A 231,678-nucleotide genomic window follows, 5' to 3' on the forward strand; every position below is an offset into this window, starting at 1 on the left:
TAATAATAATAATATAATAATAATAATAATAATAATAATAATAATAATAATAATAATAATAATAATAATAATAATAATAATAATAATAATAATAAAATAATAATAATAATAATAATAATAATAATAATAATAATAATAATAATAATAATAATAATAATAATAATAATAATAATAATAATAATATAATAATATAATAATAATAATAATAATAATAATAATAATAATAATAAATAATAATAATAATAATATAATAATAATAATAATAATAATAATAATAATAATAATAATATATAATAATAATAATAATAATAATAATAATAATAATAAATAATAATAATAATATAATAATAATAATAATAATAATAATAATAATAATAATAATAATAATAATAATAATAATAATAATAATAATAATAATATAATAATAATAATAATAATAATAATATAATAATAATAATATAATAATAATAATAATAATAATAATAATAATAATAATAATAATAATAATAATAATAATAATAATAATAATAATAATAATAATAATAATAATAATAATAATAATAATAATAATAATAATAATATAATAATAATAATAATAATAATAATAAAAAATAATAATAATAATAATAATAATAATATAATAATAATAATATAATAATAATAATATAATAATAATAATAATAATAATAATAATAAAATAATATAATAATAATAATAATAATAATAATAATAATAATAATAATAATAATAATAATAATAATAATAATAATAATATAATAATAATAATAATAATAATAATAATAATAATAATAATAATAATAATAATAATAATAATAATAATAAAATAATAATAATAATAATAATAATAATAATAATAATAATAATAATAATAATAATAATAATAATAATAATAATAAAATAATAATAATAATAATAATATAATAATAATAATAATAATAATAATAATAATAATAAAATAATAATAATAATATAATAATAATAATAATAATAATAATAATAATAATAATAATAATAATAATAATAATAATAATAATAATAATAATAATAATAATAATAATAATATAATAATAATAATAATAATAATAATAATAATATATAATAATAATAATAATAATAATAATAATAATAATAATAATAATAATAATAATAATAATAATAATAATAATAATAATAATAATAATAATAATAATAATAATAATAATAATAATAATAATAATAATAATAATAATAATAATAATAATAATAATAATAATAATAATAATAATAATAATAATAATAATAATAAAATAATAATAATAATAATAATAATAATAATAATAATAATAATAATAATAATAATAATAATAATAATAATAATAATAATAATAATAATAATAATAATAATAATAATAATAATAATAATAATAATAATAATAATAATAATAATAATAATAATAATAATAATAATAATAATAATAATAATAATAATAATAATAATAATACTACTACTACTACTACTACTACTACTACTACTACTACTACTACTACTACTACTACTACTACTACTACTATATAGCGTTTAGTCTGATCCATGTTAGAGATATACAGAGATACCGAGAAAGTAGCTCAATGTTATGTTTTGTGAGTTCTTTTTCTCTTTCTTAACTTTGTTATGTGAGTGTAAAGTGTAAACCTAATATATATTTGTTAGCTAAATCACTTAAAAATTAATTAATATAGTTTGTACTTAATTAGTCTAATTTTCAAAAGACGTATGAATATTACTAACAAATATGAAAATATTTTTTTAAGATTTAGATCCCGAAATGAACAACAATTGTCTTAAAATTCAGTTTCTAATACGTATAATTTTTTTTTTAAAAAATTCTTTTGAACATTAGAATAACTGAAGTTGAAAATGAAATAAAAAAAAGGTAAAAAAGCCTTACTTGATGTCAAATTGATGTATTCATAATTTCATATATTAATAAAATCAATTATGTTAACTATGTATTAAAATTAGTTATCAAAATTGATGAGTTTGGAAAACTCCAAATTAATATTTATGATGAACAAACATTATTAAAATATTCAATGGCAAAATTATTAATTCAATTTTAATTAATTACATGTTAATTAATAATTTTGTGATGCATGTTTTAATTTGGGCCGAAAATAAAAGAAAAATTACAAGCCCAAGTGTTTCATGAATACATTCAGCATTGATGCAAAAATATTTTGTTTGTTATGGCTGAATTACTGTTATTATTATTGGGCCAGAATCCAAACTATCATAAGCCCAATTCTTCTTGCATGCTTGGTCCGAAATCTTAAGGAAATGGGCATAATGCACTTCTTGAACTAAAACCCATTTCTATTAGTCATGTTATAAGCTTTCAACGGATACAAGCATTATACCATGTGATGGATTCCAAATTTCATTAAATTACCATTTATTGCATGGGAAACATGAGAGATAAATTTGCAGCTGAATTGATTGATTGTCATAAGTGCTGCACGCTACCTTATGGAAGGGAAGTAAAAGCAAACTATTTTTTTAATTTGTTTAATCACTTTGAATTGCTTTTACTTCAGATACTCTCTTCTCTCTCATCTCTTTCTTCTTCTTTCTTCGGTTATTACACAGGAAGCCATGGAAGCTACTTGGAACTACCGAAAGGAAAAGAAAGAAAGCCTAAAGACCATCGAGTTGATGGCACGAAAAAGAAAAAGAAAAGTATGCTGTGGCTGAGATTATCACCTAATCTGGTAAGATTTGGTGAGGTAATCTTGGATCCTTCATACTCAAAAAGAAGGATGAAGATTCGGCCAGCAAGGAAGATCTTTGGAGGCATGGCTTGTCTTTGATTCTGCTCAACCACCACAGGAAGTAGCTAGAGTGGCGAAGTGATGGTTGAGGCAGAGATTGAAGCAGATGAAGTCATCATCATCATGAAGCATCAAGGGCCAGAAATCCATCTTGGAGAGGAAGCCAAGGATGGAGCGCTTGGATTGATGAAGAGTGATGACCAAGGAAGGATTAGAGGTATTTGCATGTTGGTTTTTGCATGGTTACCTCTTCTCTCTGTGTGGCCGAACCGGTTTTGTTGTGAAGGAAAAGAAGCTGAGCTCGGGTTTGTGTTTCAACTGGGAAGGCTTCACTTCTCTATAAAAGAGGTGAACAGTCATGGTTTGATTCAAGGAGTAAGATTTGAGAGTGCAAGGCATAGAGTTCTCAGAGCTACCTAAGCTAGCAGTTCTTCTTCTCCTTCAATGTTTTCTGTTTTATATTTTTCTGTTTAATTTTGTCATGTCTTGAGTCTCATGGAAAAAGGAAAACAGTGAGGTTTGTATGAAAAAGCCATAGAGCGGAAAAAGGCAGAGAGTGCAAAATTAAAAGAAAAAGCCATAGATGTCTTAGAGTTCCTTTGTACATCTGTGTTGTGTTTCATGATTCTGTGGGAATCCCCTTGTAAGTTGGGTTAGCACTTTACAAGTTGTAATCTGGTTGATTATAGTGAAATTCCATCATTGTTGTGATGGAGACTGGATGTAGGCTGCACTGCACTTAGCAGCTGAACCAAGATATATCTGGGTGTTATCTTCTCTCTCTTCCTACTTCAATTCTATTTTTACTGTTCAGATGAAAAATAAAAAATGTCTCGTGTCAAGTGACGAGACAAAATGAAAATGTCTCGTGGCTAGGGACGAGCTAAAAACAGAAAAGCTTCCTCTAAGTCCAAGCAAGTGTCAGCAAGCAAAAAGGGGCTAAGATTCAATCCCCCCTTCTCTTAGCCACTGAAACCATCAATTGGTATCAGAGCTTGGTCTCAAAGAGATCAAGCTTTGCAGCTTGGAGTAAAAGATCCTCATGGCGAAAAACAGTGGCGCAAATATGGTGTCCTATAATTTGACCGAAGGACAATCAAGCAATAGACCTCCTCTTTTCAGTGGGAAAAATTATACCTATTGGAAGGAGAGGATGAAGATATTTGTACAAGCTGTAGATTACAGACTTTGGAAGATTATCCTGGAAGGACCTCAATTTCCAACTACCACAAATGCTGAAGGAGTGGTCACTCTCAAACCAGAAGCAAGATGGACCGAGGAAGATAGGAAGAAGGTAGAGTTAAATGCCAAGGCAGTAAACCTACTCAACTGTGCTGTCAGCTTTGAGGAGTACCGACGGTTATCACGATGCACAACAGCAAAGGAAATCTGGGACAAGCTACAAATCACTCATGAAGGAACCACCATTGTAAAGAAGACTCGAACAGACATGTTGAACAGAGAATATGAAATGTTTACAATGAAGGAAGGAAAGTCCATTGATGAACTGTTCGAACGGTTCAACACTATCATCGTTGGCTTAGAAGTTCTGGGAATTTCACATTCTGAATCTGTGCTAGTGAGAAGAGTGTTGAGGTGTCTTACAAAAGAGTGGGAAACAAAAGCCTTAATTATTTCTGAGAGTAGTAGCTTAGATTCCATGACACTTGATGATTTGAGAGGAAATCTACTTGCTTTTGAAAACTCCTATTTGAAAAAAGATTCAAAAAAGAAAGGAATTGCCTTTTCTTCTGTGACTAACCCTCTGGATGATGAGTCCAGCGATAACTCTTCTGAAAATGAGTTTGTGTTGTTTGCAAAAAAATTCAGAAAAATGATGAAACTCAAAGGCAAAGGCAGCAGCTCAAGAAAGATGAAGAAAGATCTTAGCAAGGTAATCTGTTACAATTGCAAGGAAATGGGGCATTTTAAATCTGATTGTCCCAAGTTAAAGAAGGAAGAAAAGCCGAAAAAGGGAAAGAAGAAGGGACTGATGGCTTCATGGGAAGATTTGGAAAATGACTCAGATGATGATGATGAAGAATCTGAGACTAAGTCACAGCCTTGTCTCATGGCAAATGAGGTAGATCAGGTATTCTTTCAAAACCCTAACACTGAAGACATTCATCTTATAATAGATCACCTCTCTGAAAAAATAAGATGTTTTCTAACTGAGAATCAAGATCTTGAACAACAAAATATCATTCTTAAAGCTGAAAATGATTTTCTCAAAGAAAAACTAAGAGAGGTCGAAACTGCTTGTGATCTTGTGGAAGAGAATAAGCAGTTAAAAGCCCAAGTTAGAAGCTGTGAAAGTGACCATTCTGTCCTTGCATATGTGAATTGTTTTAAGCAAAATGAAGAGTTGCTTAAAGAGGTTAAAAGACTCAAGGAAGATTTAGCCAAGTTCACCCAAAGTTCTGAAAATTTGAATCAAATCTTGGCTAGTCAAAAACCTCTTTATGATAAAGCTGGGTTGGGTTTTTATAAATCTGAAAAATCACATTTTGAAAACATTGCTTCATCTTCAAATGATACAAAGTATCAAGACCCAACTTAACTTTAACAAAACAGCAACTCCAAGATTTTGTAGGCTATGCAATCGAAGTGGACACTTTCCTATTCAATGTTTCTTTGGTGAAAGAATGATTGGTGATAAAGTTTGTAAAGTTGTTTTTGATTACAATGATTTGGGACATAAGAGATGGTTTAACGTGAAAGGATCCAAGAAAATTTGGATACCTAAGGTCACTTGAGCTTATTGTGTAGGTATGCCTAGCATCCAAGAAGAAAGAAAATATGTGGTACATGGATAGCGGATGTTCTAGGCATATGACCGGGAAGACAACCTTCTTCATAAAGCTTGATGAATATGATAGAGGATTTGTCACTTTCGGTGATGATGCAAAAGGAAAAATAGTGGCTGTTGGGAAAGTGGGTAAAAATCTCTCATCTTGTATAAATGATGTCCTTCTTGTACATAGCTTGAAACATAACTTACTTAGTGTTAGTCAATTGTGTGATTTGAGTTTTGAAGTTATTTTTAAGAAGCTTGTTTGCTTAGTTGTTTGTGAGAAAACTGGGGATGTTCTATTTGAAGCTAAAAGATGCAATAATGTGTATGGATTAACTCTTGAGGATTTAAAAGAACAAAATGTAACATGCTTTACCTCTCTTGAATCTGAAAAATGGCTTTGGCATAGAAAGTTGGGTCATGCTAGCATGTACCAAATTTCTAAGCTAGTCAAAAGGAATTTGGTTAGAGGAATTCCAAACATCAAGTTTGATAAAGATCTTACTTGTGATGCTTGCCAATTGGGCAAACAAGTAAAATCCTCTTTTAAATTAAAAGATGGAATCTCAACCAAAAGGCCATTGGAGATGTTACATATTGATCTTTTTTGTCCCACTAGAACTCAAAGTTTGGGAGGTAAACATTATGGTCTTGTGGTGGTTGATGATTACTCTAGATTTGGTTGGGTACTTTTCCTTGCTCATAAGAATGATGCATTTTATGCCTTCTCTACCCTTTGCAAGAAAATTCAAAATGAAAAGGATTTGAAAATTGCCATTTGAGAAGTGATCACGGAAGAGAATTTGAAAATCAAGACTTTGAAAATTTCTGTGACGACTTAGGGATTTCTCATAATTTTTCATGCCCTAGAACCCCCCCAACAAAATGGTGTGGTTGAAAGAAGGAATCGAAGCCTTCAAGAAATGACTAGGGCCATGCTTTGTGAGAATGAAATTCCCAAATTTTTATGGGCTGAAGCTGTGAACACAGCATGTTATATTTTGAATAGAACAATCATTAGAAAAGGGTTAAAGAAAACTCCTTATGAGCTATGGAAAGGAACCCCTCCAAATCTTAAGTACTTTCATGTTTTTGGATGTAAATGCTTTGTACTTAACAATAAGGAAAACCTTGGAAAATTTGATCCAAAATCCTATGAAGGAATGTTTGTTGGATATTCCACCACAAGCAAGGCCTATAGAGTTTATCTCAAAGAGCATAGAACCATAGAGGAATCCATACATGTTACCTTTTGTGATTCTAACTTAATTCCCAGTATTGTAAAGGATAATGATTCAGATTGTGAAGAGGATGGAACAAGTAAAGAAAATTCCAAAACTGTGGAAAATGAAGAATCTGTCAGCCCGGTTTTATCTCGTCAGATTGAAGGAGAAACTTCCATTTTGTCTCCTGAGCAGACACGAGAAACTGAAACAGTGAGACCACCAGAAGTTCATCAAAGCTCAACACCTGTCCGAAAGCCTAGAGAATGGAAGTCCATGAGGGGTTATCCTCATGATTTCATCATTGGTGATCCCTCTCAAGGTGTAACCACAAGATCCTCCACCAAAAGGCAAACCGAACCTAGCAACCTTGCTCTCTTGTCACAAATGGAGCCCAACAATGTCAAACAAGCTCTTGAAGACCTATCATGGGTCAAGGCCATGCAAGAGGAGCTTGCTCAATTTGACAAGAATAAGGTTTGGACTTTAGTACCTCATCCGGATGGTAAGAAGGTAACGGGTACTAAGTGGGTATTCAAAAATAAACTTGGTGAGGATGGACAAGTTGTTCGTAACAAGGCTAGATTAGTGGCCCAAGGTTACGATCAAGAAGAGGGAATAGATTTTGATGAGTCTTTTGCTCCGGTAGCTAGAATGGAAGCAATTAGGTTGCTTCTTGTCTATGCTGCCCATAAAGGTTTCAAAATGTTTCAAATGGATGTTAAATATGCTTTCCTTAATGGCTTTATTGATAGAGAAGTGTATGTGGCTCAACCCCCCGGTTTTGAACATAAAGATTTTCCTAATCATGTGTTTAAACTTTCAAAGGCTCTTTATGGCCTTAGACAAGCTCCAAGAGCTTGGTATGAAAGGCTTAGTGCCTTCTTGTTAGAAAATCATTTTCAAAGGGGAACCACCGACACTACTTTGTTCATTAAAGTTTCTAATGATGACATCCTTCTTGTTCAAGTTTATGTGGATGATATTGTATTTGGATCAGCCAATGAAACCTTGTGTGAAGAGTTTGGAAAACTCATGACTAGTGAGTTTGAAATGAGTTTAATGGGAGAGCTAACTTTCTTTCTTGGCCTCCAAATTAAACAAACTCCTAGTGGTACCTTTATTCACCAAGGCAAGTATGCAAAAGAATTGATAAAGAAATTTGGCTTAGAGAATTCCAAACCAATGGGAACACCAATGCATCCTAACACTAAACTTGAAAAGGATGATGATGGCCTAGATGTGGATGAGACACGGTATAAAAGAATGATTGGTTCACTAATGTATCTTACATCCTCTAGACCGGATATTGTTCAAAGTGTGGGTGTATGTTCAAGATTTCAATCTCACCCAAAAGAATCCCATTTAACGGCTGTTAAACGCATCATTAGGTACATTAAGGGAACATGTGATTGTGGCTTGTGGTATCCAAAATCTGATGATTTTTGTGCAGTAGGATTTTGTGATGCAGATTATGCGGGAGACCGAGTGGATAGAAGGAGCACCTCGGGCATGTGTTGCTTCCTTGGAAGTTCACTCAACATGTGGTCAAGCAAGAAACAAGCCACAGTGGCTCTATCCTCAGCTGAAGCTGAATATATATCCGCATCTGCTTGTTGTTCACAATTAATTTGGTTAAAAACCCAATTGGAAGATTACAAATTAAAAATCAATAGCATACCCTTATTTTGTGATAACATGAGTGCAATAAATATTTCCAAAAATCCTGTTCTGCACTCAAGAACAAAGCACATTGAAATCAAATATCATTTTATTAGAGAACATGTGCAAAAGGGTACTATTGATATTCAATTTGTAAAATCTGAAGAACAACTTGCTGATATTTTTACAAAACCCCTCTGTGAAGATAGATTCTGTTTGTTGAGGAAAAGCTTGGGAATGATTGATCTAAATCATATTGAAAATTTGTGAATTTCTGATTCTGTTCAATTTTATCTCGTAGGAATGGACGAGATAAAAATAAATGCATGATGGGAGCGCTATGCTTAAGGGGGAGACTGCGCAGAAACAAATTCCAATGGGCCCCACAAAATCCCTTTGACCCATCTCTGACTGTTTTGTTAGTCATTTTTCTGAAATCAAATCTCAAAGTTGTCCTATCATATCTAGTTGAAAGAGGGATAATGTCAAATCAAATCCTTCTTTTTCCAACTAATCCCTTGATTCAAGGAACCTTCTTTTCAAATCCTTGGGAAACCGCCCTGGTTAATAACCGCACATAATGACTATTAACCACCCCCATTATCTCTCTCCAATCAACATTTAATGCTTCCTTAACCTCTCTCCACTCTCCACCTTCGGCCAACCCTTCTTCTTCCACCCCCATTATCTTTCTTCACATAATGAAAAAGAAAACTGCATCAAGAAAAAGTGGAAGAATCAGTCTCTCTCAAAAACCGTTCTCTCCACAAACACACACACATATTCACATTCACTCCACATCTTCTTCCTCTCCCTCCCAATCTGCCAAACAAACACCAACCATGAGAAAGAAGATTGCTCACAAGAGTTCTGGCCGTGGCAAAAACAAGGAGACCAGTATTGAAGAAGAATCATCTCAAACCTCACCCGTTCCTTCCCCTCCGCCGCGTTCACCAAAGAAGGCTACACCACACACTTCAGGCAAAAGCTCTCAGAAGCCCAAAGGTTTCGTGTTGCATGAAACCAGGGAACCAGCAAATCTTGAGTTACTAGAATTCAAGAACAAGTTTCACAAGCCACACTCTCACTATGATCCATCCAGATTCTTGACTTGTGCATTCTATGAATTCCATCAAGAAGTTTTGGAAAAGAGGCATATCTGTCCCTCATACTTGGTGAATCTTGATCAACTGGCAGCCAAAAGAATTATCTTGCAACCTCTGTTTGACAACATCAAATGGTCTCCACTGCTTCACACTCACAAAATGGTATATCCAAAATTGGTTAGGCAATTTTATGCGAATCTCAGACTGATTGATGGTAGTCTTCACTCCTATGTGAAATGTGTGCATCTCTCTCTGAATACTGAAACCATCAGTGCTGCTCTTGGCTACACTGATGAAGGACCGAGGGTATACATGAGTGACAAATGGGATGATCATGTTGGGCTTACTTACAAACAAGTTCTCTCTCATATCTGTGCAAACATGTCTGGATTAGATGGCACTGTTCCTACTCACAAAGCTCTTGGACCAACCAATTCATTGCTGCATCGCATCATTACCCACATTTTAACTTCACAAAGTGGTTCTCACAATAGGGTAACCGTATCTGATTCTTTAATAATTTTTGCCCTTGTTACTTCTTCTCCTATTTCATTTGCTTATCTTATGATTAGACACATGTGAGAGTCTGTAAGAAGTACCAAAAAGGCTAATTTACCTTATGGAATGTTTCTCACATGTATTTTTGAGTACTATAAGGTAGATTTAACAAATGAAACTGTGGAGAACAAATTCTCTATGATCAAAGGCGGTGGTGCTGTCAAAGGAACAAAGAGTAAGAAATCAATGCCAATGGACAGCGACCTTGAAAGTCAGTTTGAATCCTCCAAAGCAACCGAGTCAACAAGGGAAATCCTCACCAAATTCTCTAATATGTCCACATTCATGATTCAATTTCATAGGGCTGCTCGAAAGCTAGCCTGTGAAAATGAACGAGCTTGGGGGAGATGTAAAGAAAGAGTGGGTATGATGCTGGAAAACTTGGAAAAAGATCTGGGAGCTGGCAGTGAAAAAGATGTTGCAGACTCTGATCTCAATTTGTCTGATGATTAATGACTATTTTCTTTTATTTGATATTGGCTTCATTAGGCTCAATCTGTTTTTTTGTAAGAGCATGACTTGATACTCACTGCTCTAGGAAAATCTCTAGGATACTGTGATATACTTTTGGTATTTTATCTTGAATATTGTGCTATGTTAATCATGTTTTGTGCAGGTGCTCCTTTAATGACAAAAGAGGGAGCAAATTTAGGTTCCAAAATTGAAATTGGAACAAATAAAAACAGGGGATGAGAACAGGGTTGAAATTTTCAAATTGAAAATTCATGATCACCCTTGTTCAAAAAATGCATGCTGTTATTGCATTTGTTTTACTATGATCATTGCTGATTGAACTGCATTTGGCATTTGGTTTATAATGATGTTTAATTTATTTTGATGCCTGGCTGTTGATTCATCATTGATAAACTTGTTGGTTTGAAAATTTATTTTTGGCAGTTCCTTTAAATTGTATAAAGTATCAAAAACTGCCTTAATTTGTTCCACAAATATTTTTCATCATGTTGTTCTGCTCTGATATATTAAATAGGAAAATGTTTGGATAGTTTGATGTATGTAACTTTTGAGCAGAAAATCAGTTTATGATATCAAATGAGTTTTGATTATCAATTTAAAAAAAACTGCTCATAAATCAAGCATTTAGCATCATAAAACGTGCTAAATAACATTGTTACTTGTAGCTTGATTTAAATGTCACAGGTTTGGTGCTTTCCTTGGTAAAATAGCATACATCAAGGGGGAGGCAAGTGATAATTTGAAAGAGGGAGAAATTCAATCTTCAAAGGGAGTACTCGTACTTGACGAATGGATTTTTGACGGTTTAGAATTTCACTAATGAAATCTCGTTGTAAAGTATAGTTTCTAAACCAAACAATAATCCTTTCATACAAAAAGTTGTTTGTCACTAGTACAAACCCCTAAAATTTATAAACCGAAGTATTGGACCCCGGGTCGTTCTCCCTAGGAATTACAATAAAGTGTCTTGTTATTGGTTTGAGTTGTTTTGGGGTTTTGATAAGAGGCATGAAAGTAAATGGCAATGAAAGTAAACTAATAACTATAAAAGGCTCTTGGCAAGGTATGAAAATTAGAAGTCCTATCCTAGTTATCCTTCTCAATTGTGATGAGAATTGTTCATTGCTACCACTTAGTTAACCCTTACTAGATAAAGGAAAGTCAAGTGGATGAATTGACTTGAGCCACAAGTTCTAGCCAACTCCCAAGGAAAGACTAGCTTTAGTGCACTCCAAACCAATTAGCAATCTCTCCAATTATCAATCAACAAAGGAATTAGATAACTCAAGTGTCACTAATTACTCTACCTAGGCCAAGAGGAACAAAATCTACACTAAATCTAGAAGAGGCATTTCAACAAACACATAGAGTGCAATACAAGTAAACAACATAAATTGCAAGAATTAAAGAGAGATCTAACTATAAAGGCAAGAGATCAATAATAGAAAAGCAAAGAAGAACAATTATTATGAATTACCTCTTATTGAATTGAAAGAAAATGGAAGAATGTAGAAGGAACAATACTAGATCTACAACAAAATATAAGAACAACATAAAGGAAATTACAACAAAAGAGTAGAAGAAGATGAATGTAGCAACAAAGAATTGAAAGGTAGAAGTAGAAGAAAGCAAAGATTAAAACCTAGATCTAAGAACTAAACCTAATCCTAATCCTAATTCTAGAGAGAAGTGAGAGCTTCTCTCTCTAGAAACTAACTCTAACTACTAAACTGAACTAATGGTTAAAAATTTAGTTGATTCCTCTTCAATCCTTGGCTTAAATAGCATCATAAATGAGTTGGATTGGGCCCACAAGGCTTCTAAAATTGCTGGCCACGTTTTGCTTTAAGTGGACTAGGTGGCAGCAACGGCGCGTGCGCGTACTATGCGCGTGCGCGCCACCATACGTGTGGGAACTATAGTAAATCTTATATCGTTTCGAAGCCCCGGATGTTAGCTTTCTAACCCAACTGGAACCGCATCATTTGGACCTCTGTAGCTCAAGTTATGGTCGTTTAAGTGCGAAGAGGTCGGGTTGACAGCTTTTCGGTTCTTTCATTTCTTCATGAGTTCTCCAACTTTTCATGCTTCTTTCTTTATTCCCTTGATCCAATCTTTGCCTTCTAAATCTGAAATCACTTAGCAAACATATCAAGGCATCTAATGGAATCAAGGAGAATTAAATTTAGCTATTTTAAGACCTAAAAAGCATGTTTTCACTCTTAAGCACAATTAAAGGAGAATATACAAAACCATGCTATTTCATTGAATAAATGTGGGTAAAAGGTGATAAAATCCCCTAAATTAAATACAAGATAAATCGTCAAATTGGGGTTTGTCAACCTCCCCACACTTAAACCAAGCATGTCCTCATGCTTAAGCCAAGAGAAAGCAAAGGGCATCAACATTTATTCAATGTAACCTATCTATATGCATCCTATCTACATGAATGCAACTAGATGCAAAATGGTTGTACCTACTTGGTTAAAAATAAATCAATCCTCCAAGTCATACATGCACAAGTAGGGTCAAGATCATATAACGATTCATGAATCCTACCAATTCAAATATAAAAATTGAAGTTCAAATAGACTTGCAAGAAGAACGCTCGTGAAAGTCGGGAATCAAGGAATTGAGCATCGAACCCTCACCGGAAGTATTTGCACTCTAGTCACTCGGTGTTTGGGGTTGATTCACTCAATTCTCCCCTAATCATGCTTCCCAAGATTTGTTTTTCATCTAACAATCAACAATTATTCAATGCACGCATACAATTATCATGAGGTCTTTTCCTTAGGTTGTAATGGGGCTAGGGTTAAGGTAGGATCATATTTGGCTAGTGGACTTAGGATTTGAATCTTTGATTAACTGAAACTTTCCCACCTAACCTATATAATGACCTATGCAATTAAGTACTAATCTAACTACCCATTCCTCACTTTTTCACATACTCATGCATTTTCTTTTCATTTCACAACACTTATGCATTGATTCTTATTGAGCTTCACTTTGGGGCATTTTGTCCCCTTTATTGCTCTTCTTTTTTTTCTTTCTTTTTCTGTATACATTTTTTTCTTTTCTTTTCTTTTTTTCTTTTTCACTTTTATTTCTTTTTTTATTTTCATTTTTTTTTTCTTTTTCTTTCAAACTATACACAAGAACATCAATGCATAAGGTCTATACATTTAATCAATACATGAGTATGTACCAATTTTCCAATATAAAAATACAAAACACAAACACCCTTTTATCCCAACCAATGTCCCAAAGTTTTCCCACTCTTGGATGACACTCACACTCACTAGCCTAAGCCAATCAAAGATCCAAATAAAGGACATTCATTATTTTCCGCTTTAAGGCTTGTAATGTGCTAAAATAAGAATACGTGGGTTAAGCGTAGGCTCAAAGTTGGCTAACAAAGGAAGATAAAAGGTAAGGCCATTTGGGTAAGTGAGCTAATGAAATGATGGCCTCAATCATATAAATGCATGAATACAAGGAATAATGGGACATATAGATTCAAACAAATCAAAGATTACAATCATAGAAAGAGAACAATTACACGCAAGAAGGAAAATAAGTGGTTATAAGATGTAACCACATCATTAGGCTCAAATCTCACTTGCTTGTGTTCTTAGCTCAAAAGCCATGTTCCAAAATACATTCTTTCAAGCAAGTTCAACAGAAATTTTTCTTTTTCAAATTGGTAGGTTGCCCTAAAATGGTTTCTTGGGAAAGAAATCATTACTCTAACCAAGTAGTCCTAATAAGAAGAAGGTAGTAAAATATGTACGAATTCTAACTAACATGCAACCTATCATGCAATGCAATAACTAATCTAACAAAGAAAACTAAGAATTGGTGTTGAAAAGGAAATTGTTACCCATGGAGATCGGTCGAACGACCTCCCCACACTTGAAGATTGCACCGTCCTCGGTGCATACAAAGAAGAGCAAGGTGGACGGGTTGCTACAATTGATGAGCTCCTTCAAAAGGTTGTGCGGATGACTTGTTTGTTGCCCCCTTTGAAAGCTTTTCCTTTCTCCCTCCTTGGTGGCCAACCTAAAAGGATAGAAAAGGAAAGGAATATTAGGCCTATAACAAAGATATCGAAGCAAATAGAACATAGGCGGGGGCTAATGCCAAATAAGAGTATGATTCCCTACTACATGTTAGCTAGGCATGTGAGTGAGAAAACAATGTAAGCTAGGGCATATCATTAAGCTCGATGCAAGAGTAAAGTTAAAGCATGAAGAGTGTATTGAGCATCAAGTTCAAATGAGAAGAAGTGGGTCATGAAAGATAATATGAGGTCATATCAATGCACAAAGACACAAGAGTCATTCAAGATGAAGCATTGATTTAAAAGTTTCATCACCCAACAATATCAAACAAGTCAAGAAGCACCAAAATAATGTAAGAATTTCTCAAGAATTGAGTGTAAGAATCCAACACCATTATTGAAATGACACTTAGAAAAAAAACTGAAAACATGCTATAGAAACAAAATGAAAATGGAAAGAGTAGAAGTATGCGAATGCAGTGAACAAAAGAAAATGGAAGATGAGAAAAAAACTCTTTTTTTTTTTTACCGACGCGTGCGCATCATGCGTGCTTATGCGTCGATGTGCATATTGGTTGAAGGGCGCGTACGCGCCAGGTGCGCGCACGCGTGCATCGAGTTAGGCCGGAGGCATAATGTCGGCCTAAGTCTGGCACAACTCTCGGGTAAAAGTACCAGGAGTGTGGATCGTGCAATCGACGCGCGCGCGCACAGTGTGCGTGCGCGTGCATTGCCAATTTAAGATCATGTGCGCGTACGCGCCAGGTGCGCGCACGCGTGCATAGACTTGTGCCTTAGGCCCAATGTTCGCACAGCGCAGGCCTAACTCTCGGGTTTTTGGCTGGGGTAGAATTTTTGCATCCACGCGTACGCGTACAATGCGCGTCCGCGTGGATGGTCGGAAAATGCTCAGGTGCGCGTACGCGTTAGGTGCGCGCACGCGTGGATGGTGTTCTATTTTTCAAAAAATATTTTTCTAAGTTCTTACACCAATCCAAGCCTTTCAATCCTCCAAACAGCTACCAAAACGCCCTAGAACCTTATTCAACATACTATACTACTAACTAAACTTGATAAAACAATAAAAACAAGAAATTAAACTAATTCTACCAATATGTACAAAAGATAAAAATGAAAATGAGAATCTACCTATAATGGCAACTCAATTCACTTATTAACAAACTAAAAGAGTATGGAAAGAGTTTACCATGGTGGGGTGTCTCCCACCTAGCACTTTTATTTATTGTCCTTAAGTTGGACTTATGGGGAGCTTCTTATCATGGTGGCTTGTGCTTGTATTCATCTTGGAACTCCCACCAATGCTTGGTTCTCCATTGTGCCCCAAGATTTCTTATGGATTGAGCCAAGTGTTGATGGAGTTCCTCACAAGCTTGGGGCTCCCAAAGTTGATCCTCTTCTTGTGATCCGGGATCCCACACTTTATCTTCACACCCGTTTTGAAGTTGATCATCATTATTGGTCCACCCGGGTGGTGAGTAAGGTGAATTCTCTATGAAGTACCCAACAATCCTTCTAGACCCATCTATTTGAGCACTACTCCATCCTTTATATCTCACGTTTGATGCATCGACCATAATGAGCCTTGATTTGCAACGCCCACCACAAAACCTTTTTCGCTTACGCTTCATCCCACAAACTTCCCTAAGTTGGCCATCCGTTTCAAGCAAACCATATTCAAGTGGGATAATAAAGCTAATAGAAATGAATTTCACCCACTCAAATGAAGGTATAGATGGCAACCTAGGCAAAGATGCTTCCAAAGATCTTGACAAATCATAGCCAACCCTCGTTCTTCTATTTCTAGGGACTTCCACCTCTTCACAAGATCTCTTGATCTCAATCCTTTGTTCAACAATTTTATCTAAACCTTTTCCTTTACTCAAATCATAATAGGGAGGGTGAGAAAAATTTACCTCCCCAACGCTTTCAAATCCAACCGGAGAAGGTTTTTCATGCTCAAAGGATTCTTCACCACTAAGACTTGATGCTTGATCTTCATCACCAAGGGAACTCAATTCTTGCTCTATCCCATCCAAGTCTTCATATGGAGTATGCCTTGGAAGATGTGCACTTTCCTCCCTAGCATCAATTTCAATCATCTTGGAGGGGTTTTCTTCAACTTTATGTTCCCATGGAGGCTCTACATCTCCTAAGTCTTCTACCACTTCTTCCTTGTCTTCAACAATTAAAGCTTCCTCCAATTGTTCCAATACAAAGCAACTTCCTTCATTTCCCACCGGAGTTTCCAATCTCTCCTTCATGCTATGTTCTTCATTCGATTCTCCACATGTAGCCATGGGAGTTCCTTGAGTGTTCAAGCATTGGGAGGCTAATTGATTTGTTACCGCATCCAAGGCGGCCATGAAATTTTGCACATCCCTCTTCATCTCTTCTTGCCCTTGAACAAGAACACCAAGGGTTTCATCCATTAGAGATTGGGGTGGGTGGAAGGGTTCATCATTTTGGGGGAAGGGTTCATAGTAGGAAGGTGGTTCTTCTTGGTAGAGTTGTGGTGGTTCAATGTTTTCCATTCTTTCCACTTGATGCACAACACACTCCATGGTTGCTTGAAATTGATCTAATGCTTCTTTGACATGATCCCTTGACTCTTGTTCCTCTTGGATAATATGATTAGGATCATATTGCTCTTGGATCAATGGATATGAGTATTCTTTCATGGGAGGTTGTGGTGGAAAGTAGTATTCATCTTGTAGTTGAAAAGCTTCATATATTGGAGGTGGTTCATCTTGGTAATAATGTGGAGGAGGTGGCTCTTGAAAATATTGATGTTGGAATGGTGGTGGCTCTATATGTGGTTCATATGGTTCATATGGTTGTTGGTAGGATGGATATGGGTTAGAAGGTGGTTGGTAAGAAGGGGCTTGTGAGTACGGTTGAGAGTTATGTTGAGGACATGGTTCATAGGCATATGGTGGTGGTTCTTGAAAATCACAAGGTGATTCACCATAGCCATTGGATTGATATGTATCATAGAATGGCTCTTCTTCATAGTGCATTGGTGGAGGTTGTTGCCAAGAGGATTGATCATAAGCATATGGCTCCTCCCACCTTTGGTTATCCCATTCTTGATACACATCTTCATTATAGTCCTCATTTCCTACAACATGTTTATAACCAAACTCATAGCCAAGGTGAGAATTCATGATAGCAAGAGCAAATAAGAAACAAAAACTAATAAGAAATAATGAAACAAAAATACTAAGACTAACAAAAACAAACAATCAATCAAAAAAATCAAGCTATTCACAATATTCACATATATACAATAACCAATAACACAACACCATTGCAATTCCCCGGCAACGGCGCCATTTTGACGAATGGATTTTTGACGGTTTAGAATTCACAAATGAATTCTCGTTGCAAGTATAGTTTCTAAACCAATCACTAATCCTTTCATACAAAAAGTTGTTTGTCACTAAAACAAACCCCTAAATTTATAAACCGAAGTATTGGACCTCGGGTCGTTCTCCCTAGGAATTGTAATGAAGTGTCTTGTTATTGGTTGTGAATTATATTTGGGGTTTTTAAGCTTTTGGACAAGAAATATAAATGGCAAAGAAAATAACCTAACAACTAACAAAGCTCTTGGCAAGATATGAGAACTAGAAGTCCTATCCTAGTTATCCTTCTCAATTGTGATGAGAATTGTGTGTTGCTCCCACTTAGTTAACCTCTAACCATGGAGGAAAGTCAAGTGGATGAATCAATTTGATTCCTCAAGTCCTAATCAACTCCTAAAGGAAAGACTAGCTTTAGAGGCATTCAAATCAATTAGCAACTTCTAATTATCAACCAACAAAAGAATTAGATAACTCAAGAGTCACTAATTACTCTACCTAGGCCAAGAGGAACAAAATCTAACTAATAGCTATAAGAGACATTTCATCAAACACATAAAAGGCAATAAAAGTAAACAACATAAATTGCAAGAATTAAAGAGAGATCTAACTACAAAGGCAAGAGATCAACAATAGAAAAGCAAAGAAGAACAATTATTATGAATTACCTCTTATTGAATTGAAAGAAAATGGGAGAAACAAAAGTAGATCTACAACAAAACACAAGAACAACATAAAGGAAATTACAACAAAAGAGTAGAAGAAGATGAATCTAACAACAAAGAATTGAAATATAGAAGTAGAAGAAAGCAAAGATTAAAACCTAGATCTAAGAACTAATCCTAATCCTAATCCTAATTCTAGAGAGAAGTGAGAGCTTCTCTCTCTAGAAACTACTTCTAAACTAATCCTAATGTGTGTGTAATGAATGGGGATTCCCTTTGCTCTTCAATCCTTGGCTTTAAATAGCATCTTTGGCGCCAAAGTTGGTTAGGATTGGGCCCCACAACCCTTCAGAATTCGTTGGCCACGTTTTCATTAAAAAATCATAAACCAACACCGACGCGTACGTGCACATCACGCGTACGCGTCCATGGGGTAATTCGCAGGTGCGCGCAAGCGCCAGGTGCGCGCAAGCGCCAGGTGCGCGCGCGCGTCCATGGGCGAGTTCAACTTCTTTGACTTTTCATGATTTCTCCACTTTGCATGCTTTCCCTCTTCACTCCTTTGATCCATTCCTAGCCCTTTTCAATCTGAAATCACTAACAAACATATCAAGGCATCTAGTAGAATCAAAGGGAGATTAAAACCATCAAATTAAGGGTCTAAAAGCATGTTTTCACATCTAAGCACAAATAAGGAGACAATCACAAAACCATGCTATTTCAATGGATAAATGAGGGTAAAAGGTTATAAAATCCCCTAAAATCAATACAAGATAAACCGTCAAAATGGGGTTTGTTAGTACTCTAATCCTTAATTTCTTTCCATTTCAATTTTAATAATGTTTGTCATCAAGGGGGAGATTGATGAGTTTGGAAAACTCCAAATTAATATTTATGATGAACAAACATTATTAAAATATTCAATGGCAAAATTATTAATTCAATTTTAATTAATTACATGTTAATTAATAATTTTGTGATGCAGGTTTTAATTTGGGCCGAAAATAAAAGAAAAATTACAAGCCCAAGTGTTTCATGAATACATTCAGCATTGATGCAAAAATATTTTGTTTGTTATGGCTGAATTACTGTTATTATTATTGGGCCAGAATCCAAACTATCATAAGCCCAATTCTTCTTGCATGCTTGGTCCGAAATCTTAAGGAAATGGGCATAATGCACTTCTTGAACTAAAACCCATTTCTATTAGTCATGTTACAAGCTTCCAACGGATACAAGCATTATACCATGTGATGGATTCCAAATTTCATTAAATTACCATTTATTGCATGGGAAACATGAGAGAGAAATTTACAGCTGAATTGATTGATTGTCATAAGTGCTGCACGCTACCTTATGGAAGGGAAGTAAAAGCAAACTATTTTTTTAATTTGTTTAATCACTTTGAATTGCTTTTACTTCAGATACTCTCTTCTCTCTCATCTCTTTCTTCTTCCTTCTTCGTTTATTACACAGGAAGCCATGGAAGCTACTTGGAGCTACCGAAAGAAAAGGAAAGAAAGCCTAAAGACCATCGAGTTGATGGCACAAAAAAGAAAAAGAAAAGTATGCTGTGGCTGAGATTATCACCTAATCTGGTAAGATTTGGTGAGGTAATCTTGGATCCTTCATACTCAAAAAGAAGGATGAAGATTCGGCCAGCAAGGAAGATCTTTGGAGGCATGGCTTGTCTTTGATTCTGCTCAACCACCACAGGAAGTAGCTAGAGTGGCGAAGTGATGGTTGAGGCAGAGATTGAAGCAGATGAAGTCATCATCATCATGAAGCATCAAGGGCCAGAAATCCATCTTGGAGAGGAAGCCAAGGATGGAGCGCTCGGATTGATGAAGAGTGATGACCAAGGAAGGACTAGAGGTATTTGCATGTTGGTTTTTGCATGGTTACCTCTTCTCTCTGTGTGGCCGAACCGGTTTTGTTGTGAAGGAAAAGAAGCTGAGCTTGGGTTTGTGTTTCAACTGTGAAGGCTTCACTTCTCTATAAAAGAGGTGAACAGTCATGGTTTGATTCAAGGAGTAAGATTTGAGAGTGCAAGGCACAGAGTTCTCAGAGCTACCTAAGCTAGCAGTTCTTCTTCTCCTTCAATGTTTTCTATTTTGTATTTTTCTGTTTAATTTTGTCATGTCTTGAGTCTCATGAAAAAAGGCAAACAGTGAGGTTTGTATGAAAAAGCCATAGAGCGGAAAAAGGCAGAGAGTGAAAAATTAAAAGAAAAAGCCATAGATGTCTTAGAGTTCCTTTGTACATCTGTGTTGTATTTTATGATTCTGTGGGAATCCCCTTGTAAGTTGGGTTAGCACTTTACAAGTTGTAATCTGGTTGATTATAGTGAAATTCCATCATTGTTGTGATGGAGACTGGATGTAGGCTGCACTGCACTTAGCAGCTGAACCAGGATATATCTGGGTGTTATCTTCTCTCTCTTCCTACTTCAATTCTGTTTTTACTGTTCAGATGAAAAATAAAAAATGTCTCGTGTCAAGTGACGAGACAAAATGAAAATGTCTCGTGGCTAGGGACGAGCTAAAAACAGAAAAGCTTCCTCTAAGTCCAAGCAAGTGTCAGCAAGCAAAAAGGGGCTAAGATTCAACCCCCCTTCTCTTAGCCACTGAAACCATCAAAAATAAATCATTAGTATAAGAATAAAGCTTTGTATTCAAGCAAAATACTTAACTAAGTCTAACCAAATTGTTATAATAACTTTTCAAATCACGTGCTTCTTCTCCTTCTCCTTCTCCTTCTCCGTTTCCTTCTCCTTCTCCTCCTACTCCTCCTCATCCTCCTCGTCTTTTTTTTTCTTCCAAATTTGCGCAGGTTCTTCTTCCGCTATTCTTCTCCTCCTCTTTCTTTTTCTTCTTCTTCCAAATTCCCATACGTAGATTCTTCTTCTTTTTTTTTCAATGTTGCTTCTTCTTTTTTTTTTTTTTCCGTTATCGTCATCACCAGTAATATCAACATTTTGCGAACATCTTTATTAGTAATTCTGATTTTTTCTGTTGCCATCATTAAATAATTTCGATTTATTTTTTAATTTATTTCAATTCATTTGTGTGTTAATTGAGGTTCATTTGATGTTGTTGATAAGTATTGACCAAATTTTTTATTCCTTAAGTAATTTCGATTTATTTCTTACTTTAATTAAGATTCATTTGAATCCAGAAATGAATTCGATGTGTTTTTGTTAATGATTGAGTCTTTTTTTTTTAGCCAAGAAGAATGAAATTATTTATTATCACTTTATTCAATTGTATTAGATTTCATTCCATTCCATTTAATTTATCTTGAAAGTCATTCCAACCATTGGAATAAATTATTCATGGACAACACACTTGGACTGCAAATGAACTGAAAATATTATCAAAGTGAAATAATTGTATAATACTAAATGAACCGAACATTTGGCCATTATATAAATTCGAATTCAGAAACACCTGCGTTTAGAATGAATCGAAAATATTATCAAAACAAAACTATTGTATAATACCAAATGAATCGAACATTTGTCCATTATATAAATTCGAATTTAGAAACAATTGTTTCTAGAATAAACCGAAAATATTATCAAAGTAAAACCACTGTATAATACCAAAAGAATCGAACATTATCCATTATATAAATTCAAATTCAATTCAAAAGGTTGGTTTTTGTTAGCAAAATATTATTATTGAGTTTGGGTCAACTTGGTTACAAAAAATACTTGAATATGTAACTGAACTAATAAAATATATGTTAAAATATAAAATACATATTAAAAATAAATTGAATAATATATATATTTATATAAAAATATATTATTAACTGATTTTAGTGTACAAATAATTTTTTTAAATAAAAATATCTCTATTTTATATTATATTTATATGAATATAGGTTATTGTTGTTGTTATTGTTATTATTGTTGTTGCTACTACCTACTTATATTGTTGTTTTTAATATTGTTGTTCTATGCTGCTCCATTGATGTTGATGACGTTGTTGTCGTCGTGGTCATGATCTCAACATGTTATATAAGAAGATAGATAAATTATACCTAGAAAAAAAAAACGAGAATTTTAATAGTAAGGATTTTATCTAATTAATAATATTGGAATATAATTTACTAAAAATAAAACATAAAAAACGTCGTTTTAATATATATGTTAAGGGGATACTTCCATAAAGACGCGTAAAAAACGTCTTTTTATAAAGACGTTTACGTGTCGCATTATTATTGGACGTATTAATAAACCATTATTTTTGAATTTCTTAACAAATTAGAATAAAACTGATTTTTTTATAACAATAACAATAAATCCAACTTTTTTTAGGAATTTAATTATATTTTTAAATTTTTAGGAATTTAAATATCTGCAAAACAAAAAGTTAGGGATATATTTGTCTTTTTATAAAAAAAATTTAAAGATATTCGATTTAGATTGTGTAATTTGATCGGATTGATGAGTTTGGAAAACTTCAAATTAATTTTTGTGATGAACAAACATTATTAAAATATTTAATTGCAAAATTATTAATTCAATCTTGATTAATGTTAATTAATAATTTTGTGATGCAGGTTTTTGTATGGGCCGAAAATAAAATAAAATGTTGCAGCCCAAGTGTGAATTTGCTTTCCAATTCAGCATTAATTCAAAAATATTCAATGGCTGAATTATTGTGATGATTAACTGGGCTAATATTGTTGCTACAAGCCCAAAGAAAGCTTCCTATGTTTGATCCAAATCCATCAGGAAAACAATTGTTACTAGTTGGGCCAAGAATAATCCTTATTGCAACCAAGCCCAAAATTATTGAATGCTTCCATGCATTACCCGAATCCATGAAGCTTCCAACGGATTCCAACTCACTTTTAAAGGATTTGAAATTTAATTAAACAAGCATGGGGAACATGAGAGAGAAGGTGTGATTGACATGATGGTGATCATAATGATACACGCCACTCTAAGCTAGGGAAGTAGGACTTTAATTTCATTTTGTTATTACCCATTAGTTTGAGTTCAAACTTCTCTCTCCTCTCTCTTGTCTTTGCTTCTTCTCTTCGGTTATTACACAGGAAGCCATGGAAGCTACTTGGAGCTACCAAAAGGAAAGAAAAGTAAGGATAAAGACCATCGAGTTGATGGCACGAAAAAAAAAAAGAAAAGTATGCTGTGGCTGAGATTATCACCTAATCTGGTAAGATTTGGTGAGGTAATCTCGGATCCTTCATACACAAAAAGAAGGAAGAAGATTCGGCCAGTAGAGAAGATCCTTGGAGGCATGGCTTGTCTTTGATTCTGCTCAACCACCACAGGGAGTAGCTAGAGTGGCGAAGTGATGGTTGAAGGCAGAGATTGAAGCAGATGAAGTCATCATCATCATGAAGCATCAAGGGCCAGAAATCCATCTTGGAGAGGAAGCCAAGGATGGAGCGCTCGGATTGATGAAGAGTGATGACCAAGGAAGGACTAGAGGTATTTGCATGTTGGTTCTTGCATTAGTTACCTCTTCTCTCTGTGTGGCCGAACCGGTTTTTGTTGAAGGAAAAGAAGCTGAGCTCGGGTTTGCGTTCTAACTATGAAGGCTTCACTTCTCTATAAAAGAGGTGAACAGTCATGGTTTGATTCAAGGAGTAAGATTTGAGAGTGCAAGGCACAGAGTTCTCAGAGCTACCTAAGCTAGCAGTTCTTCTTCTCTTTCAATGTTTTCTGTTTAGTATTTTTCTATTTAATTTTGTCATGTCTTGAGTCTCATGGAAAAAGGCAAACAGTGAGGTTTGTAGAAAAAGCCATAGAGCGGAAAAAGGCAGAGAGTGCAAAATTAAAAGAAAAAAAGCCATAGATGTCTTAGAGTTCCTTTGTACATCTGTGTTGTGTTTCATGATTCTGTGGGAATCCCCTTGTAAGTTGGGTTAGCACTTTACAAGTTGTAATCTGGATGATTATAGTGAAATTCCATCATTGTTGTGATGGAGACTGGATGTAGGCTGCACTGCACTTAGCAGCTGAACCAGGATATATTTGGGTGTTATCTTCTCTCTCTTCCTACTTCAATTCTGTTTTTACTGTTCTGATGAAAAATCAAAAATGTCTCGTGTCAAGTGACGAGACAAAATGAAAATGTCTCGTGACTAGGGACGAGATAAAACAGAAAAGTCTCCTCTAAAGTCCAGCAAGTGTTAGCAAGCAAAAAGGGGGCTAAGATTCAACCCCCCCTTCTCTTAGCCACTGAAACCATCAATTGGTATCAGAGCTTGGTCTCAAAGAGATCAAGCTTTGCAGCTTGGAGTAAAGATCCTCATGGCAGAAAACAGTGGCGCAAACGTGGTGTCTTACAATCTGGTTGAAGGTCAATCAAGCAATAGACCTCCTCTTTTCAATGGGAAAAACTATACCTATTGGAAGGAGAGGGTGAAGATATTTGTACAAGCCGTGGATTACAGACTTTGGAAGATCATCTTGGAAGGTCCTAAATTTCCAACTACCACAAATGCTCAAGGAGTAACCTCCCTTAAACCAGAAGCAAGCTGGACCGAGGAAGATAGGAAGAAGGTGGAGTTAAATGCCAAGGCAACCAATCTGCTCAATTGTGCTATCAGCTTTGAGGAGTACCGACGAGTATCACGATGTACAACGGCAAAGGAAATCTGGGACAAGTTGCAAATCACTCATGAAGGAACTACCCTTGTAAAGAAAACTCGGACTGACATGTTAAACAGGGAATATGAGATGTTTGCAATGAAGGAAGGAGAGTCCATTGATGAACTGTTTGAACGGTTCAATATCATCACCGTTGGCTTAGATGCTCTTGGAATCACACGTTCAGAATCTGTGCTAGTGAGAAGAGTGTTGAGATGTCTCACAAAAGAGTGGAAAACAAAAGCTTTAATCATTTCTGAGAGTAGCAACTTAGATTCCATGACACTTGATGATTTGAGAGGAAATTTACTTGCTTTTGAAAACTCCTATTTGAAAAAAGATTCAAAAAAGAAAGAAATTAAATTTTCTTCTGTAACTAACCCTCTGGATGATGAATCCAGTGATAACTCTTCTGAAAATGAGTTTGTGTTATTTGCAAAAAAATTCAGGAAAATGGCAAAGCTCAAAGGCAAAGGCGGCAGCTCAAGGAGGATAAAGAAAGATCTTAGCAAGGTAACCCGTTTCAATTGCAAGGAAATGGGGCATTTCAAATCTGACTGTCCCAAGTTGAAGAAGGAAGAAAAGCCGAGAAAAGGAAAGAAGAAAGGACTAATGGCCTCATGGGAAGAGTTGGAAAATGACTCAGATGATGATGATGAAAAATCAGAAACCAAGTCCTAACAGTGCCTTATGGCAGATCATGTAAATCAGGTAGTCTTTCATAACCCTGACACTGAAGATCTTCATCTTATGATAGACCACCTTTCTGAAAAAATAAGATGCTTTCTGCTGGAAAATCAAGAACTTGAACAACAAATCACCATTCTTCAAGCTGAAAACAGTTTTCTAAAAGAAAAAGTGAGAGAGGCCGAAACTGCTTGTGATCTTGTTGAAGAGAATAAGCAGTTAAGAGCCCAAGTTAGAAGTTGTGAAAGTGACCATTCAGTCCTTGCATATGTGAATTGTTTTAAGCAAAATGAAGAGTTGCTTAAAGAGGTTAAAAGACTTAAAGAAGACTTAGCCAAGTTCACCCAAAGTTCTGAAAATTTGAATCAAATCTTGGCTAGTCAAAAATCTCTTTATGATAAAGCTGGGTTGGGTTTTTATAAATCTGAAAAATCACATTTTGAAAACATTGCTTCATCTTCAAATGATACAAAGTATCAAGACCCAACTTGCTTTAACAAAACAGCAACTCCAAGATTTTGTAGACTATGCAATCGAAATGGACACTTTCCTATCCAATGTTTCTTTGGTGAAAGAATGATTGGTGACAAAGTTTGTAAAGTTGTTTTTGATTACAATGGCTTAGGACATAGAAGATGGTTTAACGTTAAAGGATCCAAAAAGATTTGGATACCTAAGGTCTCTTAAGCATTGTTTTGTAGGTGTGCCTAGCATCCAAAAGAAAAGAGAACACGTGGTACATGGATAGCAGATGCTCTAGGCATATGACCGGAAAGACAGCCTTCTTCATAAAGCTTGATGAATATGATGGAGGATTTGTCACATTCGGTGATGATGCAAAAGGAAAAATAGTAGCTGTTGGGAAAGTGGGTAAAAATCTCTCATCTTGTATAAATGATGTCCTTCTTGTACATGGATTAAAACATAACTTGCTTAGTGTTAGTCAATTGTGTGATTTAGGTTTTGATGTTATCTTTAAGAAGTTTGTTTGCTTGGTTGTTTGTGAGAAAATTGGGGATGTTTTATTTGAAGCTAAAAGATGCAACAATGTGTATGGATTAACTCTTGAGGATTTAAAAGAACAAAATGTAACATGCTTTACATCTTTTGAATCTGAAAAATGGCTTTGGCATAGAAAGTTGGGTCATGCTAGCATGTACCAAATTTCTAAGTTAGTCAAAAAGAATTTGGTTAGAGGAATTCCAAACATCAAGTTTGATAAGGATCTTACTTGTGATGCTTGCCAATTGGGCAAACAAGTAAAATCCTCTTTTAAATCAAAAGATGGAATCTCAACCAAAAGGCCATTGGAAATGTTACATATTGATCTTTTTGGTCCTACTAGAACTCAAAGTTTGGAAGGTAAACACTATGGTCTTGTGGTGGTAGATGATTACTCTAGATTTGGTTGGGTACTTTTCCTTGCTCATAAGAATGATGCATTTTATGCCTTCTCTACCCTTTGTAAGAAAATTCAAAATGAAAAGGATTTGAAAATTGCCCATTTGAGAAGTGATCACGGAAGAGAATTTGAAAACCAAGACTTTGAAAAATTCTGTGATGACTTAGGGATTTCTCATAATTTTTCATGCCCTAGAACCCCCCCCAACAAAATGGGGTGGTTGAAAGAAGGAATCGAAGCCTTCAAGAAATGACTAGGGCCATGCTATGTGAGAATGAAATTCCCAAATTTTTATGGGCTGAAGCTGTGAACACAGCATGTTATATTTTGAATAGAACAATCATTAGAAAAGGGTTAAAGAAAACTCCTTATGAGCTATGGAAAGGAACCCCTCCAAATCTTAAGTACTTTCACATTTTTGGATGTAAATGCTTTGTACTTAACAATACAGAAAACCTTGGAAAATTTGATCCAAAATCCTATGAAGGAATGTTTGTTGGATATTCCACCACAAGCAAGGCCTATAGAGTTTATCTCATAGAGCATAGGACCATAGAGGAATCCATACATGTTACCTTTTGTGATTCTAACTTAATTCCCAGTATTGTAAAGGATAGTGATTCAGATTGTGAAGAGGATGGAACAAGTAAAGAAAATTCCAAAACTGTGGAGAATGAAGAATCTGTCAGCCCTGTTTTATCTCGTCAGATTGAAGGAGAAACTTCCATTTTGTCTCCTGAGCAGACACGAGAAACTGAAACAGTGAGACCATCAGAAGTTCATCAAAACTCAACACCTGTCTGAAAGCCTAGAGAATGGAAGTCCATGAGGGGTTATCCTCATGATTTCATCATTGGTGATCCCTCTCAAGGTGTAACCACAAGATCCTCCACCAAAAGGCAAACCGAACCTAGCAACCTTGCTCTCTTGTCACAAATGGAGCCCAACAATGTCAAACAAGCTCTTGAAGACCCATCATGGGTCAAGGCCATGCAAGAGGAGCTTGCTCAATTTGACAAGAATAAGGTTTGGACTTTAGTACCTCATCCGGATGGTAAGAAGGTAACGGGTACTAAGTGGGTATTTAAAAATAAACTTGGTGAGGATGGACAAGTTGTTCGTAACAAGGCTAGATTAGTGGCCCAAGGTTACGATCAAGAAGAGGGTATTGATTTTGATTAGTCTTTTGCTCCGGTAGCTAGAATGGAAGCAATTAGGTTGCTTCTTGCCTATGCTGCCCATAAGGGTTTCAAAATGTTTCAAATGGATGTTAAGTGCACTTTCCTTAATGGCTTTATTAATAGGGAAGTGTATGTGGCTCAATCCCCCGGTTTTGAACATAAAGAGTTTCCAAATTATGTTTTTAAACTAACTAAGGCTCTTTATGGCCTTAGACAAGCTCCAAGAGCTTGGTATGAAAGGCTTAGTGCCTTCTTGTTAGAAAATCATTTTCAAAGGGGAACCACCGACACTACTTTGTTCATTAAAGTTTCTAATGATGACATTCTTCTTGTTCAAGTTTATGTGGATGATATTGTGTTTGGATCAGCCAATGAGACCTTGTGTGAAGAGTTTGGAAAACTCATGACTAGTGAGTTTGAAATGAGTTTAATGGGAGAGCTAACTTTCTTTCTTGGCCTCCAAATTAAACAAACTCCTAGTGGTACATTTATTCACCAAGGCAAGTATGCAAAAGAATTGATAAAGAAATTTGGCTTAGAAAATTCCAAATCAATGGGAACACCAATGCATCCTAATACTAAACTTGATAAAGATGATGATGGCCTAGATGTGGATGAGACACGGTATAGAGGAATGATTGGTTCACTAATGTATCTTACATCCTCTAGACCGGATATTGTTCAAAGTGTGGGTGTATGTTCAAGATTTCAATCTCACCCAAAAGAATCCCATTTAACGGCTGTTAAACGCATCATTAGGTATATTAAGGGAACATGTGATTATGGTTTATGGTATCCAAAATCTGATGATTTTTGTGCAGTAGGGTTTTGTGATGCAGATTATGCGGGAGATCGAGTGGATAGAAGGAGCACTTCGGGCATGTGTTGCTTCCTTGGAAGCTCACTCAACATGTGGTCAAGCAAGAAACAAGCCACAGTGGCTCTATCCACAGCTGAAGCTGAATATATATCCGCATCTGCTTGTTGTTCGCAATTAATTTGGTTAAAAACTCAATTGGAAGATTACAAATTAAAGATCAATAGCATACCCTTATTTTGTGATAACATGAGTGCAATAAATATTTCAAAAAATCCTGTTTTGCACTCAAGAACAAAGCACATTGAAATTAAATATCATTTCATTAGAGAACATGTGCAAAAGGGTACTATTGATATTCAATTTGTAAAATCTGAAGAACAACTTGCTGATATTTTTACAAAACCCCTCTGTGAAGATAGATTCTGTTTGTTAAGGAAAATTTTGGGAATGATTGATTTAAATCATGTTGAAAATTTGTGAATTTCTGACTTTGTCCAATTTTATCTCGTAGGAATGGACGAGATAAAAACAAGGCATGATGGAGGAGCTATGATTAAGGGGGAGGCTGCGCAGACTTAGCTTCTAATGGGCCCCACATAATCAAGTTTGACCCCTCATTGAATTTTTAATGGTTCCTCACTTTATGATGATCAAATCTTTTGAGTGTCATTTCAAATCTCATTGGAAGCAGTTATTGTCAAATCAAATCTTTCTCTCTCCATCTAATCCCTTGAAATTAGGTAACCACTTTTTCAAAACCCCTTGGTTAATAACCGCACCATTATGGTTATTAACTTCCCCATCATCTCTCTCCAATCCTCATTAATTGCACCACTAACCTCCTCTCTCCTCACTCTCGCTCGGCACTCCCACCCTTTCATATTCAACTTCCTCATTCTCCTACCATGAAAAAGAAAACGGCACAAAAGAGAAGTAGCCGAACCCCCATTCCAAAAGGTCCACCATTCTCATCACCTCAAATTCATACACATATCCATCTTCATTCCACCTCCTCTTCTACACCATCACCTCCTTCCAAAAGGGCCGACACCATGCGTCGCAAAGTCATTGCTCACAAATCATCCGGGAGAGGAAAGAACAAGGAGCCTAGTGTTCAAGAAGAAGAAGAGGAATCACATACTTCTCCACCTCCATCACCGCCGAAAAGACCAACCTCAACCACCAAAAGCACTCAAAAAGGGCCGAAAAGCTTTGTTCTGCATGAAACAAGGGAACCGGCAAATTTGGAGTCTCTCGATTTCAAGAACAAATTTCACAAAACTCACTCCCATTTTGATCCCTCCAGGTTTTACTCATGTGCCTTCTATGAATTTCATAAAGAGGTTTTGCTGAAACGCCCTCTCTGTCTTTCATACCTGGTAAATCTTGAGAAACTGACAACCAAAGGAATCAACTTTTCTGCCATGTTTGATGCTCTGAAATGGACTCCACTATTTCACATTCAGAGACTTGTGTACCCGGGACTGGTCCGGGAATTCTATGCAAATATGCGTTTGATTGATGGCTCAATCCACTCTTATGTCAAACGTGTTTACATGACCCTCAATCCTCAAACAATAGGCGCTGCTCTTGGATATGAAGAAGAAGGGCCAAAAGTTTACATGGTTGACAAGTGGGATGATCAAGTTGGCATTGCACAACAAACGGTCTTACAACACATCTGTGCAAATCTCTCTGGTTTGGATGGCCTAATTCCAACTCACCGAGCACTCGGTCCTGAGAACTCTCTGTTGCACCGTATCATCACTCACATTCTCACTCCACAAGGTGGTTCTCACCATAGAGTAACAGTTTCTGACTCTGTTATTTTATTTGCACTTCTTACTTCTTCCCAAATTTCATTTGCTTATGTTATGATACGTCATATGTGGGAAGCAGTGAAAAGTACCAAAAAGGCTAACCTTCCATATGGCATGTTTCTCACATGTATATTTGAGTATTTTAAGGTTGATTTGACTAATGAAACTGTTGAGAACAAGATTTCAATGATTAAAGGAGGAAGAATTTCGGGCAAAAAGGGTAAGAAATCTGTTCCCTCTGAACCATCTCTCAGTGATCTGGAGAGCCATCCTGAGCCCTCAAATGTTACTGCATCAATCCGAGAGGTTCTCAATGAGATGCGCAACATGTCAAAGCTGATGTTCAAATCCCACAAGACTGCCAGAAAATTGGAACATGAACAGGAAAGGGCTTGGAAGAAATGTCATGATAGAGTTGGCTTCATGATAAAGACCTTTGATGATGAAATGGGGACAGGAGATTTTGAAGTCGATTCCGGTTCAGAATTCAACCTTTCTGATGATTGATGGCTGTTGTTTACCTTTATTTGATATTGGCTTCATTAGGCTCAATCTATTTTTTGTATGAGCATGACTTGATACTCCCTGCTCTGTGACACTTTGATACACTTCTGTTATTTTGTTGTTGTTGCTTTGCTGTTATGGTTATTTTGTGGTATTCTTCATATTTTGTGCAGGTGCCCCTTGATGACAAAAGGGGGAGAAAAGCTGAAAATTAAAATCTGAAAAACAGGGGATGAAATCTGAAAAACAGGGGATGAAATTTTCTGTTGAAAATTCATGATCACCCTTGTTAAAAGATATATTTTGATATATTTTGATGCTTGATGATAGCATTGAAACTGTTCTTGCCTCATTATAATTGATGCTACTATTTTATAATTTTTTGGCAATGAATGAATGACTGGTTGTTAATTAATCTTGATGAATATGCATGATTGTATTGAATGTTCTGTTTCATCCTGGTTAACATGCTTAATATTTTTGGCAGTTTCTCTAAATTGTATAAAGTATCAAAAACTGCCTTATTTTGCTCTACAAATATTTTCCTTCATGTTATTTTGCTTTGATATATTGAACAGGAAAATGTTTGGATTTTTTTGAAGTTTGTAATTTTCATTGAGCAAAAAATCAGATTACTGATAACAAATAAGTTTTGATTATCATTCAAATCTGCTCATAAATCAAGCATTTAGCATTATGAATAAATATGCTAAATAACATTGTTATTTTTGAAGCTTGATTAAAATGTTACAGGTTTATGCTTCCCTTGGTAAAATAGCATATATTAAGGGGGAGCCATGTGACACTTTGAAAGGGGAGAAATTCAATCTTCAAAGGGAGTACTCGTACTCTAAACTTTAATTTCTTTCCATTTCAATTTAATAATGTTTGTCATCAAGGGGGAGATTGATGAGTTTGGAAAACTTCAAATTAATTTTTGTGATGAACAAACATTATTAAAATATTTAATTGCAAAATTATTAATTCAATCTTGATTAATGTTAATTAATAATTTTGTGATGCAGGTTTTTGTATGGGCCGAAAATAAAATAAAATGTTGCAGCCCAAGTGTGAATTTGCTTTCCAATTCAGCATTAATTCAAAAATATTCAATGGCTGAATTATTGTGATGATTAACTGGGCTAATATTGTTGCTACAAGCCCAAAGAAAGCTTCCTATGTTTGATCCAAATCCATCAGGAAAGCAATTGTTACTAGTTGGGCCAAGAATAATCCTTATTGCAACCAAGCCCAAAATTATTGAATGCTTCCATGCATTACCCGAATCCATGAAGCTTCCAACGGATTCCAACTCACTTTTGAAGGATTTGAAATTTAATTAAACTAACATGGGGAACATGAGAGAGAAGGTGTGATTGACATGATGGTGATCATAATGATACACGCCACTCTAAGCTAGGGAAGTGGGACTTTAATTTCATTTTGTTATTACCCATTAGTTTGAGTTCAAACTTCTCTCTCCTCTCTCTTGTCTTTGCTTCTTCTCTTCGGTTATTACACAGGAAGCCATGGAAGCTACTTGGAGCTACCAAAAGGAAAGAAAAGCAAGGATAAAGACCATCGAGTTGATGGCACAAAAAAGAAAAAGAAAAGTATGCTGTGGCTGAGATTATCACCTAATCTGGTAAGATTTGGTGAGGTAATCTCGGATCCTTCATACACAAAAAGAAGGAAGAAGATTCGGCCAGTAGGGAAGATCCTTGGAGGCATGGCTTGTCTTTGATTCTGCTCAACCACCACAGGGAGTAGCTAGAGTGGCGAAGTGATGGTTGAAGGCAGAGATTGAAGCAGATGAAGTCATCATCATCATGAAGCATCAAGGGCCAGAAATCCATCTTGGAGAGGAAGCCAATGATGGAGCGCTCGGATTGATGAAGAGTGATGACCAAGGAAGGACTAGAGGTATTTGCATGTTGGTTCTTGCATTAGTTACCTCTTCTCTCTGTGTGGCCGAACCGGTTTTTGTTGAAGGAAAAGAAGTTGAGCTCGGGTTTGCGTTCTAACTATGAAGGCTTCACTTCTCTATAAAAGAGGTGAACAGTCATGGTTTGATTCAAGGAGTAAGATTTGAGAGTGCAAGGCACAGAGTTCTCAGAGCTACCTAAGCTAGCAGTTCTTCTTCTCCTTCAATGTTTTCTGTTTAGTATTTTTCTGTTTAATTTTGTCATGTCTTGAGTCTCATGGAAAAAGGCAAACAGTGAGGTTTGTAGAAAAAGCCATAGAGCGGAAAAAGGCAGAGAGTGCAAAATTAAAAGAAAAAAAGCCATAGATGTCTTAGAGTTCCTTTGTACATCTGTGTTGTGTTTCATGATTCTGTGGGAATCCCCTTGTAAGTTGGGTTAGCACTTTACAAGTTGTAATCTGGATGATTATAGTGAAATTCCATCATTGTTGTGATGGAGACTGGATGTAGGCTGCACTGCACTTAGCAGCTGAACCAGGATATATCTGGGTGTTATCTTCTCTCTCTTCCTACTTCAATTCTGTTTTTACTGTTCTGATGAAAAATCAAAAATGTCTCATGCCAAGTGACGAGACAAAATGAAAATGTCTCGTGACTAGGGACGAGATAAAACAGAAAAGTCTCCTCTAAAGTCCAGCAAGTGTTAGCAAGCAAAAAGGGGGCTAAGATTCAACCCTCCCCTTCTCTTAGCCACTAAAACCATCACGGATCAAATCGGGTCTAATAATTATAATGCAGACAATTGAGTTTATTATTGTTGCTATAATAAATTGATTTTGTTCTAGCTTATTAAAAAATAAATTATTAATTAATCAATTTAATAAAAATGTCCAATAATAACATGACATATATAAACATTTAAAAAAAATATTTTTAATATCTTTATTAAAGTGGTCTCCATGTATTAAAACGAAAGAGATATAAATAAATCATTATTTTATAAAAAGTTAAAAATCGATCTTGACTGTCTGATTAATATAACATGTACGGTGTTTTATTTTTTTTTATTTTTTATAAAAAAAAAAACTAGATATTGAAGTGTGTTACATTGTTACTCCCAATCTAACATGAAAGTGAAAATCCACTCCTATGAATCTAATCCGATCCCTTAAAGAAGATTTAAAAAAAAATCGTATATATGAATATACCTAGAGACTAGAGTTGTCTTCATTTGAAAATACAAGCTTAAATAATTACAATCTCTTCGGTGGAAAAATACTTGTTAAAAAAGAAAATTAATAACCCTTCATAAAAGATAAACCACCATTCTTTGAGTTTGCACATGTGCATCTTAGTCTAGAAGTGCTGCAACAAATATAATAATAAAGAAAAGAGAAGTTCTGTATTGAATATAATCGAAAAATATGATTCATGAATCATGATAATGGCAGGATGATAAAAAGCAATGGCGCACACACTTAAAAAAAAAAAATCCAAAAGCTATATTGTTTTGTTATAATAATAACAGTAACGATGCTAGATTTGCATAACCAGATAAATTACATGACCTACGCTCCATTATATAGTATTTCAAAAGATACATTGGAAATAAAATAACAGATATCCTTCTTGCTCTGCTCAATCAACTTGGAGTGTCCATCCTCTTGTGTCTTGAACTAGTCCAGTTTGAATTCCAGTTAGTGTCTCATACAATTTTGAAGATACTGTTCCTGATCCTGTTTTATATTTGGCTCTGCATTGCGCAAATACACATTACACAACACACAATATAATAAAACAGCATTTAAGATATAGCTTCTTAATTCTTACTTTGTTTTATTATAGGTTACAGAGAAAACAGGGTTGATAACCACAGCAGTTCCGGTGCAGAAAACTTCATCAGCTTGTAACAATTCTTCCACTGGAACACCACGCTCCTCAACCTACGAATTATTCATAGACAAAAGTTTCTAATTAATTCTTGATTTCAATACTAATTGAAGGAAACAACAATGTAATAAGTCACCTGATAACCCAAATCAATGGCAATGTCAATGATGCTTTTTCTTGTGATTCCAGGAAGAATAGTTCCTACTGCTTCTGGAGTTGTAATGCTATTACCCTTCACAAGATAATCCAAACATACATTATTGAATCAATAGAAAAAACTGAGAGATGATTTTACTAGTTCTTCCATAAAGATATAACAAACAAAAGCATAGCTTCTGTTGTACCTTGACCACAAAGATGTTGCATCCGGTGACCTCTTCAATAAATTTTCCTGTTGCTGCATCTAAGTATAATATATCAGAGAACCCTTCTTCCCTTGCTTCATTCAATGCTTTATAAGCCTACAGCAAACAACATTAGACCCTTACTAGAAGCAGTGATACTCCACAATCCATATATATGTTACATTAAATTAATCTGCTTGAGTAGCACTTAACAGTAACTTTGTATTTTTTTTCTTTATACTTCAAATCAATTTATACAATGAAGAAATGATAAAATCAAATGATGGGATTGTCCTACTTACTGGGGAATAGTTAGTAATGCTTTTGATCCCTCCAGTTCCTCCAGGGCCAGAAATTGCTCTATAGAGCTCATCTTTAATAACCAAGTTCAATGGACCCTAAAAAAAAAGTGAAGTTATTAGTCCAAACTCCTAACTGTACAATGAGTAAAGAAAAAGGGAGTTGAAAATAATAATAAAAGCACCTTGTGGTAACTCTTGACAGGAGTAGTATATATGAGAAGCATGTATTCAGGTGATGGAGACAAGCCTAACACACTTCCTGTTCCCAAAAGCAATGGCCTAATATAAAGTGAACCTTGCCCAAATGGAGGTACCCAACGCTTGTTTGCAATTACTGTCTTCTTGATTGCATGAACAAATTGTTCAACAGATGGAGATGGCATGCACATTCTCTCTGCTCCTATCTTTATGCGCCTTGCATTCTCTTCTGGTCTAAATAGCACTATACTCCCATCTTTTGTTCTGTATGCCTTTAGCCCTTCAAGCACTCCCTACATAATAACAACTTCGATATATATTGGAATGAAGGTATGATAGAGGAAGGATTATTATATGTTGTATACTGTGTCCTTTAATTTCTAACCTGTCCATAATTTAAGATTCCAGCAGATGGAGGGAGCTCTATGTTTCCATAGGGAATGAGGCTTCCATCTCCAAAGTCTTCTCCCTTTGAGCATTTCATGACATACATGAAGTCAGTTGAAACTATACCGAATCCAATCTCATCCCACTTGATTTCTGCATGCCTTTCTTCACCAGCACTACTACATGTGGGGTGGAAGAGAATTGGAAACAAATTCTATACATAAAGTTAATAGTCTTTAATTAATGGCTTTCATAAGGTACCTGGTAGCAGCAGAATCAGAGGATGTTAGAATAGGAGGAGGATCCATATTGTGTTCAACTTGCAACAAGAAATCACCAACACTATGTTATGCCTCGTAGCAATGACCTTATATATATGCATCAAATACTGAAATATTCAAAATTCGATTATTACTTGTATTTGTAAAGGATCCTTTAATATTGAAGGAGTCCAAAGTGGCATGCCAATCACCTATTACTACCATTTTTAAAACTTATAGAAGTGATTATGATGAGAATCAAACACTTCACGTACTATTAGATATCATTGGATATTTGTATAACTTTTTCGCACGAACTGTGTATTGTATATAGAAAATGTATAAAGAATAGTGTCAAGTTACAATTTCGTTGCAAAATTGATGATCTCCACCTTAGCATGTTGATTCACTTCATCGGTGGCTTCTGAATTGTTTATTGGCCAAGTCAGAGTCACGCGAGTAATTAGGTGTGCATTGCTGCCAACTACCAAAATGGCAAACTTGTGTAAAATATTCATACATTTTTAATTTGACCCTTTTGGTTTTTCCAACATCCACATATACATGAAGATGAAGAGTCGTTTGTCTTAATGACGTATATCATTAATTAATTTACTAATTCCATGTACTGGTCAAATTATTGATCTCCGTACAACAATTTTGTTCTTTTCGTGAAGATAAAAAAAGTAAAAAACAAATAGTTATATTATGGGAAAGTACAGGGAGCCAATGACTTAAGTATACAACGTGTACAATGGAGGTTTAGAAAGTATTAGAGATATAATCATTACTGTTACATTGTCCTATTAAGTTATGCTTTTGGGATGAGTGGTTTCATGATATGATATTAGAGTTCTAGATCCAGAAGGTCAGGAGTTTGATCATTGGTGAATCCCAAAATCAGCTTAAGTTTTTAGGATGAGTGATTTTATGACTGAGATGTTTATTTATCCTAGTATCCGGATGGTTATTCTAGATAATATGGGTGATGTTTATTTTATTTATGAACCAAAGATTTAGTCCGTTGTACATATTGTACACTTAGACCATTGGCTCCCTAGCACTACCCGTTATATTATACATTTAAGTCTTTTTAACAATAAATTCTAACCAAGTTGATCCAAAGTCAGTAACAATTAGTAGCGTAAATATAGGTTCCAACTACGTACTCGTGTTTCTCTCCTCCTCCTTCTTCTTCTTCTCCTTCTTCTTCATGTTTCTCTTTTTTTTGTATTTTTTCTTCTTCTTATTCGTGTGTTTCCTTCTAATCATCATTCTTTTATTATTGTTGTTATTATATTTTTTTTATTTTCTTCCTCTTTTTTCTAATAATTTTGTAGTATTATGAATTTTTTTCTTCTTCTTTATTTGATTTTTTTATTCTTGTTAACAAAGTAAAACCAGAAGAATAATAAGAAGATAAAACAAGAAGATGATGAATAAGAAAAAAAAAGGAGATGATGATAATAATGAAGAAGAAGGAGGAGTTTTGAGTTCGGTGCATTCTGAATTTGAATTTCGATGCATTTTACATTTAATTTCGGTGCATTCTCGTCTTAAATTATTTTAAATTGAATTTGTTTGTGTGTCGTTATTATTAAAGAATTTCAATAACAATAACAATGATGATAATAATGATGATGGAGGAGGAGAAAAAGAAAGGAACATATCAAAAAAATTTAAATGAGAAAAAAAGGAGGAGAGGAGAAGGTGGAGGTGGTGGTATGGTGGTGGTGACGATGATAACGGAGAGAAAGATGGAGCAAATGGTCAAATTAGTCTTCGAAAGATCACTCATTCTTTAAATTAGTCTCCAAAAGATATTTTTAATCAAATTCGTCATTCAAAGATTTTAAGTTAGTCATTTTAGTAGTTTTAATTGACAGTTATCATGATAAATTTATAAAATTAGATCAAATCAATCCCAATTTGAAAAATTTCAATGCCTCAAGTTCTTCCTTCGATTAGGCTTTAATTTGATATAATTTCATAAACTTTTCATACTAATAGTCAATTAAAACTCTTATGTGTGTTTTGTAGTATTACTTAACATACTACATTAACAAATTTTGGCATCATCAACCAAAAAAATGACAGAAAGATTAACATGATTAATTTAAAATCTTTGAAGAACGAATTTGATTAAAAAAATTTTTGATGACTAATTTAAAAAAAATGAGTGATCTTTGAGGGACAAATTTGATCATTTACCCAAAAAAGATGAAAAAAAAAAGAAGAGGAGGAGAAGGAGAAGAAGATGATAATGAAAAAGAAGGAGGAGGAGTTTTGAATTATCATTTAGTAATTTGGATGCATTTTAGATTTAATTTTGGTGCAATCTAAATTTAATTTTGATGTATTCTAATATGAACTTGTTTTGAAATGAATTTGTTTGTGTGTCGTTGTCATTAAAGAATTTTGGTGCATTCTGGATTTAACCTATTATACATATAAGAAGAACAAAACAATGATGACAATAGCAATACCGATGATGATAATAATAATGATGGAGGAAAAGAAAGGAGAGGATCGAAGAAATTCAAATAAAAAAAGAAAGAGGAGGAAATAGAAGTGGTGGCATAGTGGTGATGACAATGACAATAATAAAAGAGAAAAATGAAAAAAAATAAGAAAAAGAAGAAAAAACAATATTAAAGGTGAGAAGAAAAAGAAAATCGAAATTCGCTTTTAGTGATGTATTTAGCCAAAAGACAGTTAGAAGTAATACGTGTAAATATCAATTAATTAGGTTATATCAACCTAGTTAAATTTGATTGGATAATTAACTTAATTGTAGAGTATTATTTAAAAGAAAAAAAACAATAGATAATAACAATAATAATAATGAACAATTTGCGGAGTTTGTTTATCAACAAATTGCTGTATGCAATGTCGGAGCAATAACCAACAAAAAAGTCAACCTACATAGCTCAATCAATCTTGACTACCCATCCCCTATTATCTTCTGTTAGACCATTTTGGATCCCTCTAATCGTTTCAAACAACTTCCTCGTCACTGTGTTCTCTCCTGTCTTGAATTCAACTCTGCACGCAAGCAAATTAACCCGTATCAATTAATTAACCTATTAGTTTTGTAAATAACTATATACTATGATGAAATTACAAATTTGAACAAGGATTACTTTTTATCCATGTAGGTTGCACTGCACACGTCAGAGATGCCAACAGCAGTTCCAGTGCAAAAGACCTCATCAGCTTCAAGAAATTCATCCACTGAAATTCTGATTTCTTCGGCCTACACAAATTTATGATTCATCACATCAATTAGAAGCATGTTTAAGGTCAATTTAATTTGAGTAATTTATAACTTGGGCAGCGTAACAGGACCTGGTAGCCCAATTCAAGAGCAAGTTGAAGGATAGATTTCCTTGTGACTCCGGGGAGAATTGTTCCAGCGGTGGGTGAAGTTGAAATCTTGTCACCCTTAACTATGAAAACATTACATGAAGAAACCTCCTCAACATACTTGTGTTCTACTGCGTCTAGAAACAGCACATCAGAGAATCCTTTGACCTTTGCTTCCTTTACCACTTGGAATACCTATACAATTATATATACGAAAATGTTTATTTAACATTCATTAATTCTAATAACAATTAATGAGTGTTAAATAAAGTAAGTTCTAGCTATCTCTATAATGTTACCACTATGTACATAAATTAAACTTACCGGTGAATAATTGCTTATATTTTTTATTCCGCCAGTTCCACCGGGAAAGGCGCGAGGAAGTGAATGATGAACCAACAAGCTTAAGGAAGTAGAGGTTCCCTTGTAGGCATTGGCAATTGGATTGGTGAATATTAAGAAAGTGGTTTGTGGTGCAGGTGCAATACCCATGACAGATCCACTTCCGAATAGCAATGGCCTAATGTAGAGTGTTCCTTTTCCATGAGGAGGCACCTGCATGCATGCATGCTCGTCAAATTGAAAAATAAAAAAAGGGTAAACGTGTAAAGTCATATTCATACCCAGCGCATGTTGGCACGGACAACTTGTTTGACAGCATCAACATACTGGTCAACAGTTGGTGAGGCCATGAGAAGCCTCTCAGCTCCCATCTGCATGCGAATGGCATTCTCCTCCGGCCTGAATATCTGCACCTCACCGGTTGGTGTTCTGTATGCCTTCATCCCCTCGAACAATCCCTGTCCGTAATTCAAAACAGAGGAATGGGGATTGATTTCGATGGTTCCAAATGGTACGAGAGCTCCATCGGAAAAGGTGCCGTCTGGATTGGATTTCATCACGTACATGTAATCCGTTGGGATTACGGCATAGGATAGCTGCTCCCAATCCATGGTAGCATGCCTCTCTTCGCTCTCATCACCATTTGTGGCTAATGTTGCCATGCCTGCCAACCAAGGAGACCCAAGATAAACTAAGCTACAAGGTTGAATTCAATGTTGCTCTGAACTGGTGACTACAACAAAATGTACTTATATCTTTATCTTTAGGTCATGGGGAAGCCTAAAATAAGTCATGAATTTCACTCCGGATTCTGTGGATTCAAAAAACCGTAATTTGAAAATAACGGCATGCTTTATTTAGCTTGAGTTTTGGGCCCAGCATCATATGCATTGTATTCGTCATTATTGGAATGAAATACACATACATTTTGTTAGCACATTGTTTCATCCAACACTTTGTACAGATAAACATAATTATAGATAAATGAAGATTCACCAATCACATGGACTAAACTTATTTATTTACGTAAAGTTTGTTCATGGACTCAATAAACTTATTTACGTTTTAATATGATTTGAATTGTATTAGTATATTTTTATTTTTTAATCAATTTAATTTTATTTAAATCATTAGAATTTTAAATTATAAAATTTGTATTAATTTGTAATTTAAAATTTAAATAGATATAATTTAAATTAATGATTTATAAAATTGTATGTATTTGTATTATTGTACTCATATAACTAATTATATTTATTGAATTTAAAAAAATAATAGTTGTTAATTTTTTTATTTAAATACATTCCTATTATTTTCAAATTAAAAGAATATACTTATTTAAAATAATATGAGTACATTTATTTAAATTTAAAAAGTTTTAAAATAACAAGAGTATATTTATTTAAAATATTAAAATTTTAAATTTTAAATAAATCAACTTATATTAATTTTAAATTTTATTTAAAATAATACGAATATGTTTATTTAAATTAAAAAATTAAAATAATAAGAGTACATTTATTTAAAAAATTTTAATTTAAAAATAATATAAATGTATTTATTTGTTAGTTAAAAATTAACAACTGTTTTTTTTTAAAATCAAATAAATATAATTAATCATATTAGTACAATAATACGAATACATATAATTTTATAAATTATTAATTTAAATTATATCTATTTAAATTTTAAATTACAAACTAATACAAATTTTATAATTTAAAATTCTAATTATTTAAATAAAATTAAATTGATTAAAAAATAAAAATATACTAACACAGTTTAAATCGTATTAAAACATAAACAAGTTTGTTAAGTCCATAGACAAAATGTAAATAAGATGTGATAGGTAAATTTTGTGCAAACTTTATGAAAAATAATAAAAAAAATTAAATCCTAAAAAATAACATAATTTTTTTAGAATTAATTTTTTTATATTTTATAATAGAAATAAAAAATCTGATTAACATTGAATTGGTTTAATATACTAGATAATTTTATTTTTTAATAATTTTTAATTATAATTTTGGTTAAAAAAATTATATAATAAATAATTAACTATAATTTCTCAATTTAAATTAATCAATTTATTTTTAAAATAAAACACGATAAAAAATCTAACATCATAACTATATCAATTGACTTTTTAATTAAATTATTTATATAAAATAAACTAATTTTTTAAAATTAAATAATAATATATGTCATGCATCCAAAATTAATTTTATACGATAAATTTTCACCATTATAGAAAAAACCTAAAATAAGCCATAAATTTTACTCCGGATTCTCTGGATTCAAGAAACCGTAATTTGAAACTAACGGCATGCTTTGTTTAGCTTGATTGTTGGGCCAGCCATATGCATTATATTCGTGATTATTGAAATGAAATACACATACATTTTATTAGCATATTGTTTCATCTAGAGACGAATTCAAGAATTTGACTACGAAAGGTCAAAAATTAAAATTTTGTATAATCAAATATAATATCATATATTTAATAATAAATATAATTATAATTAATTTTTTAATTAAAAAATTAATAAATATTTATTAAATAAAAAAAATTATCTCAATCTTTATAATTTTTTATGATTTTACATCTAATAAAATATAAAATTATTTATTTTTAAATATTTTGTTAATTAATTTACTTGCAAATTTAATTTTTATGTTTTATATTATTATAAAATATGATATAAAATAATATAAATTAATCTCACTAACAATTTTGTTATGTGAATTTAAAATATATTAAAGTATTTTTATATAATAATAGAAGGTAAAAAGTAATAGAAAAAAAACAACTAAATTGCCAACTAAAAAAATAATATTATTATAAATAATATTAAAGTATTTTTTATATGATTATAAAAGTTAAAATTAATTTAAAAAAATAAATGTAAAAAGGATTTTAAATTAAATAAAAAATACAAATAATATAAATATATGTAAAAAAATTTAAACTTTAATATATAAAGAATATTAGTTATTTTTTATTATTATTACGCTATTAAATTTTACTTTATATGATGTATTTATTATAATAATATATGAATTTAAAATTTGTTGGAGGGCCAAGACCACCGGTCCGTCCCTGATTTCATCCATTACTTTGTACAAATAAACATAATTATAGATATATGAGTAATAAATAATGAACAATAAGTAAGATTCGAGTAAAGGTTTGTTTTATCACTTAAACTTACGAATTATGGAAGAGCCCAATTTAGATAACTCAAAACTGAACTCACCAAACACAAGCATTGAGATCTAACTATGCGTACTTTTGGACCACTAATTAAAAACAAATTAAAAAAAAGTAGAGTTAGTTTTAATATAGAGGAACAAAACGTCGATCAATTTATATAAAAGCAGGGACGGATCAGAAATTTTAATATAGAGAAATCAAATTTTGGATAATTTTTTTTATTTTATAAAAATAATTAACATATAATTATTAGAATTAATTTTTTAAAAGATTTATCAAAAAAATATATAAATATAATTATAATTTTTTATAATTTTATTTTTAATATGATAATTATATAAAAGAAATATAACAATATTAATAATATATTATAAAATTATACAATACCAATAATTTATAACATGTTTAGTTAAAAATTATTACATATTTTATTAATTAAAATTAATTCTTTTAAAAATTTTAAAAAATTTAGAAATAAATTATAAATTATTAATTATTTAAAAGACACAGTATTCTTATAGAATATAAGATATAAGATATCTTTAAAAAAAAATTCTTTTAACAATATAAATTTAGAAAAAAAAATGAGTATTTTTTACAAAAAAATAATATCTAAAGTACATAATGTGATTACCAAAATATAACTGCGTAAGTCATTATTAATATAATAATATAAATGTTAAATACAATAATATAAAAAATAAATAATTTTTTAAAAAATAAATATAGAGATTATTGTATAAAAACTAATTTGAAAGGTACAAAGACTTGGGTATGATATTAAATTAGTTAAGTAAAAAATATTAGTGAATTAAACAATTAAGACATAAATTCATCATATAGTAAACAGTAATACATATAAAACTATTAAATTACATAATATTTTTTTTATTTTTTGAACACATATCTCATATATAAGGCTACGAGGCAAGGTTGTTTTGGAGGAGAAGCTTGGTATTGACGTACGAAGGAAGCGACGAATACTCAGAGATATCAGGTGGCACATGCCGTTCAGAATACGATTAAAGTTCAAACTCAACAGGAGGTTATCGAAAGGGATCTAGGGACTGAGGTGAAAGAGCTAAGGAAAGAGGGGAAAAAGGGGACCTTCACGGCAATGGGTGGATGAAGAAGATGGGAGTGCCAGTGGCAAAAGAGAAATTGGTTTGGTTGCAGAGAAGTCTAATAGGCGGTACGACAAAGGCTATTGACTATAAGTCTCTAAGGGCCATGATAGGAAAGAATTTACCGCAAGTCGTGGAGGTATGAGAACTCGGAGCTTACAAAGCTCTCCTGACGTTTGATAGCTTTTTAGGTGCGGAAGAAGCCTTCACGTTTAAAATGAACAATATTCTGAAGTTCTTCCATAGCGTTTGGAGATGGGAGGAGGAAGAGCGTAGTGAAACTCGAAGGGTATGGCTAGAGTGTTTCAATGTCCCGTTATATACGTGGTCTGTGGAGACGTTTAAATTGATTGGTAGTCAATGGGGCGAAGTTGTTGGGTACGACGAAGCCACGAAATCATGTCTATCGTTCAGTGTGGGACGGATACAAATTGACACTTGTATTATGGACATTATCAGTGAGTGAATTCACATCACTGTTGGTACTAGAGGGTTCGATGTCCTAGTTAAGGAGGTTGGACACGAGAGTTATGGATCGGAGTGTCAGCTTGACGATGTTAGCACTTTTGGTCTCCCAAAAGCATGCGAGATTTTGGGTACGAGCAGGTTGAATTCTATAACACCAGTAGCAAGCAGAGATCCGGTGGTTGAGGGGCTGATGGTGATGCCAAGAGAGGAAGAAGCTGAAAAGGGTAGATTGGTAATTTCCATTAACATTTTGAATGAGTGGAGTTATTGTAACTTAATTGAATTTAAAACTACAAAGATAACGGAGGATTCTGTTAGGGAGGGAATAGCAAATTTCAAGGGATGTCATGATTTACTCATTGATGCTGAATCTAAAAAAAATGGTTAGTTGGGATTATGGGTTTGATGGGCTGAATTTTGGTGGCTGTTGGAGAAAAAAAAAAAACAAAACCTGCTGAAGGGCTGGCCCAATAATCAATCAGGTGGCACAAGTGATGATGGAAGGAGATTGGGCCGCTCCTCATCAACTGCAGGCCCAGAGACTGATGTGGAGGACGCGGAAGGCTGGATCAGGAGGCCGGGTCGGGCTCCTTCCAGATGGGTGCTCTCCATCTCCTGGATCAAGCGCCGCAACTCACGCTTGCCTTAAAGGAGAGAACCTGGAGGCTGCTGATGAGACTAGACCACGAGGGAAAGGAGCGCACGAGCTGGCGAGCAAGACCGCCGACGGGCTGAGTGCAACGCGACTGATGTTGTGACTGGGCACTGTGTGGCTGAGCTGGAATCAACGGACCGTCTCCCTAAGCCTTCAACGAACTCCGCGCTGGTGATGATAGGAGTTGGCTCCTCCAGGGAAGACGGGGTCGAGAGACAGACCCAGCAGACGAAGCCAGCGCCGGGGAAGGATGCTGCAGTCGGCCGGGAAGAGATCCTAGAAGACAGTGATGAAGCTTTAGAAGACGCTATGCCTCTAGCTGTTGCAAGACTTGAGGAGGGCGGGGGCGATAATGGGCTAGGGATGGATGCTGGCAGCAGAAACAAGAGACTCAGTAATATGAAGAGTCTGGAAAGAGAAGAGTAGATGATTGAAAATAGAAGGGCATGGGACCTAGCAGTAGAATCCGGAGCAGTGTAGTGCGATGAAGATGATGACATAATGGCGATTCTACAAGAACATAATGAAGCGCTTGCCCAAAAGAGGAGTTTGGCTAAGCAGAAAGAAAAGGCGCGAAGATGCAGACCAAAAAAGCTCAAAAAGGTGTGTACCAAAGATTTAAAATGATTTTTAGCTCTTGGAATGTTAGGGGGTTAGGGAGGGTTGGTAAGATGAGTATATTTAAAGAGCTCAAAACAAAACAGAAGCTGAATATGCTAGGTTGGCTTGAGTCTAAAATGCTAGTTGTGACTAAGTATGATGTAGTACGTATTTGGGGGAGCGATGCTATGGGGTGGGAGTATGTAGGCTCGGAAGGCACGTCCGGAGGGTTGGTGTTAATGCGAGATATTATGCTGTTTAGAATAAATAATTGCTACAAAGGGGAGAGATGGTTATGTGTTGAAGGAGTCCTATTGAAAAATGATTTTTCTTGGGCTTTTTGTTTGGTATATGGTGCTCATAATAGAGTAGAAAAAATTGCTGTGTGGGAGGAACTGAGCTTTATAGCTGGTGTATGTCAAGTACCAATATATTACATGGGTGACTTCAATGAGGTTATACAAGTTGAAGAGAGGAAAGGATAGGATAGGCTAACAGGGTCTGCAAAAGACTTCAAGTGTTGGGTACAAGATATGCAGCTAGTGGATCTACCATTGCATGATCGTAAGTTTACCTGGTTTAGAGGCCGCTCCTGCAGTCGCATTGATAGAGTCTTAGTGAGTGTAGAATGGACGGAGGAGTTTCTGGAGATTCGGCTAAAAGGAGGACTGAGAGGCCTGTCAGACCACTGCCCAATTATAGTGGAAGATACTATATCCAGAGGTTGACCACGGCCCTTTCATAGCTTAGATTCCTGGTTTACATATGACGATTTTCTAAGGATGGTCAGGGAAGAATAGAGGAATCTTGGTGAGGCACGGTTCACAGATAAGTTGAAGGCTTTAACAGTACCTCTGGGAAGATGACATAAGGACAATTTTGGGGACATGGATAAGAAAATTCAGCGTTTTGAGGAGGAAATTAGGAAGATAGACAAGTTGGCAGGAAATGGAGTTTATGATGATACAGTGGAGGCTAGAAGGAAGGCACTAGTAAGCTGTTGCAAGCAGTGGTATATCAGAAAAGAAATACACTGGAAGCAAATGTCACGCTCCAAGCATGCGAAAGATATGGATAAGAACACTAGGTACTTCCATAACTTGGCATCGGCAAGAAGGAGCAAGAATAGACTTGATGCTCTAGTAATTCATGGTAGGTTGATAAGAAATCAAGCTCGGATCAAGATTGCCATCAGAGATTTCTATAAAGATCTATATCACCAGGAGAGATCATCGGTAGTGGGTTTTAGGGATGGTCTAGTAAATCAGATTGATGAAGAAGACTCGATAATTCTGGAGAGAATACCAACAATGGAGGAGATTAGAGAAGCCGTCTGGGATTGTGAATCATCCAAGGCTCCAGGGAATGATGGGTATAACATGAATTTCATTAAAAAGTGCTGGGATAAGATTGGTGTGGAGTTTGTTACAGCTGTTCTGGATTTCTTTCGATCGTCACGATTACCTTCTGAGGCCAATATTACTTGGGTGGCCCTAGCACCTAAGTTTACTGGAGCTTAGGAGATCAAGGAACTTCGGCCGATCAGCATGGTTGGTTGTGTATATAAAGTACATAATTTCCAAAGTGATGGTTAGGAGGATGAGATCAGTCATGCCAAGTCTAGTAAGGGAGACCCAAAGCGCATTTGTGAAAGGGCGGAAAATTCATGATGGAGCTCTTATTGCATGCGAAACAGTGCACTGGCTAAAGAGTAGAAAGAAGAAAGCAGCAATTATCAAATTAGATTTCCAGAAGGCTTATGATCGGGTAAAATAGAGTTTTGTGGATATTGTGCTGTAGAAGATGGGTTTTGGTTGGAAATGGAGGACATGGACGAAGGAATGTATTGGCACAGCGTCTATGTCAATCTTGGTAAATGGCTCACCATCTAAACCTTTTAAGATGGAGAGAGGTTTGAGACAAGGTGATCCACTATCTCCATTTCTATTTGTTCTAGTTGTTGATGTGCTGCATAGGATGGTAGGGGAGGTAGTCAGAAACAAATGTATTTTGCCGCTGCTGATTGGAACGGACAATACAGAGACATCACATTTACAATTCACAGATGACATTATATTATTCTGTCCACTAGAGGAGGAGACCATCAGAAACTATGCCAAGTTGCTAAGGTGCTTTGAGATGATGTCAGGGTTGACTGTTAACTTTGATTAATCAAGCTTAATTCCAATCAACTGCGAACCGCAGTGGACCTCCGACATGTGCAGCTACTTGGGGTGTAAGGAGGCCAGTCTTTCAGTAAGATATCTTGGCATTTCTTTAGGAGCAAACCCAAGACTAGTCAAAACTTGGAAACCGATTATTGACAGTCTTGAGGAGAAGCTCAGTTTGTGGAAGAAAAAACTACTCAATAAGGCAGATAAGGTTGTCCTTATTAAATTTGTGTTAAACAGCTTGCCAGTGTACTACTTGAGTCTGTATAAGATGCCGAAGGCAGTATCAGACAAGTTGATATCGTTGCAGAGGAGATTCCTGTGGAGCAAGGAGAAAGGTATGAATGGTTTGGCATTAGTTAAGTGGGAGTTAGTTCAAGCCCCTAAAAAGGTGGGTGGGTTGGGGGTGGGTGATGCAGTGATTAGAAATACTGCACTTCTTTTCAAGTAGTGGTGGCGGTTCTCAAAAGAGGAGTGTCTACTACTATGGAAGAAGGTCATGTGTTCTTGCTATGACTTGAACCCCAATGTGATGTTAACGGCTCAGACATTACCTACTAGAGGGGGTTCATGGAAGGATATCTGTCAGCTGCAGGTCAGGGATAGTGATGTGAGAAATAAGATGATTGCGGGGTTATCTATGGAGGTGGGAGACGGAAGGAGGACTCGATTCTAGGAGGATGTCTGGCTATAAAGTGGTTTGTTAAAGATGAATTTTTCGAGACTTTTCTCTATTTCAAACCAAAAAAGATCTGTTATAAAGGATTGTGGTTCTGGGATGGGCTAGAATATATCTGAAACTTCCAGTGGAGGCGAGAGTTATACCAATGGGAGTTGGAATTAGTGGATCAATTACATAAAATTTTAAGGCTTATTAAGCTAGCACATGATAAGCAAGACAGAGTTGTGTGGAAATTTGACAAAGAATGTATTTTTTTAACTAACTTCTTTGTGTAGGTAATGCAGTCAGAGTCCCTCCCAGAGAAAATTACCAGCTACAATTTCACCAGAACTATTTGAAAAGATTTGGTTCCACCACGAGTGGAGTTATTTATTTGGTTTACTTTGATAGGGATAGTGAATGCCAAAGAAAGATTGCATAGACGGGGAATTGTTGGACATGGTGATAACATATGCATTATGTGTAAAAAGGACGTTTAATATATACATCACTTGTTTCTGGGCTGAGTTTACTTGGTAGGTGTGGTGTTGATGGCTATCTAACTTTGGGAGATTGTGGTCTATTTCGGGCTCACTAAAAGAACATTTTGAGAGTTGGACATGTGTTGCTAGCAGGAAAAGAGACCACAACAAGTGGCTCATATATTTTTTTCGGTTATTTGGAACATTCTGTTATAGAGAATGGTGTAGTTTGAATCCCTTTTGTTGTTGATGGCAATGTCGGAGATAACACTAGGGACATGTTTCTATTCTTTGTCTTTACAGGTTACTTGTTTGTTAGCTTCTTTTCCGCTCTACTGTTTGTGTTGAGCTTCCTTGTTATATATATATATATATATATATATATATATATATATATATATATATATATATATATATAGTTTCTTAAATTTTGGGGGAGCCAAGGCCACCACTCGTCCTTTCTAGGTCCGCCCCTGTATAAAAGTCGAAGTATTGTGCAAGTCGGAATATTATAGCATATGGGTTAATCTATATTGAAAGTCTTGAACATGTGACCATAAGGAAGTGGAAGTCAACTATAAAATGAGTCAAATTGAAACTTTCTAAAGTCGAAATGTGATAATTGCACGTGATTTTATCCAAAAAAGTTATACAGGACATAGGATTTGGAGACTAAGGTAAGAAAAGACGTGAAATGTCAAACTTTGGCGTCAAGATTCTTTATGGTTAAGATAAGGTCATGGGTCATGAAGACTCTGAGAAAAAGGAGAAAGCTAGATCGTGAGAAGAGAAATAATCTGTAAAATCTATATTTATGCTCTATAAATAGAAAAAGTTCAGAAGAAGTTTAGGACTTCAATTTAAACATCTCATTATCACAAAAATTCTGCAAAAATTTAAGTCACATTGATGCACACAAAAAATCAGAGTACAAATATACGTGAGTATCAGAGGTCCACTTTTAATTTATTTCATTTGTTTTTGTTTGTGTGTTTTTAATTTATTTCTTTTGTTCTTTTATTTTTCCGTCAACTTATTATATTTTTTTTGAGCATTTTGTTTCTTTTTTTCAATTAATTTTATTCTTTCATTTTATTAAAGCCTTCATTTATTTTAGGTTTAATTACTCTATTGGTCCCTAATAGTTTTGCGAAAATTTTAATTAGGTTCCTATACTTTTTTTTTTCTTTTAATTGAGTCTTGCACCATTTTTTTTAATTTGGTCCCTATACTTTTTTTCCTTTTATTTGAGTCCCTTTACCAATTTTTTATTTTTTAATCGGGTCCCTATACAACTAAATCAATTACTGTCAAGAGGGACCTAATTGAAAAAAAAATTGGTGTAGGGATCCAATTAAAAGGAAAAAAAGTATATGGACCTAATTAAAAATTTTACAAAATTATCGGGACCAACAGAATAATTAAACATTTATTTTATTTGTGTACATTTTTTTATTTGTTACTGTTACCTGACATATGAGATGAGAGACTAATAAATAGCTAAATTAGTTAGCTAGTGGAGATATTTATCACAAAGTAGTTAGAGTGGAGCACTATCAGCTGCTATGCGTGTGTATGATAATGTATCTATGCTTGTATATAAGGCTTGTCATGCCTCACAGTTAATTGAGTTTTGTCATTTTCTGATTTAAGTCACATTTTCATCTTTCTCTTCTCTGTTTTCTCTGAACCTGCACATTCTCTTGCTACTCTCACTACACCTTCAACATGGTGCGGTGAGCATGGACCCAAAGAGGGTAGCATGTGCAAGAAGCAAAGAATTGAGGAAGAAAAAACTTGATCTCTGTGCCTCAATAATCAATACGAAGAGCATAGAACTCCAATTTCACAAATCAGTGAAATTAGGGGAGAAATGGCAGAACCATTCACTGCGAACTCGAGTTCATCACATTCTGCGGTAGAGTTACAAAGAATTACTGAAATTCTGAATCAAATCGCGTCAATTCAAGCTCAACTGACTTGGAACAGCGCTAATTCGAGTCAAGATCCAATAAACCCTTACTTTCTTCATCCTTTTGAGAGCGCTGGTACTCCTCTTATCCCTATTATTTTGGATGGGAAAAACTATGGCTCTTGGAGTAGATCGATGTTATTAGCGTTGAAATCTAAGAATAAATTGAAATTCATAGATGGTAGTTTACCAAAGCCTGATGAAAATGATAGTATGTTTGAATCTTGAAAAAGATGTAATATCTACGTCGTAGCCTGGATAAACCTCTCGTTGAGCCCTAGCATTTCGCAATCGGTAATATGGATGAACGTTGCTAGCGATCTATGGAATGACCTAAAATGCAGGTATTATCATGGTGATAGATTTCGGGTGGCAGAATTACACGAGGAGTTTTATGCAGTTAGACAAGGAGACATGGATGTCACAACCTATTTCACTAAATTGAGATAAATTTGGAAAGACATAGAGAATTTCAGGATGATTCCTTCATGTGAATGTGGAAAGGATTGCAAGTGTGGTTTAGGTGTTGTGAGAAGATACAAGTCTGAGGATCAAGTTACCCGTTTCTTAAGGGGTTTGAACGACCAGTACTCGGCTGTAAGGTCCCAAATTATGCTCATGGATCCCCTCTCCGATATCCACACAGCTCTTTTAATGCTCTCTCAGCAGGAAAGACAGCAACATATAGCTTGGAACCTATCTCAACTGATAAATTCGTGGCATACTCTGCAACTTCCTCAAACACTATGGACTTCAGTTAGAATAGAAGGAGAGGAAGAGGTAGAGGAGGTAGGCAACAAGCTGAAGGGAGAGGTGGTCGAGGAAGACAACAAGGAAGAATGCAGTGTTCACACTGTTAAAAATTGGGACACACCATAGAGACATGCTATAAAAAGCATGGCCTTCCACCACACTTGAGGCAAAGGAATGGTGGAGAAGCTGCTGTAAACATAATGGCCACAGCAGATACTGAGGTTGGAAATGGAGAACTCATTATACATTTGGGAGAGTCCGAGACTTCCAATTCTGGATTTACTGCAGAACAGAAAGAAGCTTTATTGGCATTGCTTCACACGCATGAACTAAGGAACATTCATAGTACCAGCCAAATTGTGACTTCACAGCAGTCACCACCTCATCAAGGTAATTTGGTGCATGTTTTGCATTTCAAAACAAGTGTTAAAGCCCTAAACATTTCAAAACAAAAGTGCAAATCCTGGATAATTAATACGGGTGCTACAGATCACGTATCATATACCTTGGATGATTTTTAAAGCTATCAATAAATAGATCCAATTATTGTGAAACTACCAAATGGTTCTTACACTACAAGCAGTATAATTGGAACTATTGTATTTTCTAAAAAATTGTATTTGAAAAATGCACTATACATTTCTTCATTCAACTTCAAGCTAATTTCAGTATCCAAGCTTACAGGCTCACTACATTGCACTATGAACTTTTCTGAAAAATTGTGTGAGATACAGGACTGCAGCTCTTTGAGAATGATTGGCAAAGCTGAGGTTGTTGGAGGCCTCTACACACTCAATAAGGAACATTCATTGCATACAAATTCTGCACCATACATCATGAGCATTCAAGGCACTCAGGATAGAAGTCTTTGGCATTGTAGGTTAGGGCATCCATCATTAAATAGCTTGAAATCAATACAAAAAATTTATCATTTCACTACTTGTAATGACACTGAGATGTTACCCTGCAACGCTTGCCACTTGGCAACGCAAAGAAAGCTGCCGTTTGCAACAAGTAATAAGATTGCCTCATATTGCCTAGAACTCATTCATGTAGATATATAGGGACCTTTGTCTATTTTGTCCACAGGGAGTCACAGGTATTTTCTAACAATAGTGGATGACAAATATAGGTACACTTGGTTGTATTTCATGAGAGCTAAATCAGAAGCCACAAATTTGTTAAAATCTTTTGTCAACTTCGCTAAAACACAATTCAATCAAACTATAAAAAAGGTGAGAACTGACAATGGACCTGAATTTTTATTGCCAGACTACTATGCATCCAGTGGCATAATTCATCAAAGAACATGTGTTGAGACCCCTCAACAAAATGGTATTGTTGAGAGGAAACACCAACATGTTCTTGCTGTAACCAGGGCACTCTTATTTCACTCAAACATTCCTAAGTGCTACTGGAATTATGCCACTGCACATGCAATTCACTTGATAAATAGGCTACCATCTATTTTCTTAAAAAATCAGTCATCCTACCAGATTTTGCACCATTCCTTGCCCCCTATATCACAGTTGAGAGTCTTTGGGTGTTTAGCATATGCTAACACCATTACGGCAGGGAGAAAAAAATTTGACCCAAGGACAAGGAAGTGCACCTTTTTGGGATTTAGGGAAGGCATTAAAGGTTTTGTTATGTTAGATCTTCACTCAAATGAAGTTTTTGTGTCCAGAGATGTAAAGTTCTATGAAACTATTTTTTCTTTCACCAAAATGGTTAACAATGTATTCACATCCTATATCATCACGGATTCATTCCATGCCTGACCCTTTCACATATGATACATATTCATACACTTTACTACAAGTTCAGCATCCACACACACACGAATATCTGTCTGAACAGCAGATTCTGCACCCACTCCACTAACACAAAGCACCACACACATCATTGATCCATGCATTAGTAATGATTCAAGTAGAGACACAACTGAACATACATCCACAGATCATCTTCATACCATTGACTCTCAACATCCTATTCCTTTAAGAAGGTCCACAAGAGAGCATAGAAAACCTACATATCTCAAAGATTTTTAATGTATGAGTGTCTCCACAGCCCCACCAAGCAAATATCCCCTTACACACTTCTTATGTTATAATGCACTTTCAGCATCACATAGAGCCTTCTCCCTAGCCATCTCCACTAACAAAGAACCAAGGTCTTATGAGGATGTCGTAGCTCATGCTTGTTGGAGGAATGCCATCAAAGATGAACTCGATGCACTACAGCAACTACAGACTTGGGATATTCAAGCTCTCCCTCCTGGCAAGAAAGCCATCGGCTGCAAATGGGTGTTTAAACTCAAACACAATCCCGATGGGAGCATTAAAAGACATAAGGCGCGACTAGTTGCGAAAGGCTTCACCCAAGTACCCGGCATTGACTACCTCAATACCTTTAGTCCTGTTTTAAAGCTCAGCACGCTTCGCGTCGTACTTGCATTGGCTGTTGCCAAAGGTTGGTTTCTTAAGCAGATTGACGTCAACACGGCTTTTCTTCATGGTAAGTTGGAGGAAGAGGTCTATATGCACATCCCCCCGGGTTGAATGCCCCACCCAATCATGTTTGCAAGCTGCGGAAGTCCCTTTACGGCCTAAAACAGGCAAGTCGATAGTGGAACAATATGTTGAAATCTGTTCTATTGGAGAGTGGGTACAGCCAATCGAAGTCTGATCACAGCTTATTTACCAAACACCAAAGCAGTGGCTTCACTGCACTACTGGTTTATGTAGATGATGTGGTGTTGGCAGAGAATGACATGAGTGAAATCAATTCCATTAAGACATTGTTGCATGAGAAGTTTTGTATCAAGGACATGGGTGATTTAAAGTTCTTCCTAGGGATGGAAGTTGCTTGAAGCAGGGCAAGTATTGCCTTATACCAACGGAAATATGCCTTGGATTTATTACGAGACTCTGGAATGGAGAAGTGCAAACCAGCTTCGAACCCAATGGATTATGGCACTAAGTTGACAAAAGATGAGGGGGAATTTCTACCTGACAACAACACATATAGGAAGTTAATTAGCAAACTCCTTTATCTGGCTAACATAAGGCCAGAAATCAGTTTCGCAATTGGCAAGCTCAACCAATTTTTTGAGAAACCAACCACTTCACACCTTAAGGCAGCATATAGAATTTTGAGATACATCAAGATGGCACCTGCAACCGGGTTGTTCTTCCCGTCCAAGTCTGACCTGCTAGTGTCAGGATTTAGTGACTCTGATTGGGCGGCATGCCCTGATTCACGAAGATCCATATCTGCCTACTGTTTCTACATTGGAAATTCGATTGTTTCATGGAAAAGCAGGAAACAAACGACTGTGGCATCATCCTCTGCTGAAGCAAAATATTGAGCGTTGGCCTCAGCCACTAGAGAAGCAATTTGGCTAAAGAAAGTCCTAAGTGACTTGGGTTTTGAGCTAGAGAAACCTATTAGTCTATACTGTGATAGCCAAGCAGCTATCCACATTGCTCACAATCCAGTTTTTAACGAACGAACGAAGCATATTGAGATTGATTGCCATGTGGTAAGGGACAAGGTGATGGAAAAACTCATCCACCTACTTCCTATCTCGACTCATGAACAAATAGCAGACCTATTGACAAAACCACTTGCACCGAAAACCTTCTCCACTCTCTACGGCAAGTTAGGACTACTAGACATTTGTACTCCTAACTTGAGGGAAGGTGTTACATGATATATGAGATGAGAGACTAATAAATAGCTAAATTAGTTAGCTAGTGGAGATATTTATCACAAAGTAGTTATAGTGGAGCACTATCAGCTGCTATGCATGTGTATGATAATGTATCTATGCTTGTATATAAGGCTTGTCATGCCTCACAGTTAGTTGAGTTTTGCCATTTTCTGATTTAAGTCACATTTTCATCTTTCTCTTCTCTGTTTTCTCTGAACCTGCACATTCTCTTGCTACTCTCACTACACCTTCAACAATTACAATTTGCTACAAGCATTTCGACACAGATTGTTTCGACACAAATACTAAATAATTTTCAGGTTGAGTCCACTCTTTTTTAGAGAAATCGTATTTGCTCTCCGAACTAAGATCTTAATACAAACTTGATTCGACATCTTGTCGAGATTACCAAAAATCAAGTAGAACATAATGTATCTCATTTATGATGTGGACGAGATATATATTTAAAATTTTTTTAATATTTTATTTAATACAAAAGTATTAATACAAATCAAACTTTTTGAAACATAAACATTCATAATTAATTTGTCTATCTTAAAAATGAGATATGTTCATAATTAATTTGTCCATGTTAAAAATAAGAGATATAATAAAATTTATAAATATAAATAAATCCTAATGTGTCTATTATAGTATTTTTAGTATTTATTTTATTTACTAAAAAAACCAGTTAGCACAATAAAATAGAAACACTCAAAATGATTTTATATCCAAGAAAAAAGAAAAGAAAACTCAGATGCATATTATTGCTATATTTTAATTGTATTATACTTTTTTTTATCTCTCTGTAAGTGAAATCAAGCATATTCCCATTTCTTATATACTGTGTATATATGATGTATTTTACTATGAAATATGGATATTAATACGGATATAAACATAAGATATGAGATACAATACAATGCAAAATATATAGAGACACAAATTTTAAAATTCGATAAAATATGGAGATACATATATATATATAAAATATATAGTATTTTTTTAAATAAATTATAATAATATTTTAATATTTTATTAATATTAAATTATAAATTAATTTTTTAATTATTTTTAACATATTTTTTAATTGTATAAAATATTTAAAATATTTTTTTTTGATAAATAATAATATATACTATTTTTACATTTATTTTAAAAATATATATTAAGAATAAGACTACATATGTTAACACATGATGATATTTAAGTGTGTTTTAATTTTTTTTTTAAAATACGGTTAGATACGATAAAAACGCGTGTTGAACAAGTATCGTGTTGAATACATATTCGACAGATAAACACAACAAATCAATAAAGTGTCTGAGCATTTCTGATTGAATGCAATATAATTTTTATTATTATGATGACTAAACTTTTAATAATTTACAAGATAATTTAAATTAAAATCATATTTTTATTATTTGTTAGTATTATTTTTAATTTAAAAGATAATCAAATTAAAAAAAAGTGAGTTCTATGGTGTCTAAATTGCCTAACTTTTCTTTTAAAATAAAAAATAAAATATTTAAAATAAAAAACAAATCATGTAAAATTTATTAAATATAATTTATTTACTTCTTTAGTAACTTAGGTACAAAGTGATAGACACCATAGTATTCACTTTAAAAAAATTACTAAATACTAAAAATATAATCTTAATTTTTGCTATATTTTTAAATATTATTAAAATTTTATAGGCATTTATACCTTATTGGCTGAATAAAGTTTATTGGTCGCACATAATTGGGATTTGGGAATGAAAAAATCTAGGAACCACTAGCGTGTTAGCCAATTTCAACTGATTATAATGTGAGCTATAATAAAAAGATATAATTACACAAAAAAGACACTCTTAAATTTAATTTTAAAATTAAAAAAATAATAATTGCACACCTCCTATTTTCTCTTCTACTCCTATTTACGTTCTTCCTTTCTGCTTCCTACCATAGCGCTCTCTTGCAGTATGTTTATGTTTTTTTTTAAACTATTTTTAATTTTTGGATTTTTTTTTACAGAATTTCTAATATATGTTTTTTTTTATAATTTTTTATGTAAATTACTGGATGTTTATTTTTTAGATTTTATGACATTTATTTTTATTTTTTAACTTTTTTTTTATTAAAGAGATGTTTTTTTACACAGTTTTAAATGTTTTTTTAAGTAAATAGATAATTTTTTTATGTTGATTATTGAATGTTTCTTTTTTAGTAGAGCGACAATGCGTATTTTTTAAAATTTAAAAAGTGATTCAAATTAACTGATTAGCTAACAATTAATCGGGAATGTTCGTTACGTTCGCTTATAGGAATTTAGAGTGGGCTCAAGAAAGTTACATGTATGACTATGCACAACACAGTCGTGAGGAAAGTGAGACATTCCATACCCAATCCTATTATATCGATATTCTTTAATAATTATTTTAATATTAATATTTTTTTATTTTATTAATTAAAAATAATTTAAATACATAATTAATTAATAAAAATTGTATTTTTACACAAATATTAAAATTATTTAATGTATGAATATTATTTTTGTTTTGCATATATACATAGTAAAAAAGCATAGTAATCTTTTTCATATAAGAAAAAAAGAATTTTGTCTCTCCATTATTCCAAAAGCTTTGTAGTGAACTTTTCAACTAATAATTAATTACTTTGGGAAGAAGACAATATTATTGCAAGACGAGATTTGTACAGTACATGAGTGAAGAAGTTTTAGGACCAATTACACGTTTCTGCATGAGAGGCCTAGTGTGAACATCAGACGCCATTGAAGACTATTCTGCCATTGATTGTCCGTTGTAACTCCTCTAGTCCTATATCTCCATCATTATGTTTTCTAATTAGAATGCATGCAAGTGATGGAACATCGTAGCTTTTATAACATGGGTTGGGTCCTATTATCATTATTATTATTTTGAGATATATGCGTAACGAGACAGATTTATATGATAATGTGTCAACATAATCATAATTTATTAATTTTAAACCTCATGCACTATGCCACTTAATTTTTTTTAAATATGTAATTAATAATCTTCTTACATTGGACAAGCACATTTTTGCTGCAAAACTGATCATTACTATGAATTATTTTTAGAGAACACTTCAAGAATAGAAAAAGAAGGATGATATACATAAAATGATAAAATGAATATTTGGACCACCACTGGAAAATCAATTATCACCACAAATTAAAATTTGGAGTAACTTATTACAGTGGATATAGTATGTACTTTTAACTAGTAATTCAATACTTTTAGTTTAGCAGTTGATTATTATATTTTTAGCTAATATTTGTAAATATAGCATTACTGATGGTAGAAAGGAAATTAGTCTTCGGACTCCAAGACGCATTTTGTTTTACGTAATATAAACATCATAGATCAAGTCAATGAGTAATAGTTACTTCTTTCTGTATCATTCTTAGATACTTATAATCGTTTAATTTGGTCATAATTCTCACTTATTTTGTTCTAATTATTCTACACATTAACCAGTAACTTGAATAGACATGTGCATTGACTTAAAAATATGCAATTAATGTTACTCCTTCAGTCTTTCTACATTTATTTGTCCAATTCATAACATTACGTTCCCATAACAAAAGTTAATTAAGCTACACTACTGTACTCCATGGGAATATTAAATATTATGATGAGAAATAGTACTCTTTGGTAGCTTAGTTTATTTGTACCTATCTCAATTTTCAGAACAATTAAGTTTAAACTTATCATATTACCAAGTTAAAGATCGATACATAAATGTATTTAATTATGTAACATCATGTCAATAAAAATATATATTTTTTATATTAATTATATAAATAATTATTTAAAAAAATATTATAATTAGACGATGCATGGTATATTTTACACCTTTAATGTATCAAAATTAAATCCTTTAAACAAGTAGTAAACAATTTCCCTCTATAAATAAGATATTGCAAAGCATTTGGCATTAAGGAAGATGAAGATAGACGAGAGACATAAAGCAGCTACTCCGGCAACACAACGCGTGTTTTGAAAAGCATTTTGGCGCATTATTAGAAAAACGATTCAATCACTCTACAGTGTCTGCATATAGTGGAAAATGACTCATGCATCATGCATGTACCTCTTATTATTATACGTCCAAATACATCATATTTTATTCGGATTTAAAATCCCTCCACAAATTACTGCCTTGCTGTAAGTTAGTATTAGTCAGGTATCCTAAAGGTCTGAATAATTGATAAGAAAGTTAAGCAAATAAATGAGCACTTGTCCATGGAAAACAAAAATAATTAAGTGGAGAAGCTTCAGATATCTATATATAATTGCTATGTCAATTAAGTTTCAAAAAATAATTGGTTTCCTCTATTCTTAATCAAATTTTCATTTTTTATAGTAAATTAATTATAATATTAATTTTTTCATATTCTATAACTAATAAATTATGACATGATAAAGTGGACTCTAAATTTTATCACGGGAAGACCTACCTAAAATTAATATTATCACTCCGAACCATCAAAATAAATGAATCTAAAATAATCGTTTTAAAAAAAATCAGATCGAATCGACTGATTAGTTAAATCAAAAATCGGTTATCAAATTCTATGATAAAAATTGACCAATTTCGATTGAATATCAATTAAATCATTAAATTTTTAATTTAAATCAATTCGATGGCCAATTTAATTTTTGATACTTTGCCTGAAATATTAGTTTATCTGGCTTTTTGAAAGATTGGAGGGCTAGTGGGTAGTTCACCTATTTTTTTAAAATAATAAAACTAATAAAAATTAATTTAAGAAATATAATAAATAAAATTCTAATTATACTTCAAATATAAATAAAAACTTAAATTATAACACAAAGTTTCAACATCAAAAGAGTTTTCCATTATAATATTCATCATTCTCAAATTATTACAAAGAATAAAAAAAAGCCTTTTAAACTTAATTTTAGTTAACAAATAATTTTCGAACAAAAAATTACAACACAATATAACATAAAATTAGGAATAAAATTGTTATAAAAAAAATATCTTTGTTTTAAGAAATAAGTTAAATCACAAACAAAAAAACTAAATAACAAAATAATAAAAAAGAAATGTATTTAAAGATTATAATTTTTAATTTTTGTATATATTCTTATAACAAAATTTACGAAGTCGACGAGTTCAAAATTTTCATCCAATCAACCTTTTTGATGAATTTGGCAAATTGACACTGGGTTTCTGGTTGTTTAACTATTTTCGAAAGAAAAAAAGTTAAAAAAATATTTTTTAAACAGTTAACATACATTAGTTAATTTTTTATTATAAAATTTTTTATTTTTGTTTAAATTTAGACAAATAGAAAAAGTTTGACTCCCTATTTTAATTCTAGAAAGAAAAAGTGAGAACAAACGATTATTGAGTTAATTTATTTGGGAGTTCCGTGTCGGAGTTTTCTACTATATGAGAGATGGATGAGATTTATTTAATGAATGATTGAATGAATAATGTAGAATAATTAGTAGGTGGATGCGGAGCAAACCAGCAACGCACGTGGACAAAAAATTCTTGCTCAAAATAGATCTTCGTTAATTACATTTTGTCTCGTATCCAACCACTAGTATAGACATTTTAACCATTAGGTGAGACATAAGACTTGTACATATATATGATGTTAACTATATTCTATACATTATATATATATATAGTACAAAACGAATATATAAAATCTTACCAACAAATTATTGTTTTAACTTTTAAATACTTGTGCTTGAATTTTTTATATTTTAGAAATTGGAGACAAATATAAAAATAGAGAAACGAAACGTACAGTTATGCATGTCCTCTTATATTTATTTAGAAAATATTTAATTTATGTTTTAGAGCATATATTGATTCCGTATTAATTTTCCAAATATAAATATATTTTTGTATTCTCTCTTTGAAATTAAACAAATAAGAGTATTTTTTTAATGATATTTAGATTTTTTTTTACTATGGAACAAATATTTCATTCATAAAATAATCATACAACACTTACAAATAACAAAAAGACATTTAGATTTATATCTAAAGAAGAAAATTACATATATATTCTCCATATTAAACTAAGATGGAAAGTGGTCATATATATATAATCCAATATATATTCAATTCCATATAATTTTAATATATATATATAAACATAGATAAAATCTAATCTAGTTTATTTAAAACTACACAAAATTAAAAGTAGTGCAATAATATTATATATAAGATATTATTTTTGAATAATGCTATAGATCTAAGTTTTTATTAACCAAATTTAATTAAATTTAATCTAACATAATAAAAATTAGTTATGACTACATTATTTTAAATTTTATTGTTTAATTTAGTTAAATTTAATTTAATAAAAAAATTTAGATATATATATATATATAATATTATTCATTTTTTTAAATAAATCTAAATTCTTTTCTTATATGAAAATATTCAATGAACAAAATATTATCTATAGTATATTTATTTAGAGATGAACCGTAACCATAACTATTCATAAAAAAAAAGAAAATAAAACACCACAAAATAAAGAGGAGAAAAATTCATCATAAAGGGTTATTAAAATTAAACAAAGATAGAAAATACATAACCAAACCATAAAACAAACAAAGTATTAAAACTAGACTGAAAAGCGGTTGAAAAATCGAAAAACAGGAGAAAAGGGAGGAACAAGACGAAAGGGAATAAAAGGAGAAGGAGAAGGTTGGAGTAGACGGAGGAGGGGTGAAAAAAGGGGAAGAAACAGAAGAAGAGGAAAGAAACAGAGATAGAACAGATGGAGGAGAGGGTGAGAGCATAGTAGTTAAAATTTTTCGATTTAACTCTTAAAATTATTTGATATTATAATTTTAAATGAATCTATTGATTTTATAAAATATTATCGTCGGAAGTAGTGTGGCGGTAGCGGCCCTACAAAGATTGTTTCTTGCTTTGGTTTAGTCAGTATTTAATTATTAAAAAAAATTAATTTTATATTATTAAATAAAATTTTATACTACTAAAAATATTAATAATAACTAATTAATAACTACAAATTATAAAATTTACAATATCTTAACATTCTTCAACAAAGATATCGGTGCAAAGAAGTTTTGCTCAATAAAGTAAAATTTTTTTTAGTGTAGATTAAAGTTGATAGAATTAAAAGTGATAAATTTGTAATATTATACTATATATACTAAGTATAATATAATTTTATTTAATAGTAATAAATTAATAATAAAAAATAATACATTAATTAAAAGAAAAAATATCATTAAGATTTTAAATCATAAAAATTGCTAAATGATACTAATTAGCTTAATAAGACATCTTCAAATATGATTATATTATATGACATCCATTCAATTTTTTTTTTTTAAGACGTGCCATCCTTTGATGTGATTACAGATATATGGATTTAAAGCCTAGGAATTAACAAATATATATTTACAGATATTGACTTTGTTCGCATGGGAGGATTATCTTACATATATATTTAATATTTTAAATATCTAGTAAAAGTGATTGCCAAAATATTATCAAATTTATTTAAATAAAATATTTTCATTCGAAACTTTTTCTAATGTTATTGTCTGAAATAAAAATAGAAGGCTCGCACTAACGGTATGATGCGTAGACGAGGCGACAAATAAAATATGCGGGAAATATTATTCGTGGATGACGGAAAACAAAAGCATATGCATTACTTTTGACGAATTTTACCTATGATTCTGATAACATAATTTACCTAACGAAATTAATAAAGTTGGTACGTATGATTTGAGCAAAATAGTCAAAGATTTCAACTGTGGTGCAGCTTATTCCTAACAGTCCAAAGGTTTAGTTATTACATAAGATAAAATATGACCCAACAAGGCAGATCAGAGACATCCGTCTCTGTCAAAGTCTGAATAAATTCCACTAAAAATCTTAGCAATTGGACTTAAGAGACTAAAGAATGAAGAGATGACAAGTGCCATGACGCCATCATGCATGCCATGGAACCACTATAAAACCCCACTCCCCCTCTCTGCTTTCAGCATCCAAAACAAACATGGCTCTCAAAAACACACTTGCAGTGTTGCTACTTGCATTGCTCTTTGCAGCAGTCTCCATTGCTGATGAATACCCTAAACCTATTCACAAGCCTCCGTTCCAAAAGCCACCCTATGAGAAGCCTCCATACCATAAGCCACCATTCGAGAAACCACCACACGAGAAGCCACCCTTTGAGAAGCCACCACACGAGAAGCCACCACATGAGAAGCCACCATATGAAAAACCACCACACGAGAAGCCACCATATGGAAAGCCACCCCATCAGGAGGAGCAAGTAGAGAAGGTTGAGGTTAATGGGTACTACAAGCCACCACAACACCATGAGCCTCGTCCTTACAAGCCACCGTATGGAGGTGGTGGACACGGCGGTCACCACCCTCCGGCTGAGAATGAGGAGACTGACGGTTACTACAAACCACATCCACACCCATACAAGCCACACCCACCTCATCACGGCCACTGGCCTCCAACTGCCAACTAAATGCATGTATCATGTATGCTTGTTAGTATGGTGATGGTTACGGTGATTTCAAATGTTAAATAAAATGCGGCTTAGGATAGTAGTTGCCGCTACTCTTTGCTGCTTATACTCATGTAATCATCGTTTTCTTCTAATACTTTACTTCCATCTCTATCTTCCTGCTTTATTTAGCTTCTCTTATCCTCCACTATTCTACTTCGTCCTTCTCCTCTTACTTCTCTTCCTACCTTGCTTGCTTGCTCCATCTATTATTAATAATGGATTTCTTTTCATATACTTGCTGCTACTTGTTCAATGCAACTTATCGCTTCTACCATTCTCTTCATTTCAATAAGCACTTTCTAAAGCTTAGCACAACAGATGCATTTTATTCATGTCACTGTTTAAAGGAAATAATGACATGGGTCAACACTTTTAGTAATATAAAATAGAAATTTTGTTAGCATTAATTCAAATATAAAACAAAAATATATATAAAAAAGAAAGTTATTAATCATCGTCTAACATTTTTCCTAGTCGTCAATGCTACAATTTTAATTAAAACAATATATATAGTATCATCAGTCTGTCTCTACATTTCCAGAGTCAAGACGCGTTGTGTTTTGTCAACTTTATATATATATATATATATATATATATATATATATATATATCAACTATAGTATGTGTGTACTAAAATTTATTAATATCAATTACTAATAATATAAAATATATATTAAAATATAAAATATATATTAAAAATAAATTAAATAAAAATATATATTTATACATATAAATATATAATAACTAATATTGATGGTTAATTTTAATATAAATGAAACTGTAAAACTGAGTTAATTTAATATAGTAATAACAATTATATTATACCGGAAATATACTATATGTATCACTTTAATTGTGTCTTATATTCTAATACATCTTTTATTTTAGTATTAAAATTAAGGTTCAAAATTATCTAAAGTGAGAGAATTGATAAAGTGAGAAAATATGGAGTTAATAAATTTTAAATCAATATGGTGAAACTAAGATATGATCGAAGTTATAAAATTAATGGTGATTAATTTTTTACTTTATTATTATTTTATTATTTTAGAGGATATAAATTTTAAAATTAAAAATTTTATTTTAATACATCGTTAATATAAAATAATTTTACATGTATATTTAATTACATAATTATTTTTTATATTAATTATATGAATAATTATTTAAAAGAATTAATATAATTGAATAATTGTATAAAATATTTTATAAATTACAGTACATTAATATAATGGATCCCCTCACTGATGAATGTATTTCTTTGTTTTTTTTTTTTTGGACTTGTCACTTTATGTATTTCAATAATCGTCGATCGATAGCCAAACCTATAAACATCATCAATTAATTCTTTTTTGGACAACCAATATTGGGCTTTGATTGGGAAAAGGTGGAGGTCGAGGTTTGCTTTGTAAAGCTTCATTATTATTTGATCTCCAATCCAATCCATTTGGATGTTTCTTGTATATAGACGAATTTGGTTTGTTGACCAAAACTAAAAAGTCAAATTTCGCCTTAGACCACAAAAGAGGAAATTGTTTAGCTAGAATGTCCGGCCCAAATGTATTGTCTTTTTTAATTGTGTATTTGATATTTTGATTTGTTTTTTATTTTTTATTTTATAAATTAAAAGTAAAAAAATACAAAAAAGACACAAATTAAATGCATTCTAAAATCTCTCTAGTCTTTCTGTATTAATGTTCTATGTTATGAGACAAGAGCCCTGAATTTTCCGCACACATGTGTGGACTTATTCTGCGTCCTGTCATAAATTATCAATTGGATTGATGCATGCTACTTCTGGTGCTTCAAGTCTACTGCAGACAAATCAGCTAGTTTGACGCAAGGTTTAGGTAGCATATATCAACCACGCTACGTTACCAACAATATATTTGACAACTTCTGCCAACTCATATTTATAATTAAGTTTAATGAAAATGTCTCTGTAAATATGTCTAATAAAAATATATTTTTTATGCATGTATTTAATAAAAGTATTTTTATAGATATATTTTCTAAATGTATCTCTTTATATATGTGTTTAAAATATAATAATTAATTATTGTTAGTAATAAGTTGATAAATAATATATTGATACCCTATACTTTTTTATAATATAAAGAGTAAATTAACAAATAAATTTTTAAAGATTTATATTTGAGATAAATTAATTAAAAAAAATCAATAATTTTTTTGAAGATAATAAATATAGATATATTATTTTAAAATAATTTTTATAATTAAAATAAAACATTTTAATTTAAATTAATTTATTTACATTTATTATTATAAAAAAATTTATTATATTTTTTAAATTAATTTATCTAAAATATAAATTTTTTAAATTTATTTATCACTTCACTCTTCAAAATAACACGGACTAAACACAATTACAATTCCGTGAAATTACGAACATATCATCCAAAAAAAAAGAAACTAATATTTATAATGAAATAACCATAATCTAATTTAGGGAAAAAAAAAAGAAGCCGACTCAGATAAAGACGTTTAAAACATTTTTTTAAAGATATTTTTTAATGATTAAAATTTAACACATATAATCGATTAAATTGTGTTATTTTGTCAAAATTAGGTTAGACAAATTGATTTGAGCAAAAAAATAGTAAATCAAATTTTGAATTGGTCTAAATTGATATTATTTTTTTATAAAAAATGACTATAATACTCTTATTATAGAAAATAATTAAAATACTCTTATTATATATATATATATATATATATATATATATATATATATTAATTCTGAAAATTCTAAATCCAAACCTTATAATAATAGAAAAATAAAAAATTAGAATTTAAGATTCTCAAAATTAATATATATATATATATATAATAGAAATATTTTAGTCATTTTTTATAATAGAATATTATAATCATTTTCTATAAAAAATAATATTAATTTAGACCAGTTCAAGATTTGATTTATTATTTTTTCAATCAAATTAATTTGTCTAACCTAATTTTAATAAAAATAATACGATTTAATCGATCATATATATTAAATTTTAATTACTAAAAAATATCTTTATCTGTGTGGCACAAAAAAAACCATATAACATTTGATATTTCCTTAATTTACTAAAAAATGAATGGGATAAAAGTATATCCAATAAGAGTCAGAATGCGAAACTCATAAAATAATAAAATATAGTTGTGAGGAAGAAAGAGTACCAAGATGAAATCTTCACTAATTCACTAATTCACTTCTTGTTACAACTAAATATGACCATTTGAAATCTTCAAAATGAAGCAAGGAAGTATGAGTCCTAAAACAAGAGTGGGAATTACTATTACTATTCTCATCTTCACCCAAATCTTGCTCTGCATTCATGCTACTGAAACAGATATATTCTGTTTAAAATCCATCAAGGATTCCTTGGAAGATCCATATAATTTCTTAGCTAGCTGGGACTTCAACAACAAAACCGAAGGTGTCATTTGTAATTTTGAGGGTGTTAGATGCTGGAATCCCAGTGAAAACAGAGTGCTAGGAATCGACCTGTCAAACATGAGGCTGAAGGGCCAGTTTCCGCGGGGACTTCATAATTGCACTTCATTAACTGCTTTAGACCTTTCATCAAACAGCTTATGGGCACCTCTCCCCTCTGATATTCATACATTACTCCCCTTCGCTGTCTCCATTGATCTCTCCAACAACAACTTCAGCGGACAGATTCCACCATCTCTCGCTAGCTGCACTTACCTGAATGTTCTCAAGCTTGATGGCAACATGCTCACTGGTGGAATCCCGGGTCAACTTGCGGCGCTTCCCAGGATCCGAACACTGTCTTTTGACAACAATAAGTTGTCAGGGGAAGTGCCTAACTTGGCATATGGTTCGGTAAGTGTTAGCTATGCTAAGAATAGGGGGCTTTGTGGAGGGCCCTTGGAACCATGCTCCTTCGATGGAGGAGGAGGGCTTATTATCATGGACCAGTCGTTCAAGGATGGCCTTTTTGTTGGTTTTGCATCATCCTTTAGTTTTCTTCTTGCGTGCATCTTTTTCCTTTCAAATAGTTACTGGGCAAAATTATTGAAGTGGATCAACCACAATAAAGGTGTAGAACTAGTCAAATATGTGTGTTCCATCATCACAGGGAGAAAGCTCGGAATAGAAGCTGATCAGATGCCTCAGTTGCATGAGAAAGGAAGCCAAAAGGTATTCCTTCTCTTCTATTTCTTTTCCTCAACGCTTTATTTACTCTCTCTGTAATCTGTGTATTTTATATTGTAGTCTTCTTTCCTTTTTATTTTTTATCTTTTCAACTTTGTTTGGAAATTGGACAATCTTAATTATTTATAATAATTAAACAAGAAAGCTATGTAATTCTACTTATGTTCTTTATCTTAATGAAATTAGCCACTTATACATTTATCATGTTAAACTCTGCCTATGTTACACTTGCGGTACATAGCCGGTTCCAAGCCCGGATAAAGGAGGAGGGTTGTGTTAGGTCTTCGGCAACCAACATAAAAATATAGCCGAACCCCCATGACATGAATCAAAGACATTATTGCGTTAAAGCTAGGTCGTTCCCCGGAAGCAACGCGTCGTATGGCTCGAGTACGGTGTCAAAGCAAGAGCCGCTGCATCGGTGCCCGGATGTAGTGTTAAATGAGCAAGAGTTCTCGCGTTTTCGTGAACGGACGAGGGTAAATAAGCTAGTTCACAAAGTAAAAGGTAAAGGTCGAAGCGACAGAAGGTTGAGATTTGGGACATGAAACATAGGCACTCTAACAGGAAAGTCCATAGAGGTGGTGGACACCATGACAAGGAGGAAGATTAACATTATGTGCCTACAAGAAACGAAATGGGTTGGTGCAAAGGTTAGGGAGTTTGATACTTCTGGCTTCAAACTTTGGTATACAGGAAAGGTGAAGAATAGGAATGGGGTTGGAATAACTGTGGATAAGCAGTGGAAGAGGGACGTAGTGGATGTCAAGAGGGTGGGAGATCGGATCATCACTATCAAACTTGTGGTGGAGGGAGGTGCTTTCCATGTGATTAGCGCCTATGCACCGTAAGTGGGTTCGGACGAACAACACAAGATAAGGTTTTGGGAGGATCTAGAGAGTTTGGTTCAAGGCATACCTTTGGGAGATAAGATTTTCTTAGGAGGAGATTTAAATGGCCATGTTGGAAGAGAAGTGACTGGATATGGGAGTATTCACGGAGGCCATGGTTTCGGGGTGATTAATGCCGAGGGTAAAACCATTTTGGACTTTTCTTCAACCTTTGATCTTCTTATCGCAAATACATGTTTTAAAAAGAGAGACGAACATCTTATAACCTATAAGAGTGGCATGACAAGCTCTCAAATCGACTTCTTCTTGTTGAGGAGAGTCGACCGGAAATTTTGCATTAACTGTAAAATTATTCCGGGAGAGAGTTTGACAACACAACATAGGGTGCTCGTCATGGATTTTCGCGTTGAGCAAAAGTTGAGAAAAAGATATTATACGAAGAACCCAAGGACGAGGTGGTGGCGGATGAAAGGTGAGGAACAAAGAAACTTCCTAAGACGGGTAGGAGAAGAGGCAAAGTGGGATAGAAACGGAAGCGCGGAAGAGATGTGGAGGGAGATGGCAGAAGTTATTAGAAGAACAGCAAAAGAAAGTTTTGGTGAATCTAAAGGAATAGGACCAAGAGACAGGGAGTCCTGGTGGTGGAATGCGAGTATACAAGAAAAGATAAAGATAAAAAGGGAATGTTTTAAAGAGTGGTCTTTATGCCGCAATGCAGATAATTGGGAAAAATATAAGGCGGCTAAGAAAGAGACAAAAGTGGCTGTAAGTGAAGCAAAACAAGAGCATACGAGGGTTTCTACCAGTCTTTGGGCACAAAAGAAAGAGAAAAAGGTATATATAGAATCGCAAAGAGTCGGGAAAGAAGAACGAGAGATTTGGATCAGGTTAAGTGCATAAAGGATAAGGATGGAGAGGTGTTGGCCCAAGAGGAGAAGATTAATGAAAGGTGGAAGAGTTACTTCTACGAGTTATTTAATGAGGGACAGAAGACTCTTCCGAGTCTTGGTCGATTATGCACACGGGAAGAAGATCAAAACTTTGACTACTATCGAAGGATTCGAGACTTCGAGGTAAAAGAGGCTTTAAAGCAGATGAAAAATGGCAGGACAGTAGGACCTGATAATATCCCGATTGAGGTTTGGAAAGGTCTTGGAGAAAAAGGCATCAACTGGTTAACCAAGCTTTTTAATGAGATTTTAAGGTCAAAGAAGATGCCTGATGAGTGGAGAAAGAGCACCTTGGTACCTATCTACAAGAATAAAGGGGATATACAAAGTTGCGGAAACTATAGAGGGATTAAGCTTATGAGTCATACTATGAAGTTATGGGAAAGGGTGATAGAACGGAGGTTGAGAAAAGAGACACAAGTAACAGAGAATCAATTTGGATTTATGCCAGGAAGATCTACCACTGAAGCGATATACCTATTAAGAAGGATGATGGAGAGGTATCGTAGTAGTAAAAGGGACCTACATATGTTGTTTATTGATTTGGAAAAAGCGTATGAGAGGGTACCAAGGGAGGTCTTATGGAAGGTTTTAGAAAAGAGGAGAGTAAGGATCGCATATATTCGGGCAATTAAAGACATGTATGATGGGGCCACAACTAGTGTGAAGACTCAAGGTGGTGTGACGGAAGAATTCCCTATTGGTATAGGATTACACCAAGGATCATCCTTAAGCCCATACCTTTTCACATTAGTCCTGGAAGTACTCACAGAGCACATCCAAGAGCCTGTGCCATGGTGCATGCTTTTTGCCGATGATATCGTCCTTATGGGAGAGTCAAGGGAAGACCTAAATAAGAAGTTGGAGTTATGGAGAGAAGCTTTAGAAGTGTATGGTCTGCGCATAAGCCATAGCAAGACGGAATATATGGAATGTAAGTTCAGTCTGAGAACGGAAAACCCCAATATAGAGGTGAAGATTGGAGAAAACATTCTAGAAAAAGTTAAAAGTTTTAAGTATCTTGGGTGCATCATACAGGATAATGGAGAGATTGAACAGGATGTAAATCATAGGATCCAAGCAGGTTGGTCAAAATGGCGGAGTGCATCTGGTTTTATATGCGACAAAAAAGTACCTTTAAAACTTAAAGGTAAATTCTATCGCACCGCTATAAGACCGGCTATGCTGTATGGTACGGAGTGTTGGGCGGCTAAAGGGGAGCACGAACATAAGCTGAGTGTGGCAGAGATGAAGATGTTGAGATGGATGAGTGGTCATACGCGATTGGATAAAATAAGGAATGAAGATATAAGGGAGAGAGTTGGAGTAGCACCCATTGTGGAAAAGATGGTTGAATCGCGTCTCAGGTGGTTTGGACATGTGAGAAGAAGACCGATAGAACATCCAGTCATGAGGGTGGATGAGATGGAAGATGGACAAAGGGCGAAAGGCAGAGGAAGACCTAAGAAGACTATCCATGAGGTGGTCAAACGAGATCTACATGTAAATAGTCTCTCTGTAGACATGATACATGACAGAGCACAATGGCATCGTTTGATTCATGTAGCCGACCCCACTTAGTGGGACAAGGCTTTATTGTTGTTGTTGTTGTATACATTTATCATGTTAGTTTCCTACATGAGTGCAGTTCCGTTAATGTTGCAAGTGTGAGAAGTGTATGAAATTAGTTTTATATTGAAAAAAGTAAGAAAGAGTGAGAAGTTTATAATATGAAAAACCTATTAAGTATTTTAAGGTTTTGAGTTGGATATGGTGTCTTATCATCTTATGTTTTCTTTTAAAGAAGTATTTAAGAATAGGGGGAGTTTATGTACTCAATGTGTTGGTTCACACTTGAAGCAGAGATTGTTAATGTAATAATGTTGCTTTTTCTATTTTGCCTTTTGGTCTTAATTTACTTTTATATTGATTCGATCACACCCATTATTGATGCTGCTTGACTGACCCAAACATTAAGATTAGTAATAAACTGAATCAACTCAAACCAAATGACTTGAGGTCTATCGGTTGAATTTAGAGATATACTAGACTACTATATTTCATTACATTTCATGAATGCAAACATTAAGTGAATTTCTATAGCTTTATTATATAGATAATTTCATTGATAGTTGTGAGTTGAATTCACAGATAGCTCTACTACTGGAAAGATTAACATCCACTATGAAGTTTGAAGAACTAAATGATGCAACAGACGGATTTTCTATAAACAATGCAATTGGGTTTGGAAAGATGGGAATAATGTACAAGGGAACATTGGCTAACGGTTGGCACCTAGCCATTAAGAAACTAACTGATTCTCAACAATTTGGGAGACAAGTTCTTATAGAAATAAGGATTCTAGGTAAGCTCCGACACAGAAACATAGTTCCCCTGCTTGGGTTCTGCATCGAAAACGATGAAAGGATTCTGGTGTACCCGTATTTCTCAAATGGAAGACTCTCGAAATGGTTGCACCCTTTGGAAACTGAGGCTATGATGTTGACATGGCCACAGAGGATTAACATTGCACTAGGTGTGGCTAGAGCCTTATCTTGGCTCCATCATTTATGCAATCTGCATGTGGTGCACTTGAATATTTGTTCACGGAGTATCTTGCTAGATAAGAATTTTGAACCCAAGTTATCCAATTTTGGAGATGCCAAGTTTTTGAACCCCAACAACCATGAGAGTCTAGGCATGTCGTTTTATATCAAGGATGGGAAGAAGGATGTTTATGATTTTGGTAATGTAATTTTTGAGTTGGTCACGGGAAAATTATATGAGGAATTGGTGGAGAGTTCATGTAACAATGCTAATCTATCTCCTAATCCTTCAAATTTTTATAGTGCAATTGATAAGTTTATTATTGGTGAAGGGTTTGAAAGTGAAGCGTTTATGCTCATGAAGATTGCTTGCGAGTGTGTTCAGCCTTTTCCAGAACAAAGACCAACAATGGTTCAAGTCTACAACAAAATGAGCAGTCTATGGGAAGAGAGACATGAACTTTGCGGTGATTCTAACACTTGCACGCGATCAGAGAGTTTTTCTGCTACTGACCGTGATGAATTTGTTGAATTATAACCATAGTTGTCGTAGACTTTAATATATAATATAATATTTTATTTTCTTTTGGCCCCCATTTGCTGTAAAACTTGTTCTTGGATCTTGCAATACTCCACCGGTGAACTCAGAAGGCATGGCACCATCACATTCAGGATCTATCTCTTTAGTGTTCCCTCCACTTTGTCAACTCTGCCCAATTTGTATGTTTAAAATTTAAATCTCACTATTAATTGGCTTAGGATATTTTTTACTTATATGAATATTTCAATAATTATTTACCATAACTTTAATATAGTTTTTAATCCACAATAATAAAATAATAATTCAGAAAAAAATTACATCAATAATACATATTTCTACTTTTTACTTTCTTATAATAAAGTAGAGAGGATTGGATCAACACAAGCATGTACCAAATAGTTATTACTAGTCTACTACACACACACATTAATACCCCTTAACTTGTCATCTCTATAATAAACATTACTTTCACTGTTCCTCTTACTCTTCTGTTCAGTACTGTTACCATCTAGGTATAATAAAAACCAAATTCGCTAGCTATATAACGCTTGTATATGTGTCTATGTTTGTAATGAGGGGTGATACGCGCAGTACAATAATATGATTTATTTTCATTTTCATTAGTTGAAATTAATTAATTTCAAATTATGGAGCACTTGGTAGTTGGTACATTGACATATATGTTTATTAATTTATCAAAAACGACGAATAAAATCAAGTGAAAAACCAATTTAAAGTGAAGTGCAACTATTTTTACTCATATGCATTATTTGTTTATTTTTTTAGAAAAATTATAGGGTTCTACTGTTATAACATTTCTTATCAACTAACTAATAAAAAAGGAGAGAGATATCTCTATACACATCTCTACGGTTCTACTATATTTATACATACATATTACGCTGTAGTTGTCTACATAATTGTTTGATTTGAGTTGTTTACAAAACATTATTGAAATCTATAGCATTTGATAAATTTCTTAACTCTGCTAATAGAAGATTAATTAAACTACTAACGCTATAGAATGAAACGGGTATAGCCAGAGCGCAAAAATGTAACCGTATATATAGAGCTAAATATATTCTATCCTTCCTGTATATTGCATTTAAAAATATCTCTTCTACTAGTTAATAGAGCTCAATATTTTGCACCATTTTCTGTTAGTTAATTAATATTAATATTAATATCAATTATATATCAAACAATGTGAGACTTGGGACATTAAAAATTTGACTGTCATAAATATATCAATTTCGCGTGTGGACTTATTCCTCTGTTAGGCTATTTGCTGTAGCTATCAATTTATTGGAAAAAAAGAAGCTCATTCAAAAGTAAAGAAAGCCTTTTAAAATGGTTGTGATTTCAGTCACCAAAAAAAAAATGGTTGTGATTTGTGAACATAGTTTTTAAAATTAATCTGTGTTTTTGAATGATAAAAAAATTAATATAAATTTATTATTAATAAGTATTTATATTTACTAAAATTATTTAAAATGTTAAAAGTATCTATTAAACATAATTTTTGTAATTTTTATTATTTGAGAAATAGAACTTATTCAGATAAATCTTTATAAAAAGATTTTTTTTCAAATGATTTTTTTAAAGATATTTTTTTATAGTGCCTATATTTCACTCATATAATTCAAACATAAAAAGTTGGGTCTCACTTTACTCTATCTCTATTTTAGGCAAATCAAGCACAACTTCTATAGACACAAATTTTTTTTTTTAAATAAAATAATTTTATATTTAGATATCTCATATAAAAATATTATTTTATTTAACAATTATATTTAAATATAATAATATAAAAATATTTTATTTATTTATTTATTATGTTAAACATATTTTTCTTTCAAATAAAAAATTTTAAAAAAATATAAATTATAACTTTTAAAAAATATTTTTTTAAGTCTTTTTACTTTTAGTACTAAAATTTTGTAAAACACATTAAAAAAATAAAAAATATTTTTTATTGAAAATTTTTTTTCTAACAATTTAATAATACCGAAACAAATTTATAATACAAAATTTATATTTATTTATTAATATTAATCAAACTTTAAACTAACACTTTATTTTTATATTATTAGAATTTATAATTTAAATATTAAGATATAAAATTTAATAGATAAATAATAATAAATTTTGTTGATTGTATAGTGGCATTATTTTTTATATTGAATAAAGTATATATTTTATCTTCGAAGTTTGACAAAAATTTTAAAAATATTCATAAATTTTATTTTATTTTAATTTTGTCCGAAAATTTTTTTATTTACATTAAATATATTTCTGACAACTAAAACTTAGGAATATTTTTAAAATTTTTGTCTAACTTCATTGGGCTGCTGATGAAACAGGTGGAGCTAGAAAGAAGGATTATTGGAAGATACAATGAGAGAAACATAGTTCCCTACTTCCCTTGCTAGGATGGAATATCATGTGTATCTTGGTCAAGACTCAAGAGTCAACCAGATAGAAGTCTTTAATATTTGTATTTTTCTTCTTGGCTCCAAGTCGAAGCAATGAGGTAGGAAACTTCATGTGAGTTCCCTTGTGAACAACATTCTCATCTATTAATCCTACATTCCATTACATAGAGAGAGTCACAAACATATCAATACAAAGAATGGGTATTATTCTCCTGTACATCATCCAAGCCTTGTTGTGTTTCTTGCTCACCGTTTTCACACCAGGCCATGGTACTGACACAGATATAGTCTGTTTGAAATCCATCAAAGAATCCTTGGAAGATCCATATAACTACTTACAATCCTGGAACTTCAACAACAAAACCGAAGGTGTCATATGTAGATTTAGTGGCGTTGAGTGCTGGCATCCCGATGAAAACAGAGTGCTCAATCTGAAACTATCGAACATGGGTCTCAAGGGGGAGTTCCCGCGGGGCATTCGGAATTGTTCATCTTTGACTGGCTTAGATCTTTCTATAAACCAGTTATGGGGACCCATCCCTTCTGATATATCAACAATACTCACTTTTGCTACCACCATTGATCTCTCAAGTAACAAGTTCAGCGGAGAGATTCCACCATCTTTGGCTAACTGCACTTACCTGAATACTCTCAAGCTTGATGACAACAAGCTCAGTGGTGGAATCCCACCAGAATTTGCGAGTCTCCGCAGGCTTAAGACACTGTCTCTGACCAACAATGAGTTGTCAGGACCAGTGCCTAACTTTGCATATGATTCAGTAACTGTTAGCTATGGTAATAATAGAGGGCTTTGTGGAGGACATTCTTTGTTATCATGCTCCTCGCACAAGCACCTCCACCTACACCTACACCTAACATTTAAGGTTGCCCTCCTTCTTGCTTTTGTTTTATCCTTCATCGTTTGTGTTGTTGTGCGCACCATGTGCTTCCGTGCTTCTTCTAGGACTAGGAAACACATGAAGCCCGCCAAATTAGATACATTGAAATATGTTTGTTCCCTCATAAGGTGGAAGATGCGACCGCTTGTTTATCACATACGCCAACTGCTACCTCTGCACTTGCAACACAATGGAACCCAACAGGTACTCCCTTCAACCACCCCTTTGTCTCATCCTGCCATGTTATTAGAAGGAAAGAAATATAAGAATATGGAATGTTATGGGTTGCTAAAATAAATGTGTTCGGTTCTGTCTTGTCCTGTTTTATAGTATCCAAAGAAATGACTGGAACTTAGTGTTCATCACTTTTCATACAAAAATCATTTACTAAAAGTTGAGTTGGCTAATAAGTTTCATAGATGATTGACTGTTTTGAGTTGAATCCACAGATAGCGCTACTAGTGGAAAGATTGACATCCACTATGAACTTAGAAGAACTCAATGATGCTACCGAAAGCTTTTCTATTGACAATGCCATAGGGGTGGGAAAAATGGGAATAATGTATGAGGGAGTTCTAGCTAATGGTTGGCACCTTGCTGTTAAGAGGCTATCAGATTCTCAACTGTTTGAGAGAGAAGTTCTTTTAGAGATAAGGATTCTTGGGAAGCTTCAACACAGAAACATAGTTCCTCTGCTTGGATTCTGTGTGGATAATAAGGAAAGGATTCTGGTGTACCAATATACATCAAATGGAAGACTTTCCAAATGGTTGCATCCTCTGGAATCTGAGGCTGTGATATTGACATGGCCACAGAGGATCAAGATTGCACTTGGTATGGCTAGAGCCTTATCATGGCTTCATCACACTTGCAATTGGCATGTTGTCCATCTTAATGTATCTTCTGAGTGTGTCTTGCTTGATGAGAGTTTTGAACCAAAACTATCAAATTTTGGAGAGGCTAAGTTTATGAACCCCAACAAACATGATGATCTAGGCATGACATTTTATGTAGAGGATGGCAAGAAGGATGTTTTTGATCTTGGTAGTGTGCTTCTTGAACTGGTCACCGGAAAAACATTGAAGGAATTGGTGTGTTTATCTAACAATGCTGACTTATCTGGTGACCCTTCAACTATTTATGATGCAATTGACAAGTCTCTTATTGGGAAAGGATTTGAAAATGAAGTGTTTACTCTTGTCAAAGTTGCTTGTGAGTGTATTCAGCCTTTTCCAGATGAGAGGCCAACAATGCTTCAAGTTTACAACAGCATGACCAATGTATGGGAAGAGAATCATGAGTTTATTGATCATTCTAACATGCTTGCTAGGGGATTAGAAATTGTTTCTGCTACTACGGATAGTGGTGAAATTGTTGAGTTATAAGAAATTAGTATGTATAAGGTTAATTATGAATGCATATATATATTTAATAAACTTTGCTGGATGTGAATGAAAATGAAGTTACACATATGATGATGTATCCTATTGTAGTGATCAACATATTGTGAATTCTAATTTTGAACTATGCAAGAATTCCATGCACACAATCAAATGTGTTTTCTGATTTCCCTGATGATTATAATCTCTTCTGCGAATGGATTTGATGAACAAACTCTTGTCTCGTCTCCTCATTACTACAGCAACTCTTGCGTTGGTGGACAGTGTTCATGTCATGCAAAGTTGATAGTTGAAAGTTTTTAAATGATTTGGCATTCTCAATTATCAATACATAAAAATAAATTCAGTCGAGCTTTCACTCAATTATATATATATATATATATATATATATATAAAAGCTGATCAGTTATTAGTTAAGACCTAGCAGGGGAGGATTTATATAATTATATTAATTATTTGGCTTCATTAAATTAAGATCACTTAATAATCAGTAGATATCTAGAGTGCATATATATTTGTAGTTCTTAACTTGTTATGGCAAATGGAAATACTTGGCTACACGTCCCTAGAAAGATTACAACGACACGGTACTACTGTATATAGTACATTAGTGCATGATCTGAGTTCTCTGCCATTAAGTGCCAAAGGTTGTTCCTTTTTGGTGTCAATGAAGGGTTCAGACTTCAGTCACATGTTCTAATAATAAAATCAGTGGGTGGTAGTCCAAATCCTTCTAATTAAGTGGTTATATGTTGTGGCAGTCACCAACTCACCACCACTGAAAATCTTGCATTATTGACTAACAAAACTAGACACATTATCACAGTGATTTGATTTGGGCTTGGAAATTCATGGCCACTTGCATTGCCCTGTCACTCTACCACTAATCACTATTTAATTTTATACGAATTAAAGGTTATTTAACCCCTTCCCCCTAAAGGCCTAAAGTGTTTCTTGTCACTTGATAGGCACCAAAAGACACACATCTCCAACCTGTAACTTCTTCAGAACCAAAATTCCCTTGGAAGGAAAAACGAAATTCACTTCATGTATTTACATAATTGAGTATCTTCTTCAACATTAAAAAATTATTTTCTTTTAACTAATGAAAAGTATTCAAAATCATTGAAGAATGTAACCACTAACCAAGGCACAGGTATAGGAGTAAAACACAACTTTAATTAGTACAATGACTTATCCCTACTTTTGGCATATTTGGAAAAAGAAAAAGAGAAATGATGATTGTGGTATTCAAAACATTTCAAGAGAAAGTTTTTATCATAAATAATGCATGGATGTGAGATAATTAGGTCACATATGAGTCTTGAAATATGAATAAGTACAGATAAGATCGATCATGTGATTGGCAAAAACATGTTGATAGAAAGGGGTGTTTGTGCAACTGGAAATTAGAGAAGGAAATAGATAGAAAGTGATTACTAATTAAAAGCAATAAAGCAGAATGATGGAGGGTTCGTTTATGTCCTGTTCTTGGCACCGATACCATAAACATAATCATTTTAGACTTTGAACCATGAATGAGCACTAGACTAGAAGTGCCACTCAGCCGCCGCGTGGTACTGAAATGAAATCTCTAGCAAGTTGCCTACTACTCTAATATATATTGTTTTTGTCTCATGTATGACTCAGGTCGCTATTATATTAGAGTAATTCTTCGCATACAAGCGATTAAGGCTTGTAAGCCTTACAAATTCAATTAAAACTAACGTTCAAAACACGCTTTCAACCATTCTTTTTCTTCTTCGTCTTCTTCTTCTTCTTTTCTTTTGTTTCTTGCCTTCTCTTTCTCCTTCTTCTTATTTCTTCTTCCTCTTACTCTTCTTCTTCTCCTTTTCTTTCGTTTCTGCACGTTCTTCTTCACCGTCTTCCTCTTCTTTTTCATTTACGTTCTTTTCTCTCTGTTTTATCTTTTTTTTTCCGATTTGGTGAAATCGTTTTTGAAGAAGAAGAAGCAGTAGAAGATGAGGAGGAGAAAGAGAAAGAGTTCTGAATTATGCATAAGATGTATTTTAACGAATTTTGGGTGTATTTCTTTAAATCCTTTGGGTGCATTTTCTGTAATCCTTTGGGTGTATTTTCTATAATCGTTTGGGTGAATTCCTGTAACCGTTTGGGTGTATTTCTGTAATTCTTTGGGTGTATTTCTGTAATCATTTTGGGTATACTTCTTGGGTGTATTTCTGAAGTTCCATTATCTTCAAAAGGATTACGAAAAATACACCCAAAGTATTTAAGAAATACACCAAAAATTTGTTGCATAATTCAGAACTCTTTCTCTTTCTCCTCATCTTCTGTCTTCTTCAAAACGATTTCAAAGCTTGATTTCAGAAACCATGAAAATCGAAAAAAAACGAAGAAGAAGAGGAAGAGGAAGAGGAAGAGGAAGAGGAAGAAGAGAAAGAGGAAGAGGAAGAGGAAGAGGAAGAAGAAGAAGAGGAAGAAGAGGAAGAGGAAGAGGAAGAACCGTTCTGAGTGTAGCACTTTGAAAACATGAAACGTTGAATAACGCATTAAAAGGCCTAATAACTTGTAAGACTTGTAAGTCAAAAAGACTTGTATGTGTAGCACTCCTCTAATATATTATGGGTATAAAAACGTTGAAACGTTTTTTTATAAAGATGTTTTTTAATAATTAAAATTTAACATATATAATCGATTAAATCATATTATTTTTGTTTAGGTTAGATAAATTGATTTGACTGAAAAATGGTGAATTAAATTTTGAACTGGTCTAAATTAATATTATTTTTTTATAAAAATTGACTACAATACCCTATTATAGAAAATGACTAAAATATTTCTATTATACATATTAATTTTAAAAATTCTAAATTTTAGTTCTTTATTTTTCTATCGTAGAGTTAGGATTTTTATAATTTTTAAAATATATATATATATAAGAGTATTTTAATCATTATTTATAATAAGGATGTTGTAGTTATTTTTTATAAAAAAAATAATATTAATTTAAATCAGTTCAAAATTTGATTTGTCATTTTTTCGGTTAAATTAATTTGTCTAGCTTAATTTTGATAAAAATAATATAATTTAACAGATTATATATATTAAATTTTAATTACTGAAAAACATATTAAAAAAAACGTTTTAAGCGTTTTTATTTAATTGGCTACTTTGACATTTATATTAAAAGATCAATGGTCAATAAGAAATTAATGAGGTTGTATTATTTTTATTTGTATATAGTTAAAGATCAACGCAATCAACAACTCATTTGGCTTTATAAGTTGCTTTACCTGCCATTAAGTATGGCTAGTTGGCTACGTTTGTTTTGTGCATCCCTTCACATAGAGGCAAAAAGACATAAAAAAAAAGATATATATTTTTTAATTTGTTTGGTATATAAATACAAGATAAAACACATAAATCACAATCTTATTAAAATATTAATATTATTCTTAATCGGAGTAGTATCATTTTACGGCCATTATCTTAACTAAATTACTACCGTTAACAATTAATTATTATCTCAACTAAACAATTATCGTTAATAATTTAAAATTAAATAACAAATTTAATCCAATAAAATTAATACAAACCAGGAGAGGCGACATTGATTTAGATGAAAAGAAAGAAAAAAGAGAGATAGTAATAGACTAGTGACAAGAAGATAGGAGAGACAATAGTGACAAAAAAAGTAGAAGAGACGGTGATAGCCTGAGTAACAAGAAGAAAAGAGAAGAAGTTAAACTCATTGTGCTTTGAGTGTGGATAGAAAGAAAAAAAAGAGAAAAAGAAAAAGAATTTAAATGATAGTTTTGGGTTTATAAATTTAAAATAGAGATATAATAAAAAAAATGTTAAAAATATTGTATTTCACTACTCAATGTTATACATAATTTTTATGTCTTTATGTACCTTTACGTTTTTTTGTAGCTATCAAAATTTTGTCTCACTAATCAAACAACAAATATATATATATATCAACGTGTTTATATATTAGGTAGACATATTTACTAAATAAACGCACGCTATATGGTGTTATGCATATAAAGATATTAAATATATTTTATATTAAATAATTTAATTAAATATATCAAATTACTTAAAAGTAGTTTCTAAAGTTGCACTCGAGTTTTACAGTAGTCTCTGAACTTAAAAGTTACCTATATTCATTTATGAAATTGCACTCCGAGACTCAAATCTGTCCTTCCGGCAATTTCTGCTCACCTGGCGCTACCGGAAAGCTGAGTTGGCAAGCTTCATGACACGTGGACATTACAACGGTTAGCTGATGTGGCAGAGTAAACTGTTCGGAATCAATTTGGTCCCTCAAATCAAGTTAAAACCCTAATCCCCAATTTTGAAGCCCACAACGCTCTGTCTTCTCTTCTCTTTGGTTTTATGTTCTTGTCTTCCCCATCTTTGAAGTCCGACTGTTATGGCAAGCGCGAGCAATACAGTTGGGAGCTCGAACAACCCACGATCATTTGAAAGCATCATGAGGAGAATCGTGTTTGCCAGAATGGTGTGGCTGCAGGTCGAGACCAGTACTACGGTGGTCAGAGACGGATTCTAATCCAGAAAGACCGTTTTTGGGTTGCCCAAACTATAATGTAAGTATTATTGTTGTTGATTGCTGTATTTATGGATATAAAAGGATGGATATTTGGTTAGAACTTAGAAACCCAATTGCATATTTGAATGTAATTGCTTTACTCTATTGGCATTTCAGTTCCTTTTAATTAGTAATTTAGCCTCTTAGTACTGTTTTGTGCTTGAATAAGGAGTTATGGTGCATATTTTTAAAGAGAGTTTGTAGTATGTTGTGTGCAACTGCAACTCTTCATTTTGGGCCTATCCAGGGTGAAGATTTTATTCTGTGAAAATTAGGCTCACTAGTGTACTTGCTGATGAAGTTTTACTGTTGCTATTTTATGAAGTTGTGGGTGAGCATGTGCCTTGTTTATTCTGCAATGATACTTTGTAGGATAGAATTTTGAACATGTTGATGCAGGGAATATTTAAGAAAGTAGTACAATGAGTGTTTACAATTTGGATAGACAGTTATCTTAATTTTAAGGATACAGTTATCTTAATTTTAAGACATCTTTTGTGGTTGTACAGCTTGTCTATTTTTGTTGAACTTTGACCTTTTGCACGATCACACTAGAACTAAAGATCTTTTGAGATTTGAAATTTCTTGTAGCACACCAATTTTTTGCACCTCATTCGGGATATCCATATTAATCTTCTTAAACGAACTTAATGTGTCATGATAATGGATTCTGAATTTGACTGATTTAACTAACTTCTTTTCTTTATATTGGGTTGGTTTAGTTAAACTGAATGTAATATGTCGTTGATGTCTTGCATACATATGGTACAATAAAATTACATTCAGATATTTTTGTGTTAACTTTAATTATAAAGTAAGTTTTGCAATTGTCAATCAAGTTAACTTAGCTATTGGAATAGTCAAACTATTTGATGAATTTCGTTTGGACTAGTAGATTAGTTGTTGGAAAGGGCATGTAAATTTTAATGGCTTGATCCATTAAGATTCAAGTGAGTGTCTAGAGAACTGTTATCCTTAATTACATCAAAATAATGTTCTTGATGTAACACTTTCTCAGCACAGCTGGATTTGATTTCTTGATGTGACATCAATAATGTTTATTCCTTTCTTATTAGTGGACAATAATTGATTATTCTATCCTTTTACATTTCCAATCTATTACTAGCAGTGATGTCTGATTTCAATTCTAAATTTGCATAGGTAATTTGGGCGGCATTTGACAAGTTGGAGAGTAAGGGTGGAATCTTGCAGCAAGTACTTCTTCTAGGCTATCGTTGGAGACCAAATGAGTGGCAACTATCTGCCAACCACTGTTCAGTTTTATTCTATGAAATCCCATACTTATGTCTATGTACTGAAATTTAGATTAGTTGTCTATTCGGTGAGGTGCAGTTCTCGAGTAATTATTATAGCTCAATCCACTCAGGTATACTTTCTCTTTTATTTTTGTTTATCAATTGTCTTCAATACCTACTTTCTTGAAATAACTAATGGAGTCATTGTTTCACAGATACACTGTTTTCAATATCTTCAATAGGCTGCAGTTTATATATGCTGAATTATTCCTGAAGTGATGGTTGTTATACATGCTGCATAATGTCCTGTTTGTATGTAACAGTGCTGTTTAGGGACTAGTCTGATGTCACTTACATAAGTTTAGGGACTAGTTTGATGTCACTTATAAAAGTGTAGAGACTCTTTTTGTGCTCGAAAACAAGTGTTTGACAGCTTTTTATAAAAGTGAAGGAATCTAAAAGTTGGGTCCCGATGTGGTCTGGTGACGCAGACTATGAGGAGTTCAAAGTTCATGGCTGGCCAACCAACATGGTTGTCGAAGTTCATGATGTGGTCCCTCTAAAAAGAAATTTCTCCAAGCATGATGAAAAAATAACTTCAGGGAGTAGCTATCCATTAGGAAGCAGTCAACCAGCAAGGAATCCCCCATCTAACCCTATGCAAGGTGCAACACAGGGGAATTCTACAAGCCTTGCAAACCTTATGAAGTTTGTGTCCACCCCTGAATTCAAGGCACCCAGGCACAAAAAATGAAGATTAGGATGATTATGTTTAGGGACAGGGGACACATGGTGTCTTTGTGTATCTATTTTGCTGAAGTCTTTTATCATATATACTTTCTTAAACGTTGTCTTAGTGTTGGAGATTTTAGTATCTAAAACTTATGAGGTCAAAATGTTAACAACTTTGATATACTTGGTGTTTTGCCTCTATAATGCCTTTTTTTTTTTGGATGAAACATTACCAATATGAATTATGGCTTTCTTGAATTGAGTTTTGTTAGCTTTTTGGTTATATTTTGTCATGTGTTACAAAATTAAGAGTAATTCAGACCCTGTCTATTTCCATTTCATTAAACAGAAGTGCAGGAACAGAAGTATGCATATAATCAAACACTTTAATTCCCAACTGCATTGCTTGCGCTTGCCATAACAGTTGGGCTTTAAAGATGGGGAAGACAAGAACAGAGAACCAAAGAGAAAAGAAGACAGAGCGCTGTGGGCTTCAAAATTGGGGATTAGGATTTTAACTTAATTTGAGGAACCAAATTGATTCCGAATAGTTTATTCTGCCACATCAACTAGCCGTTGTAATACCCACGTGTCACGAAACTTGCCAACTCAGCTTTCCGATAGTGCCAGGTGGGCAAAAATTGTCGGAAGAACAAGTTTGAGTCCCGAGTGCAACTTCAATCTTCAGGGATGAATATGAATAACTTTTAAGTTCAAGGACTACTATAAGGCTCGAATGCAACTTCAGAGACTACATTAAAACTTATCTCGTATTTTATCACTCAATGTTATACATAACTTTTATGTCTTTATGTACCTTTACGTTTTTTTTTTTTTTTTTGTAGCTATCAAAATTTTGTCTCACTAATCAAACAATAAATATTTATCAATGTGTTTATATCTTAGGTAGACACATTTACTAAATAAACGCACACTATATGGTGTTATGCATATGAAGATATCAAATATATTTTATATTAAATAATTTAATTAAATATATCAAATTATTTATCTAATAATTAAATAATTAATATCCATAATTTATTTTAAAAACAAATAAAGACTTGTTTGGAAAGCTTTTCTCCATCCACTATAACATAACCCGACGTCATTCAAGCATCAATATTAACATTGACCTTGTTTTGTACAAACTGAGTTTGCATGCAAATCACGACATATATATTCATGAGATTCTTATAATTATCCATGCAAAAATATTTGATAACAAAAAAAAATTAGTTAAAATTATTAATCTCACGCACATAATAATGATGCCACCAACCCCTAAGCAAATGATGAACTGATGAAGAGATCTAGGCTGAAAGAGCTTTTACCAATTCTTTCTTCTAGATTATCAAAGAGATATTATTCTCTATTATGTCTTTGCCCAAATTTTAGCACAATTATACATTGAAGAGTATTAAGGACAATAATTTTTGTGTTTTGTAATTATTAATGGATCATTAATAATATTTTTAATAGTGTGAAATTATATTTAATAGTAGAAAATTACTTATTTTTTTTTGATAATTAAGTACTCATAAAAAAATACAAAAATTACTGGTCTCCTAAACTTTTTCTTATACATTCACTAATTAAGTTTCACAATCTATTATTCCAGTATTAATTAATTTCTGTAATAAATAATATAATAATAAATTCTATGATACTTATAATATGGTGTCCAATTTTTGTTTAATTTATTTAATATAATAAATTTTAAATATTTAATAATTTTTATTTTTATATTTTTAAAATTAAATATTAATTTTTAATTCTTTTAAAAAATTAGGTAAATATTTGTAAGCATCATAATAATTACCTAATATAATACCCTTCAAATTTACGGAGACCAAGACCTTGGAATCTTGGCATATGTGTGTTCATGTTCATTGGATTGATGCCGACCCATCCTATGTCGATAGATTCCTTTTTCAAAATTATGTAATATCTAGAAAAGTCTGGCAAGGATATATAGTAATTACCAAAGGTGAAAGCTTGAACCTAATCTTCACTCAATCTAAATCAAATTGTCATTTGTCAGCAGTCCTTAATCATCTTAAAAAAATAAAATTACTGTATAGTCATCATTATTTATATTCATGCATATCATACACAGTCATGTATCATAGATTCTAACCTAAAATATGACATAAAAAGTGTATGCATTTAGTTTAACTCTAACTTATTCACCCGTTCATTTAATTTAACAAAAAAAAATAGAGAGACCAAATGTTTGGTGAATTGGAGAGTTAATATTAGTTATCTTTTTTTATTTAAATTTTTTTTACTTTTTTAAAGATTTAAAATTTTAGATTTATAATTTAAAATAAATTAAATAATTTTAAAAAGATTGACTAATATTATTAATCAAATAGTATTGTTAATCGGAAAAAAAAGTAAGTTTTTAGTATTATTTTCTTTTAATTAAATATTGACCAAACATTTTTTATTAAATATAAAAGATACTTAATTATTAAAAAAAGATGATTAATTAATAATTTAATATTTTTTACATAAAAATCAATACTATTTTAAATTATTATCAAATTATATAATAATATTATATCTTTTTAATAACCTACAAATAAGATTGAGTATCCACAAATTAAGAACTAATAAAACTAAAATTGAAATATTCTCAACTTACAAATAAAATAAAATTAAATTTATATAAAAATCTTAATCTATAGATAATATTAAAAATTAAATTTAAATCTTATCTTACCTCACTCATTGTCACTCCTAATCTCGACCAGTGTTTTCCTCCGATATATTGTTGCATGAGTGGAGAAAACTAAACATAATTGAAAAGCTTGCATGTCACTATGTAAAATAACAAATAAAATCAAAGCTGAAACTCTGGAAAATAAAATATTCTATTATCATAGTTTCTATTTTATATTTAAAATTTTTAGCCGTAACTTTTCTTAGTCATTCCAAAATCGAGATATATTAAATTCTTTAAAATATAATTAACATATAGTTGACATTTGATAATTCATATATTTTTCAACGTTGATAAATTATAAACTGATTTATTTTAATAATTTAGATTTTTTAAAGAATTAAGTTTAATTTAAAATTATTTTAAAATAATAAAAAGATTTGTATTGAAAATTTCTAGTTTCAAAGTGGTTGAACAAATAAAACTCAAGTTATTGGAGTCTGAGGAATAGATTACTACTGCCTATTTGACTCATCTAAATTAATTCTACAATATTAATCTATCCTTTTAATTAATATTTAGAAAATAAATGTGCAATTAATTAGTTAGTAAATATTTTAATCTTTTAGAGCATCTTTAATAGAATATTTTTAAAGTATTATTTTTAATATTTAAAAAAAATTATTTAAAAATAAAATCTATATTACAATTAGTTAATAAAATAAAATTAATATTATCTTAAAAATACAATATTATTTTAATAAAGAATTAATAAAATTTTGTTATTCGTATAATTATATTGATAAAATAATTAAAAATAATATAAAATTTTAATTAAATTAAGAATTTAAAACTAAACATTAAAAAAATAAATTTTATTTTTAATTTTAAATTACTATTTATAACAAATAATCCCACAAATATTTATGTATCATCTTATAAAATCCAAAATAAAATTAAAATTAAAATTAACATTAGAAACGCTCTTTCTTTCTAGTCTTCTGTCATATTTATTTTATTTAATAAATTAAAGAAGGAATATCTAATATGAAAGCAAAAGATATTTTCTTTTTCGACTTCTAACAAATCCTAATTTCCTACGACAATTGAATTTAAAACCACTACTTATGTGCGGAATCAAATCGAGTAATATAAAAGTTCCACGGTTTTTTACTTTAATTAGAAATTAATTTTTGGTAGTCAATTTTAATTCATATTTTTTTCTTCTTTCCAACACCATTCTTAATATCAAAATTTTACCCTTTATGATCGGCCATCCATTGTTGTTATCATTGACTTAAATTAAAAATTCTAAATCTTCTAAAAGATAAAGATAAAAAAAATAATAAAAAGATTAGCTAACATTAATAATTTATTTTTAAAAGTTAATTCTATATACCATCATTAACAGCAAAATCTTGTTTTAACTAATTTAAAGGAGAGATGGTGTGTTTCAGTGTGATCTTTATATAGTTTTATTCAGCAAAAAAAAAGAATTGAATGGAGATTCGGTCCAATATTGTCTATTTGTTTTTACTCACTTGTATTTATTCATACTCTTTATCATATGCTTCCTCTTCCTTTAATTGTGTCACTATATAAACCCCACAACACACAAACCACACACCACTGATTCCAATCATGAACCACGCTTCTCTTTCATGCTTCCTTCTCATCTTCACCGTAGCCTTCAACTCCATCAACCCCTCCTCTGCAAAATCACAAACAAGCTCGGTGGAGAAAATCCTTGAATGGAGAAACAGCAATGATGATAATGGATCACAAGAACATGCCAAGGTACCTTTATCAGGCCACATGCTTCTTGCATCACTCTTGTGTTTCGTGGCTTCTTCCATATCCAGTGCTGGTGGGATCGGTGGTGGTGGCCTCTTTATACCTATACTCACCATTGTTGCTTCTTTAGACCTCAAAACAGCTTCGTCTCTCTCTGCTTTCATGGTCACTGGAGGCTCCATTGCAAACGTTTTCTGCAACCTCCTCTGCACCACTAGTACTAGATTTGGTGGCAAATCATTGATTGACTATGATATAGCTCTCTTGTCAGAACCGTGTATGTTGCTGGGAGTGAGCATTGGAGTTATCTGCAACCTTGTGTTCCCAGAATGGTTGATCACTTTGTTGTTTGCCATCTTTCTCACTTGGTCTACCTCAAAAACTTGCATCAATGGGGTACTGTTTTGGAAGGCCGAGTCAGAAGAGATTAGGAAGAAAGGGTTTGAGGCAGTTGAGAATGGGGATAATGCTGCTGATGAAGAAGGCCAGAGGCTAGTTCAGGAGAACAAACAAGAGAATGATGAAGGGTTGAAGAGTCTTGAGCCTCTTCTTGCAGCTGAAGAGAATAGAAAATTTGGTATCCCTTGGTTGAAATTGGGGGTGTTGCTTTTAGTCTGGTTCTGTTTCTTCTTCCTCTATCTTCTTCGTGGCAATAAATATGGACAGGTAACAGTTTCTTTCACTCTTTTTATTATAGCCATAGGCAATTTCGATCTAGCAGATTTATTTAATCAGATACTTTATTTGATTGGCATACTTTGAATTGTGAAATTGTGCAGAGTATAATTCCAATGGAGGCATGTGGTGTTGGATATTGGATCCTCTCATCAGTTCAAGTACCTCTGGCTATAGGTTTCACTGCCTGGATTGTGCTTAGAAAAGAAGTTAGTGAACATCACATAGTGGAAACTAGTTCTTAACTAATTGAATTCATGAAATATTGATTAGAATTTAGAATAGAAGCTTCTCTATTCAATTAAGTTACTCAACTTCCCTTAAAATTTGATTATGCAGGGCCCATGCCTAAGCAGAAGTGGGCAACCAAATAAGATGATTTTTCCAGTGATGGCACTACTAGCAGGGATGCTGGGTGGTGTATTTGGAATTGGTGGTGGAATGCTCATAAGTCCACTTCTAATTCAGGTTGGAGTACCTCCTGAGGTAAATCACACTTATGACATTATTTATGATTAATCTGAGTTCGGAGTTTTAATTTCAAAATACATGCTGGTATCTGTATAACTTTTGAGATAACATAGTTAGACAGATATTTTTGCTGATATGACAATATAGGATATATGTGTAAAAGACTATATTGGTTGTGCAGGTAACAGCAGCAACATGCTCATTCATGGTGTTCTTCTCATCTACCATGTCAGCATTGCAATATGTAATGTTGGGAATGGAACACATAGAGACAGCAGTAACATTGGCCATAATATGTTTCATTGCATCACTCCTTGGGTTATTAGTGGTGCATAGAGCAATCAAAAAATATGGAAGACCATCCTTGATAGTATTTTCTGTTAGCTTAGTGATGGCACTCAGCATTGTCCTAATGACTAGCTTTGGAGCCATGGATATTTGGAAGGACTACAAGTCAGGGAAATACATGGGGTTCAAACATCCATGCTGAATTTCAGTTTTATAACCTTAGTTTTTTTTTTTTTTAATTACATACATGGTACATGGAGTGCAATTTTGGACCTACTGAGAGTCACGGAAACAAATTACTAAGATAGATAATGTAGCCAAGCTTATAGGAGTGAAATTAATATGTAGCATAGGCTTGACTGCTAATATATTCTGACATGTAATATCCATGTGCAATAACATATAACAGCTTCCCGGAAGATGAATCACATGAATGTAACTTTGTCATTATTTGGTTAGAGAAATTCTTATTGAAGAAAAGAGAGTACAGTACCTAAACAAAATTAAGAAAGAAGGGATGAGTAAATTCAAGAAATAGAAAAATTTACGTTTCTCGGTTCTGTTGCTCACAACAGAATATAGTATCTCAGATTATCTTTTTATGTTGGGATACTCAAAAGTAGGCTATAAATTCTAGTAATGAATTGGAAAAAAAGTTTAATAGTCATTTTTCTTTTTAAATTCTAACATTCAATTATTTCTTATAGATTATTCATGTTAACAAGTCTTAACAGGCTTTATACATATTTTTATAAAATGTTAAAAGACTAGAAATTGTTATTCATGTTAATAATCTTAATCTTAATGGAAGGAATATGTCTTTAGATTAAATACTTTTACTAATAATACTCACAGAATTGACAGTTACTCAAATTCAACTCTATTAATATATACAAGTTCATGCCTTAGTATTTATTTATTTCTTATTTTCCTATCATCCGTATAAATAGACATCTTTTATTTCTGTTGCTCATCCGTATACAAGTTCATGATTTCTATTTTTTCGAGGTCATATTCCACCATCCTCGGAACTCGACTTAAATAACATTAAAGAAAACAAACATATTCGAATTCTGTGGACCATATAAAATGGCCCCATCGCTTTGTTGTCTCTTACCACTGCTAGCATCCTTTGTTGTCTTGTTTTTGGCCTTTATTTATTCAGAATTTTCTTCAAAACGAAGTTTCATCCCTCTTAGAAAAAAAGAGGCAGAAGAAAAGGACCAAGGATTTGTGTTGTTCTATTTAGAGCTTTCCCTCAAGAACAATTCACAGGAAGAAAGTTTTATTTTAAGAATGGTCAACACTGCTAAAATAATGAAAAGGTAACTATTATCATGGTCAGCTAAATGATACAAATCATTAGTACTTTCTTTTCGAGGCTAAATCTAAGCCTCTTTACAAACAAACTACACAAGCCCCTTTTTTCTGAAATGTTACACTCTTACATCTATCAAAGCACCATCAAAGAATAAGCATTTTCTTTTTTCCAAACTAATATAAATAACAATTTTATTTTTGGGTTATGGATGATGTGTGGCTGTCTGAGTTTGACGCCTTGGAATCCCAATTTCACAGGCATTGACTCTGGCAGCGAAACGAAGCGAGCAAAGCGACTCGCTGGTTGATGACTGATCAGGTGCAATGTTGACAAACATCAATGTTTTTGAATCACCAGCAAGACATGGCTGCAATGCACATGCATACAACATAGAAATATGAGATGCACATCTATATAAGTATGTAACAAGTTTAAGAATCATACCTGAAGAAGGTATGTAAGTTTTGAGTTCCTGAAAGGAACATGTTCCTCTTTCTTTGCTAAAGCGAATATTACATCACTCAAAGATGAGAGACTTTTATTGATAGCCTGTTGCAGCAAAACAAAATTAGTTACTATCTCTTTTTTATTACAAACATTAATTACTGTTTTGTTGAACAATGCAAATCAAATTGATACCTGAGTTTCCTTCAACCGGTCCCCAGTTGCCCCACTCCTTGAAAGTCTTTCACTTCCAGCAAGATCAATCAGATTTAAGACACCTTGTACTTGTTGTTCAGTATTCTACACACATCAGAAAATAAAGTATTAGGACAAAAGAACAGTACAAAGATTTACAAGTGTCTCAGAATGAAAAATAAAAGTTTTATCAATGTGTATTAGGATTTAGGAGTCAAGTACCTCATTTATCCCACAAATACGCAGAGTGAAGACAAAATGGCTTCTAGATGAATGTTCATTCATCTGTGTCCTTCCCACAGACCTGAAAGAGGCACAAATCTTAACTTATAAGTAAATTGTAAAACAAGAACAATATTTCATTTGAAATTCATGTGAAAGAGCACACAGATTCTTGCACATACTCTGCTCAAGAAATTTCGTTCAAGCATTATATTGGAGGACCCAACATATATAAACCAAACCATACCTGCATTGCGCAGCCTGTTTTAGGAGTGAGGAAATCTCGTTCACGCTACAAACATCCACAATGGTTAGGTCAGAAACGTGTGTGTTTCCGTTTGCATCATGTTTAATATTGTACTGCTTGCCAGGAACACCATTGTCTGTTCGTGTCTGGTCAATCCCACATGGCCTATTTGATAACAAATCCCTGATGGTCTCATTATATATTTCCAAGATTGATGCCTACAAATGTTAACCAAATATTTCAGCTCCCATTCATAGGTATAACCACATGAAAACCAGCACGAAGTATACTAGGTACTAACCTGCATTTTGTACTTCCAACCCTGATCTTTCAGAGATTGACTAGTCTGGAATATCTGTTCTAAAGAACGTGGTATCAGCCCTTTCAAATCTGGAGCATCAGGCCTGCCCATCATTGTATAAGTTTTGCCTGAACCTGTTTGCCCATACGCAAAGATACACACCTGCCATAACAAGCCATGACCCTCTTGTCAATGCAGTTTGTACCAAAAAGAAAAGATAAGTGTTGAGTATGCCATGTCAAAGTAAAAAATCAACCTTGTATCCATCAAGTGCACTCTGCACCAGCTGGGATATCTCTAGGAATACGTCATTCTGAGAAGCGTCGTGATTAAACACCTTGTCAAATGTAAAAGGGTACTTCTGCCCTGTTGATCATCAACGATGGCATTGTTATACTTGTTTGGCAAGCATAGACACTAAGTGAAAATCATAACAAACAATAGTAGCAGAGAGAATGGTGCAAAGAAATTTGTGCATATACCATTTTGAACCAATTCAATTCCCCGGCCAAGTGATTCTGTTGACGTAGGGTAAGAAACGACCATATCAGTTCCTGTGCCGTCATCTGGTAGCAAAGGTCTCACCCGGCAGAACACGCGAATATTTCCTTTTAGCTCCTACAATTTGAAAATTAGAATAATGACCATTGGTTAGAATATATTTGCCTCACAACTGAAGAGGGAATATGGAGATGATACCAATTGCTTGGCAAAAAAGTATTACCAGAATGGTGTTGTGAAGTTTTTTCCTCAGCTTCTCTCCTTCAACTATTTGAGATTCTTTATCTGCTAATTTATCTTGCAGTTCACGTATGATTCTTTTCTGATCTTCAAACACTGTCCTTGTTTCTGATACAGACATATCAGCCATCTAAAAGAAATGAAATAGATGTTAGCATCAAATCTAGTAATCAAACGAAGACTATATATATAAATATCACTTAATTATTTCCGATAAAATTTAAAAAAAAAAAAACCCTCAAAGGTAAGAATATGTGATACATATAAGTCAATTGCCTTACCTTTAACTTCTCCCTTTCAGTTGCCAGGTGCTGCTCGAGTGTGAATATTCTCTCCCTTTGAGAAGAACAAGTCTCCTATAAAGAAAGCCCACTCTATTATGATATTGTGACTTATGGTCACAGTAGTGCACATAATTAATAAAAAGGGTAAAAAATTACAACGTTGGAAATCTGTACAAACCTCAAGGGCGTTTGTTTTATCTATCAAGGAATCCAATTGTTTACATGATTCCCCAGTAAATTCTTTGTACTTTGCTACTTCTGCTGTTAAATTCTTTACTTGCTTCTGTTGACAATCACGGTCATCTCTGATTTGTTTTAACTCCTCACGAAGACATTTTAGTTCATTTGCTAATTTTTCTTTCTCATTTAGAGCTTCACTCTGTGAAGCCTGAAAAACCAAATATGAAAAAGAGAGTGAACAAACTTTAGGATGCTATACAAAGACAACAACTGGAAGCTAATGCCAATAATTGAAAAGCACGTAACAGCATAATGCTCCAAATCAAAAGTATTTCCTATTTTCACAATAAGATTTTATGACATGTTAGGAATCAGAGTACAAGTTGAATTCCAGTGCCATCATGAAGAACGATGCCAGCACAGAAAACAGCAGAACTGCATCAGCAGGTGAAAGAAAGAAAGATCAGACTGAAAAAACTTACTTTAAGAGTCGCCAACTCATTCTGCAGTATCTTATTGTGACCTCTAGCAAGACTAAGGCTTTCAACAGCAGTTGCTTTCTCTGTTTCAAGTTTTCTTTGTGCCTCCTTAGCTACTTCAAGATCTGACTGAAGACGACTATTGTACTGCTGCAGACTCATATTGTACTCCTGTGATCTTTTGTACAAGTCTTCATTTGAATTTGCCTGCAAAACTCAAGAGTTTCAAAGAAAAAATGATAAATGAATAACAATGAGGGAATCACCAGGAATCAAATAACTGACTAGCATTATTAAATCAAGTGAGGAATAACCCGAGAGAAATATTTTTGCCTGACATATTTGACCAGTTGACTTTTTTCTAGAATATAGCACAGTATTACCTTTCGCTCGGCAGCTGATTTCTCACCCTGAATCCGCTCAAGCTCAGCGGATTTCTCTTTACAAACTTTCTCAGCCGCATTCCTTGCTTCCTTTTCTTCTCTATAACGATTATCTGCTTCCTGGTTTTAAATCCAAGAAAATTTAGACCATTAGGCAAGAGGGGCAAAATTAGACTCTTCAATTGGGATATTTAACCAGGCATTCTTACCAACTTATCTGATTCTTCCTTTGCAATTCTCTCTTCTAAATCAGAGATTCTCTTGTTCAATTCCTCCATCATATTCTTCAACTCAATCTCTGAGAAAAACATGAGTATTTAATGAATAAATTGTTGGTCTAGTGGTATCAATTTCTTATAACATGTCAAAGGAAATGTAAGTACTATGTAGCCTTTTAGAAACAGCAGCCAAAACAACAAGGTAGAAAATTGAAGCTTTCTTCAACATCAAATTTTGTTAGGAATTTGAAATCATTAGACAGTTACACTAAAGAAAGACATCCCTATTCACGGATAATACTCTGCATCTTGGATGCCACAGCGTAATAATAGTAGAATTCAAGGAAGCTAGGATTCAATCACATATTTAACAAAAATCAGATATTTTCAACAACACATCCAATCAATTTATCAGTTGTCACCGAAAAAGTCCACAAAGTCAAGAGAGAAACACAATACCAATATCATTGCACTTCTTCTGAGCTGCCTCTAGTTCAGAACCAAGCCTCTGCTTTTCTTGGGCATCTCCTTCTTCAATTTTCTTAAACCAGCGAACACAAAGCTTAAGCCGCTTTATCAGGTCCGTCATCTGCTCCATCTTTTTCTGCAAAACGAGTTGGGAAAACACTATGAAACTTAAAACACCAGCATAACAACAACCACCTAAGTACTTCAGCAAAAAGTAATTATCCAAATAAGATCCACCGCCCAGATAACACAAATTCATTAAGATTGTCAAAGTACCTTATTATCATAAGGATTCCCCTTCTTCATCTTCTCATTCAACAAGGCCGCTACGTCCTCCTTGGTGAACTCAACGGTATCACACTCAGAGGGCTCGGCGCTTCCGGCCTCACTTGCGGCATCCGTGCGGTTGTTAACGGATGAAAATGGCGTCCTTATCCTGCCTCCAGTGGCTCCTTGTCTCTCCATCTTGTCAGCTCCGATCCTTCGACGCTTATCCGAGAATAATTCTTCTGAACCCACCTTCTTCTAAAATAAAACAAACAAAAAAATCCGAAGAAGAAATTGCCTTAGATTCGAAAATTATTATCACTATCAGTGAATGAAAACAATGAAATCGATTTTGAAATTAGATGAAAGGGGGGAAATGGGGACTTACGTGAGAGGGGCTGCGAGGAGGCCTGTTCTGGTTTCGAGAAGCCATGTTTGGCTTCGGAAATGGTCGGGTCGATTTGGGAACTTAGGGTTTGTGGGAAAGGGAAGACGAAGAGAGCGCGGTGTTGTGTTGTGTTGTGGATGGAGCGTGAAATTTGAATTTGGGTATGGCGCGGTGAACTCACCCAGTTGATCTAATCATCTAACGATAAAATAAAATACAGAAATAATGTTTTATTTTTTATAAATTCAAATTTGAAACTAACGGTTATCTTCCTTGTAACAAAAATCATCTGTTAAGGCCCACCCAAGGGTGATTTGGTACATTCAGCCCACCCAAGTTTTGCAATTTGCATAGAGTGGGCAACTAGTTTTTACAAAATCATAATTAATTCAATTTCTATATGAGCATGAAAGAAAATTATGACCAAAACAAAAAATTAGTAATAATAATAAGTCTCTTTCATATTTATTCAAAGCAAAAAAGAATTTTTAGTAATTAAAAATTAATAAACAGACTTTCACCACTTGTTTTTTTTTTTTTTTGTTGTGAGTTTACTTAATAGGTATAGTGTATTTGATTATAGTAAATTGTGGACCATTTTAAGGACAATTAAGCAATACTTTAAGAGTTTCACAGGAATGACAGTAAAAAAGGAGGAGCCTAATAGGTGGCTAATTAATATTTTTGCTATTATTTGGCACATATGAATAGAAAAAGAATAATAAAATCTTCAAGAATCAAGAAGTAGGAGTTGTAGAAGTTATTAACAGGTTATTTATGAGCTATAAAAAATAGAATGAAGTTGATCTTAATAGTTGTTGATGATAATGATAGAAATAAATATGGATTAATTTTTGTATTTACTGTTTAGTTTTTTTATTATATTATTACTCCACTTTATTGTGTTAAACCTTTTTACTTCAAAAAGAATATGACCATTGAATCTTTGTAGAATTCGAATTTGTGAAAAAAAAGACCGATAACTGAAACATTATCATTTTCTAATACTAAATCCAGTATAAATCATGTTAGTGTAACAATGAAAGTTTGGTTCCATCACAGTTTGCAAATGTGGATGATGGTGATTGTTATCACAATCTTATAATTAGCCAAATTTATGTGTTTCTTTATTTGATAGTAATGAAGATTTATATCCATCCTTTTTCTTGAAAGAAAAATGGGATTGTGTTTGGTATATTGATAAAAATAAATGATACAAATATTTCAAAAACATATTTGTGTATAAAAATTATAAATAAAAACAGCTAATCAATAGTTTTTTACTTTTTACATTTTTTTTGTAAGATTGTATCAATCACACAGTGAGTGTTGACTTTTAAATTTATTTATTTTCGTAAAAATTAAAAAACAACCACTTAAATAAAAAGAGAAATCATGCGTGTGAAATACACTTTTCTTTTTCTTTTTAAGTAATTATTTGAGGAGTTGTTGAAATAGTTTATGTAACATTTTCTTAGTCAAAGTGACGGTTAAATTATTCAGACTTTTTCACTCACATTAACTCATCTCACAAAATCATATATATAAAATATATAATTTGAAAAAGAAAGAGTTGTGGATGATATTTGGGACCAAAATACCTACAAATTATATTACCTTTATACAAAATCCTAATTCAAACTTCACGTGACAAGTGCATGTCAATAATTTTTTGTTCAATACTTCAGTTATGAGTTATGAACAAAAAGGAAGAGGAGGTAAGATATGTGAAAAGGGAAAAACAATTGTTCATGTACATTTCTTTTCTATGAATTGAAATGTTTGGCGAGATGACAAGTATTGTATCTGAAACATTTGGTAAGTGAATGATTAATTGGGGCTTTGTTTCCTCTTCTCTTCCTTTCTTGAAGCAGTGACAGAAACATAACAGGCAACATTGAACAATGCATGAATAAAACATAAAATTCCTCCAATGGATAGAAACCGATTATTTGATATCCCACAAGATTCTCTTGATCTTAAGTTGGCTAATGTGCCTATGATGAGCATCGAGAATGCAACTCCTAATACGATCCTGCAATAAGAATGATAATCATTCACATCAAGTTTAAAGTTTATGGCATAGAATTGAAGATTAAAGTGAAATGAAGGGCTATTAACTTACCATGAGAATATGAGAAAGGCTAGAGCGCTGTTTGGTATTGTTGTTGACCAAATGCAAAATCATCTTCCAAGCAAGTGAGCAATTGCATGTGCACACACCAACAGAATTGCAGCAGCCAATCCCAGCTTGAATGCTTCATACCTTGGATCCCTGCATTCAACTACCCATGTCTTCAAATCTTTCACCTGTTTCACATTAATATATATAATGTTCTCAATAATAATAATAATAATGAAACATACTATACATATAATAACAAAATTCACGTACCTTGTTTTGAGAAATTTCTGCTTAAATCCCAAGTATGTCGGCAAACAACATCCAATACCATGACACTACTGTAGACAAGAAACCCATAGTTTTTGGCCATTTTTTCTAAAAGGGAAGAAGAAGTAATAATAGATACCTTGTTGATAACTCCATTTCCCACTTTAATAGAGATGCACTACATATTACATATATATGATATGATATATCTAAATGTGGGGGGAATAAGAATAAAGATTGAGCCAAGTTTGTTGCCAATTATCTCATGTGAGAGCAATTATTAATTGTTATTACTTATTAAGAGAGCTGCTTTTACTGTATTCTTCTTCTTTTGTTGTTTTCCTTTCTAATATTCCTTCCTTCCATGGAGAACAAGAAAACCAGAGGTTCATGAGCAAGGAAAGCTCAAATCCATGGGTATTGCTACTCAACTTGTTGGAATCAATATTGTTCTCTAATCTCTATACTTTTAGTTTTTCATCATTATTTTCCGTAAAATAAGAAAAAATCAGTTGGACAAATGAACTGGTCCATTAGAACAAGGAAGAACCACTGTTCTTACCTTTTAGATATGACTTGATTAAAAAAATAAAAAATAATGGTAGTTATATATTTTTCACATATTTCTTTTCATATGAATTGTATTACCCTTTCATACTAATTCAATCGTGAAGGGCAGATATTTGACTTACTGGTGGTATGACTGGTATCTACAATTTATTTTATTGTTTCTTTAAATTAAAAATAAAAACACCCCCATGGCAATGAGTTATATATATAAAATATATAGGGATATATTCTTGTAATCGTTATTTTTTTTAAAGCAAATTGTTTTTTATATTTATACCTAATACCTAATATATATAATTACACTCTTACAACCACCAAACTTAAAAAAAAAATTATTTAAATTTTATTATATATATATATACTAGAGAAGGGACTCGTGCTACGCACTGAAATAAATATAAAACACCAACAATAATTGAAACATCAAATATAATTATGATAAAATGACAAAACACATCGCATATTGTCGCTGTATGTGAACTAAAACACATAAAGCTGAATATCACATCATGCAATATTGTTAAAGCCGTCTCTTAAATACTACATTTATACTTTATAGTACTGTTGTTGGTCATCAAACTATTGTTTTGAATAAGCATTATAATGTCTTTTTTTATTTGATTAAGAATTATAATACCTCTTTTTTTATTTAGCCCTTGATAATGTAAGTATGTAACATATAGTTCTTTCAACTTGTATGCTTTACAGAACTCTTTCTAACCATCACCAAATTTAATATTATCTTATAGGAAGGTTATCAGGTGTACCAGGAACACCGGTATTCCAGTTGTTTTAACCGTTGATCTGAATTATAAAAATTATATATAATATATATTAATTAAAATCAACGGTTAAAACAACTGGAACACCGATGTTCTCGGAAACACCTGATAATTTTCCTATCTTATAAACAAATGTTGTCAAACTCTTTACTGATGGTGGTTTTAATGAAACAATATTGTTGCTATTAAATCGAGGAACTTCAACATAAAGCCTTGTGAAAATTGTTTACCAAAAAGACCAATATTTTCAAACTATTCTAATTAATAAAAATGTATAAATTCCTTATTAATCATACCTTGAGAAATACAAAAAAAATGTTAGAAAAATATTTATTTAATATTATTAATAATCATATTTATTATAATTATTATTAGTAGTAGTAAACAAAAGATAATATGAGAGAAAGGATTTCTTAATTTTTTAAGAGATTCAAAAATTGATAGTTCCACTAAGTAATCAATATCTCTAGAAAAAGATGTGAACTATGAACTTAGGAATTTGATGAGGAGATTCTATAAGAACTTGGTGTGCATTGTTCCTGTTAGGTGGTTCTAAGTGTCCTTTTCATTGATTAGTGTCCTTTTCATTGATTAGAAGAACTTAAGGCCCATTTTAGGGCCACTATTGAAGTGTTTTAAGTTAAAATGATTCAGTTAGTAATTATTAGAGGACTAATTATATCTATCTATACTTTTATCAGTACCAAAATAAAGGTGCAAAATTAACATGTAAAAGAATATACAAAATTAAGCATGTAAAATATTTAAAATAATGGAACTACTTAAAAAAGTTTGACCGCATATTATAACTTACTACTCTATCTTTTGTTACATCATGAAAAACAGGCTAAGATAATTTCAAATATAATCTTCTAGTACAAAAAGGAATATAATCATCACTGCAAGAGCTTCAGCCTCCAGCTCACCAACAATAAAATCTGACAAGTTTGTTGAGTTAAGAAATTAACTAAATTAATTAGTGATAACAAACATTATTTTTGAGAAAAATAAATAATTAGTGTTGATTAATTATAATTGTATATTACAAATTATTTATTGTTGCAGGCCAAAATTCAATGTTATAGCCCAAATGGAGTGAAAAGCAAATAGCAAGGATGGTAGGCTGAAAGCAAAAATAGAAGCCCAAAGAAAAACAAAAAAAGAAGTCAGATGGGGCAAACGGGTTGCTTAATGGATATCCGATCTAAACCCAACTCAATTTCAAATTCCTCCAATTTGATCTTACTACCAAAGCAACGTTATTCTCTCCTCTGTCTTAGTCAAATCACAAAACTCAGAAAAATGAGAAAGAGAAAGAGAAAGCTTCTTCCCTAAGAACAACTCCAACGGTAGAATGCCAATACTATTTTTTCTGACAGGGAGAGTTTCTAACCATTGGAGGAAAGGTGAAGAAGGTCCCACACAATTCTCAAGAGGGATGAGGCCCTCTGAATAGGGACTTTGGGCGGCCAATAATAACTTGCCAAATGGCAAGTTATTATTTAAATAAATAATTATATAAAATTTTAATTAATTATATTAAATAATTATATTATAATAAATAATTATATTAAATAATTAAATAATATTTAATTTAGTAATAATTATAATAATTAATTATATTAAATAATTATATTTTTATTTAATTAATAATTTAAATTAATTATTTAAATAATAATTAAATTTTTATTTAATTAAAAATTTATATTAATTATTTATATCATAATTAATATTAAATATTATTTATATTATTATATTAAATTATAATTAATTAAATTTACTTACATTAAAAAATAAATTTAATTTTTACACTTTTTAAAGAAATGCCCAACTTCAAAATAGACAACAACATAGACAATTGAAAGAGGATTTAATTAAATACATATGACAATTTCATAATGCTTGTCATCAATTATAAAGTTTAATTATATTTTTCTTTGTATTAAGTAATTTTACAAATTAATGTAATCTCGAATTATATATTGTGTATTATTGTTATATATGAATTTATTTAATATTAATATATTTTAATAGTAAATTATTTTTAAATTTATAAATTTAAATAATATTATTAAAAAAATTAATTACATTAATTTTAAGTATTTTAATTAATTAATTAAGTGGGACCACAACAGGGACTAAAGTTAGTTCCTCCTAATGGAGAAGAGAGATGTTTTGAGTTCCTATTTACTGTTTATGACGTAAAAGCTGATGTGCAGTTACTTTTTATGACAGTTGGGCCATAAATAGGAACTGGGATGAGTTCCCTACTGGAGATGGTCTAAGGTGATCATCAAAGAAGCAAGAAAGAGAAAGTCTAAGCTTGAAATGCAGAAGTCTAATAAGCAAATTCAAACCATATCAAGCTTAGGTTAAAGGTAACCCATTTCCTTTTACATGCAACATACTTTCTTCTCTTCATCTTCAATTCTCTGCCACTCCGTTTTGAGCTATATGGAAAAGAGGATTTCTGTTCATCTCCGCTGTGTATCTACGGTCACAAGTGATTCTTGGGGACCAAGTAGTTTTTCAAGGGTTCAGATTCGGTTTACCATTGGAAGACGTTTGTGGTTGCTGTTTTATGGCTTTCGATCAAGATGGAGAAGTCAGAAGCAAATGTTCTACTCTGAAGAAAAATAAGAAAAAGTGAGACAGTGGGTTGGTGAAGCTCAAGGTTCTAGGAGTTGACCTAGGAAGAAGAACTCAGCAACATGCAAGGAGATAAAAGAAGACTTTCTGCTCATTCAGAAGTAAGGAGAGAAAACCAGAGTTTGGTGAGTTGTGTTTTGAAGAAGTTCCTCTGCTTGGATAATGCATTCTTTAAAAGAAGCATTCGGCCAATACTGAAGAACTTAATATGAGGTTTGCAAATCTGGTTTATCACATAGCAAAGAGGCTGCTGATGAAGTCAATCTCCTTCATGTTTTACAGATTGTGATGTACTTTTCAATGTTTATCTTTCTGTAATTTCTTAAGAGAAAAGGCATTGTGAGAGAGCTCAAGTAAAGCCATGAGTGGAAAAAGGCTAAGTGATACACTTGAGAGAAAAATCTAGAGTTATTTTCTGATTTCTTTAGGTATGTCTATGTCTTGTATCTTGTACTTGTAAGGTATCCGTTTCTTAGTTGGGTTAGCACTAAGAGTGAAGAGTTAGGTATTAGCATAGCCAATGTCAAGTTAGGTTAGAACTTGACTGTGAAAGGATTGTGTCAATCCGGTGAAATTGGTGTATGTAATACTTTTAACTATAGTGGAGATTCCTCCATTATTGTGGAGGAGACTGGACGTAGGTCGCATAGCACAAGGCAACCGAACCAGGATACATGCTGGTGTTAGCTTTTCTCTTTTTTGCTGTAGTTTGTTTTCTGATATTCATGAGATAAAAATAAACTGTCTCATAAATTTTTGTTGCTGAGTACAAATAGAATCAGAATTGAAAGTTTGTTTTAAAAAGGTCAAAACAGCAACTAAAAGGAAAGCATAAATTCAACTCCCCTTCTCTAAGCCTATCACAACCTTCAAGGTTTACTTCCTTCAATTAAACCTTAACTAACATTTGAATGGAATTCAACAATGCGAGCAGCTTCAAGCCAAAACTCCTACTGCTGAAAATTATCTTAGTATAAGAGTTTGGTTCCCTCAGTGGCTCCAAAACTTTTGCAGCTTCCTCTACATCAATGAAGGCTCTATGATCATCAGATATGTCAAAAACGGTTTCACCCCCATCAGTTTCCTTCACTCTCGAACCTCTTTTCAAAACCTCCGACATGAAGTTGTAAGGTTAAAAGTGGGCGATGTTGGTATGGCTTTGCACACAATAAACAACAAAAGTAGCTCATTCCAAAAATCATGAACAAAGTAATGATATCCAAAGAAAAAATATCATTATGTAATACTTTTTCCTCATAAAAAAAATCAAGAATTTACATAAACCTAATCAACAATGAAATTTAGATTCTTCCAAAGAACCATCAAACATAAATATGAAAAGAGCCATAGTTGATGAGAACTAATCATTGAATTAAACTTATCCATTATTCATGATGCTCCCTAATATGACGTGATAAATACTCCACTATTCTATCTAATTGTGTCAATCTAAAGACAACCTACATTAAAAATCAGAAACCAAGAGGCATCTTATCAAAAGCGTTGATATTGTAGATCAGAATTAACACTAAGTTCAGAATCAGAAGAAAATAATGAACAATAAAAACATGAAAAAGAAAAATTACTGAATAGTAATTATGAAAATACCTTATATATAATATGTTCAAGATAGTGGTGATACTAACATTTACATCACTATTAGGAAATAAATCAAAATTTAACTCCAACACCTCGATGCTTGATATTGTAAAAAAATTCTTCAAACAAATACTAAAATTGAAAAGCAATAAAATTAGGCTATTCCTCAAAGAGATTAGAATTTAAAACCATCAAGTTTGACATTTTGTCTTTCTATAATCAACTAATGAAATTACTAATATCATATAAAGGTTCAAATGAATTTGGGAAAAAAACGAAAAAAACAACAGAATATAAAAATTGTACTCAATAGGATAATACTATTTTCACGATAAACTTTAATTATGAATAAAAAGATATATACATATAATATTTCAGATACAACGACAAAGGAGAAAAAAAATGTCATGTGAAGTTGTTTTCCCTTCTCATAGCATGATATGACATTTTATCAAATAGTTTGAACGCAGAACTCAAATTAAAAACTTAATAATATAAATGTATAGCCTTTGAAGAAATAGACAACGAAATCATGACTATGAACTATTTAGAGGTAGTTATATAAAATAATATGATGATAACAAAAATTAACATAAACAGAAAAAGAACAAACAAAAGATAATAAGAAAAAACTCACTAAATATTTCAAACTTAAGAACCATTCTAATAATGTAGAATAAATCAGAACACATATATGAACCAACATAATAAAAGTGTAGCATAGAGTAGACATATCAATGGGAAAAATGGAGAAAGAGAAAATTGCAGTGTCTTTACGAAACTCACCAGATCATACCTAAATTCAAAATTATACTGAATTTCATTTACATCACCAGAAAACACCTTAGAGCATAGTTCAAACTGTTAAAAAAATTCATAACAAGATGATTGAGTCAAAGATAGAACCAATGACTTCAGAGAAAAAGAGTAAAAATGAAATAAAATAAAACAAAGTATACTTTCAGGAGAAGACTCATGAACATTCCAAAAGAATAGGCTCTAATCATATCAATGCCTCCATCTTTCACCTTATGAATCAGATCTTCCCACATTTGCACATAACCCCATTAACCACAAAAAGGAAAACAAACATCAACAAACTGGGAATTTGGTAAAGATTTTATTTTTATGTCTTTTCTTTTGTTAACAAGATCAGAATGAGATAAAAGAAGAAGAGTTCATTACATCAGGGATATTTCTGGGATAATTTGTGAAGCCAGAGAAACTACCATCACCGTGGTTTGCTGCCGAATCCCATAATCATCACCATCGATCATCTCAGTGGTCTCATAACAACACCATAACACCATTCTTAGCGTCATCCCAAGCCTGGATGGTGGGTGGAAGAGACCCGCCTCCACGGGTTATAAATTAAAAGAGGGGAGGGGGAGGGAATGCATATGCTATATTTGTCTAAGAATTTAAAATTTGAAAAATAGGTAAACTTATCTGTGTTCTACTTCCATTTTAATGGGTAAAGGGTAAAGATCTTCTGATTCAGAGAACGACCAATCGGGTGAAACTTCTCTGCACGCTACTTCCAGCTTCTCATTCTTGAGGCAAAAAAAAGGGGATATAGCATTAAAATTTGAATAAACAGAAAGATTAATGAAACTGATATAAGGTGAAAAAGATTAGAAAACAGGTGAAAAGCCGAAAAGATGCTTAGATGAAATGAAGAATTGAAGAAGTGAAAAGAGAGTAAATTTGAAATTTGAATTTAGCATGGTGTATGTATGAATGCCTGCATGATAGAAAGAGCATCACATATAGCATAATATTATGGGAAGAGACAGTGTTGTAAGCAGCATGATGATGGTGTATGGATATACATGTCATGAACAGTAACATCTCATCTGAGAAGCTTGACACGCTGGAATTTCACTAACTTGAAAACTCTCTATTAGAAGAATAGTATTAGATGTATTACAATAGTTATTAAATATCGAGTGAATTAGTTTGTTTCATCTATATATCATACTAAAATTTTTCACAGGGTTAAGTACGATTTTAATATCTAAGGTATAGGTCGAATTTTTTTCGTTTTCACTCTTTTTTTATTCAAAATTATCTCTAAAATTTAAAACCAAATTTTAAAATAGTCCTTTTTACTTAAATCTTAAAATTTTGAACCAAATTATTTATAACAAAAAATTATAAAATAAAAAAAATAAGAGAAAGATAGTGTTTCTTCTTCTGCGAAGGGAGAAGGGGAGAAGAAGGAGGATAAAGAGAAGAAGAATAATCATTTGTTCACTATCTATTTCTACCTCCGTTTCAGTCGTAAAAAATTTAAAACCAAATTAAATATTAGGAACGATTTTAAAATCAGATTAAACCTTAGGACCATTTTGTATGAAAAAAATGTTAAAAGCAAAAAACATTTTTGACTTATATTTTAAAAATTAAAATTGTACTTAACCCTCTTTAAAAGATTATAATAAATAGAGTAATAGACCAAATATTTCAACAAAACTAAGTGTTATTGGTCAAATAATTTCTAAAGAACATGAAAAATGGATAAATAAATTTTTTTTTCTTATTTAGATGAAAAAAAATAGCGTAGAACTCATTAAATTTTAATTTTTTTTAATCTGAAAATAAATAAAAACATTTAAATATTAATAAAATTATTAATTTATCTTTTAATTAATAAAAAAATTTAAGAATATTGATATAATTTTATTTTATTATAATTTTTTTATTTTTTTATCAAAGTAAATTTTTTATTTTTTTTATCAAAATAATTTTTTTATTTTTTTATTTATTTTTTTATCCAAATAAAAAATAATACATAAAAACATTATATTTTTATTTTCTATCCAGTGTAAATGCAAAGTTCTATTGTCTAAAAAAGACCATGTATGAACACGTGGCAATATGAATAAGCCGTGTTTCTAGAAGGAACTGCATCCTTCTTTCAGCTCCCAGAAGGAACTCAATCACGATCACAATCAGCATCCATTTCCATTTGGATAACAGATGCTGCTTTTTGTTTTTGTAGAGAGAAATTCGATTCAATAATTAATCCCAAAAGAATCCATCTTCAATTCCCCGCTTCCTCTCTTTTGAGTTCTCATCTCATCGCGAAAGAGAAATGTCAGCGTACAGATGGAAGAGCTTCGAGGAGAACGAGGACCGCCCCTCCAAACCTCGCCGCTACGGCGTCACCGAGATGAGAAGCCCTGATTACTCTCTCTTCAACCACAATGTTCTTCAGGTTAACATTATCATGCATTGCATTGCATTGCGTGCCTCTAATTTAATTATATTAGGCTTAAGTGGAGATTACGTTAATTAATCAATTAATTGATTAATTTTAGGATATATTTGAATCAATGGGAGAGTACGTTGATGGATTGAAGTTTTCTGGAGGGTCTCACAGCTTGATGCCAAAGTCACTTCTCAAAGAAGTGATCGACATGGCTCATCACCACGATGTGTACGTTAGCACTGGTGATTGGGCTGAGCACACCATTCCCAAAGGCCCTTCTGCTTTCAAAGATTTTGTTGAGGTTTGAGTCTGAGAATTTTCTCTATTTGTTTCTAATTAGCTGTTTGTTATTGTTGTGCTAGGTCAATAATAATTTGCATGATTTATTGCTGTGACTTGTGACAGGAATGCAAGCAGATGGGTTTTGACACAATTGAGCTCAATGTGGGCTCACTTGGGATTCCCGAAGAGACTCTTCTCAGATTTGTCAGATTGATTAAGAGTGGTGGCATGAAAGCTAAGCCCCATTTTGAGGTCAAGATTAAGGAGTCTGATATTCCAAGAGGTCCTTATAGGGCTTTTGGGGCTTATATTCCTCCTTCAGCGCCCAGATCATCTGGTAAGCATATTTATATGCGTGCGTGCGCGCAAACGTGTGTGTGTGTATGATTTATGTTTTTATCTTGAGATGTAAACTTGTCTGATACCTGCTCATTCTACCTCATAATTGAATGGAAGCTCAGCTTTTAGCTCATAAAATGGTTAACTCGTATCTTTTTGGAGGGGAAAATAAATATAGCATGTCTCTGTTTTGCTCTATGCTCTTCCTTTTCTAATTTTGCTGAGTACAATGAGTTGAAATGAAATGAAATATTGAAATTCAGAATGTCTGAGAGTTCAATTTGGATGATAAATTGTCTTTAAGCAGATGAATAAATGCAGTTAATAAGATAAGTTTTTATTCATTTAATTTTTCTTTTCTTAAATTTTAAAGTTAGAATGTGTGTGGAATCAAATGGATGATGCAGAACATATTTTACCATGGTATTATCATCTTCCTCAGTAATTTGAATGCTGTATTAGAAAGCAGTAGCTTGTAGTTACTGGTGGTGTGCATGGTATCAATCCTTTTGGATTGAGGGCTAGTTGAGCATATAATGTGGATGTCAATTGGACAACCATCGTGATCAAATTTGAAAAATAAGAGTTTGAGTGTTGAAGTGAAGTTTATACCAAAATCTAAGGGTGATATAAGCGATGTAAGTTGTAAGGGCAGAGTATGATGATATAAATGTTCTGTACTTGTTAATGAAACACAAACACCCAAAATCACCATACAACAAAATATTAGTTTGACTTGTGTTGAAACTTTTGCCACAGAATTTGTGGAAGATGTGGATCTCTTGATAAGAAGGGCTGAGAGATGTTTGGAAGCCGGTGCAGACATGATAATGATTGATGCTGATAATCTTTCCAAACATGCTGATAACATGCGCGCAGACCTTATAGCGAAGATCATAGGACGCCTTGGGATTGAGAAGACTATGTTTGAAGCATCAAATCAGAGAACATCCGAGTGGTTTATCAAACAATATGGTCCAAATGTAAATGAATACTCTCTACTATATGTTTATTTACATACCACATCTTCTATTGATATTAAGGGTTTTTTCATTCATTTTATTTTATTGGGATATTAAACATATACTATACCTCTTTGATATGTTTCAGGTGAATCTCTTCATAGATCACTCGGATGTTGTTGATGTGGAATGCCTCCGAGGGCGCAACTTGGGAAGAAATCATGCATCTGTTCTTGGTTCTTCATATTTCCTGTTCTGAAGGGACATGAATTTGTGTAGCCCCTGTACTGGATTTGTTTGTCAAATGTAGAAGTCATGTGTGTTTGTTGTAGTGGGTATTAAAATTAAAAACATCTTTTAAAAAGTGGAGTGAAGACTGAAAATTCAGGAGGGGAGATAGAAGCATTTGTAATATATTCTCCAAGGAATGCATTTCCCTACTTGATTTTGTGTTGGATTATTCGTACAATATATAGCTCCTAATGTGAAGAAAACTTGAAATATTCTGAAAGCGATAATTTCATCATTTCTATTGTATGTGTTAGACTGCTACTCTACTAGAGTTGCCTTTTGCAAAGTCATCATGTGCGCATAGCTGTAATTTGCTTTGGACTTCTATCTCATAATTGTAGGCCAAATTAATGTGCATCAAGACAACCTCAAGTTAAACAAGGTGGTGTGGGATAGGCATAGGATTACTCCCTGAAAATTTTGATAGGTTAGTTATGAGTTATGACCTTTTAACTAAATTTTATTTTATTCGTTAAGGAAATAGTGTTAAAAGAAAATGGATATTGTAGCTTTTCAAAGTAGTTCCTATTATTCAACACATACAAAGCAACTTAAGAGATTCATATTTATTATTCTTTAAAATATGGGTGTGAACATAATAATTGATACTGGAAAAAATGATAATATTTATTTGAATCAACACCATAATTTTTTTTAAGGATTGAAAATAAAAATCACAAATTCCCAATTTTATAAGTAGAAAATTTTTATTTAAAGCCTTGTGACGTAAAAAATATTAAGAAGAAAATACAGGCCAAGAACAGAAGAGTCGGGGAAGGTTGCAACCACAGGATTTAAAGAAGTTTTCTTTTGTGTTTGCATTAAAGTTGCAAGTTGCGACGAATCGTTGTCTATCCCCGCGGCATATTAGACTGTGTTCATCAGTTTTTGACATTGATGGATCTCATGCTTTCTCACCTAACATAACAATAAATACATTTCCGTTATTGTTTTTCTAATCTTCTTCTAGTTTATGCTGCTGAGCTACGTGCTCTTCATCGCGAATTGCATCACGACCTAATCTTCCCCTTCAGTTCAATTTAAATCAAGCCCGCCCTTCCGTTTTCACGGTAACGCCTTTTCTCCTCTTCCCTTTTATTCGATCTGTGTTTTCCTATGCGGTTTTGGTTTTGATTCGCTTTGCTTTGTGTCTTGGATTCTCTCTAGTCTCGGATTATGTTGTGTATACGTATGTGTTACCCGGAAAAGTTCAACGAAAAAACATTTTGTTGTATGAGCGTGGAGTAACTTTTGCTTAGATGAGACAATTTAATTCATGTCTCGATACTGCCTTAGTATTCACTGCTTGAATTTTCAGATCTGACGTTGCATTTGCATATTAATACGGGGTAGGGTTTCGGTAGATTCAATTTGTGGGCTTAAATTAATTAATATTCTCATCCTGAATTTTGCGAAGGAATTATTATTCTCATTGGTGTGACCTTGGTTGAGAGTGGATGGTTTTTGTTTATCAACAGTATTGGTCCTTGGATTGTGTATCTTTTTTCCTGCCGTGGCTATTTCATTGATCTTGCTATGATAAGAAAATAGGTAAAAAATGATATTGCCGTTTGGTATAGAATTATAGATAGTGTCATAGTGAGATCTATGTTGTTCCATTGCAAGCCTACTGGCATTGTATGATGAGTTTAAGAGTAGTTACAATGGTCAGTGTTTTGATTAGGTGCTATTATTGCAATTTGCAATCAACAATTCTCTTATGAATTATATTCCCACTTTTGACTTCTTGTGATCACAGCTGTGTTGTATCTATCAACTTATTCTAGTGGTTGATACAATTGAGGATCAGGGTTTCAACAATAGAAGTGAAACAGGAAAATTGTGATAAATTATAAGCTACTTCTGCAGCATATTTGCCTTATAACAATTCATGTAATCATATATAATATTTGAACATGTTTTTCTGAGTGGGAAAAATGGTTTACCTTCTATTCTATATATTTAAAAAAGGAACCAGTTTTGCAAGAGGGAAAATTGTCTTCTTTTCTTAGTTCTTGAGTCATTACATTGCTGAAGTATCACTGAAAAGAATGTTCCAGTGGTCTTCTGGGGTTGCATTATTATTATTTTAATGTAGAAATATTATTTTCCATTGTGTTTTACTTCCAGCCGGCCTATGTCATCCGGTGAAAAATCTGGATGAGTCTATTTTCTTCTAGAGTCTAATGATAAAATATATTTTGCTGAGGCTCTCTGTTTTTTATGACAATTGATGTTGCTATCATTGTTTATTTTATTTATTCTAGCATGAAATTTATAGACTACTTTTACCATATTGTTTTCCATCATGGTTGAACTTGAAAGCTGCAGTTTCCAGTTTGGTTGCCATTTTCCATTATTCAACATATGTGGATTTCTCCAATTCTTAAATATTTTGAATTTCCAAAGCGATGGATGTGTAACTAGTTGAATCTACTTTCATCAGTCTCATGCATTGATATCTATAAATTAGGTTTTATTTGAGAACTGAATGTAATTCACCAGAGAAAGAAATTGTGTAATTTTAGACTTTTCAATTTTCCTATCATCTTGCTTGATGTACACCGATGAAATGAGTGTGATTCATGGCTTTTATTGAGCTATGGATGCTTTCATATTTAGTTGCATGAACATCCCGTTGTTCTTTATTTAAGGCCAAGTCAAGAAGACAATTCACTACATTTTCCGAACTCAAGTTTTGAGTGGAATGTGATTCTGATGTCATTTCTCTAAGCCCCAAAAGAATAGAAATAAAAATGAACCATTTCATTATATTTTCTGTGAAGCCAAAGATATGTGTGTATTGGATATTTACAAATTACAAATGTTTGACATGACATGCAGCTTCTGGCAAGCTCCGATGAGGTCACCATCTTTCAGGAGGCCGTTCTCAAAGAATGAACTGGGAAGTTGGTCAACACTCATGGAGAGGCACCGGTTCCTCTTGTCAGCTCTTGTTCTACTAGTTCTCCTTTGTAGTGTTTATCTTTACTTTGCTGTCACATTAGGAGCCAGTGACATTTGCTCTGGGTTGACAGGACCTGAGAAAGCTTCATGTCATGTGCAGCATCTTAAGGCTTCTGTTGCCAAGGGTAAACTGAAACATCTTTGACATTTGTGATTTGAATATTATTTTTGGTGGAGATTGTGTTAGGTGACATGAAATGGAAACATACTCAGGTATAGTCACCAAAAAAAAAAAAAAAATACTCAGGTATAATCATTGTGTTATATGTATACATAGTATTTATCTTGGTTATTGTGAGCACAAATGCATACAGATTACAGACCTTGTATAATGAAGCTATCCCTTGATTGTTTCCTTTTAGCTGATTGTTCTAATCTGCCTAATTTAAGAACGTCCTTAGTACCAAAAATTATAGTTGTCAAATCTTGAATTATATCGTGAACCGTTCAACCAGATTTTGGATCCTGCATTATTTGTATCAAGCGATTTTGAAGCATACTCATAAAAATAACAAACTAACTAAAAAAAAAAAATTTAAATTCCTAGAATAATAAAATAAATACTTTGAATTGCATATAAACAATTAAAATTTCAGTATATCTTTGAAGTAGTTGAGAAACCCTGTAAAGAGTTTAGTTTTAAGGGAGGAAAAAAAACATAAAGTGATTACTGGTTTGGGAGTGTAGTATTTAAACTTCGTGTTATATATAAAAAATGATATTTTCACTAACCTTAACTGTTAACGGTAAACTGTGAAGGCCTTCTATATAATTTAATCATTTATGGTCATTTTATGAATTGGATAATACGGTAGTCTATTACTATACTATAACTTTACTAAAATTTATGGGAAGATTTTCAAATGTATCGTCTTTTTAACCATTGATCTTAATTATATATATTACATATTATTTATAATTAAGATCAACGATTAAAAATTACTGAAATATCAGTATTTTTCATATTTATATAATTATTCCATTTCTATGCTATCTTAATCTTCTTGGCAATAAAGTTGCCACATCAATAGTTCAATACACATGGAGAGAATATAAAAAACAGAAAAAAAGGATACATTTTTAGTGACATAGGGGGCCGAAGCCCAAACAGCAACAAAAAGAGAAAAAAAAAAAGAAACGAAAGTGACAAACCAACTTACATCATAGTGTTCTTTCAAAAAAAAAAAAAAAAACCTTACATCATAGTGAATTTCTATGGGGCTGCTTGTCCAAGCCATGCTGAGAACCTTAATAATTCCCCAGATTTCTGCATTTTTTTGGTTGTCTACGATTTTTTTTAGTCTAACATGCCAAAAACTAATCTAATAGTGGATTTGAATTTCATTTAAAGACAGTGGCTGATCAATAAATAACTACATGTACAAATTACAAAGTAAAATTCAAACTCTCAGACATTTGCTTAAACGGACTCCACCAATCTAAGTTAGTTTCTTCATTAAATTTAATTGGATGATGACGAGTATCATGTCCCTTTTCTTATGGTCAACTACTATTCGGCCAGCTCCCCGTTGACTGGCCCAATCCAGCAAAGGGGCCCAAATCCTAAACCCATTATCCAAAAAAAGAGAGAGAAAGATAGGGACCGCCGTAGCTACTGCGTGCTCCGCCAGGCACGATCTTCTGGTCTCTGTTGAAAAGAGAGGGCAACGCTGAAGCACTTAACAAATCGTTAATCTCCACCTCACTTCCCCATTTTCCCCTCATCGTCGTTCCTCCTGCGCCGAAAATCCACTGGTTTGGTTTCTACATTGCTGACGGGGTTCATTATTTCATTGCTTCTATATTTTTGTTCGGTTTCCAGCAATCAATTCATAATCATAGCTCCAAAATTTGGCAACTGTCAAAGAAATATTGACTTTATCTCAGATTGTTATGTCTAAGGCGGAAGAGAAGGAACATCCACGCGGCTCTACTGTTAAGCGCGAATTGAAGTGCTCCGCTTGCTTCGATGCTCTCTGGTTCTGCTATTGTAATTCCATTCATCCCTCTTCCGTTACTGTCTTTAACCCTATTTTCTCAATCTGGTTAGCTAAATACTACTAATGTTTGAATACGCGCAGCCCCCGTTCATCAGATGCAGCAATATTACAGGGTTGGTGTTCTTGATAATTGTTCCAAGCAATGGAAAGCCATGTTTGATTGCTTAAATCTCAAGACGAAGAGGGAATCCGAGGTCCAGGTTGGTTGCCTCCTCATCCTTTCTGGTTTCGTGTGTTGTGCTCTGTAATTGGATGAATATTTAATTTTATAGATGATGGAAACATTTTCTTTGTGTTGATTTTATACTTCTAAGTTAATATCCTCAAATCTGTTTTACTATTCTCAGCTCCCAAATCTCTGATTTTTATGTTAAGTGATACATTAGATTTTGCAATGTTTTTGCTGTCATGCTGCCTACATAGTTACAGTTAGAACCGAATTGGATTTCATGATCAATCCTATGCTAGAGTTGGCAGTAATGGAAAAGTGAAGGCAGATATCAATGCTAGGAGGGGTAGTTCTTCTGCAGCTTGATTATAATTTATGTGGAGTCTGAATGCTTATAGCTATGTTTTTCAAATGATCTTTTTTGGTATTCTTCCTCTTTGCATTGTTTGTCTATTGCTTGCAATCTTCATGTGGTATGTGTATACTATGGATGTGTGTGTATGTAACTCTTTATAACATACTGTGCGGTGAAGTATCATTATTGATATGGAATGGCCTCATTCATGTTCATGCTTTTTCATTGTTGCATTGCACAAGTCGCAGGATCAAAATAAGCTTTCAGCTGGTAATAAGATGAATTACTTTGTGCAGGAAATTCTGGAAGCTCGTGAGAGTTCAAAGCCTCACATTTGGACTTTCCGCACACCAGAAGAAGCTTCAGAGCGTTGGAACAAAATTTACGGGCATTTACTAGATGAGACTGATGATTGAACCCAAATAGTGCAAATAAAGATATCATTTAATTTGACCAGTGATTCAGAGACAGAATATGCTTTCAAGTACCAAGAAAAATTATATGTTTTGATTAATGCTAAAGAGCGAGTTTTTGGTTCTAATATTTATTGCTACTTAACAGAGTGAACTTTACACTCAGTGGACTAGGCAAAAATAGTTTCCAACGATGTTATTTTATTTTCTGGAAGTTGCCATGGCTTTAGTTCTCATTATTCCCATCGTTAGTTGAATGCCTCCTTTCTGATATTGCTTTGTACTGCTGGATTGCTAAATCTTAAGTGGTTTATTTGAAAACCCAGCATAGCAGATTTCCTAATTCATGTTCCATACTTCAGTGGTTATTGTTTGCCTTTTACTAGAGTATATAATTGTAGTTGCAGTATTTATCAATGCTGAATACTGAAGCAGAATACGTCTAATGAATTAGATAAAAAAGTTTGGCGAAATTTTTTGTTTAGGTCTTTACATTTAGAAAAAAAAAGTATTTTTATATAATTATGTTTAGATACATTGATTTTTTCGCTGTACTAATTATTAAATTAATATTTATTTTGAAATTGATAAATTTATTATTAAAAAATGATTTTAGTTTGAATACCTTCCTTTTAACAATAATAACAATAATAAGAGTATTTATTCATTTTAATCTCCAAAAAATTTTGGATTAGATATTTTAGCCCTAAATTAAAATTAATTATTCGATTGATTCCTAACAATTAATTCTATTAGTATTTGGGTTTTTTGCAATTAATTCTATTAGTATTTGGGATTTTTGCTCCGTTAATTCTAACGGGAGACAAAATAGTCCATGCCCCTTCTATTCGGAAACATTGTTCTTTCCTAATTTCCGTCGTATCTTGCATAACCCTAACATTTATATTCTTCTTCTTTACTTTCACAATCATCTTCTCCTTCTTTCTCTTCAACTCCAAGATCAAGTCATGGTGTAACTGCCATGCGTGTCGTACCTACCTCAACATGTCATGGACCACACACTTCTCAAATCTCTATGACTGGTACACCCACTTCCTTCGCACTTCATCCACCAGAAGCATCCACCTCCACGTCCTCAATAACAATATCATCTCCAACTCCGACAACGTCCACCACATTTTCAAGACTAAATTCCACAACTACCTCAATGGCACGTCTTTCTCCATTTTCCGGCAAGCAATATAGATTGTTGGACATTAGGACATCATGAAAAGATTTTTCTTTGACATCATATGCAAAATCTCAATTGAAATGGGTTCCGAGTGCTTCATTCCTTCTCTCCCAGAGTCCAAACCGGTAAACAATTTTGACCTCGCGTCCAAACTATCAGTACAGCGAGCAATGTCGTTATCGCCGCTCGTATAAAAACTGACTATTACTGAATATTAGTTCGGAAAAAAAGTTAAAGGAAGTGATCGGAGTGGTAGACAATGTGGCCATGGAAATTATAGGGTAGAGAAGGAGGGAGATGGTGACGACGTTGACGAAGTCTTAACAGATTGGATTTATGTCTAGATTTATGGGATCCATCGAAGATGACAAATACTTAAAAGATATAGCCATTAGTTTCTGTTATATAGCCATAGATTTTGACATCTATTCTAATTTCTATATATAGTCTTTAGTAGATCAGTTGGTAAAAGAGGGGCAGAAAAAGAATTATCTGATAGAGCATGGAAATGTTGATTAACTAAAGAAATATAAAGCATTGGACATTTGCAGTAAATTACAGGGGAAAAATTTTAATCAAACTACCTTACTACCATTCTCTCACATTTAAATTAGTTAGGTGCTTCACATCGCAAGAGAAATCTAGTGAAATTTTGTGTATATTTCCACTAACATTGTGGAAGCCCTTAGGACTTGAGTGATTAGATTTAGGTCACAAAAGCCAACAGGCATGAATAATAAGTGCTCAAAATCTAAATTTGGTTATTATATTGTTAAACATCAATTCACGGTTTAAGTAAGTGTTGGGATTTTGAATTCCGCCTTGTGTATGTAACAGCAATTTATTGTCCAACGACGAACTCTTAAATGAAATCCAGATTCACAATAAATTAGCTTTTAACCTATCGGAACGAGAGATATCATGGGCAGAAAAAAAAAATATGGCAATACAGGGAGCCAAAACGGGCTTCTCATCCCATATTATGCACCTTCATTTTTCATGATTGGAAAACGTTCTTATACATCTCCATTCTCCATGGGAAATACAGCGTTACCGAGTCCCACATGAATTATTAAGTTCAATAAAGACTACATTAATTATAGGATAATTAAGATAAAATAAATTTAATATTTTTTAATTATATCATATAATAAAAAAATAAATGTCAAACTTTCAAATGTTAAATAAGGTGTATAACAATTCTAAAAATAAACATTATATCTTGAACAATTCATATTTAAAACTCTTTTCAATTTTCAAGTGTAATATCTTTATCATAAAAATTGTAGCAATATATATATAAGAATTCTCCCCACCTTTAGCTATTGTTATATGCTTGTGCAGGTGAAACGTTAGATATTAGAATAGTAGATGTATCATGTGAGTGTGGAAGGTGAGGTGGGAATTGATAATTAAAAATATTGAAATGAATATACGAAGGTTAAATAACTTTAATGGATATATCTCTCTTACCAAATTGATAGATTTGTTCAGCTAGTTTCATAGGACTTGTTGTTGATGCGTTGGTCACGTGCATGTTCAAGTAACTGATGGAAATGGAACACCCTATTATTTAAGGAGCAATCAAGTATGTATAACTCTCCATTATCCCATTACATCTTTGAACATGGCTAGCATCGAGAACCAAATGGAGAATAAGAAGAAGGCATGCGTCATTGGTGGAACAGGTTTTGTGGCTTCTTTGCTCATAAAGCAGTTGCTTCAGAAAGGTTATGCCGTCAACACCACTGTTAGAAACCCAGGTAGGTTGGCCCATTCACTCAAACACTCTCTACCATGCATTCTCTAATAATACGTTTCATCAATAGGTTATTCCAATAAATTTTAAAAATGTATTGAAGTTACCATTTTATTCTATTGAATTGAACAAAACGTTATTTAATTAATCTCTTAAGAGGGCAATTGTGTGCAGATAATCTTAAGAAAATATCTCACCTATTGGCACTAAAAAGTCTGGGAGAGTTGAAGATATTTAGAGCAGAGTTAACAGTGGAAGAAGATTTTGATGCCCCAATAGCAGGTTGTGAACTAGTCTTCCAACTTGCTACCCCTGTCAACTTTGCTTCTGAAGACCCTGAGGTATTTTACATTGAAATTAGATACTTTTAAACGTGTGAATGAGTGATTGAATTAAAAAAGAGTGACATGTTGCAGAATGACATGATAAAGCCAGCAATAAAAGGTGTCCTGAATGTGTTGAAAGCATGTTCAAAAGCAAAACAAGTTAAAAGAGTAATCCTGACATCATCGGCAGCTGCAGTAACTATAAACCAACTCAATGGGACAGGTTTGGTCATGGATGAAACCAACTGGACTGATATTGAATTCTTGAACACTGCAAAGCCACCTACTTGGGTAATGTAAATAGAAACCAAAACTATATTATTGAATGATGATAGATACTAAAAGTGAAGTTGGTAATCCAAATGTTCAGGGATATCCAGCATCCAAAACACTAGCTGAGAAGGCTGCATGGAAATTTGCTGAAGAGAATCACATTAATCTCATCACTCTCATACCTACCCTCACAGTTGGTCCTTCTCTCACCCCAGATATCCCATCTAGTGTTGGCCTTGCCACATGCCTTATAACAGGTTCAAAAAACATCACAAATACTCCTAATAGTAATTGAGTTCATTCATGTTTCAATAATGGTATTCTTTGAAACCCTGCAGGCAACGATTTCCTCATAAATGGTTTGAAAGGAATGCAGATGCTGTCAGGTTCAATATCCATAACTCATGTGGAGGATATTTGCCGGGCACATATATTTGTGGCAGAGAAGGAATCAGCTTCTGGTAGATACATTTGCTGTGGCCACAACACTAGTGTTCCTGAGCTTGCTAAGTTTCTTAACAAACGGTACCCTCAGTATAAAGTTCCAACTGAGTAAGCTTCTAATCTGAAATTTGGTGTGAATTTTGAGAATCATGTTTTGTTGATTTCATATTGCAGTTCTATGTGAAGCCTTTATTATGTATACCGTTTTCAACCCATTTTCAATTTAACACAAGCATCATGTTTGAAATTGCAGATTCAATGATTTCCCCTCCAAAACAAAGTTAATCGTCTCTTCTGAGAAGCTGATCAAAGAAGGCTTCAGTTTCAAGTATGGAGTTGAAGAAATTTATGATCAGACTGTGGAATACTTAAAGACTAAGGGTGCCCTCAAGAACTAGATCTTGATAAATCCAATGCCTTCAGCATGCTTTACGCTTGTTATGTAATAACTAGCTATTTCTTGAAGTCCAGTGTGATGTATTAATTTAAACAATAACCTAAATCAAGGAAACAGTAGGCTTATTACTGTCAATTTCCTACTGTGTTTGTGATGGATTAGTTCAATTCATGGTTAATTACTTTACTAAAATATGGATTAATTCATGGTTAATTTTCATACTCTCCAAGTTCATAACTTTAAAATCAAGACCTACACCATACCAGAACATAAAACTATCAAAGCCTTTGAGAACACTGAGAATCCCACATGAAGACACGGTTCTTACTAGTTTTACATATTCCATGAGACCTTGCTGTGGATTCCTGCCAGTAATAAGCTCAAAGAGTAGCATACCAAAACTATAAACTTCACTCTTCTCAGTGAAGGTTCTTGTAGACATATACTCTGGATCTAGATATCCAAAAGTTCCTCGGACAATCGAAGCATGAGGTCTGGAAAGCCCAAAATCAGTGACCTGCTCAGCAAAATTTAGATTTTAAAACTCAAAAGTACATTGAAAAGAAAGATTTTATGCTTCCAACTTTATGGAAACAAGAGAAGGGTAATAGTGAGAAAGGAAACTTGCAGTTCATTTTATGCTTCCAATAATTAGGTATTGAAGTCATGAAAGTATCCTTTAAATCGAGAATACAACATTGTTTGATTCTTCCTAACACATAAGCATCCTCAAGCATTAGATAAGATAATATATCATTCTGATGAAATAAATATAAATGAGGGAAATGTAATGCATAAATTTGAAGATTAGAACAAACAAGAGGAAAAAAAACACCTACAAATATTTCAAGTACCACCATCATCCTTATTCATATTATTGTGGAGTAAATGCAAAGTTACCTACTTACCTTAGCTTTCCTGAACTGGTCCAGCAGTATATGTTGGAAGAAATTCTTGGGAATTATTCTTCCAACTATAAAGGTATGTATGTTACTCCACTCAGATGTGTCCTGACTTAAGAAGATTCAATGAAAAATTGTGGCTGCTTATCTCTACATTGATCCTTTTGTTATATATAAACAAATGAATGTGTAAGTTAATTATTTTTATCTATATAATAGTATTTGATATAATCAAACGTGAGTATAAAATTGTTAGGTGCATGCTTCATAACAATTAAACTTATTTTTCTAAAATTTATTAGCAAAATAATTAATTTTCTTATTCATTACACATGAAAAGGGATTAAATGAAATCTCAAAATAAAAAAAAAAATATTTTTTGTATACGGACTTACGGAGTAAAATCAAACAGAATAATAGTGAATTAAACTAAATAGTTTAAAAATATTTGACCTAGCATGCATGGTAAAAATTCACAATACTTTCCGGAACCAAAAATTGATTTAATCTGAAAAATGAATAAACGCAAAGGTAAAGCAAAACGACGACGTAGCATTGCTGTTTTGCACGCGTATGTGAAACTGGCTAAACCGGGCGTACAAGAATCGGAGTCACGTACGCGTTTCGGGATCGGCAGCTTGCAACCATCGCCACTTTTCTTCTACTTCTTCTTCTTCTTCTTCTTCACCGATTTCATCGTTTTTCTCTCTCCCACGAAACCAGACTAATTATCTTTCCCTATCCTTTTTTCTCTCTCCGCTTCATAGTTTGATTTTAAGAATACACAAGATCACAAAAGAAAGGGAGTAACATGTTGGAGAAGATCGGGTTGCCGCCAAAGCCTTCACTGCGAGGGAATACTTGGGTCGTCGATTCCTCACACTGCCAGGGATGTTCCTCTCAGTTCACCTTCATCAATCGCAAGGTTCTTCTTCTTTTTATTTTATTGTATTCTTTTGGGTTCTGTTTCATATTATTCATGATCCGATTGTTCATTCTTTTCTTCTTCTATGAGCAAATGTTGAAACTAAGCCCATGATTTTAATTTCTCTTAGAACGATGGCTTATTTTTTATTTTTTACTTTTTTGGTTATGCTAGTTCTCACTAATTTTTTCCTGATCGATTGAAATTTTGTCATTGATGTTGTTACGTTCACGGATAGTTAGTTCTCATTAAGTTAAAAGTGATTTGAAAATTAGTCGTCAGTGATTGGATAATCCGGTTAAGCTGACTGAATTTTCAATTACATGGTTTAATTGTATGTAAATGCCATGCTTATAAGAGATATTATTGTATGTGTATAATTATGTGTTAGATTGCTTCTTACTCGATCCTAGCTAAATGACTATCTCTTAACTTATTGGCTTTGCATTACAAGAGTTTAAGTATTTCCAACTGTCAAAATGCTGTGCTTTTCTCTTTGATCGATGAATACAAGAGTAGTTCGTTTGCTCATTTTCCCATTGGGAGAATACGTGCGAATTTACTTCCTACTCATTTATGTAAATGTCGAAAAGAACATCTGTCTATGTCTTGTGGTTGTGTTTTGATCTTTTGGTACCACTTCCCTTCTTCATTGCATCTGTATTTTCAATGAGATGGGTACTTCAATGTTTCTGTTTTAGTCAAATGGAATTTGGTCTCAATAAACACAATGAGATGGGTTAAGTCAGTATTTTTGGTCTTCTGTGAAAATTGAAAAATGGGATCCATATGCCGGAATATGCTTCTCCATGTTTGCTTATAAGAGTCTTATTGGAACTATGTTAGCAGTAATTGTCCAAAATTTAATAGGCAGTTTTCTTTCATGTTTCAGCATCATTGTAGAAGGTGTGGGGGCTTGTTTTGCAACAGTTGTACCCAGCAAAGAATGGTTTTACGTGGACAAGGTGATTCCCCTGTACGTATTTGTGAACCATGTAAGAAGCTAGAAGAGGCAGCCCGGTTTGAGTTGAGACAGGGACGCAGATTGGGAAGAGGTGTTTTTCTTTTCTCTCTCCTTTTTTTTTTTGAAAAACAAAATCTTTTGTATGTGTACTAGTTTACACTGGAGTTGTACTCTGTCAATTATGTTCTTTCTTTCTTTATCACTTCAGTTCCATATTTTCAAATATTCACTTCAATTCATCCAGGGAACGTGAAATCAACTTCTAGAGATGAGGATGAAGTTTTAAGCCAGATTCTTGGTTCTGGTAGAGAGGAAAAAGCTCCCAGCAGTCAAAAATCAATTGGCACTGCATCATCTTCAAGTGCTAAGGGATTTTCTAATTCTGATGACAGCGAAATACAACAATTTGTCTCAAATGATAAGCCTGATATTCTTTGCATTGATGTTGGATCCACCACTCCTGATGAGTTACGTCAGCAAGCATTGGAGGAAAAAAGGAAGTACAAAATTCTGAAAGGAGAAGGGAAATCTGAGGAGGCCTTGAGATCTTTTAAGAGAGGAAAGGAACTTGAGAGGCAGGCTGATTCTTTGGAAATTCAGTTAAGGAAGAACCGTAAGAAGATGTTATCTTCTGGAAACTTGTCAGACATTCATAACAAAGGTAGTCCAGAAGAGGTTGGCAGTAAAACAAAGTCACTTCCTCATGCGGGTAAAGAAAAGGATGATCTTATGTCTGAACTTAGAGAGCTGGGTTGGTCTGATATGGATCTACATAGTGAAGATAGAAAGCCAGCAAGCTTGAGTTTGGAGGGTGAACTGTCATCAATCATTGGAGAAGTCCGTCCGAAGACTGGTGAAGAAAAGGGCAGCAGAATTGACAAGACTGAGGTTGTTGCTCTGAAAAAAAAGGCTCTTACATTGAAGCGTGAGGGTAGGCTTGCAGAGGCGAAAGAGGAATTAAAAAGAGCTAAAATTCTTGAAAAGCAGCTGGAAGAACAGGAACTCCTAGCTGAAGCTGAAGATTCTGATGATGAACTATCAGCACTTATCCGTAGCATGGATAGTGAAAAAGAAGGTTCAAATCTGCATGATCATGGGAAAGGTTTTGATCTTGATGGCCTTATTCATATTTCTGATGATCTTGGTGCTAATTTTGAAGTGACTGAAGAGGATATGATGGACCCTGAATTAGCTGTTGCTTTGGAGTCAATAGGTTGGACTGAACCTGAACAAACATTCATAAAGTCCCAAACCATTGACAAAGAAGCAGTGCTTAGTGAAATTCAATATTTGAAAAGAGAAGCTCTTAATCAGAAGCGGGCAGGTAATACTGAAGAAGCAATGGCATCCTTAAAAAAGGCGAAGTTATTAGAAAGGGGCTTTGAGTCGGAAGACAGCACCATATTTGAAAAGTCCACTGCTGTTCAGAAAAATATGAGTTCTGACATTACAGGTAATGGATCAGACTCCATTCAATTTGATGAGAGAAATACTAATGCCACTAATACTTCTGCTTCAAAAATGGCATCAAAAAGCCGACTGATGATTCAGAGAGAGCTTTTGAGCTCGAAAAAGAAGGCTCTTACCTTGAGAAGGGAAGGAAAACTGAACGAAGCAGAGGAAGAAATGCGAAAGGGGGCTGATCTTGAGCGTCAGCTGACAGAGTTGGACAAGGCTTCAAATCTCAAAGCACCTCAGATAAGTAGTACCACAGACAATGTCTTGCATACATCAAGAAAGCATTCTGATATTCATAGAAATATGCAAGTTGAGGAAGGAAGTGAAGATGATGTGACAGATCAAGATATGTCTGATCCAGCCTATCTTTCACTCCTTAAGGACTTGGGTTGGAATGATGACAGTAATGAACCTTCTAGTTCTCCAAGCAAGCTTTTGAAGAAAGAAAATGATCATTCTCTGCCTGTCAGTGATGCTTCTTTAACTAAGAATTCTAGAGCACCAAGAAAAAATAAGGGTCAAATCCAGAGGGAGCTCTTGGGATTAAAGAGAAAGGCCCTTGCTCTCAGGCGTGAAGGGAAAGCTGAAGATGCAGAGGAAGTGCTAAGCATGGCTAAAGCATTGGAAACGGAGCTTTCAGAGTTGGAAGCACCAAAAAATGAAGCACGGGTTGAGGCTACTATGATGACACATGAAATCTTAAATCCTCCAGTTGAATCTGCAATTGATGAAGAAAGCAATACTCTTGTTTCGGAAGAGGATATGCGTGACCCCGCCTTGAATTCCATGCTCATCAATCTGGGGTGGAAGGATGAATTTGAACCTGTGACTGTAAAAAAAGATCCAGCTAAAAAGGAACCATATATACACAATTCGTCTTCAGGTATTACTGCTAAAGCTTCTAGGAGTAAGGGTGAGATTCAAAGAGAACTTTTAGCATTGAAAAGGAAGGCTCTTGCTTTAAGGCGCCAAGGAGAAATAGAAGAAGCTGAGGAAGTTTTAAGAATGGCCAAGAGTCTGGAAGCTCAAATGGAGGATGAAAAATCAGTAATGCCTGAATCATCTGACTTACAGGAAAAACCTGAGAGTTTGAGATCAACTGTTGAAGCGGATAAAGGTTCAGACACAAATATTCCATTCTTAAGGGAGTCAGGTAATTCAGTGCTTCCTCCCTCTCAGCCAATCGAAAATAAGGATCCATTATCAGCCAAGGTGAGTGCTTCAAGGGAAAATCTTGCAGAAAAGATGAACACAGCACAAACAACTGATAATATCACTTCAGCTGGCCACTCCATGCATTCAATAGATAGACTTACTAGTGATGGTTCAACAAGTTCATCTCAAACAAGTAATCCTATTCATTTGGACTCCTCGGAAAATCTCAGCCAAGATCAGCAACTCAAAAACCGTGTTACCACTAAAAGAGAATTGACTGGCACAAATGAAAAACCTAACATTAGCAAGTTAAATGCTGCTCAGAATTATGCTTCCATGGACCACCTACATCAGGATATTTTAGCTCATAAAAGGAAGGCAGTTACTTTGAAAAGAGAAGGGAAACTTGCAGAAGCTAAAGAAGAACTCCGGCAGGCCAAGCTGTTAGAGAAGAGTTTGGAGGATGGAAGTGTGCAGCCAATTACTTCTTCTGCAAATAATGTTCCTGATGCATCTCATGCTGTAAAGAAGCAAGAGTCAACAAGTGTTGCCGCGAAGCAAGAGTCAACAACTGTTGCTTCAAAACCATTGAGTAGCCGTGATCGGTTCAAGCTGCAACAGGAGTCCCTGGGCCACAAACGCCAAGCCCTAAAACTACGGAGGGAGGGCCACACAGTGGAAGCAGAAGCCGAGTTTGAAAAGGCGAAGGCGATCGAAACCCAGTTGGAGGAGTTGGCAGCCCATGATGCCAATAAACCAGATGCAGCCGAAGATGTGACTGTTGAGGATTTTCTCGATCCTCAACTCTTATCTGCTCTGAAAGCTATTGGAATCGAAGATGCTAATGTTGCATCAAGAGGCCCGGAGAGACAAGAGCCTGTGAAATCCAATGTCACTAAAGGTGAAAACTCTAACCAAGAAAGAATTCAGTTAGAAGAAAGAATCAAAGATGAAAAAAGAAAGGCGGTTAATTTGAAACGTTCAGGAAAACAAGCTGAAGCCTTGGACGCTCTTCGACGTGCCAAAATGTATGAAAAGAAGCTGAATTCAATGACATCTGGGTGATGATGGTACAGTTTCAAGCTGGAAATCTTGTTCAAATTGGTGAATTTGCCTTCGATGCTTGTATGCTTTCTTCTGTTCGTAAATATAGGAGAAAATACACATATTTATCATTCATAAGCTACAATTGTGTTCCCATGCGGTTCCAAGTATGAAGAGAATCCATGTTGTATGGTAAATATATGGTGCGTTTATTCATATTGTGTGTATGCTTTCTGTTGAAAACAAGTTCATTGTACGGCTGACCACCTTCTTTATGATCATAGAAACATGATCAAATTTGAAGGTCTATTACTTGATTCACAACTACCACACCAGAAATTTGAAGGTCTATTGCATGATTAACTAATTCACAACTAAGTTTTATTAGTTGATAAGGTGGGTTATTGGGTACTACTAGCATTGTTCTTATAAGAATTTCAAAACCCACTCAACCCAAACTTGCTGTATTATTATTTATTAATGAGAATCCATTATTAAAACATCTTGAATTTCAAATGTCGAAGAGATAAATAGCTATCCCCTAGCCTCATATGTTTCATCTTTTCCTTCTTCACTTTCTATTTTTGGCTTCTCTGTATCGATCTCTCCTCTTTCCCATAACCTCTTTATCTCATGCATGATGATGATGGTAGCAACTGATATCACTTGGCTTGAGTAAAATTCCCTTTTGCCATATATGGAACTCCAAATTAAGCCTTGCCTTTCCTCTTTCAAGCATCAAACTTGATCCTTTTCCATTGATTAACAGATGTAAATCATGTATGCACAAATGCGCAACTTTTACTAGTAGTGTCTCTTACTTGAATAGGATGAGTAACTTATAGAAACCTTGGACTAATCCTGTGAAGTGTGATTATTTGCAGGGACGTCTGTGCATAAATCATGAACTTAGGAATGTGGGTCAAAAATTCATTGAAAGGCTTGTACATGATCGATGCTATCTGAGTATTAAACAGATTCTTGTGTATATAAAATGTATGTGAAGGCTTTAAAAGTAACAAGTCAAGCTATGTAATTACCAAGAATGTTGTAAAACAAAAGTGTCTAAAATCATGCTTCAGTTGATTTGATTTGTTATTAAGTAAATTAATCACATTGAAGATATTTTTCCGTAAAAATAATAGTTAAGATATTGCAATGTATTATGTTAAGCGATTTAATCAACATATTAAATCATCCAACAATTTTTATCTTATATCTTTCTGTTAAAATAATAGTTAAAATATTGATACATATTATACTTACCTAAATAAAACTGTCAGTCTCGTCAAAACAAATTTACTGAAAAATGTATAGAAACTGACAATAGACCACTGCGCATGCATGCATGCCATTAATATCCATAGATTTCTGCATCAATCAACCACAATTTGTTGCCATTTGCTTATATTCGGAAGGAACTAGTAACATTATTTAGTCTCGATTTCAATAATTCTATACTAAACAATTCTTTTAGAAAAATAGAAAATAAGTAATCTGTGCTTCTCAAAATTCACTAACTAACCTGGAACACATCTCTTTCATGCATTTGAAAAAGGGAAGTAATGTTCAATATAACATAAAATTAAGTATATAGCGTATTTATTCTTATATATACAGATATACTTGTAGTCTATATTACACACTACAATAATAACCATTAGAATTTGAGGGCCATGGACGCACCGACAATAATACTAATAGATTCTCAAATATAGAGAGAGATTTGCCAGTATTAAATTGAGAGATTAATCACTATTAAATTTATAATTGTTACGATATATAAGTCTTATTTTAGAAGAGCTTTATCCTATCAGAAAGCATAAAAGAAAGTAATAGAAAAAAAAATTGTGTATTCAAGTTATATCGAATGATATAATATAAAAAGATATTTATAGGTGTTTAGAGAATCAAAATCATAAAAACATAATATCCTACAATAAATATTCAGATATACTAAATAATTCTAATGAAAATTAATTGATCCAAATATATTATAACACATCCAATTAAAACACATGCATATATGGCAAGTACGTAAATAGTAGTGACAGGAACGAATCAATGTGCCATTTTTTCTGTACTGGGTCCGTTCGTTTACTGCTTCTAACAAACCGTATTTTGTCCCTATCTGCTGGAAGCTATGAAGCAAATAAATATATGTACTATGATGAAATTGAAGACACAACATTCAAAATTTCAAATTAAAATTCATATTGATTAGTCAAGTATATACGCAATCACATTGTTCGTGTGGGCCATTTAACAAGCGCTAATATGAAGCAATCAACCATAAGTGCTCATGTTTTCTTAAAATCAAATTAAACTAGACGAGTATTTACTCAAATTGATTCTCAGAGAATTTTGAAGTGAATATTTTAATCCCAACAAAATTTAATTATATAATTAGTCTCTAATTTTTATAAATGTTCGTCACTTTAGTTTTTCTGTTAATTTATTCCGTAAAACTTTAATAATAGAGTCTAACATATCACATTAAGATGTTGAGTCAGCTGTTAAAATAAAAGATAAAATGGTCTCTAAAAAGACAATTACAATAGTATTCTTGTATGATGTCCTAAATCCTAAAACAACGACATAAAAGTCATCATCATCTTCGTATGCTACTCTGAAAATGCGTAACCATGGCAATTGGAGAGAATTCGGCAAGCTCTTATCGTCGACGAGTTAGAGGTAGCAGAGATGGTAGTGCTTGTAGTGCTTCAGGTGGCCCCAAATTTGGAATTGCAAGAGGGGAAAATCCAAGATGCCACTGCAGAGCTTATGCCATTATTGTGGAGTTTGGAACAAATAATGATGGTAATCAGTAGCTAAGAAAAAGGGGGAGAGGGGTTGAATCTTAGCCCATTTTTTCTTAGTAACACTTGCTGCCTGTTAGAATACTTTGAGGAGATATTTTTGTTTTTTGTCTCGTACCTAGCCAAGAGACATTTTCTTTTTGTCTCGTAACCAGGCAAGAGATATTTTTCAGTTTTGTTTCCTATGCAACAGAAATAGAAATGGAGTAAAAGAGAGAGAGAATCACACCAAGAAGTATCCTGGTTCAGCTGCTAAGTGCAGTGCAGCCTACATCCAGTCTCCATCACAATAATGATGGAATTTCACTATAATCTTGTTAATTACAGACACCAATTCTCCCTAGGAACTACCCTTCCTATTTGGGACAAGTCCAGAATCTATCCCCAATCCTGAACTTGACTTGGTCACCTGCCAAGCTTTCAACTGCTAAGTGCTAACCCAACTTGCAAGGGGATTCCCACAAAATCATGATACACAACATATAGATGTACAAAGGACCTCTAAGGTACCTATGGCTTTTTCTTTAATTTTGCACACTCTGCCTTTTTTCGCTCCATGGCTTTTTCTTACAAACCTCACTGTTTGCCTTTTTTCATGAGACTCAAGACAGACAAAACTTAAAGAAAATACAATATGAAACACATTGAAAGAGAAGAACTTCTGTTACTTTGGGTAGCTATGAGAACTTTGTGCTGTTCACTCTTTTTCTCCTTACTTCAAGCCTTGACTGTTCACCCTTATTATAGAAGGAGAAGCCTTCAAGGTTGAAACCGGTCTAGTCGAGCCAACTTCTTCTTCTTCAATAACAAACCGGTTCGGACAGAGAGAGATGAGAGAGGGAATCGAATGCTAAAATCAACATGAAATTACCTCTTCCTCATCCCATCAATTCAAGCTTCATCAATTTGAGCCTTCCATCTTGACTTGGTACCCAAGAAGGATTTCTGACCCTTGATCCTTGACAGCTCCTTCTGCTCTATCTTCTGCTTCTTCTCCACGTAGCTACAGTAGCTACCTCCTGTGATGGATGAACAAAAGTAGAGACGAGCCATACTCCAGGGATCTTCTTCTCTGACCGAGTTGGATCTTCCACTGTTTCTAGGCATGGTGATCCTGAAACTTCTTCACCACATCTTACCATAAGTGGCAAAGATCTCAGCCACACTATACTATAGATCTTCTTTCTACAAGAGCCATCATCACATTGGCCTCTTACTTGCACATAGCTTCACTGCTATTGTACTTCATCTCTGATAGCTTGCTTCTTCTTTTTCTTCTTCCTGACATGACCGAAGCTATAGAGAGAAGAGAGAGAAGAGAGAAAAGCATTCAAATGAAATTAAGGAAGAAATTAAAATGAATTAACCACTTTTCTTTTTCATGCCTTGTAACGTGTGAGAGTAATAATATCAATTAAATCAATGTAAGTTTTCTCTCTCATGTTACGAAGGCAATTAAAGCTAGTTAAATAAATTTGAAATTCATCAAAGGGGGAAAGTGGCATCCATGGAAAGCATGCAACCTTACTTTCTTCCTTCTTTTAATTTCGGACCAACCAATTATTGGTCTTTCACCATAGTGATTTTTGGGCTACCCCATATTTTCTTAGCCCAATTCATGTTGCCTAATAAAATAATTCAGCCACACATTAGATAGGATTTCTTGCACAAGACTGAATCTATTTAGCATATTTGGGCCTTAAGTTGCATTAAGTCCAATCACCAAAATCTGCACATTAGCAAAATTATTAATCAGCTAACTTGAATTAGAGATCAATTTAATAATTTTGCAATTAATCATTTTAACAATGTTTTATCATCATCAAAATAATTTGGAGTTTTCTAAACTCATCAGATAAGAACCCAAGAAGACCTTTCTTTGGATGTCCTTATTATAGGGTAAAAAACATTGGATATGGTATCTTCTTTATGCATTGCAAAATTTATGGGTTAACTCTGATTTTGTGCATTTTTCCCTTCAATGTAGGAAAATCTTTTACATTGTAAATTTTTTATATGGTTTGATAAAATTTTTTTCCATAAAATGCAAAGTAGCCAGCATAATATTGTACTGGAAGAGAAGGTGAAGAAGTTGAAAGATTTGGTAGATGAATTAGAGAAGAAGACTAAAACTGTAAGTAAAAGGAGGGAGTGGAACAATCAATGCAAAAGTGTGTTCTTTTTCATGTTAGATTTTTTGGTTTGTATTTTTTTAGGAAAGATATAGCTAGGTAGGAAAAGAAGGAAATTAAGTGCTTATAATATATGGATATATTGTAATTGAATAATTGATCAAAGTATAATTGCCAATATTATAGTCTCTTAGAATTGTCTAATAAATTTTTTTTTGCCCAAGATTAGAATCATATGCATTCACAAAAATAATATTCTAAAAATCTGATTTAATATAAATCATAGCACTCATAATTATCAAAATAGTCTAATAACCATAATTTTATATAATTGAAATCAAGTATCAAAGTTCTGAATATTCCAATAAAAAACTTACTCGTATCTAGTTTATATATATTGCTAGCATCAAAGATACATTCCAAAAATATATCTTAAAGTTGCATAAATGCACTACATAATCATAATCTATTACAAAAGGGTCTCAAAACACTAAACAACATAACTACAACCAGCATGATATCACAGAGCAATATCATTTCTTCTTTTGGAGATTGAGTCCTGGTGTAGGCATGAACTTGAATATTCTAACAGCAGTTCCAGAGCTTGTAGCAGTAATTGTTTCTGGAGAGACTCTTGGTATCTGATTTGGATGGAGTGACCTAGGTATTAGAGCAAATGGGGCTGTAGGTGGAGGAGTTAGAGTAGGTAGAGGTGAAGGTCTTGGAGCCAAAACAAACTTCGTAGGAGGTGTTGGGGTAGTGACTGGAGCTACATGAGGTCTCAGAATTTGTTGTTTGGGTCTTGGAGGCCTAAAACTTATTGCTGATGCAACTTGGTTGAATGAGTTAGTAATGTGCTCCTAACATAACATGAAGTAACAAGACAAGTAAGTACATAAATGGCATACAAATCATCGAATATAATTCAATTTAGAAAGGTACCTGTGGCTGTGGTTGAGGGGCTGATATGGTTACTTGTACTTTCTCCTGTGACCCTGCTGCAGTGGTGGATCCACTTCCATTACCCTTTTTCTTACTTTTATTCTTTGGTGGGGGTTGAGGCCTTGGTGGTCCCTTGCATGTTTTTGCATTGTGGCCAGATTCGCCACATTTTTGACAAATAACTTCGAATGTTCTTCGTCCCTTTGTTCCATTACGCGCATCTTCAACAGAGTCCGCCTTCCTTTTTTTTCTTCATGGGGCGGCCTGCAAGTCTCCTAATGATGGGTGGCTCTAGAGATAGGAGTCCAGTCTTCACCCAATACTCTTCTGAGTTGACAGGTTTGATGACATGCTCATAGGTTGTTCTAAATGCATCCATCTTTAGCCAAGGATGTACATATGGTTCTGGCCTATCACACCTCTTTTGAATAGCTGCTAATGCATGAACACATGGTATTCCTACAAAGAATTAAGTAACATTGACTTTAGTACAGCAGAATGCTATCTTAAACTCATGTAAGTCAAATACAACATGTTATTACTACCTGTCAGTTGCCATATATTGCAAGTACAAGTATGTCTTCCAAGGTGCACACCAACCTTCTTTGAATGTGTCTGCACCTCAAACACGTTACGATCATTGTCACCAGTCCATTGAGCCGTCCAGAACTTAGTATCCTTCATAAGGTCCTCTAGTTTTTTTTTTGTTGAACTGGTGCCAGTACTAAATTCTGACCCACCAGGAGTAGGAGTATGCCAAGTAGTAGGAGTAGACCTATTAGTAGGAGTAGGCCCAGTAGTTATATTGGGCCCAGATTTGTCATTAAGCCTAGTAGTCTATTTAAGCCCACCTTTCTTCCTTACATTATCTTTTTTTTTAACAGCTATCTTCCTTGCATTATCCTTTTTTCCAACAGCTTTCTTTTTACCCTTCTTATCTCTGTTGCCACCTTTACTCTTTGTTTTCTTCATGAGTCCTTCATCTTCATAGCTATCATAGCTATCATCGGTGTCATCCTCAAAGCCTGGAGGTGGGAGTTTATACGCCTCGTCTTCAGCACTTTCATAGCTATCATAGCTATCATTGTCAGAAATTGGTTCATCAAACAAGACCTCAGCCTCGCTGTGCTTATCAGTATCATCGCTATCCTCAACAGGGTCCTCAAAATCAACATCTTCCATAATTGGATGATCAAAGAACAGGCACAATTCATCCGTCTCTCTGTCCTCTCTCTTTTTGTCACACATCTCTCTAATTTCCTTGTCTGCATATATAGGATGTAGGCTTGCTTCATAACTAGGAGTTGTTGGGTCATACCAATATATCTTCTTGTATGCATGGTAGACAAACTCTTCAAACATTTTCTTCAAATAAAAATAATTCACTAAATCAAGATCCAACGGAAGAAATCTCTTTACATTCCCATTAATGTAAAGAAGTTCACTCTTGTTATCTTTGACAAAACTCCCCCCATGTTGAAAGACAGGGATAACCCAATCAATCATCTGCAATCCATAAACATGGAATAAAATGTCAAAACCAGAACACAAACTTATACAGAGCAATTACATATTAAACACCAACTACTCAAACTTTGATCTTCTAATTGTGATAACTAGATTAGTCAATGTATAAAGTGTATTTACCACAAAATATTAAATCTTTTTAATGTTAAGCTCATATATGCATGCATTACGTCACTTATCAGTAATTGATTTTCATAGTAATGAAGAACTTAAAAACACTTTTTTCAGTAACTAATTTCTACTACCAGAAATAGATACACAGAGTAAACACATTCGAACAATTTCAACGATGATCAACTATACCATCCGCATCATAATAGAGAAGAGATATACTAACATGACCAGTGAAGACCGATAGACCGGCAAAACCTTCTTCTACAATAACTCTTTCTTGTACAACGCCTTGAGTCAACAATGTCAGCAGAGGTCGTCGGAAGACTAACGGTTCACGTGGTGGTGATTTTCTTTGTAAAACCTAGGAAAAGAGAGGGTGTTGGTTGTAATTTTGTTTTGGGGGAAGGAAGATAAAAATGGACCTTTAAAGCCACTCAACTAACGAAACGACACACACTCTCGTGCCCTACTCTCAAAACGCGGGTTTAGCATCATTCATAATAGGGACCAATTCGTCTTTATTGAACACATGGTGTTTAACGGCTGACTCATTATCTGAACATGACAGGTTGGACTCCGATCCAACGTTAGAATTTCACGAAAAAACTAACCGAAAGATTACACTTTGTTTGGAATAATAAATTTTAGAAGGAAGGAAAATGAAAGGGGAGAAAATGGATGAAAAAGCCCATTTTCCTTTGTTTGGATTAGAGTGGAAGATGCATAGAAAACAAAAAAATAAGTGTGGAGTCCATATAAATTTTTTCTTCTCATTGCAATGAAAACTGAAAAGGGATGAGTAAATAATGTTAAATTTCATATTTATCCTTTCAATAACAAAAAATAAAATTCCTAACTCACTTTATTTTTTTCTTCTAATTGGTGTTTTATTATATGTATTTATTTGAAAAACAAATATATAACTTTTTGTTTATGACCTTTAAAATTTTTAAAAATAATTTAAAAAAATTTTTTATTGAAAAAATAAATTAAATACATTAATAAATTATAATGTATATATAATATATGTAAGGATAATAAAATAATTTTACTCTATTATAATTTTCTCTCTTCTTTTTTTTTCATCCATTTTCTCTACATCCAAACAACAAACAAAGAAATCTACTTTTCTTTTCATTTTTTTCCTTTCATTTTTTTTTCGCGCATTTTCTTTCTTTTCATTTTCCATCAAACATCCAAACAAAATGTTAAAGTGACAGACATTTACAAAAGTTAGGGACTAATTATATAATGGGCAATGCTAGGTAACCAATAATTTATTTGAACAACATGAACAACCACCAATCAAATAAAAAAATACTACATTCTAATTTAATGCTATTAATTAAATATACTCTTTTAACCCTATTAATTCACATTATTTACACATTGTTCAAAATTGTTGTTGGTTACCTACACTTTTCCTTATATAATTAAATTTTGTTGAGGACTAAAACATCCGCTACAAAATTTTTTGAAAACCAATTTGAATAAATACTCTAAACTAAACCGAGTCACATATTAGTTAAACACCCTTTATTTTCTCGGCAAAGGATTTGATGCTCCCAAAACGTTTGGACAATTAAATGGTCCCATAACAAAACATGTTTTTTAAGTTTTTTAATAATAAATAAATAGTCCTTATCTAATTTTAATTACAAATTAACCTCATATATTTTATTTAATCATAAAAATTATTATTTTATCATTAATCTATTATGTTTATTAACAATAAAAAACAAAAATAATAACGAATTAGATCTTCCATTGATCGTAATAAATATTTTGGCTATTCCAATCGATTAAAAGATTATATTTGATCCATGACGTTCGTCCAGGACTTGTGAAATCATATTTTTTTGAAAATCAATCGATTGGATTATCAAAACAATCGATTGAATTTTAGGTTTTTCATAACTGATTGAAAATTGCAAGGTAGCATGATTTTCACAAAAATCAATCGATTGGTCATATTACCCAATCGATTGAACAATGACTAAAATGTGGGTTTTTAATAATTTAATCGATTGCTTATACTACTCAATTGATTGAATGCTTCAAATTGAAAGAATAAACATATCAAGCATAGTGCATCTGCACTGCTGAGAAGTTTCAAGGAATAGAAGTTCGTCTGCATGCACCAAATCGTAGGTTCTAGGGTACGTTGGAAAAGTCTCACACCTAGGAGCAACAAAAGATCATACATATAAGAAAATAGTAACACTTATTCACAAAATCATAATAGTAGTTGATAATTTAATATATCCTTGCACCCAACCTACCACCAATAATAATTAAGTAGAATTTCTGAATATAACAACTTCTATATGCTTATGCCTATATCCCCCAAGAATTCTTGACTTGCACAATATCATTAACTATTAAGCTTTTACACCTTTATTAACATATATTTTTTTAACCAATGTCGTCGATCTCAATTATGTAAGTCCTTAAGAATACTTTAACCTTAGTGTGAATGTTATGGTGACCACGAAAAGAAAAAGGGGAAATTGAATAGACATGTATATCCTCAATTTTTTCCATTAACAGTGGATTATCAATCAATTCTTTTAATTTGAAGCATTCAATCTATTGGGTAGTATAAGTAATCAATTGAATTATTAAAAATCCACATTTTAGTCATGGTAATATGATCAATCGATTGATTTTTGTAAAAACTATGCTGCCTTACAATTTTCAATCGATTGTTTTGTGATAACAATCTGTAGTCCAATCGATTGAGTTATGAAAAATCTGAAATTCAATCGATTGTTTTGATAATCCAATCGATTGATTTTTAAAAAAAAAACACGATTTCACAATCTTGGACGAACGTCATGGATCAAATATAATCTTTTAATCGATTGGAATAGCCAAAAAGTTTATTACGAACAATGGAAGATCTAATTCATTATTATTTTTATTTTTTATTGTTAATAAACATAATAGATTAATGATAAAATAATAATTTATAAAATAAAAATCATTTTTATGATAAATAAAATATATAGGGTTAATTTGTAATTAAAATTAGATAAGAACTATTTATCAGTTATTAAAAACCTTAAAAAACATGTTTTGTTATGGGATCATTTAATGGTCCAAATGTTTTGGGGCCATCGAATTCGGTGCCTATTTTTTCACTTAGCCGAGCAGCAACTATAGGTGTGGTACACCCATTTCTGTTTTTCTCTTAGGAAACGTTTAGGAAACCAACAATTTTTATATTTTTTGGCCAGCACTTAACCATCAAAACAAAAGTGAGTAATCTCTCACTATTAGATATAATCTCACACCATTAAAAATACTATTAATGACCAATTAATAGTTACAAAACATCAAAATTACTGGTCCCTATCATTCCTCTTTCTCTTATCCATAACGTAGCTTAATGTAATGCATGTGCTTTCCTTTATTTGCAAGAAAAATCTAATAAGGTGTTGGATCCATGTATAATTATATAGAAAATATTCACGTGATGACATCTTTATACAAAGAAGATATTGTAAATTCTTAAATGATTAATCAAATATATTTAGTCAATTTTATCAATTTATTTAATAGTTTACAATATTATTTTTATGTAAAAATGTTATTATAGGAGTATCCATCTAATTATATATCCACCTTAACAGGTGAGAATTGCACGTGATGTCACTGTTGGCACACTAATTTAGAAACTATATTAGCTAGCCAGCCAATAATGTTGTTGCAGAAGATCTTGAATAGACCAATACCACAATGGCAACCACAACAAGAATGAATATCCTGTTGTTAAGGTATAAGCTCTATATGACTCATTTTAACCACACAATATAACAGCCAAAATCTTATTAGGTACGTACAGTAGAGTAGTCGTAGTTAATGTGCTATTTTTCTGGTGGGATTTATGTAATCCCTTACACACAACAATGGATACATATCATATAATACTAATTAGCAGGTCAGAATCGGAAATATGTCTCAGCTATTCAGCTAACACATGCCTAGTGCCTGTTTAAGTGAAGAATAGACGATGGCTAACTGAATTAGAGTTCTCAAATATTTATAGCCTATAGGAATGGATACTGTCCCTCTCTTTTAATAACGGAAGATGAACATAAATGCTATGACTACTATAGAATTGTGTAACAATGCAAATGCAAATGTAAATATACACAGCATTTTGTTAGCGAGTACAATCACAGCAGGAGTATGTACTAACATTACGAAATATTTTATAAACTGTTTTTATTCATAAAAATTTATAAGATTGACAAATATTTTTATAAAAAAATGAAATTAATTTTATATTTAAAAAAAATAAATTATTATTTTTATTCATAAAAATTTTTAGTGTTAATAAATTTACCAATAGCAAAATTAATATTTGAATTTTTTCATCACACAAATTATTTTTCATAAATACAAAACTTATTTTATTCATTTATAAAGATTCTAAATTAATTTTATTGCATTTTTAATATAAAAAAGTCTATCATATATTTTATTATGGAATATTATATCAATAAAAATAATTATTTTTAATATTAACTCTGTACATGATAATTTAAATTGTAAAAAAATAAATATAATTAAATATTATATAAAATATTTTATATTATTAATATATCAAAATTAAACACTAAAAATAATAGTTTCCTTCGGAGAACAAATCGTCCATGCAAATTGCAATGTACTAAAACCCTAATAGAGTTCCGAAAACAGCACATTAAGATAAATTAGGTCTTGATATATATATAAAGTCTACCAAACTCAAACAATACGTCTCCACCACAAATATCTTATCTTGCATAGTTGAAATTAAGGGATAGATATTGTGAATCCAAAAATAATTATTCTTTTTCTAAATTTCATGATTTTAGCTAAACATACGAATGGCTCTCCATTATTTGTCATGCATCCATATGCCGGCTCCCCATGCAAACCTTCATGTCTGCCTATCATCATAATGAGTAATGACGTTATCACTCACATATATTGGATTTTAGTTGATAACTGATAAATGAATTTACCAAACATTATTTTAAGAACATATATATGTGTTCAGGTTATTATTAGTAAAATTTAAAAAAAAAAATTTAACAAGAACACAATAAATATATTAAAAATCAAATCTTATACTTTTCAAGAAAAATTTAGTTAACAAGACTAATATGTATGTACCTTGAAATCGTTCTTTATTTTTTATTTCCTAAAAATTGAAAATTTTGAAAACGTGTTAATCATGATGTACCCATTTGGTTGCAGATCTATAAATAGGGTACTATGTATCCTTATTTTCTGCACTCTGGAAATTCCTTTATATACACTAATACACAAAACTTAATATATATAGTATCTATGGCCATCTCTTACTCTTCCTTTGGTTTCTCCAATCAGATATCATTTTCACCCAACAAACCAAAGCATGATTGTTGGAGCCGTTGCCGTAGTAAAACCCATTTTACTATCGTATTCAACCAAACTATAAATAATCTTCCTGAAAATTTAAACCTCAAGGTAAATTAAATTGACTTTCTCCTTTTATTTTTCTTAATCTTGGATCTGTTTAAATAATGAATTAATTCATTGATCTGTATCATGGAACAAAAGTGATGTTTGTACCATTTCTTTTTATATTATAAAAGATAAAAAAGTTTATTTTTTTTCTCCCTTCTTATAAATCACTTTTAATAAAAAAAATTAAAAAATCTAAAACAGAAATGTACAAAAAAGAAAATAGTGCATATATCCAAAAAATATATACAACTCTTTTACTCATGTGTGCTAGTTAGAGTGAAATTCTGGAAAAGATCTAAACTTCTTTTTGACTCCTTCACTTCTTGGTCGTCTGTCATTTCTGCATTTGATAGAGAAATTGTAAATTGTAATAATGGAGCGGTTTATAAGTTTCAGGAAAGCGTAAAAGTGAGACATGGTGAAGTGGTGGAGAAAGTGAAGCGTGCACTGATGATGAGCAGCGCAGAAGAATGCTTGTCAATGGTGGACTCCATACAAAGGTTAGGCATTGAGCACCACTTTGAAGATGAGATTGCAGCAACACTTGAAAATAAATATCTTCAAACTCATCGGAGAAGCAATGAATATGATCATCGTCAAAAGCTGTCAAGAGTTGCACTTCAATTTCGTTTGTTGAGACAACAAGGCTACTACGCTCACACAGGTTACTTAAGTATTTTAAGCCATAACTTTTACTTTAATTTATCCCAAATAGTCAAATAGTCAAATAGTCAAATTATTGAGGTCCCCAGGCCCACCGGCCATGCCACGTTCTCCTACTCAATTATTTAGTTATGGGAAGATATTTAACAAAGTTTTCAAATTAAAGGGGTTTTTTAAAATGTTTTTCCCTTAAAAAGTTAAAATTTTTAAAGTACAAAAACAAAAAAAAATAAATAGTAATGTCAGAGAGTCAATTTTTTCATCAGCTTACTTCGGTTATTTTTTTAAAATTATTTTATTTATCTTAAATTTTAAGTCATAAATTATAATTTTTTAGTTTAAATTATAAATTTGTAACTTTTAAAATTTTAAAAATATTAATATTAATTAACTAAAAATATTTTCTACTTACTTTCCCTTTTAGTTATTCACTATTTTATTCATTAGTTATTAATTTTAAAAAATTATTCTCTGAAAAAAAAAACTGAATAATTTGTCACCATATATGTTATTCTAGAAATTTTCTAAAATTATTTTATTTATTTTAAATTTTAGATCTTAAATCTTAAATTTTTACTCATAAATTCTTAAATTATAAATTCAAAATTTTTAAAAAAATACTAATATTAGTTAACCAAAAATGATTGTCTCCTTACTTTCTCATTAGTTATTAATTAAAAAAAATGATTCTATGAAAAAAGAAAAGGAAAAACTGAATAATTTGCCACCGACCGTATATGTTATTCTAGAAAATTTATCTGCAATGACAATATGACTCCCCTCTCCTTCCTTTATTGTTTAATGTTCTAATGCTAGTCTAAGATGGTGGTGCTAATTAATCGTGCATGTTGTTGCATCTTATAGACGTGTTTGATGAATACCGTAACACTAAAGGCGAGCTCAAACACACCTTATTATACGAGGACATAGACGAGTTAATTGCTTTGTTCGAAGCATCTCAACTAAGAATTCCAGGGGAGTATTTTCTTGATGAAGCAGAGGATTTTAGCCGGCAGTACCTCTGCTCCATTGCTTCAAGGTTTCATGATCATCCTCAAGCCAAATCTATTCAACACACATTGCGCTTCCCAATTCATAGAACTCTTCCACGATTCATTCCTCAAACCTTACAACTTCTTGGAAATGCACCGTGGACTACTTCTTTACAACAACTGTCTCAAATTGATACCCAACTCGTTAACTCTTTGCATCTCAAGGAAATTCTCCAAGTTTCCAAGTCAGTTCCCTTTGCTTTCTATTAATTCATGGTGAAAACTCAGGTAAAGTCGACTTCACGTGAAGTTGATATCCGAGAGTCGTTAGATAAAAATTTAGTCAATCAGTCAAATCATCTAACGGTTCTCGGGTATCAACTTTACGTGAAGTCGACTGCACCAGAGTTTACACCTTAATTCATATTACTCTATAGTCTATATACATAGTAATTGTCGTTTTCATATTTTAGTATATTTTTCGATACATGTATAGGTGGTGGAAAGATTTGGGTTTGGCGAAGGAGTTGAAGTTTGTTAGAGATGAACCAATGAAATGGTACATGTGGCCCATGGCATGTCTCTCTGGTCCACGCTTCTCACAAGAAAGAGTTGACCTCACTAAACCTTTGTCCTTAATTTACATCGTCGATGATATCTTTGATTGTTATGGTGGAAGCATTCATGAACTCACCCTTTTCACTCATGCAGTCGAGAGGTATATGCACATGAGGTTTTATACAAATCAATATGAATTCATATATATAGAATTAAAACACGATTATTTGATATGTAGGTGGGACTTGGCAGCCATGAAAGAATTACCAAATTGCATGAAAGTGTGCTTTAAGACTCTTTACGAAGTGACTAACGAGTTTGCGCTCAAGACCTATGTCAAACACGGATTGAATCCAATAAGCACCTTAGTAAAATCGGTAATAAAATAATAATTGTACTCAAATTTAAGATATAAACACGTATTAATTATCTGCTACGAAAAAACAACTAATTAATTATTAATTATTGCATGCATGATAATGTTGCAGTGGGTAAAACTATTCAATGCATTCCTAGAAGAAGCAAAATGGTTTGCGTCGGGGAATCTACCAAGTGCTGAGGAGTATTTGAAAATTGGTAGAGTGAGTACAGGGGTGCACGTGATCCTTGTCCATGCTTTCTTTTCCATGGGTCAGGGATTAACCAATCACAATGTGACTCTGATGAATGAATTCCCAACCATTATATCCACATTAAGCACAATTCTTAGGCTATGTGATGACTTGGAAGGCGACAAAGTAATTATCACCACCATCACATAAACTTTGTTTTCTCTCTTTCTCTTTATCAATACATATTTTATATTTTTCACTGGTGCAGGAATCTAACAAAGATGATACTAGTGATGGATCGTACATAAAATGCTACATAAAGGATCATTCTGGAATTTCAATTGAAGAGACACGAAAGCATATCAGTAATCGAATTTCAGAAGAATGGAAACGACTTAACCAGGAATTGCTAGCACCGGAAAATCAATTACCATCGTCTTTTGTTAGAATGTGCTTCAATGGTGCTCGCATGGTACCTCTCATGTACAGCTATGATGGCGATAGCCCATCAAAGCTAGAGGAGCATGTCAAGTCCTTGCTCTACAATGGTGCTAACCTACAACCTACTCCTCCACAAGATCAAGAACAAAATCAAGATCACGCCACAGTTGTTGCCTGAAGCAACCATAGGATAAAGATTGATCCATGAATAAAATAATTCTAAAAGTATACAGTAAATATAAGCTCAAGTGTATTGTAATTGTTAGTATCGATATGTTTCGAGAGCCATGCATGTACAATAAATAAGCAATGACAGTTCTTTGGAAAATTAATATTTTCTTATAAATTAATTATCTTATGTCTTAAAAATGTATTTTAAAAGAAAAATATTATTTGTACACGAAAATCAACCACTAATGTATTTTTGTATAAATACATGTATGATTTAATTTATTTTTAATGTATATTTATATTCCAACATATATTTTATACCGATAGCTGACTTTGGTAGCTACTTTTAGTGTACACGTAGCATAAAATAATAATAAATTTGTTAAAAAAATTTTAATATTCAATACATTAAAAATATAAAATTATTTATATTTTTAATAATAAAAATATTTTTTATAGTATCTTTAGACAAATATATTTTTAGGACAAATATTTGTAACATCCTTATTTTAATTGGGCAATGGATTGTTGCCCATAGTTAATATGCAGGTTGACTCCTCCTGTAATGCCACGTGGGGTCATGCTCTGCTTACCCTGGCAATGATGACGCAGGCCATCTTAAGTTCTTCATTTGGTTGTTATAAAATGCACAGAATTATAAAAGAAATATCTATTGTCTAGTTAGTTGGGCACGTCACACACGACATTGAAGATTATGAAATACAACAATATCTATCATGGTCTTTTATTCACTGTGGACCATGCAATACATCAGGACCAAAAACAAGGTATATACATGAATTATAAAGGATTATTATTATCATTATTATGTTGGCCTAGAAAGATTTATTATTTTCATGACAAAATTTGGGTTGTTAGATTTGCCATTGGTAAGGACGGATTTGAGATTCCGTCCTAGTTTTTGTAAAATGCATTAACTTTACAAAGGATGATGAATGAAAATGCAGAAAAATGAACAGTATTTATTTAAATAAAAAACATTGTTCAATAACTTATCTTACTGTGGAACCCACCAAATAATTTTATGGTAATCTCTTATCTTAATCAACGATAGCCTTTACTCCGGCTGAAAGATGAAACGAGATTCTTTTTCTTCTCCAGCCGATATCAGACCAGAATAATATAATTATAAAAGAGCATTCTCAAAAAATAAAAACTCTAATATCTGCCAAATTATTTTTAAATGAATATTTCTGAACATAAACCATCACTTCTAGACTTGTAGTCAAAATTCAAGGCTGGAAACTCAACTCGACTGAAAGACAAAGTGAGGGAGCTAAGAAACGACCATGGAATTGCATCTTTGCCAATGCCAAGTAGAGAAAAATGTTAAGAGATAGCATAACTGCATAAGGATATATGGTGTATCAATGAAGACTGTCAGAGCCACGAGACTGAAGACATTTTCATTCTTTGGGACATAACCAATTACTCATAAGGCCAAGTTCACATGAATAATTCATTTGATGGCTAATACCTAAGGACCTAAAAGGAGCAGCGCAATCGCACAGCAAAAGGCCACATTTTCAAGCTATCAGTTTACTGATCTCAGAATGCCAAACAAAACGTATTAAGCCATTTTTAGTGGCAATGGCAAATTCACCACTTATGACAGAACATCAAATAAAGTGCAAGATTAACGGTAGACTCAACACACACACACACACACACACACAAAAAAGGGTTCTACTCTACTCGCTCTTCTTTTCCTCTGCTGGTCCAGGCAAATTTAGCTTATAGCGGCAATACTTATTTGCTTTCCCTAGTTCCACAATTTCCTCCGCCTCTGAAACCATAGACTCCGCCACCAGCTTATCAACCACGAGCTGCAGCAACGACCCATCAACACGCAACCTATGGTTGAAGATGTCCTTAGACACCTCATGTGCTGTTTTCAAATCACCCTTCTCACACAGGAAAGGAACAAGTGTGGCATAAGTGACCTTATGAGGATCAAACTCAGATTTCCCAATCTCACCAAACCACTTCTTTGCTTCATCCAAATTGCCCTCATTCACAAACCCCTTAATCAAGGCATTGAAGCTGAAAACATCAGGCTTCACACCATCCTTCTTCATTTCCTCGATGAACTCAACGGCTTCCTTTGTTTTCTTCTCCAAAGCCAACCCCATCAACCTCGAATTGCAGGTCCTGATATCAGGTGCAATACCCTTCCCACGCATCGAAACCCACAGCTTCTCCCCATCCTCAAAACGACCATTTGCATACAACGCATCAAGCAGCGTGTTGAAAGTGATCAAATCAGGCTTCAGTCCCTTCTTCTCCATCTCCTCAAGCATCTCCAACCCTGAATCGAAAGAACCAGATTCGCATAAAGCCTTGATGAGGATGTTGTAAGACACCAAGTTAGGCTCCACGGAGAGCTCCTTGGGAAGCTCCTTGAAAAGGGTGTGGACGAGGTCAAACTTGCGAGAGTGAAGGTACGCGGCGAGGAGGGCGTTGAAGGAGAGCACGGTGCGAGTGCAGTTTCGTTGGGGCATTTCGTCGAACAACTTGCGGGCATGGCGGGACATGCGAGATTTCCCATAGAGCGTGATGATGCGGGAGCAGAAGCCCTCCTTGTCGATCTCCGGGTATTTCTTCTGGTGGTCGAGGATGTTGCGGACGCAGCTGAATCTCTTGGCGGAGGCGAGGCGGCGAACGGTGTCCTCGTATATGCCGGTCTTTTTGCGGAAGCGCTCAACGTCGGAGGCCTTCTTGAACTTCTCCACGAGTAGCCTGAAGTTCGATTCCTTGTACAGGTCCTGAGATATTGCCTTGATGCTGGTTGTTGATGCGGTGGAGGAGGTGGTGGCGGATTGTGTGGCCGTGCAGAGGCTGCGGTGGAGAACGCGACGATACATGGTGGTAGTAGTGGCGTCACTGCCGTGGAGCGCGGAGCGTTTTTCGCTACAAGAATTGGAGGGTGGCGGAAGAACTCATGTTAGGTCTCAGTCTCACAGTAAATGAGTATTGGATCATATCTGTTAAGGCCCATTTTAATTTTGTCGTTTTCTTATTGGGCTCACATCAGAGTGTTGGCCCAACAGAGGATAGTATCAGTTTTTTACTTTCTGGGTAACATGAGCATAACATGAGAGGAAAGCTAAGGAGACCGGGGTTGTGTTACTCACAGTAGGTACAGCACATGACAAGTTGGGGTTATATCATGTTGATGTACTTAACAAAAATTCTTGGAACTTTCTAAGAAGCAAAAGGCATCAAGGAGCTCTAACAACCTCAGTCAATCGTACTTTGGCAGTCAACAAGGACTAACTGCCACACATCACTTCAATTCCCAAACTTCACATTTTGTTTGCTCAATACCACAAATAAATTCGTTCATATTATGCAATAATCATCCATTTTTGCCTCTATAGGCCACTAACTAAACTGCATTAATCCATTAATGATCTAATGTTATACTTTTACCTTGTGAAGCTCTACACCATACAGCACCAACAAAGTTAGCCATAATAAATATTTTATTTTCAAGTGTACATTGATTTTAAAATGTTGATATATAGTAAAATAAATTTGATTTCTCATGACACTTTTATGACCCCCAAAAAAAAAAAAGATCATAACAACTTTTTCTCTCTCTCTCACAAGAATAAGGTGTGTTAACTCTTGGACCAACCAAATGAAAGCCCCCCATAAAACACACACACGCCAAAATATACAACAACATCTCTGATCTGACATGATTGCTTTATGAGAAGCATTTATATATGTAGCCCTCAAATCCCAATCACTAAAAGATCTTTAATTTGTTTGTTAAGAAAAGTTCCTCCATTCCCTAAGACCCCAAGAATGGGAAACCTATATGATAATAGGCTAACAGTGTCTGTAGATGAGTTATATTTCAATGCTGAAAACAGTAGCATCAACAAGAGGGGGAGGATGGGAAGGAGGAACTATGATGCTGATGACACAGTAGTGTACAAATCCAAGAACCTTGAGACTGAAAGGAGGAGGAGACAGAAGCTGAGTGACAGGCTCTTGATGCTGCGCTCCTTAGTCCCCATCATCACAAATGCAACCACCTTAACCCTTCTCTTTTAATTACCCAATGCTTTCTTCTAATTCTCTGCTCATTGTGAAGCCTGCTTTTGATTTCTTCAGATGAACAAAGCAACAATAATTGAGGATGCCATCACTTACATTAAGAACCTTAAAGACAAAGTTGACAGTCTCACCCGAGAGCTTCAGGAAATAGAAGCAACATCGGAGACAACACTTGTAGAACCAAAGACTAATGAGACTAACAATGGTGAAGCCATGAAAGAATGGGGGATAAAGGTTAACCTTAGCTTTTTCCAATTGGCAAAAATTGATACAAGTACAATTATAATAATGTTGTTTTACAGGAAGAGGTGAGAGTGACCAACATTGATGGAAAGAAGCTGTGGTTGAAGCTGATCATCGAGAAGAAGAAGGGAAGGTTCACACAGTTGATGGATGCCATTCATTCGTTTGGCATAGAGCTCATAGACACAAATGTTACAACCATGAAAGGAGCACTTTTGATCACAGCTTCTATACAGGTGAGTAGTCATCTACCATGATTTCCTTTCATTTGAGCAACGATGCTCTATCACCTTACTCACAATCTTATGCTTCAGGGCATGGATGGTGAAGCACTTGTGGTTCAGCAAACCAAAGAGTTGATGCTAGATATTATCAACTCCACACACAGCTATTGACATTTTTATTTTTATTTTTACTTGTTCATTTGTTCATCAATTCATGTATTAAATGATGATATGAATTAACTCATTAAGAGAGTATTATTATTATTGCAATAATAATTTATTTTCCAAATTGGGTTGTTTCCTTTCCCTTAGCGCTCAAGTTTCCATAAATACACTAAATTAAGAGAATTATTTCAAACATTTATAAAATTTGTTAGCAGAGAATTTAGAAATTACAAGATGCTCATTTATTTTTCATCCAATTAAGACCAGAAAAGAAAAAAGGTAGCAGAGCTAAACTTACTTAAAGTCCTTTTTTTTAGATTAAGCACGTTAATAAAAATGAAGCGAAATGACCAAATTAAATAATATATTCCTAGTTAGAGAAATTTTATAGGTAGTTACTTCTAATAATTAAATAGAATGAAAACACGATGATGTTGGGTTAGAAAGGAGGTACACAAAGTGAGAAGAGTCTGGGACTGCTTAAAGCGTATAGACATGTAGTAAGAATCAGCATTGTCTAGTTACTGCTCAGTTGCAAAAGTGAAGTGTTGAGTACCTCAATAAAACAGTACATAGTACATACATACATGCATCTATATAGGAAAATGAATTCAATATATCCAAATCAAATGTTAGCTATTTGAATCTAGCTAGGACAGGTTTTTACACCCAAGATTACACATGAAATTTGGGTTTAAATATTTGTTTAGGACTTTAGGTACATATTTAGTTTTCATTAAAAAGGAAAAGAAAAAAATATCATTATATAACTCCCACACTCACACTGTGAGATTTTTAAACCTTATCCGAGTGATGAGATTTAAACTTGGTGTAACTTTTTTTTTTTCGTCGGGGGTGTAAGTGTAACTATATTAAGAAGCAATGTAATTTGCCATTTCATCTAGGCATCAACTAAAAAAAATGAACATTAAAAGAACTTTTCCCTCAAAAACCTTTTTTGAGGTTACATCCAGAAAAGGTTTTCTTTTGGGGCTCTTAAGCAATATTCTATATAATTAGGTAGCATTTGTTTCGAGGTGCTGAGACAGAGACTGAAAGACTATAACTCAGTATTATGTTTGTTGGCTTTGGTACTAAAATTTCAGTTCCTAAAATTTTAGTATTTCAGTATTTTCAAAAAGTAAGGATATATGGGATTAAAATTTTTTGGAACAGAGACTGAAACTCTAATAACATTTTATACAAAAATACGCTCATTTCAATTAATTATTTAATTCTAACTTTATCTTTTATACAAATTAAATTAAAATTTCATTCTTAATTTCTATCTCTGTCTCTTAATACCGAGATTTATTTCAGTCCGTGTCTCTTAATTTCTGTCTCTGAATCTCTCAATTTTTGTCCCTCTTCTAAAAACTACCTTAGAAATAAACAAACTCTATTTTTCTAAGAAAAAAAAAGTGAGATCACTTTTTTTCTTTTGGGCTATGGGCTAACTTTTAGGTCACAGGATAATGGAATCGAATTGTCTTGGTTGATATTGGATTATTGGAACCCACTATTTTTTGTTGAAGGTATTTTTTCTGTGTGCTTTCATGTTAGATTACAATTTGGATTTGAAAAACAATTTCCTTATTGACAAAAAAAAATTTCCTTAAAGACCCGAAACACGAAGCCGATTCCACAGATAATAATTATTGTGAGTAGAATTTTAATAAATATATTAAAAGTTTAAATTTTATATATTTTATAATTTTTAAATTAATAACCTTAACATATTCCTAAAGATTTATATTAATTAAATTTATAAAATATATATTAAAAGAACAAAACGAAAACTAAGGAAGCCAAGAACAATGAAACACCGGCAAATAAATCTAGTACACCAAACCTTGAATTCAATACCTTCAATACAGTGTATTTATTGAGGCAAGCAATACGTTGCGTTTTCAAGTAATATACTTATATACAGAGATCACCACCATTAGCTCTTCTGATATTCTAAATTCTAACACCGCCCTGAAATTTTCGACTACTGTCTTGAATTAATGTTATCTTGTTACCCAAAAAATTAATGTTATCTTTGCTTTAGATATGTTGATTACCTCCATTCCTTTTAGCTGTGCTGTACCAAAAATTATTGTACCTTAATTAATCTGTATCAAATGAGGTCGACCTATCTATTCGGCCCATAGACTATCTTATCATTAAATGATAGAAAAAGGAGCAGTTTAACCTTCTGTTGTGAGGAAATTGGAATGTAGTAATTGGAAGGAAGGAGCAAAAATATTTTCATATTTTGACGTTTCTGTGAAAGTGACTTTCTAAAAAATATTCTATTTATTAGTTAGTTTTATACACATCTAACTTTCTATATATTAATGGTCTAATACTCTAATTGTTTATATATGTGTGTTTCATTATTTTGATTGAGCTAACTTAACACAAAAATCTTAGTATTTATATATGACTTGGTTTGATAATATTTTTTAAAGAGGTATTTATATTTTTTAAAGCATAAATATTTTTTGGTTTGTATTTGATGGAAAAAAATTACGTATTTTTTTTTATAGCTTTTAAAAGTTAGTGGTATTTTTAAAAATATTTAAAAGAATATTTTTAAAATTAGTTTATAATTTTTAAAATTAAAAAATATAATATTATATATTAATAATATCTAAATTTATCTTTATATTTATATTTATTATGATTTTTAAATTTGAAAAATTATTTTATCAAATATAATTACTATTTGTTCTAAAATATTCTCTAAACTCATCATTATTATTAAGAATTAAGTTCAAGAGTATGTAAAAAGAATTAGTTTTGATCTAAGATTCTAAAAAGATTTCACAAAAAATGTTATGAATATAAATAGTAATCCCTCATTAATTAACATAATACCTAATAATTCATTAAGGGGTGTTAAAGAATTTATTTTCAGGGTTGTTTATGGTAGTTGTTGATAAAAATTGCGTTATTAACGAATATGGGTTGCACTTATTGTGGATATAGAATTTGCAATGGAAAAAATCGTTAAGAAGATGGGAAGAAGCCAACTTGCATGATTTTTAACATATTTTGCTATAAGTGGGATTTTACGAGAAAGGAATTGATAGGTTATGTTGAAAATATGATAGCAGTGAGAATTTTTCTGTGAAATCCTTTTTGCAGGTTTTCTATAAAATAAAGAGGAGGAGTCAAATATATATAACGTTGCGAAGAACTTGTGGAGAAGTCTTGTGCCCCTCATGTTGAGATGGCTTGGTTTGTTATCTAGAAAAAATTTAATATGAGAGATAAACTCAGTAAATATAGTATCATTGATCAAGTTTATGCGTTTTGTGTGTTTTGTGGTATGAAGGTGAAAAGTATTCACCACTTATTCTTTGTTTGTGAAATGTTTTTGGAAGGTTTGGGGTGATTTTTTTAAGAGTCTTGTTAGGGAGTCAATGAAATATTTATACAATATGCACAATTGACTACTTATTTAACCTATTATGAGTTAAAAATAAAAATTATCCATGAAATAATAAATTTAAAAACTCTTATTCAATTATTTCACATCAAATTTAAAATTCTCCAATTTCAAATTTTAAATTTTAAAAAAATCCAGTTAGTTATTTCAAAAAAATAACGATATGAAATCCTCCAATACTCTCTTCTTTTTCAAGCGGCAGTCATCCCACCTTCATCAATAATCATCTCATTTCACCGTCGCTACTTGGCTTGCCACACGCCACTCACCCTTAATAAAAATAACCATCCACTTAAAGATAAAAATAATCATCCGCATATCTAATGAATTGAACATCTAACATATTTTAATTATATATAACTAAACTCAATTCAATCAAAATAATCATCTACATAAAAATAAAATAACCATCCGCATACCTACTAAAATGACTATCCTAAATTGACCATTAAAATAGAAGAAGATGAATAAACAGAAGAAACTATTATTGTGGTCAAACATAATTTTGAAGGACTAATCCTGACAAAAGTGACGCTATTGTGAAGCATAGGGCTCAAATCATGAAAGAAGCTAACCATGCTTGGATCCGAAGAAGAAGAGCATGGTGGTATCATCGGTGAGAAGAGACTTGAAAGAATGGGAGAAAGCGAAGGCGCATCGGAGGAGGTGAGGACGGTGTCGGGAAGAAGGCACACACCGGCTGTGACGGAGGCGCTAGACTCCTGGGTTGCTGCGGTGCCGTTAGTTCAACCCACACAATATGCGCGTCTTCCCTTGGCGGTGACCTGTGTGGCAACGGCGCCAGTCGGAACAGTGTCGGCTGGTGACAGTGGCATTAGTGTACCGGCAAGACTCTATGAGAAAGGCATAGAACGCTGACAAACCGTATTGAGAGAGAGATGAGAGAAGGAGGTAGTTTATTTTTGTTTCCAAAACAGATGGTAATCCTAATAATTGATTTAAATTTCAAATTGGAAACTATTCAAAATTAATTAGTTGCCTATAATTTAGTTTTGAGAAAGTATAGGGAGCCAATGACCTAAGCGTACAATGCGTACAATAGAGGTTTAGAAAGTATTAGAGATATGACCATTAGTGTTACATTGTCCTGTCAAGTTATGCTTTTGGGATGAGTGGATTCATGACATGGTATTAGAGTTCTAGATCCAAAAGGTCAAAGGTTCGATCCTTGGTGAACTCCAAAACCAACTTACGTTTTTGAGATGGGTGATTTTATGACATGAGATGTTTATTATCCCTGGTATCCGGATGATTATTCTGGATAGTATGGGTGATGTTCATTTTATTCATGGACCAAATATTTAGCTCATTCTACACATTGTACGCTTAGGCCATTGGCTCCCTAGCACTACCGGTTTAGTTTTAATTCCAAATTAACTCCATTGTACACATTGTTTAAAATATACATTATCTCCTCATACTTTTTCTTTTTTTAACTCTTTTAGAGGATGAGTTGTATGGTGCCTAAATTGCTTAGCTTACTTTTAAAAGTAAAAAATAAAATGTTTAAAATAAAAAGTAAAATATTTTAAATTTATTAAATATTATCTATTTGTCTTTTTTAATAAGTTAGACACAATCTCGAAGGCAACATAGCATTCACTCTTTTAGATTGTCTTGGGTGTAGCCAGAAGATTGCAGAGACTACTGTTTTTATTTGTGGTCAACATGTTATATGTGTCGAGAAGATTAAAAATGGGGTAAATGGTCTTTTTTTTTTTTTTTGTCATGCTATGGAGTGTATGGAGGATGAGAAATAAGGCAGAATTTAATAAAAAAGTCCCAAATATGGAGAAATTAAAAAGCTGAATTGAGCACTATAAGATGTGGCTTAAAGAATGAGATGAATATAAGTTGATAGGCATAGGTGTTATATATTCTTGATTGTTGTTGCGGTTGTGGTGTGTGTTTTTTATTTTTGGGTTGTTTCTCTTTTTTTTTTTTTGATGTATTGTATTTGTTGATTTCTATTGTACCTCACTTCCTTTTGAAAAACTAGTGAATTGTTAGTCATAAAAAAAAAAAAAAAACTCATTTTATGAGTTTAATATACCTACATTGTAACCAGCATTCTTTTCTTAGAAGAGAAAGTTCCAATTGATTATATATGTATCTAAAAAAATGTGACTCAATACATGATACCACAACAAAACATCAAGCAACATGTAAGAAGAAAGCTCATTCTCCTAAATTAACTAAACCTAAAAGGCAACTCAGAGAAATAGACTGATGAAAAGGGAGCATCTTATAAAATGAGTATCTTGAGTAAGGAAATGGTAGTTCATAAAAAAAAGTAATTTTCACTATTTTAAAATCAACTAAATTTAGTGATATGCACTATTTTAAATTGTACACTTAGAGTACAATTTTTACTATTGGAAATTATAAACTTAAAATATTAGAAATTTAGAATAGGAGAATGATAATAACATCATGTCTTTAATCTATTTTTTATAATTTTATTCAAATAACTTTTAAGTTTAAAAGAGCAAAAATATTTTTAAATACTATTTTTTATACTTATTAAAATTATTTTTAGTTTAATTTATTAAATACATGTAGTGTAATTTTTTAAAATGTTATTTTCAAAAACCAATTTTAATAGACTATTTAAAAAAAAATTGTACTTGTATATATCCCTTTGTTGTCTACTTGTCTTTATTATCAATTAGGGTAGTTACTTAGACCATATCCCTACTTTCGAAGACCTTTTTCTAGTTATATAATATAATAATATGAGGCTACTTTCCTGCATGTGTTGCGTGCCAACCATTGTTTTGAATGAAAATTAAACTGACCACAAAAAAAGGGGTCTATTGGATATATATAAATTGCAAATTAAAGAGGAATTCGAATTTTTCTTTTTTTGGTATTAAGAGGAATTCGTACTTATTACTTAATGTCTTAATTAAAAGATAATCTAGCTTGAGCCTAATAACAGGAAATTGTCAGATGAAGTAGTACGCTTGAAGTTTCAAGCTCTTTATGTGATTTGATTTATATTTAATCTGTGTAATTATCATTAGGAGTTGCATATTTGATTATATTTTCCGTTCAAAGTTCTCAATTGAAGTCTAAATTATAAAGTAAAATGAGCAATTAAGAGAAGTAAAAATTCTGCGGAAAACAATAATAATGACAAACAGAAAAAGAAGCAAAATCTGAGATAAAAAAACACACAAAAAAAATAGACTAGAAATTTATTACCGGTAGAATCTCACTACACTGGAATAATAAAAATAATGTTCTCAAATATTTGTCTTAATTGTTTATTCTCGTTTAAACATAATTAAATCCCTTTGTCATAACTCAAATCAGTTTACCATTCAATACAAACAAAATCTACCTAACCTTAAAGTGTTTTATTCTCTAGTAGCTTTTCAAATAAAGTCACAACTGATCTAGACTTAAAAGTGAAAAATCAAACCAGGCAATGGGGTCATGATCTCAAATATATTAAATTAAAAAAGGGGAAAAAAATTAGTATCCCGTAAAAATAAATAAGTTACGGGTCAACCATCCATTTCCATGTCATCCCACCACCACCAAGCCTAATTTGGCAAGATCAGACCACATATTCCAGAAACCCAATGATTAACAAATGACTTGTGACACTTAGTTTTAGTTGTTGTTGTTTTTTGGTGATCTTAGAATAATTCTTGATGTTAATTTTGATATTTCCATATCGAATGTGAATGCATATAGAATTTTCATATATGTTGCAAGTGAAAATTTTACCTTATTAGAACACGAGAAAATTAAAACAATCTCATTTGTGTTGAATGTATATATGTAATGATAATTATTATTCGATACTCTGATTATATTATCTTAATTAAAATAATTTTGTTCATCATTAAATTTGGTTACGCATTATTAGAATGCTAAACTAATGTGTTATCCACCTAGCTAGGCGAGTTAAAAAAATATGGAGAACCACACTTATTCAAGCAGTATATGAAGTATGTAGTACATAGATTTATAAAAAATCGAAAATATTTGTTAACAAAAAAAATAGTTAAAAATAGTTATAACTTGTCTTATTTAATAATAAATAAGACAAATTTTTGCTTTTTTTTTGTTTATCTAATATTATCATAAAAAATAATACATACAATTCTAACTTCTAAGATTTTTAATTAAAATGACTCTAATAATACCGTAAACTATCAATTAACATGAAATATCTCTTTTAAAATGTTAAGGAAATGGAAAGAGGTACATAAAAAAAAGGGCAAAACACTATAATAAGCCAATGCTAGGCCGAAATTACGTAAATAAGCCAAAACCAAAATCGTTTCAGTAATGAGCCAAACCATATATTTATATAATTCGAACCACAATGGTTCGAACTACATTCGTTAATAATTCGAACCAATGCGGTTCGAATTACAGAGAGATGCTGATTCAAGTAAATCGAACCAAGCTGGTTCGAATTACAGAGAGAGAAGGTGCATCATATAATTCGAACCAGGCTGGTTCGAATTATAGAGAAGCTACATCAAGTAATTCGAACCAAGCTGGTTCAAATTACACAACCCCTAATTCGAACCAGTGTGGTTCGATTTAGTGGTAGACAGAGCAAGGGTGCACATGGTATGCCACGTCCTGGAGTGTGATCGTGCACTCTCCGAACGGCATATGAAACGTGTGCGTTTCCGGACGCCATCGCTCGACGAATGCACTGACAATGGCCTCGTCTAACTGGAACCATCTATCGTTCAGCCTTGCAAGATGGTATAGACCGGTCATCTGCAAGTACGGAACGTATCTGTCATCCAGTCGCATGTCCTGCTGCCGTCGCATGCTCCTGATGCATCGCTGAGGCTGCGCATGAAATGCACAACTAAACCGCATAAATATACATGAACAAGAACTACATGCAAAACAAATCCATAGACCGCACAAGTAAACCGCTAACATAAAACAGCTTAAGTAGAACCACTAACATAAAACAGCTTAACTAAAACCGTTAACATAAAACAGCTAGCATAAAACAACTAATACAAATCACTAACATAAAACAACTAACAGAAACCACTTACATAAAACAACTAACATAAACCACCAACATAAGAAACCAACATAAACCACCAACTATGGGTGGAAACTGGCCAGGCCAGGCCAGGCTTTGCTCTTAACAGGCCTGGCCTGTCATACAGTTGATTGACCTGAGCCTGGCCTGCAGCCTGTTATAGGCTCTTTATAAAGTACTAGGCCTGGCCTGTTATTCAGCCTGGCCTGGCCTGAAGCCTGTTAAAAGGCCTGATAATTTTTTTTACAAAAATAAAAATATTATTTAAAAAAATTATTTTTTAATAAAAATAGTTATATGTAATATGTCATATATTTAATAGTTATAAAAAATTTTAAACTTTTAACATATTTAAAATATACAAAAATATTTATAATAAAATATAATAAATTTAAAATATCCCATAATTTTATTAATAATAAATAATTATTTATATATTTAATTATATTTTAACAGGCCCAGGCAGGCCTGACAAGCCTATAAGGCTAATTAGTAAGCCTGGTCCTGGCCTATTAATGTATTAAGGCTTTTAAAAGAGCCTGGGCCTGTACCTATTTTATAACAGGCCAGGCCAGGCCAGGCCAAACACAGGCCAGGCTGCAGGCCCCTGGCAGGCCGCCTGGCCTTTTTCTACCCCTACCACCAACATAAGAAACCAACATAAACCACTAACTTAAAAGAGCTAACATAAAACAACTAACATAAACCACTAACATAAACTACTAACATAAACCACCAACATAAACCACTAACATAAACCACTAACATAAACTACCAACAAAACCACCATCTAACCCGCATGCAAAACCACTAAGATGCAGCTTCTCTATAATTCGAACCAGCCTGGTTCGAATTATATGATGTACCTTCTCTCTCTGTAATTCGAACCAGCTTGGTTCGATTTACTTGAATCAGCATCTCTCTCTGTAATTCGAACCACATTGGTTCGAATTATTAACGAATGGAGTTCGAACCATTGTGGTTCGAATTATATAAATATATGGTTTGGCTCATTACTGAAACGATTTTGGTTTTGGCTTATTTACGTAATTTCGGCCTAGCATTGGCTTATTATAGTGTTTTGCCCTATAAAAAGTTATATGTATACAAAAAATTAATAAAAAAAATTAATTATTATATATTTATATATAAATATATATGTAATTTAATATAATTTTAATTAATATTTTATATTTTATAATAGTAGTTATTTTTTATGTACATGTAATATAATTGTAATATAATTGAATAATTTATATATTATAGTATATATCTCGTGTCTAACTACTGAGGAGCCTTAAAATATAGTTAGAGTGGTGTTAGTGCGTGGGTTGACTCATAAAGCTACACGAACGCATTTTGATTAATTAAAGAAAGTCCTTATTCCTTAAACTCAAATTAGTGGCCACAAAGCTGTTTTTTTCTTCTCTTCTTCGGTTCTTCCTTCATCTTAATAATCATGAACCACGAGAGGTGAATCATTTTTCATAATACGTGTCTTTTACATCGGAACCCATCATGATTCATTAATAGTACGTAGGCACGTGATTGCTTGTTACACAATTTCCCTCCTAATAATTACCCCCTCTTTAATTTACTTTTTACCCTTTCCATCTATTAATTTGTCACATTTACAAAAGCATGACATCACAATATATCCTATCCTATACGTATAACTAACCGTACCTAAACATGGTAACAAAGAAGAAACATGATCAATACCAAAATCCAAATAGTCAAATATAGATGTTTTTTTTTTGTTGGTACGGATGAGAGTATTTGATTACAAGAAGCTAATAGGGTAAGTACAAGAAAATTATAATTAGGCTGTCAAGTTGAACAGAAATCAGAGGAACAATAATAGGTGCTGAGAGTATGTCTCTGGTAGTTTAGAACATTTTGGAGCAAAAGAAGACGAGGGAGAACTTCCAAAAAGTTATAGACGCTGATGATATATACATATAACACGTAATTTTCATCAAATAATGCAATCTACTCTCACCTGTTTATTCATCATCATCCCTGTCCTATGTATTCAGAAAAATCAACAAAACAAATTCAATTGTTTTTTTCACATCACGTATAAATATTTTCAAACCTTTTTGATTTTATTCCAAGTATTTTAAAAATATTTCAATTTTGCTCTTAAGATAAAATTATTAACAATGATCAATTTTTGTTTTTTTAATAATGTTATTTACAATTTTTCTTTTGTGAACCTTTTTTTTATCATTTTATTTATCATTTCACTTTTCATATCTTTCTTCTTCTTCCTCCTTTGATCACTACTCCTAATACCACCAGAATTTCACTTCTTACTGAACTTAAAATTATAAATCTTAAATATTAAATTTTAAATTTTAAACACTATATTTTAAATTTCAAATATTCCAAAACATAAACATTAAGAGAAATAATAATAAAAAAAACAATATTATATATACATGTACAATCAGCTACTAACTCAAACATTATATATATCCTTATATAAATATATTTGTTTAATTTATTTTTGTTTAATTTATTTTTAATATATATTCTATAACTGATTTGATGGTTAATTTTTTTGTCTACACTACATGATGATTACCAGAAAAATTAATTAAAATGGAATAATATTAACTAACATAAAAGTTAAATTCCCTGTATACTTTGATCCTAATAATAGCTAAATTCATTTGAGCAAATGTTCATATATACGGCATAAGTGACAGTTAATCAATGGCTACTACATATATAGAGTAGACCAAAGAACAATGATTTTACTCGTACATACGTTATTTAAAACATGCAGTAAATTAAAACTGAGAAGTGAAAATTCTCGAATGAATTCAGTGAAAGAAGAAGGCATTGACAAGTCCTGGTGAGAAGAGGGGGCCCGCGTGTATGCTGCACGCGCGCATGCTTGTTATGGTAGGTCCTCTTTTGAGTTTTGATCATTTTAACCATGAATTTCAAGTTTTCAACGTTTAAGGACTACTAGTCTACTAGTCATCTCATGCTAACGAAAAAAAAAACTTTAATCATATTTTAATTTAACTTTGATTTTCAGTGCTCGAAAAATCATAAAATCGATTATATATTTTGGATAACAAGCTTTTATATATATATATATATATATATATATATATATATATATATATATATCTCTTTTTGTTCGTTATCTTAGGACCTCGGGTGCCCGTCGGTTCGGATGGTGATGGAAGGATGAGTAGGCAAGACCTCGGGTAGACCTAGACTAGGCGTGGAGATGCGGATTGAGAGGTGATGATACTAGAGAAGAGGTTCAGGGGATGGCCACGTGCAAGGACACTCCGACAATCAAGTTAGTGTCCGTACGAGGTGATGATAGCCGAATTAAATAAAATGCGACGTACCTTGGGGAGAGTGTTGACCTCTCCCCTTATATATTGTTGCTAGGCGGGCCCATAAATGACCTAGTCCACTGGCCAAGAAATTTTTATGAGCTGTCATAGTCTACGTGGGAGGTGCAGGTCGTTCCAGTTACCGAGTCAGGAGTTCGGGTGTTGCCCCGAAGATACCGACCCGACCGGTTTGCTGGGTGTAAACTTAAGCCGTGGTGACAAATTGTTTGTACCTCGGGTCAGATGCGGGGGACTGACCGTCGGGTTTCCCTATTGTGATGATTCGGGCTTGGGCCAGAAGCGGAATTTCTGACCCGTCGTGTAATTGGGTCTGGACCATGCGAGTTCATAACACTTTTTATGTTGGTTATTATAAACTTCTTTTTTTAATAAATACATCAATTTTATTCTTTTAATTTTTTAATAAAATAAAACTTTTTATGTCAAACACTCTAAAATTACTATTTAAAAAATAATATTTTTATTTGAATATATTTTTGTAAATAACTCTATAAAATTTATACCTCTTATATCCATTTATTATCATAAAATAATGAATAAAAAATAATATATTTCAATAGAAAAAAGGTAAAAGTAATATTTAAAAATGTCTGTAAAGTTAAAGTAAATTATATTATTAAATTAATTGAGATTCTAAATTATACCATTACCACAAATGAAAATTTCTTACGCACAAATATAATTTATTTTTTATATAAATTACTGTGTTATTCGAAAGATGCAATTTTTTTAGTAATTAAAAAATATTAAAGAAACAAAAGAATTGTATTCTAATTATTTCTTTTTTTTTCTTTTTTTTTTTATAAAAATTATTAGAAATTAAATTATTTATTCACTTGAATATATATTTATATTCATATATTCAAATGAATAAGAAGAATTCGTATATATAGAAAGAGCTTAACAAAAGGGTGATCCTTTTGTCGACGGATGCTCCTATTATACCCGTAGTCTCTGAAGGATGAGAACCGACTATGTATGTAGCACCTACATCGAGAATTTAAGTATTGTATACGTCATTAGTTCGATCATTTGTAGGAACTACCCGTAATAACGAACTTGCAAAATGAATCTGTTTATCATAAAGGGATTCGTTGTTCCTGACTCTGCTTCACCTTAATTGTTATTTGAACAAGTAAAGTTATGTCTTGGTCCGAGTGGGAATAGCATTTCTCTTCTAGAGTCTATTAATGTTGTAAATGTAAATATTAAGAACTTTAACTTTGAACTTTGTAGGATATTTCCGTTTACGACATGTGATTAAAATGGATATTACATAAAACTAGAACGTATTTGTATTTCATTCATATTCAATTCAACAATAAATAAAAATTCCATTTAGATCACTCAAATTTCAATATTTCGTTGCAAAGATTCAGTTCTTCGGTCGAACGAATTTTTTTAGATTGATTATACCATATGGATATAAACGAGGATATAATCAAAAAGAAGAAAAGGGCTAGCAAAAACCTAAGACTAAGATTTGAAAGAGGAGTCCAACAAACAAACAAACGTTCGTATAGGCCGGTTATCATCTACGTAACCGCAAACTTGCTTTCTTCAAGGAGAGTGAAGCCCTCGAAAGAGGGACGAGCGGAACGGCTTCGGTATTGGTAAGCATTTGCCCGCCGGGCTCAGTTTGGGCTTTCCAGTCTCGTTCCCTTTAATTGCACGATATAAATAAGGAGGGATATCAAGCGGGAAGGCAGTGACGGTGAGGGAAAGGCAAGTAGTCAGAAGCAGGAAGCAGCAGTAAGAGCAAGAGCAGTCCGCAAAGCAGCTGGGCCAATCTAAGATTACCGACTCTCCGACCCCATTTCGGTGCACTATTGGAGTTTAGGTCTGCCACTTTTTCAATCGAAAATGAAAGCTGTCAAGATCAGAGCGTACTGCTCTATCTATGTAATTTCTTTCAAGAATTGAGTTTGCTCAGATAAATAATATTAGCATAAGGACTACAAAAAGTTTATAACTCTTACATATGAATGTAACAGCTTAGAATAAGCCAAGAGCTAAATAGTATTTTAGTATTTTACATGTAAGTCGTGGTAAATTATAACGAATTACTAGCAAAGCATAACAATACATAAATCACTAAAGGTTGTAGAAGTTTTAAAATTTATGTATAAGCTGATACAAAAAGATTGCCATTTATTCTTATATCCACTGTAGGATGCAACAATTTATATATATTTAAAAAAAATGATAAACAATAATCATCTTAATGTGGTTTACATATAAAATACTAAAACGCTACAATTCGTCATGTAAAGAAATATTCATTATTGTAATTGTATAATTTAGAGTCTTAATTAATTTAATAATATAATTTATCCGTAAAACTATATTCGATCAACATCATTATTATTTTTTTTTTAAAATTACCATCAAAATGGCAAGTACCTACTAAATTTTAATTGTATCCAAAAAAGACATTTGTCAAAATAGTGACATTTGTGGTAGAACATATTCGGAGTTAAAAAAAATTAAAATAATCTGGTAGGGGTTGACCTTAATTCTATTGTGTGGGTTTTTCTTTAATCGTGTTTGTTTTGTTCGTTATTGATATTAATATAAGTGGTTGAAATTGTTGAGCCTAATTTAATTTTGGGTTAAGTTATGATAACAAATATTATTTTAGGTGGAAATCTTAATATTATTTAATGTGAGTGTTAGTGATGCAGGTCTAAATGTCAAAGTCCAGCAAGTGTTTCAACAATGTAAAAGAGCTAAAGCTCATCCTCATAGCAACGTTCAAAAATAAAAGGTTATATGTATTTGCTAAAAGTTATAGGAAGACAACTGAAAAAAGAAAAGGACAAGTGTTGGTATAATAAAGCAAGAAAGACAGCTGATACACTCTCATTGCTCCAAAGATACAAGGACATCTCCACTAACCCAAGGTTACTAGCAGAGCAATGCATGGATCGTGATTGAGCAAAACATAAACTTGCAGCAGCAGGAAATGGAGCAGAATGCAAAAGAAGAGCATGCCAAGAAAGAAGGCCAAGAAAAGGACAGTAGAGGTAGTGGTCGAGCTCCTCAAGCAGCAGAGGTAGTGGAGCATGGTGAAGAAGGAATACTGCCAGCTATGACAGCTCCAACGAGCAGCTGGTACAAGGAAATGGAAGAGACAACAATGAAGCCAAGTTGAAGATATATATAACAAACTTCATCCCACCATTTCAAGACAAGAGAGAGAACACACACTCAGAGCACCATCTCTAAAACAGAGCTGGAATCTCTTTCTTCTACTCAAGCTTAATTCTGATCTGTGTTATGGCTGTCTTGCGTTATTTTCTGTTTTGAGAAAAGGCAATTATGTGAGGTTCAAAAACCAAGAGAGAAAAGGCAAAAGCGATGCAAAACAACCACTATTTTTCTGATGTAATTTGGGTGTATGAACTAGGATTAGTTTTCCTTGCCTAGTTGGGATAGCACTGGGTGAAATCTGAATCTGATAGATTCCCCTTCCAAGTTGGGACAGCACTTTGGGTTGCTAAGTTTTGGTGAAGAAAGCTTAGGGGTAGATACTAGTTGAATTAGGAAGTAATTTAATAGTATTGGTGTATGTAACCTGAGAATTATAGTGAAAATTTTACCATGGTTTCTGGTGGAGATTGGACGTAGGATTCATGGCACTGAGAATCCGAACCAGGATACATACTGGCCTCCTTTCTCTTCTTCTCTGCTCTTTTAATGTTCTGCGTATGAGATAATTTTAAATAATCTCCTGTAACTTAATCTTCCACTGTAACAGAGTTTGAAACTCTAAATTTTAAGCTAACTTGATTCAACCCCCTTCTCAAGTTCACCTAGAACCATCAGAAATAATGTAAGTGGTCTATATATATGAATTAAGTATTATTTTAGTTTTTATAGTTTAGGTTAATTTTTTTTATTTTTAACCATTTTTTACATATAAAATTGTCCCTAAAATTTAACGTAATTTTAAAATCGTTCTTTTAAATAAATTAATTTTTAAAATGACAAAAATATCTCTCTTGTTTTTGACCATCACCTCTCTTCCCCTATCCACTACCACTTTATCACCATCTGAATTACCTCACCCAAAACTCAAAACTCAAAAAATTATCATCGTCGTTGTTGTCTTCATCAAAACTCAAAAGTCAAAACCCACCATCACTACCTCCCACCCACTACCACTCCATCACCATCATTATCTGTATCATCCTATCCAAAACTTAGAAAATCATCATCATTATCGTCATCATCATCAAAATTCAAAACCTAGAACTGAAAACTAAGAAAAATAAGAACCCATAACTTAGAACTCAAAAAAAAAAAAAAACAAGAAAATCATCAGAACTCAGAACTCAGAAAAACAAGAATCCAAACATCAAAATTCAGAAAAACATACAAGAAAATCATCATCATCATCGTCAAAACTCAGAACTATTAACAAAACTTAGAACTAAAATTCTTCCTCTTTCATTAACAAAACTCATATGCAATTACAATAATCATAAAATCTCCAAGTTCATCTTCAATTACAAAAACCGAAAATTCATAAATCTAATTACCAAAAATTCCTCTAAAACCCTTGTTGTAGATTTTGCACATGACCATCAGCCAGAAGAAGAGACATTGCTGGAGGACACGAGGAACAATGCCACCACCACCACCTCTTCGACGATGACGAGGAACACGAGGACGAGGGCCAGACGCGTCCTGGCGAGGTTAGGGCGCGAGTCGCAGCGATGCGAGGGCGAGGTGCGCGCGGCAAGACGAGAGTGAGGATGAGGCAGCGACGACGACGACGAGACTTCTTTCTATCCGCTTCTCTCTGTCTCTCTCTCTAAGCTTTTGCTTCTCCCTTTTTGGTGATGGAGATAATGATATTGAAGTGGGAGTATAATTGTACGAAAGACAATTTTAAAATTACATCAGATTTTGAAGACTTTTTTTTTACAATATATATATATATATCTTAGCTCATTTTTGTTTAATTTATTCGTCAGTCAATTTATCATTGTGAAATATTTATAAATTTTATTAAATTATACTAATTATATAATAATTTAATTTTAATATATTATAATATTAATATAAAAGAGTCAGATTTATTGTGACATGAATAAAAATAATTAATTTTCACGTATATTATTTAAAAATCATTAAACACGTTATATTCATACTGTTATTATCAATGCATCAAAATTAAAATTATTATATAATATACCAAAAAAATAATATATGATATTCTTGTAGATATTTCTAAATCTTCTACCTAAACGGACGATTCATCTGAATTTTAAAATGTTCAAAAGTCATAAGTTCAAAGGGGATAAGGTCATTGACATCCGAATTTGGTCGCTGCCAGTGTTGCAGTTGTGTTAGGTTAATTATTATTTTAGTTCTTGTTTCTTAAGTTGGGTTTTAGACTTTAGATTATCTTTTACGTGGCATGCACGCGCCATCATACCGCGCTTTGGGTTTGGCCAACCAAGTTCCATTCCTTTTTTTCCCCTTTTGTTTCTTTTTAAATGGAAGCATTAGTACATTAGCAACTAGGTTATTGACCCTGCTACGAGTCCTGGTACTACATTGTCTGCAATGATAAGCATTTGGACCATTAGAATGGTCCTCAATTTCATCCAAGGGTACATATTTTTCCGTTATAATTTTTTTCTGGTGACTTTTTTCTGTTATAAATTTTAAATTTTAGAGTAAAGTATATTTTTTTTTTAAAATTTGATAAAAATTTAAAAGATATTTCTAAATTTTATTTGTTTTAATTTTGTTCTAAAAGTTTTTTATTTGTATTAAATATGTTCTTGACGGCTAATTTTTTAAAAAATTTAAAATCGATTCAACAATAATTTCATAAGAACAATCTTCAATATAAACAAATCAAGTATCATTTTTATGCATTATTGTTATATTGGTCTTAAATTTTTTGAAAATTTAGCCATCAAGAGTATATCCGATACAAATCGAAAATTTTTAAGATAAAATTAAAACAAAATAAAACTTAGAGATATTTTTAAAATTTTTATCAAATTTTAGGACAAAAAAATACTTTATCCTGAATATTATAATAATAGTAGTCTATTATGTCAATAAATTATCACCAGAAAAAGAAAAAAGGCTAGAGTAGTGCCTAAAAGGTAGTTATATTTTAATCAATTGAAAATTTTAATTAATATTCATAATTTCCCTTCTTGAATGAGGAGAAAGCCTTGTGATTTTTTGTTTTTCTTATTTTCTCAATTTTTTCAATGTCTTTTTGAAAGCACAACTTCCAACAGTTAAATTAGTTATATTTTTATTTTACAATATTTTCGATATTTGTTTTTTCTTAAACCATAAATTTAAAATATTTGAACCATATGATCAATATCTTTCAGGAATCATGACATGGCTGGAATATAGCTACGATCATATCTCATCACATACATCAATATCATCATACCCACATCCCTTCATACAAAAGGAACACAAGTAATTTCCACAAGCAATGTATTATAACAAGTGCCTTCCTATATATGAACTTCAGATTGTATGTGAACTTATATCTTATTATCATTGAGTGTAACATAAAATAATTTAAATAAAATATAAATTGATATTATTATTTCTCATCATACTCTAATATATATATATATATATATATATATATATATATATATATATATATATATATATATATATATATATATTGGATGATGTGGATATATCTTTTAAATATAAAATGCTTAGGATTTATTATATTGTAATTCAAAATTTTATTTATAATGACATGGATTAATCTTGTGATTTATACAATATATTTATAATAATTATTATTTTAGGTAAAGGAGTAGATAAGAGTTGATACATTATTCTAATTAAATTTAAAAAGATATATACAAGAGAAATTAGACCAAGCATTATTGAAGCATATTATTCAAAATTATTTAATACATATATATAGCTATCCAGTGAACTGAATATTTCTCTCTCACAAAATTAAAGCAAGATAGATAACCCAAGAAAAGTGATCAAACAAACAAATAAATAAAAATATAAAATTACATAGACATACACATGCATGTACATGTATTTAAATAAATAAATAAAAATTAAAAAAGAGCAGAATTAGAATTAGATTCAATGTTTTGTTTGTGTCTTTAATTTATGTGATTTGTCCAATCATCGGCTTGTAATGTCAACCGGATTCCGGTAATCTCTCTCCAATTTTCCGTACCCTTCTTCACAAACCGCTTCATATATAAATAAATTCTCTCTAACGACCCTCCTCCTTTACCCTTTCTTCTTCCCTATAAAAAGCCTATTTAATCCTTGCTCTCTCTCGGTGTGAGATCATATAATATGGCTGACGATGAGGATTTCCAAGGTGCAGCAGGGATTTGCGGTGAGAACTGGTGGAGGAGTATTGATTCAACAAGGAGTGTGTTTCCTCCTCTAACCTCATCATCATCACCATGTTCAACTTCACCTTGTTCCGTGGCACCACCCACCGACACTAGAACTTGGCCAAGTAGTGATGATCATCATCATTGTTTCATGGATTTGAAGGCACCGGCGTGTGATATTATTAGTAACACTAATAATAATAATTACCATATGAGTTTTCATGATGCACAAGAGAAGCCACACAACAACAAGACTACTACTAATGAATCACAAAGTGGAAGCATGTTGATCGATTCAACCTTCCAAATGATGGGTTTTGGCTTGTCTTCACCCAATTGGGATCATCAATCTCTGTTGTAAGTTTTCATGAATATTAATTTGTTAGTATATATAGAAATATGCGTGATAGTGGATGCATATGTGCACACACAGCAGGGTCCAAATTAATTAAAGGTTCCACTATGGAATTGAAGAAAAAGTAGTAGCGTTGGTTTTCTCTTAACTTTTTCTCATTGATTTCATTTGTAAAAAGCGAACCTCTTCTTATGAAAAGCATGTATATGGGGTATACATACTACACTACTGTCTGTATGTTTCTACTCCTTAATTTTCTTATATTTTCCATTATTTAACTTGTTCTTCTTCAGAGACAATAATAATTCACAAATAATCCAAAAGGATTATTGGAGCAGAAAGAACTTTGGAACCCAACAACAACAAGTTTCAAGTACCATGGATGTTTTCAAGCGCATGAACAACCAAGAATTTTCCTCATCAACTTATGGTTACCCGTCATCAACACTGATTCAAACATTATATGATCCACAGCAGCAGCCACAGCGCTCATCATCATCATCATCATCATCACTTTTCACCAACCGTTCCATGTCCTATTCATCATCTTCTACAGTTAATTATCATCATGCCTCCGATGAAGTGTCACTGTCACCAATCACATGGCCTAAACTCTTTTCTTCTTCTTCTTCTTCATCATCATCTTCTTCTTTATCACTACTTCCCCCAATGGCAAAGCACCCTGACAATAACAATAACAATATTGGACTTCACTTTTCCAACAACAACACCCCTTTCTGGAACGCTTCCTCCGACGCACTTCACGACATTAGAGCAGGTGCTTTTCCTTTTGAAGAAGAAGACAACAAACCCAATTCCCCCATTATTCTACTCAACAAGGTAATATAATATAATATAATATAATATCTAGTTTATTCAATTTTACCTGCTAACTAGCTAGGGTTTTTCAATTTGATTTTAATTATTTGAAAATTCAGCTTAAGAGCGAAGAATTGTGTGTGGACTCGGAAAAGAAAAATAATAATGTTTGCTCATCACCACCTCCATTAAAAAGGGCAAGAATTGAAACTCCACCCCCTTTACCAACTTTTAAGGTACGTACATAGAAAAGAAAGAATAAAATTGATTCAAGCGTGATAATCATTATAAGGCTAGATTTTAACGAACAAGTTGATATATGTAAGGACAGGTTCGGAAAGAGAAGTTAGGGGACCGAGTTACTGCTCTTCAGCAACTGGTTTCACCTTTCGGAAAGGTGAATTTCCCAACATGCATGTCTCTTTCACCTTTTTTTCTTTCTTTCTAGCAGCATCTACTTCTATATATATAATATCATAGACTTATTTGCAACCTTTACTTTCTTATATTAGACCTTAAAATAAAGCTGCAAATTTAATAATTGGAAAAATCAACTGACCGCACATATATGCCGTATTATTCTTGTTTCTTTGATCTTATCAGACCGACACTGCATCCGTTCTCCACGAAGCCATTGAGTACATCAAGTTTCTTCACGATCAAGTTAGCGTATGTAATTTGAATAAAACCCTAATCATTATTAGTTAAATAAATAGATGTACGTATATTCTTCCAAGTTATATTAATGCTTTTATTTCGAAAAACATGCTCAATTAAGATAATCAATTATTAATCCTTCACTTTTTGAATAAATTCAGGTTTTGAGTACTCCATATATGAAGAGTGGAGCTTCCATTCAACCCAATCAGGTATTTTAATGTATAATGCTTTACTTTTTGTCTAATTAAATTTAGAAAAAGCATAGGGTATCAAATATATTATCTGCTAGCTTATTGTCAATAATAATTAATTATTGTATTTTAAACATATATATAAAGAGATACATCCAAAAAATATATTTATAAAAACACTTCTATTAAATATAATCATAAAAAATATATTTTTATTAGACACATTCACAAAAATATTTCTATTAAACATAGTTATAAATAAGAATTGATAGAAATTGATAACGTAGCGGGATTGTTAAATTTATTTATCATAGCTTGTATTATTTAAAAAGAAATGCTAAGGGTATCATTATTTAATTATCAATTTAATTCTTTTAATTTAGTATTTTTAGTCTACTAATTTAATAATTTATTTTATCTTATATTTTTAAATATTAATAACTAACTGATAATAAAAAATAATAAATTTTGATGACTTTTTAATATTTTTTATTTAAATTTAAATAATAAACAAACAGCAATATATGCACCAATGATGAAACTTTGTTGCGGTGTATTTGAAGGAATGTAATGATTGGAAAGAGTCACCAGAAGTGGCAAAACGAGATTTGAGAAGCCGAGGGCTATGTTTGGTACCAATTTCAAGCACATTCCCGGTTGCTACGGAGGTGAGTGCTGATTTCTGGACGCCAACATTGTCATTCGGAGGAGCACTTCTAAGATAGAGAGAGAAAAGACAATTTTGCATGTGTGAGAGGAGCTAGCGAGGGAGGATCGGGATTGGGGGTTGTTGAAGAGGAAAAGCTACCAAGACAAGAAAATAGAGAAAAGAAAGAAAAGAAGGGAAAGCAACAAAGTGAGAAAGAAACAAGAAATTAAAGTAAGTGACCCTTCAAAATGCTGGGCCAGGCTATACAAGCAGAATGATGTAGCCTGCCAAGTGATTAGTGACCACTCAAACATTTTAAGGTTAATAACCACCATCACTATATATGGTCGGTGACACCGGGTAGGAACAAGTGCTAAATTCAGCCACAATTAACATTACATTATAGATATATTAAAACTTTAATTTGTTGTTGTTGAGGGGCAGAATTTAGCAGATGGGGTAGTTAATAAGGTGCCTTTTGTTCCTGCTCATTCCTTTTTATTTCCTTTTATTACTACTGATTATTATTATTTTGTTTAACTTAATTATATTTTTATTTTGTACAAAAGAATAAACCTGTTTATCATTATCAGTTGGCTATAGCTTTTGCGATCAAATTAAACAAAATAAATTGAAAAAAGTAATTGGATCATTCTTATTGAGTAATGCACTAATGCTATACAAGTTCAACCATTTGTCAAATTTTTAAATTAACAAGATAACAACTCACTGTGAATTTTATATGAAGACAACTCATTGTATGTGAATTTTATATCAATTAAAAATTATATGTATTTTTTTTTCAAATTATTACTATTAAACTTGAAAGACTCTAGCTCAATTGTATACTTCAAATTCAAAATCAAAATGCATGTCTCAAATCTATAAAGCTTAGCCTAGCCGTGAAAGTTGAAACCATGTCGATATGGGACCTATGCTAATTATATTATGCAAAGAAGTATATATATATATATATGGTAATAATTTTGACTATTTAATATTTTGCTTTATTTTTTCCCGGTTCATTTTATGGGTTACTTTCTTTTTCTTTTTTCTTTTTTGTTTTGATGTTTCACCTTTTTTTTGTTGGGTTTTTGGGCTCCCTTCCTATGTGGAGAAAAAGCCCAAATGCTAGTATCCAAGCCCATGATTAGTTGAAGTGGCTGAGGTGAGTTAGGGTTGAGAGAGAGAGAGGTCATTTGCAAGGAGAACACCAAACACTAGAAAGAAAAGAGGAGAGAAAGTCATTTTCGCACATACACAAAGCTGTCTCTGTAAATTGGTCACTGCAGATTCGTTAACCGTTGGATCGAGCTCAAATTTGGACAGTGTGTTCTACATATCTGGTTCTTTGATTTCACCGTTCGGATCTTCAATTCGACATCTGTAGCTGGAGATATTGGCCACGCACAGTAGCTCTGTTTTTGTGGTATTTTCATCTTCTTGTTCTTGTTTTGAAAGCTTTGAAGCTTGGGTTGTTTGGCTTGTTGTATGCACGTTTTGTGCAGTAATTTGTGACTCTCTTGTACCCTATTTTTCATCATACTGAAGCTATATCCTGGTCTTGGTGACTCGTGGTTTTTACTTCTCTCATTGAGGAGGTTTTCCACGTTAAAAATCTTGGTGTGTTAGCTTGCTTATAATTTTTGGTTTATGTGATTTTTCCGCTGCTATTGGGTATTATTGTGCTGGTGTTAATATTTGTTGTGAGTGGATATTGTTGCTCCTCTGATTCTTGCAAGTAGGGAATTGTGTTTTATTCCTATCAATTGGCATCAGAGCTCAGTTTTGGGTATTTGGTTATAACTTGCTTGAAAGATGGAGGCAAATAATTCTACTAGGATGATAAGTTTGAATGGCACTAATTACCATCTATGGAAGGGCAAAATGAAAGATTTGTTGTTTGTCAAAAATCTACATTTACCCGTATTTTCTACACAAAAACCAGAATCTAAAACAGATGAAGAATGGGAGTTTGAACACCAACAAGTTTGTGGTTTTATTAGGCAATGGGTGGATGATAATGTTTATAATCACATTGCTAATGAGACTCATGCTAGGGCTTTGTGGAATCAAATTGAATCCTTGTATGCTTCCAAGTCTGGCAACAATAAATTGTACTTGTTGAATATGTTGATGAATTTAAGATACAAAGAGGGGTCACAAGTATTAGATCACTTGAATGAATTTCAAGGAGTTCTGGATCAGTTGTCAAGCATGGGAATCAAGTTTGAAGATGAGGTTCAAGGATTGTGGTTGCTAAATACTCTACCAGATTCTTGGGAGACATTTCGTATCTCTCTTACTAATTCTGCTCCGAATGGTAAAGTGAGCATGCAACTTGTTAAAGGTGGCATTTTAAATGAAGAGATGAGAAGGAAGACGCAGAATTCTTCGTCACACTCTGAAATGTTAGTCACTGAAACCAGGGGGAGAAATCAGAATAGAGTTCAAAAGGGTAGAGGTAAAAGCAGGAGCAAATCCAAGGGAAGATACAAGAATGTTGAGTGTCACTACTGTCACAAAATGGGTCACGTTAAAAAATATTGCTATCTTTGGAAAAAGGAGAACAAAGGTAAGCAAGAAAAGAAGGATGATGGTGGTAATGATCGTGTATCTTCTGTTTCAGATGATCTTCTTACTGTTGATATTGCTGATTATGAGTACAAGGTCAATCTTGTTTCTGATGATGAGTTCAGCTGGGTAATTGATAGTGGCGCCTCAATACATGTTACACCGAAGAAGGAGTTCTTCACTTCTTATACTCCAGGTAATTTTGGAGTGCTTAAGATGGGTAATGATGGTTTGGCCAAGGTTATTGGTGTAGGAGATGTTTGTCTTGAGACCAATATGGGAATGAAGCTACTACTTAAAGATGTTAGACACGCTCCAGATGTTCGCTTGAATTTGGTTTCAGTTAAAAGGCTTGATAATGAAGGCTTTGTAAACACTTTCGGCTTTGGACAATGGAAGCTTACTAAAGGCAACTTAGTGGTGGCTCGAGAAAAAGGTACTTCAAGTTTGTATGTGATGCATGCCATGATTGCAAAAGGTAGTGTGAATGCAATTGAAAGTAAAGAAGTTTGTAGCTTGTGGCACAGACGACTTGGTCATATTAGTGAAAAAGGACTTAGCTATTTGGCTAGAAAGGATGCTCTTTCAGGTTTGAAGAATGCAGAGTTGGAGAAATGTTCTCATTGCATGGCTGGCAAACAAAGAAGATTATCCTTCAAGAAGCATCAACCTTCAAGAAAATCAGAATTCTTGGAATTGGTGCACTCCGATATTTGTGGTCCTTTGAAGGTACGGTCTTTTAGTGGAGCTATTTACTTTATTACTTTTATTGATGATCATTCAAGAAAGCTTTGGACTTATGCTTTAAAAACAAAGAACCAAGCTTTGGAAAAATTCAAACAATTCCAAGCTTTGGTTGAGAGGCAAACAGGTAAAAAGCTTAAATGTATTCGCACTGATAATGGTGGTGAGTATTGTGGACCATTTGATGTGTATTGCAAGCAGCAAGGCATTAGGCATGAAAAGACACCTCCTAAAACACCTCAGTTGAACGGTTTGGCAGAAAGGATGAATAGAACACTGATTGAAAGAGTTAGGTGTATGCTTACTGAAGCTAAGCTACCTAAAGTCTTTTGGGGTGAAGCGCTACTTACAGCGGCTCATGTGATTAATCTGAGTCCTACAATTGCTTTGGACAATAATGTTCCGGATCATGTTTGGTCGGGTAAAGATGTCTCGTATGGTCACTTGAGAGTCTTTGGATGCAAAGCATTTGTTCATGTTCCAAAGGATGAGAGGTCCAAGTTGGATGTGAAGACAAGGCAGTGCATTTTTATTGGGTATAGTCAAGATGAGTTTGGTTACAGGCTTTATGATCCAGTTGAAAAGAAGCTTGTAAGGAGCCGTGATGTAGAGTTTATTGAAGACCAGACCATTGAGGACATTGATAAGGCAAAGAAGAGTCAATCACAAGAGAGCAGTGACTTGACTGATGTAGATCCAGTTCAGCCGCCTCCTTCGTCAGAACAAATAGAGAATCAATATCAGGAGCATATGCAACAAAATGAGCCTTTGGTTCCTGATGACCAGGAGATGGGAGATCCAATTGATGCTCCAGTTGATGATGATGCTGATAATCAACCTGAGCTACCTGAAGATCCACCAGGTTTCCATCCTAGGAGGTCTACTAGAGAGCGACGACCTTCAACGAGGTATCCTTCTAGTGAGTATGTAACATTTACTGATGGATATGTGACCTTGACTGATGGGGGAGAACCTGAATGTTATACGGAAGCTATGGAAGGTGACGACAATAAGAAATGGTTTGATGCAATGCAAGATGAAATGAAATCCTTGTATGATAATCAAACATTTGAGCTTGTGAAGTTGCCAAAAGGAAAGAAAGCTTTGCAGAACAGGTGGGTTTATAGGTTGAAGCATGAAGAAAATTCTCAGTGTCCAAGGTACAAGGCTAGATTGGTGGTCAAGGGCTACAGGCAGAAAAAGGGAGTTGACTATAATGAAATCTTTTCACCGGTTGTGAGAAGATCTTCTATTAGGACTGTTTTGAGTTTGGCTGCAAGTCTTGATTTAGAGATAGAGCAGATGGATGTGAAAACTGCTTTCCTTCATGGCGATCTTAAGGATGAAATTTACATGGAACAACCTGAAGGTTTCATGGTAAAAGGCAAAGAGGATCATGTTTGCAAACTGAATAAGAGCTTGTATGGCTTGAAGCAAGCTCCAAGACAGTGGTACAAGAAGTTCGAGTCTGTTATGGCAGAACAAGGCTACAAGAAGACTACTTCTGATCATTGTGTATTTGTTAAACAGTTTGCTAGTAATGATTTTATTATCCTTTTGATATATGTTGATGATATGCTTATTGTTGGTCAGAATGCTTCTAGGATTGATATGTTGAAGAAGCAACTTGCAATGTCATTTGCAATGAAGGACCTTGGTCCAGCAAAGGAGATTCTTGGCATAAGAATTGAGCGTGATAGAAAGGAGAAGAAACTTTGGTTGTCACAGGAGAAATATATAGAGACAATGTTGCACAGGTTCCAAATGGAGAAAGCAAAGGTCGTTAGTACTCCTCTTGCTACACACTTCAAATTGAGTTGCAAGCAAAGTCCATCAAGTGATGAAGAGAAGAAAGACATGGAAAAAGTTCCATATGCATCAGCCGTGGGTAGTTTAATGTATGCTATGGTGTGCACAAGACCGGATATAGCTCATGCTGTTGGTTGTGTTAGCCGTTTTGTTTCAAACCCAGGAAGAGAGCATTGGAATGCTGTAAAATGGATAATGAGATATCTTCGTGGTACTTCTAACATGAAGTTGTGTTATGGAAGTGATAAGCCTATTCTAGTTGGTTACACTGACTCAGACATGGCAGGAGATATTGACTCTAGAAGGTCCATTTCAGGCTTCTTGATCAACTTTGCGGGTGGAGCTGTGTCTTGGCAATCAAGATTGCAAAAATGTGTTGCTTTGTCTACTACCGAGGCCGAGTTTATTGCCATTACCGAAGCGTGCAAGGAGATGCTTTGGATGAAGAAATTCTTGAAGGAACTCGGGTCTACTCAAGAGAGGTATGTGTTGTTTTGTGATAGTCAAAGTGCTATACATCTTGGTAAAAATTCTACTTTTCATTCTCGGTCCAAACATATTGATGTGAGGTATCATTGGATACGTGATGTTTTGGATGCTGAGTTGTTGGAACTTGAAAAGGTTCATACTGATGAGAATAGTTCTGATATGATGACCAAGGCATTACCAAGATGGAAGTTTGAAGTTTGTTGCTTAATCGCCGGATTGGCGGTTACCTCCACATAGTCGTGAGGGGGAGATTTGTTGGGTTTTTGGGCTCCCTTCCTATGTGGAGAAAAAGCCCAAATGCTAGTATCCAAGCCCATGATTAGTTGAAGTGGCTGAGGTGAGTTAGGGTTGAGAGAGAGAGAGGTCATTTGCAAGGAGAACACCAAACACTAGAAAGAAAAGAGGAGAGAAAGTCATTTTCGCACATACACAAAGCTGTCTCTGTAAATTGGTCACTGCAGATTCGTTAACCGTTGGATCGAGCTCAAATTTGGACAGTGTGTTCTACATATCTGGTTCTTTGATTTCACCGTTCGGATCTTCAATTCGACATCTGTAGCTGGAGATATTGGCCACGCACAGTAGCTCTGTTTTTGTGGTATTTTCATCTTCTTGTTCTTGTTTTGAAAGCTTTGAAGCTTGGGTTGTTTGGCTTGTTGTATGCACGTTTTGTGCAGTAATTTGTGACTCTCTTGTACCCTATTTTTCATCATACTGAAGCTATATCCTGGTCTTGGTGACTCGTGGTTTTTACTTCTCTCATTGAGGAGGTTTTCCACGTTAAAAATCTTGGTGTGTTAGCTTGCTTATAATTTTTGGTTTATATGATTTTTCCGCTGCTATTGGGTATTATTGTGCTGGTGTTAATATTTGTTGTGAGTGAATATTGTTGCTCCTCTGATTCTTGCAAGTAGGGAATTGTGTTTTATTCCTATCATTCTTTCCCCCTAAAGTTTACTTGTTGAACATATTGTATTTACAAATTTAGTAAGGGTATGTCATTTGTAAGATTTTCTTTGTGAAACTCAAACAAACAAAAGACCATTATTCACCATATATTATGTATTGAGAGAAAAATATATGAGAAAAAGAGGTCATTTTTGTATGTCTGATAAAAAGCTCATATATCATTAGGAGGTAATATTATTTAACTGTAACTCAGTAAAAGGCAGGTATTGGATCCATGCATGTATTCTCAAAACCAATTATCCGATCTGAAAAAAACAACTCCACTTAGTTTTCAATTGCCCCTTTAAATGTGTGTCAAAAATAGAATAATATCACTTTATCATATGCAAGCAAGCTAAGACAGAGCATGCCTTTCAGTTATTCTCAAGTGTGCATGAGTATATATTTTTTTCAGTAACTGATAATTAAACCCTTAACTTTTATAGAAATAAGCAATAAATGCAGCAATAAGGTTCTGATTCTCATCCTCGATCTAAGCTCCTATAACATAAAAACTAAGATTTTACTATATCCAGATTAGCTAAATGTCAAAATGAAATCAGTGCAAAAAGAAAAAACTGTCTTTTAATTTATGAGTAAATGATCAAATTCATATTTAAAATATTATTCACTCTTTAAATTAATTTTTAAATTTTTTAATTAAATTCGTCTTTTAAATATTTTAAATTAATTACGTTGGTCTTTTTATTATTTTTTTTGTTGACATACAATATCAAAATTTTTTTGATATGGCACGTTAAGTGACACTACACTTTACATTTAGAAGTCTTAATTGTTTATTAACACGATAAAATTATGAAATTAAATTAAATCAAAATTTAATTGAAAAATCTTGAAGTATTGAAATTCTTTAATTTAGAATTAATTTAATTTAATTTCATACACTTATTATGTTAGCTATCAATTAAGACTACTAGATGTATTATAGTGTTACTTAATGTACCACATAATAAATTATAATACGGTTAGTAATAGAAATGAAGAAAAAACTAGCATGACTAACTTAAAATCTTTAAAGAGAATGACTTTAATTAAAAAAATAAATTCTGACAACTAATTTATAAAACGAATAATCTTCCAGAGATTAATTTAACTATTTATTCTTCAACTTATAATTCAAATTAGAAAACTTAAAACATTTTTTTGTTTTGGGAATTTTTTGTTGGGACTAAAGTTCTCCCAAATTACAAGCCATGTACACTTTATTAGACTTTCGAAAAGAACTTCCATTGATATATTCACTCTATAGTCTTATTAAGATTTTGTTCACTACTGTTGTATATACTAGCAAGAAAAATAACTGCGCTATATCTCTAAATTATGTCCATTTTTGTCTCTAAACTTATTAAGAACATGATGCAATCCAATATTCTAAACTTTCTTCTTTTGAATGAGCGTATATGTGCTATATGAAAAAGTAAACAAAATGATTAACTTATAAAATTAATAAATGTTTAACGTTAGGTCAATTTGTTTAGTTTAACACTACTATTTCATTATCATCATTATTATTATTATTATTATTATTATTATTATTATTATTATTATTAAATCTTTCAAATAAAATAAAAATATATAAATTACTACTTAATTTATTGATAATTAAAATTCAAATATAATTCAATTTGAATATGTATCTATCAATGGAGTTGGTAAAGTTCTACAAGAGACTTGCACATAATAACGGTGGACCGATTCTACGGCTGATAATCAATTAAACAAAACAGAATTAAGCTTAAAGCTGAAGAATTCTTTTTATAGGAAGTGACAAATCATGAAAAAAGTACAACTTTAGTAATAAAAAATCCAATTGACGATAGGTATCTGTTGGCACCCCTCTTGTCACTTTAATTTTATTAATGATTTTTTTTCCCAATTGAGATCGAATGATAATTATTAAACTAAATAACAATTACCTTAGAGCATATCTGTTACCATTCTCTCGATCTGGAGTACTCCATGGATATGAAATCTTGTTTTTTCTATATAAAGTTATGGTTGATTACTTAATACATATAAAAGAAGGTACCTAAAGGAATTTCATAAAGCGGGGGAACCAAAAAGAATATGAGGCATCATTGTGGTATTATTAAAGTATGAGAGTATGTATTATGACTCCTCACACATCTTACTTTGTTACAAAATTTTCTCTTTTTCCTTGTTTTGGCTAATCAATCAATGACAATCTATTTCTATATCTTATGACACAAGATTTGTTCCTGCTTCAAAAGGGTTCCTTCTTTTTTGGTACCTTTGAATCCAATCTTGCACCATTCATTCACACATTCATATGGCTCCTTAGAGTTAACAATTAACATTGATCTAGCTAATTAATCAAAATATTAAATATTAGATTCTTTCATAGCTGGTGGGAAGGCCGAGTAGTATCATTTAAATAGAATTTATCTAACTTGTACCTTTTTAAAGCACATGTTAAGATAATAAATTAAGATGTTTTGTTTTTGAAAATTTACAAAGTTTAAGTTTTTAATGAATTTGTTTGTCATTTATTAAATAAAAACATTTAAAATATTCTATTAATAATAATTTTATCATGTATCTTTAGAACACATGTTAATTAAACTCATTTAAATATAATAATTAATTCAAAATCAGTTCAATTTTTTAATTTAATTCAAATTATTTTAAGAATAAATATTATTTTTGTCACTAATATTTTAAGCCAAACTTTAAAATTTTTCTTAATGCTTTAAATATTCTATTTAAATTTCTAATATTTTAAAATGATTATAATATTATCTTATCATCAACTTTGTTAATAATTTTTAACGGATATAATATATATATTATATATATATATATATATACACACACACACATTATAATCCATTATGGAAAAATGATTTCATATTGCGGTTAGTAAAAAGATAAAAAATAATACTAGCATATATGAGAGAACAAAATTTAATTAATATTTTATATATTTCTAGTGTTAATTTTTGTATTTGTTTAATTTTCTATTTTTTTACTAACAATAATAATATGAGGTCAGTTTACCACATGTTCACAGTAGATTATAACATCTACGCGTGCATCTCTATTATAGAATTGTTTACAAAATTGATGATAGAATAATATTATAACAATTTTAAAATATTAGAAATTTAAATAGGATATTTAAAATATTATAAATAACATTAAAATTAAATTTAAATATTGAAAGCAAAAATAATACTTTATTATTTGAAGAGTGTTAAGAAATTAGTAGGTTTTGTAATTTGTAGCCATCAATTAATTATTATTAATATTTTTAATGGTATAAAATTGCAACTAATAGTATGAAATTGTTCATTTTTTTACTGATTAAATGCTGGTTAAATTTTAATAAAAATGTTGGTCCGTTAGACTTTCTCTTATTATTTTTTGTATTTCAAACATATCTACTATTCTTGATTTTTTTTTTTTTTGAAATCTAAAGTGTGTTTATGATTTTTAATTTTAAAAATAAAACGAATTTAGAATAAAGACGGAACTCCTTAGAGAAGACGGGACAATGGTCCCCAAACTTTTAAATTTTTTTTTGTTATAATTTATATGTAAATTTTAGTTTAATTATCTTAAAATTTTTATTGTAAAATTAATTTGTGGCACCTCTCTTAATTTCAGCCTAGTTCCATCCTTGGTTTAGAATGTAAATCTTAATCAATTGTATACTTTTAAACCTTTTGTCTTCTTTACCTTTACACAAAATGATCTTTGAAACAATATTTGAATGGGATGGAAGAAAATTTAGACTAGTAAGAGAAAAGCATTGTCCAACAAATTAGAGGCGAGTATAGACATGTGTCATATCCTTGATTGTGTTCCATCCAAACATATATACCCTCTTAGTATTGTCAAGCTCTGCATGCGTGTTAGATATGAATGAAATGTTCTCGTTTTGAGAGCAGACAAAAAGGATTTTTGGTTTGGGGTGAAAGACGTTCAGATACTGACTTAACCATATAATATAGGTGAATTATATGGTAAAGATGTAAGTTTACAGATCTTTCTTTTTATAGGATGAAAGAGAGATTGAAAAAGATAGGGTCCACACTTTGAATAACAATAAAATAATCAAAAATAACTATAAAAGGAATTTATTTTCTCTCTCTATACCACTTCAATCTTTATAGTAGAGTGCCCCTATAATATAATGCTAGTTGACATTTGATTATTCCCAAAGTTATTATAATAATTAATAAGGAAGAATAATGTCCAATATTGATATAAGTTGTAGCCAAACCAAAGATGGGGTTGAAAACAAACTTTGCTCAGCATTTTGTGTCAAACCAGAGAGTAAAAAAAGGAGAAAAAAAAGTATTTGCCAAGATATCCACCACCGAATACAATGATTAATCTCTTCGTCACAGATCATCCACTTAAGAATAAACGGGTGGTGACCACAGAATACTTTTTATGTCCAAAGAGATATTTGAAATTTTGAATTCTTGATTAAAGGTCACATCCGCGCGATTAGATGAATTGAACTCTCGGTAAAAGCGAGGAGGACGCTTTAATTTTTTATAACAAAAACTAGTTCCAAACAAAAACTCTAAATGAACAAGTTCAAGGCCCAATTTTTTTAAAGAAACAAGAAAAATTTTTTCTCGCTTAGCCTTTGCCACGGCCTTCCTGAGGTGGAACTCCTCACCTTGAAGGCCCATTGGATTTTAACAAGTAAAGATTAAAAAATAAAGTAAGGCCTTGTTTTTTAAAATTGGGGCCATATTTTTAGTACAAAGGCCTTGTTTTATAACCACTGACCGATGGTTAATACCTAAAAAAACCATTGACTGATTTTTTATAAAAAAGAATAATTATTATTTGTATCCATGAAAAATACAGACGCTGACAATATACCAATATAAAAATAAAACGACAATTATAACCACGAAAGATGACCTTCGTGTGTCAAGAGTACTCGGACTTTGGTTACGCCAATTGGTCTGTTATGGTACTTTTGGCACACGTAAGCCATCTTCCGTGGTTACAATTATCGTTTTATTCATATATGGGTACATTTGTCAGCGTCTATATCTTTTATGGGTACAAATGGTAATTTATTCTATAAAAAATTGTGAAATAATAAATTATAGCTTAGTTTGATAATTTTTTTTAAGTAGTTTATAAAAATTGACTTTCAAAAGATAGTTTTTTAAAAGAGTTTATCTATTTTAGTCCCCAAAGAATTTCGAATCAGATACTTTAGTTCCCAACTAAAATTAAATACTCGATTGATCCTTAACAATTAATTTTGTCAATCACTTAGGTCTTTTGCACCATCAACTTTAATAGAAGACAAAATATTGCCTGATAACTCTAACAGGAAACAAAATGATCTTTGACTCCCTCTATTTGGAAACGACATTATTCTCTCCAAATTTTCATCCTATCTCGCATAACCCTAATAGTCTAACATTGTAACTTCAAGCTACACATTGCTTTGCAACTTCAATGTTCACAACAAAAAAAAATTTCAACTTGTTCTCAACCAATTCATACTCAGGAAACTAATGTCTATGTCTCTCAAGTACTTGTCATCTTCGATGGATCCCATAAATCTAGACACTAAGGTTGATTTGTTAAGACCTGTCGTTGTCGTCGCCATCTCCCTCCTCCTCTCCCGTATCATCTCCATGGCTACATTGTCCACCACTCCGATCGCTTTCTTCGACTTCTTCTCCGAACCGATATTCAGTAATCGCTTCAGTTTCCATATGAGAGGTGACGACGACATTGTTCGCTATATTGATAGTTTGGAAGCGAGGTCGAAGCTATCTGCCAGTTTGGTCTTTAGTAGAGAAGAAATGAAGCACTCGGGGTCCATTTCAAATTGGAATTTGCATATGATGTCGAAGGAGAATTTTCTCATGATGTTCTAATGTCCAACAATCTATATTGCTTGTCGGGAGTGGAGAAAAGCGTGCTCTTGGGGTAGTTATGGAACTTGATCTTGAGAATGTAGTGGACGTTGTCAAGGTTGGAGGTGGATGTTTTTGGTGGGTGAAGTGTGGAGGAAGTGGGTATATCAGTCACAGAGATTTAGAAAGTGTGTGGTTCATGACATGTTGAGATAGGTGTGACATACGTGGCAGTTACACTATGGCTTGATTTTGGAGTTAAACAGGAGGAAGAAGAAGATGAAAAAGAAGACTGTGAAAGTGAAGAGAGAGCGTATGAATGTTAGGGTTATGTAAGATACGATAGAAATTGGGGGAGAATGACGTCGTTTCTGTACAGAAGAAGCAATGACTATTTTATCCTCCGTTAGAGTTGTTAGGGGCCATTTTGTTCTCCATTAGAGTTGACAGAGTCAAGAATCCAAATGACTAGCGAAGTTAATTGTTAAGGATCAATTGAGTAATTAATTTTAGTTGAGACTAAAGTGTCTAGTCCAAAATTTTTTAAAAAGCAAAATAGATAAATACTCTTTTTAAAAATTATAGCATCTATGTTTAGTAAATTAAATTAAAAACAATTTTTAATAAATACAAATAACAATAAGTATGTTTAATAAAATAATTTTTAAAATTTAAAAATATTATAATAAATATTAATATAAAAATTAAATTTAAATATTAATTAATGTACAAAATTATATTAAATTTTTATTTTTAAATAAATTTTTAAAAATTACAAATACAAATAAATAAATTTTTTAATTTATCAAACACAATACGAATGATTGAAAAAGATTTACCAAATTTTTTTTTTTTGTTATAAAAGCCTGTATATGATTTATGAATACCAAGATTGGTTTTGATAACGACATTATTAGAATAGAGCAACACGTGCTCCTTCTAAAATACTGAGTATTATTCATTGATTAATATTGTGATAAGGATGAAATGGATAACTATAGATAATTCATCTTTTTCATATTGAAATGCTATGTTATTAAAGTTCTTATATTTAATGATAGTGAAAAAAGAAGCCTCCTTAATACAATAATAATACAAACAAATATTCTCTCTTTGTATATTATTAATATAATAATATATTATCTTTATAGTAATATAATAGTATTGATAAATACTGATAGTAGTGTTTTTCTATTTTATTACCTCTTTTTTATTTATTTTACAACACGTTATTAGCACGAGATTCTGATCAAATTTTTAGGAAGACTCGGATAACAAATTTTTATTATGTCGAAACTCTCTCATCTTGAATTCAATGCTCTTGATATATCTGGAAACAATTATTTATCATGGATATTAGATGCTGAAATCCATCTTGATTCAATGGATCTTGGAGATAATATTAAGGCTGAAAATAATGCATCCCAAAAGGATAAAGCCAAAGCCATGATTTTTCTTCGTTGTCATTTTGTCGAGGGATTGAAAAATGAATATCTCACATTAAAAGATTTTGCAAATCTTTGGAAAGACCTTAAAAAAAGGTATAATCATCAAAAGACGGTGATACTTCCTCAATCCCGATATGAATGGACGCACTTGCGTCTACAGGATTTTAAATCCATAAACGAATATAATTCGGCAATGTTTCAAATCACCTCACGAATGAAATTATGTGGGGAAAAGATATCTAATAATGATATGTTAGAAAAAACTTTCTCGACTTTCCATGCCTTAAATGTGCTATTGAAGCAGCAGTATCAAGAAAAGAGATTTAAAAAATATTCTGAGCTAATTTCTTGCCTTCTTGTTGTTAAATGCAACAATGAGCTGCTCTTACAGAATCACGAAGCGCCCCAGCTCGCGCCGCTCCATTTTCTAAAGTAAATGCGGCAAATCATTACCCCAAAAAAGGTAAATGGTAAGGTTTTGACAACAGAAAAAATTATGGAAGGAAAATGAATTGTTCAAAAGAGAGGATCTCACCAGAAGTGGGATAAAGAAAGAAATATTGGGCAAAATAAATCAACAGAGGATATGTGTTTCTGTTGTGGTGGAAAGGGTCATTGGTCGCATACCTGTCGTACACCAAGGCACTTAGTCGATCTTTATCAAGTATCTTTGAAAAAGGATGACAAAGGAAAGGAAACGAATTTTGTTTCAAATGATGTTAAAAATTTTACCACTCATTATGATGTATCTGATTTTTTTGAGGATCCTAAAGGAAATATTGGTCATTTGATCAATGATGGAATAGTTTAATATGTGGAATTGTTAAGTATCCATGTAAATAAATAATGTAAAGAACTTATTGTTAAGTTTTATTCTTTATGTGTTTAAGTTTCAAATATAATGTATATAAATAATGAAATATTAATGTTTACAAATTTTGAAATGTTAAATGTGTCGAGTTTTAAATAAAATTTTAGTGTATGACATTATTTTTATGTACAGTATTTTTTAGAAAAATAATTCAGATCAAGTATTTAATTTAACAGTGCATACTACTCATTTTATTATTATTATTTGTCTTTGAAGAGAATGGTGATGCGTGAGCATCTTTTCTATCTTTTCCTAGTGAATTTGCATCTAATTTGTTGAGTTTAATAAAGAATTAATTATATTTTAGCCACTATGGATGCTATTTTGAGTTTTGTGCAATTTTATTTATTTTAGGTAGCATTCGACTGGATTTGATGGAGTTTCTGCAACTTAAGATTTAAAGGAGATAGCAGCGAGGAGCGACGCGTATGCGTGACTGACGCGTACACGTGATTTGGAGCTTTCCATGGTGACGCGTGCGCGTGCCTGACGCGCACGCGTGAATTGAAGATTTGCTGACTGACGCGTCCGCGTGACTCGCGAAAAAAAACCATCGACGAGTACGCGTGACTGAGGCGTACACGTGACATGCGCCACGTGCAGAAAATGCAGAAAAAGTTGAGGGGTGAATTCTGGGCCCCATTTTAGCACCTAAGTTAGGCGCAGATCCAGTGAAGCCAAGTGGTCCCCACGCTACAAGACGCGGAGTAGTTAGTTAATTCTGATTTAAATTCAAATTTGATTTTAAATATTATCTTTAGGAAAAGATATTATCTTAATTTTAGATATTAGATTTTAAATTAATTAGGATTAGTTATAAAATAGGGAGACTTCTATTCCATTAGGGGACATTAGGGGGATTCCATTAGGAAATTCTATACAAATTTACATCTCACATTCCATGAGCAACTAATCCTCCATTGTTAAGGTTAGGAGCTCTGTCTATTTGTATGGATTGATTTTATTGCTTTTTCTATTTTAATTCATGTGTGGATTTATAATTTAAGAATTGTTTTCATCCTTTATTTTATGAATTTGGGTGGAACGGAAGTATGACCCTCTTTCTATTTGAGTTCTTGTAAAACTTGGAAAAGCTCTTTACTTGAACAACAGCTTGAAAACATATTCTCCTAAATTTAAATTATCTGGATTTAACGGGATACGTGACATATAATCCTTTTATTTTTGGGTAAATTAGAGTTTTTGTGGCATGTAAACTAGAATTTGATCATGTAGCTTCTAATTGGAATTAATTGACCAAGGAATTGGCAGTTAATAAATTTTAGAGGAGACTAAAAAGATCTAAGGAATTAGGGTCTAGTCACATATAGTTTGCCATAAATTAAATCCTACATAATTAAAATAGTTAGTAAGAAAAGTTAATCCGGAAAAATAGATAACTCTTAAGCCTTAACAGTTTTCTCCATATTTTATTCCCAACTTATTTATTTGTCTATCCTTTTTATATTTTGAGTTCGAATTTAAACCTTTTAAATATCTCAAAACCCTTTTCTGCTTGCCTAACTAAGCCTATCAAATACTATTGTTGCTTAATCCATCAATCCTCGTGGGATCGACCCTTACTCACGTAAGGTATTACTTGGTACGACCCAGTGCACTTGCCGGTTAGTAGTGTGGTTGTAAAATACGCACCAAATGGCAAGGACATATATTAAAGATATTTGCCTTGCAGATAGTGCAAGTTCGCACACCATTCTCAAAAGTAATATATATTTTACCCATCTTGTGCCAAAAGAAGAATATGTTAATACTATTATTGGCTCAAGCAATGTGATAGAAGGCTCTGGAAGAGTTATAATTTTGTTTCATGGAGGAACAAAATTCATAATAAATAATACACTATTATCTACCAAGTCTCTAAGGAACTTATTGAGTTTCAAAGATATTCGCCCAAATCGATATCATATTTAGACTATGAATGAGGGAGGTCATGAGTACTTATGTATCACAACTCATGATTCAAATAAAAAGGTTATATTAGAAAAGTTACCCTCACTTTCATCTGAGTTATATTATACTAAGATTAGTGCGATTGAATCACAAGCTATTGTAAACCAGAAGTTTACTAGCCCAAATGAATTCATAACTTGGCACGACCGATTGAGTCATCCGAGAACAACTATGATGTGGAAAATTATTGAAAACTCCCATGGACATTCACTAAAGAACCAGAAGATTCTTAAATCTAGTGAATTTTATTGTGCTGCATGTTCTCAAGGGAAGTTAATTTTAAGGCCATCACCAGTAAAGATTGGATTTGAGTCCCCTGAATTCCTAGAAAGGATTCAAGGTGATATATGTGGATCTCTTAGATATTTTATGGTCCTGATAGACGCATCTTCGAGATGGTCACATGTGTACTTATTGTCTTCTCGCAACCTGGCGTTTGTGAGATTACTGGCTCAAATTATTCGATTAAAAGCACAATTTCTAGAAAATCCAATCAAAGCAATTCGTCTTGATAATGCTGGTGAATTTACATCCCAAGCATTTGATACTTATTGTATGGCTAATGGAATAAGTGTTGAACATCCAGTAGCTCATGTTCACACATAAAATGGGTTAGCAGAATCACTTATTAAACACCTCCAATTAATTGCTAGACCCTCGCTTATGAGAACAAATCTCCCAACCTCGGTTTGGGGGCATGCTATTTTACATGCTGCAACACTTATTCGTTTGAGGCCAACAAGTTACCATAAGTTCTCTCCTATGCAATTAGCATTTGGCCAGTAGCCAAATGTTTCCCATTTAAGAATATTCGGATGTGCGATATATGTTCCCATTGCACCACCTAATCGCACCAAAATGGGACCCCAAAGAAAATTGGGAATATATGTTGGATATGATTCTCCCTCTATAGTAAGGTATCTTGAGATACAAACTGGGGATGTATTTAAAGCCCGATTTGTGGATTGTCATTTTGATAAATCAAAATTTTCAACATTAGGGGGAGAGAATAAACTTCCTGAAAAAGAACTTAATTGGAATGCATCATTGTTGATGAATTTAGATCCTCGATCAGGGCAATGTGAACTAGAAGTTCAAAAGATTATACATTTGCAAAGAATAGCAAATGAATTGCCTGATGCATTTTTCAATACAAAGAGGATAACCAAGTCTTATATACCAGCAAAAAATGCCCCAATTCGAATTGATGTCCCAATTGAAAAAATTGCCACCGAGGTAAATACACGCCAGAAGCGTGACAGGTCTGTCGGTTCCAAAGACAAGAGGTAAATACTATTCGTGTTGAAAAAGATATAGTAAAGACACCTGCAGTTGTCCAAAATTCTGATATGGTTTTAACACCAGAAGACGTTCAGGTACCTGAAAATTGTGAAAATGACGAGATCTCGATATATTATGTCTTTACAAGAGAGAAATGGGACCGAAATAAGACAATTGTCAATAAAATATTTGCGTATAATGTGGCATTAAATATCATGCATGAAAGTAAGGATCTTGAGCCATGATCAGTTGAAGAATGTCGACAAAGAAATGACTGGCCAAAATGGGAAGAAGCCATGAAGGTTGAGTTAAACTCACTTGCAAAATATGAAGTCTTTGGACCTGTAGTCCGTACACCAGAAGATGTAAAACTTGTTGGATATCGATGGGTATTTGTGAGAAAATGAAATGAGAAAAATGAAGTTGTGCGTTACAAAGCTCGACTTGTAGCTCAAGGTTTTTCACAAAGGCCCGGTATAGATTATGAAGAAATGTATTCCCCTGTAGTGGATGCAATAACATTGCATTATTTGGTCAGTTTATCTGCATATCATAATCTGCATATGCATTTAATGGATGTGGTAACAACCTATTTATACGGCTCATTAGATCGTGATATCTATATGAAAGTACCTGAAGGACTAAAGATATCTAAACCATCCAATGAATATTCACAGGGGTTATACTCATTCAAATTGCAAAGATCTTTATACGGTTTAAAGCAATCTGGACGAATGTGGTATAATCGTCTTACTATGTATCTGGCCAAAAATGGATTCAAGAATGATGATATCTGCCCATGTGATTTCATAAAGAAATCTGTATCTGAATTCATTATTATTGCTGTGTAGGTTGATGATTCAAATATCATTGGGACTCCTGAAGAGATTCCAACAATTGTTAAAACTCTAAAAGAAGAGTTTGAGATGAAAGATCTTGGAAAGACTAAATTTTGTCTTGGCCTGCAGTTCGAGCATACAAAAAATGGGATCTTTATTCATCAAACAACATACATAGAAAAGATCTTGAAGATATTTTATATGGATAAGTCACATCCATTAAGTACCCCAATGATTTTAAGATCTTTGGATGTGAAAAATGATCAATTCCGCCCTTAAGAAGAGAATGAAAATATCCTTGGTCCTAAACTACCATATCTTAGTGCCATTGGAGCGCTAATGTATCTTGCTAATAACACACGACCCGATATATCATTTGCTGTGAACTTACTAGCAAGGTAGAGTTCCTCTCCAACCAGAAGACATTGGAGTGGAATCAAACGAATCTTTCGATATCTTCATGGAACGATTGATATGGGATTGTTTTATCCATATGAATCCAAGTCACAATTAGTTGGCTATGCAGATGCTGGATACTTGTCTGATCCACATAAAGGGAGATCTCAAACAAGATACCAGTACAGCTATATCATGGAGGTCCACAAAACAAACTATTGCAGCAACATCCTCTAATCATGCTGAAATACTAGCGATATATGAAGCTAGTCGAGAGTATTTTTGGATGAGGAGTTTGATCCAATATATTCTATCATCACGTGGATTGATTGATCAGAAGATAGCTCAAACTGTCCAGTTTGAAGATAATATAGCATGTATTGCTCAACTTAAAGACGGATATATCAAAGGTGATAGAACAAAGCATATTTTTCTCAAATTCTTCTTCACTCATGATATTCAAAATCAAGAGACAATTGATATCCAATAGATCCGCTCAAGTGACAATCTGGCAGATTTATTCACAAAGTCACTCCCAAAATCCTCCTTTGAAAGATTGGTACATGAGATTGGGATGCGCCAATTTCGAGACGTTAAATGATGTCGACAAGAGGGAGAGACTGTACTCTTTTTTCCTTAGTCAGATTTTTTTCTATTGGGTTTTTCTTGACAAGGTTTTTAATGAGGCAGTTCCCATCACAAAGGATTTTGTACTCTTTTTCCTTCACTAAAGTTTTTTCCATTGGATTTTCTTTAGTAAGGTTTAACGAGGCATAATCCTAAATGGTCATAAAAGGGAGAGTGTTGCGATAAGAATGAAATGGATTACCAAAGTTCTTACATTTAATGATAGTGAAAAAATGAGCCTCATTGCATATATAAATAAAGGTTAAACCTCATTGAATAACACACAGTTACAACAATAATACAAACAAATATTCTCTCTTTGTATACTACTAATACAATAATATATTATCTTTATGGTAACTAGTGTATAAAAACTCATTTTATAGGATACTCATTTTATAGAATAAAATATTTTATTACTATTTTATATGTAAAAAAGCTATTATGTATGTGTATTTAAATAAAATTCATAACACTATATTACTGTTATGCATCAAAAAAATATAAAATACTTAATACAAATAATTTTTATTGTAATCACATAATCAATGCTTAATAACTATGCTATGGAATCTCTCGCAGTTTGCACATAAATTTTTACCATAATGATTACATTACTATATGCCTAATATAAAATTGTTGGACTAATCTTTTAAACAATGTATGTTTCATCATACAATATCTCTTATATACGATATCCGTCCAATGTTTCAAATAAGTATCTAGTATAGTGAATTACTTAAAACTCATTCATTTAGTTCAGCGGATTACAGAGAATTCAAGTGCACATAATTGAGGGATGAGATTTATTTAAGATCGTATCAAACTTCTTCAAATATTTTACATACGAAATGAAATGGTCAAATTTGTTAATTGCATTTTTTATGGAATTTTCATCCTTTTAAATTCTTTATTTCCAAACAAAATACTTAATTGAAAGAAAGATCAAATGATTACAGTCATCAAAGCAAAACAATCCTATTTCAGCATTTTGCACCACTTTTTTCTTTATATGCCCTCTTATATACTTCATATCATGCATAGTTTCTAATTCTCGTTATTATTCAATTTCTTCCATGTATTGTCCTTTAACAACATTAATGTATGTAGGACATTCAATAGGTAAGAAGTTTTCGAATAATATTCCTGAATAGAATTATCTGAAATCTATCAAATTCAAACAAAGAAAACTTTTCCAAATAATAAGCACCGAATGCATAGGCCTTTTAAACAATTTACAAAGATGAAGAAAATATTAGAAAAAGAAATGAATCAATTGAAACTAATACAAAGCATATATATATATATATATATATATATATATATATATATATATATATACACGAAAAAAGAGAGAGAAATAATAGCTAATAAATTAACATTTTTGAACATAGCTTTAGATGATGTACTGAACTGACATAAAAAGGTAAGAGTGAAAATAAAAGAACTCAATTTATAATAGTGAAACTTTTCAATTGCAGAAACTTGCACAAGATAGTTTGCCTTTTTATCTGAGATAATTTTGATAGTGAAAATAAAACAAATAAATAAGAAAAAAAGAGAGAGCGTAATCTAAAAACAAATCTAAATCAAGCATTGGCCAAAAATCAACAATAGAGAAGGATGAGAATATCATACTCACACATTATTTCATTTTTATTTCAATTTTTCGAATTCCATCACCATTTTTATTTCATTTTTCGAGTTCCATCACCATTTGCTCCAAATTTCACATCTTTTCAAACAACAAATACAAATATTTTTTTAACGTCACATAAGTTTCAAATTGAATTTGAGCACTTATGCTCCAAATATTATTATCTCGATACATATTTTAAGCATTGATAACAGTTAAAAAGACAAATATCAACAATAAATAAAACCTTCTAAATTTTTGACCTTTTTTGCGAATGCAGTCAATTTGGCATGAATTTGCTATTGCAGTCCGTTCCTCCGGTCAACTCTCCAAATCACCACCTAAAATAAACAAAGTAACATACTTCTCAGTCTTGGAAAAATATTGCAGTTCCAAAGAAAACCATAATTCATTAATTACTCATAATTTATTGTCAAACAAACAACACAATGCAACAACATCTTCATCCACCTAAGAATGAAAACTAATACAACTGTTCTCAGTTTTAACAAAAATCAAATTTACAAAAGCCAGTGTGACAAATCAAAGAAAAAAAATAGTGAAAGAAAAAAAAAATAATTAACATAATTATTCTTCAATTACTCTTTATTGATATAGACAAATAACGTAATACAACAACAAAATCTAGATACTTATGAAAGCTAATAGCACACTAATAAAAAAGGGTGTTAAGATCAACATAAAAGATACTGCTTCATTGTTTTGTACCTTCTCAAGCAGAAAAATAATGCTTAACAAAAACAAAAAACTTACTAAATAAATAAAAAGAATAATCTAAGAATATCAAAGGTTAAAGAGTATTGGAGATAAAATAATAATAATAATAAAACCTTTTGCTTCCTATAAAAGATACTGCTTCATTGTTTTGTACCTTCTCAAGCAGAAAAATAATGCTTAACAAAAACAAAAAACTTACTAAATAAATAAAAAGAATAATCTAAGAATATCAAAGGTTAAAGAGTATTGGAGATAAAATAATAATAATAATAATAAAACACCTTTTGCTTCCTATGAGTTGGCACTTTACAGCAAAATAGAATCAACTCAAGATATCTATAAGAATTGCACCCACCATTTCCATAAGCTATTCAGTATCTTCCTATGCTCTCTCTATTAATCCATACCTGACCCTTCACCATTCTTCCCATGTCCAAAGCCAATGGTTCATTCTCATCCGGTGCATTGGAATAAACCTGAAGTATTTATTTATCATTGTATTGGTAAACTTATATATAGGTGTTAAAATTCAAATTTCTAATCATCATCAAAAGAAACTATTGTTACCTTGTGCCATTTTAATTAGCTAGAGAATATAAGTGTTTTAATGAAATCAAGTTCTAGTGGGTTCACTTTGAAAATTTATACACCCTATATAAACAATTATTGCTAGATATATATACTATATAAAACAGTTCTTGCTATGGCAACTTCCAGTGTGTACCACTATTACATCATCCATTTCTAGTATCTATAAAGAAACGGAAATGGATCCTCTCCATTTTTTCTAACACTTGAGAGAATAAAGTGTGATCTCTCACCTTTAATTCTATAAGTGGGACCAAAATTAAATAGGAGAGAGAGAACAATGAAAGGTGAGATCCTCCATTGGACACCATCCAGTTTTTTTTCCACTGGAGAGGATCCACTCCCATAAAGAAACTGCCATAATATAGAGCAATTCGCTATTGCCATAATATAGAGCAATTAGTAGTATTTTTCTATTTTATTACATCTTCCTTGTTTATTTTACAACAATCAGAAGAAAATTAAAATTAATCAAAGAAAGAAAGAGGTAGAATGGCATATCATTGAAAGATCAACCGTAGTATCCAAGCTTACGCCAAGTTATTTACATAACCAACAATGAAATGATGGATTGGAAAAATAACGATTGCGTTGGAGGCGATACATCATCGCTCATTGCATAATGCATAGATAGAGAGACAAGAACAACAGCTAAGAGACATTACCTGTGGGGTTACGACTTACGACATGATGTATGCACGGAAACTCTTGTTTTTATTTAAAATCATATTTGAGCCACATTTCTTTCTTTCTTGTACTAAATCCATTAACTCTCTTCTGGCATTTAATCTGATGGGGAACTTAGTTAATTTAAATTTCATATTTTATCCAAGGATTCTAGTTAAAGCTACGTTGTTAAAGTTATTAATTAGAAAATTTTTAATATTTTTCTATGTTTGAAATTTCGTAAAAAGAAACAAAAGGTGGAAGTAAAAAAAAATAGAATTTTATCATTTTCACGTTTCTTTTAAAATTTAAAAAAAATTACTGAAAATAAAAAAATGAAAGCACAACAATACCTAGTGTCTTGTACATTTATTTTCCAAAAAAAAATTCACTAATAATAACTTTTAACACGTATTTTTTGGTAGGACACATGTTAGTTAAATGCAAAAACTAATCATCTCGATATATATACATATATAACACAACTTGATTTGATGGCCAAACTTCCTTGGGAAATAAGAACAGGATTACCAATAAGAAATGGGGAGACATTCTAGTGAATTTGGTTGAAATGAGAGGTCAATAACACAAGCAACCCAAAAGTAACAAGGACTGGACGTTCAATAGGTCATATATTACAAGAATTGACATGTCCTTGTTTTACATTATGCCTTTGTTGGGAGAAAATGCAATGCTTCCAACTCCTCCTTTATTTCCTTTAAATTGATGAATAAATGATACCTTATAACAGAATTGCGAAAATAAAGTTAGGCTGTCCTACTCGTTGTCATCATTTTGCAATTAGTTGAATAATCAAGGTCATCAACTCATCCCCTATCAATTTGTTGCATTGGAAAGATAGGATATGTTCAAATTCAATGATTAGTATTGTTCCACATAAATGAATTATTTAATATGAAATTTCACATGACAAATCATGTATTGAATTTTATTATTGACTAGATATTTTGTGAGCCTCTCAATCCCATACTAACATTCAACAATGAAAACTAACATGTGATAAAATCATGTAAAATAGTAACAATTGCCAAATTGTCAATGACAATAACACTATATTTAGGGATACAATATGAAGAGTGGTAACAACTGTAATAGACATAAAGCAACAATTATTTCTCTCCCCTGCTTTTTCTCCTTTTTCACTAGCAACTTATTCTATGTATGACAATTCTGGATACGGAACGATGCACAAACACTCTTTTGCTTAAGTATAAAACATATCAAATGGGAGATGAATGGAGAATAGAAAGTCACTGAGATCCCTTTAGCTTCTTGGCAATCTCAGCAAAGTACTTCCCCTGATGGAAAGCCTGAGCCAATTCCAACTCAGTTGGCTGTCTGGAGCCGTCCCCGGCAAAGGTACCAGCACCATATGGGGAGCCACCCTTCACCTTCTCCATCTCAAACATCCCAGCACCAAATGTGTATCCAATCGGCACAAAGATCATCCCATGATGAACGAGCTGAGTAATGGATGTCAATCTGTACAATTTCACAATCGGAAAAACAATTAATAATTAAGTTTGATCAGACTTATTTTTAGATTGATACGTGACTCCCACATCTACCTGTGTGATAAAATTTAAGTGTAAGTATGCGGAAGATAAGGCAATGTAGTTCACAAATGTCTATAACCAGCATTAAAAAGACACTCATGGGGGAAAATGGCAAGTAATGGAAGCAAAATTGGACAGGTTCGGAAACTCACGGGGTGGTCTCCTGTCCGCCTCCTTGAGAACCGGTGCTGTAAAAGATTCCGGCAGGCTTTCCTGCTAGTGCCTGTGTACGCCATAGGCCTCCAGTTGCATCCAAGAATGCCTTAAACTGAGCAGCCATGAGTCCAAATCTCGTTGGGAATCCAAGCAATAATCCATCAGCCTCAGGTAGCTCATTGGGTGTAATAATCGGCACATCACTCTTTGGAGGTGCTCCCATCTTCCCAAGTACCTCTTCAGGTAGTGTTTCAGGTACCTGCATGTGTTAACAATATTATAACTGCAGCATGCAAATTCCCAAAAAATTCTTAGAACAATGAGTTCTAAAGAAAGGATTTATAACAAGATAGATTTTTCAATACAAACCTGCCAGAGTTTTGCTTCTACTCCTTCCACCGAAGCAGCACCCTTTTTAATCTCTTCAGCTAACTTCTCAACATGGCCATACATGGAATAGTAACTAAACATGCCATACAATTTTAATCAGATTCATGCCAGTGCCAGATCATAATACTACACATATAGTATGACTCACTTCCAATCACTATTAGATTGCATATTGCACCTACGTGGTTTGTATTGTAAATATATCCCCTAAATCAAAGGTACCTTTAATGTTGAAATTTAAGTCAATAATACCCAAGCTCAAAGTCAACCCAAACTAAAGTGAGATTTTACCTATTCAGGATTATACTAATGCCAACCACTAAAGCATGAACAGAGGGTTATGGTGGCACTATGCTATCACTAAGAAAAAAACACGAGCATGCTAATAACAGACAAGACATAATGACATTGACAAACACTCATCTCCACAGTAGGAACCCATTTAGCAAAGGCTCCATCATTTGCATTAACAACAGAAATTGGTTGGGACTAAAGAAACATTTTTCAAAGAAAATTAAATGTTTTCATTAGAAATTCAAGGCAATGATAACCAAATAGCCAAAATCCTTATAAATCATCTTTAAGTGTATGTAGCTGGAATAGTCATCAATAATGATGAATTGACAGGACCACACTCTATAAGTGTGTGGGGCTTGCACTATTCTTTCAAAGGCTTATTGCTCTTCTTTACAACCTTATTGTGAAAAAAGGTAGGTAAAGAGGCTTCAGCATCATTTTTTTTAAATTTCCTTGCAGATCCAGCAAAATGACCTTCAACCCCTCCCACCAATTAAAAAAAAACCCCACTTTTCCCAATAGCAAATTCCTCAAAATCAAAACCATGTTCCTCAGTTTTTTCTAGCTAACATCCAACCTTGCATGTTTCCCCAAAATGAGAAAAAGGGGAAATATAGGTCATCTAGTTCACATGATTCTCTAATTTGGCTTCAATTGATTCTACATAGTCCAATTTCTCAATCTATTGCAAAAAACGACGCCTAACAAGACAAACAGCAAACACCTCAATTTCTCATGTTTTCAGAGAGATGATTCTCATCAAAGAAATAAAATTGATGCCTTGATATGTCAAAAAGGAGAAATTGGATGAAACCCAAGATTCAGAGGAAGCTAACAAGTGAGAAATTATTGGACTTGGCGAATAAAAAGGTTAGAAAGAATGATGAGGCAATGAAAACAGCATGAGATAGAAGAAGAAAAAGAGAGAGGGGAGAATAGAAGAGCTTACACAATGTAAACTTTAGTAGGAGCCATTGATCGATGTTGCTCGTGGCTTGAGCAGAGTGAGGAGAAGAAGCTCTTAGACGAAGAAACGAAAAGAGAGTGTGTGTTTGTAATTGGTAGATGAAAACGTTGACAGGGCACCTTTGATTATATATACTCTTTTTCTTTCTTAGGTGGGTGTTTGGACACTATTAAATTAATAATTGTTTTTTTAGTGATTTTTTTTAATTTTTAATAATTTAAAAGATATTAAAAAAATAAAAAGTATTTTTTTAAAAAATTATAATTTATATTTTTTTAGAAAATTTTTTTAAACAAAAAATATTTTTACGTAATAAATAAATAAAAAATATTTTTATATTATTATATATTTAAATATAATTGATAAATATTTTTTATAAAATATCTAAATATAAAATTATTTATATTTTTTTATAAAATTTATTTAAAAAATAAATCGAAAATATTTTTAAAAATCATCCAAACAAACTCTAATCTTATTATCAAACATTATTTTTTGTTAAAAAAATCTTATTAAATTGTTCTAAAACCACTACTTAATAAAATGTTTGCTAAAAAAATTTTACAGAAAAGATAAATAAAACCGTTTAATATGCTTTTAATTGTATTTATTAAAAAAATTAAAAAAATCTCAATAATAACAACTTTAATCAATGCATTAAAAAATTAAGAATGTTTCTTACTAAAAATCGATTATTTATTTATTTTTTGTTAATTAAATAAATTTTGATTTTGTATTTATTATATTTTATATTAATAATGATTCAAATTTAAAGTTTAAAATTTATGATTTAAAATGTTTTTATTTTAATAATAAAATTAATTTTTAAAAAAGTGTTACGCTCCTTATTTTTTTAGAGGGTATTAATATTAGAAAAAAAATCTAATAAATAAATCTCTAATTGGTCAAACTGTTACTATTTGCATTAATAAATGGATTAATATTAATAAATGCTAGGCCATTAGGGACCAGTAATTTTTGTGATTGTTAGCCATCAACTAGTCATTAATGATGATTTGATGGTGTGAGATTGGTGTGAGATTTCATCCAATGGCTCACCTTTCTCTCCTGGTTACATGCTGAACAAAATTCAATAAAACTGCTTGCTCCCTAGACTTTTCCATATTTTTAATATATATGCGCCAAAAGAAAATAAAAGATACGTTATAGACCATTTTTAAAATTTCATTATTATAGCAAAAAAGAAAAATGATCATTTACCAATGAAAAAAACGAGTTATTATTATTATTATTTGGAGTTTATTATGATACTACTCAGTTTAGCTTATTAACATAAAGTATAGTATGGCATAAAAATAATGAGAAATTCTCCATATACAAGCATTTTTTTATACAAGTCTTTACAAGTTATTATATTAGCGCGCTTGAACATTACTGCACGTTCTTCTTTCTCTTCCTCTTCTTCTTCTTTTCTTTCGTTTCTTACTTTCTCTTTCTCCTTCTTCAACCGTTACTGCACAATTTCACTGCACCGTCTTCTTCTTCTTGCTGCACATTCTTTTTCCTCTTCCTCCTATTCTTCTTCTTCTTTTCTTTCGTTTTTTGCCTTCTCTTTCTCTTTCTTCATTTACGTGGTTTTCTCTTTGTTTTCTTTTTTCGTTATTCTTGATTTCCATTATTTTTTGATATCAAGCTCTGAAATCATTTTTGAAGAAGAAGAAGCAGCAGAATATGAGGAGGAGAAAGAGAAAGAGTTCTGAATTATGCATAAAGTGTCCTTTGGGTGTATTTTCTATAATCGTTTGGGTGTATTTTCTATAATCGTTTGGGTGTATTTCTGAAGTTTCATTATTTTCAAAACGATTTCAAAGCTTAATTTCAGAAATCATGAAAATCGAAAAAAAAGAAGTAAGAATACCAGTAATAAACGAGTAAAACAACTAATGAAAAGGCAAAGAGAATAACGAAGAAATATCGTTTGGGTGTATTTTCTATAATCGTTTGGGTGTATTTTCTATAATCGTTTGGGTGTATTTCTGAAGTTCTATTATTTTCAAAACGATTTCAAAGTTTGATTTCAGAAACCATGAAAATCGAAAAAAAAGAAGCAAGAATACCAGTAATAAATGCAAGTAAAACAACTAATGAAAAGGCAAAGAGAATAACGAAAAAATATCGTTTGGGTGTATTTTCTATAATCGTTTGGGTGTATTTCTGAAGTTCCATTATCTTCAAAACGATTTCAAAGCTTGATTTCAGAAACCATGAAAATCGAAAAAAACGAAGCAAGAATACCAGTAATAAACGCAAATAACAACTATGAAAAGGAAGAGAATAACGAAGAAATACATGAGGAGGAAAGAAGAAGAGAAGAGAAGAAGAGGAAGAGGAAGAGGAAGAGGAAGATGAGTTGTTCATAATCCACGGTGAGTGAAGAAGAAGAAGAAGAAGAGGAAGAGGAAGAAGAAGAGGAAGATGAGTTGTTCATAATCCACGGTGAGTGAAGAAGAAGAAGAAGAAGAAGAGGAAGAGGAAGAGGAAGAGGAAGAGGAAGATGAGTTTTTCATAATTCACGGTGAGTGAAGAAGAGGAAGAGGAAGAGGAAGAGGAAGAGGAAGAGGAGTCGTTCATAATTCACGGTGAGTGTAGTGCTTTGGAAACTAAATAATGCATTAAAAGACTCTAATGTATAGCAACTTGTAAAACTTGTAAGTCAAAAAGACTTGTATGTGTAGCAAGCCTCAAAAATAATTCAACAATTTATTTTATCTACAAGATTCCGATCCAGAAACTTGCTTAACGTTATGAATTATTTCAACTAATCATGTAATAATATCATCGATTTTATTTATTCATCTACCTGTTTATTGTCGTTGTCTTATACATATGGAACTGCAGTCTTAATAATAATTAAAGGCGGCTAACTTTTGGGGTCTTTATTATGTTGTACTCATCTTAAATATAATTTGAGTTTTATTAAAGAAAATGAATTTAAATATTTTGCGTCAATAAATTTAGAGAAAATTTTACTCTCTTTTCCTACGAAATGCTAAAATGACACTCTTCTCTCTTCTATTTATAAAATGTACATTTTCCTCCCTTATAACTTTTAAAAACTCATCTTTAATTTATTTTAATTTTTTTGTATTAACTAATTTTAACTTTATCTATTTTCCAAAAAAAAATAAATTATTTTTTTTATAAAAATACCCTTTAACAAAAATTTTAATTTTTTGTCATTAATTTTATTTATCAAAATACCCTTTAATAAATTATTATTTGATTAATTAAATTGTTTTTTTATCAAAATATTTTTTTAAAAAATTAATAATTAAATTATTTTTTTTAAGATACCCATAAATAATTTTTAATTATTAATTATAATTTTACCAAAATTTTTGTTAATAATTTTTTATATTTTACTATTAATTTTTTAATATTAATATATATTATTTTAATATTAAAAAATCTTAATAAAATTATTTTTCAATATTAATATATATTAATTTTTATACATATTAACAATGGTAAGATTTTTTTATTTAATGTTAAAATAATATACATTGATATTGAAAGTAAAATACAAAAAATTATTAACAAAAATTTTGATAAAATCATAATTTAATAATTAAAAAATTATTGTCTTAGAAAAAAATAATTTAATTATTAAATTTTATAAAAAATATTTTGATAAAAATACAATTTAATCAATAAAATAATAATTTATTAAAGAGTATTTTGATAAAGAAAATTAGTGACAAAAAAATAAATTTTTTGTTAAAGGAAATTTTTATAAAAAAATTAATTTATTGTTTTAAAAATGAATAAAGTTAAAATTAGTTAACATAAAAAAATTAAAATGGATTAAAGATGAGGTTTTTTAAAAGTTATAAAGAAAGGAAATGTACATTTTATAAATAGAGGGGAAGGGAGTGTCATTTTAGTATCTCACAGAGAAGAAAATGGAATTTTCTTATAAATTTATGATAATCTCAAATGATTTTTTTTTTCTTTTAGAGTATATACCCATTTTGGTCCTCAAATAATTTCAAATCAGACATTTTAGTCCCCAACTAAAATTAATTACTCGATTAGTCCCTAACAATTAATTTCGTCTGTCACTTTAATTCTTAGCTCCGTCAACTCTAATGGAAGACAAAATGGTCCCTGAAAACTCTAACATGGGACAAAATGATCCCTGACAACTCTAATAAGGGATAAAATGATCCCTGACCCCTTTATTCAAAAATGACACTGTTCTTTCCCAATTTTTATCATATCTCGTATAACCCTAACATTTATACTCTCATTCTTCACCTTCACAGTCTTCTTTTCCATCTTTTCCTTTCTCCTCTTTAACTCCAAAATTAAGCCATGGTGTAATTGTCATACGTGTCGCACCTACCTCAACATGTCATGGACCACACACTTCCTAAATCTTTGTGATTGGTACATCCACTTCCTCTACACTTCACCCACCAAAAGCATCCACTTCCACGTCTTTGATAACATCACCTCCAACACTGACAACATCCTCAAGACCAAGTTCCACAAATACTCCAAGAGCCATCTTTCTCCACTCTTTAGCAAGCAATATAGATTGTTGGACATTAGGACATCATGAGAAGATTCTCCTTCGACATCATATGCAAATTCTCATTTGAAATAGATACCGAGTGCTTCATTCCTTCTTTCCCGGAGTCCAAGTTGGCTGACAGCTTCGACCTCGCATCCCAGCTATTACAACGAGTAATGTCGTCGTTGCCGTTCATATGGAAACTAAAGCGATTATTGAACATTGGTTCGGAGAAGAAGATGAAAGAAGCGATGAGAGTGGTGGACAATGTGGTCATGGAGATGTTAGAGAAGAGGAAGAGGGAGATGGCAATGATGACAACGAGTTGAGAATTTTTTTTCTTGTGAACATTAAATTTATAGAGTGTGCATTGTATAGTTTAAAGTTACAGTGTTAGACTGTTAGTGTTATATGAGATATGATGAAAATTGGGAGAGAACAATGTTGTTTTCAAACAGAGGAGATCAGTGACCATTTTGTCCCATATAAGAGTTGTCAGGGACTATTTTGTCCTCCATTAAAATTAATGGAATAAAGAACCTAAGTGACTGACGAAATTAATTATTAAAAACCAATCGAATAATTAATTTTAATTGGAAACTAAAGTGTCCAGTCTAAAATTTATTAAAGACCAAAATAGGTATATACTCTTCTTTTTAATATAGTCTAATTTGTAGCCTTTTCCAATATTTATTAGTATCAGATATTGTATTGTATAAGGATTAAAAATGTAATGTTAAAAAAATATCATAACTACTAAACCTAACATATTAAATACATATTATCATTATTAAGAATGATGCATAATTAGTGGGTCAATTCTTATAATATTGCATCATTGTCAGTGGAGTAGTTGAAGCCAAGTCACGTCGATAATTAGTCACTGATAATTTCGTACAGAATAATTGCAATTACTTTTTTTAATAACATAAATAATAGATGTTTAATTTACTAAATATGTAAATAATTATTCTATTATTAAGATTTAGGTAAATAATTTAAAAATATAATATATTTTTATTTTATTGAACCTATTGTTCACATTATTCACAAAAACTATTATCTACCTATATTTTTTATTTGCTATAAAACCTGGTTTATAATGTTTATCTTATAATTATTATATACATTTCTTTAATATCCCAACATTGAACCAATTATATAGGATCGCAAAATAAGGTGGTTTCTGCATTATTTCTGGTTCAGATTCCCTACATTTGCCTAATATAACACAACGAAAAAGGTTAGGTGCTGTTAGGGACCAACATTTTTTTTATCATCATTATAAAAGTCTCGTAAAGTTAATATAGCAGGGATAAGAAAGGAAAACTAGAAATTAACACCAATGTATATCCTACTTTAATTTTGATATGTGATGAAATCTACATTTATTTAGTCTTTACCAAATCAAATATGTTCCTCATCACAATATAAAATAAATGTTCTAATCTCAAGTCTCAACACATATATTTATAGTTCTAATAATTAATTAAAAGTAATTAACGATATAGTTTTTAACAAAATTTCAACCGTGCTTGGTAGAAGTTGGTGCCCTCCCGGTAATCTTAAGGACCACTTCGAAAGCTGGATAAACATGGCAAGATGGAAGGTGGAGAGAAAGCGGTGGTTCCTTGGATTCTTTGCTGTTGTCTGGACTATCTGGTTAGAAAGGAATAGCAGGCTGTTTCGACGTAACAGTTCCAGTATGCGGGAAATTATAAACAAGTCATTTGCGTATGCAGAGGATTGGATTGGCAGTGAACCCTTTGGCTGTTGACACAATGTCAAGTGGATAAGGAATTGTTTGTAATTTATGTTTTCAGAACCTTGTGACTTTGTTCTTGCTCCACTCTACTGTGTTGAGCTCCCTTTGATTCAAAAAAAAAAAATTTCAACCGTGCTTATTATCGAGTATTTTTAAATATATTCATTCAAATATTATATTTTCATATATTTTTAGGTTTTGTAATCTGGATGTGTTTCTAACGTTTAATACACTCTTTGATTATTAATGGAAGTAATTATGTGTGTCTGCTGAACTGAAGTCATTCTTTTCTTTTTGGGATGGTAATCATGGATACGTATGTGGATGGTGAATAATATTCTGATACTTTAGACTCTTTATTTTCGGTCAAAACCTAAACAGTAATTCCTAACAGAAAATGTTAACATGAAATCCTTACATATATATATGTGCATGTATAATCCCAGATCTGATCAAGTGATCATAGCGTCCACCAATTTTTTTTCTTCTTTGTTTTCTAACGTGAAAGTCCGAAGGCAGACACCAACTTTGATTATATTATATTATATTTGATAGTTGATTTGTGTATAAAATTATTCGATGTGCATGTGGAGCTAGAATTAAATAATAGAGTTCAACCTTAGCTTTCAATTTTAAATTTCATGTTTGATATGTAATTACAACCTAGGATTATTTTTAAGAAATTATATATACTTTGATTACAGCCTATAGTCTAGTGTCTCTTCTGTTTCTTGCAATATATATTAACTATAGCTTCATCATATATCATACTTGTTTACATGAAATTGAACCTCAAAACTTATATTCAACTCAAATAATTTGATTGATAGGCTTTTAAATCATAAAAAAATAAATGGATCAAATACTATTTATTACATTGCTTGAATTATTGTTATTCACTTACTTGTACAAATAAAAAACCTGTCATAAATTTATTGTTTTTCAATATATAAGTGTAGGAAGAAGCTAAGCTTGATTCTTAATCTGATTGGCATGCCATGCATATCATTACTCATTGCAATGCAAGATTTGATAGTAAGAATTATGTTGAGGCTAAAAGAAGCAAAGCAACGTTGAATGGACCCACAATTGCATAAGCAAAGCTAGAAAAGCTAATGGCTTTTGCTCCACGAATGCCATGTCCCCTTATGCATTAGAGTATATTGCTTGCTTGGAAGGAAATTAAAATATTAAAAAAAAAAAGAAAACACCAAAGTCTTCTCTCTAAAATAGATAGATGCTTCTTGTTTTGTTTCTTTCTTTTAATTTCCTATTTACCCTATATATATATATATATATATATATATATATATATATATATATATATATATATGGATGGACCACTGAACATTCTACTCCGCAATCATAGCTCTTAAATGAGTTTGTGGTGGGTTCTTTTTATTATTGGCCTTCAAGGGAATAGCATTATAGAAGCTTTTTCTCATCATGTTCCCACGGTTCAGATACACCCTTATAGATCTCACACACATACACCGCTATGTAGTTTAATTTTCTTTCAATTTTAGGTTTCTTGTTTGAGGCCTACGTATATTATAGGCTTGTGTTGTTCTCATAGGATATTAACATTTAGCTGGCATTGAAAAGGTTTATGGGTAGTTACATAACATCAAACGTATCATTGGGAAGTATGACCTACCACTTTTGTTATGCCATGCCAGTCTTTAAAAAACATTATTAAGAAAATTGAGTGACCCAGCAACCTTCAAGTTCCCCTCCTCCTCCCGGCGGAAAAAAAAAATAGAAAAGAAAAAAAAAATCGTATATGTTTCGCACCGGCAAGTTTTTCTGGTATCTATCTACTTAATATATTAAAATTAGGTTTTCTCTCAACTAATAAGAATAAAGTGTCAATTTCTCATAAATTCATTTTCCTTCCAAAATGAATACAGTTAATAAATTTATACTAACAAGTGTAATTACCCGTGCCATGCACGTTATAAGATTGAAATTATAATTTTAAATTATTTTTTAAAATTAATTTAAATTATAATAATTTGATTAATAAAAAATTAATATGTTATGGATTGTTTGTTTTTTTTTAAATTTAGTATTAATTGGATTAACTCTAAAATAGTCATTAATCGATTTTAATAATCTACTTTCTTCAATAAATTAGACATATATACTGAATATGATCATAAATAATATAGTAATAGTTAAATCTACCCACAAATATATTGGCTATTATCACACTCTAAAACAAATTAAATATAAAAGCTATTAGCACGCACTTATAAATCTATAAAGTCGCACTATCTTTAATTCGTGCAAGGGTTTATTTATCAAATAAACTTAAAATATAAACAAAAAATATTTATAAAATGGACCTAGCATCACTTGAAAGAATTATGGAAAATAATCAACTTACCTTATCATCTATAAGAACCATTTCTATGTAAGTCGTGTTGTTCTTGTCAAATTTGGATGAGACTTTTCATAACCTTATAATTCTTACCTTTATTTTTCAAACTTTTTCATTACATAATCTATCATAGCTAATACTGTTGATAGAATCATAGTTAGTATCCTTTAGGTATGAAAAATAATAAACAGAAGAAGTTCCATGTCTGAGATACGAATTTTTTAGATGATAAATAATTATAACAATTTACTATTAATCCTTATATATATATACACACACTAATTATACACGGTAATAGTTAACAAATATTTTCAATGGAGACACTTACTCAATATATATGTTATCGACATTAATTATATGCCAATATTTTTAAGAAAGAGCTAAAAGAGGAGATATATAAATATATATAATATTATTGCTATATAGAAAGCATACATAAATTGCTACATTTTTTTATTATGTTATACAACTTAAAATTATACTATCATGTTATTATTAATCCTAGATACTTGCTATAATTATATCAAATTTAATTATGAATCTAAATAAATAAAATAGATATCATTCAATATTATTTTTTTTCTTTTTTACATTCAATATTATTGTAAATATAAAAAGTAAAATAATTAATAAAAAAATATGAGCAGAAAATAAAACATATTAATTAAAATTCAATTTGTTATCTAATTAATCTTGTGTCCATACGATATAACTTTACAAAAATGTTATGAATCATAACCTTTTTTATTCTACAAAAAAGAAAAACACTATATGTAGTCTTTAGTAGTACAAAAAATAATTATAAAAATTAATTATTGATATTGATATTAATCATAATTGATTATATTAATACTATAATTTTTTAAAATATATTTTACCTTTATGCATGTACCGTGTAGACTTTATTATTATCCACTAATTGATATCAAATTAAATGGGTCACTATTAATGTGTGCATCAATTATCTCCTAATAAAATTATTGCACTTGGATGAGAATTAGAACTATATCAATTGATATAATTAGAATGATTAAAAATATCGATGATTTATAAGTAGTTTAATAACGCATTAAATATTAATTTGATATAATTATAATAAAGATATTTTCTTAAATTAATATAATCATGCATTATTTATGAGCTAATTGTAATATAATTAAAATAAATTTATTTGAGAAAAAAAATTCATGTATAATTTTTAGAAATTATAATAATTTTTTTATTTATATATACATATATATTAATTTTGTTAAATAATTCTATATATATATATATATATATATAATTATATACATATACATAAATAAAAAAATATATGAATTATATTTTGTTAAACTCCATGTTACCAGCTATTAAAAATATTTAAATCACATGTATTAATTTTTTTGTTATAATTATTTCGTTTTATATATATGATTATTTTTTATTCTACAATCGTGCAATTATATTTTTTATAATATTATTGCTATATATGAAGCAGCTTTATATTACTATAATTATATCAAATTTAATTATGATGGTAAATAAATAAAATAGGAAACAATCAAAACTAATTTTTTATAGTCAAAATTTACTGTAAATATAAAAAATAAAATCACTAATGATTAAAAATTTGAGTAGAAATAAAAATCTATAAGCTAAATTCAATTTGTTAACTAATTAATTTTATGTTCATATAATATTATTATTGTTATATATTGATTAAAACTGCGAATACATACTAATAAAATTATTACATACAAATGAGAATTAGAACTATATCAATTATATTAATTATATAAATTCGAAATTATTATTATTATTATTATTATTATTATTATTATTGAGAAATGATGATAATTCACGTGATAATGAATATTACGTATAAAACATCTAAAATTAAATAATATTCAAGTATAATTATGTGACAATTATAATTAAAAAATTACTGTATATGAAGTCACGTGAATTATTATTATAATTGATATAATAATTGCTATAATTGCTAAATATTCTCAATCTTATTGGTTGTATCAATTTAACTATATCAATTATATTCAAATTAGTAGTCAATTATTTTTATAAAAATTTTTGCTATAATTAGATTATACTTATGAGATTATCTTGTATTAATCGTTATAATTAATTTAATAAAGATATTTATTAAGTATATATGTTATCTATATTAATTATATGCCAATATTTGTAAGAATGAGTTTAAAAAAGTGATATATAAATATATATAATATTATTGTTATATAAAAAATAGATTTAAATAATATATTAAATATTAATTTAATATAATTATAATAAAAATATTTTTCTAAAATAATATAATCATACATTATTCATGAGCTAATTATAATACAATTAATTAAATGTATAATATTATTTTATATTATTTATTTACCGTCATGATTTGATTTGATTATTTTCTAGTTTATTTACTTACATAAATGATTAAAATATATAACATAACTATCGTAATTATTATAATTTTATGATATAATTATAATTAACATATTTTATTGTAATTAAATATTGATTTGATATAATTATAATGAAAAAAGTTTTCTAAAATAATATAATCATACATTATTTATGAGCTAATTATAATACAATTAAAGATATTATTATATCATAATGTCTACTTACTATATTAATATAATATTAAAAGATACATGTTTCATTATTTTTATAAAAAAAATCGATTTTTATTGGCAACTAAATTGTATTTAGGTCAACGAAAACTATATGTTTAGGTAAAGATTTTTTGTCAAATATAATGAAAATACAAATAAAGAAATAAAGGATAAAAATAAACTTAAATAATATATCTGGCACCACTTCATTTTATTAATTATTAAATTATTTAAAAATAGTACATCCACGAAAAATACTCATAATATATAAATTGAGACAATAATTTAAAATTTTCTAATTATAATTTAATCAAATACTAATATTAAAACCAAATTACTTAAACAATATTGAATCTATTCTAGTTCTTAGTCACGTATAATATAAAGTCATTCTTGTAACGATAACCAACTGAAATAACATCGTAAATATCAATATTTAGAATTCGTGCAAATTCAAACCATCCTCTTGTTAAATAAACTTCATCATCCGCTATTCATGCAATGCGGCAAGGTATATAATTGCCACATCGAGAAACTAAACTAACCCTTATTCCTCTCAATGGCATTGCATGCATGCAAAAGAAAGCCGGTAATTTCTGAAAAAAATCACAATATGTTATAAAATTATTCTAATAATAAACAACTTAAAATAAGAAAATTTAAATATATTACCAATCGTTGAAATTGCATATCCGAGTTTGTCACGAATTTAGCATAATTGAACTTAAACTGAGAGAATTCAATCTCATTATGTGCTCCACTTTGAAGATCTTCGGGCAGACGTAAAAAGTATGGAGGGGATGGAACTTGAACTTGCCTTATAAAATTCCGTGGATGCAATTCCTCAATCAAAAATTGAGCTCCTCCCAAGAAAGCTAACTTTAACCACATTCCATTAGGTTGGTCATCATAGGTGAGTAGATCCAACCATCTTTCGGTAAAGTAGAGATTATTGTCCCTTCTTTGAACGCTTACATCCATGTAGTTTGAACCTGAATCAGTGAAGACAACTCGATGAGGTATTTCATGGATGTGATGCATTGTAAACGATTGTGGTAAAAGACAATCGAACTGGAACATTAGACGATAAGAATAACTTAGAGTAACAACAATTAATAAATTATTAAAAGAATAATATAATAGAATGAGTATATGAAAATTATTATAAAAAATTATAAATTGTACCTTAAAAGGATCAACTTCAATACAAAACGAAGAATACATTCTTATTCTATGAAGTAGTAAAAAAAATACTAAATATAAAATTATGAGCTGACTCTCAAATTTAGATTCATGTACCACAGAAAAATGCTATTTATAGACCTTAGTAAAACAAAAAAAAATATGTAAATTACTTATTATTAAGGCAATTTTTTATTATATACTGTAATTACGCATTATAATTAATAAGTAGTTTAATAGTGCATTAAATATTGATTTGATATAATTATAATGAAGATATGTTCCTAAATTAGTATAATTATATATTATTCATTAAATATTAATTATAATATAATAATATAATTATAATAAAGGTATTTTTTATAAAATAATTTAGAATAGATGAAAAATTTCATTTGTTTTGGAGGGAAAACGGACTCACGAGAGATTGACACGTCACCCTTATTAGCTGAGGGAAAACCCAATTTTAGTATATTAAGTAGATTTAAAAAAATATTTTTATTATAATTATATAAAATTAATATTTAATACATTATTAAAGTACTTATCAATTATCAATCAAAAATATTTTTAATCATTTTAATAATAATAATAATAATAATAATAATAATAATAATAATATCTTCTACTTAATATACTAAAATTGGATTTTTTCCTAACTAATAAAAGTGAGATGTCAATTTTTCATAAATTTATTTTTTTTCCAATATGAAAGCACTATTCTCTCTTCTAAATTTATTTTAGAAAAATATCTTTATTATAATTATATTACAATTAGCATTAATGAATAATGCATGATTATACTAATTTAGGAAAATATATTTATTATAATTATATAAAATCAATATTTAATGCATTATCAATTAATGAGAGTGAGGTGTCAATTTTTCGTGAATTCATTTTCTCTCCAAAATGAGAGCACTATTCTCTCTTTTAAAACTATTTTAGAAAAATTATAATTTCACGCTGAATATTAGTGACAAATTAAAAAATTTTGGCAAGTTAATGGAATCAAATCAAATTTCTATAACATATATAAGAATGTATATTTCTATTATATAAAAATTGAATTTCTATACTTAATGATGGACGTGACATACTTTTGAGCGTATTTCTTAATTTATTTTTTATAATTCATTGAATACAATTGATTACAATAAATTAATTATATTAACTAATTGATTTAATTAGATATTTAAATATCACACGATTTATTATAATTTATATCAATCAAATAATTATAATTTATTATATCAATTATTTTAATTCATTCATTTATAAAAGACATAATAACATAGATGATTTGTTACTTATACTGATTAAATACAATAAATACAGATTAATTTAATTAAAAAAAATCATTATCTCCTATGTTTTTCTATTTATTTTTTAAATTCATTAAATCCAATTAATTATAATAAAATAATTATATCAACTAATTAATTCAATCAACTATTTTCTAATTTATTTTTTTGAATTCAATAAATCAAATAAAATTAATTATACTAATTATTTGTATCAACTAATTGATTTGATTTATTCTTAAAAATATTTGTATTTAATTTATTTTATTTATTTAAATACATGAATTATAACTAATTAGTTATTTAATTTTATTAGAATAAATATCAAATTCTATTTCTAATATAAAAATACAAAATTTTATTCCTTCCATTTTTATTTTACCACTATAAAAGACTATATATACTAGAAGAAAATATCATTCATTAGTTAGCTTTTACAACAATTCTTTTTCTTCCTATGAGGCGTCGTCGCAAGAAGGCAACTATCGTGGACACAAACCACCACACACTCTTCAACTTCCGTGCTCATCATTCAAAGCAATATATGATATGTTATCCATGAAACATTAATAGACCATGGTGTTATCATGTATGCATAAATAAATAAAAAATTCCGTAATTAAGTTCAAGTCATTTATTACCTGTTTGTGTGATATATTGTAGTGTGAAATTACTTTCAATTTGTGTTGTGCAATGATATTATGGTTTAATTTAAACTTTTATTTTAGAACTGTGTTATGATTTATCTCATCATTTTCTCTTAGATATCAAGTTGATGTATTTTTATTTATTATTATTGAAACGGATGTGATATAAAATTTGTAAAAAAAACTCTCATATTCAATTTATTTTATTGTAGTTTTCTATCTCTTCTATTTCATTTTATTTTCTTCTTATTCATTTTATTTTCTTTTTAAATATCATATAATTTATTATAATTTATACCAATTAATTAATTATAATTCATTATATCAGTTAGTTTAATTCATTAATTTATAATATACATGATAAAATAGATCATTTATTACTTATACGTTTATTCTTTTAAAATATAAATCTGAATAATTATATTTTTACTTTTTGTTATGAACAAAATATTATTAATAATGAATAATAATTAACTACTCATACTTTTAATCAAAGTGTTTGAATAATTTTTATATTTATTAATATTAATATGTTGGTTCATAATTGATTAATGATTAATGTTCATGAAGTTATGTTACTCTAAATTTTATATTTATAAATATTTTATTTAAATGTAATTTTTTAAACATAAAAATGTATTATTTTTAATAAAATCATACTTTTACTTTTTTTTTCATTATTCTAAATAAATATTTTATCAAATACTAATTAAAACCATCCTTCTATTTGTTTTTACTAATTTATTATCTAACTATTATATAAAATTAAAATCGTATTAATGAATTTAATATTAAAGTTAATTTGACTTTTTATTTAGAGTGTTTTTCAATTTTTTTAGTCTAATCAACCAAAACTATTCAATTATGAATAGTCACTTCTGTCTTATTTTATATTATTAACTTATTAAAATTACTAAAATTTAATAATACAATTCTGTTTTATATTTTTATATTTAGTCCAATCCATCTAAGTTATATAATAATCATTTCAATTTTTATATTTTATAATGTAATATTATATACATTAATAGTCATTTCAAAAATATGTGGAGTTGATTATCAAGCCCAAAGAAGAGAAATAAGCAAATTTCTTTTCAAGAGATACAATGCAAGATCCTATGAAAGAAAGTGAGAAAATCAATCAAAGGAGTTCATACTCCAGTGAATTAGAGAACTATTCACCCTCACACATGAAAAAAGAGAAAGATACACAAACAAAGAAGGAAGATGCACAAATAAAGGAGGTTGTAAGGGATGAAAACAATTATGCGAATCTACACTCCAATGAAGTAGAGAGTGGCATAGAGGGTGATTTTATTGAACCACCAATTCAAGAAGTTCTTGATGAAGGGTACATTTCAACCATCACACAACACCCAAATTTTGAATTCAAAGAAGTGAAGGCAACCAAGGAAAGCACTAAAAAGGGGATTGTGACCAAGAAATAGAAGAAAATATCCATGAAAAAGAGAAGGTCAATAAAAAACAATCCAACATCTACCCCAACAAGCAAGGTAAATCAAGCTAATCACAATAAAAGAAAGCTTGTTAGCAGAAATTTATATCAGGGGGAATTAATTTTCTCCTCTTCTCCTTTGGAGTCATTTTTTTTAACCAACTGGAAGAAGAAGAAGAAAAAACAACAATCAACTGTCAAGCTAGTGATGTTAAAGAAGCGCTTGTTGGGAGGCAATCCAACTACTAGTATCCTTGGTTTTGCAGTTACTTTAGTTTTAATTTTATATTTATTTTGATTTTAGCATTATAGTTATTTTAGTTCTGGTTTTAAATTACTTTATCTCAATTTTTTTTAGAATTTTCATGTTTTACATGTGTTTTGGTCATGCAGAGTGATTAGAACAGGAACATGAGTAATTAAAAGGAATTTTTGACACTCTGGAGTTTTTCTTTGCTTGGTGACAAGCAAACTTTTAAGTTTGGTGTTGTAGAGTGTACTCTCTGTTTAGCTTATCATCAATAGCACCATGGGGAGATGAATGTTCTTCATGGAAGAGCACAGCCGAAGGAATGAGATGGCCACCAACATAACTGAGGTGGTTGAGTTCCTTTCATTCTATTTCTCCTTTTGTTCTTATCTTGTTGTCTTCTGTTTTCTGTTGCTTTGATTGCCTGCATGATCTTTAGTACTTTCAGTTCTTAAATTTAGTTTCATTCTGTTATTTGTTTTTAGTTAAAAAAAAACAATTTGTCTCATGTACCGCTCATTGAGCTTGAATCTAAAAAGAAAAGAAAAGAAGTGATGTATTGCATGAGAAATTAAGTTTATATTTAAGAGTAGTCTTATTTACTTAAATGTGATGGTATTATTTGTGATTCTGAATGCATGATATGAACAGTGCATAGTTAAATTTGAATCAAAGGATGTTGGTGCATAATGAATAGGAATTTAGAGAACTATTATGAATTCTCTGAATTAAACAAAAGCTTAATCCTTAAAGCAAAAGAAATAGCAAAAGAAAAATAAAAGCAAGGTCCAAGGCTCTGAACATCAATGACTAGGAAGGTCAGACATGATTAAAAGCTCAAAGAGTTGTTTTCCTAGTCATATGCTTGTGGTGTAATTGTGTCAAGTAATTCTTAAGACAGAGTACTAAGAGTCGAGATCAAGTGCATTTAACAGAGTATGCCAAAGGCTTTGAGCACCACTGTCTGGGAGTAATTGAAAGAAAAATCAGAACCTAAAGAGAGTTTCCCAGTTAAGTGCTTGTGGTATTTTTGTGTCAAGTAATGCTTGAGACAAAGCATTTAAAGTCACGGCTAGGCTCAGGGTGCAAAGAACCAAAGAAAAGAGAATTAAAGAAAATTTGTTGTGTTTAAGGATTAAACTGAAGTGTAGAAGATTAGAGAATTCATAATATTATCCGGATTCTAATTCCGAATGATAGTGACATTCCTCTGATTCAAAGGAGAGTGAGATGCTAAAACTATTCAGGATTGCAGTGTGTAAACCCCACTTTAAGAAGAGATATGAGTTATCGTAGGATTTTATGTCAGTAAAGAATTTCACAAAAATAGTCACGTTGCAAGTATAGCCCTAAACTAACAATGGATCCTCAAATCAAATTTTGATATGGTTGTTACGAAGTCAAACCCAATATAAAGTAACCGAGAGTATTGGTCTCAAGTTGTCCTCAAGAGAATGGACAAACATGTGCATCAGTATTGGTTAAAATTCTGGGGTTGGGAGTCATAAACAAGAATTTAAACTACTAAACTTAACATATAAAGAATCTTAAAGTGCAAAGAGCTAAATCAAAGCAACTAAAACCAAGTATGAACACTTTTAATCTAATAAGAGAACTTATAAATCTACTTCTATTCTAGAGCTAAGTAAATAAATAACTAACTATAACAAGAATCAAGCAATTTGAATTTTTGGGTTTTAAATATGAATAACAAAAGAAACTCTTGGCTAGGCATAGGAATTGGGGTCACCATCCTTGTCTAATAATCATATCTTGACAATTATAAGGAACCAAGCTCATTAAGTCTACCTCTATGCTTGAAGTACGTATAATGTCTACTTCCAAGTTTGAAGTACGTTAAATGGCTTAATCAATCTCAACTCATAAGTCCCAATCCAACTACTAATTGGCTTAGTAGTAGATTGGTATCAATGGGTATCAATTTGACCACTAGGGTTCTCAAATCACCAAATCAATTAGACCCAATTACTCAAGTTTACCCAATTCTCTTATTCTAGGCCAAGAGTAAAGAAAACTACTCCATAATCAAAGAAAATATTTCATCAAACACATGGTATGCATTAACAAAAGACATATTCAAATTACAAATTAAATAATTAGAAATTACAAGTAGCCACTAACAAATATCAATGGAAAACAACTCAAATAACACCATCAATCATGGAAAACATCAATGCACTACTAGAAATTCAAGATCCACATAGTTCATAAAATGAGAAGAAAAGGGAAAATAACAAGAGAATTCAAATTCAACACAAGATCTAAACAAAATTATAACTAGAGAACTCAAATTAAGTAATTGAAACTAAAATTAACAAAACCCAATTCAGAAATTCAACAAAGGAGAATAAAAACAAACTAGATCTAGAGAGAAGTAAGAGTTTCTCTCTCTAGAAAACAAGAACAAAAAACTAGCTAAAATTGTGTGTAAGGTGTGAATGATTGATCTTCCCTTTCCTCTATCAGTTCCTGGATCTATTCCATGCAGAAACAAGTTAGAATTGGGCTTGGAGCCTCTCAAAAATCGCCAGCCGCGAGTTCATTAATAATGTCATGTGCTGGGTGTCACGCGTGCACATCGGCCACGCGTACGTGTCATCTGAGTTTTGCGAGCCACGCGTACGCGTCAGGCATGCGCACGCGTCGGTAGAATTTTTGCCAATCCACGCGAATGCGTCAGCTTTTGTGCGCCAGTCCTAGCAACATGCTTCCACGTGTGCGCGTCGGTCATGCGTGCGCGTCGCGGCCAATTCTCCAAAGCTTCATTCTTCATGTTCCTTCCACCTGTGCATGCTTCCTTTCCATCTTCTAGGTCATCCTTGCCCTATAGATCCTGAATCCACTTAGCAAACACATCACGGTATGGAAAGGTAATAGAAGAGGATTAAAATATAGCATTTTTAAGTTCAAAGAACCATGAAGTAAAATTAGGAAGGAAACACAAAATCATGCAATTTATATGAATAAGTGTGAAAAATATTGATAAAACCCTCCAAATTCTATACAAGATAAACCACAAAATTGGAGTTTATCAATGAGCTTAATTGACCACTCACTTTTCATGCTAATTCACATCCTAAGCCTATGTTAGTCTTGGTTGCTTGAGGACAAACAACAATTCAAGTTTGGTTGTCCCTAACAGCTGTGCCTCGACCTCTAGCACTTGGAGTCACACCAGGTGTGGGCATGAATTGCACGAATCGTGTGGTTGTTGCTGCACAAGCACCTTGCAGTGAATGAGGTGTTGTTTGAAAGTTGTATGTGGAAGGAGTTGTAGATGGATGGTTGGCAGATGGTGTAGGTGTTTGCAGTGTTTATGCAGTCGGAGGAAGTTGCCTAATACTTCTCCGTTTAACTTGTTTTTTGGATGTTGTATTATTTGTTGAAGGTTGTGGTTGTATTATTGCTGGTGGTAGCATCGATTGAGGTTGCTGAATTCCAAAGAACAACCAAATCAAATGTGTGAATAATTAAACAAGTAAAATTAATGAATTAAATAATGCAATGCACTTACCTGTGCAAGTTGGGGTGTTGCGGAACCATTTCCCCTTTCAGTTGCTGCTGCTTCAGCTTCTGCGACTTCTAATGTCTCCTCCCAATATATTTCAGCCAGCATATCCTCATCTTCATCACCTGCAGGCACTTGCAATGCAGCACTCCCTTCAGCCATTGCTTCCTTTCTTTTCTTACAGCTTCTCTTATTGTGACCAGCCTAAGAAAAAAAGTTGGAATAATTTCAATTAGAGCTTGAGTTCCACAGTATAATCACAAGAATCAATAATTATAGAGTTGGAATAATTTCAACTAGAATTGGATTCACATACCTGAAGGCAGTATTTGCATACAATAGTTTCAATCCTCCTCTTTGTTTTATGATGGTCACTCTTCTCTTTAGGGGCATCATTTCTCTTGTCTCTCTGAGTGTAAGTCTTCCAATTGATTTTTTGTACCGTGGTGCAGAATGGGTAGGGTGTCAAGGTGCTCCTAGAACTCCTGGTTTGGAACTGGACGCATTGAAAACTGATACGCTGCATTGTATGCACCCATGGTGAGCTAGTTATGTGCATACTCTTCGAGTCTTCTGTTTTGGTAAGCTTTGCATCACAGACATGTCTAGTAAGGGGAGGCCTCTTTATTGGTCTTCTCTCGTTCACCTTTGGCCGTCCCTCAACCTCATCTGAAGGATTGGTTTGATTATTTTGGAGAGTCCTATTAGAGTTAGAGGGTGGGACTGACTCAGGATTGATTGTAAAGGTGAATTTCTATACGGCTATGGGATGTATTGACTTCAGAGGGCGGGACTGGGTCTGAACCATCAGTATGGGATGGTTGTTGGTCATGCTAAATAGATGGCTGGAAAGGTAGGGACTGAATTGATGGTAGCTCCTCCGGTAGGATAGGTGTTGGAGGAGGCTGGAAAATCTGTCTTGCTTCATAGGATGATGAAGGTGTTGGATTTTCTATCTGTTAGGACATTGTGACACTGTCCTTATTTTGGGCCTCAACATCAGCCTAGTTATTTTCTTCATGGGCCTCTTTCCTGGGCTGAATCTCACCCCTTTTTTGGGCTCCTTCACAACTTGGACATGACCTACTATTTCAGCATTGTCATCATCTTCCGCTACTATCAATCTTCTTCTTGGACTCTTCTTTGGAGTTGGAACCCTTTTAGCATAGCTCTTTATTCTCATCTTTGATGGAGTCATATCCTTTTCCTCAATTAGCACAGGATGATCCACCGAATGCTCTGTATAGACATTAATTTTGTTACCATTTTTCACGGCTGCCTCATACATTTTAACTATGTTCATACCAATCCTTAGTAACCTCAACCCATGATCAAGCTCCTTCCCAGATTCTAGTCAGTAAAAATAAGCAATAGACGTATATCCAACGTCCTTCAGCAAATTAGATATGAAAAAATCATTGAGGGTGTCAACGTTAACCCTCTCAATCTCTGTTACTTTTCTACCAATGTAATTAACCTTCTCACATAATTCTCTCTCAAACCGTCCTCTATAATTAATGGACAGAGTTATATGGATGGTGGTCATCCCTAAAAGTAAAATTAAACAATACAATAAAAAAACATTGTCTGTAACTGCAGCTAACACAAACCCTCAATCAACTATTCTATCAATTCTCAAACATATAAAATCTAATCACAAGGTTTGGTAAGGTAACAGAATTTGTCTAACTAGTGGCAACGGCATATGAAATTAATTATTAGTGGCAACGACATACCTCTGTTCTTCACGAATCAAAGAGACTGACGTCTTCGCTGTTGACGAGGGCTCTGCTTGCTAATCTATGCACGATTTTTTATTACGTATTCGTGGTGATCGATTAGGAATGCTCCAGTCGTCTTTTCCAACTTGGAAATGGAGCGACGACGACGATGAACCTTTGCTAGCGTACAATAGATTCTCCCGAGAAATGCACTTCTTTTTTACAAACCCTTAGTGAAAAACAACATTCAATTCCACGTAGATAGAATTTTGGAAGGTTGGAGTGCCACACAGGGTTGGATAACCACGAACCAAGTGTAGAATTAAGTAAGGATACTTTTGTCACACGAAAAACATCTAGTGTGAATACAAATTCAATTTCGATCTACTATAAATACAAATGTTAGCATTTTTATCTTTTATGAGTACAAATGATCGTTTATTCTTTGTTGTAATTTTCATAATTGGTATGTGATATCCTCTTAATAAAAGATCTACTATTTTCTTTATGAATTATTCAAAAAGAGTAATACTATGCAATGCAGGTCTATGTATGGCACACACCTTAGGATGCTCATTTAATTTGCAAAAAAGGCACACACAAATTAAAGCAAACTCTTAGCTTAGCTAAATAATTATCTTAAGAGAGATACGATGAGAGATCTAAAAAGAAAAAAATCGACACAAATATAGAAACTCACAGCATATACTATTCACTAACTAGAAGCACAATAAATGACAAGTTATTCTTTTTTATTTTCGTAACGGGATTTCAAAAGCTCCATATGACTAATTGAGAAGTAGTGACGTGTTTGAGGCCCTTGGAGGCATAAGTCATTATTAGTAGATGATCTCTCAATTCTTTGGGTGGTCTTGATGCGAATTGAAGAGAAAGAAAGGAGAAGATTTAAATAACTATATAGATTCACATTTCAGATTAAAATGATTTTATAGGAAAATAATAGATATCTAACTATTATCACTTATAAGTTTTACATGAAAACAGTTGTATATAAGTGATTATTTATTTTTATACATTTTCATGTAAAAATTTATACACAAATGACATGTGAATAGTCGTAGTCAATATTAATCAATTCTCCATTTTTTTAGCTAAAATTGTTTTCCTAACAACATTTCCGGTAATGCTGACATAATAAAGATCCAAGCATGCTGGTAGGGGTGAGCACGGGTAGCGGGTACCCGATTACCCACCCGAACCCGAACCAAACCAATCAAATTGGTTCTGGAACCGACGGGTAATCGGGTCCAACCCGAACCAAACCAATGACATTTACTGATTATTGGTTCGGGTATCGGTTTTGGGGGCGCGAAATCCGAACCAACCCGTATACCCGATCATAATTAAATAATATATATATATATATATATATATATATATATGACTTTTTATGTGTTTTCTAACTCCTAACGCTAATCCTATCTCACTAATGTTTAGATTTTAATGTGTTTTGGTTTTAGCTTCTTTCAAAGATTATTCACTAGACTTTTGTATTTAACTTCTAATATTTCTATTGCACTTTTATATTTTCATTAGACAAGATTATTTACTATTAATATGTTTGGATTTTGATGAATTTAGTTTTTAATGTATTTCGTATTTAATATGTTTGCATTATTTTTGTTGATGTTACATGTTTATTGTATTTCTTGAATTTTTAAGATAAAAATTTGTCAATTTAGTTTTTTTTTTAATGAATTTCAAAGTCATCGGGTACCCGCTACCCGAACCGAACCAATCCGCTCTTAATCGGTTTGGTTTGATTCGGGTACAAACACAAAAAAATGCAAATCCGAACCAAACCAAACCAATTATTTTTTTATCGGTTCGGTTCTAATTTTACCTTGAACCCGAACCAAACCGCCCCGTGCTCACCCCTACATGCTGGGATCGTCGTGTTTTTCATCAAGGAAATTAAAGCACGTACGGGATAAGAAGGATGTTATCTGTATGTGTTGCCAGCCACGTAGAAAATAAAGCAAAAAGCTTTTAATGCCATGCAACTACCATCTATTCAATTTTCAGTTGCCTGTTCCATCAAACTCCCCATTATTTACGCTCAGGATCGGACTCCACTAGAACACATACATCCACATATTAAACTTAATTATTATCATTCACAATGCATATACAGGTTTAACATTATCATCAGAAAACTCCTTGTTTTCAGACTAGTTTCAACTTTAATTTCAACCCAAATATATAGAATCATGACGATATTTTCTTCTAATAAACTCCTGCTTTTCACGATGATCCTTTTCATTTCTTGTTGCCACTCACTTCATACCATAACCATAACACCAAACCAACCTCTCAAAGACGGCGACGTTCTTGTCTCCCAAGACAAAGGAACCTTCGCACTCGGTTTCTTCAGCCCCGCAAATTCCACAACCCGCTACCTTGCTATATGGTACAACAAAATCTCACAACAAACCGTTGTTTGGATTGCCAACAGAGACACTCCCCTTAACCACACTTCAGCTGTTCTCTCCATCAACAACCACGGAAACCTCGTCCTCCACCACCAAAACACCACCCCAAACCTTAACCCTCTTTGGTCCTCTAACGTTACTCTCTCATCTACCAACACTTCAGCCAAGCTTCTCGACACTGGAAACTTGATTCTAATCCAAAGAGGAAGAAGCAGCAACAATAATAGCAATAGCGACGATTTTGTTGTGTGGCAGAGTTTTGATTATCCCGGCAACACACTCCTTCCCTTCATGAAACTCGGATTGGACCGGAAAACCACCTTGGACCGGTTCCTCACATCATGGAAGTCCCAAACCGACCCGGGATCCGGGAATTTCACTTTCAGGATCGACCCGACCGGGTTCGCCCAACTGTTTCTGTACAAGAACAAGACAGCTGTATGGCGGGTCGGGTCATGGACGGGTGAAAGGCTGACCGGAGTGCCCGAGATGACTCCGAACTTTATCTTCAACATTAGCTTTGTTAGCGACACAAAGGAAGTTAGCATAATGTACGGAGTGAAGGACCCCAACGTGCTCTCCAGGATGGTGCTGGACGAGACGGGTCACGTGAGGAGGATGACGTGGCAGGCTCACGAGCTAAGATGGTTCGAATTCTGGTACGCGCCCAAGGAGCAGTGTGATAACTACAGGCAGTGCGGCTCAAACACCAACTGTGACCCCTATGAGGAGGACAAGTTCATGTGCAAGTGCCTGCCGGGGTTCGAGCCCAGGTTCGAGAGAGAGTGGTACCTTAGAGATGGGTCGGGTGGGTGCGTGAGGAAGGCTAACGTGTCGACTTGTCGAAGCGGGGAGGGGTTTGTTGAAGTGGCGCGTGTGAAGGTGCCGGATACTTCGAAGGCGCGTGTAGATGCGGGGATGAGCATGAAGGATTGCAGGGTGAAGTGTTTGGGAGACTGCTCGTGTGCGGCGTATACGAGTGCCAACGAGACTACTCAGACTGGCTGCGTTACGTGGCATGGTAACATGGAGGATACTAGGACCTACACACAAGTGGGCCAAAATTTGTTCGTACGTGTCGCTGCAATTGAATTAGGTAACCTTGCTTCTTTTACAAGAATGTGACACTTCACACTTGGCTTCTTTCTTCACTAATCACTATTCCTTCTTGTATTTGCAGCTCAATATGCGAAAAATCGCCATGGTTCTCTAGGCAAGAAGGGGATGTTAGCACTTTCAGGAGTTTCAGCTTTCTTATTCTTGTTTCTGGTGTTCATGTTGGGCTATTGGTTTCTGAAAGCCAAGAAACAAGGTAAGTTCAGAATTCAGCTCCAACTTGTCAATGTGGGCTTCTTCATGCCTACTTATCAAGTTGTTCAAATTTCATCATGGCAGGGAGAAGAACGGATCGCAAGTATTCATTTCGTCTTAGTTTTGAGGACTCTGCCGATCTACAAGAATTTGATAGTACGCAAAATTCAGATTTACCATTCTTTGATCTAAGCTCAATAGCTGCTGCAACAGATAATTTCTCCCCTGACAATAAACTTGGTCAAGGTGGATTTGGTTCTGTATATAAGGTACCCTTTCTTTGCTTCTTAAGTTATACACTTCTTCTAAGTAGATTGAAAATTTTGCAACAAGAGCAATTAATAACTACCATGCTGACTCTTACTAATTACTTCAGGGGCTATTAAATAATGGAAAGGAAATTGCAGTGAAGAGATTGTCTAAAAATTCTGGACAGGGCATAGACGAGTTTAAAAATGAAGTTGTTTTGATTTCAAAGCTTCAACATCGAAATCTTGTGAGGATCTTAGGTTGTTGCATTCAAGGAGATGAGAAGATGCTAATATACGAATACTTGCCTAACAAAAGCTTAGATTCTTTTATTTTTGGTAATGTCTTCTACTTACCTTTGTTTGAATAGTACTTCAGTTCTCACTTTGAGAAAACCCTGTCACTTCCTAATCCAACAACATGCTTCACTTACACATTTTTTAACGTTTTGGCTTTTGAGTGCAGACGAATCTAAAAAGTCACAGTTAGATTGGAAGAAACGATTTCAAATTATATGTGGGATTGCTAGAGGAATGTTATATCTTCATCATGATTCACGACTAAGAATCATTCATAGAGATTTAAAGACTAGCAATGTCTTGTTAGATTCTGAATTGAATCCTAAAATTGCCGATTTTGGAATGGCAAGAATATTTGGCGGAAATCAAGTTGAAGCAAATACTAACCGTGTTGTTGGAACCTAGTAAGTATTACTTCATAATCCAAACACATTAAAATTAGCTTCATTGTTAGTTATCTCTTTCATTTTCGGATAATTGATAAAATCTTTTATATATTTTGTTTTTGAAGTGGATATATGTCACCGGAATATGCTATGGAAGGACAATTTTCAATTAAGTCTGATGTATATAGTTTTGGAGTTTTGCTCCTAGAAATCATTACGGGCAGAAAGAATAGTGGTCAATACGACGACATTACTACGACAAATTTAGTCGGCCATGTAAGTTTAATTTTACGAGAATCATGGCTCCAATTTAAATTTGAGAACGAGCCTTAAACCTTTGAACAGAAAGTGTGTATATAAGAACTATATTGATCAAGCTAGTAATTTGAATTAATTAATTAATGCAGATATGGGATCTGTGGAAAGATGGGAGAGCCATGGAGATTGTTGATGAATGCTTATTGGAAGAGTCATGTTGTGAGCATGAAGTCCAAAGATGCATACAAATTGGACTTTTGTGCGTTCAAGATTACCCCACAGACAGGCCATCAATGGCAGCAGTAGTTTCCATGCTGGGAAATGACTCAGCCCTTCCTTCTCCAAAACATCCAGCATTTATTTTCAAGAGGGGCAAAAATTATGAGAGTTCAGATCCATCAACCAGTGACGGTGTTTATTCAGTCAACGACGTAAGTATGACTATAATTGAAGCTCGCTAAAGGCCCCAGAAGGCTCTTTAATTCCATTCATACAATAATCCGGTATAGAAATAAGTATACTGCTTTGCTAGACAGTACATATGTACAAGGTAGTCATTTTTTATATGCATATAGTAATTCGTTTTCTCTTAATTAAAAACAAATAAATATTTTCTTTTTAAAAAAATGCGAAATTTGTAATAGTTAGTTGTTGTTGAGCATAATTGTGGCCAAGTATCATTATCTGCATTGACAATTTCATTGGCGATTCGCTACATCTGTTACTACTATTAACAGTCCCACAAATGAAAAAAAAGCACCACTTTTGAATTGGGAACAGAAACATATATAGCACTGCAATCTGCGTTGCTCATCAAAATGTAAAATACAAAGGAGGAGGGCGAGAGAGCCAATAAATTTTATGATTTATAATTATTAATTAATAATTATTAGTATTTTTAATAATGTGAGATTATATTTAATAATATAAAATTATTCAATTTTTTTACTAATTAAATATTTATCAAATTTTAATAAAAATGATGGTCTTTTTAGACTTTTTCTATGACAATAAAAAAACCGCTGTTATATATTAAGAGCCCACAATTTTTAACTGAAGATAACTTTCAAGGATTCAGATGCTATTATTATTGTAGCTAGATTCTCTACTAAACTTAAATATATATTTAGCTCGTAATTTCATATTTGATTTTAAAATTCCTTTTTTTTGTATTTATAATTTTATATAAAGAATTTAATTAAAATGAAATCAATTTTTAACTAATATTAATTAGTTTTTAAATTTTTTTATTCTAAATTTTAAATCACAAAATTTGAATTCTAAATTCTAATCTTAAATCTTAATTTTAAATTTTAAATTATATAAAAAATAAACGTACAAAATAATTTAACAATAAAAATTAATTAGTATTGATTAATTGAAAATTAATTTTTTATATTTAATTTTATAGATAATAATTTATATCTCAACATTGAATCTAAATATGGACCAAAAGAATATATTAATAATGAAAAGCCAAAACTGGAAGCGAAAAAAAACTTTTGAAGGACCAAATCAAGATAAGACATATTTATCGTTGTAATATTAAAAAAATATTTAAATCTTAAAATAGTAATCAAATAAATAGATGTCACTGCAATGATTTCACATCAACGCTACGTAACCAATATCCCTTGATAGCAGTTTCATCTCATGGACAGTTGGATGCAGCAACATTTCTGAGGAATAAATATTCGATCCATATCCCCAACTTGGTCAACATAACGCATCGTCCTGGGACGTAATCCGAGCTCAAATATTCCTTTTGGTAATCTGATGGGGCCTAAGCCCAACACAAAAAAACAAGCAAACTAACTAGTGGGTATGGACTCTGGAGACTCTACAATTCTGTTCCATAAGGATCTCTAAATTTCGCTTAGGTTTATCATTTATCAATAAAATTATGATTCGTTTGTAAAGCTTTAAAAGTAAAATTTTTGAGCTTTTAATTTATGAAAAATAATAGTATTAATGTTTGATATAATTTTTAAAATTAAATTACAACTTTTTAAAAAGCTATTTAGGAGTTTATAGAGAAATAAAAAAAATAATTTCTCTCATAATATTATTACTTTTTATCACATTTCTATAAAATAAGCACTTTTAAAACTAAAAATCTAAATACAAAATAACTTATTTATAAGTTACTTTAATATAGTCATTTATTATTTAAACTATTTTGTTAAAAAAAATTTAATAAGTTATTTATCCAAATTGGGCCTATATCCAAATGGTTTGCTCAAATTATGCTTGGCCATCTAGTCAGCACAAGTGTTGCCTCTCCGAGAATATGCAGATCCTATAAGAATCGGAAGGAAGATCCTCCTTCCCAAAAGTTTTATATAAGAGTATCCTATCAGGATGTCTAACTATCTAAGCTTCGTTAAATCTGTTTTATTAATGGCAAAATTAAACATCTCATTCACCTTCTCTACTTTGATATCTGGCTTTTGCTATTTATTAATTTTTTCTGGTTTCTGAACGCTTGTGATAGAGCGATTTTCACAACTTCATCCTCATCCTCCGAATCCTTCTCAAATTCTGAGAACTCATCATCTTCCATCTCTCCCACCAAGGTCTTTCCTCCTTTTACAACCTCACTAAAAGTTTTGTGCCTAGTACTTGTCCATTCGTGATCCTGCTCTGCTCCTATCATTCAATCTTCTTTTCTAGGTACCAGTGTTACTCCTCCCGTGAAAACTTGACCCTCTCCTTTCTTGCGCACATTGTTCATGAGTCGCTGCATTTGATCTTGCTCAATTCGGTGTGATTGTCTATGTACATGTGTCTGGGAATGTCCCCCACGGACAAATTTCCCTCTCATGAAAATGGTGTAGAATGAAAATATAGGTGTGTACGGAGAGAAAAACTTTTTAAAAACAATATTTTTGAGTTAAATCTTAAAGTAGTCTCTAAACTTGCAATTGAGTCTCATGGTCGTCCCTAAACATACAATGGCCTCAATATTGTTCCTGAATTTAACAAAGGTGACTTCAGAAATTTCTAATGGTGAACACAGATGGAACTCAAATTGGTGGACTAAGATAATAAATTACTTCAGAGACTAAATTGAGTCAAATAACGATATCAGCCACATTACCTATTCATCATAAATTTTTTCAGTATACGTCATCACAACGTTAAAGAATATTTCTTGAAAAATGCTTCAGGAACGACTGTAAATCACTTTTGTTAAATTCAGAGACAATATTGAGGTCATTGTAAATTTAAAAACGACCATAAAATTCAATTACAAGTTCAGAGACTACTTTAAGATTTAACTCAATATCTCTTCTTATCCAAGCTCAAATATATAGTCGATAAGCTTGCATTTTATAAATTAAATTCGTTGCCCTGGCCCATTGTGAAACTTGCCTGGAAGGTATTATGTAACCACACTCTCAATGAACCATGCATGATTCGGATTATCGGTCAGAAGTTTTGTAACTCTTTTAATATAAACATAATCACAATTTATAGAGATATAAAAAATGTTATACATACATTAAAATTAGTTATTATATATGTTTGAATAAATACATATTTTGTTTAATTTATTTTATTATATTTTATATTTTAATATATATTTTTATATTAATAATTAATTTTGGTAACTAATTTTTTATGTATACAAATAACAACATCCAAATATAATTATGTAAATTACTATTTAAAATTGATTGGATAAGATTTGTGAAATTGCATTGAAAATTTAAATTTCCACAAATAATGCATCCTAAAATAAAAGGGCTAAACCTTAATATGTAATGTATATATGTATATTTCATGATGTTCAATTAATTAATTACTTGAAGATGTTGAATTACTCCAATAATGGTCAATATTTCAGATGAAAATCAGAGGCCATCATTAAATTGGAATCTGCTATTTAAAATTATTTTTGAAATTGCTTGAAAAGAAAATAATTCACAAAAACGGATTGGCCAATAATATATGAATGAAAGGATTTCATCAATTCTTTTTCTGTGTCACACTTAAAACGGATTGCATATCTAAATTAGGATTTGTTAGTGTAAGATAAATCAAATTTTTTGAATGCTGAGTATCTCTATATGTAATTAACTTAGACAAGATGTCTATTCTACAATTTTGTTTTCGGAATATGTGTGTTATTTTAAATATTCGGAAACTCGTTATCATGTTTTTAGCAATGTTTAAGTATTTTTTTAGGAGAGAATCTTTAATTTGAAAATTATCAGTTATTTATTATACTACGAGTAAAGAATTGCAGTATACTCGCAGCTTTGGCACCTCTATTTTCTTTGCAAGTCTTAGCCTCGCTAGTAACGCTTTGTATTCAGCTTGATTATTTGTTGTTTGGAACAGAAATTTGATTGACTGTTCTGCGTGTATTTCTGCATTGTCTTTTAGCAATAGTCCTGCTCTACATCCGTTGTCATTTGATGCTCCGTCCATGTATAGCTTCCATGGCTCAGCCTCCTGTATGTCACCGGTGAATTCGGAAATGAAATCAGCTAGGGCCCGAGCCTTGGGAGAACCCCTGGACTGATAGGTAATGTCGAATTCTGAGAGTTTGATGGACCATTTTGTTAGCCTTTCTGCTAGGTCGGGCTTTGATAAAACTCGGTGAAGGGGCTGGCCAGTCCGAACTATTATTTGGTGTCCTTGGAAGTAATGTCATAGTTGTCGAGCTGTGATTATTAGTCCAAATGCCAGTTTTTCTATCATCGGATACCTTATTTTGACACTTTGTAATACTTTGCTTACAAAGTATACTGGGTGCTGTTCCTTTCCATTGTCTGTTACAAGCATGGAACTGATTGTGTTAGTTAAAATTAAAAGGAATAGGTGTAGTGGTTTACCTTGTTCGAATTTTTGTAATATGGGTGGCAATCCTAGGATATTTTTAAACTTGGTGAATGCTTCTTCACATTCTTCTGTCCAGACAAATTTGTCTGCCTTTCTTAGAGTATTGAAGAAGTGATAAGATTTGGCTGCTGGTACTGGCAAGAATCGGGATAAAGCTGCTAATTGGCCTGTGAGTTGTTGAACTTCCTTAACCGATCAAGGAGATTGCATGTTGATTACTGCCTGACATTTATCGGATTAGCTTCTATTCCTCTGTTAGTCAGTAGAAATCTGAGGAATTTTCTCCCTGTATGCCGAATGCGCATTTCTTCGGATTTAACCTCATGTTGTGTTTTCTGAGCTGCATGAAGATTTTGCTGAGGTCGTGCTTACGTTGTTTTTCCGAGCTTAACTTGACTACCATGTCGTCTATGTATATTTCAGTATTCCTTCCGATCTGTTATTTAAAGACTTTGTCCATTAACCTTTGATAGGTTGCCCCTGCATTTTTTAGCCTAAAGGGCATTACCTTGTAGCAAAAGTTGCCTTGATCGGTTACGAATGTTGTTTTCTCCTCATCGTCTGGGTGCATGAGCATCTGGTTGTACCCTGAATAGGCGTCCATGAAGCTAAGTACCTGGAATCCCGAGGTGTTGTCCACCAATCTGTCTATGTTCGGAACTGGATAGCAGTCCTTGGGACATGCTTTATTTAGGTCGGTAAAATCCACACACATGCGCCATTTTCCCGAACTCTTCCTCACCATCACCACGTTGGCTAATCATGAGGAGAACCGGAGTTCCCGGATAAATCCTGCATCCAGTAGTTTCGGGGTTTCTGCTTATGCTGCTTTTTTCCTTTCTGACCTCAAGTTTTTTCTCTTTTGTCTTATAGGTTGGACGTTAAGATTAACTGCCAATTTGTGACATATTAAATTCGGATCAATTTTTGGCATATCTGCTGGTGTTCGTGCATAAAGGTCGGCGTTGGCCTTCAATATTTCGATAAGATCTTCTTTGTTTCCTGCGGGGAAAGCAAATCTGATGTTAGTAAATTGATCGTGACCTAATTATACCTTTTCTAGGTCGTCCACAGGTGCAGGACGACTGTTGTTACTTTTGGGGTCTAGTTCGGCTAAAGTAGGAATGCTTTCTGAATTGTACACCGAATGAATTCGAGGTATGTTCGTCTTTGTGGTTCCTTTTAGGCCCGCGTTGTAGTATTGCCTAGCCTCTTTATGATCGGCATACACTGTTCCTACCATGTGGTCCTACAAAGAAAATTTTACACAAAGATGGACCGTCGAGACGATGGCCCCAAAGGCATTAAGTGATGGTCGTCCTAGAATAATGATATAAGGACTAGCACAATTGACTACTAGAAATTGAATGTCTAAAGTTTTGGAGCTCGGAGGCTCCCCTATTGTCGTTCTTAGCCAAACATAACCTGATACCGATACCCTTTTCCCGGAGAACCCTACCAATTCCCCGAGCGAGGGCTGCAATGCGTTGTCACTGAAGTGCATCTTTTGGTATGTTGAGTAAAATAGGACGTCGATGCTGCTCTCTGGATCTAGCAAGACCTTCTTTACTGTCAATTCTCCCATGTGGACTGAAATTACAACCGGGTCATCTAAGTCCGGACAATATGATTTAAAGTCGGCCGTGCTAAAGGTGATAGGGGAAGTTAGGGCTGAAGTGTGTGGACCTGGATGAGATCCTTCCATTGTCATCATGGCTCGATAATTTCTTTTTCTAGCCGAGGTAGTTGTTCTGCCACCTGCAAAGCCACCTGAAATGTAATTTATTATTCCCTTAGAGTGAGATGTCTCCACCGGCTTATGCCATGGTTCTTTTTCCTTGTCTGTGTCTTTTGTTGCTTCCTTTTGTTTCTTAGAGGTAATGTATTTGTCTAGGAGACCTTGCCTTGCCAATCTTTCCAACAAGTCCTTGGCCACTACACACTCGTCTGTAGTATGGCCAAATTTCTGGTGGAAGGCGCAATGTTTGCTTCTATCTACATATTTCTAATCCTGGTATGAACCTGCTCTACTCGGCAGTTTTATCAGCTTGTTGTGCAGGATTTCTTTGATTATGTCTTCTCTTTTTGTGTTGAACTTGGTGTATGAATTGAACTTTGGTGCTAGCTTGAATGGTTTCTGGAAATCTTTGTTTTGCGGTCGGTGAGACTTTTCTTCTTCTCTTCTAGTTGGCTTTTCGCTCGTTCGAGCTTTTCTTTATTCTTCGATTTCTATTTGTCCTGTTGCTTTTTCTCAAAACTCTTCTAGTGTTTTTGGTTTTGCCACTGCTATCGCTTCTTGGAATTTCCCTGGCCGAAGTCTACTCTTTATGGCGTGTAGCTGTACTTCTGGATTAAGGTTAGGGATCTCCATGGTTGCTTCCGCAAAACGCATCATGTACTCCTTTAAACTTTCATGCTGTCCCTGTTTAATTCTGCTGAGATAGTCGAAATCTCTTACATAGATTTTGGAAGCTGCAAAATGGTTAATAAATAGCTTTGCAAATTCGTCAAAGCTCGAAATGGAAAAAGGTCCTAGTCGTCATCTTCTTTCCCCTTTTGGAGGTGTTTTCCCTATTTTCGCATTTGATTCTGCTTGGTGGTCTCCATGGGGATTGTTGTTGGCCTTCTTTTTTTTATTCTCCTCGTCATCATTGTTTTGCCTTGTCGCCAATAATTTGACCATGCATTGATTTTCTGCTAACAACAAGGCTGAGTTAGCTGCCAAGAGTTCGGCGTTAGAAAGGTTATGCTGCGGGGTTGCCGAGTGATCTGTCATGATTCGATTGTGTTCCTGCGAAAAGAAAGAAAAAAGAAAAAGGTACAAGAAAAATAAATACTCGTCGAGTCAGTATTTAAAAAGCGAGGTTTGTGCTCCACGGTGGGCACCAAATGTTATGGTAAGGATATTCTTTTCCGCGCTATACGTCGGATCTTGGATGTTGACGGCAAGAGATGACTGTGCTCGTCGTTTGAAGTATCCTCTTTGAACACGGACCCAAGCATAGTACTTATAAAAAGGACTCCGGCACTC

General features: G+C 32.5%; 19 protein-coding genes and 1 pseudogene across 27 annotated transcripts; 14 read left to right on the plus strand and 6 right to left on the minus strand.

Annotated features, from left to right (window-relative positions):
- Window positions 1-35,206: 35,206 nt before the first annotated feature.
- Window positions 35,207-37,524, minus strand: LOC130969145 (putative branched-chain-amino-acid aminotransferase 7). Of its 6 annotated transcripts, none has more exons than XM_057894751.1 (9): window positions 37,471-37,524; window positions 37,109-37,166; window positions 36,846-37,023; window positions 36,445-36,753; window positions 36,263-36,358; window positions 35,961-36,077; window positions 35,753-35,848; window positions 35,557-35,669; window positions 35,207-35,479 (listed from the first exon to the last, which is right to left on the minus strand). In XM_057894751.1, the coding sequence occupies exons 1-9, from the start codon at window positions 37,505-37,507 to the stop codon at window positions 35,365-35,367; spliced, it is 1,119 nt and encodes a 372-aa protein (XP_057750734.1). In that variant the 5' UTR covers window positions 37,508-37,524; the 3' UTR covers window positions 35,207-35,364. The 6 variants fall into 6 exon arrangements, with proteins under 6 accessions (XP_057750734.1, XP_057750733.1, XP_057750738.1 ...); XM_057894750.1 differs by having other exon boundaries at window positions 36,846-37,026; XM_057894755.1 differs by lacking the exon at window positions 37,471-37,524 and adding an exon at window positions 37,263-37,383.
- A 2,476-nt stretch (window positions 37,525-40,000) lies between these two features.
- Window positions 40,001-41,612, minus strand: LOC130966182 (branched-chain-amino-acid aminotransferase 6-like). The gene is made up of 5 exons (XM_057890957.1): window positions 41,097-41,612; window positions 40,798-41,028; window positions 40,456-40,668; window positions 40,251-40,363; window positions 40,001-40,152 (listed from the first exon to the last, which is right to left on the minus strand). Exons 1-5 carry the CDS (start codon window positions 41,475-41,477, stop codon window positions 40,038-40,040), a joined length of 1,053 nt encoding a protein of 350 aa, XP_057746940.1. The 5' UTR covers window positions 41,478-41,612; the 3' UTR covers window positions 40,001-40,037.
- A 14,241-nt stretch (window positions 41,613-55,853) lies between these two features.
- LOC130966941 (uncharacterized mitochondrial protein AtMg00240-like) lies at window positions 55,854-56,288 on the plus strand. The gene has a single exon (XM_057891762.1). The coding sequence runs from the start codon at window positions 55,854-55,856 to the stop codon at window positions 56,286-56,288; it is 435 nt and encodes a 144-aa protein (XP_057747745.1).
- Window positions 56,289-64,697: 8,409 nt separating this feature from the next.
- On the plus strand, window positions 64,698-65,183 carry LOC130966942 (early nodulin-75-like). Its single transcript, XM_057891763.1, has one exon. It carries the CDS (start codon window positions 64,698-64,700, stop codon window positions 65,181-65,183), a length of 486 nt encoding a protein of 161 aa, XP_057747746.1.
- A 3,233-nt stretch (window positions 65,184-68,416) lies between these two features.
- Window positions 68,417-74,472, plus strand: LOC130969925 (probably inactive leucine-rich repeat receptor-like protein kinase At5g48380). Its single transcript, XM_057895846.1, has 2 exons — window positions 68,417-69,402; window positions 73,370-74,472. The coding sequence occupies exons 1-2, from the start codon at window positions 68,488-68,490 to the stop codon at window positions 74,300-74,302; spliced, it is 1,848 nt and encodes a 615-aa protein (XP_057751829.1). The 5' UTR covers window positions 68,417-68,487; the 3' UTR covers window positions 74,303-74,472.
- A 2,406-nt stretch (window positions 74,473-76,878) lies between these two features.
- LOC130967575 (probably inactive leucine-rich repeat receptor-like protein kinase At5g48380) lies at window positions 76,879-79,109 on the plus strand. Its single transcript, XM_057892497.1, has 2 exons — window positions 76,879-77,843; window positions 78,089-79,109. The coding sequence occupies exons 1-2, from the start codon at window positions 76,938-76,940 to the stop codon at window positions 79,022-79,024; spliced, it is 1,842 nt and encodes a 613-aa protein (XP_057748480.1). The 5' UTR covers window positions 76,879-76,937; the 3' UTR covers window positions 79,025-79,109.
- A 10,797-nt stretch (window positions 79,110-89,906) lies between these two features.
- Window positions 89,907-92,139, plus strand: LOC130969638 (sulfite exporter TauE/SafE family protein 5-like). Its single transcript, XM_057895464.1, has 4 exons — window positions 89,907-90,752; window positions 90,866-90,970; window positions 91,101-91,247; window positions 91,414-92,139. The coding sequence occupies exons 1-4, from the start codon at window positions 89,934-89,936 to the stop codon at window positions 91,720-91,722; spliced, it is 1,380 nt and encodes a 459-aa protein (XP_057751447.1). The 5' UTR covers window positions 89,907-89,933; the 3' UTR covers window positions 91,723-92,139.
- A 659-nt stretch (window positions 92,140-92,798) lies between these two features.
- LOC130969315 (kinesin-like protein KIN-14C) lies at window positions 92,799-97,853 on the minus strand. 2 transcript variants are annotated; one of them, XM_057894983.1, is made up of 17 exons: window positions 97,659-97,853; window positions 97,280-97,528; window positions 96,995-97,139; window positions 96,527-96,615; window positions 96,318-96,437; window positions 95,938-96,141; window positions 95,454-95,663; window positions 95,273-95,347; window positions 94,975-95,121; window positions 94,733-94,868; window positions 94,507-94,616; window positions 94,251-94,412; window positions 93,950-94,167; window positions 93,703-93,784; window positions 93,481-93,585; window positions 93,286-93,390; window positions 92,799-93,208 (listed from the first exon to the last, which is right to left on the minus strand). In XM_057894983.1, the coding sequence occupies exons 1-17, from the start codon at window positions 97,701-97,703 to the stop codon at window positions 93,044-93,046; spliced, it is 2,367 nt and encodes a 788-aa protein (XP_057750966.1). In that variant the 5' UTR covers window positions 97,704-97,853; the 3' UTR covers window positions 92,799-93,043. The 2 variants fall into 2 exon arrangements, with proteins under 2 accessions (XP_057750966.1, XP_057750967.1); XM_057894984.1 differs by having other exon boundaries at window positions 97,280-97,525; window positions 97,659-97,839.
- A 1,635-nt stretch (window positions 97,854-99,488) lies between these two features.
- LOC130966943 (protein DESIGUAL 2-like) lies at window positions 99,489-100,153 on the minus strand (annotated as a pseudogene).
- An 8,415-nt stretch (window positions 100,154-108,568) lies between these two features.
- LOC130969179 (protein HEAT-STRESS-ASSOCIATED 32) lies at window positions 108,569-110,965 on the plus strand. Its single transcript, XM_057894802.1, has 5 exons — window positions 108,569-108,870; window positions 108,974-109,165; window positions 109,270-109,483; window positions 110,245-110,468; window positions 110,596-110,965. Exons 1-5 carry the CDS (start codon window positions 108,748-108,750, stop codon window positions 110,704-110,706), a joined length of 864 nt encoding a protein of 287 aa, XP_057750785.1. The 5' UTR covers window positions 108,569-108,747; the 3' UTR covers window positions 110,707-110,965.
- A 499-nt stretch (window positions 110,966-111,464) lies between these two features.
- On the plus strand, window positions 111,465-114,066 carry LOC130967897 (uncharacterized). Its single transcript, XM_057892940.1, has 2 exons — window positions 111,465-111,808; window positions 113,583-114,066. Exon 2 carries the CDS (start codon window positions 113,599-113,601, stop codon window positions 113,848-113,850), a length of 252 nt encoding a protein of 83 aa, XP_057748923.1. The 5' UTR covers window positions 111,465-111,808; window positions 113,583-113,598; the 3' UTR covers window positions 113,851-114,066.
- Window positions 114,067-115,304: 1,238 nt separating this feature from the next.
- Window positions 115,305-116,994, plus strand: LOC130969506 (uncharacterized). Its single transcript, XM_057895259.1, has 4 exons — window positions 115,305-115,460; window positions 115,593-115,695; window positions 115,787-115,905; window positions 116,526-116,994. The coding sequence occupies exons 2-4, from the start codon at window positions 115,599-115,601 to the stop codon at window positions 116,643-116,645; spliced, it is 336 nt and encodes a 111-aa protein (XP_057751242.1). The 5' UTR covers window positions 115,305-115,460; window positions 115,593-115,598; the 3' UTR covers window positions 116,646-116,994.
- Window positions 116,995-119,460: 2,466 nt separating this feature from the next.
- LOC130969999 (anthocyanidin reductase ((2S)-flavan-3-ol-forming)) lies at window positions 119,461-121,175 on the plus strand. The gene is made up of 6 exons (XM_057895934.1): window positions 119,461-119,597; window positions 119,768-119,934; window positions 120,010-120,210; window positions 120,290-120,449; window positions 120,531-120,744; window positions 120,890-121,175. Exons 1-6 carry the CDS (start codon window positions 119,462-119,464, stop codon window positions 121,032-121,034), a joined length of 1,023 nt encoding a protein of 340 aa, XP_057751917.1. The 5' UTR covers window position 119,461; the 3' UTR covers window positions 121,035-121,175.
- A 1,364-nt stretch (window positions 121,176-122,539) lies between these two features.
- LOC130967741 (uncharacterized) lies at window positions 122,540-127,848 on the plus strand. The gene is made up of 3 exons (XM_057892732.1): window positions 122,540-122,860; window positions 123,753-123,915; window positions 124,069-127,848. Exons 1-3 carry the CDS (start codon window positions 122,747-122,749, stop codon window positions 127,500-127,502), a joined length of 3,711 nt encoding a protein of 1,236 aa, XP_057748715.1. The 5' UTR covers window positions 122,540-122,746; the 3' UTR covers window positions 127,503-127,848.
- A 12,461-nt stretch (window positions 127,849-140,309) lies between these two features.
- LOC130967806 ((3S,6E)-nerolidol synthase 1-like) lies at window positions 140,310-144,072 on the plus strand. Of its 2 annotated transcripts, none has more exons than XM_057892817.1 (7): window positions 140,310-140,517; window positions 140,914-141,181; window positions 142,045-142,417; window positions 142,669-142,890; window positions 142,969-143,107; window positions 143,219-143,467; window positions 143,550-144,072. In XM_057892817.1, the coding sequence occupies exons 1-7, from the start codon at window positions 140,359-140,361 to the stop codon at window positions 143,898-143,900; spliced, it is 1,761 nt and encodes a 586-aa protein (XP_057748800.1). In that variant the 5' UTR covers window positions 140,310-140,358; the 3' UTR covers window positions 143,901-144,072. The 2 variants fall into 2 exon arrangements, with proteins under 2 accessions (XP_057748800.1, XP_057748799.1); XM_057892816.1 differs by having other exon boundaries at window positions 140,312-140,517; window positions 140,908-141,181.
- Window positions 144,073-145,349: 1,277 nt separating this feature from the next.
- On the minus strand, window positions 145,350-147,047 carry LOC130965285 (pentatricopeptide repeat-containing protein At1g55890, mitochondrial-like). Its single transcript, XM_057890034.1, has one exon. It carries the CDS (start codon window positions 146,776-146,778, stop codon window positions 145,606-145,608), a length of 1,173 nt encoding a protein of 390 aa, XP_057746017.1. The 5' UTR covers window positions 146,779-147,047; the 3' UTR covers window positions 145,350-145,605.
- A 539-nt stretch (window positions 147,048-147,586) lies between these two features.
- On the plus strand, window positions 147,587-148,702 carry LOC130967349 (transcription factor DYT1). The gene is made up of 4 exons (XM_057892162.1): window positions 147,587-147,952; window positions 148,040-148,216; window positions 148,285-148,461; window positions 148,540-148,702. The coding sequence occupies exons 1-4, from the start codon at window positions 147,629-147,631 to the stop codon at window positions 148,618-148,620; spliced, it is 759 nt and encodes a 252-aa protein (XP_057748145.1). The 5' UTR covers window positions 147,587-147,628; the 3' UTR covers window positions 148,621-148,702.
- Window positions 148,703-167,669: 18,967 nt separating this feature from the next.
- On the plus strand, window positions 167,670-171,066 carry LOC130967899 (transcription factor bHLH112-like). 2 transcript variants are annotated; one of them, XM_057892942.1, is made up of 7 exons: window positions 167,670-168,231; window positions 168,523-169,069; window positions 169,168-169,284; window positions 169,380-169,445; window positions 169,652-169,721; window positions 169,867-169,917; window positions 170,463-171,066. In XM_057892942.1, exons 1-7 carry the CDS (start codon window positions 167,831-167,833, stop codon window positions 170,468-170,470), a joined length of 1,260 nt encoding a protein of 419 aa, XP_057748925.1. In that variant the 5' UTR covers window positions 167,670-167,830; the 3' UTR covers window positions 170,471-171,066. The 2 variants fall into 2 exon arrangements, with proteins under 2 accessions (XP_057748925.1, XP_057748924.1); XM_057892941.1 differs by having other exon boundaries at window positions 167,673-168,231; window positions 169,652-169,717.
- Window positions 171,067-195,054: 23,988 nt separating this feature from the next.
- LOC130970391 (NAD(P)H dehydrogenase (quinone) FQR1) lies at window positions 195,055-197,569 on the minus strand. Its single transcript, XM_057896467.1, has 4 exons — window positions 197,428-197,569; window positions 196,161-196,254; window positions 195,788-196,050; window positions 195,055-195,561 (listed from the first exon to the last, which is right to left on the minus strand). The coding sequence occupies exons 1-4, from the start codon at window positions 197,451-197,453 to the stop codon at window positions 195,330-195,332; spliced, it is 615 nt and encodes a 204-aa protein (XP_057752450.1). The 5' UTR covers window positions 197,454-197,569; the 3' UTR covers window positions 195,055-195,329.
- A 23,427-nt stretch (window positions 197,570-220,996) lies between these two features.
- On the plus strand, window positions 220,997-224,525 carry LOC130970594 (G-type lectin S-receptor-like serine/threonine-protein kinase RKS1). The gene is made up of 7 exons (XM_057896722.1): window positions 220,997-222,389; window positions 222,474-222,605; window positions 222,689-222,873; window positions 222,981-223,191; window positions 223,319-223,556; window positions 223,664-223,814; window positions 223,946-224,525. Exons 1-7 carry the CDS (start codon window positions 221,072-221,074, stop codon window positions 224,255-224,257), a joined length of 2,547 nt encoding a protein of 848 aa, XP_057752705.1. The 5' UTR covers window positions 220,997-221,071; the 3' UTR covers window positions 224,258-224,525.
- Window positions 224,526-231,678: the final 7,153 nt, after the last annotated feature.

This window comes from Arachis stenosperma, chromosome 3 (genome assembly GCF_014773155.1).
Source record: "Arachis stenosperma cultivar V10309 chromosome 3, arast.V10309.gnm1.PFL2, whole genome shotgun sequence".
NCBI classification, from domain to species: Eukaryota; Viridiplantae; Streptophyta; class Magnoliopsida; order Fabales; family Fabaceae; genus Arachis; species Arachis stenosperma.

Excerpts from the sequence above, each read along its gene's own strand:
- LOC130967349 (XM_057892162.1), top strand. The coding sequence starts at position 147,629 with ATGAGAAGCATTTATATATGTAGCCCTCAAATCCCAATCACTAAAAGA. Across the intron at positions 147,953-148,039 it reads TAGTCCCCATCATCACAAAT|ATGAACAAAGCAACAATAAT; the intron begins GCAACCACCTTA and ends TGATTTCTTCAG. Across the intron at positions 148,462-148,539 it reads TGATCACAGCTTCTATACAG|GGCATGGATGGTGAAGCACT; the intron begins GTGAGTAGTCAT and ends CTTATGCTTCAG.
- LOC130969179 (XM_057894802.1), top strand. The coding sequence starts at position 108,748 with ATGTCAGCGTACAGATGGAAGAGCTTCGAGGAGAACGAGGACCGCCCC. Across the intron at positions 108,871-108,973 it reads TCAACCACAATGTTCTTCAG|GATATATTTGAATCAATGGG; the intron begins GTTAACATTATC and ends GATTAATTTTAG. Across the intron at positions 109,484-110,244 it reads TTCAGCGCCCAGATCATCTG|AATTTGTGGAAGATGTGGAT; the intron begins GTAAGCATATTT and ends CTTTTGCCACAG.
- LOC130970391 (XM_057896467.1), bottom strand. The coding sequence starts at position 197,453 with ATGGCTCCTACTAAAGTTTACATTGT. Across the intron at positions 196,051-196,160 it reads TAGAAGCAAAACTCTGGCAG|GTACCTGAAACACTACCTGA; the intron begins GTTTGTATTGAA and ends TAACACATGCAG. Across the intron at positions 195,562-195,787 it reads GGCGGACAGGAGACCACCCC|ATTGACATCCATTACTCAGC; the intron begins GTGAGTTTCCGA and ends GAAATTGTACAG.
- LOC130970594 (XM_057896722.1), top strand. The coding sequence starts at position 221,072 with ATGACGATATTTTCTTCTAATAAACTCCTGCTTTTCACGATGATCCTT. Across the intron at positions 223,192-223,318 it reads CTTAGATTCTTTTATTTTTG|ACGAATCTAAAAAGTCACAG; the intron begins GTAATGTCTTCT and ends TTTTGAGTGCAG. Across the intron at positions 223,557-223,663 it reads AACCGTGTTGTTGGAACCTA|TGGATATATGTCACCGGAAT; the intron begins GTAAGTATTACT and ends TTGTTTTTGAAG.
- LOC130969506 (XM_057895259.1), top strand. The coding sequence starts at position 115,599 with ATGTCTAAGGCGGAAGAGAAGGAACATCCACGCGGCTCTACTGTTAAG. Across the intron at positions 115,696-115,786 it reads TGCTCTCTGGTTCTGCTATT|CCCCCGTTCATCAGATGCAG; the intron begins GTAATTCCATTC and ends GAATACGCGCAG. Across the intron at positions 115,906-116,525 it reads AGAGGGAATCCGAGGTCCAG|GAAATTCTGGAAGCTCGTGA; the intron begins GTTGGTTGCCTC and ends TACTTTGTGCAG.
- LOC130967741 (XM_057892732.1), top strand. The coding sequence starts at position 122,747 with ATGTTGGAGAAGATCGGGTTGCCGCCAAAGCCTTCACTGCGAGGGAAT. Across the intron at positions 122,861-123,752 it reads TCACCTTCATCAATCGCAAG|CATCATTGTAGAAGGTGTGG; the intron begins GTTCTTCTTCTT and ends TTCATGTTTCAG. Across the intron at positions 123,916-124,068 it reads GGGACGCAGATTGGGAAGAG|GGAACGTGAAATCAACTTCT; the intron begins GTGTTTTTCTTT and ends CAATTCATCCAG.
- LOC130969638 (XM_057895464.1), top strand. The coding sequence starts at position 89,934 with ATGAACCACGCTTCTCTTTCATGCTTCCTTCTCATCTTCACCGTAGCC. Across the intron at positions 90,753-90,865 it reads GTGGCAATAAATATGGACAG|AGTATAATTCCAATGGAGGC; the intron begins GTAACAGTTTCT and ends GAAATTGTGCAG. Across the intron at positions 91,248-91,413 it reads AGGTTGGAGTACCTCCTGAG|GTAACAGCAGCAACATGCTC; the intron begins GTAAATCACACT and ends TTGGTTGTGCAG.
- LOC130967575 (XM_057892497.1), top strand. The coding sequence starts at position 76,938 with ATGGGTATTATTCTCCTGTACATCATCCAAGCCTTGTTGTGTTTCTTG. Across the intron at positions 77,844-78,088 it reads AACACAATGGAACCCAACAG|ATAGCGCTACTAGTGGAAAG; the intron begins GTACTCCCTTCA and ends TTGAATCCACAG.
- LOC130965285 (XM_057890034.1), bottom strand. The coding sequence starts at position 146,778 with ATGTATCGTCGCGTTCTCCACCGCAGCCTCTGCACGGCCACACAATCC.
- LOC130966941 (XM_057891762.1), top strand. The coding sequence starts at position 55,854 with ATGGAGAAGTGCAAACCAGCTTCGAACCCAATGGATTATGGCACTAAG.
- LOC130969145 (XM_057894754.1), bottom strand. The coding sequence starts at position 37,332 with ATGGTAGTAATAGGTGATTGGCATGCCACTTTGGACTCCTTCAATATT. Across the intron at positions 37,167-37,262 it reads AGGATCCTTTACAAATACAA|TTGAACACAATATGGATCCT; the intron begins GTAATAATCGAA and ends TCTTGTTGCAAG. Across the intron at positions 37,027-37,108 it reads TCTGATTCTGCTGCTACCAG|TAGTGCTGGTGAAGAAAGGC; the intron begins GTACCTTATGAA and ends CCCCACATGTAG.
- LOC130967899 (XM_057892941.1), top strand. The coding sequence starts at position 167,831 with ATGGCTGACGATGAGGATTTCCAAGGTGCAGCAGGGATTTGCGGTGAG. Across the intron at positions 169,446-169,651 it reads TGGTTTCACCTTTCGGAAAG|ACCGACACTGCATCCGTTCT; the intron begins GTGAATTTCCCA and ends TGATCTTATCAG. Across the intron at positions 169,718-169,866 it reads TTCTTCACGATCAAGTTAGC|GTTTTGAGTACTCCATATAT; the intron begins GTATGTAATTTG and ends GAATAAATTCAG.
- LOC130969925 (XM_057895846.1), top strand. The coding sequence starts at position 68,488 with ATGAAGCAAGGAAGTATGAGTCCTAAAACAAGAGTGGGAATTACTATT. Across the intron at positions 69,403-73,369 it reads ATGAGAAAGGAAGCCAAAAG|ATAGCTCTACTACTGGAAAG; the intron begins GTATTCCTTCTC and ends TTGAATTCACAG.
- LOC130967897 (XM_057892940.1), top strand. The coding sequence starts at position 113,599 with ATGAGGTCACCATCTTTCAGGAGGCCGTTCTCAAAGAATGAACTGGGA.
- LOC130969999 (XM_057895934.1), top strand. The coding sequence starts at position 119,462 with ATGGCTAGCATCGAGAACCAAATGGAGAATAAGAAGAAGGCATGCGTC. Across the intron at positions 119,935-120,009 it reads TTGCTTCTGAAGACCCTGAG|AATGACATGATAAAGCCAGC; the intron begins GTATTTTACATT and ends GACATGTTGCAG. Across the intron at positions 120,745-120,889 it reads CAGTATAAAGTTCCAACTGA|ATTCAATGATTTCCCCTCCA; the intron begins GTAAGCTTCTAA and ends TTGAAATTGCAG.
- LOC130969315 (XM_057894983.1), bottom strand. The coding sequence starts at position 97,703 with ATGGCTTCTCGAAACCAGAACAGGCCTCCTCGCAGCCCCTCTCAC. Across the intron at positions 97,529-97,658 it reads CTCCTCGCAGCCCCTCTCAC|AAGAAGGTGGGTTCAGAAGA; the intron begins GTAAGTCCCCAT and ends GTTTTATTTTAG. Across the intron at positions 94,168-94,250 it reads GTTGGAAGTACAAAATGCAG|GCATCAATCTTGGAAATATA; the intron begins GTTAGTACCTAG and ends TAACATTTGTAG.
- LOC130967806 (XM_057892816.1), top strand. The coding sequence starts at position 140,359 with ATGGCCATCTCTTACTCTTCCTTTGGTTTCTCCAATCAGATATCATTT. Across the intron at positions 141,182-142,044 it reads AGGCTACTACGCTCACACAG|ACGTGTTTGATGAATACCGT; the intron begins GTTACTTAAGTA and ends TGCATCTTATAG. Across the intron at positions 143,108-143,218 it reads TAAGCACCTTAGTAAAATCG|TGGGTAAAACTATTCAATGC; the intron begins GTAATAAAATAA and ends ATAATGTTGCAG.
- LOC130966942 (XM_057891763.1), top strand. The coding sequence starts at position 64,698 with ATGGCTCTCAAAAACACACTTGCAGTGTTGCTACTTGCATTGCTCTTT.
- LOC130966182 (XM_057890957.1), bottom strand. The coding sequence starts at position 41,477 with ATGGCAACATTAGCCACAAATGGTGATGAGAGCGAAGAGAGGCATGCT. Across the intron at positions 40,669-40,797 it reads ATATAAGCAATTATTCACCG|GTATTCCAAGTGGTAAAGGA; the intron begins GTAAGTTTAATT and ends ATAATTGTATAG. Across the intron at positions 40,364-40,455 it reads CTCTTGAATTGGGCTACCAG|GCCGAAGAAATCAGAATTTC; the intron begins GTCCTGTTACGC and ends AAATTTGTGTAG.